The sequence below is a fragment of the Salminus brasiliensis genome, chromosome 15, assembly GCF_030463535.1.
Source record: "Salminus brasiliensis chromosome 15, fSalBra1.hap2, whole genome shotgun sequence".
Taxonomy (NCBI): Eukaryota; Metazoa; Chordata; class Actinopteri; order Characiformes; family Bryconidae; genus Salminus; species Salminus brasiliensis.
The window spans coordinates 19,703,742-19,956,625 of NC_132892.1; the positions used below are offsets into that span (position 1 = coordinate 19,703,742).

Below are 252,884 nucleotides of genomic sequence, written 5' to 3' on the forward strand. Positions count from 1 at the left end.
TCCTTACATTTAAAAAATGTCATTTCAGCTTGTCATCGTTCCAAAGAAAAACAAACAAAAAACCCCTATTCAAATAAATCACGCCACCTGGAAAGTGTGAACTTGAAAGCTTTTGGCCTTTGTTTTCCTTTCATTACTTTTACTTTTCTACTTTACACTTACACTTTACACTTTACACTTTTACTGGAGTAAAAAGCTTAAGTTGATACTTCGACTTCTTTAGATGTCTTTTTTAACCCTAGTATCTCCACTTCTACCTGAGTAATGAATGTCAATACTTTTGACACCTTTGTGTCTGAGGGGGCGTGTGTTGGTCTCGTCCTCACTAGTGTCAGGGGAGTTGTATGTGATGGGGCGCGGGGGGAGATGCATACAGGTAGGGTAATTTGCGATCTAAATATGGGGTGAAAATGGGTAAAAATTAGAAACATGGGCAACTTTTTACTTCTGCGTTAAACTGTGAGTAGCTCCCTTCTGAAGAACACAGCAGCCAGCACTGTTGTCAAGTGCAGGGTGGAGATAAATTCATCTCTGCCAGAAAAACTAAAGCATCCTTCTGGACTTGCAACACACCCGCTCCCCTATGAAAAAACAGAAAAAAATCCACACTTGTTACCAAACTAACTATTTTTTTCTTTTTTCTTGGCTTAAGGAGCGGCAGAGAAACACTCAGTTTACGTTGACCCTCTAAACCCTCACCCACACCACCGCACCTCAGTGCGCACATTCTAGCAATCCTCCGAGATGTCAGAACTTGTCTTTGATGAACTGTTAGCAGTGAAGTGGATTGCACAAAACCCACGAGAAGTGAGTCAACATTTGATGTTTTGGCCTAGAAAACCTGAGTCACGTCCACCCTCATGTCCTATAGCTGTTGATAGGGAATGAAGGACAAAACATTAACGCATGTTGTGAAACAGTGGAGATATCACTGGCCTTCTGAAATGAATGAGCTACTATGGCTTAGACCACTAGTGTGTACAATTTACTAAAGTGCTGTTTTCTAGTAGCAGCAATGGCAATGTCCCAATCTCCCAGTTACACTATATGGACAAAACTATTGGGACATCTGCTGTTTCTTCTGAAATCAAGGGTACTAGGGAAGGATTTCTACTGTATTTGAAGCATTATTATGAGGATTTGATTGCATTCAGCAGCAAGAGCGTTAATCTGTGGCTTTATACCCCTCTAGCCCACACTGGACATTAGGTATGGTGTCAAAATGCTCATGTTTATCTGCTCCAGAGAGTCCTATTATATTGGCAGTACATCTCTTCAAGGACTAAGCAAGCTGTGTGTGTGTGTGCATGTGCACATCTACAGCAGCAAGGTGTGCATCTTTAAGTAGCTGAATGTATTCATTGGAAGGGGTGTCCACAAACATTTGGACATATGGACAAAGGCGAAGACACACACACCGACACACTAGTAACGCAATGGTAGGTAGTGGTGTTATCTGTTGGCAATAAGCAGGACTAGTAAGCACACATGCTTTGAGTGGTGGGCAGCCTGAGGAGCAGAGAGGGTTAAGGGCCTTGCATAAGGACCCAAAATGGGCGGTTTGCTAAACCTGGGTATCGAAGCCACAACCCTTAAAAAGTGGACCCTTAAAACACAAGAAAGGCCTACTAAGACATGTCCTGAAAAGTAGAGACAACTCGGCAAGACGTAATTAAACAAAGTTCTAAGCAGCTTTCAGTCTGAGAGTTGAGAGTGATGTCTGGTTCAGGAGAAGCAGTCTTTGTATTGCAAATGTCTTATCTAAGATTGTGAGAACCCTGCCTGAAATGAAGCTTTAAGGACCTTCAGATCTGCTGTACACACACACACTCCCAGAAGGATAAGTCCTACCAGATGAAGTTTGCCTCAATTCCATGAGCAGCCTTTTTGCTCTCTGAGTTTCTTAGCCCTTTCTTATAAACTTAATGACAGCTGAAGTCAAGGCACTGAGGACAAGTTAAAACATGAACATGGCAAACGGAATGGAAAACTGAGCGTTTTACTGCCTTATTGATCAGAGTGGGTGGAACACGACTGCCTCAGACTGCCTCGCCAGTTCATTTACTGCCAGGAGTTGAATTGAATTGAAGCCCCATCAGCAAATCAGCAGATTTGGCAGTAATGGCCTTCGTGAAAGAGCACTATACATGTGGATTGTAGCATAAACTCAATCCATAGAGAACATATGTTACAGTACACTTCCACAAATGCTATTAAGTTACAATTCCTAGAGTTATCGACCATGCAAACATCCCCTAAAGCTTAACATCTTATTTAGAAGGTGCATGAGCTAGCTCCCTTCCAGTGAAGTGCGAATTAGCTGGTGAAGCAGCTCTAATTACAGCATAGTGCATGCTGCGGTCTAGCCAACTGTACGAACTGTAACCCCGTCAGCCTCCCCGACAACGTCCACGGCCTGGGGCTCTGAGTGAGTCTAACCAGCGATGTTTATCATAGACTCAAAGCGTTGCCATAAGCATGGTGGTTCTTGTTGACTGACATCCAAGGCTGCGCTGCTTATGCAGAGCATAGGGGAACGCCCGGCACTACATGACTGTCTACTGACTCACATTTTCCAGTGCAGACCTTGGCTTTGAGTCACCTTGCTCCAGACCAAACTCTGCTCCAGTGGTCTATCTCCTGGCACTTTGGACGCGTAGGCCGAAACGTATTTCAGTATTTCAGATGCATCAAATTGGATTACTTTGCTGTGGTGAATAGAACAGCTCACTGGACCTGGGACAAGAGAGAGAGAGAGAGAGAGAGAGAGCGAGAGAGAGAGACAATATCCATGACAAAAATATGCAGACACTCAGATTTCTAACACACACGTCTGACATTTTCAGCTCTGAGAAATCTGAGTGTCTGCATATTTTTGTCATAGATATTGTCTCTCTCTTTTGTGATGTTATGAAATGAAGGGAAATGATTTTAAATCTAGGCCAAATGTCAAAGAAAATTGATAAATTATTTTATATATTATTAGGACAAAAGTATAGGGACATCTACATATTACCCCTTTTAGGACATCCTGTCTAAATCCATAGGCATTCATATGAAGTTGTCCCTCTCCTTTGCAGCTCTAACAGCAGGTTTGGAGCTCTGCAGTTATTGTGTCAGCAGTTGGAGACTTTAACACTATGCTCTGAGCTGAGCATGGCTGAGTTGCTGTAGTTCCTAAACATTTCCACTCACAGTTGATGGTGGAACATCTAGGAGGACATGCTGGAAGTCAGTGAGCTCTTTAAACCACCTATTCCTTCACTAATGTGTGTAAAGGCAGACTGCAAGGCTAGGTGCTTGGTCCATATACTGTCTATAAGCATTTCATAACAATTCGCATTACCCTACATAAACATTTATATAGACTTTTTCCAAAAACATAATCATAAAGACTGATTTTGTTAGCCTTGGTAATTGTGTGTCTATACGTCACTGTTATTGCACCAAATCTTGCTAGCATCTTCATTTACGCCAGTCTCTATATGTATCTCTATATGTAGGTAGTAATATGTAGGCTATATGTATCTCTATATGTAGGTAGTAATATGTAGGCTATATATGTAGGCTATATGTATCTCTATATTTAGGTAGTAATAGTAGGCTATATGTATCTCTATATTTAGGTAGTAATATGTAGGCTATATGTAGGCTATATGTATCTCTATATGTAGGTAGTAATATGTAGGCTATATGTAGGCTATATGTATCTCTATATGTAGGTAGTAATATGTAGGCTATATGTAGGCTATATGTATCTCTATATGTAGGTAGTAATATGTAGGCTATATGTATCTCTATATGTAGGTAGTAATATGTAGGCTATATGTAGGCTATATGTATCTCTATATGTAGGTAGTAATGCAAACATTTCACAGATTATATAATGAACATAATAATAAACAGAGCAATACTATATGTAAAATATAAGTTAATGTGGATATATTCTGTATATCTTATGTTGTATATATGTGTGGTTTTACTACTGTGTAATGTAATGTGACCGTAAACCTGATTTGATTTGATAGACGGCACTGAGACGATCAAAACACAATCAGTAGATAAGTGTGTTGTAATGGTGCAGATAAGAGAAGATATAATTGTAGTTGTGAAGTTTGTGGGTTCGGCTGCAGGTGCGCCACCTCAGTGAATTTAAAATGAAGCAATTAAGATGTGATTGAAGCATAGACCTTCAGCTTTAATCAGTAAGGGCGTATAAACAGCTAAATTGGCAACCGCATAACTGGTATTTTATATTTTATGTTGTTCTGCAGTAAAGACATTATGCTCACACATTGCTGCAAGTCATAGCTGATAAACAAACCCGGCCGTTCTAGTGCTGGTTGCTGAAAATCTGACTGTATAAAATGATGGACCAGAAAAAATAAAATATGCATGACTGTGTCATAGCAACGTGATTTTGTATTTTGATTAGATCAGTTTATATTAGAGGGAATAAGATATTTACTTTACATAAGGCCTCAACATTGTCTTTAGTGTCTTAGCATTGCAGTTGGAATTCTTAGATGTCTTATAAGCTGGATGGGCATTATTGTCATATAGTGATTATGATTGTAGTCATGGCATTACTGTAGGGGTTCAGAAACCGGATGCAGAATCAGATACTAAATTTACTAAGCGGACAGAGTTATTGTATTGATTTGTCATAACGTTCTCTGTCATTTCATCTTAGAAGGTGTTATGACCCAACCTAAAGTTGGCCTGTGTCACCTGTCAAGGTTATGTTAACTTGACATTCACAACAGCCATCCTAAAACTTTAGTCAGGTGCTCTAAACGGCTTACAAAGGCCTTATGAATGATGCCCTACTACAAAGTGTTACCAGTTGTTTCAGGAAATAATGCTTGAAACAAGATAAATAATCTGCCAATAGATTAAGACACTTTCAATATTCTTACAACAATCTCAAAATAGATTTAAGGGGCGTTGCTTACCTTGTTTACCAAAATATATAAATAAATGATCAAATGTGAAATTATACTAGGCACATATTAAGCCAGCCTAAATTTACATTGCAGTGTCCTTTAATTTCACAGACATTTGAATTCTGCTTTTACTGTAAAGCGCAGTAAAGCCACTGTACAGTAAAGTTAGGTCAGTTCCTATGTCCTGTCATTCACTGCTAGGAAATGAACCATTCTTTCCGAGGTAATGAATGCACAGATACAAGTGGAGAAAGCAGAGCCCAGCAATGGTAAACAGCTTGTCAGCTGCAATCTGTCATTGAGTCCACATTTGCTGCCTGCTCCTAAGGCTAAATATTGCTGTGGCTTTATGGAATGAGGAGAATATTTCAAGTCTTTTTTTCTTATGCCTCTCAATTTAGTTTGAAGGTAAATTTATGCTTAAGGGGCAAACAGATCCATATGACTTGCCTAAACATTGCTTGAACTAGGTACGCTATAAAGATCTCACTATTGGCCCTGAGGAAAGCTTTTTGAGTTATTCATAGCACAATTATTTATGACTCTGTGGTGGACAGGTCTTAGTCAGACAAGATTCTTGTCTTCTATAACATTACAAATTGCATTTTCACTTGATAGGTTTGGCTGTGTGCAGATCTTTGAGTTGTTTAAACAACCAAACATGTAAGATATTACTTTGGAAAGAGACGATTACCAAGATCCTGGATTTTTAAGCTTGTTTATGCAAAGCTCATCAGATCCATGTGATCTTTAAGCAAATTTAGTATGTTCAGAAACTAATAAAACATTGGGAAAGAGAAGTCATCTCAGTACCTACTGTACAGACAGCGAACTGTTCTGTGAATAGAAAACAAGGCCTACTCGGTCTACTAAATATTTTAATGATCTTACCATAGTGGTGAAGAAACCACAAGGGGAGCTGTGCAGGAATAAAAAAGACCTGACTTTCTTTACGTCCCAGGGCAGGTCAATATTACATACAGTGCATGCACCGACTGTAGCATTCCAAGCATAAGTAATTTTAAATGATCTCGGAGCTAAGAGCTGTAAAACAGGTCGGAATGCAGGTTGATCTTACAAGCTAGAAACGGTTCCCTTGGCTCAAATCTTAACGTTAACCACATCACATGAACTGCAAAATCTGAAGGGACAGCCGGCATCCGCCAAGACCCTTGTGAGGGAGCATGGTCTCTGAACACAGAGGGCAGTAGGAGAGTTGGAAGAGCAAAGATTTAAAACATTAATGGGGAGAGCAGATAGCAATGCCTTTCACATTCTTTAAAAAGAAACTCATTTCAAATGCCAGAGGACTTTGGGAAACTTCCTGGCTTTTCATTGAAAAGAATCGGAATGGATAAGGTTCTAAAGACGTTTGTATTTGGGATCTAAGATTTAAGGTAATGTTGACATGTTCGAAATTAAGTGGTTGTAGCCGTGCACACTTTAGTTTCTTTGAAAAACAATGGAAGACCAGCCACTATCCTTATAAACCTTTAGTTTCTTTAATTATTGGAAGACCAGCCGCTATCTTCATAAACCTTTAGTTTCTTTAAAAAACAATGGAAGACCAGCCACTATCCTTATAAACCTTTAGTTTCTTTAATTATTGGAAGACCAGCCGCTATCTTCATAAACCTTTAGTTTCTTTAAAAAACAATGGAAGACCAGCCACTATCTTCATAAACCTTTAGTTTCTTTAAAAACAATGGAAGACCAGCCACTATCTTCATAAACCTTTAGTTTCTTTAAAAAAAAAAAAAATGGAAGACCAGCCACTATCCTTATAAACCTTTAGTTTCTTTAATTATTGGAAGACCAGCCGCTATCTTCATAAACCTTTAGTTTCTTTAAAAAACAATGGAAGACCAGCCACTATCTTCATAAACCTTTAGTTTCTTTAAAAAACAATGGAAGACCAGCCACTATCTTCATAAACCTTTAGTTTCTTAAAAATAAAAACAATGGAAGACTACCTACTTTTCTAATAAACATTTATTTTCTTGAGAAAGGGGGGGGGGGTACAAACTACTATACTTATAAGTATTTAGTTTTATTTCTTATCTGTTCAATATAGCAACAGCATAGCATATCCTTCCAGCTGTTTAAGTTTCTAGCTTTTGACTAGACAGATCAGGCATAATGTGACATCAAGCAATGACTATCTGCCCTTGAAATGCCATGTGCTAGCTCACAGTCACCCACATTGGCCTGGGACTAGATTGGAAGCCCCCATTTTAGCTCACCACGTTCATCTTAAACTCTACTCCCAGCTCTTGCTGAAGGGAAATAAGATTGCAACGTAAGATACCAAAGTTTTGAATGTTCTGGGAAACATTTTTCTTTCCTCCGAGTCAGCATGGATGTAGGGCAAGGGATAACTTCAGTTAGTAGATGCACCATCATTTGCTTTTCTGTCACAAAGTTGTTTTTTTTTCTGTATTGAAATGAGCAGTGTACTTCAAACATGCAGTATCCTGGAATTCCTTACAGTTCTTAACATTTCTAAAAATGTAGTTAACACTTCATGAATCATAATTCCACTGTGTCCTTGCAGTCTGAGCTTTAAGGCAAAGTGCTTGCTTCATTCTTGATGAACTTCAATGAGAATTTCAGGTCTTCATTTAGTGTTCAGTTGGAGGGAGCATGACCTCATTTACCTCTGGACTGTTTACCCCTGTTACTGTTCCACTGAGAAACACATTTGCAAACAAAAAAAAGGGGGCAAAATAACTTTTCGGGGGTTTTTGTTTTGTTTTTCATTGGAAAACAAGGATGACCCCTTCAGCAAGCACGTCACACACAGGTCAGTCAGTCGTGTACCCAGTTAGGGAAATTCTTGGCATGAACTGATAACTATTACAGAACATTCACTTGTAATCAAGTTTACAGTGCTAAATAGAGCATGTTCAGTGTGCAGTGTTTATGCTAAGCTAACGTTAGCACCCAATTCTGTTTATACTAACTGGGTCACTGGGTTTTCAGGGTAACATAGAAATACAGTTTATTGTCATCATATTTTATATTTATTTTTATTTCTGCCATTCAACAAAAATGTCATTGTTAGGCAGTGTAGGACATGCAAGTCAGTCAATTTTATGTTAGGTTCATTAGTTTTGTATGTAGCTTGACGTTAATGTCTCGAACCATGTAATTCCAATACGTTTCCATTTCCTCTAAGCATTCAGACAATGACATCCTTTCTGTTGTATGTTATCTTTTCAATGAGGGAAACAAGGTCAAAAGAGTTTTTATTGCAGCAGTTTTTAATCTAAAAAATGGTCTACCGTGCGGTTACAATGCCTGTTAACGAGTTAAACATTGCCTCATTGCTGCATCTGTGTAACTACGTGGCTGTTTGTTAGATACTTCTGAGCTCTATAGTTTACAATTGTACAAACTCTTTCATTAATAAAAGTTAAAACCCAATGTGGACGAGACATGCTGAGTATAAGACAAACTCATATTTCACAGCTGAAGACACAGGACTTCGAGAAACACCCATTGTAAAGCACAGCCATCTGGATGCTTGGGAAGCTTCCCGCATTCTACAAAGTCCTTCTAAAGTTTCTGCATTCTTTCTGAAGCATTAAGCAATGCACCATTTGTCACTTTTGCTGCCCTTTTGGACAGCCTTCATCTTGAATTTGGATGAACTGTAGCCGACATAACCCTGAACTTCACTGCCATGAAGTGCATTATGTCCCCAAGATAAAGCAAATCACGGCACTTCATTCTTGTAACCTTACAAAGCACTCTGTCCATCCTTATTCTCCCCTTTTCCACTTTCGCTTGTACATACTGCATATTTCATAGCCAAGTTATGAAAGGTTATTTTCGGTATTACTGGTGAAAGTGAATGTCTCGTATTCTCATATGGGATTGTGCAGTGCAGATTTAATGGACGACGAAGCAGAGACGCAGACACTGCAAGAAAATGATAAATTAACTATGTGTTGAGTCCCTCTTCAAAAAAGAAAGAAAGAAGTAAAAGATAAATTGATTCTTTTAAGGCGTTGCTACATTTATGCTAATTACGTCCTGTGTTATTCACATTTCTCCCTTGCTTCTCTGTTATGGAATATTTAATGAGATGATGTGACTCATCGGTTTCTGGTTTGATGGACAAGTGAAGGTCTAGCTTAATAATTGATAGTCATGCATATTTGATGTTTCTTAATACTATCTTCTAGCTAACAGTGTCACTGTCCGGCTATGCTAATCAAATATTCAGCCTGAAATGATTCCTAATTTAAACCAGAAATCAGCTCTCCTTGGCCTCCTTGGCACAGTTTACATTAGTGCAAAGCAAACAGGAAGCTTAGGTTTCTAGGTTGTGTTTGGTGTTTCTACGATGCAGATATGGATCCATGCTCTTGTTCAGGCCATTGTTCATAAGTAAGTGTAGCAAGGCTGGGGTTTCAGTTAAAGCACACCTGGACCAGCATGTGCTTTAGTACTCAGCTAAAGGCAGCAGAAGGATTCCTAAATTTGGATCGAGTCAGCACTGTTGTAGGCCATCATTTCTGATGTTCACTGATATGCAACTGCACAGATTCTACAAAGAAAAATAGTATAAGAGTATAAGAGCTCTTCTGGAAGCCTGTCGGAAGTTCTCAAAAGGTTCTCCTTACTTTCCTCTTTACTTTTCCCACAACAGAAGCTATGAAAGAAAAGGCCGAGAACATTCTGTTTTTCGCTCTGCTCTACGTGTCACTTGATTTTAATGACCCGGCGACCATTCTTATGACTCACACCCGCCTCTCCACCCACTCGCCAAATCCTCTGATACTTTATCCAGCCACAACTGTGTTAACAACCCAACCCATAAAAGTGGTTGTCAAGATGCCAAAACTAAGAATCGAATACATAGTCAGGGTTGGGATTGTTCTCGAAAGTGGCTTCCAGCAGTATTCCCATACCGCGCTGCAAAAATCCAGAAATGAAAACATTTCAGATATGCTCCCACCAAAGTGTGTGTTGTAGGCTGTACTGACTCCCCAAGTAGAAAGTGAAAACCATTAGCCAATATGATTTTTTTAGCTAGTTTTATGGAATGGTGAGAATGGAAATGGATGCTCGGTACTGCAGAAAACACCTAATTGGAATTATTGGGATTGCCTGTTGTGGAATATAGTGAAGGTGGTCCAGGACCATAAGAACTTGACTTTTATATTGGAAGGACCCCATAAAGAAACAGGGGCTACTGAAGCAGTGGACGGAAAAGTTGACTGTTCATATCCAAGAGCTCAAGTACCTCTCACAGCTAAGTACAACTCGGTGAAAATATGTCACAGTAGGTGCCAAAGGATCTGCTTTCCACGTTTAGCCCTTCAGTCTCTCTCTCTCTCTCTCTCTCTCTCTACCTCTACACATCCAAACACACTTTCACTATTTCCTCTTGCACCACCACAGTGGTCGAGGAGACTTCCCCACATCCCCTGCCTCAACACGTTCCTCTCACAACGGTGGTTAAGCAGTCCAGAAGCGAATGAGCTCAAAATGTAAGCATATGTGAGAAGTTGCTCAGACATGCGTTATAAGTCCAAATGTTTGCGGACACCCCTTTGAATGTATTAATTCAGCCACACCCATGGTTGCTCCCATTGCTGATGCAGATGTGCAAATGCAGACACACACAGCTTGTCTAGTCCTTGTAGAAAAGTACTGCCAATAGAATAGGACTCTCTGGAGCTGATAAACATAAACCTGTTGGCACCATGCTGCCTAATGCCAGGCATGGGCTAGAGGGGTACAAAGGCCCCAGCATTGAGCTGTGGAGCAGCGGAAGAACTGTATTCTCTGGAATGATGGATGGAGCTCCATCATTTACTTTTGGGATGAGTTCGGGAGTTGGTAATCATCTGACCAACATCCTGGCCTCACTAACGCTCTTGTCGCTAAATGCAATCAAATCCTGACATCAATGCTCCAAAGTGTAGTTGAAAGCCTTCCCTGGACAGTGGAAACAGGTGCTCCAACAAAAGCAGGGTGAACTGGAATGATGAATGATCAGGTGTCCCAATACAGTGTTTGTCCATATAGTGTATGACATGGTCTTCAAAAGGGCTGTTCCAGTGTACATGTCAGGAAAGCCAGTAGCATTAGTGCCTTCTCTAGTGCCAACTGCATGAAATGCAACCATACGTAGACAGGAGTGATACAATGGTCATTTAGTGGAAATCTGCCTTTTAAACTATGCTGCTTTATTTCAAGTCTGCAATAGGATGGAGCATTACCCTTTAAAAAGAGGAGCTTCTCCTATTTAGAGGAGTTTTCCTATTTACCATGGCATCATAGATCATCTTGTGACTAGTGCAGCTGGTCACACCTATATTAGCATCCAAATCTAGGTCTACAAAAGCCCTTTGTGAAATTCCTTACTGAAAAAAAAATGAGAATTGAGCTCTTTAGGTAAAAAAAGGTTAAGAGTTATACCAATATTAAATGACATAGACACTATGTACCCATGAAATCCCAGAGTTTGGAAGGTTTCTGTTGAGCAGACAGTTTTAGAAACTGCTCTAACATTTTTTTATGTTATTTGCACCTGGGATTTAGCACGCCACTCAAGCAGATTCACCATTTATGCATCAGAAACAATTCAAAGATTAGATAAAGCCCTTTTTTAGGTTTTTCTTTTCTTTTTTTACGGCTTCAGACAATAGAGAGGAATGTCTCACCACTAGCACTAGAAGAAATCTCCTAAGCAGATCCTCATTAAACATCATTGCCTGTCGTGCTAGCTGTTGCATAGCTGAAATATGACATCGGCTGTGGGTGAACCCACGGAAATTCTCCAGAGTCAAACCTATAAAGTGTGAGTATGTGCGTAAAAGTAACTGGATATTTTTGCCTATTAAGCGTACGGGGAAACACTCTCGAAGTCAGTTTCCATCAATCTGCGCTGACAGAATTTCTCACTCCTGTAAACATGGATGAAACCCAGAAAAATGATGTTGTGTACCTTGCAGATTCATTTTCCACTCCCCATAAAAAGGCTTAAAAGTCATTAGCTGGAATCTGCCAGAACTGTAAGCTGTTGGATAAATAGCTTGAAAAGTAATCAGTGGCACTCAGCAAATATTTACCATAGCCATAGCTGAGAAATTATTCAGCTGGCAAGTGCTGTAACACGTTTCTGCCATGGTAATCTCAACAGTATCTTCCTCTTCTGCGCTGCCCTACATTACCGTTTGAGAAGACCTGTACGGGCCAATCGGATGGCAGCAGCCGCCGATATTAGATATTTATGTCCTCCAAGGCTAAGTTCACATTACCAGGTGTAAGTGGCTGAAATCTGATGTTTTGCCTTAAGGTTATACAGATCTTTACAGATCAGTCCTTTTTTCAGGACTGTATGAACATGTCAAATCAGATAAAATGCACTTTTATGTGAAATCTGAATCAAATGTAAAGGTCAGATCAGACTTCTTTTTTTTTTGTCTATCTGTACACCATCATCCGCCAGCACCAACAGGCAACATGTCTAAATGGATCAATCTACCCATCCGTTTCAGGGACCCCATTCGTTTTAGGAATGTGAACTGTCAAGGTCTGATCTAAGGTAAATCTGATCTAAGCCAAAAATTTTAATATTTTATAGGCTTATAATGTATTTATCCTACTGATGCTCTACGGTCACTTAGCTACCCATGCTGACTGCTTTGGGACCTGGCTACAACCTTAACCAAAAAAAAAAAGTGGTAGCTGTTCCAAAAAAAAGGTAGACGCGATATCTGAATCCAGTAGCATCGCGGCTCAGGGTCCATCAGGTTTCTTCAGTTTAAGATATTTCATCTTTTGCAAACAAGGCTACACACACACACAGCTTAGAAACCCTGAGTCAGAGTGCAGGGTCAGCCATGCTATACAGCACCCCTGGAGTCTAAGGGTTAAGGGCCTTGCTAAAGGGCCTACAGTAGTAGCTTAAGCAGACCCAGGTATTGAAGCCTCAACCATGTGATCAATAACCCAGCATTGAGCCGCCACTGCCCTGCCCCTACACACTCTCATACACTATAACTACTTTGAAGATCATTTGCAGTTTGGGTCATAGGATTGCAGACAGATCTTATTGGACCTCCATATTCCAGCCTGCAAAGCTGATCAGCCCCCAGACAGCTGCTATCGCTTTAAACCCCAGACACCATCTAAAACGAAAGCGTCATGTGAAAAGAGTGATGTGGATGGACCAAATGCTGTTACCAGGTATTTGCTGCCATACATGCTTTTTGTTTGATGTTCGATTCTGCGACTTGATCTGATTTAGCTATTGTGAGAATCTTGTTGCAGTTAAGACGGACCAGTTTGCTGCTATTATTTAGCATAGTCTTGCAAGAGAGAGACAGAGAGAGAGAGAGATCTGGGTTACAGATGGGATTCCATTGGTGTTACAGAACTCCCCAGGATCAGCTTTGACATGTGTTAGATGATGGAGCTGTTGTATTTCATAATTTGTGCTTTGAGATCTTGTCATGTAGTTTTGCCTTTTTTTTAAGGTAATAAATCATTGAAAGCTATCTGATATTTGCACGAGAAGCCTGTGGAAAATATTCTCCATGAACATCTTCCCAAAACATGATCTCCCAAGGTCATGCATTTAAGACTAGACCAGGAGTAAATTACGTTATTAAAGGGGATTTTTTTGGTCAAGGACTACACTGTGTTCAGGAAGCAGGCCAAAGTATAAGTGCCATGTGGAATAGATACATCTGTCAGTTGTTACAAGAGTGTTACAAGAAGTCAGTGGAATGGAATTGCAGTTCCTTGTTTTTTGCCAGTGGCAAAACATTGGGACTTTCTCACAAGGGTTTTTTGGAATTTGCTGAATTCTGGCTAATAGTTAAGGCCCTTTTACACAGAATCCTGGACAAATTTTCCTGGACAAAAAAAAACACGCATTGATGTCTTTAACACCAAGAACTGATTTTTTTTCTATGTAAATCAGTGTTAAAATCAGGCTGACCAATCAGAGCTCCATTGTCATGGTTGTAGACCAAACAAATGTGCATCCAGACGGTGGCAAACAGCTCGTTCTCATCCATTCATAGCAGAACACGGAAGCTTATATGACCAGCAGCAGCACGTCAACTATAAAACTGCAAGGGTTAAAGAAAATATATGGCGGAGCAGAGCTGAAAGATGGGGAGTAACTTGTGAGAGGGTCAGTGACCTTATGTAGCCATTTTTTTTTTTTTTAGTTTGTGTAGATGCATCCTTGTCTGTTCATGTCCACAAAGAACTGCAAACTATAGAAAAAGGAGAGTTTGAGCCCTGATAGCATCAAATTTTTTGTCTGAAAAATCCTACTTGTGAATAGGCCTTTATTCTTTTAATCAGAGGTTGCTTCAGGGTTTCGGTTGGATTTCTGTAGCTGCACCTCACAATCGTCAAGATATCTGCTGTATATGATAAAATAAAAATGCAAGGCTGAACCCCACCACCAGGGTTTCAGTCCTAGCTGTCCCATGTATCAGATGTGACCATGAAAGTTGGTGGGATCACAATTTGGTCGAGCCAGAGAAGGTACTTCGAGACAATATCAATATCAATATACCGGCCAATCAGATGTCAGCAGCTTCCGTGACAGCATGGAGATATTAGTGTCCTCCTCCAAGTGTGCTGAGGTGCTTGTTGATGCTCCACAGACTGCTTGCTTCTCATGCTGACTGCTTTGGGACTTGGCTACAACCGAAACCACAATGAAATGGTAACTATTCCAAAAACCTCTCGCTAAAGGGGAGTTATATCTGATTGAAATCTCGTCACGGATCGGGGTCCGTTTCACCATGAAGTGCCCCTGACGTGTCCTGGGCAACTGTGCGTCTGCTGACAGAGTTTAATTTCCTGTTTTGTTTTGCATGGAAAACACGGGCTAGGGGATGCCTCCAGCAATGAGGCAGCATGCAGATGTCAGACTCAGCATAGCATGTTTTTGTTGGCGCATAGCATGAGTTGATCTGCCCTTTTCAAACCAGAACCATACCAGGACCGTACACCCACGCTTCTACACCGACCTTGGACCTTTCCCCACGTCTTCATCTTGATTGACTATAACTATAACTGAATTCTGACCAGGTTAATGGGGAAACATCTGCCAATGCTTTGGTGTTTAGCTTGGGCACACTTTACTGGGAAGTGGGGTTAGCTTGCAGAGGAAGCCACAAAGTATGCTGCAATTGCTTTCAGAACCCAAGGGGCACCATCTTTCCTGGAGGTCGCCTTCACTTTGGAACCTTTTTTTTTTTTTTTTTTTTTTGATGAAAGGAGCGATCACAAAAAATTCAGCATCAGGAGTCAAGAATGTGAAAGAGACAAAGCCGAGCTTTATTCTCTCAGGAGGAGCTTGGTCCAGTTTTGCAGATGTTTTGCAGATAGCGCTCTCATCCCTCCCAGCACTGTACAGTTTGTTATGGATTAGAGAACACTTTTTGGGGGGTTCTGGAGAGGAACCAAAGTAAGGCAGCATGGTCTTTAATGGAGGTGCACTGGACCAAGCCAAAACAATGAGGCCATCCGTGCTCTGTTGACCAGAGACCAGAACTGATCCTGGGATTGCAGAAAGGCTAGCTCCACAAGGCCAAGAAGTCTCTCAAACATTAAATCGGGGCATATTTAGACTTTTTTTACTTACTGAAAAGTCACAGTCGAGTCAGTTTAAGGTCTGCAAGTCATATAACTTTTTGTTTTATAGCATTGAAGGTGTAGACGAAACGGCTCCACCCTCCTTTAGACTATATATATATATATATATATATATATATATATATATATATATATATATATAATTTGTAATAATATTAGTATTTAGGCTTTTTAAGCATTTTTTTATTTGCCTTTGGAGAGAACTTTCAGAAATATGAATAATCAACATTCCTTTATTTTTCTTCGGTTCAAGCCAGGATTTCTCCCATAGTCGTTTACATAAGCTCAGCATATTAAGGGGTCTGGGCTTTTACTGGTGTGTGTTTGAGGGGTTTTTGTTTGTTTGTTTTTGTTTTATTTTTGCTGTGCCCTTTTATTTATTCCCTCCTCAGGCCCGCCGAGTCAAAAGCAGTACAGTGGTCAGCAGTAGCAAGGCTCAAGGGTCAAATAAATAGATAAATAATAAAAGAAAGATCTGACCGACTGTACTGCTCCAGCTCTTCGCTGCAGCCCACAATAACTCTCCCCCTACATCACCTCATCCACCACCATCACGCAGCCGTGCTAGCGTGGCAACACATCTGCCACTCTGTGTTTACAAAATATGCCAGCGCCCTTATTTGTTCCTGAATCATGACCATCTTGGGGGGGGATGAGAACTCGCCGGAGGCCGGAGCTGTCTGCATCAGCTCATGTGGAAGCAGTTAGCGGGTTTCCGTGACGAATCAGTAACAGAACGAGGCGGCTGAAAGGAGGGCACCCCGGATGCTTCCTAGCATTCGCCACATTCTGTCTTTATTTTTTGCTAGGAGTTGAGAAATGGCAGTGCTGGAGTACTGAAGAGGACACTGACTATCGTGTCCTCGGCATGGATTTTGCTGCTGGTCTGAGATCAGTTTTATACTATGATTGATGTTTTAATTTCTATTACATTTAAGTTACTTTCCATACAGTAATGCCTTTTAAAACATAGGTCGTTTTAGGGGTCGTCTGATTTTCTGGACTGATACTGATTATCAGAGGACAAGGAGGCCGATATACTGGGACAGTATTCAGAGGGCATGAATTTGTAGTTTATAGTGGGGAAAATGTGAAGGGATTTTCACATAAGACTAATATTAATAAAACTTAAAATACTAAAAGTAAACATAAAATGACAAGCTAAATAATTCTGGATGAATTGACCAATAGAAATGCTCTAAATGACTGGAGTAAAGTCTTATTTTACAGTTAAGAATATTTTTGCCTTCTGTAGAGTCACTATTCTGCATGTTTTTAATTGGACAGTAAGGATTTATATTTTAAAACAATGATGATATTTAACAATTTACTTTTTAGATCTTTAATGTTGCACATGGAAAGAATGTCATTGAGCTCAAAACTAAATGTAAGATCATATGAAAGGCTTAAATTGAAGAAATGAAGTGTGAAAAGTACCTTTATTGAAGCTGAAATGAGCTTTTTTTTTATTTAAGCTGAATTCAGCTGATCCACCTTAAATGGTGGCAGCACTGTCAGGCAGGTTTAATGTGATGTGCAGAAAACACACTTGTTTGTCCTCAGTGGACCTTGTGCAGCTTCATGTCTATGGCCCTGTCATATTACTCGCACCTGCAGTTTAATAGCCCCTGTTTTCACACCAAAAAAGAAAGTTTGACATTTTTGAGGGGGTTTCTGAAATCTACACAGTGTCAGAAATATACATACATCCACTTACAGTATTCATTTTTAAGTTTCACAGTGTCTTCTAGCTTGCTAGGGCAAGGCCTCCTAACACGCTGTTAGTGATCGTGATTGACTACAGCTGGTGGCTTCTCTGTGCCACATGAAAAGAGCTGTGAATAACAGCACTCATTAGACTGACCAAAACACAGTATGGGGGGAAAGTCCGAGGAGGTCAGTGCAGAGATCTGAGAAGGATGATCGTAGGTTTATACAAGTGAGGAATGTCTCTTGGACATATTTCTAAACAACTGCAGATTCCAAGATCATCAGTTGAAAGAACTGTATGTTAGTGCATGTTACTGGGAGGTGTAGCCACTGTGGGTCTGGAAGAAGACTCCAACCCGGGCACCCTCAGCTGAGAGGAAATTGGTTAAGATCAGGTCAGGAACAACCAAAGAACCACCAAGTCACAGGCCTGCTATGAAGTGGAAGCTGCGCAAGGGGGTGTTCCCACAGGACAATGAGCCCAAACACATCATAGATGGCTGTGGATGGATGAAGCAAGCTAAAGTAAAGCTTTTACGATGGTCCTGACCCCAACCCTATTGAATTATTAGAGCTTAAAAGTCGTGTTTGTGCCAGAAAACCAACAAATTAAAGACTGATCAAATATCCTAACAGGTCATAAAAGCTTCTGGTCAAGATATAACTTTGCTAAGAGACGTTTAATCAAATACTAGATGTGCTGTATGGATATTTTTGGCCCTGGGTGTGATATGTTGACCCCAGTGTTGATTTCCAAACTCCCCTATAAATTTCAACATTCACCAAATTCTTGTTTTCAGTTTTTAGGTTGATTATTAGTGATGCATGTCGTCTCATTCTGCCCCAGAAACACAACAGATCCAGAGACTATATGCTACGGTTATGAAGCGCATGTTTATAAAAGGCCTCACTGAGTCCAAAAATCGAAAATGTGCCTCCACCCTTTTAAATGGTAGCATTTAATAGTTCAGGCTTTTATAGTTCTGGCAGAAAGCTGATTGTGGATATGTAGAGATGGGCTAATTCCTACCCACAGGCGAAAAAACATCCTCCTCTGCACATAATCCGGTATCTGCTTGTACTCATGCACTCTCAGGCTCACGCTCTCTCTGCTGCAAACATGCGAGAATCTTCCGTTCGAATCAGAACAAGCTGACGAATCCAGAATAAATACAAGCAGTGCTGGCTTGCAGGGCCTAGGTATTAAAGCTCAGCCAACTTCAGAGCTGCCTGGGGAGCTTATTGAGGACAAAACTACCACATCCTAGTCTAAAACTCATTGATTTTGTAGGCATGGTCTTCTTGCCTGTGTTGTTTGAGCTGACCTGAAGCACCATCGAGAAGAACATGCATATCTGACATGTCTGATGGTGACTCCCTCCCGCACAGCGTAAGAGTCACATCGCTCTTAATTACTCTGGAGCTCTTAAACAGTCGCTAAAACATATAAACTGCCGAAAGCCGCTCCGATGACGTCCTCCTAGGATGTCCTTAAAAGTGCAGCCGGTCTCTTTAAAGCAGCACAATGAGAAAGCCATCTGTTTCGTGTAGGCAGCAGGGATTGTTGTCCACGCAACAATGCAGCTTTGTATTAAAAGAGAGAGGAGTATAGCAGTGGTTCTGGAGAGAAAGCAGGACCACTAGGATGACGTGCTGGTCTCTGCTGGGAGGTAGCCATCGGCATTTAGCTCGGTTCAGCCGCAGTCCAGGTCCGCACCCTGGACGTGTGGAGCCAGTTCGTAGTCCAATTTTCATTTTATTGGGCTGTTTGCTGTTACAGTCACTGTTTGATCTTATCAGCAGAGGATGGTTTCCGTCACCTCATGTGTGTTGGATCATCTGCCATCACGCTGTAGAAAAGGCCCAATATCCTGCTGATCTTAGAGATCATATGTTTACCAGCAGCATTAAATAGGGGACGCTGGACCCTTCGCGGTCAGCCTCTTCAGTCGTTGTCGAGTTGATTGGCATCCGTAATCTCTGCTGTGTGGAAGTGTTTACGGATCTGTGGATGGATGGCAGTGTATGAGGGCTTGATGTAATCAGTGGTTCGGTCAGTTACAGTGTCTTGGAGCTGCTGAATGCAATTAAAGTGGGAACTCATGTTCGGTTCCTGATGAGTTCCTGCCACAGAAATCAGTGTCAGCTTTAATCCGCGTTCACGTTGCTCTCCCCTGCTCTCTGGAGTAGCATGAAGGCTTTCCAGCTTTCAGACGTTTCTGCCACTGAGGAAACTTCAAGCCGAGCTCCGGTGCCAGAGCAGAAAAGGGAGGAATGGTCTGCGGTCGTCCAGGGCATCCAGTTGTGACGGGAATTTCAGGCAAACTCAACCACTGCGTTCCAGCAACCGACTATAATCACATGGTTAAGCTTCCGTGGGATACTGTTGAAGGGGAAATTCCAAGCAGGAGGAAGAAAAACAGCTTTTTTAGAGGTATGAGCAGGTCAAGTGCCTGTGTTCACTTAATGGACTGTTTCTGTGTTCTTCAGGGCGCGTTTTCATGGACAGCTTGTTCGCTTTGCAGGCAACCAGACATTGTTTGGGGGGGGGGGGATTGGTGTAATTGACACCTTTTTAAATTAGCACCTAATCTAAGAAAGCATCTGATCCAGAGCCTGACAGTAAAATCCACGGAAGATGTTAGTAAAACTCAGCATTTTCAGTTTCATGACCCATAACTGGAGCTTCTCGCAAAAACACTTCCTAAACTTATGTTTTAGATCAGTTTTGCTTCTGCTGCTAAAGCTTTGGTAAAAGTGAGATCAAATAGAAACTGATTCAGAGGCAGTGTCTGGCAGGATCTGACAGATCTTGGCAGTATCTGGCGCCACCTTGTGGGTGTAATATGAGGTGCATGTGAGGTGTTTATTGTTCAGTGTCATTCTTTGGCTGGTCATTATGGTGTTCAGTCTAATTTCAGTCAAAGACAAATCATTAAGTTGCCAATCTTACAGTGTCACATGAGGCCAAACTGAAGGGGGGCAGAGAGACAACCCAACACTCGCTACAAACGCTGTTACTTAAACACACTTCTGTGTTGAGTCAAATGAGCTCCTCAACCTAAATGCATAGAATTTTACATTCAGTATAATTAGAGAGAGGCGGTCTCACATGTGGGAAATGCACTTGCTTGATTTGACATATTGGAAAATTAGCACATAAAGTGTGGCACAAAAGATTTCCTGCTATTTGATGAGTGTGCAGAAAAACCACCAATAACATTTAACTGTTAGGAATTTATCATCAGAGATTAACTTCTCTAAGTTGTCTGAGGAGGCTTAGTAACACTGTTACTAAACTAATCCTGCAGTGAGGAGGCTGTACTTCCGCTCATACAACTCACTGTGAGGTGTTTCTATGCTTGGAAATTATGCAATATTAAACAAATGGTGATTAAATTAATACATTAAAGAACTTCTGACTCTTACAAACATCATCATTTGAATGCATTTGCCATTGTAATAATAAAAAATGTCATTAAGGAAATATGATAAATCTGATCTGATAAAGGTGATTGTATCTGGATGTATATGGATTCTTTAATGGTCTTAATTAGTCCTTTTCTGCTCCATCTTCTGCAGCTGCTGGTGTTGTGACTTCTTTATATGCTCCTCTAGGTGGTGTAGATAACTGCTATACGTATCTTGCAGACGTATCTCTGGTGGTGCAAGGCTGGGATATTCTTCTGGTGGTTCAGCTTGTATTTGTTTTCTGTCTTTTCTACACATATAAAATTATAATTTCTTGAGACATTGACAGTTTTGCTGCCTGTCATGATCATTCGCTCGCTACTGGCATTTTCCCTCAGAACCAATACAAAACTTTTCTAAATGAAGTTACTGTTTCTGCAGTGAGGTAGTTTTACTCCCAAGTTCATCAAGTCATAAAACACTGGGACTGAGCCTTAAAGGCTCCCTAGAATGTAAAGCTGTATTCCTCTTGGCACAGTTGTGTTGTGTCCTTCTTCAAATCCTGAATAACCAAACCAGATAAAGGGCAGAAAAAACAGGCCAATTCCAAAACACTAAAACCTTTTCATAACAGCCTAGACTCGCTATATTCACGCCCTCTAAATCAACATACACCCACCCTTCTCTCCATCACCCTGACTACCTCAGCTTACTACCAAACTGGAGTTAATCACACATCAGAAGGGCTTATTTATTTACTGGTAAGATTCTAGAAAGACCAACCCAGGGGCAGTGTGTGAGGACAAGGCTAAAAGCTAACCCAGCTACAAGCCCTTCAGCTTAAATACAGCAAGAGGGCAGCAACAGGAGGGCAGCGTTTAATGAAATAAATGTAAATGTAAATATGAGGCTTCTTCTGAGACTGTCTCTAGTGCTGTAAACCAGCAAGTAATAGCAGTGGCAAGGTAACAGAATAGAACAGGTAAATGAACATCTGAGCATTTAAAGCCCCAAAGCACAATGCTACGATACTTTTAAATGCCCCTAGTCAGTTATTATGGTTTTAAGGATTTTGAGAACCTGGTCTGTGGGATGTTTGGATTCTGCTCAGACACTTAGCACAAAGTTAGGGGAAGAGTGGACTAAAAAGGGGTTGGCACCAATCTGACACGACTGGCCAATTAGATCAGTAAAATCTAGTACTGCACTGTATTATTGTTAAGCATACTTATCAATACAAGTATCGTATCAATGTGATTTGGTGTAGAAATAGAAAATGTGACTTTGGTTGGGGCATAAAATGCTCTGATGTTCATTTAACTAAACATTTTTTTCTAAAAACCAAAAAGCAAATTTAAAAGCCCCCCCAAAAAAAAAACCAGCTCCCACTTGCTTTTTAAATTTTTTTAATGACACTTGCTTAAAACGAACAAAACACAATGTTTAAAAAAATAATAATAAAAATACCAAAGCAAACTTCACGGCAAATGTCGGACCATACAAAAAAAGCATTAACTGTTCCTTAGTACAATACTGACTAATATTGAAGTAATAACATCTTTTATACCTTATATTTGGGCTTACAAAATCATTAACATAATTACACAACAAATAACTTCTGTAAGTAATATTGCTGAGAGAACATTTGGCACAGGACACAGGAGCCAGGACCAAGGAGAAACCACAGGAAAAGCTTAGAGAATTCTTAAATGTTCTCCCATAATGGCAACACTGTTAGTACATCTCAAAAACGAGTCGATGTTCTAGCCAGCCTGAACGATTCCAATTCTTAGCCACTGAGCAATGTTTAGCAAGACAGATATTTAATGAGCAACTGTAAACCACTGTTTTCCACCAAATGAATCAAAAACTCAAATAAGTACACCATAGTGAGGGTCTTAATTTGATCATATAACCAGATGTTAATACCTTCATCAGAATAAAAGACGATCACCTGGAGGGGTCGTGGTGTTTACCTGGCTGAGAATCAGTTTAGCACAGTGGTCTTCAAGCCTTATCCTGAAGAGCTACCTTCCCACAGGTTTCAGCTATAACCCAAATCGAACACCTAATTCAGCCCAATCAAGAACTTCTGAAGGCAGTACTTGAATAGCTAAATTAGGGTTATATTCAAGGTCTGAGGGACAATAATTCTCTAGACGCTAGAGCGTTGGAGACCACTGTTTTTACAATGAATGTTAGTAGCGTTTAAAGATGACAGAGGTCCTAAACAGTTCAGTATGCAAAAAGCTTCAATGCAAATAAAAATTACTCCACTGAGAGCCAACGACACTGCAGCTGTTGAGTATACAGTAATAGGTGCTTTGCCTAATTAGCCAATGCTGGACCTCCAAGAATTCCAAGAATATTATGGGGGAAAAAAACAATCTTGAACAAAAATTGGTCAGGTTAGATTTAGACTAGACTAGACTACTTGTGTAAAAAGTAGAAAATATCCCCAAGATCGCAATCTGGTTTCATCTAAACAAATCTGTAGGGATGTCCTGATCTACCTTTTTTGATTGTCCCAATGAAAAACTGATTCCCCTGCTCTGCTGGGTTTTCCAAAAGCATTTTAGCAAGCATCACACTGAACAGTCTCTAGACCGTCTTAACTGAGAGAAACACCCTTCTGTTATCTTTGTATTTTCATTTGTAATATGTGAATGATGTGATACTCTGGTCCTTTTTTTTTGTTAATGGCTTTCAATTTCTCTGTAATCCGGAGTATAATTCAGTTTGATTGACTGACCTGGTGATTTGGCTACCGGTTAAAATGCAGGAAAATTTGGTGATGTGGAAGTTTAGGTGCCATAGAATGGAAATTTGTGTTTATATAGTTGAACGATGAGAGTTTGGTACATGGAAGTGACCCAGCGTGAACCTCACAAACTGTTCCCTCCTCATTTAAAAAACTCAAAACAGGGCGGGACTATTCCTACCCCCTCAGCTGTCCTTTAATTTTCTTGACCATTTACCGTTCCCAGCCCACCACCTTTCAACACCTAAAGCTGCGTCAGAAATGCAGCCGAGAACATGGTGTTGAGTAGCAACAGACTAGACTAGTTTTTGGAACATGAGCTGCTATGCATATCAGGCATCACCACCGTACATTTTCCCCTTACAGTTTTTGCAGAAGGGAAGCACGAAAGTGGCACAAAGCGAAAGCCGGGGAAGCAGCGGGTACCTGTGCCAGGCTAATAGCTAACAGTACCTAAACCAACTGGCTTTAGCTAACCACCCATTGCAGGACAGGATATCGGCACTATCCAGTAAGGCCCGGTAGTACTTGTTGTGACGGTGCTAAAAATAAAGGCTATGCAGCTTCTGTGGGAGACCCTGCAGTGATGTAAACCAGTTAATCAGAGTAGAGTTTTTGATGAGCCCACCATAAAAAGAAAACCAGTGTGTCTTATTCTGAGGCTAAATAACAAGCTGGTAAACAGGCTTGTAAAATGTGTACATTTGGACATTTTTTCCCCAACTGAAGTGACATGCTAAATAAATGCATTCCATGGCACCTTTAAACACGGCAGGATGATATCGCCTCTGTGGTACGTCTCTCACAGTCAGCAGGCCAAAAAAATAAAATCTTATATACCAATTTTATATGTTTAGATAAAAGGCAGCTCCAGACATTGAAACTTTTCATTTTCCACACTGCTCATGTTTAGGCCTCTACTGCTGCAGGTTGTGGATAGTGGCTTCTATGGCATCACTATGAAAAGATGCAGCGTTAGAAAATAAATAAATAAATAAAAATGAAGGTTAAAATAAGTGTTTTAAAATGGTTCTTTGAGCGATAAAAAGGAGGAAAACCATTTGGTTCCATAAAGAACCATGACTGTAATAGAGATGTACAAGTGTGAAGAACCTCTACAACCTTTTCAACTTTCTATGGTATCACTCAAATAATCATTTGTAGCATCTTTCTTTTTAAGAGTTGATCCTGATCAATCCTGATCCGGTGAATCGCATCAGGACATTCCTACAAATCTGAGGAGATGACCTTGGGACAGTGCATTTGAAAAGCTGCTATAAAAAACAGCTACAGTGCTGTTCAGCGTGTCTCACCGGTTCAGCTGATTTGTTACGAGCTCTTAATGCATACTGAAACAGACCTCCTATGCTATTCACTGTGGAGAGTCTGAGAAACGTTTGATGATTACGATGAACATAATGCACTGGAGCGTGTGGTTGTGACTGTACATTTCATCAGTTGCTTATGTAACCTTTTGAAACTCTGTTCTTAACCTGAAAGCGAAGCAGTGAGTGTGTACGAAAGCATGTCCAAAAAAAAAAAAAAAGCTCCCAGTAGTTAAATTAGTAAGCCACAGGATGCCACTAGAACCAACGTATTAAAATCCATCAATGCTGGTTAAACACTGTAATCCCATGTCCTGCATCCTTAAATCCTCTAAATGCTCTTAGGCAAGGCTATAAGATCAAAGGCACAATTCATTCCAAAGAGGCGGAGAGTCGTCTGAAGTCAACTTAGCTAAGAACCGAATCAGCCCGGGTGCATGTACCTTTTTCTTTTTTTAAGTGCTAAAGGCATAAAAGTATGGTCTAAGTGTTCGCAGTCTCTTTGCAGCCCTACTGTAAATATTACAGACACTCAAAGGCATGTCCTTAATGAAACAGCGTCCCACTGTCCTTGTATCATTGTTGAAGCGATGGAGGTAAGAGGAGAATTCATATACATTAAGCTTTAGAGTCATTTTGTATACATGTGATTTAGCAGCTTTTCGGCAGTATTTTATGGTGTGTGTGTGTATATACAAAGGAGATTGAAGGTTTCCATAATTATCATTCTTTAATGTAGACTCTTAAAACTAAAGGTGCTTCAAAAGGTGACATTTTGAGCAATGTCATTAGAGATCACTACTGGATTCCTACAGAACCATGTTAGTAATAGAGATGTGCAAATGTGAAGAACCTTTTAAGGGTCTAGAAACATTCACTTCACCAATGTAAAGGTTCTTCACACTTGCACACCATTGGAACAATGAAGTAAACCCTCTGAAGCACCTTTATGTTTAAGAGTGTAAAGCTAAGTTTTACCTCATGCCGTATTATTTCAGTGCATGAATGTATAACAAAATAGGAAAGAAAATGCGGACTTACACAGCAGTTAAACAATTGGAGGAATAGACTGTATCTCTTGGTCTCGGACAGTTTAACATAAGGTTTGAGAGGGTGCTTGTTAGAGGTACCGGTTTTTGTTCTTTTCTCTGCACTCCTCAATCCAACAAATGTGTGGCATGTAACACAATGCCAATGGCCCAGTTCCAGTCCGATGTTCCAACTTGGTCAACCTCAGAAAAAGGAAATCTTGCATATTGTGAGGCGTCTTTAAGTGGATTGTTTTTTTGTTTTTTTTGCCATATCACCCACCCCAAGTATGCAGTCGTGTACAAATAAACAGTTTGTTGATTTTCTAAGTAAAAATAACTGGCCAAAATCCTCTACCTAGGAAACTTCATTAGAAAATGAAGTAAAGCCCAAGTTTTATTTATTTGCTAAAAAAAACATTAGTTTTGTTAAATTCATCACATTTTGTATTAAAAATGTGCAAAAGTGTGTTCTCTGTAGAGGATTTGTATTTATTTCCACTTAGAATACCTACAGAATATGATTTTCAAGGGTGACATTAATTTTGCATACACTTGTATGTATAATTCTGAGGCTTTTTGTTACTTCAGAATGGGTTGTCCAAGTTAGCAAACAGAAAATGATAAAGCGTTTAATTTTTCCATTTTTCTGGAATGGGTCTAACTGGACGGTGTGACTCGGTTGGTTTGTAGTTTGTTTTTTTTTTGTTTGTTTTTTTTGTTTGCTGTCTGGAATATTCCTATGTGGGACCGGCTCTGCATTTGTTTTATTTTCACAGTCTGACAAAGTCATGCAACTGCCAGGACCGCTAATGCAGTCCTTGGCCACAAACTGCGCCATCCACAGGCATTAAAACTCACTGCTCTGGTCAAACCCAGGTGCCTCTGGGATCCACAGGTGTGCTTCTCAGACCAACGTCTCGGGCAGTGTGTCCGCATTGTCCGAAGACAGGAGCTGCCAGATTTGCCACCTGTCTCTTTGCCAGTCCTGCCACTCTGGGCTCAGGGGAGTCAGAGCACCCCCCGATGAGGACGAGGAGTTCTGAGCGACAGCTTTTCCGGTCTGTTGGGGGCACTGCTGAGCCGAGGCCACAGGAGCGAGAGACGTGGGGGAAATGGACGAAACTGTTAAAGTGGCTGACCTCAAGATTCCGTAGGGAGGCGGAGGGGGGCGTGCATCATTCCTAATGGCCGGTTTAGGGAAAACAGTGGGACTAGGCGTGCTGTGGCTGCTCCCAACAGGAAGGTCCTCTGAGCTGCTGGACGCCGACTGGCCGTCAGGGTTGAGATTCAGGCGGAGATGTCGCTGACCGGACTGAGGGCTGCTGCCCACACGAGTCGCCACAGCATGCTGCCGACAGTCTGTCGCACCCAGTGAGGGCTGTGTCCGCACAAGTTGCTTGTGTTCGCTTTGGTGACTGTCGATGCCCTCCTGTGAACTGCGGGAGCTTCCCTCGGACATGTTGCCATAGGAACCTGTAACAACAAACAAACTTCCACTCTTAACACGTATTAATGATGAGGTTGAATGATTTTAGGATGGAACAGGAGAACAGGATAGCATGCAGAGCTATCTATGAGTAACAGTTTTTGTGGTTTTGGCTTTGTACTTGAGCTCATTTGGATTTGAATGACTAAGGCTTTTGGACCAGCATGGTGGCGCCGCAGGTAGTGTGTTTGTGTGTGTGTGTATTTGGGATTTGTTCAGTTTACAAGGACAATGGAATCCTAAAGCTTTAAGAGCTGAGCTGTGACGTAGACTTTTAGTAAGGACTCAAACCAGTATAGGAACATATTGGTGAACGAAGTCCCCTGACTAGAAACAAGTGGAAAAGAAATGATAAGAATAGATAGACGGAGGCTTTGTTCAGGCAGCTCGAATCAGATTTTTTAGGCAAGTGATTAAATTCTGGTGGATTCTGGTGGCGACAACCACACATGCCCAGACCATGTTCCACGGATGGTGGTCTGCTTTAGCAGTTTTGGTTGCATTTTCTTCAGTTTCCTCATTCCATCACTGCAAGGTAGGTTAATCTCGGTTTCATCTGTCCATGACACTTACTGACATGACTCTATAAGCTTTTTATTTTTAAACTTTAATCTGGCCTTTCTGTTCTAGTGAATTACCACTGATATGAGTCATGGTGAACACTCGAGGATTAAGCTGATATGGTCTTCTCTTTATGGAAGGGTTAAGCACAAGTATGCACGCATCCTAGATTGGGATCTGTTCAGTTGTCTACTATTACTAATCTGTCATCTGCAGACTGTGTGCTATTTCTAACCTCAGCAGTGTATGTTTGCTTCATAACAGTTTGTTTTGACACACCAAATGTTTCGGTCTCGTGGTGGCCTGCTGAGGTACATGTTTGGTCCTCCTAAAACGACGATAGGAGTGCAGCGACTAATCAATTTAGTCGACTAAAATCGACAACCAAATTAGGTAAAACCTCATTTAACTAGCAGTAACTAGGATCAGTTCAGGACAGACATGAACCAGAAGTGAAGTGAAAATTTTACAGAAACAGAGTGGAATACAGTTTTACTGCTGCAGTTACTTTTTACAGTAGTAATACCCTCAAACTGGGCGCAGAGCTGCAGTGGAAACCTGAGACTGAGACCAGACTGAGCAGTGAACTTCATGTGAACTGAGCATGTAGATAAAACTGGTACGGAGTGATAATTTAATTCACTTAGGTGTGTGAGTGGAGCGCAGAGTTCTATTAGTGTGAGGCCTGGGAGTCTAATGTGGACATGGGCCGAGAGTAAAAAGGAGAAATTTTCAAGTTAGTCAACCTCAGAGATGTGAGAGAAATGAGAAGACCGGTCACGGGTTCAAACATGAAAGGGAGTTCTCGTAACTATGAAGAGACCAACTGTTTACAGATAAAGTCCCGGCCTTTAACAAAGAGCCAATCAGCTTGCTGGTTTCGCAATTCATAATCAGACTATTCTATGTATTTATTTTAAAATAATAATAATAATAATTGATTATTGTACTACTATCAAAATAGTAGTTTGTTGCAGCCTTAGATAACAGCAGCAGTTTCCAGATGCAAGATCAGATTCAGACTTTGGTTAGTAATCTAGTGCCTGAACTAATGATATGACTTGTATATAACCTGCTCTACATCTTACAGTTTGTCACACTTACATAAAACACCTACTACTTATTAAATAAGGTCTAATTTACAAGAAGCTTTTGCTACAGTTGTGGGATCTACCTGTATAGGTTTGTTCTTTCAAACCCGGCTTCAGTGTTGAGTGCCACGCTCCCCAGATGTTGGCATGTTCCTCAGAAATATCTGAAAGAAATAAATCCATACTTGGATTCACTCCTGACCAGATCGACTTCTTACAGTTCAAGTGATTCAAATGTGGTCTATGTGGTCTTACCCTTTGTTGGGGACCAGGGGTTTGAAACAGTATCCCTGGTTCGGCCTGTGACTTGGCCCACCAGGGTGTACTGTTCTGGAACGCGGAAGAGCCGCTCAGTGCCGAGGGCTCCTCCGGGAACAGTGCCACTGCTGCCGCCATCTCCACCCCTCCTCTCAGACATCACAGGGGAGTTATTGTCATAGGGAGAGACCTCACCACTTGACACCTTGTTTGAGTCACTGGATGATCTCCGTTCACTTAGAGAAAAGCTGGTCTCTGAATTTAACAAATCTGGACTCCTGAAGAAAAAAGGAATCATATAGAAGATTTTTTTATTTAATAGGGTTTCATTAATTAGACATTTCGGACGCTAAAAGGTTTAATATAAATTAGTGTTATTGTATCCTAGATGAGGTATATTGTTTCTGTTGTAACATTAACTGATGGCCACCAGAGGGCAATACATAGCCATGCATTTGGAATTACCCCTCTGTATGGTTACAGTGGATGCAACATCGTCTGTGTCTGTCTGCAACTTTGTTTTTAAGGTGCGCCACTCACTGTGATGCTTTTCGACGTAGCAGGTAGTCCACCACATCAGGATCAGTCTCTAGCAAGCTCATTAGCACCTCATTTTGCAGGTCAGGAGACACCTGCAAATAACACCATCAGTTTAACTAAATATCCAAAGATCATGACTATGTAATGTCTCTGCAAACCAATTTATAACATAAGCTGCAACAAGAAAAATGCACACAACAATGTTAACATCTGAAAAGACTCGCTCTTGCTTCAACTGCTTCTACTGAATGCATTATACATGTTCTATCCTCTATAGTAAGTGCAGTTCTCTAGACTTCACCTAATAGGGCCCACAACGGTGCTACTCAACTCAAGGTAGTGTGGATTTAACCCCTAAAGCTTTCTGGCACCAACTAAAACCTCCCTCTCTCCACAGGCAGTTCCTGCTGGGCCTCTCCTGCTAAGCCACTCCGTTCAGGCTCAAATCAGATCTGCTCTGCCTCACACACACACACACACACACACACACACACACACACACACACACACACACACACACAGCACTGTAGCCCTTCTGCAAGATGTTTCTATTGTCTGACAGAGCCTTTGACTAAAACAGCCTCATCAACCTGGATTTCGAAAGACAGATGGACAAAAGGCTGGGAAGAGTATCATATGAAAGAGGGCATCTAACACTTAATTCTAGACTATCTGGGTCTGATATAGCCAAGTAGAGGAACAGTTAGAGGAACAGGAGAAAGTTTCACTTTAAGTTTGTATGAAAATAACTATAGACCTAAATTCCCTTTTTAGAGCTTGATATGGAGATGTCTACCAAAGAATCCCGGAAACTGTTAAGCACCAGCCAAAACTACCACCAATCTTGTTCTCCACTTTCTGCCTTACCATAAAGAGATCCTCGAATGTGGCGATCATTCGCTGAACCACAGCGATGACGGCGGTGGATTCCTCGGCGCGAGCGGAGCTTTGGACACTGAACTCTTTATCAGAGCTCTTCTGTTTGTGTAGCAAGTTTGGCCCGAAGATTGTGGCCAGGTTTATTGATGTCATTTTGTTGCCAGTCACCTGTAGACAAATTCATATGAAAACAGCTATATTAAGAGTTTTGTGTATTCAAAAAAATAAAACAATTTGGTAGTAGAATAGTGTATAAAATGAGTCTAGAATCTCAAATTTGCCATGTTACATTATATTAAACCTGTTGCTCCTCTGAATCTTGTGATGTATGCTTTGGCTAAGAGTCTTTTACATATCAAAGCCAATAAGGATGATGGGGCATGGGACACTACATGCCATCCCATCCCCCTGCTGCAGGATGGACATCCATTTAACTCAACAGGCCTCTTTGAAGACCTATTCACATAGGTTTCACATACCCTCGCTCAGTCATAGCATTAAAAAAACAATGGCCTTATAATATCAGGTCCACCAAAACAGCTCTAACCTATCAGGGCATTGTTAGCAGCAGATCTTTTATGTGCCTCGTCTATGCTGCTCACATGCACTAATGAGCCTTAGGCACCCATGACACTGGCTCACTGGTTGTCCTTCCTTGGACTGCTGTTAGTAGGTACTGACCACTGCATACCGGTAACACCCCACAAGACCTGTCATTTTGGAGATGCTCTAACCAAGTAATCAAGCCCTCACAACGTGGCCCTTTTCAAAGTCACTCAGATCCTTATGAGTTACCATTTTTCCTGCTTTCAACACCTCACCTTGAGAAACAGACTGATCACTTGCTGCCTAATACACAGATTTCACTCCATTGCCATTGTAACGTTAATCAACGTTGTGGTTGATCATTGTGTATATGCACACAGCAAGTTTCACAATTCTGATGTGCACACGTCTAGTAAATGCTGGTAAACTCTACATTCCCAACCAAAAATATCTTCTTTTGCTTTACTCCCAGGAACCTCCCTAACTTGTGCTGCTGCCTTAGCTTAGCTTCCTTTCACCAAATATCCCATCACCCCCCCACCCACCCCCTTGCCCTGTAGCAGCGGGAACGCGAGTGTGATGAAAGTGCTGATCTCTCTTTCCCTCCCGAGCGTGAAATGAGGCCAGCTTCCTGTGGCCGATGGCAGATAGGGCCAGAAAGACGTGTGGGAAAGTATACTGGGCCAAGCCCAGCACAGTGCAGTGCAGTGCAGTGGTCTTGGGAACAAGAGTGCCATGAGGACAAACCCGACCTACGATGCCCTCAGTCACGATTAGGCCCAAATTTCTTTACAGGTTAAGGTCAAGATTTAAATAAATTACACTGATCAGCCATAACGATTAAAACCACGGACAGGTGAGGTGAATGACCTTGTTGCAACAGAACCTGTCAAAAGTGAGGATCTACATATTAGGCAGCAAGTGAACAGTCAGTTCTTGAAGGTGATGTGTCAGAAGCAGGAAATATGAGCAAGGGTAAGAATTTGAGAAACTCAGTGACGAGGACCAAATTGTGACGGCTAGATGACAGAGTCAGAACATCTTCAAAACATCAGGCACGTCTTGTAGGGTGTTCTTGGTATGCAGTGGTCAGTACTTACCAAAAGTAGTCCAAGAAAGGATGACTGGTAAACCTGCAACAGGGCAGATCCCACAGAAGAGCTACTGTAGCGCACACACTGTTAAAAAATGATGGCCTCCAAATTCCACAGATCTCAGTGTGATCAAGCAGCAGCAGCATGTGATGGACAAGTCCAATCCATGAAGGATCTGCTGCTAATATCTTGGTGACAGAGACCACCGGACACCTACAGAGGTCTTGTGAAGTCCATGCCTCGATGGGTCAAAGCTGTTTTGATGGTACAAGGGGGACCAACTTAATATCAGGCAGATGGTGCTGATGTTACGGCTGATCACTGTATGTTTGTTAGATTACATGAATGCCTCGATTCATCCAAACATCAAACAATAGAAACTCATCTGGAACTGCGCTTGGTCCAGCCATAAGCTAAACCCATGTCACCTGGACAAAAGCTGAGACCTGGACTGCAGGGCCCAAGGGTCTGTTATCAGCCACTGCATCAATTATACTGAGACATACACAGCAGACCAACAACTATGAAAGCAGAGAGTGGTTTTAAAAGGTTCTAAATCAATGAAATATGTCAATTAGTTTTGCCAACATATTTATAGACACCAAGATACAATTCACATTTTTAATATGTTCAATCAAAAAGGTTTACTAGGAAAATTCCCAAATGTGAACGCATCTGAATTACTTACAAAGTCAAGCAGATATGACTAGGCAGTTTGTCATTTAGTCTATATTCAAACCATACCACTGATTATACAACTGTATGTATATATATATATATATATATATATATATATATATATATATATATATATATATATATATATATATATATATGTGCGCCTATAATGCCTGATCACTCTGTGAGTTTACTTTAACACATTGGTGACAGTGGCAAGAACTTGTATTGCAAAGGCTAGATGAGCTGTGGATAGCAGATGGTGCTTAATGATTCTACACTAATGTCTGAAAATGATTCATGAAGGTTAATGATCAGTATTTGAACGGAGAAGACTGTAATATCGACCCACTGGCCTCACAGGAATGTCTACAGTTCCTTAGACAGAGCACTTTGTGGGCAGTCTATCAGCTGTTAATGAACAGTCGCCCCTGTTAAATTAGTCTACTGTCTACATTAATGTGCAGTGAGATCATACTGCAAAAAAAGCCCTTAATCAGTCAGTTCAATACATTCTTTTTCCATATGTAGGACAATGTAAGCTACACTAATCTGTGTTAGTCTATGAAGTGCGAAACAAGCCATATCTTGATGTTAATGCTGGATCATCAGATCTCGCTAAGCTGCTTACTAGCGCTTAGCAACTGACCTCAAAATGGTAAAGTATTGGGACCGGTCAAGCATAACTGAGATCCGTACACATGTTGGATGACCAACAGTTTATTTTTTCCAACTTTACTACAAATACTGTGGTTTTCAAGTAAAGTCACCAATGCTAACTGATCACAACGCTTGCTGCTAAAATTAAAACCCTTCAGAAGATCACGCACTTGAAAACATTCATTATGAAAGGTATCAGATCATACCTCCTGTCCATCTTTGTCATATCCATCGTGGGCATGCTGAGCCACGGTGTGCAGGAACTCTAGCAGCCGGTGGAGGGTGTCGCTGTTACAGGGTGGCAACAGGTACACTAGTAGCTGGGTTGCAATCTGCTGGTCTTCAGGTTCCATCACTGTCGACAATCACAAAAGACACTTTTCAGCAACGTAAAACTGACCACAAAGTTCCTTTACTCATTTTACTCTAACCTACCTTAAGCCTCTCGCAGCCTGACACTTAAACCTTCTATCAGAGCAAAACTGACAGAATTTTATGAGACCTAACTGACATGCTTCATAATCTTTATTAGAAGTTCAGTCATTGAATAAACGTTGAAATCATGCATGGCTAAATGACCACCACTAAATTTGAGCTTTGTTATATTAAAAGATGAGCTGAGATTTTGTCCAAATATACATTATATCGCTTTGCTTTGTGCACTTGTGCGCAGTCATGTTGGAACAGGAAGGGGCCGTCCCCAAACTGTTCCCACAAAGTTGCGAGCATGAAATTGGCCAGAATCTCCTGGTATGCTCCTTTCTACCCTGCAAAAGTTGGCGACCTCTGTGCACAATGCGCCTCAGCATTCGCTGACCTAGTTAGAATACCACTGACAGTTTACTGTGGAATATTTAATAGCAAAGCAGTTTAACGAATAGACTTGTTGCACAGGTGGCATCCTATCACGGTACCACGCTGGAACTCACTGAGCTCCTGAGAGCGACTCATTCTTTCATGCTTCAAGTGTTTGTAGAAGCAGTCTACATGCCTAGGTGCTTGGTTTTATACACCTGCGGCCATGGAATTGATTGGAACACCTGAATTCAATGATTTGGATGGGTGAGTGAATACTTTTGGCAATATAGTGTATCAGCTGAGAAGACAACGGACAGTTGCTGTAATTAATACTGTTTTGGCATTACTGCAGCTTAACCCTATAATGCCCAGTGGCTGAATGTTTTCTGGGTATCGTTTCAGAGCCTTTACGGTCTGAGACAAGTATGAGGCTTTCCTAGCATTTAAGTTATGTTTGACATCTGATCTCAACATTTCCTTACCCTTCTTGTACATTGTTATATTATGTACAGATGACCCGATATGACGAGCTATTTACCATGGTGGTCTGCAGCTGTCATGGAAGTATGAACAAATGTGATGTTTCACTTTTCTAATGTTGGGGTCACTCTAGGAAAAGACATTCAGCTGAACACAAGGATTAAAACACTTCCAATAATCCAAACCCAGTTCTACTCTGCAGCTATCTCTATTTCTGAGCGCTTAGGCTTTTGATGTGTGTGTGTGTGTGTGTGTGTGTTTGTGTGTGTAGTCTGAACACTGGTACGGTTTCCTCACACATGGTGTTGATGAAGGCAGTGTAGAGCTCCTTGGTGAGGAGCGGGTCGGGCATGTCCCTCAGGAATTCCTTCAGCAATGCAGCCACGTCATGGACGCTGTGCTCCTCATCCAGCTGCACGTCCACACCCCTGTCAAACTCCTCGCGCAGCTGCGGCAAAGACACACGCATATTAATCCAATTACGCTCAGATGGAAACATGTAAACACTGAACTTGACTTCAAGCATGTAGCCTGCACATGTGCAAGCCCACAAATAAATATACATCAGTGCCACCGCAGAAGAGGGAAAATGCATTTTCAGATCCTTAAACACACCAGACACACACACACACACACACACACACACACACACACACAGTAATGACTTTCCCTTCATGTACTTTTTCCCCTCCCTCATCTGTGGTTGATTCCACTCTCTCACTATAGCAGTCTTTGAATGCCAGTGTTTCTTGACCACACCCCCTTTGCACTTACAGTTAACAGGATTAATAAGTAAAATCAAGCTTTTAAAAATAAATAAATACAAATTTTACGTTTAAGGAAGCAAAGTGGTTACAACTAGACTGTGACCGAACGTCTGAAATGCTTGGAATTCCACTTTAAGAGTTGAGAAGCTCACTAGAGGCTTGAATTCATGCTTTGATAATCTAAGAATGTGTGTGGTTTTGCTACGTCCACTGGAGTCCTCGACAGGGGACACCTTGAAACAGCTTAAGAAGCAGAACCGTCTCTATTGTTTACTGCTCAGTAAACTGACCAGAACCTTCTTCTTGAACATATCATAGTGACTTAATACAGCAAAAAGGGTCAAAATGTAATAAAACCCATCCAGCCTTCTATTACCACAGCACTTCTTTTGGCATACGCTATATGGACAAAAGTATTGGGACACGTGCTCATTCACAGTTTCTTCCAAAATCAAGGGTATTAATATAAATGAATAAATACATTTTATCCTACTTTAGTTGAAGTAACTGTCTCTACTGTTCAGGGAAGGCTTTCTACTAGATATCGAAGAATTGCTGTGAGGATCTGATTGTATCTCCTAAATGGAAACTTGACAGGAGAATGAAAATGGAATCTTTCAATGGAAGTCAATGTAGAAAGACTTCATTCCAGGTTATTTTGAAGCACTTCTATTGGTCAATTCATGATGACATTTTGAGACAATTTAAAGAACAAACGATGTTAAAAAGTGATGTGTATATTAGCATATCTATTTGTGTATATATATATATATATATATATATATGTATGTATGTATGTATGTATGTATATGTACAGTACTGTGCCCACCAATAAAATTACAATAAGACATGGTTTTCCATCATTGTGTTCATTAAAACATCCCCAAAGTTCTCCTCATGGGAGTCTAGTATTAATTGTAGTTTCTTATCCTGGTAACACCTGGTTTGGTAAATCCTTAAGTGCTTAAAGATGTTAAATCAGGCGAGCTGGTGATGGATTTGAGCACATACACATCCACTGGTGTCTGGAAGCATCCAGAAGAAAATCTGGAACCAAACTCCTGTTCCTTTTTACTGTATTTACGTTTACCTGCATTTGTTCTAAACTGACCAAGCTTTTACAGTAAAACTCTCCTATTGCGGAGAGAAATGGTTATATCTACTGTTACCTTTTGTTTTGTTTAAAGAGCATTTTTTATTTTTCCTGTTTTTAATATCTTTATTACGAGCAGGACCGGATGAGGACTGTGTGCCGTGATGCTTGTGTGTATCACATTTTGCTTTCATAGTAACTTTGTTTCTTGTTCTTACAGCAGCTCTACGCAAAAAAACAGCATACTGTGCAATATTTCAGAGGCGTCTCTCCGACCACTCCGACCAACATCATCCAACAGGTTCTCCTCACAGTGCTCCTCCTTTGCAATCTGATTCTGATGCACGCTGGGCAGGACTGGGTGATACTTGTTTACTTAGCGTGGAATAAACCTGCTGTTTGCACCAAGCTGGTGTTTTTCCACAGTACTGAACGTGCGTCAAGCAGAGGACGACTGTAGCTTTCTGAAGCAAAGGGACACATTTGCTTAGGCCAGTGTGAACTGCTGAAACGCAGCCCTTCATTGGGAAACCAACTTGTTGACATAAACGGTGCCATTCACTGACGAGACAAGCTGGCAGCGTTGTGAATGAAAGATAAAATCGGCCATTGTTGTGTTGCGGAATTGCAGAATGAGAGAGGGAAGAGGAAAGCCGTCACAGGGTTGTTTTCTCAGAATAAAATAGATGCCGTGGTTCTCTCACCTCTCATTCATGCACTCCCTCTCGCATGAAAACCTGTTTTCAGGCAAAGCAGTCGTGTGATTTCTGCACTTTTCAATGTGTTTACATACAGTGGGAAAATTTTATGTTACGTTGTACTGATTTTATTTTTGAAATGTGTATTTCCACAAAGATAATTTTGTATACATATTTATGACTTAAATTATATATAAAATATGTATTTTATGCATTTATTATGGGTAAAAATCACTGTCAACAATCAAAACTAGGGCTTTGGTTGCAGCCTGTCAGTCTGAAGTTGGAGGGACTTAACTACGCAGATTTATAAGCACTTAAAATAAGCATTTTATTTTGCATGATATGGCAGTTGTGAACACGGCCTTTTGAGAACTTCATCTGAGAAAATAATTAGAGCTCTTTAGAATGGCCGTCTAAATAACAACTTTCTGAAAATAACAATGTTGACTGAACATTGAACATAGAACTGAACATTGCATTAAAGAATTTGGGCCTTTTAATTACTTTAGTGCAAATACCAACGTGAAAACAAAGGCTAATACTAAGACTAAGACTGCAAAAGCTAATTAAATTCAAGGATTTACTTATTTTTTCTATCCTGCACTGTTGAAGTTTAGTGAAGGTGTTCAATAAAATACATGACCTGTGTGTTTGTTTTAGTGAACTGGTTTTGTGATTTAGGTTTGAAAAGATTGTTCCTTTAGAATTATGACCACGTTATAAGTAATCAATGACATCCCAGTGTTTCTAGAGGGCTCACTTACTTTAACACTTTTACTCTTGCAACTGTATATATATATATATATATATATATATATATAAACAGTAGGAGCCCCCAAGCCAATTAAGGCAAAGCACTGTAGTGAAGATCTAAAAAACCAAGACTTGTAAACGCCCAGACACACCTTGAAGTGGAAGATTAATTGCTCCAATGGCAAGAGCACTTGAGAAGACAAAATGTCGTTTGAAGTCGATTACTTCAAATGATGTTGAGCTAATCCTGATTATCATTAAGAACGTTCCAAGCAAATTCGCATAGAAATCCCTACGACCCCTTTCTCAAAGCCTTCCTTTACCACTTCAATGAGCTGCACCTGAATAAAAATGCAGAAGAAACACTGTGTGATGGTTCACAGATCACACCTCATGATGCATCGTGTGGTGTATAGTAGGAAGTGTATTCACACTCGTACCTGCCTCACTCTTTTCTTCGAGCTGCCCACTCTGAAGATTCCTACCGTTTGCAGACCTAAGCAAAAGGAAGCACAGTTCAAGCATCTGAACCTGATTTAGATCCCCCACATTACTCACAGGTTGAGATCTTTATTTGCCCGTTTTTATTGCCTTTCACTTCATGCGTAACGGCAGGGTTTCTACCAAACATACCGTACTTCTCAAGGTGCTGGCAGCAGCTGTCCACCACGCGAGGCACCTGCCTGTAGATGGGGTTCAGACTCAGCCTCTTGTCCCGGTGCTTCTCCTTCTTGCTGGGTGTCTCGGCTGGCAGGGACAGCTGCAGGGCCTCCAGCAGACGGGACTGGTTATCGTCCAAGTCGGTGATGGAGTCCACCGACATGCCACCCTGCCCAAGAGAGTGAAGTCAGTGTTTACAGTGCTTGCAGTGAGTCTTGCGTGCACTCTCAGTGAGCTGACATCCTCTATGACCATTACATTCAGAGGGATGTAACCAGAAAGAGACCAGAAAGAAACCTGATGAAGTCTGAATAAAGCTTTCGATCTTAAATCTAATTTACACAATTTTCTTCCTTAAATACAGTGCAGATGTTCAACCAAGACATGTATGGTGTGTGACATTTGTGGTGTGCACTGGAGCTATGACACTAACATAGCAATGAGCATCATTCTGACTGCATGTGTGAGGTGTTCAGACTTGGCATGTTTGGTTCCTGGTTGGAGAAACCTGATGTGATTGTTCTGTTACTGTAGTTTGTTTAAAGGAAACTTAAAAGACTGCATTTTCAAACCCTGGTGCACACCAAACAAGCTAAACAGGTTGGTATTGGTCTGCTTTCAAACAACTTCTGGTATGATTTGTTTCAAGTATGACCAAACTAGACTAAACACAAGCTCATTATAGGCACTTTTTATACTGAGTATACTCCCTCGTAATATGACTGATGGAGATTTAACTTATGCAATGAGAATGAGAAAAACAGGATCACAGCTACAGTCACCTTCTTTTGCCCTTTTAAACAATAATATATATTAAAATATAATATACATGTCATTGGATAAGGATCTCTGTCAAATTGTAGGATTTTTATGTTCTATGTACTGTGTGTCTTGAATAAAAATAATCTGTTAAAAATAAAAAGTATATATCACCACAGTTAGGTTAGTATGTACAATATATATTGTATATTATGTATTAATTTGTCATGTTTTAGATGTTTTATAAAAGCCGTGATCAATCTGAGGGCATGTGCTGCCAGTGATTTAACTCAAAACCAGCAGAATTCTTTATCACAAGACAGCTAAAACAAGACATAAAACCCATAAGCCCAGTTAGAGCAGAGTTCAGCTTAGTTCACAATGGTTTTTTTTGTAGATAGTCAGATATTATTGCGAAATGTACACCATCAAATCTGCTCCCCAAAAAGTCTTAATTCTGAGTTAAATATGTCAGTATGAATGTTAAATGAACCAGAACTAAAAGGTAATGATGCACAATTTTCTGCTTTGGTCAAAACCAAAGGGCCTGAACTATAGAAGTATAAACACACCCTAAATCACACCTGCCTCCAAGTAATCTCATGCAACATTCACATAATCTCTAACAGACTTGTTTGTGTTTTCTGACGCTGACGGACGTGGTTTGCTATAAAGTGGATTTACAGCTATATAAGATACAAGGTGCAGTATCTACTTTAATACCCCCAGAATCTGCCAGTTTACATCAGTACTTCTGCCAGTCAGACATGTTTTGAATTTTCTATTTTAACTAAACTTACTGGCCTAAAAAGTAATCGGGTGAGAGTGTGAGGCTAACTGATTTATGTGAAATGATTTTGTAGTCTCTTGTAGCGATTTTGTAGCCTGCTTTGAATGTTATATTTATTCAACAGATGTTTCACTGTCAAATACAGTAAAATATATTTCTGACTTTGTTAGAGTGATGCCTAGATTAATATACGATGAATTAACAGATTAATAAATATGACAATCAACTGCTGATCAATCAATTGCTAATAAGAAATGGTATAGGTAATGGTACCGGGGGGAGTGGATGTGTAATGGTATAGGTCATTACAAAATGGGTTAATTGCTAATAATGTTAATTGTTGAAATGTTCTATACTGAAATGTATACATTTTGGAGATTGTGAATATAGGAATTACTGTCTTTTGTGGTTGGCATTTATGGATTTAGATAAGACTATTCAAACACCATCCCCTTACCCTTCTGCGTGCACGGGGTGCTGCTTCTGGCGTGTTGGGTGAGGTGGACTCATTAGCTGTCTCTGAAGTGGAGCTGAGAGAAGAGTTGCTGCTGGAGAGCTCCTTGGTGGCCCTCTTGGTGGCAAACTGCAGGATGGAGGAGACAAGATCACTGGAGTCCTTGTGCTCCTCCCGGGACACGGGGTCCAGCCGCTGACCCTCCTGACGCTGCCTGTGCGTCCGGTCGTTGGCGATCACCTGCGACAGGGAGATGGCGAAGGCCTGCGGTGCGTTCTCTGAGAGAGAGCAAGAGAAAGTTCTAGTCAGGACACCGACCTGGCATATGTGCAATGGCTTAGTCGTAATAGTAGAAGCTGTGGTTATTACCAGTGATAACAAAAGCATGTTGATAACTTAAATCTGAAAGAGGACATACAGCCACTCCAGTTGGCTAATCAATGAGTCTTGGGCTTTATGATAATGTGATGACTGAAAGAGCATTGCTCTGTAACAAAAGTAATATTTAAACTTAAAGACTTTTAATTAAGGATAAACCAGTCTTCTTCCTGGTCTGGGAGATGTTGGGTCTGGAGTCTACCCAGAATCATTAGGAGCAAAGCAGGAATAGCTCCCAGACAAGGCGACCCTGGCGTCCTTTTATTGATATCTATTAATATTCATGCACGTATTTGCTAATGCCCATGCATGAGGATTTCTAAAAGGCAGAGGTTGGGGCTACATTTACCTTTAGTATTAGTAAAATAAAATGTAGCTATTAATCAAAACTATTAATACAATGAATTTTATTAAACATTTCTTATACTGCAGCAAATCCAATTAAGCAGGACTAATCAGACTAATTCTGTTTGTAATTGTTTATCATGGCAACAATGACATCTTCATACTGACCACCATGACTGGTGACCAACCCAAGCATCCCACAGTTTAATTCTGGGGATTTTCTGTTGCATGATTCCTTTTTACTTTATGCTAACAGATATTCTATCCACTAAGGACAAGACTGAGGGTAGTTCGGTAACAGCCTCTACAGAAGGCGGTATTTTGCTGGTCACAAGGTATTGAATTAAATGTGCTGTGCATATAGGGGATGTGGAGGTTTCGTGCGGTGCTAGTATGGACAGCTGGCCATTAAAAATGGCATAGCGTCAGTCGGGTTAGATCAAAGGCCATATGCAGTCCTCTGTCGGCAACCCTGACCAACCAGTGTCTGAGACAAAACAGACATGCTGTGAGAATGAGAGAAAGTGTATATGTGACTATGCAGTGGGGGTGCAACTCTCTAATACAAACCATTTCAAAAGGAGCTGTGGGTTTTTATTGTTCCCTTGTACAGCCATGTGCAATTAAAGGAACCTCTTGAGCGAGTCAAGAGATTGCTACAGTATGTCCTACAACAGTAAAAGTAAACATATGTATATGAAAGAAATGTCAGTAGATTTGCAGTGCTGACGCACGTAACATCAAACCGTGTGGCTCAACTCTGTATGTATGAGTTGTTTCCTTGGCAACAATAGTGTTATTTCTCTCCTTAACGCTCTTTAACTTGGACTGGATGAAGATTCACCGCCAGAGTAAGTGGCTTAAAGTGACACTAAACGGCTGTCAGTGATTTGTTTTCAATAACGTAATTAAACCTGTACTTCTGACTCCTCTTCTGGAATGAAGCTGCTGTAGGCCAGCCAAAAAAAAAAAAGACAGTAGTGCAGGTTTCAATACAGCAGGAAAATGTGTCTAATAACGTCAGACATCATAGATCCAAGTCTACTTAAGATAATATACAAAATATCAAAAATCAAATCTTGATTTCAGAAATGAACGCAGTATCAGAACTGAAAATAGCTGCATCATTATACCCCTACTATGCTTATAGGATGCATGTATTCTGTTAATGCAGGCGTTTATTTTACTGTATGTCTAATCTATGTACACTGGAATGCAGTCAGATATTCTGTTACTGTAAATAGTTAACTGAGTAGAAGATGAACTGACCTCTAAAAGGCATGTCATTGATAAACACTCTTCGAAACACTTTGCTTTGTACAATTTCAGAATGAAAAGAAATGAGTGACATCTGAGATTTGAGCTTGCAGATAACCTTTTCTCTAAGTCTTAGCTTAAAGATCCTAATCAGCTTATTAGGGCTAGTTTCAATCAAATACCAGGAAATTCTGGAAGCAAACATTACGCCATCTGTAAAAACGTAGGCGTGATCCTAAACACACCACAAAATCCACAATGGCATGGTTTTGGCATGGCCCTCACAGTCCCCTGATCTAAACATCCTTAAACATCTGTGTGAATAGCCCTTGCAGGAGCAGAGCAACAAGACTGTCCAAGAATCTCACATAACTAGAAGCCTTTTGCAAGAAAGTATTGGTGAAAATCCCTCAAACAAGAACTGAAAGACTCACAGCTGGCTACGATAAATGTTTACAAGCTGTAATACTGGCCAAAGAGGTGCGTTACTAAGCACAGACCATGCAGGATGCCCAAACCTGCTATTGTAAAACAGCAAAAGATGGAAATCAACTTGAACTTTAACTGGCTTAGCTATTTACAGTAACAGAAATGTTGAGCACATTTTGCATGGCACTATATATGGCCTTTTCCTCCCAATTAGTAAACGTACTGCAACTTCACTCTTTGACCACAACTTGGCATGTACAACATATTGGCACATGCACATCTTCAGAAAAACGTGGAAACACATCACATTTTAAACTGATGCTTTCCCTTTCCCCCCACTGAGACTGTTGTCCTTTTCACGGTAGCCTAAAAAAGAGGTTAGGCTACAGCTGAAATCTCTTTACGTGTTCTCTCCTTGTAAACTCAAAGGCAGCCAGACAACGCGACGGGCGAGCCGTGGGACACAGTGGCCTTCCTGCCGTTTTAGTTCTTTTCCCTCAAAACTGAGACGCCGTGCCAAATATGCCGTCTGAGGCCAGCCAGCTCTCGGCCACGTCCCCTTACAAGGAGAGCTTTATACTTTTCTAAATATATCTCGGTAGTAAATGCATCTCCACCCCTACCCCTTTTTTTTTTCCTCCAGCAGGCCAGATATTACACCTGGGGTTTGACACGGTGGATGCAGCTCTGCGTCTTGTGAAGCTTGCTGGACTGGAAAAATGATCTGAATCACTAGAGGGGAAAACTAACTGATGCACTTCGGTGGAAGACTGTCGTCAGAGTTTTCCCAGTCTCCTAATGGCCTATCAGTATGGAAAAGAAACTAGTGGCAAACACTAACACTTTACTAACCTGGAGGAGATATTTTGACTGGACCTGCATAAAAAAAAAAGAAAAAGAGCCTTACCCTTGTCTTTGTTCTTCTCTTTGGCTAAGGAGTCCAGCTTCCTCCGCAGTGACTTCTTCCTCTTCTGGCCATCTGTGAACACACAGAGGATGGCATCTACAGTTTAACACGTTACAATGGTTAACTTCTACAAAACAATCAAACGTAACTCCTATTCTGATTAACAGATTACACAGATTAAGACCTTGGTTTAATGTGAGCAGGAACTCTGTTGGGTTGCAAGATGGGTGGTGTTGCCATATCCATTCTCTCATGTAAACTGGCCAGATACTTTGAGTGATATTTTGAGTGATCTCTGTTACTTTACTCAGATGCTGTATGTAGAGAAAGTACTGTACATTTCATAACATCATGTAAGACCACACACACATCAAATACGTCCCATAACTGTTCATCTAAATCCTAAAAAAAAAAGTTTTATCTTGAGACTGTTGGAAATGGAAAGTGGCTTATCTGATGTGCTTTATCTAAAGAGTGAATGGAACAGTGGCATCCGTCAACAACTGACCACTCTTCCATTTCAAAACAAATGTCCAAGTTCTCCCCCAGCTCAGGAATGCAGCCACAGAAGGTTTCCTTACACCTACCCATCCCAGTCTCCATAAAATGACACTGGATGGAGTGTAAAGGAGCCTTGAGCAGTGTTCTTGGCCCATGTCTTGGTCATCATGGCTAATCCATTCTATTTCACCCCCTCACCACTACCCGCACCACCCACCACGAGCATCAATCATTAGAAAAGCCTCTCAGTTCTTGAGTAAATCCAAGGAACTCCTGGAAAAGCATCAGTGGAGCTAGCAATGCTGACATGCAAGACACGCTCACAATGGTTATTTGGAACTGCTGGTGAATTATTAAGGAATTTTTAAAATCCCTTTTAGTACACTGATCAGCCATAACATTACAGTCCGTTCTTAAAAAGGATGCGTTGGAAGCAGGAAAATCGTCAAGCACTGAGACACTCTGCCAAGAACCAATCTGTGATGGCTAGACGACTGGGTCAGAGCATCACCAAAACATCAGGCAGGTCTTGTGAGGTTCTTTCTGGTATGCAGTGCACTGTTCAGTACTCAGACAACTAGTGAACCGGTGACATGGTCATGGCCACCTAAGGCTCACTGATGCGATTCATGAAGGGCCACCTCCCAACTTGCAAGACTTAAAGGATCTGCTGATAACATACTGGTGCCAGATACCACAGGACACATTCAGGGATCTTGTGGAGTCCATGCCTTAAATGGTCAGATCTGTTGTGGTGGCACAAAGGGGACCTACTCAACATTAGGCAGGTGGTGTTAATATCATGGATGTTTGGTACATATATTATGTCAAGAAGTGCTTCAAATCAAGAGCTGCATTTAACATAAGAGAAAAATACTTTATGTAATTTAAACCAATATTACAGCACCTGGATAGTACAGTATACTGAATTTGTAACCTATACCAATACTATACCCTTTAACAGTGCCATATCAAGGACTGTTTCTTCTTCATTTATTTATTTATTTTTGTGAAATTATTTGTAAAGTAATCTTATCCAGGTCTAAGAAGTGGATTCATGCTTGCACTGAGGATGTGTTTGTATGAGCAGATGGAGAGATCAGTACAGAAATCAGTACCTTTGGCTTAGTGTTTGTAAAAGTGCTTCTTTCTGGGTTAAGAGTGGTAAAAAATGAACACCACTTTTATTTACAAGTACCGAAACTACATGTACAAAAACCAGTACTTAAAAATACCAAATACGAAAAAATAATAATATTTAATAAGTAAAATAATAAATTCACCAATATCTTCCTAGGGACTTTATTTTATTTTTCTTCTAAATCATTGTTCGCAGCTCTGCTCATACAATAATGGATACCATTGTCCTCGTAAACCAAACAAACCAAACAAATCCCAAACAAGAAAACACTGGTAAATGTAAGAATCTGGAAAATTGCGGTAGTGGGTTTTAAGAATAACTTTCTTCCGAAGAGCTTTTGATAAATAAGGCCCAAAACAAAACATCCAACACCAATCCAACACTAGCATGAAAAGGCTTGCACTATATAATCTAATCTGAGATCAGTGAAGGCAAGCTTTGGTCTTCAACCAAGAGCACATTTGAAGACTCCTCACAGAGATACCTGTGTTTCAGTGACCATGTGTATACAGTATGTGAGAGACAGACAGATAGACATGGCTGGCTGGTGGAATGGGGGGGGGGGGGGTGGGGGGGGTGTAGAGAGAAAGAGGAAATGGTTGGGATTCTTCTCAGATGGGGTTTGCGTGGCTGAGTGGAAAACCCAGGAAGCCTCCGATCTTCTCCTCTCAGCCTAGCGCCACGTGAAATCGCTCAAAGTCAGTGTTTTCTTTTCTCCCCTCTGTCTTGCTGGATGGCTTTTAGGGCTTTGCCTGCGGCCAGCGTTCGCTCCACTTGAGATAAATAACAAAACCGAGCCACGCCGAACACCCACAAAAAAAAAAAAAGAAAACTCCCGGCGCTCGCAGCTCTGAGAAATGACCCTAGCACATGGGCATCCTGAGTTCTGGAATTAATAGGAAATACAGACCAGTACTTTAAATCATTCTGAGGGGGAGAGATATAACCCGTGCTGAGGAATGCGGGCCGTAGGGCTAATATACGAGCCGTTTTGAGCGTGTGACAGGAGGACGGCTGCTTTTGACGCCGTAACTGAAGCTTTCAGACAGGAAGCCTGTCACCTACACCATGTCTCCTGTCTGAATGTGCTCCAGTCTCAAGAGTCGATCCCCGCCTGTGCTAAATCCAGGCGGCTCCGCTGGTCCTGCGGGGCCACGGCTTCAAACAACACCAGCTATCATCGAGCTACTATGAGGAGACGTGTTCAAGGAGGTCTTGACGAGAAACCAAAACAGCGGTTTGTTTACGCCCAGGCAGAGAAGCCACTTCAAGCTGATTTGACTGCAGTTTCAGTTACTGGATGCAGTCGTATGCAAAAGTGGGAACACCTGCAGAAATGACATGTCTAAACTTCAAAGCACAATTCCTATTTAAAAAATCGATTCCTATACTTGATGAATTTAACGTATTGGAAAAAGCCAAACCGCACATACTATTGCCATTACAACAAAACTCAGATGTCCTACAAAAGTTACTTAATAGGAACTTTCAATGCAAATCAAAGTAGAAATGTTTGATTTCATCATGAAATGTCGACAATGTAAACGATAACTAGTGCTTTCAAATTCTGTGAAATACAATGACAGCAATGATGGTAAATGTACGATATTTTTTGCCCATGACTGTTTTATTTGTTAAATTAACCCTTGTGTTGCATGAATTTTGAGTCCAAATTGACCTGCAATAAAATGTAAAGCCTTTTCCTAGAGTGAAACATCATGTTCTGTGACCAGAATCACATCTGTCCTATTGGAAAAGGGGAGTATACAGTTAGTAAGACAAAAACACACCGGTTTAGCAAACTCTCTGTAGAGAATCAGTTCATTTTTTCTGCTTCAAAAATCAACAAAAACAGGGTTAACCAGGGAGCCCACACATCTGCAAAATCTAATTTACACATTTCTCTTCCTTCCCCAAAATGTAGCCCATCAGCCAAGACATGTTTAATATCTGAAGTCCAATTCTATGGTCATTTTTCTGACACAGGGACAAATGTATCATTGAGAAAACTCAATAATAAGAACACCTGAAGCAAACTTCGGGCTCCAGATCCGCTATATGTCCAAATGTTTGTGGACACCCCTTCCAATGAATGCATTCAGCCGCTTTAAGTTGCACCCGTTGATGAAACACAGATGTGCAAGCATAGACGCACTGTCCAGTGCTGAAGTATTGCCAATAGAATAGGACTCTAGAGCAGCTCAAAATGAACCTACTGGCGCCATGCCCAATGCCAGGTGTGGGCTGAAGGGGTATGAAGCCCTCCAGCATTGAGCTGTGGAGCAGTGGAACTGTGTTCTCTGAATGATACTGCTCCAGTCAATACATTTGGGATGAGATGGGGTGGTAATCATCCAAAATCCTGACTTCACTAACGCTCTTGTTGCCAAATGCAATTAAATCCTCAAAGCAATGCTCCTCCAAATTCTAACAGCAAGCCTTTCCTGGACAGTAGAGACAGTTACTCCAACAAAAGCAGGATCAACTCTTTTTTTTAATACTCTTGATTGTCTGATCTACTACATTTGGGGTATGAGGGTAAATCCAGTATTCTCAGTTAAGTGTGGATGTTTAGAAACAGTGCAGAGACAGTCACTGGACTGATGAATCTCACAATTAGTAAATCCCCCCGTAAGCTGAAGAAACAGAGCTCTGCGCACGTTTATTTTTTCGTCCTGCTACACAGAAGTGTTTCGTGAGTGCTCCCAGTAAAAGGTTGAACCGTGACAGGATGCAGGCCTCTGGCTGTTGGTCAGGCAGTGCAGACGGGCTCTGTTAACGTGAAGCAGATCAGAGAGACTCCAGACCTCACAGCTCTCTGAAGTTATGAGCTCTCTTTCGCGCGCTTATGTGAGGCCATTTGCTGGGGTTAAGTCACTGCCTCAGCTTGAAAAACATAAATGTGAAGTATTCCTTTCCTGTGAAATGAAAGGGGGTGAAAATCATCGTACAGAATGCTTCCTTTTCCCATTTCAGGACGGTCCCTGACGGATTTGCATGATGAAACCTCAAAGCTGTGTTTGGATCTGGCCTGCTGTAAAACATAATGTGTGCCCATATTCAGAAAAGGGGGATAAAAGCTGTTCAAATTCAGTTTAAATTTATTGTGCAGCACTTCCTTTGGTTTAGATCCTGGACATAAATCCAGGTAGATACACTGATTATACAAAATCATTTTTTCAATTTGACCGACCATATGACTGACATGCAACACAACCATCACAAACCGTAATTTAAGATGATATGAACTTTTCATGACGGCTGCAACTAAAATATGGTAGTGCCTAGCAAATATGCTAGACTTGCTATTCAATAGGTGTGTAGGTTAGCATGCCATGTTTGTTAACAGCTTACAGCTTTTCCTGACGAGACCCTCCTGTATCCCCTTTTACGCAGCATACTGTTCTTTTACAAAGCAACATGCTAGATTTCCCATTCCAGGAACTGCTGGTCCCTTTTGTCTGTGCTTTTGCAGCTTCTCAATGTGCACTGGATATGCATTTCCAGGGACAGGAATCGCGGTTGTGAACTTTTGTTTATGCATTGGATTCATCACTCTTTACTGCACGTAGCGAACTGTGACACTGTACCGCTGTGGTTCAGGGAAAATACATATTAAACACCTATTACTACATACAACTCGTTTCCATTACATGCAAAACTCACTCTGTTTTCAAAAACTTCTGTTTTGTAGAGATGATAATTTAGCTAGCAGGGTAAGCATCGGCTTCTATCAGCATATAATCTGAAAGACTGTCAGTCTACAGTATTACCATGTACAATGACCCTTTTTTAATTTATAGTTTAAAAAAAATCATAACCAATTTAAATAGCTTAGTGCCAGGTTTAGGTATATGGGTAAATATGAATTTTAATGGGCAAGAAAGATTTAACTTAATCTGCTTCTTTTTGTTTTACAGACTCTAATATTTATGCCAATTTTACCCCAGTCACAATAGTGGTTGAAGTTGCATAATGGATGATGCCAGTTTTCCTGTGTGGCATACTAGGGTTTGAATTCCCAGCTGGGTTAGTACACCTTGCAATACAAATATAGTCCTATATATACACAAGTATAGAGTCCTTGGTAAAGAGTCCATACACTTCATTTACTTACCAGTGTAACCTGATTTTAAAAAGTTGCTCCGGTTAAGAATGGCAGCCAAAATGCTGTGAATGTAGTCAGCACTACATGTTATTTAATAAACCTATTACACTGAACCTTATAACTAAAGAGATATCCTAATTATATATCTATTTCACGTATATCTACAGAAATGGACAAAAATAGCTAAACTAGCTAAAAGCATTAAAAACATCTCACAGGGTCAAGTTTATCTTGGCTAATCAACTACATCTAACCCTCGCTTTAGGACAGCACCACTAAGCTTACATCCTATGACCTTACCTTTAGGAATGGTGATCTGGCAGCCCAGGTCATAGTCCTGATGTAACCTGTTGTAGGCCACTTCCTGCAGCCTCACTCTCTCCAGTTCTGAAAGGCTCTGGATGGCTACCGGCTTGAGCCTCACGCTCCTCCCAGACAGGCTATTCCAGGTGAAGTCACCCTACAACGCAAGAGAGGACAATAAACGTCATACAGCAAGCTCACAATCATCTAAATGGGGTGTTAACTTGTTCTGTAACTTCGGTTTAATGCAAACACAGATATGGACTGGCCATACCAAACATATACTTAGATATAGATGATGCTCAATCTTGTCCTTAAGGTTTCTGGTGTTTCGCAATCATACACAAACCGAAATGTACGGCCCAATCGATCATGCTAAATACACCAATGTGAGTTTAAGGCAGAAAACATCTGGTGAGACAGTACGTACTGCATCATCAAGCAGAGCATATAAGAACAAGCTTCAGCTAGGCGACAGGCTTCACGCAAACAGCCTTAATGAAGTTTTCCAAAGCAAAGCTCAGCAAGTCACACACAGATCTGTCGTAAATATATTTGAGTGGTGGTGTTGGTGGTGGCGGGCAGCGCCTCGCTGCGGACTGGCCAGGAGCCCAAGGCATTTTTAGAAAGCGTGTTTGATTTACTTTAATCCTCTAATCTGGTCATGAGTGTTTTTACTTCCACTGCTTCGGTTCTTACAGCTCCCTTATCGAACTTATTTTCCCCCCTCTTCGTGGGAGGACGGTGAAACGGTTGACACTGCATTCTTGATAATAAATCCCAGTGCCAACCAACCCCTGATTTCCAAGGGTCAAACCATATCTGCCTTTTTTTTTTTTTTTTTAACAAAAGCGCTATTAGCCAACAGATAAATAAGTTGAGGCATTTTAAACTTGTGCTGAATCCAAGTGGCTTCGGTGGTCCTGCAGGGCCACAGCTGCAAATAACAGCAGCTGTCTTCAAACTACTGCGGTGGGAAGTGTTCAAGGAGGTCCTAACGAGAAACCAAAACAACAGTTTATGTCTGAGCAGAGGAGCCACTTCAAGCTGACTACATTTGACTACAGTTTCAGTTAATGGTGTCAGTTATTGGATACAGTCGTATGCAAAACTTCAGCAAAAGTGGACAGCCCTGTTCAATGTTCCTGTCATTTTACAGCACAGTTTCTATTTTGTGCTGAACTGATCATATTTGGAAATATGTTAGGACATATTCAGCTTTACAGGAGAAGGGAAAAATCTTCTTAACTTCCATTTAGGGTTAAGGAGTTTAACGTTAATAGCATGTACCTGGTTAAAATGTTGACGGTATCTCTACATGAGGACGGCGTTTCAAAATGATGGCTTGTGTGATGTATTAAATGTCTGTTCTGGTCTATCAAGTAAAACATAATGTGTGCCCATATTCAGATTAGATCCTGGACATAAATCCATAAATCCAGGTAGATACACTGATTATACAAAATCTGGTTTCTCTTGAGTCGATTTGACAGACCATATGACTGACATGCAACACAACCATCACAAATCATGACGGGCTGCAACTAAAATATGGTAGTGCAGTACATGGCCAAATAAGCTCAATCCCCCCCAATGAGCATTTAGGAAAGCCAGAGGTTCGCTATGAGAATTCGTTTAAAGGCCAGAGCAAGCAAACCTGGGTGAACAAGTCTGATAAATGTGCCTAAAAACCGTGGAAAACACTCCTGACACCATTCACTCACTCTCAGTCATTCTCATCAACAACACTTGTGTCGGTAGTAGCTCGCCGTTTAGTCAATAGCAGCTGCACTGGGTAGTCAGTGATACTCAGTGGAGCTGTAGCTGAGCTAGTTAAGCAAAACACTCAGCTTCCTGTCCTTTTATTCACATCTAAATGCTTGGAAGTAAGATTTCAGTCAGCCAGACTTGAATTTGTGAACTGAACTGTGTATTTGATCATATTTCGCTTTTAAAATAATAGAGGATGAGATTGAATGGAAGACATATAAAGGCAGAATTTTCGCCACTTGGCGCCCAAGTAATACAGCGTTAACATGTTCTACGTAGAGGATCAACAAAAAAATCTGATTTGACCAGGGTGCTAAGACCTTCGCATACAACTTGAACATCTGTATTTCATTTTTCTGTACGTAAATAAATAAATAAATAAATATAAAAGTTTCTGAAACTGAGGTTTCTGAAGTGCACACCCCTAAGGCTTTCCTCTCACCATCTGTGCCAGCTAGGTTCTTTCCTAGCTTCCTAGCTTCCTAGCTTCCTAGCTTCCCGTTTGGTTCCTCCCAGCTGAACTTGACGTGTATAAACCTTGCACGTACAATACAAGTGCGAGAAGTTCTCTTAAAAGATGACCCGCTTTGTGTTTTGCCTTCACATGGAGTTATTCTTGCAATGGGATGTCTTTGGCATTTACTACTCAATGTTTGGAGTTGACGGCCCATAAAATCACAACAGACCCAGCGTGCAAAGAGCCTCTGGGGTTGCGATGACGCAAGGCCAGTATCCGGAGCCAGCAGTTAGTATCGCTGAAGAGAACAGCACAGCGAGGGCAGGAGAAATAGAAGACGAGTGTTTGTGTGCTTGCGTGTGTGAGACAGAGAGAACTCGGAGCTCTGCGCTCAGCATGTGTGTAACTGCACGCTCTGTCTTCCCTCATAAAAAGAAAACATGAGGTCAAAGTTGAAGGGCCAGGGCTGACCATGTGGTGCTGTACCTCTGGATGCCTTAAAGGAATGAGTGAATGGGCTGCAACGATTACTCTTAGAAAGGCAGCGGGCCTCATTCATCAATATCTTCCTGAAAATGGTCTTAAGTTCGCTCTTGAGGAAAGTCCTAGCTTCGTCATTCAAGCCTACGTCATTCATAATGTGCAGAACTTTTTGCAGCTCTAATAATGATGAATCTCTTTGTTTTTGCAAACTGAGCAAACCCCAAATAAGAAACCCTGGTTAAAAGTCAGACGTTTTCTAAAAACTGCATACATGGACATTTCTTCTTAAAGCAGCTGGGCAAAGGAGGCCCACTGTTTTTTCAGAGACCTCGGAAATTAGGCCACAAGTATGTAATCAATTATTTCTATTCAATCAATTAAATTAGGCCACAAGTATGTAATCAATTATTTCTATTCAATCAATTAAATTAGGCCACAAGTATGTAATCAATTATTTCTATTCAATCAATTAAATTAGGCCACAAGTATGTAATCAATTATTTCTATTCAATCAATTAAATTAGGCCACAAGTATGTAATCAATTATTTCTATTCAATCAATTAAATTAGGTCACAAGTATGTAATCAATTATTTCTATTCAATCAATCAATTATTTCTATTCAATCAATTAAATTAGGCCACAAGTATGTAATCAATTATTTCTATTCAATCAATTAAATTAGGTCACAAGTATGTAATCAATTATTTAATCAAGTATTTCTTGCTCCTGAGTGAAGCAGGACAGTCGTGAAGTAGAATTCACACTCAGAGCCACCCCTGAAGAAGGACATGCTGTGCACATGCATTTCTGGACAAGCTGAGAGACACAGAAGTCACTGACAGTGAAAGAAGCATGTGGACTGAGGCAGTAGAGTAATATTAACAGATTTTACAGGAATATGACTCAAGTCACGCAGCGTTCCACAGCTTCCCCAGAGTTACATAGTGCAGTTAGCACCATACCAAGCCCAGAGTGTGAAATATACAGGCACTATTCTCTCTATTACAGATCAGTGAAGCATCACAATGATTTCGATGTGGTTATTTTAAGGTAAAGTGCTATATATGTGCTTTACACCAGTTGAAATACCTTTATCATCTAAGAGTATGAGGGCCAGACATCAGAGCATTTTACTTTATTAAAGTATATTAAGCTGCACAGATTCCTTAAGAATGTGAAAAAGACCCTGCTCAATCGATTCAGTCCAGCTGAGTGTTGTCTGAACATGAAGAGATAACATAGAAGAGATAAGACTAAAAATAAATCTGACAAGTTTGTACAAAGTTGTTAATGTGGTCCCGGTCACTTGCTTAAATTTAAGGTTCCCCAAAAAGAGCACAGGATTTTAAGTTGTTTAATATTTTAGTATTTCTAATAGTGTTCAATTATTTAACAGTTCTCCTAAATCTTTGGTCTGCAGTGTATGTCTCAAGTCCATCCACAAGGGGAGCTTGCCTTGAGCTGAGGTGGATGAAGCACAGCTTCAGAAGGCCAAGGAGAAAAACAGCTGGAAGAACGGAAAAGCCTGCCAGGGCACGTCCGTGAAAGCACATCTCCAAGCCGCGCACTCTGCGCTTTCCCCATTTGTGCAGCCCTTGGACTTAACTGTGACTAAAGGCTTCTTGGCACCCATGGCCACTGGCGGAATGTGGGCGAAAACAAACGCTGGATTTAATTACGGCAGAGATGCTTCGCTTCAGCTCGCTGCCCCTTTTGACCTTGATCTGTTTGTGCACCACAGTTTTTCACTCGAGACGTCACAAACTCAAACCTATTGTCTTTTCAGGACCTGCTGGTGAGACCAGTCTTAACAGCAACATGTTCTCTCTTCAGTCCTGTCTTCCGCAGGCTAAGCTCATCCTCACGCTATCTAATTTAGCCAACTGCTTCTTCACTGGACCCCTGCATATTCTGCTTCTGGAGGCCATAATATGTCTAATCTGACTCTGTTGAGTCTTGGTTCCACTCCATGTTTCTTCCTTATTCTATTAGGAGGTTGATTCTCACTGATGGTGCTCTCAGCTTGTTCAGCAGAGGTTTAGACCCAGATTTCAAATGCTCTCCTCCTGCAGTGATACACAAGTAGTAATCCTATTAAAAGTTATTAATGCTAACATCATCCATGGCTGAGAGCCCAAAAGGGCATAATTGGCCTTGCTCTCTCTGGGTGGATACGATGGCCATCTCCTCCCCAATTACAGCGCTAGCCAGCAAGGCCGTCTGATACCCAACCTAACAGTATTGGCCATTAGCAATTTCCTCCAAGGGCAAGGGTTCAGCCATCCAATGACTATGCTGTAGAGGTAGGTGGAAAAGATGCAGTTGGATGGCTTCACCATCATCCTCCGAGCACAGGTAGCATCATGTGATGAGGGAGTCCTAAATCATGGGGGACCATTTTCAGTTACAAACTTGAAAAGGGTGCAGTCAGCCAATCAAGGACTTCAAAAGGCTGTGGTTAGTTGGATCAGGTGGGATGGACTGGATTGGTGGATTGGAGACCACTGCTTAACAAGAACAATATTAAATGCATGCACAGCACTTTCATTTCTACATATTTTATATGACTGGCCTTGTATGCTATCAGTTTATTAATAAGCTGTGTAGTAGAGCTGGGCAATATGACAATATTTTATCATATTGTGATAAAAGCATATTGTGTACCTCTAACAAAATGTATGAGCGTATTGTGAATATAATCAGTGCTTATAGAGCACTGATTATGTGCATGTTTCATTACAAAGAGAATAGCATTTTTTTTTATTCATTTTAAACTGTTGGTGCATTTTGTCTACATGATGTAATATTGCGTTAAATATCGTTAAAAAAAGTTAAATATTGTGATAGATTTTTTTTTCCATATCGTCCAGCTCTACTGTGCAGGCTCTTTTTAATAAATTTTATTCAGAAGCAGCTGTTTCTAGGTTTTCGGACAGCATCAGCCGTGGGACATGACAAGCCTTTCAAAAGACGTTACGGTTACCATTTGAGAAACTACCCCAACACCCATCTGAACAATCTCTCCTCATACTACGGCCACATGTTAAAAGTGTGGTCTGACAGATGAGTTACTTAAAAACACAAATGTAAACCATCAGGCCATGAAGATGGGTCTGAGCAACTGAGCAATAATGCTTGTAATGTGAAACTCCTAGAAAGTCAAGAAAATGCTTGAGGCCAGCTCGGCTGCAGCTCGTGAGACTCGAGACAGTTTGATAGTACCACCTTTTTTCTTTGCGTACGGGAGAGTTAAGAGCATGCTTTGGTCCCCTTAAGCTTCTTTCCATCCTTTCTGCTCCCCCCTACGTTTGCCCCCTCACTTATGTCAGAGCGGGTTGAAGCTCCATACATTCCATCCAAGGGCCTGAGAGGCCTCGGCCATGCGCCCTCAATGACTTCCATGTGGGAGAAAATGCTCACTGAATAGGCAGAGAGGAGCAGAGGCGCAACAGAACATCATACATTAAAATAGTGTAAAACGCCATATACTTCCAGCAGCTTGAGATTTAACTTCACTTTACTGACACTAGGCTCACATGGAGACTTGGGAGGCTGGTTAAGGGAGGGTGGTTACGGGAATTGCATGTATTTTCATATATTCACTCGATGGTCTACATTCAGAAATGCTCAGACAATTAACAAACTCTCTGGTAAAACTAGAGGTGTGCGATACAGCATTAATATAATGTCACAATACTGCAAGAAATGTCAAAATACAGGATATTTCACACCGGATGAGACGCACCTCACGATGGGAAAGTGGTTTCTGTTTTACCGTGAAGAGACATGGCTTTAGTTTCTGTGTACTGCTTAAATAAACTTTACATTGACTACATTTGAACATAATCTAAGTAACCTCAGTGTTACCTGGCATGTGTTAATGTTGTTAGTTGGCTGTTTTGTTTAAAATATTCAGCAGTAAATAGCTTACTGTTGTGGAATTAAATAAATATATACTTCATTTCGGCCTGAAAGTAGATGTCTGTTGAAATGTTTATTGGCCTATGTTGTACATGTAGCAAGAATACTGCATGACATAATTACATATATAATTCTATAATACTGAAAATACTGCATTTTGTAATGCATTGTCTAGAAACGGCTTGAAAACATCCAAAATAGCAAGCATAACCCAAAGCAACACACATCCAGCTTGTGAAAGGCTACACTGATCAGTATAGGAGTGTGCTGCTTGCGATGTCCGGTGTTAAACAGGCTTCATGCTCTCTTTGTAATAAAATTAGGTAATCAGTGTTGCTTCATTACTGATGATATCTATGATGTGCTCAGAAAAGCAGGAAGTGAATTCATATGTGAATTCATATCATAACTCCTCGATAAAACCTGGTTGATTATCAACAGCGTAAGGATTAGGACCACGGTTAGGGTTAGGTCTTGGTCAATGTTTGGGTAAGAGTGAGTGTTACATGTAGGGTAAAGGTGGGGTTTGAATTTACTGAATATTTAGACATGGTAAACATCTACAAAAGAATCTATAGTGGCCCATCAAGTCAATGGACCATCAAAATGAGGTGTCCCAGCACCACCTGTCTCTTTGACCTTACCTCCCATTAGGATAAAACATGAGTTTTGTCATTAAAGCAAATAATAATAAAACTCAGACCCGATCAAATCTGTATGGAGCAATGTTCAATAAACACAGAAACAAATGGACATAGTCTAATATTACAACTATTGACCGAAATGGTGCTTCCGATTGTCATTCTTCTCAAGGTTCACATACTAGACACGTGACTTTAATCAAGTTATTCAATTTCCATTCAAATAAAGTATCTGCTGTCAGGTTCTCGTGTCTCTTCAGCTCGTTATGTGAACGTAATTTAGTTTGATCTCCAACTGTGGTGACTCACACAAGGCCTTGACAGCATCATCTTTCTCAGTTGACTAGAAACATCTCAGTGATACTCCCCTCAGTGTACTTTCACTCTTTTAAAAAATAAAAGGTGCCAAACAGGGTTCTTAGTCTTTGGACTGAAGGACCAGCTTTAGGGAACCATATTTTTTTCTATTGATGCGAATGTGAAGAACCACCACATAATGTAAACGTGCTTTTAATGGAATACACACTAAAGGTGTATTCTGTTGAGATTCCTTATACCTTTAATTTTCTTCACATGGTCAAATCTCTTAAAAGAATCTCTTATAATTTTATAAGAGTTTTGATATAGGCGGCTTGTCTGTACTTGCATAAAAAAGTCTAATCCAGTCTAATTCAGCCCAATTCACATGTCCAGTATTGCCACTCTAGTGAACTCCATGTTCTGAAGACTTCTGTATCAAAGGTCAGTAGAGCTCCAATGGGAGAGTGTTCTGACGGAGGCCGAACGGACACACAGCGGTCACATTTCGCCTGAATAACTTTAGTCTGGTCAAACACTGAGCAGAGGTCACAGCTCTGATGCTTCTCCGAAAACGAAAGGGGGAAAAAAAATGGGGAGGACACCTCAGAAAACCTCAGAATATGCATTCTTGGAACCATCATCCATCATCCCCATCATCATCATCCTCATCTTCCTCCTTTATCTGCACTATACGCTGAGCACACACCAGCGCTATCTGCCAATTTAGCGCATGGTAAGCAGATGTTGAGGCTCTGCGAGTGCAGTTCTCCAGGATGTGCTTCAGCTTCTGCAGAGAGAGAGAGAGCACGAGGGCAAATCATGCAATGTGAGGCAAAAAGAAATGTATGTTTCCATGGCTACAGGTACACAATGGAGCGTGTATAGCCGGATCTGTACTTGGGTCTCCATGGCAACCACTCAGCGCCACAAACACACACCATTGACCATCGCTGACCGTGGCATAAGGACCATCAGCAGAAAAGGACAGGTCATACAATTAGGGGATCTAAATTTGTACCCTACGCATAGACGTCGAGTGGCCTTCGTGCTTTAGTCTGTGTCACATGCGACGATTGCGTTTGTTTACATTGCCTGGTTACGTGGACCTCGAGCAGCTCGCATTTGAAAAAAAGGGGAAATGGGATTCTCCACCACCGCTTGTTGAGTCATTTCTGTTTTTTGTTTTTTTTATAGCACACATAAGTCATGGGTATCGCTGCCAGTTAAAAAGCATTTCGTAATTTTATCTGATGTGCTGAATTTGCAGATTACTGTGCAAAAGTCAAAGATCACCCTTCATTTACAGTACACTTTACACTGTACACTGAATTTCTGTATTCTTGCCTCCATACACCACCTCCGACATCCCAGTTTAAATGGATCGCAGCATTGATAGCTGATTGAGTATGGGTGATTGTACAGAGCAGTTTTTATCAAAGCCCAATGTAAGGTCAAGTGCATAAATGGTTGGTGTGGCGCAACAGATAACACCACTAGTTGCCATGTGGGAGACTGGGGTTCGATTCCCGGTCTGGGTGACTATGCAGAGCTACACCAATAAGAGTCCTTGGGCAAGACTCCTAACACTACATTGGCCCGCCTCTGTAATACCAGTAACCCTGTAAGTCACTCTGGATAAAAGAGTCAGCTAAATGCTGTAAATGTAAATAAATAAATATAATTAAATCAAATTCATTATGAATTAAATTAATGTTGGTTGTACTGTTGGTACTGCAGATGCTTTCTCAGTGTGGCACATGCTTTCATTGAACGAGGCCTTGGTGGCACGATCCTAGCACTGTACTGTATATGTGCAGCAGAGTACAGCTCCACACCACAGCCAGCACTGCTGTAATACATGCAAACCACTTTTAAGAAGTGAGTCTGTTTTGAAGCCTGCACATTCTTCAGATTCACTTTTATCTAACTTTAGGCCCACGCAGCACATGTTTAACACCCTGCCTAAAATATGAGAGGGACAACAGCTTGTGGTATGACGCAAAGGACTTTTTTTTTTCCCCCCTCGTAATTGAATTACAGCCCTGGTAAATGCGGCGCAGGGACACACACATACACACACTCAGTGCTAACAGACGGCATTCACAGCATCTAAATCAGAGGAACATCACATCAATCCGAGCCAAAACAAGTCTTCTCCAGTTAGGCCGACGCGATTCATTTGTGAAGTAGAGAGGAGAGAGAAATGTGTATAACCAGTCTGCAGGACCAGGTTTAGTGTTTAGTTAGGGGTGTAACGGTGCATGTATTCGTCCCAAACTGCACATCTGTACAGTTCTGTATGTTCCGTTACACCCCCACCCAACACACGCAGTGCATGTACATGCACATTTACATTTACGGCATTTAGCAGACACTCTTATCCAGAGCGATTTACAAAAGTGCTTTGCTATTTACCCAAGAAAAACCCTTTAGACATTACTAAGCACAAGTCAATAAGGTGACCATAGTACTCTGCTATTCGTCCAAGTAGAATGTAGTCCTACAGAAACATGGTAGCCTGTGTGCGAAGATTAATGAACGCAATGCAGAACAAAATTCCACAAGCACAAGTTCAACCCGGAAACCTGTTAGATGTAAGCAACATGAGCTTCGCTTAAGCCGATTGGCCACAGAGACATCATAAATGAGGAGACCGGCCACCGGTTTAAATACTGGAGCGTTCATACCGCTTAAAATGGCGTCTGTTTAAAGTCAAAGTCCCTCCCTTCAGCAAAAAGAGCCAATCTGCAAGTGGAGGACCACTGTACAAGCACAGAAGCCAGAACAAGCCAAAATTCACGGTTTTCTGCAATATTAAGCCGACTGTTACAAATTATATGAAAAAATATGCGTTTGAAACTCTTATTTGACCAGTTTTGTGTGGCTGGAAATATTGCAAAGATGGCCACCAAGTGATCAGTCCATTCTTGCTTGCTGTCAAGTGCCTTAGAGCCTCAAGTCACACAAGGACCCATCATCGTCTTGCTAGAGCAATACATTAAAAATGTCACGTCTGTGGCGTCAAAGACAATAAACACACCTGACTGACAAAGACTAATGGATGATATGCTAACTTGTCATTTTCAGCATTTGGTCAGAAGCCAATTTCAGCAAGAGGAGTTAGTCTTAACCATAAGCAAATTCTAAAATGTGGAAATTTGTTAGAAAAAGCAAAAGCCTTAAGTGAGGTGGAGTGTCTGAACTTCTGACATGGACTTCAGGTTAGTCAAAATCCACACAATCTGCCCGAGAACATTCTTTGTGGCCTCTTAAGACAGACATTTGACTACTTTACACACTATGACATTCTGTTGCAAAGCCCATCAGGGTTTCACCATAAATTAACGGAAATCTGACGCTGGAAAATGGCATTTTAACAGCTTGTGCAAGCACAACCTGAGCGCAGAAGCCAACTCTGATATGAGAAATCGTGTTCTGCATGGAGAGAAATGCACGTGTCACAGAAACATCTGCTCTGTGCACAAACATGTCTGCTCCCAGAATTCTCAGAGGAGGCTGTCAGACACACACACACACACACACATCTGTGCCTGTTAGGTAAGACTGGGGAAGCGGCCTCCTGCATATGTATATGATTTCAGTACAAATATCACTTCAGGTGGTAACATCTCCGATAGCTTCAGCGTTCGGCCTAAACGTTGCAGAGTCGACATGCGGTAGCAAATACAGATGCCAGCAGAACTCGCTGGCACGACGGCTGCCGATCCATCACCTCGTCGACACCTTACTTGATGGGAGGACGGACCAGGACCTGATGAAGTCACCAGCATCCAGGACGATGATGCAAGATGCTGTGGCAAGAAACAGACTGCTTGAAGAAGAAATATGAACATGGTTTGAGCTGAACTGGGGGACGCAAGTGACTCATTAAACTAAATAAAGTGATGAAAATTACAATACGACAGCTAGTGCTGCTGAAGGCAGTTATGTAATCTCACCCAACGGGAAACTATGTAGTGGCCATTACCCAAAACCCCAAAGTAGCCATTTGTTGCAAATACGGAAACTGGTTGTAAAGCATCGCTCAATGTAGGCATCAAAGTCTGGAAGCAATCATTGCACCTGCAGTCCATCACCACAAAGATCTCAACAGCTCCAAGGCTACACGGAGCAGCTACGACGGCGTTGCATAATGTGCTGCGTTACATAATTTCTCTGATGGGAAATTCCACCGATTTTTCAAAAAGTCTGCATAATTCAATCGTTAAGATAAAAACAAAGTCATTTGGAGAGTGTTGACGTGCAATGTGCCGTTCTAGACAAACTTACAGAGTCAGCAATGTTCACAGTGGTGGTGACAGCAACCAGACACCCGAACCATTTAATACCTCTTAATGCTAACGTTACAGAGAGCTGAGAAATGGGAATACACCGTCCGATGCCCAGGACATCATCAACTGTTATAAAGTGCAATAGAGTTTGTTTTCTTGGTACAAAATAGTTCCCAAATAAATGTATGTTTTCATATTTACCACTATTTTACCATCGTCCACAACCAGCACTGCTCCCAGCGGACCACATACACACACACACTTAAACTACACACACACACACACACACACACACACACGTTCAGGGAACAGATCACTCAATGTAAAAATACAATGTGCAATTACCTGTAAATAATCTGTAAATAATATTGTTATTTCTTTTTTACTTCTATTATTTATATTGTGTATATATTGGTGTGTCTTGCTATCCCTTTTCTGCTGTGACCCTGAGAATTTCCCCATTGTGGGACTAATAAAGGATCATCTTATCTTATCTTGTATCATCAACATTAGATTAAACTGAGAAGACTGAGAAGTGCCACTGGTCTCGACAGGTTGGACAGCAAGTGAAATGGAGATATTAGCATTGTACACATCTGACCCCTGGGTCCCATCATCATCACTGTAAAGAAAGTTTGAGCTGGTAAGCTTCCCTTCAATGAGGCATTTCACATCAACTCTCACTCGATGTCTGTAATTACATCTCAGTGATTGAATTATGCAGAAATGTGAAATGCCTCGTCCAAGCTCCATGGTAGTATATTTTTGGGCATGCTCATGACACCCCTCCAGAATAAGAACTGTAGTACAACTTAGTGCACCAACAAGGACAATGTCTTTAACATATGCTCAAACCTAAAACCTAATGAAAATCAATGCAAGATGCAAGATGTTATTGAAGCCGAAGCCAGGCTGCTTTGATAGTGGCCTTCAGCTCAACTGTATGGCTGGGTCGGGTGTTCCTCATCTTCCTCTTGACGGCAACAACCCATAGATTCTCTATAGGGTTCAGGTTTGGAAGGTTGCCTGGCCAATCAAGCACAGGAATATCACGGTCAGCAAAACATTTGGTAGTAACTGGAACTGTGGGCAGGTGCTAAGTCCGGTTGGAAAAGGAAATCAGCATTGCCATAAGGCTTGTCAACAGATGTGTTGACTCTGGACTTGATAAAACACAGTGAACCAACACCAGCAGATGAGATGGCACCCCAAACCATCACAGACTGCGGAAACTTTACACTGGACTTCCCCATGCTTCCTCCAGACTGTAGGACCTTTAATTTGATTTCATCTGAAAAGAGGACTCTGGAGCACTGAGAAACAGTCCAGTTCTTTTTCTTCTTAGCCCAGATAAGACTCTCTAGACAAGTCTCTGGTTCAGGAGTGACTTGATATTGGAAATGCGTTCGTTGTCGCCCCTTTCCTGGAGATGTCTGTGTGTGGCGGCCATTGATGCACGGACACCAGCCTCAAGTTCTTGAACTGACTTTTTTTTGACAATCTTCTCAAGGCTGCAGTCATCCCTGCTGCTCGTGCACCTTTACCTACCATGTTTTCCCCTTCCTGACAAGTTTCCAATATAATATGATAAATCACAGCCTTTTCAGAAATGACCTTCTGTGACTTACCCACCTTGTGAAGGGTGTCAATGATCGTCCTTCTGGACGACTGTCAAGTCCGCCATCTTCCCCATGGTTTTGGTGGTGTACTGAACTAGCCTGAAGAGATGCATGATATTTATCCTGTTTGAATAGTAATTTACTCAAACTATAAATAAAATACTACTAATTTGGATACTATTGGATTTCTGATTTTCACAAGCTGTGAGCCATATTGATCTAAAAGGCCACTTTATGTATAATGAACCTTTACATGATATTCTAATATTTTGTGATACTCAACCACATTCACCAAAAACAATATACTGTATGCTCTCAAATGGTCCTTTAATCCTATCAAACTAAAGTGTTTGTCACTGCTTGCTGTCCTTCAGGAATAGACCGGAGACCTGTCTCACACCCAAAGGCAGTATATTTCTACCTCCCTTCCACCCAAACCTTGCCTCGTCTTTCTCCACCGCCCATTAACATTTCTCTCTTTCTCACTCCTCTGCAGCCACTCTCTCTACTCCCATGGAATGCGCATAATCTTGCTTCACATGCCACCAGTAAATCCCTCGCTCAGGAAATCAACACCACAGTGAGCTAATGAAGTTTGTTCATAATTACAACACCCAGCATGGAGCACTTTCAACAGTTGGCTAATGGGAAAAGAAATGACAGCCGGATCTCCTGCTCAGTCGCTCCCCCAGGCTCAGACGAGCAGCACCGGAATAAATAAATGTGTGCTAGAATTTCTCAGAAACACTGGCCGAGATGTCCTGCAGTCTGAACGGGAATATTATTTCCAATAAAATGAAGAATAATAAAGGAAACAACTGCTGAAAAAACTGCTGAAAGCTTAAGAGCAACATTTTCATTATTCAAAGGCCATAAATTGAATTCTAAGACTTTGACATGAAGTTGACAAGTCACTAAAAGCAATGCTCTGAAATGAAGCTGACAGTCTATGGTGATTTATAGCTAGCCTCAGCCAATTACCCACCAATACGAACACAAACAGACACTGCATGCTGCGGCCGCAAGCAAAGCTACCCTAAAATTACGGCATGTTCTGACAATGCCACGCCGTTCGTCATGAGCCGTCATTGTTGTGCAGAATGGAAGAGGAAAGACTGTAATCTTGTGTAATTGCTTTGCTATGAGTCTCCCGTCACATTTATTTGACAGATAGTCCTGTCCACTGCGGGAGGGGGAACGCATTCTCCCCTCGAACCAGCTATGCACTGTAGCCTCAAGCCACAGGCGGCTCACCAAAACCAAACAACAGTGCAGAAGGAGTCTGTTAGCTTAAAAGCTGAAGTGTTATTTGATCTGGAACCAACGGCTCCGGCCTAAATCCTAATGTTTACCGTTCATACCGTAATCAAATACGGATACTAATTAAATATTTGCATTTTTATTCTAAAATGCAGTTTTACAAATGTCTCTGTCCTATTTGCAAATGAAGTAGGTGGCCTAAGAACATTTGGAGGACAATGCTAGCCAATTCCCATGATCCATCATGCAGACGCCAAAATCTGAAACAGGTAACCAACCGGCTGCAACCAGCTGCTGTCATTATTACTGCAATGGGATGAACATAGGGTAGGTTGCAGTAAGCCACTCCACTGTAAACTGAGGTTAAAGCAGTTGCTAAACTGCATAACTAAAGCCAAATGGTATTACTGTGCAAAGGGGTCTCTTACCCCTGCCCCTATTGGAAAGGCTTGAATTTTGTGTACTGGTTGTGTACTGGCAAGAACATGGTGATAAAATACAGGGGTTACCATTCAGTGTATTGTGATATATTGCAAAAATATATTGCAAAATGTTTTTATCCACTATTTTGGAAAAGCTTATAGTATTAAAAACATCATCATCTGCATACAATCTCATGTAGAGAGAAGTTCAACATATCCGTACAGTAAACACACAAACACACACTAGCGTTCCAACACAACGGCCATGAGCACATGTGCCCGGAGAACTGGGCAGCCATCGCTGCAGCTCGGGCTGAGAGAGTGACGGGCCGGACAGTGGCAACCTGCCGAGCCCAGGTCTCGAATCCACAACCCTGTAATCAATAGCCTGTTGAGCCACCACTGGCGCCCCAGAACAGTGGGGTCTAAAGACTGAGTACAACACTTATCTAGCGATCACACAACGAACCATGGTCTGCCACCAATCTTTACAAATAAACTATTAATTAAAAACCAATGCTGTGTTTGAGAATCAATACAGTACTGCAAAACAGAATGTCTCGATACACAGGCCTTTAATTTCACACACACAGTTTGTTTCTTCATAGAAAGAGATTGCCAGTGGAATGGGATGCTTTGGAGACTCCAGAGTCACACATGAGCCTAATGCCAAGTGCTGGCTAGAGGGGTATGAATTCTCACAGTGTAGGACTGTGGTGCACGACTGGGGGATATTAATATTCTCTGGCGTGACGGAGCTCTATAAGATGAAGTGCCATTTGTGATCCAGAACTCATCAATAATGCTTATAGGACATTCCTAGAACAGCTGAGACTGTTTGACCCTTTTTCTGCAGTAACCCTTGAGGAAGTATCTACAAAGCTCTGGACAGGTCCTACATGGACCTTGCCATCTTGTAAACAACTGCACTTCTAAGTATTGAATTCTATGCATCTGCTCTGTGCCTTGGTGTTTGGCCATTTCCTCCTGGTTGCTTTATTGCATTTTGGTCATTATAGTGTTTATATTGGCACATAAAGCACTCTGGTTTTCCGACTGGTTATTGGGTTGTAGTCACAATCCAATGGTTAGTTCTTCAGTTCTTGCATGTGGCTCAATAAAACAAAGCAACAGAATCATAAAGTCATTATATTACCTGTCTGATTCCTTCCCTATCAAAACAACATCTACAGGTCAGGTTTGCCATGTCATATTTGTCAGTTTTATAGCTTTATTTTATTGATAACATGCAGAAGCAAATGCTTCCTAATGTGCAATAATCCATAAAAATGTCTTGCATTTCCTTTCAATGTTCATCCATATTGGTCATTCAGGACTGTAATATACTTTAAAGCAGAACATTTGATTAATGTGCTAAAATATCTGCATTTTCACACATTATTGCATTGTAATGCTCTCTAAGAATTTCCCCACTGTGGGACTAATAAAGGATTATCTTATCTTATATCTTTCTTCTATACAGCATTACAATACTATGTAGTACTAAAATATCCTTCTATATAGTACTATTATTTTGACAATAGAACCCTTCTATAGGTTCTATAAATCTGTTACCAGTCTATAAAAATATATAGTTTTTTTTTTTATATATACATGGACAACAATTTATCCAGGCATAGAACAATTTATCCTTCAAATTCTTCTTTTAATTTGTATTACCTTCACTAACGAACCTTTAAAGTTTTAAATGTTTACGCCATTTCTAAGCATTATTATTTAGGCACCTCTGGGCTTTGGACTGTTTGCGCACTCTCTGTGCCAAAACTTCAGACTTGCACCTCTTACGGTATTCCTGGAACGAATTGAGTCTGAAGGTATAATTTCCACTAAGGACTCTGAAGTGATATAGGAATTGTGGGCCCACCGTTAGCCTGTCTTCACTCCAGGAATATCACAAAAGGTGGAAGTCTGAAGTTTTGGCACAAATAAAGCACAAACAGTCCAAAGCCCAGAGGTGCCTATAGAAAAAAATGCTTAACGCTGACATTGACTAGCTATTAAGAACATGACCAGTTAGTGTCAGATCAGCAGCGAAGGAAAACTTGTGACTTGATACTAAATTAAATTACTGCAAAAAAACTAGCATAAAAGCAATCATCTGTGAACGGCTGACACACACAACTTTCTTCCTTGCCCTCACACACACACAAACATACGCACACACATATACACTCGATCCCACACACATGCATGCACGCATTAGTCGATCAAGTTTCAAGGAAAACTTGCTTCTCCCACCTTTGCCTTCCAAAGTGGTGAGAGATTAAAGATTGATCGTGCACGGCTCCAGCGTTTTCAGAGCGTTCACAGCTGCACAAAAGGACCATTTCTTTTCATCACTGCCTTTAATCATGAGCAGCACACTCCCTAGCAGGAAAAACAGTCCAACAACAACTCTTTTCCTTTGTTGAGTGGACTTTCCTTTGGTTATTAAACACTACAATCCAGTCATGGAAAACATAGCTGCTATGGATCCACAGAATAATTACAATGAAAAGTTCCTAATTAAAAGCTGATTAGAATAGCATCAGGACTTCATAGCCTAGCATTCTTTAACCAACATCTGGACCTCGCATGATGGTGAAACTGCCCTTGTGGACACCTGTTCTGTTAGAAAATTGACAGCTCAGGGCATGCATGATGAAACCACAGGGACATGAGCGCCGTTTTGTTTTGATCAGGTATTTTCAGTAATGATCTCAGAGGCCGTTCTGAAAGACTCTCATTTAAACCTCTTTTTCTTTCTGTTGGCAAACAATCTAGTAACTACTCAACTATGCAGTAATTTCTCTCAAACACCCACTGGGATTTGCCATGCCTGTGGTATGAGGTGGGCAATTATGTAAGAAAACTCTCAACCTTGCAATGGAACGGCTGAAAATACATGAGAATTAGGAAGGAAGAATTAGAAGGTATGTTCAGACTTGGAAACGCTGATTTGTGATTGCTCTGCCAGTGCCACAAAAACCCTGGCATGGACCAAAGCAGCAGACCAGGTGGGTCTTGGTCTGTTTGCAAGTTACTGTGGTGCAGATTCACTGTAGTAAGAATGCAGCATGAGCCAAAGACCTCTAAATGAACCAAACACAGGAAGAACCACCATGTTCTCTCGTTGTTATGCCAAAGATGACTTTCTGATGACCTCAAAATTGGTAATCGAAGAACGAACAATGAATCATTTGGGGTTTGAAACGAAGCTAAAGCACACTCATGATAGACATTATAATATACACTTTAAAATGTGGTTCTTTAAGGGTTTTTTAGGAAAGGCAATGGTTCTACTTAGAACCAAGAAACTCAATAAAAAACATTGGGATGTTTACATGACCAGGTTAAATAGTTCTTTAAATACAAGGAAAATCTTTGGTTCTAAATATCATCAACAGGCTTCGGCTATTACTGCAAACCTGTTTTGCTTAGAACACACACACACACACACACACACACACACACACACACACACACACGAACAGAGACAGAGAGAGAGATAACATCACACCTTGATTATATTTAACCTGGCGATGTATCATGGTTAAATCACAGTAACATGTGACCTCTTGTGGCTAAGGGCTCCAGAATTTCATAGCAAAGATAAAATAATAAAACCCACAAGCTCAGTTAGTCCAGAGTACAGTAGAGTTTTGGGGGTAAATCACTGGTATTACTGTCAATTCTATATATTATTTCAATCTGCCCAATTGGGTTATCATAATCACACTCCTATGACATTGTTTTGGTTTGCTTAACAAACCATTGGGGTGCGTCGCACTAAGCGCAATACTGTACAGGCAGCAGTGCTGTTACTTACCCCTTAAATACAGTACTGGCATTAATAACAGTATAACAATACAATAAAACATGTTAGCATGTTAGGACTACTTCACATTTGAGACAAGCAGAAGCATAAATATGTAATGCCAGTATTCTGAGGGGTGACTGGTTTGAAAATGTTACAGTGAACAATGAACAGTACATTTTGCATAGTCTGCATAGTTGTTTGCTTGAACAACAACAACAACAACAACAAAAAAGGCGTTTTGTCCCTTAAGCTACGTTCACACAGCAAATATAAGCGGCTCACATCCGATCTTTTCATAATATGTGACTTAGTGTTATCAGTGTAGCAGTGTGAACAGCAAAAAACACACTTCTGTTCTGATTTGGGCCACTTTCATATACCGTACAGATATCCCATTCAAATTTAATATACTGCAAATTTGACTTTTACGTCAATCTAACTCGACATCTGCAGAAGCTAAATGGCAGTGGCAGGATAGCGAGGTAACAGGCCTGAAATATTTAGAGTGACGCCTCTCTTCATACCAAATTAGAAGGCAGATATCACAACCACAATGTTTGAAGACATTTCCAAAGAAATGGCTGAACATGGCCACGGGAGGAGGAAGTAACTACTAAAAAGCTTAAAAGCCAAGTTTAAAAGAAGCCACAGACAAATCAAAGAAGCGCCTGTGGCCGAATAACAAGCCCTTTTTACAGCGAGCTCAAATGATGCTCTGTGATGAGCCTGTGCTGGGGAAAATGAATCCTTCACGTGAAGCATTGCTCCATTTCATATGCGTGTCAGTTTAGGAGCATGAACTGTTCAGACGAATTTTTGGTAACATTATGAAGATGAGAACAGCCTTAAAAAACACTGGATTCGGTGAGAAAATCAGATTTGGCCCACTTTACCTGCTGTGTGAATATAGCCTGAAGTTGAACTCCTGTCTACATACAGAATAGGCACCTAGGCACTGATCAGTATTTGCAGCTACTTTAAGTGATCCTATCATTGTTTGAATGGAAAAAAACGTGGCACCCTTAGTCATTAAAGAACACATGACAAAAACGACACCATAAATAGACCAGCAGTAACACTGCAGAAACACTGCTACCAGCAGCTTGAGCAAGAAGCCAAGCTCCTTTAAGCTCACCACTGAAAAAGGAAATGAAAGTAACTGTGTTAACTATGAACGCTGCTGAGGAAATGAAGTGCATGTGGGCCAACGTGCATCAAGACTAGGAGATTACCATCTTTCATTTTATGGTAAGAGGCCCTACGAGTCAAATATACTTCATACACAATAGACGCTTTCCATACCACTGCATTCCAACAGGTGCCTCTCCTCACAGATAGGAGATAAGTTAAGATTGCTTGGCCTTCATTGCCTGTTTTCATGGAATGTAATCTTCGGTCAGCCATCATGCAAATCATACCATGGTAGTACATTAAAATACCAAGATTAGTCATTTACTCTACTTGACCCCATGTAAGAGAATTAGGACGTGGCCTTGAACCCCACACAGCATAAATCCAGGAGTTTTGGCTCAACCCTTCCACATGGTACAATTCATACCACACTTCCAACCTGCACATTCTAGCCACCCACATGCTTTCACAAATCTGCGTGAGAGCGTCACTGAGCTCACTTATCCAAAGAGACCGCTTGAGGCAATACAATAAGGTGGAGAGTGTTGCTGAGTTAAAGATAAGGAAATCTGCCTGGTTTAGTGTTGCAGATCAGACAGGAGCGCTACACTGCTTTCTAGAAGACAATAAAAACTCCGGCTGAATCGGAATGTGTAACCCCTTTATAACACTGAGAAATTTTCGGAAGGGCCAAAAGGTGACGGTTTTGATGGTTGGGCGATTCCCATGTGTTGTTTTCGTGCCTGCTTCGGTTCATAGTGACTTCTGTGAGGTATTATAAAGAAAGTCCAATTTGGAACAAAAAGCCATTTATCAAAAAGCCCATTCTTTCAAGTTTCCTGAGACTACAAAAGGGGTTCATATCAAGGGCCTTGAGCCTAATCTTTAAATCTGTAAAACCAAATTCATATGTCCCCAATACAAGATTTACAAGTATCTGCCAATACCAGCTCTGACTTAAATACTGGCTAGATGGCTATTCACTTTTCTCCCAAATAAGATCTAATTAGCTTGAACGAACAGCATTCACTGGTTGAGTAACAGCACATGTGAAAAGTTTCAGAGCTATGGAAAAATAAAAATCGCCATAACGCGGAAACACAGGTACGTAGGGAAGCATAATCTTGTTAAGCTCGACCAAACAGCTTTTAACTGGATGTTAAAATTCACATTTCAGAGCAGTGAATTGTTAATAAGGTGCCAGTTTAAAAACAAGAAGTGCTTGCGCAGCAGTTTCTCATTCAGGTACAAGTCTCTGTGTAAAAAGCTACTAAACTTCAGTGTGTGTTAGTCTTTGAACAAGCTGCTTAAACTCAACTATTGGTTTCAGATCCAAAAAAATAAAATAAAATAAAAAAACACATGGAAACAGAAAGTGCTGTAAATGTAAAAGTTCTATTAAATGTCTGTTTAATTGGTAATAACTATTTATGACTGGTTATTTAAATGTTTGGTTTCATAAACTTTGCAAACTTTCTGAAGCTTCATGGTATCTGTGCTCTCTATTGTTGAAACAGATACTGTGTGTAAGTGCCAGTATTGGCACTGTTACCAATATGGCATCAGTGCAACACTATATGCAGTTGCAAAGCATGCAGTAAAGGCAACAAACCTTTATTTTTCAACTGCTTGGGTCTAGCCCATTATTTGAAAGCAGAAGCCACCTAGAACTCAGAACAGCTCACTCTGAAAGACCCATGAAGGTGCCCTGTGGGATGTTGGAATCAGATCATTGAACTCCTGTCGGATACAAGGTGGATTCTCCACACACCTGGCGGGTAAACGGCGCACAAGTTTCCGTCCATACAGAGTCATGCAAAAGCAAACAGGACTCATCAAACCATGTGACCTTCTTCCATTGCTCCAAGATCCAATCCAGATGCCTGTGTACCCATTGTAAGCAATGTTTTGATGGTGGGCAGGGGTTGGCATGGGTACACTGACTGGTCAGCCGCTACACAGCAGGTTGTGATGAACTGTGTAGTAAGGTATTGCTCTCAAATAAATTCTAAGACGTGTGATACTTTAGCCTTTCTGCCGGTTCCGCCCGGGTGGGATAGTCTTGCTCTCACACTCAATGAGCTTTGGGAACCAAATAGCCTGTTCTTTCACCATCGTCAGTAGTTACTCACCACAGTTGATGCGCGCCAGGTGTGGCCATTTTCAACATCCTTCAATCAAGTGGTCTTGTTTTAATAAAGTCCCTCAGGTCTTCCCTCCTGACCATTTCTTCAGCATCCAAAATCGGACGGTTCAGACACAGCAAAACACAAAGAAAGGGTTCTTCTGACAACCTGGGAGACATTGTTTGAGCCCACCAACAGAGCTTTGCTAATCCTAGTAGCACACCAGTTAGGACATTGAGAGGGACACACAAGAGGTTGACAAACAGGACTGCTGTTTTAGTGGTTAATAGAATTATACATGTGCCTAACCTTTTCCCCTGACCTGCCCTGGATTACCAGCGCTCTCAAGGGAGCTTGGTTGAGGAGGTGAAGCTGAAAGCTTTCTCAGAATGCAGGGTAATGGACCGTGCTGGAGCAGACAGGTGAGAGGGGTTTCATGGTCTACTGGAGCCTCTCAGCCCACAGACAACCACAGGAGAAATGGAATTGGGCAGAAGATAGAAATGAACGCAGGGAGTGAAGCAGGCCTATACCGCTCTGCACTATATCTTATCTCGGGCCTTACTGACTTACCCTTTGACCTCTCCTGTTTATATTTGGACATAGACACTCTATAAACAAGTGACAGCAGGCTGGACAGACCATAAGAGAGAAGAATCCAAGTGTCTTGTGCAAGTCTTCTCTAGAGGTTCTGTAGAGGGCCATTGAGTAATACATGTTCTACATAGTTCTGCATGAAACAAAAGGATTATGTGAATCCTAACTGAAGTTAGAACTGAAAAATGTGGAGGATAAAAAGACAGAAAATAGACAAACACCCTAAGAAAGAGTGGCTTAAACACTGTCACGGTGCACAAGAACTACAGATATTACAGTAGGTTTTATGTTCCACTGTGAAATAGTTTAACTCTGCAGACTCTGAACTGCTCTGTTACCTTCTGAATACCTTCAGCTGTGAATAATGTCCGTTAGCGGTGCCTAGAGGGCGCTAGGGGGCGCCAGAGGGCGATCTGCTGGAACAATACAAAGGATTAAAATAGCCAATTCCAGATCCATTCAAATATGCTTGGATCGGCCCTAATCCCAATCCACTGGACGTAACTGGGACGTGCCTACGCGCTAGCCTTCACCCTACCAGTTTGATCCCATCATGTCTGAAAGGATGGGGCCTAGCTGGCCAGTGAAATTCGACCACAATTACATTAAGGAGAAAATATTTACAGTGGATTACATGTTTAGATTTGATATTACAAACAACATACAAATGTGTGGACAAAAGTAATTAGACACCTGCTCATTCATAGTTTCTTCTGAAATCAAGTCAACAGTCAACAGTCGAGTAACAGACATCTTTTTACTAGACTCTGGCCCATTGCCATGAGGGTTTGATTGTATTCGGCGACAAGAGCGTTAGTGAGCCCCAACTTCCCAACTCACACAAAACGTATTGGATGGAGCACCAACCATCATTCCAGAGGACACAGTACCACTGCTCCACAATGCTGAGGGTGGCTTTATGCCAATCTAGCCCATACCTGGCATTAGGCATTAATCAATAGGCTCATGTTTATCTGCTCCAGAGAGTCCTATTCTATTGGCATTACCTCTCTACAGGCACTAGACAAGCTGTTTGTGTATACATTTGCACATCTCTGCCAGCAATGGATGCCACTTAAAGTAGCTAAATGCATCCAGTAGAAGGGGTGTCCACAAACATTTGGACATATTGCACATTTTGTATCAGCATCTGCAAAACACTGAACAATTCTCATCAGCCCACAATTCTCACTTAACACCCCCTCCCCCTCTCCATGGTGCATTTGGTGGGCTAACGTCATACTAAGGGTGCAAATGCACGTCTAACACATGTAGCCACCATTCATTCGACTAGTCTCTGACACGCATGCACAAACACACTCACACACAGAGCCCACAAGTGGACCACTTCATCACTCCATAATATACACACATGTATGCAGGTCACTCAATAACAATCCCCCCTATGCACGCCTCATCCCAGAAAAAAGCAGTGAAGGTCCTGGCACTAACCCAGGCACTAAGTGGTAAGGTCTGTAGGCTGCTGCTTTATGTCATATAATGGTGACCTACTTGCATGTGTTAGCTGTAGCTACGGGGCTATGTTTTCACACTTTCTCACTTTTCTCTTTTTATACATTTTGCTTCATCATTCATCAATCGTCTTGTCGTCTGTTCACAACCTTGGAAAGGAAGAACAATAAATAATAACTCAGGAAGGAAGAAAGATGGAGAACTGTGTTTGATCTTCATGGTTAGCTCCAGGATGTGGTTCCAGCAGTAGACTTTACTGTTTATCATTAACTAAACAAGTTACACAACAGCACATGCTGAACCATTTGCGAAGAACCCACTCCGCGTTCAACTCGCATCCATTTGACAAGGCGTCCGTTCCATCCGACGTGCTTCTCGATGCACATTTACATTAACAAAGCTCTTTTGCAGCAAAGATTCCCAAATATGGCTAAATTGTGAAATAACCAGTCCAAGCCAACTGGAGCTGGATAGGTCTTTTTTTTTTTTAAATATGCCGCAAAAATGCATATAATTGCAGGAATACGTACTCTAGAGATGACAGTAAAACATCCTGCACATGCTTCTGTAAACTCACAGGCATGGAGGCCTGGTATTTGACCCCAACTAATTTAGCATTTGACCTCGTGACCTTTGGGGCAGGATTAAAAAACAAAAACACAAAAAAAAGCTCCTAAAACATTTAGAAACATCTGAAAAACATCTGAAAGGTTTAGCGTTGTAAATAGACGAGCAGTTTAATCTTTACAATGTATTTAAAAAAAACGAAATCTGTCTGGCTTGTTAAAATATTTACAGAAAGGGGTCTATAAAAACGCACAGCTTGTACTTTTTACAGATGTGCAAAGACTTGTGGAAATTAAACAGCTCCAACAGTGGACATAATTTAAAGCGCAGTTTAGGCAATTTAATAGTGCATGGCTCTTTTACACACACCACATGCGTACAGTCCTGTGCTTAAGGCGTAGCTGAATGTCAACTATTTCACTTGGTAGTGTGTGTGTTGGGGATAACATTACAATAAAGGCAAATAAACATCATCACAGTCTAATACAAGTGTTGCTAGTATGTGATTTGCTTTGAACTACACAGGCTGGATCCTAGAGTTATGTCCCCAGCCAACACATCCAGCGCTGGATGATAATTACAAGTAATATTAAGCTTCCTTAAGAAGAGGTTTGGAAGTGGTTAAACAAAACACACTGAAACACACAGACTCACTACTTTCTATATAAATGTTTTCTGAATTTATTCTAATATTAGTGTATTTCTGAGCAAATAAACATCCACAGCTCTGAGGAATAACTTATTATAGTCTTCTCAGGCACCTAAGGCCCTGTTTACACTTGGTAGCTTCATGTGTTGCAAGTATCAGGATTAAACCTGGATGAGGTCAAGCTACCTAAAACTGCAAGTGTAATCGCATTTAAAACAGATTAGAGTGACAGGGTAAAATTTGTTAAATATTATATCACAATATTTGAAGATAATGTCATGATATGCACAATATTTACCAGGATATTTGGACTACAGTGATTTTAATATGAGTGCTGCATTTCGTCTATTTAAACAGCTCTAATTACACAGGTCTATTAGCTCTAATTAGACACAGGTCTGTTGATCGCTCAAACCACTTCAGGAGGTGGTCTGAGACGCATTTGAGCCACATCATAGAAGTGTAGATGAATCCATCTCTCCAAGGTGCATTCAACAACCAAAAGTCCCCCCCAGTACAACCTAAACACTAGCAGTAATCGCAATGAGTGAATCTGCATATTCCAGCTGACTAACCGGAGACACATCCAGAGTGTAAATGCATGTGGTTAAAATCTTTTCAGGATACAATCCAAATACTACTCACATGAAGTGACGAGGTGAAACATGGTTAAGGACTTTTGCTCAGTGTTGAACACAGCAGGGCTCATTAACATGACTTTACTAAAACATTAAGTAACTGCTCCCAGCTTCCCAATATAGATATACAAGCTCTATAGCTATAGTTCATCTTAAATGGATCTATATGGACTAAAGTATTGGGACACCTGTTCATTCATTGTTTCTTCCAAAATCAAGAATCTATATATACAAAAAAAAGGAGTAACTCTCTACTGTTCAGCGAAGAAGGCTGTGCATTAGGTTTTAGAGCATGGCTGTGAGGATTTGATAGAGAGTATTTAGTGAGCTCAGGATGTTGGATGATTACCCGCGTAACTCTTCCTCAACCTGACTCATCCCAAAAGTATTGGATGGAGCACCAACCATCATTCCAGAGAGAACAGTTCCACTGCTCCTCAACTCAATCCTGGAAGGCTTTATATCCTTCCAGCCCAAGCCTGGCATTAGGTATGGTGCCAATAGGTTCATGTTTATCTGCTCCAGAGAGTCCTACTCTATTACAATACTTTTTCTACAGGAACTAGACAAACTGTCTATGAGCATTTGCACATCTGTGTCAGCAACGGGTGCAATACATTCATTAGAAGAGGTGTCCACAAACATTTGGACATGTAGTGTGTCTCTGTAAAAACGGACTCCGACCAAAAGGAGCCCTAAAAGATTTGGAGGCAGAACTGCTTCCAAAAGGCATTAGTGCTTCTTCCTTTGCCTTTGCAATTACAATTAAGCGTTACTCTCATCATGCAGATGGAAATGACCAAACTGGGCCAGCACTGGGGATTTGGGATTGCAGCTAGTGTTTCTCTGCTATTTCAAATTGCTCTGGAAAACCGATGTTCACAACTTCATGCAACATGCGACATCAGATCAGTATTACCAAGTTGTTCTGGTTCGCTCCTAATCTAAAACAGGTAGCCCTCAGCCCCTAACGGGTTGGGGTGGGGTGCAGGGGGCTAGTTTCTGCCTTGAACCAGCCTGTTTGTAGAGGAAGGAGCGGCAGTGCAAAGCAAACACCCTTAGGCACTAGGTAAGTCTTGCAAAGGTACAGCAACATACGTGCCGCGATGCACGGAAGGCATTTGCGAAAAGATCCATGACAGGTATGGAAAGATCTCCTTCTTGAACAGCAAGAGGAATTTCCAACTTGTCTCTGCTGGCAGGCCTGTCTTACCCAAACCTTCTCACTTGGGTCACTTTGCTTTGTCCCTTGAGGACAAGGAAGATTGGTGGAGAGCACGTCCAGGCAAGGAAGCCTCCCCTGTATAGATGTGACGTCAAGAGAGGGACTGCAGTGATATCTCTCAAAATGAAGCGGGATTAAGACAAATAGGTTTAATTACACATACAATATACAAACAGTCTGGCTTTCAATCATTTACACAGACAGTTCAACAGAACCTCGACCTGACTCTCCCAACATACAGCCTTTATCAAAGGAATATAGGAGTGAAATGGATCGTGCAAGTTGACTAAATACTGTGTTCCAGTCATGGTTTCTGTAGGTACGTGCCATATCTTTAAGGGTTTTCCACCTGCATACATCTCAGACGTTGTCTGTCTTCTAAGGATGAACTTCTAAGAACAGCAGAGCTTCACACCTTGGCATTACATTTCCCTTCTAAGGCTTCACGAGTGCAAAGGCTAACTGAGTGTAAAATGCTAGCAGATAAAGTGGCGGCTAATCCGTCGAGGTATTGGGGCTGAGGGTGCTGGTATGCCTTGAGCGTCACTGGAAGGCAAAACCCAGCCACATGGTTGACTACAAGATGGATTAAAAGTTTATGCTCTGGCAACTTAAGAGTGAGCACTCACTCGCTTTCCCTCTCTATCCCTCTTTCTCACTCTCGCTGCATCCCTCCAACAAGTAACCTGGAATTCCGGCTATTTGCACAGCGTTGTGCCAGAAAAATGACAAAATAAAGTATTCTGTTTATACAAGCGCTAATAGCGAAAGCTTATGTGAATATAATCCTCTGATCAGAGAACACACCCGACGTCATGGCCCAAAGCTTAGCGGTGACACCTGAAGGCATAGCCAGGATGCCACAGAGTTCACCGCTTCCTTTGCAGGAATTCTCAGCCCTATCCTAGAGAGTCCTGAGTTCATCCTGAGGCTGAGCCGCCCCAGTTTGGTGCATCTTTAGATACTGCTTTCGCTCTCATATAGTGTCTCAATTATCACTTGAACAGAAAAATCAACAAAACAGACAGGTTCAGGACTTCAAAATGTATAGATGGTTTTAATATACACTGTATGGACAAAAGTATTGGGACACCTGATCATTTATTGATTCTTCTGAAATCAAGGGTATTTAAATGATAAAAAAGGAGTAACTGTCTACTGTCCAAAGGCTTTATAATAGATTTTGGAGGACAAGAGTGTTTGTGAGCTCAGGATGTTGGAGGATCACCACCTCATCCCCAACTCATCCCAAAAGTATTGGATGGAGCACCACCATCATTCCAGAGAAAAAAAAAAAAACACAGCTCAATGCTGGGGGGCTTTAAACCCCTCTAGCCAATCTCACCTGGCATTAGACATGGTGCCAATAAGTTAATGTTTACCTGCTCCGTAGAGTCCTATTCTATTGGCAATACTTCTCTACAGGGACTAGACAAGCTGTGTGTAGATTTGCACAACTGTGTCAGCACACATGGGTGAAACTTCATGTAGCTAAAAGCATTCATTCATTCATTGTTCCGAAGGGGTGTCCACAAACATTTGGACACATATCGGTGTATGTCACAGCGATTCTTTAGAAAGATAAAAAGTTACCCCACTCTTCACAGACAGTTTTGGCTGTGGTTGTGGACGCCAAAGAAAACTGTATTGTTTCCAGACTCAGATTGCCAGTTCTTTTTCGCGTCCTCTCCACAGAGGCATTGCACATAAACTGACACGGAGCTCACCGACCCACCAGAGAGCCAGTAAAGGACTCTGAGTAACACGCACAGATGGAAATGACTTACAGAGTTGACCAGGGGAGGAGGTTTGGAGTCCTGCAGGAGTTACGCAACACCAGAAGACCATCTCTTCTTTGACTCCAAAGCAAGCAGAACAACAAGCAGAACCCAACAGCATGCATAGGGATTTTTCTTAAGCTCTTTATATCTGGCCCACCTTTTCTCTACCTTCTCAACCTAATCTCAATATACATTCAGAGAATTACAGTAACAGTAAGCAAGAGCAGCTCAATGGATTTGAACTTTTTAGGTTACTTTGTGAAATCTGTGTCAAATCTGTACAACTGTCCTCCAGAGACCATCCTGGTTTATCTGCTCTGCCATCTGTATGGAGACCGAACTGTCTAAAAAAAAAGATGTGACGTTGACTTTCACAGCTGAAATGAACTCACTCGAAAACATCAAAACCAAGCTGACAGACAGGCTGTTTTCCAACACCTTGCTGATCTCCAATTAGTGATATTCCTAAATCTGCATTGTTCAGAAACACTATACGGATGTCAGATTATCAAAACAACTGTAATTGTGTTGTCAAGGATTTTGTTGACTTAAGCTTTCCAAGGACATGCCATTGTACTCTGCATATTTTCAGTGGTGCCGCCGACAGAAGTGTTGCATAACAACCTATATCAAGCTACAGTGATCACAAGTTTGTTTTAGAAAAGGAAAAAGAGAAGGTCGTGGCGAGGAATTCAAGATGCCCTGCAAGAATAAACAACCAAAACACAAAAGAAAGCTAAACAAGAAAACAAGCAACTATGTGCAGTTCCTCTCATGTAGGTCCCTGCTGCCTTTGATCTGTTATTTATTGTTATCAACTTTTGTGGTCTCGTACTGGACTGTCGTGCTGCCATGCAAGTGCTACAGTGGTGCTACAGTCAGATCGGCTAGGAGAGCCGTTTCACAATCCACCACAAATCAACACACCAAACATCCACTGAACTTCCCAATCAGCAGCAAACCTGTTCCTTCTTTATCTTTAGGAATCACTTTGGAATGGACTTGCGCCATTCTTGCATTACGAAAACAATGCAGACTCACTCACCCCACCCATAAACACATACTAACACATGCACTCAAAGGCACACAGGATTTCTTTGTAATGCACATTCCAGTTCATTTCAAAATAAAGGCTCCAGCTGCTTCTCTTGGAAATGAAAGGAAAGGCATAATGACCTTCATCAATGATATCTTAAGCATATGCAAACACATCCAGAGTAGGCCAGATACGCTCAACAAAGTCAATAAACTCTGTCAAAGCAACAACTGAACCAACCAAGACGATGGTTTACATGATAGTCTGGGAAAGGCTGTAAACGCAGGCCCTGGGTGTCTATGTATTCTTATGGTTTTGTATGGTAAAGACCTACAACTTCAACTGTTCTTCAACTGTTCCAGCCAATGCCACTTCAGAACCCCTCGAACCCCTCAGAAATTGTTGCCGTCCCGCAAATACCTTGCATCTCCAATTCTGACATCTCAATCTTGCAGTTTTTCTTTACAATGTGTCAAACTTATGATGAATGGGCCGACAGGAACGCTCCAATTGGACTTGGAATTAAATCTTTTTACATCAACCACTGAAAGCTAAGAAAGCCCTGTGAAGTTCCATCTGTTTTTTTTTTCCATGACTGTGACAAAATGTAATATTTCTGCAAATAATCATGTGCTCCATTTGTGTGTCTGTAATATTTGGTCCTTCAGAAAAACAAAGCAAGGCAAAATTCCTACCCAACCATTCATACTGGCAGCCGAGGGAAACGAACGCCTATTCCACACTGTTAAAATATAAGATCCTTGATGAAGGTTTGGAGGTTCTTCAGTTTGAAACTGTGGAGGAATGGACCTGGGTTCAATAAACCCTTTTCTTCTGAAAACCTTTTCCTCAAGGTTCCTCAAAGCACCTTAAGAGGTTCCCCCACAGTGCCTCAAGGATCTTGTATTTTAAACAGTGTAGAGTTCTCAGCAGTCACATAAATTGGGGCTTATGGAAGTACAAAAATCTCAGATTTTACAGCAGAGTATCTGATTAACGTGGCATCCATTGACTTCCATCTTACAAGTCCCGCAGTAGTAGATGGTCCTGTAGGACTGATCAAAGTTTAGCTGTTTCTCAGCAAGTAAGACAAATAAGCGTTTGTAGATGTCGACAGACTATACACCAGAACCACAACGTCTACCAACTCCACCCAAGAACAGAACTTCAAACAAAGCAATTTAGGCCTCATTCACTCTAAAACAGTGGACATATTAGTCATTGTTGACCACACAAAGGCCATACTTGAACCCCCTCCTCCCTTCCAAGTATACTTCCTCCCATTTGAACAATATCCATTTTCCATTTTGTCCCATTTCAGCAAATTCCAAAGAAAAAGGCTGTATACTATGAAGAAACCAGGGCAGATGGTGTCACTCATGCAAAGCATCAGTTTTCTTTCCTTGTGGTCATGGAAGTCCTTCACATTAGCTCCAAGAGGTCAATACGTAACATTTCAGATACCCATACATTTATATATAACCTCTTACCCCCACCCCTCTAACAGTGCTCGATCCAGGTTGCCTTCAGACCTGCGAGAAATGCTGGTCAAGACTCATGCTGACTACCACCACTAAGCTTCACAGAAGCCTGCACAAGACTGACTGACCGACGTGGCCGAGTCGATCCTAAACAGCCTTTACCAGGCCAGTGCAAAGACGAAGAATTAAAAATGCGAACAGGGCCAACAGCAACATGCAAGTTACAGCTCCCCCTGTTGACCAGAATATAGGCTTAAACTGGAAGGCTTCTCCACAGTCCCCCAGGGCATTCATGAGTGTTCATGAGTTACGGCGCTCGCATTTCTCTGCACATCACATGCTTCCTCCTAACACCAGGTGCGCCTAAACAGCCACGCTCCTCTCCGCCCTGCACACTAGGCAGAGTAGATGTGATTACACACATGATTTACTCCCTCACCACAGAAGCCAAGCCTGAACTGAAGACTTGTTGCGCTGGCACATGGCTGATTCAGGCTGCTCTAAACGTGGGAGAGTTTCACAGTGTCTCAGACGGCAGACTGAGCTAGGGTTAGATCTAGAGCATCAGAGGCTGCCATCGACCCGTGCAGACACGAACTGCAGGGTTCAGAAAGAACAGAGGGAAAGCTTCATCCATCTCCAGCCAAGCGACTGATTTTATTGATAGGAAACAAATGCGGAGGACAGACGTTCAGAGGGGGATAACGACGCCTGGAAGCATCTAGATCATCAGTGTCACCTGCTTGTACAGCAGCATCAATTCGATTCAGGTTTTGTTGGCTCGGCTACATGCCTTCATAATCACAGTCGTCGATCAACAAGAAAGGAGGATGGTACGGCATGTGATTAGGTGTGTTGAGCTCTTCATGAAGGTCAAATGTTGTCATGAAGGCACGATGAGCACCTTAATGTTGTGAGGAAGGGTGCAGGGATATGGCAATTTTGGGCTAATGCCACCATCCAATCATTTTCACATGTATGAAATGTGTATGGCGCATATTTCTGTAGAGTTAGAAATGCAGGGAAATGAACAGAATACAGATATTTCAGCACAGCATTAATCCTGCCTAAATTGTGTGGCTGTAGCCCTTATAAAAACATTGGATCGGTATCAGGCGATACTCAGCATTAAGGTACTCCGATCAGGGTAGCTCTGAACGATACTGTAAAAAAACAACAACACTGCGATCCCTTCTTGTTCTGCTATAAATGGAGCAATATAAAAAATAAACCAGTCAATGATTCAGCTTGCCGTGATATTAATAATGCAGTGCGGGTGTCCAAGATTGACATAAAATGATTGATATTGGTCAGATAAGTTTGGAAAAGGGAATTTTCCTTTAATATTAATCCAGTTGTAGCATGACGTGTATGATTTCTATTGCCTTACACGACACTGCACAGCCCTAGATCGAGGTATCCATACACCAGGCTGAAATGGGAATTCCCCAGATTGTCCAACATTTCTGATTCAATTCGTTAAGATGTAAACAAAGCCGTCCAGACTGGGGTGATGGGAAACCTACTGACTCGGACACCTTTTTTTGACAGTCAGGTATCTTCTTAATGCGAAGTAGAGCCTGAAAGAGTATTCACTGCCTTGCACACAGCTCACAGGTTGGATTGGTGATTACAGGTTGGTTCACTGGTGGCTTTGTGCAGTAAATAAAATGGCTATATCTGCAATAGAAACACAGTTTTCTTTTCATTTCCAGGTTTTTAATCACCTTTATGGTCAACAAAAATAAAATCGGTATTTGAAGAGAGCTGCTTAAAAAGATGACAGACCTCAGATGTTTAATTCTGACTGATATTTCAATCCGATTTCTTTACTGAATATCAGAAAATGCGACCGTTTACATGATGCGGACGTAGTGCCACTGAAATACTGGATACTGGCACTGGCCCATAATCCCCCAATCAGTGCATCCCTACCAGTAAGTGCAAACCACTGCGAAGGACCTTGTTTACCTCTCATCCACTGAATGCATGTTATTTTTTCTACATGGATGGAGATGCTCCTGAAGTCCAAACCTGATGGATGTGTGTAAGAAAAACACAGACACACAGAAGAGGAGGCTTCAAGACTGAAAAAGCCACAAGTCAGCCCCCACACATGCCAAAACGACAAGGGCACACAGCTCATCTGGGGGCTGATCATCTGGCAGTGAGGAGTGAACTCTACTCCTCACCTAATCAGAGACATAAGGTCATAAGGAACCAGAGGGGGTGAAAAGAGGGGGTCCTGGGGTCCGGGGGTCCTCAGGTAGCTACAACTTTCACTTGAACGAGCTGCACATAAGCTGGGATACTCAGTCACCTCACAGTTCCTCATTCACCAGCAAGACAGCAAGAGGTCTGCAACTGCAGGAGGGCGAACACGACATTTCCTCACAGGAAACGCACGTGCCCTCGATGGAGCACCACAGCTCTTGCATGATAACGGCTCATGTCTAGCTAGCCACCTTTTCTTCCATGCATCACTCAAAGTCTGAGCAACACGCGACCACCAGAGCCCCTCTTTCTTTCTTTTTTTTATTTATCTGAGGTGGAAATGAAGGTTACTCACAAGATACGAAATGTGCCTGTCGAAGAACACAGAGTCCCCCATTTCCTTCAGGGAAAATCCACATAGAGCAGTCAGAGGAGGCAATGAACCAGCTCAGTTAGTCAAACTCCAGTGCTGAAGAGGCGAGGAGTGAGGAGTCCGTGCGTCGACTTAGCATCAATGCGAACAGAGGAGAAAGTCGCTCAAAACAACAACAAGGAGGAGAACTGCGCCTCAGACGCGCTGGAGGACGAAGTCGCTCGACGAGAAGTATCGTAGCTGCGTTTCTGGCTCCATGTTCAGTCACTACATGCCCACTCTGGCTCCGTGGCTCTCTGCTTTCCGCGATGCTCAGCTGAAGTCACTTCACGCAGCGAGCAGCGAAGGAAGAGCCAGAGGCGGAGCTCGAGGGCGAGGGCGGAGGGGCGCGCGCTACACTACACTGCTCTGCACTGCACGACACTACACTACACTACACTACACTGCTCTGCACTACACTACACTACACTACACTGCACTGCTCTGCACGACACTACACTACTCTGCACTGCACTACACTGCACTACACTATACTAGACTACACTGCACTACACTATACTAGACTACACTGCACTGCACTACACTGCACTACACTATACTAGACTACACTGCACTACACTATACTAGACTACACTGCTCTGCACTGCACTACACTGCACTACACTATACTAGACTACACTGCACTACACTATACTAGACTACACTGCACTACACTATACTAGACTACACTGCACGACACTACACTGCACGACACTACACTATACTAGGCTACACTGCACGACACTACACTATACTAGGCTACACTGCACGACACTACACTATACTAGACTACACTGCACTACACTACACTGCACGACACTACACTATACTAGACTACACTGCACTACACTACACTGCACTACACTATACTAGACTGCACTACACGACACTATACTAGACTACACTGCACGACACTACACTATACTAGACTACACTGCACTACACTACACTGCACGACACTACACTATACTAGACTACACTGCACTACACTGCACTGCACGACACTACACTATACTAGACTACACTGCACTACACTGCACGACACTACACTATACTAGACTACACTACACTATACTAGACTACACTGCACGACACTACACTATACTAGACTACACTGCACTACACTACACTGCACTGCACTACACTAGACTGCACTGCACTACACTACACTGCACTATACTAGACTACACTGCACGACACTACACTATACTAGACTACACTGCACGACACTACACTATACTAGACTACACTGCACGACACTACACTATACTAGACTGCACTACACTACACTGCACTACACTATACTAGACTATACTGCACTATACTGCTCTGCACTACTCTGCACTGCACTACACTGCACTACACTACATTACACTGCTCTGCACTGCACTACACTACACTACATTACACTGCTCTGCACTGCACTACACTGCACTACACCACACTGCACTACACTACACTACACTACACTGCACTGGGGCTGGTGTGTGTGCCAGTGCCCGCTGACCAAGATCAGTGATGTGAGGAGCAAACCAGAGACGGTCAGATAGAAGCAGATGATAAGCTGGACGCGGTTTCGGTGTGTCGTGGTTAAAAGCTGGACAGGAATGTAAAAATACCCGTTTCTGATTTTCTTCTCATGACTTTCCACATCAAAAGTACGAAGTAAGAAGTATGAGCACAACACACCAAATGCATAATGCTGGTCCATGGGTCCATCGTACCATGATGTGTTTGAAAGCTGGTACTGGACACTTGCATCACCAGTAAAAGCCAGCATGTACTGGTCACTGGCATTACCAGCACAAACAGCGAGTTATGGGCTCTAGCATCACCAGCTATGTATGGGCAGTATGTGCTTGACCATGACCTCACTAGTCCTGGTCACTAGCAATACCTAACTAACAACGCCACCTACTCACTACACAGTCTGCAGTTCCTTCTCCAGCTCCTCACCCAGACCTACTAATTCAAGCTTCCCACTCAGCTTTAGGTCACTAGCAATGACTAGCAAGTCTCGGTCACTGGCATCACCAACAAAAACTAGCAAAAAACAAGCAAAAAACTAGCTTGTCCTGGTCACCAGCATCACCAGTAAAGCCTAGCATGCAATGGCCACGGGCAACATCAGCAAAAACTAGCTTGCCCTAATCACTAGCAACAACTAGCATGTCCTGATGACCATCACTAGCCAAAAGAACTGTATCTCGGTCACCATCCTTCACCATCCAAACCTAGCATGTCCTGGTCACTGGTATCCCCAGCAAAAACTAGGAAACAAATAGCCTGCCTATCCTGGTCACCAGCACCACTAGTAAAGCCTAATTTGTCTTAGTCACTGGCATCCCCAGCCGAAAACAAGCAGAAAAAAACTAGCATGTCCTGGTCACTGGCTTCCCTGGCAAAAACTAGCAAAAATGTAGCTTGTCCTAGCAACAACTAGAAAAAAAACAAGTAAAAAAACCCTAGCGTGTCCTCATCACTAGCAGCAACTAGCATGACCTGATGACCAGCAAAGCCTTGTATGTCTTGGTCACTGGTATCACCAAAAACAAATAGCATAAACCTAACAAAAACTAGCATTTTCTGGTCACCAGCATCACTGGTAAAGCCTAGCATGTCCTGGTCACTGGCATCACCAGCAAAAACTAGCAAGTTATGATCACTGGCATCACCAGCAAAAACTAGCAAGTTATGATCACTGGCATCACCAGCAAAAACTAGCAGGTTATGATCACTGGCATCACCAGTAAAAACCTAGCATGCTATGGTCACTGGCATCACCAGCAAAAACTAGCAGGTTATGATCACTGGCATCACCAGAAAAAACTAGCAAGTTATGATCACTGGCATCACCAGTAAAAACCTAGCATGCTATGGTCACTGGCATCACCAGCAAAAACTAGCAGGTTATGATCACTGGCATCACCAGAAAAAACTAGCAAGTTATGATCACTGGCATCACCAGTAAAAACCTAGCATGCTATGGTCACTGGCATCACCAGCAAAAACTAGCAGGTTATGATCACTGGCATCACCAGCAGAAACTAGCAAGTTATGATCACTGGCATCACCAGCAGAAACTAGCAAGTTATGGTCGCTGGCATCACCAGCAAAAAACCTAGCATGCTATGGTCACTGGCATCACCAGTAAAAACTAGCAAGTTATGATCACTGGCATCACCAGAAAAACTAGCAAGTTATGGTCACTGGCATCACCAGCAAAAACTAGCAAGTTATGGTCGCTGGCATCACCAGCAAAAACTAGCAGGTTATGATCACTGGCATCACCAGCAAAAAAACTACGATATGAAAAGACTTGAACTGGGGACTATCCAACACTTTTACACTTACCACATAATATTCAGTACAGGGACATATGTGCATTTGAACAATATTTGGACATTAGTAATAGCACAGGTATCTAGAACATCAGATCTTCTCTCACACTGTGGAAAAAAGGTCTTGAGCACACTTCAGTTTGTGCAACTCAGTTGCAGAGTTTAGCAATCTGGACAAAGTTAGCGAGTGAGCGAGAAAGAGAGAACAATGTGGCTTCTACTAAAGGCCTCCCTGGAGTTGCTTATAATAGAGCTTCCAGATTCATATTTACGCGGGTTAATAAAAAACATTTGCTCAGCTTTAGTAGAGCGCACAGATCAGGTTTACATCGAGAAACACTCCACTCTCCTCCTTTCAACTTCAGGCCAGGGCAAAGCCTCAACCCCACCACCCCCACCCCCACTCAGCAAGCGTTTTACCTTCCAGGGTCTCCTCTTTAGTGTTAAGCTCTCAACCCTCCCTCATAAACACACACCTCCAACTGGCTTCATCTGTGCATGTACATGATGCACATGTCTAATGAGCACAGTGCAACTTTGTGCTCACTAAGTGAGTCACAACCCAGGCAACTCAACATAACAGGGCCCATATCCTAAGTTTTCCTTGAGGTCCACTTTTTATATCTGTGCAGTTTTAGACCAGTTCATGACCAACCTCTTTTAACATCTTACATTTTACCTAGCTGGCCTTTTCGTCTTTTCCTCTAGCCTCTGTTCTGGCTGCCCTGTATTGTGCCTTAATCAAAGAGCAGTCGGGGCTGAGACACTCCTTATAACTTAAAGGTAAATGGGCGGGGCTAATCTCCTATTGGCTGAAGAGCTATAGATGCCTATGGGAAATTATTTTCCTCATCTAAATCACTTTTAATGTTTAAATTCAAATGAATTCAATAATTTATTCATTAGAAATTATTAATTAAATGAAAATTTGCAGAGAGTTTGCCTCAGTGGGACGGTTTGTTGTATAGTCCAGCAGAAACAGTGGTGCCCTATTAACATTAACATTTGAACAGTTAAAGGGAATAAAATTTCACGTGTAAATCCAGGTGTTTCCTCTCTAGTCCTGCCTTAGTACTGCTTTTTAACATTGCAATTGTTGCTTAAGCGGAGCAATATGTCGGTATTTTATCGTATTGAACCGATACATTTTGTTATGATGGACAGCATGCTTACTGTAAGTGCTTAATAAACACTGATCAGCTGCAGGCCTCATAACTAACAGTGTAATTAGACTGGTTTAATCAGAGCAGTAGATGCTGAATAATTAAAAATCACTGTTTCCAGTATAGGAGAGTCTCTGAATAGTAGTTTAGTAGTTTCGAACTTGTAGCTACTGATGTTTTTAGTCTGTGATTACATATATTGTGATAAAATGTCTTTAAATATTGTGATATAATATTTTTACCATATCGCCCAGTCTTAATAGTTGCCTTTAATTACATCAGCCTATCGCTCAGGCCTACTCTCCACATTACATTAATTCTATTTCTGAGGATGTAAAAATGGAGAGCAGACTGTAGATTGTTTTGCTTCAACTCTTAAAGCCAGCCCAGATTCCAGGCCGGGACGTTTTCGAGTGTGCTCCGTGGAACAAATGTTTTGGCCATTGTTTATGAGACAGCTGCAGAGGGTGTCCATGCGAATCGCACAGATACTTCTCGCAGAACGCTCCTGGCAGTTCCCACTGCAATGCCTGTCCAAACCTTCACAACAAAGGTGACAGGAGACATTTCACACCACTCTTTCTGAGGTCAGTAAAACAAGGCTCAGCACTTTACAGCCCATCCCGAGGGTAAATGTGGGGTTGATATCACAGAATTACACACACCAACCACGGAGGGTTACCTTTCCCCCCCCCAGTATGTACATTACGCATCAAAAGTATGGGGACAAAAGTCTTTTCAAAACATGTTAGGGTTGGGTTAGAGCTAGGGAAAGTTAAGTTAGGTCAGTATAGTGCTAGGACTACGGTTAGGTTAGGGCTAGTGTTAGGTTAGGGCTAGTGTTAGGTTAGTATAATCCAGGGTTATGTTTAGTGCTAGGACTAGGGTTAATTTAGGGTTAGGTTAGTTTAGTGCTAGGACTAGGGCTAATTTAGGGTTAGGTTAGTTTAGTGCTAGGATTAGGGCTAGGGTTAATTTAGGGTTGGGTTAGGTTAGTTTAGTGCTAGGATTAGGGCTAGGGCTAATTTAGGGTTAGGTTAGTTTAGTGCTAGGGCTAGGGCTAATTTAGGGTTAGGTTAGTTTAGTGCTACGGCTAGGGCTAATTTAGGGTTAGGTTAGTTTAGTGCTAGGGCTAGGGTTAATTTAGGGTTAGGTTAGTTTAGTGCTAGGGCTAGGGTTAATTTAGGGTTAGATTGGGTTACTTTAGTGCAAGTGCTAAGGCTAGTTTAGGTTGGTTTAGTGTTGGAGCTAGGGCTAAGGTTAGGGTAAGCATTAGGTTAGTTTAGTGCTAGGCATAAGGCTAGGGTTAGCATTAAGTTAGTTTAGTGCTAGGCCTAAGGCTAGGGTTAGCGTTAAGTTAGTTTAGTGCTAGGCCTAAGGCTAGGGTTAGCGTTAAGTTAGTTTAGTGCTAGGGCTAAGGCTAGGGTTAGCGTTAAGTTAGTTTAGTGCTAGGCCTAAGGCTAGGGTTATTATAAGGTTAGTTTACTGCTAGAGCTAAGGCTAGGGTTAGCGTTAGGTTAGTTTAGTGCTAAGGCCAAGGCTAGGGTTAGCGTTAGGTTCGTTTAGTGCTAGGGTTAGCATTGGGTTAGTTTAGTGCTAAGGCTAGGGTTAGCATGAGGTTAGTACAGTACTAGGGCTAAGGCTAGGGTTAGCGTGAGGTTAGTTTAGTGCTAGGGCTAAGGCTAGGGTTAGCGTTAGTTTAGTTTAGTGCTAGAACTAAGGCTAGAGTTAGCATTAGGTTAATTTAGTGCTAGGGTTAAGGATCAAATCTATGCTGTAAACACGGCTACCCTACACCACAGCCTGAATCACACCTTCCCAGAAATGTAACACACACTACCCATCTGTAGCACTGCATTTATTCTTTTGCTGCCATTTTTTAATTCAGCCGGACAAACCCTCTCCTCCTCCTTTAAATCCAGCTTCAACATAATACACAGAGTTTCAGCTGCCGTTAATTTGTAGAACGCCAAGGAAGCCAACACAGTGGCACAGAAACCCTAGCGCCAACTAGTGTTTTAGTGGTGTAACTGCAGAGCGATGCAGACACACCAATGCACAAGTGTAAGCACTTACAACAGGCGTAGGCCACTCAGCCAAATCGGCCTTTAGGGTTAGGGATTCACACCCAAGTCTATGGAATCCACATATGGAAATGAAGCTAAGCGATAGGGGTAGAGTTTGGTTAGGGCTAAGGATATGATTAGGTTAAGGTTGGGGTCCACATATAGAAAGAAAGCTGCCTACTTCTATCTGCCTACTTAGCTCTGTCCATATAAGCTATAAGCAGGGTTTCAGCTTTGCGCTGCTGTATTAAAGAGGCATGGTACAGGGGCAGCCTGATCAGAGGTCATTTACATACATCAGTCACTGTTACAACAGCCTTTTTCAGTCTAAGGAATAAACCCTAGTGGAAAAAAACTACAGGAACAACAGTACCATCAAACGCTGGACAGGCTGTGTAAGACCAACCCTCACCCTAAAACCCTAATTATCACCACTGTGAGACAAACTATTCTAGCTCGTGCGTAAGAGCAGCAGGGCAATAGACCTCCCCCCTTTTGTGCTAATTCAAGATCAGTCCTGCTGCCTCACTTATGAGATTAGGGTGAAGATTTGATCAGAGGGAGCTGGTCCTAGGTCAGCGTGAAAGGAGGAGGAGGCCATTGTCTCCTAAAATGGAGCTTGGGCAGACGAACGGAGTGGCCGTATCTGACACGAACCCTCTGCTCCAGTCTTCCAGGAGGAGGCGGCGACGTTCTTGTGTGTATATACGGGCCCGAGAAAGGAACTTTCCAGAGCACCAGATGTGCCGCATCACAGCGGAGCCACTTATCTCCAGCGCCCTACTGCATACGCACACAGCCGCTTACCAGCAGTGATGAAGGGCTGTGAAAAGTATATAGGCCATAGGTTAAGACAGACAGGCACGGACGGACGTCAGGCTTCACAGAAGGCAGGATAATGAGCAAATGTTTGTTTAACTGAAAACCGTTCTTATGCTGCATGGAATTCTGTAGGGAAGCACGAGATCTCTCAGTCTAAGCATTTTGTCCCAACCACAGTCAACCAACTCTGGCTGCACCCATTCACATATCAACTGGGCTGCATCTTGCGCCTTTCAGTGACGCAAATGTGTCACTCACAATGGGGTCAGTTGCTTGTATCTCTAAATCGGGAGCAAATAACTTTTAATTGCAGTCATTTTTGAGAATTGCTATTGGTCCATTCGTCATGAAATTTGGAGGCAATATCAAGAATAACTGTCAGATTGAAAAATTGTGAAAAACCCTGGGGGCCTGGGGGTCGCACGTTCGAAACCCAAACCATGCTGCCTTGCCATCAGCGGCCGGACTCGAAGATTGGCTGTGCTTTCTCCAGGAGGGTAGATGGCGCTCTCTCTCTCTTTCCCCTCAAGGTTGTAATTGTGATGTTGGCCAGCGCAGTCATCCGTTGGCTGGTGTGACAGAGCTGGAAACCCGGCACTTTCCTTAGAGTGTATCGGCTGCCCAGCGCTGCCCAGCAGTTCGAAAAAAGGTGGTGGCTGGCTTTACATGTATTGGAGTAGGCCTGTTAAGACCCTACCTTCATAGCGTTGGCAGCATTGCTAGTGCTAGGGGAGCTACAAAAGGGTGGTAGCTACATATGGCTATCTCCATATATTCTGAATAGCTATGCTATCTGAATGGTAGCATAGCTGTAATGTGTAAAAATATTGTTAAATGCTGTACATTGGCAAGGTGGGCTAAAGAAGATTTAGGGGGTTGGGGGTGGGTAAAACCCTCTTGATACTGGCCAAGCAATGCCCCTCCCTCCTGCCCTCCTGCTGTAGTCCTTCAAGATGTTCTTTCACCTCTAAAACACATTTTTTCCCAGTATTCAAATCGGGATGTCTCAGCGTAGAGATTACCATGTCACTTTTTTTTCTTTTTAAGGCCGAGGGTCCATTTAAAGCAGCATTATGCGATAACTAACATTTCTTAATCCTGGCCTCCCTCTACACTCAGAATGTGTAGTTCATGCTCTGAGCCACCCCTCATACACATGCGTTCTTGGACAAGCTGAGGAATACAGAACAGTACAAGAACAAGAAGCATGTAGGCTCAGTTCAATTCTCAAGACCGTCGTCCTGCCTGCTTTAACAGAGTTACATCATGCAGTTAGCAGCGTTCTGAGCCCAGAGTGGGAATGACAGCGACGCTATTCTCGTTTTTACAGGTCAGTGGAGCATCGACATGATTTTGAAGCTGTTATTTTAAAGTAAAAATACGACATAATGTTGCTTTAATTCAAGTTGGCCCTGCCCACTTAGTATTACATAACACCACCACTTATTTATTCATGAAGCGTTTAAGGTCTGAAGGCCTTGACTTGGTCTGCAGGCAACCTGAAGTATGTGCCTTTTTTTAAAGTAACAATAGCACACTGTGTGACAAACGATTGGAAAACAAGAGCCTTAAACTACCTGTTTTACAGCAGCCATCACAGGCTGCCAGATAGCTAGAAAACCCTCTTCAGCCTCTTCAGGGTGGAACATGTGATGTGTATTCTAAACATATGTTAGAGCTCTTTCCCACAGAGGTCTTTCAGCTGTTTTTACCATGAGTTTAACTGCTGATGACTGCTTAATTATACTGTCGGCTGCTTATAGAAGTTGAATTCTAATTCAGATGACTTTATCCTGCCCCCCCCCCTCCACCACCACCTTAAACCCCTCAATCCCCCCGTCGCCTAGCTCCAGGCAGACCGCTTTCCTTTTTTCTATGAGCTAAACATTTCCAAAGACACCACAGACAGCTCAAACCTAGAATAAAAGAAAACAGTCAGAAACAATCGTCTCAAACAAGACCATTAAATCAAGCCTGGCCCAAATTGACTATTTGCCTCTTTAGCAGTCAACAAGACCCCCTTTTACCCTTTTTGCCCTACTGGAAATAGGTGTAGTTGCATCAGGACAAGTGGAGCAAGAGGTGCGATCTTAAATGCTTAATCTGCAGGTTCTTATTCAGTAACCCACCTTTACTTGTTTGCTAACCACTGTGTAAGAGATGTAGTTCCTTGGTTGAAGGGGTCCTAGTGCAGAAGGAGTGCAAAAAGCTGCCGAGGGGTGACCTCAGTGCTGGGGAATGTGCTCTCAGCCCTTTCTCGGCGGGTAAAAGGGAAGGGGAAGAGCACGCGTTTATTGCGCAGGCCTAAGCCTGACAGCCCTGAGGCCCAAGGCAACCAGGCCGTTCCACTCAGAGTGCGCTGAGCTGTCAGCGGAAGAGGAGCCTGCAATGAACAGGAGGGACGTAAGTGTTTGGGGCTGAGTGTTTGTAAACAGAATGACTGTTAAGTGTTGGGACAGCTGCGATTGCAACATTAGATCGGCCCGGGACGAGAGAAGTCACTGAGATAAAAAGAACGAGCAGCATTCATTCAAGACAGACTGATTAATCCCATAACATGGACAGCTTGTTCAAAAAAGAACATTTGGGACATTTGAGACTATTTTCAGACTGTATTTTTTAGTCTCTTTCTTTACAATGTAACAGCAGCTGAAAACACGAAAGGAAAAGGTTTCCAGTTCCAGCTGTTTTTCAGACCAACACTGTGCAGAGCTTGGTCAGGGTTAAAAAAACAGCTGGTCTGGAATCAGATAGACAGTTAGACTGATAGATTTGTGAGTATATACATACATATATATACACACCTTATCAGTCTCTCTAACAGACCAGTACACACACACACATGATACCAGGTATTTTGGGCCCAATGAAAAGGTATTGCACTGGTGGGTCATTCTCAGCGCTGTACTGACACTGACATGTTAGTGTGTGTAGTGCTGGTTGGAATGGATTACACACAGCACGGCTATATGGAAGCCAGAGCTGATATAATGGACAGAGTTCATTCCAAATCAGAGGTGGTCATTCAATTCTGATATGACTGTGTGTGTGTGTGTGTGTGACAATTATGAGGCTAGACTCAAGATTCATCTGCCTAAATAAAGCCCATTGTTCCAGATGTTCTGGCCTTGGTCTAGATGTTCTCTGGAAACCTTTTAGTCTTACTCTGATGAGTTTCCTCCTTGCACACCTCCCCTGACCTGTACGGTGTCTTTCTGAAGATACATGCTATAGTTGGACACCAACTGTGGTAAGATCTGTAGGTCCTGTGGTGACATTTAAGGATTGTTTGAGACTTCCTTAAGCATCCGTTGGTCGGCAACCTTAGCTGAACTTGCTAGGACAGCCTGACCTGGCTATGTTGGCAGTTGTTGCACTTGTAAATAATTTAACGGACAGTGGAATGGCTGATTTCTAAGTGTCCTGAGATCTTTTCAAATCCCCTTCCAGACTCATTCGCATCTACAACCTTCTTTCTGAAGGCCTCAGAGAGCTCCTTGGATCTCACCATAGTGATAACCCTCACTTTTGCAATCTTTTGCAGTTGGTAAAAATGGCAGTTATGGTTTAAGCAAAGCAAAGGTTTAGAAACAAATGCCTACTCCTTATACTTTGTTGTAGGAAGGAAAGTATGGCCACTTTACCCAAGTATGTCAGATGTGAAAAACCTGATAAGACAGTCATGTGACGCTGCGCTATCCATGGGAAACATCTTCAGGGGGAAAAAGTTACACTGTGTGAGAATTCAGATGCTCTGATCTGGAGCAATTTCCATACCAGATGACTGGGTTTCATAATCCATTCATGTGTATGGGAAGACGTTTTACATAATGCAGTATGAATGACTCGTGCTGCTTCGCAAACAAGGAAACCTTTCGGTCAACCACATATCCCATGCAAAACACAGTGGCTGTGATTTAGATGCAAACAAAATGCAGTGTTGGTCTTCAGGGGAACCTCACAGTCACAGAACCCAGTAGAACGAGGGCTTATTCTGCAGTCCTTTTGCACCGCCAACAATAATAATAATAATAAAAAAAAGGCCTAGGTGAGTGGCAGGTCATGACGCCCCACTCAGAACAGCTGAAATGTGGACTTGTGGAAGGACGTGTCACGGCGCCCTGAGACAAAACGACATGCAGCGGTGGTGAGGAAGGCATTGTGAATGCGGTGGACGGCGTGAAGGAGTTTGTGTCGTGACTGGGCTAAACCCGAGACCGTCTGTGCGGACTCTCACCCACCCACGCTCCTTCTTTCTCCAGCCACGGCCTGTTGCCATGGCGCTGATGTGCCGTCATTCTTGCTGATGAAGATTGCTGAACTTCTGGTGAGCACTGATCCACAAGCAGCTTTTCAACGGTACACTGCCATTCAAGTTTGGAATCACTCGTCTACATGTGTGTAGGTAGTGTATACTGACACTTCAGGTCTACAGCACAGTTTAATCTTGGCAGCATAAGCAACTGGAAGAGCATTTTTAATCATAGGTTAACAGAGAAACCCTTCATACAACATTTAAAACCCATATATAATTACAGCAGAGTGGCAAATTAATGCAAATAAACCCTGCACATGGGCCCACACTTCAGTTCATCACCCTTACAGCTACATTACTGTCATAATTAGCTTAAGTTTTATAGGCCCTAAAATAGAACCGTGTGGGACTCCACGACAGATGCTCAATATCCTTACCAAATAAATCATAGTTCTGAATTGGGACTATTGCCAGAATTAGCCGAACGCAGTGTCTGGGAAGCCATTTGTGTCAGTTCTCACCCTTCCAGTGTCGGGAGCATTACATGCGATAGGGGGAGAGTACTGATGAGTGGGTTGGGTACCTGGCTGTCTGAAATTGGGGTAAGAAATTGTGTAAATCAGACCCAGTTATCAAAAACGATCTGCTCACAACCACATGAAGAAGGATATTTGAGTAGATCTGCAGTGCATGAACACCTTATTACAAAAACAAACACACATTTAAGTGTCCAGGGCTGTAAAAAACACAATCACTGCTCTAGTGAGATCTACGTGAAATCATTTTTGCAGGCCTAAATGCTTGACCCCTACAATGAGGGAGTCGAGTGGCTTCGATATGCTGTGGAGGTTATTTTGCTGGCATGGTTTGAGGCAACTTTTAACCTTTTACAAGAAAAAGGCAGTGCAGATCAATAAAAATTTATTCTGAAGGCAGATTTATATTATATGAAGTTTCACATGTCCATAAACTCCACTGTGGAGAGCTGTGCATCAAGCTAACTGTAAATGCTTGGTATTAATGTTAATCCATTAACGCCGGGGGGCAAGATGAGTTTAAAAATAGTACTTAACCCAAAGCAGAATTAGCTCGAACTCTGAAGAAAGCAGTCTGAGGATCAGTTTAGGAACTGGAAACTGTGAAGTGTGTTGTGTGTCCTACCCTGTAGTGCACACATTCCCATTACATGCAAATACTGTATGTTGGCAGACACCTAGGTCACCTAAATATCACAACCTGTTTGCAGACTCAACCTTGACTGATCATATTTAGCACATAATGGATCATTTCTATCCTGATGGGATAGAAATCCTCTTCCAGGATGGCAGTATTCTCATGCACAGGACACGAGGGGTCACTGAATGGCTTGATGAGGGTAGAAATTATGTAAATCATATCGTTGCTGTCCAATGAAAACCATGCAGCTCCAAAAGGGTGAGGCAAAAGCTTTCTTAACTCTGATTGGTCAATATAAAATAAAAATAATAGCTTATTCCAAGTAATTTAGAGCATTTCTATTGGTCCATTCATCCAGAATTATTTACATTCATCCATTATTATTTATTTTATTGTGTACAAAAGCAGCTACAGGGTTCAAACCATGGAGTAAACTAGAAATGATTTTCATTGGACAGTAGTATGCGAATATGCTATGGCCTTCACAGTCATCAGAATATTAACCCAGTTGACCACCTGTGATAAAGCGTGACCCTCGACTGCTGTAGCGTAACAGTAACAGTTGAGCATTTTATGGATTGTGTAGGGAGAAAAGGCTGAGGACCTGACTAATGAAGCACCCATGAGAGGTTTCCTTTTCCTGGGTCACGTTTTTTATTTACTATAGGGAACGAACTTCAGGGAGTGAAGACCAATGACCACAATGACCTCATTTAGCTTCTCTCTATGTCGAGCGGTATAGCTCACTACTTGCTACCTCAGAGTAGAAGAAGATGTTATCTCAAACAATTGCTGGACTGACTATATACAGGTAGCAACTCCCTCTAGGACATACCACCGTCAGCCCAGGTAAAATAATGATATACCGACAGTCTACCTACTGTAAACATACAACAGGACATACTGAGTCAAACACTCAGCACAGATGAAGGTCATGAGGTCATCAACAGTTATCTTGTACCCTTATTAAAGAATCTAACCTCCCTTTCTCTTCTGAAGAGGATGGATTCATCCAGGTAAGTAAAGCCTTACCGGTTTTTGTCTCAGAAGAGGAGTATGATCAGTCATCTGTTAAAAGTAGGTAAATGTATGCAACCCTATCTATTGGTAATGAGTAAGGGCTACCTCACATTATTACACCACCTACTGTGGATTTTGGACCAGTGTGCTCTGCACCAACACCCTTAAAAACACCAACCTAAGCAATATGTTCTGCAAGAATGGCACTCCATCCTTCCAGCACAGTTTCAGGGGCTTGAGAAATCAATTCCAGGCTCCGGCTGTATGGAGACCCTATACCACAGTAACAAACAAGGTACCACCCGAGAGATAGGTTATTACCTTTTCTCTGAGAGTGGTCTACAGCTTCCTCACTCCTATCATGGAACATCTATCCTGATGGGAGTGGCCACGTCCATGATGACAGTACCCCAACCCTCAGGGCTCAAGTGGACACCTGATGGTTTGAGGAGTATTAACATGATCTAAATGAAAGGCTCTGGCCCTCACACTCACCAGATCTCAACCAGCTGATCACTTATTGTGGATTCTGGGCTATTGTGTGCTTCAGCAACACGATCAAATCATCATTAGAAGGAATGCTGTATGTTCTGGAAGAATGGTGCTCTATCCCTCTTGTTTCAATGACCTATGGATGCATTGTTGACTGTAGACAAAAGGAAAATGCAAAATCCTTGTATCCCAACTTCACAGGAACAGGAAACAACACTGTTTAATGTTCAATGGAAGTGAATGTAACATATATATATATTTTTTTTTATTATAAGCCATTTTGGAGCATTTCCATTGGTCCATTCATCAAGATCAAGAACCCCCCACAATGTAAACAACAACTGCCAGATTTACATTATGTCATAAGGTGAGAAGGGGCCAAAATTGAGATACAAGGTTTTTGTGAGACAGTCCTCAAGTCCTCAATCTTTTTTTACTTGGCTTTACATGGCAGAAAGCTCCAGATCTCTTAATAAATCTACAGCACCTGAACAGTAGAAAGGAAACGAAATGGAAGAAGAGAACACTAAAGCCCTCTTGTATCAGTCTGTGCATGGCTAATTGTACCACTGTACTGTAGCTCAGTGTAGCTACGGGAGAGGAACCAGAGCCAGACAGGATGGCTGGTTATAGCCGGAGGGGGGCTGAGGGGGATTAAAAGGTCGTTGCTCCGCAGGAGGAGGTGAGTCTTAAACACAAAATGGGACGTTTTACAACAAGCCAGTCACATAGTCTGTCTGTCCAGAGACACTGCTTTACTCAAGGCTGGGTCAGAGCACACTGTATATACTGCTGAGTGCAAGACTAAGTGATTTGCCAGCAGTACAAAACCCTTAAGGGTGCAGCAATTCAAAGTTGAATTCGATATAATAGTGTCTCGACTGATGTGTTTTTCTAGTACAGCAAAAATAGGGAGTGGCTGGCTCTGAGTGGCACAGTGGTTTAATGCGCTACCACTATGGCCTGGGGGTTGTAAGTTTAAATCCTGAGCTGTACCGGTTTGTCTTCAGCATCCGGAGTCTGAGGGGGCACAACTAGCCGTGTCTGGTGTCTGGTGCGGCGGAGCTGGGGACCTGGGATTTTTTTTTACTTGGCTGGCTTTGCATGTAGTGGAGGAGGAGCTTAGTGTCTACAGTAAAAAAAAATCTGTAAAAAATTTGATTGGTTTTGATTTGATTGTTGAAATAATTAATAGCTCTGAATGTCTACCCCTGAAAGATTGAATCCGCTCGATCCAAAATATACATGCTCATCAGTCAAACATGGTGGAGGCATGAGCTCACTAATCTTTACTCATGATGAAACACATTACAGTAGCAACAGAATGAATCCAGAAGTCTACAGAAACATACAGTTTGCCAGTTTACAGAAAAAAAAATCATGCTATGCTAACAGTCATCAGGAGGAATTTCAGCATGCAGCAAAATGACACCCCAAAACATAGTGAGGGATTTTATACTGTCCGAGTCAAGCGCAGGAACTTAACTAATCTGAGCATACAAACAGCAACTGAAAGAAGCTGGCACTGCAAGCAAAGGATATGCAATCAAATATTATGTAACATCTGATATTACTTTTTTTTTTTTTTTGAGAATATCTTTGAACACGAGCATATGAGCATCTACCCAATTGTGTGAAAAACACTCCTTGGCTCGGATTACACAAGTCAGGCGTTGTGGTATGGACTGTTAAAGGTGATGAAAAGTGTTCGACAGTGCGTTGATTGCCCTGTACCACTCGCCAGAGTTGTTGTTCCACTCTGGCATCGATGTCGTGTGGGGCACCACTGTTACGCCATTGAGAGTCACTCATTATATATATATAGGGTTTTTTAAAATTATAATAAATGTAGAAATATTGATTAATAAAGCCAAAAAAATTATACTTGTAGTGTATTTTGAAGTGTTGACCTTTTTCAAACCTCTTAATGAAGCCCAGTGTTATTTACAGTCCCACTGCTTTTCTTAAACTGGGTAAATAGGGTGTGTCGGGGTTGGGTTTGAAAAAAGTCATGCTATGGCTAAGAGCACTGAAGAAAAATCTTGATTACTTGTTAACCAAACCTTTATACTATAAAGATATCAAATATTCATCTGAAAAAAACCTAAACTGAATCTTGTAATGCAGTGGTTTTGGCTAAAGCAGTGAAGCAGCGGTGGTGAGTACATTGCCAAAAACATCCTGTAAGCTGACAGTTGTAAGTGACACCCATAGGCAGTGATGAGGCTCAAGCATCAAAGGAGAGGGACGAGAGATACACACACACACACACACACACACAGACAGAGGTGCCTCTTTTTCTTTGTGTAGTCCAGGTCACTTTACCCTAGAGATGTTACCCTAGTGTGTGTTTTTGTCATCACTATATAGACGTATAAAGAATGGGTACCAGATTTTACTTCAGTGCTCTCAGCCATAGCACAGCCTTCTTCAAACTCACCTCAGACATACTCTACTTTATCCAGGTTAATAAAAGCGGATAGGAAGATAAACTGCGATTAATACTGGGCTTCATTAAGTAGTTTCTTCATTAAGAATGAATTTGTGGTGTTATTAATTACTATTGCATTTGTTTCCTGAGCAAATGAATGCTTACTGCCCAGATTAAACAGCTTTTCAATACACAGATATACAAGCTGCCAACAGTCTTTTCTTCCTGGCTGATGTAGCAGTTTGCGAGGATTGAAGGTCAGGACTTATAACCCATATATTGGCTCGGTTTCAGAGTTGACCAATAGAGATTCAAGGTGCATGCCTTTTCCTAAGACCCACAAGTGCCAAACAGAAGCAAAAGTACGAGGCAGAAGCAAACGAGAAACTCCTCAATCAGCAAAATCCTCAAAACGAGAACAAATGAAAGCCCAGACTGACATAATACAACCCAAAATCAGTATCAAATAACCGCAAAGAGAAATGAAGTATTCAAGCATCTCTTAAATCTATATATTTTACTTATATATACTTTTTCATTTTGATTCTCAACAGCATAATGTGAAGGTGTGTGGTGTTTCATTCAGGGCTTATTGTGTAGTGTGGGGACAATCCTCAATCAAGGACAGAAAGATCTGTGGAAAATGTCATTGTGTGTGGGGTCTCCCGCTTTTTAAAATCCTGTAGTGTGGACCAGGCGAGTGGTATCCACGAGAGAGCGGCCAGGCAAAAGGAGGAACATAAAATATTGTCTGTCATTTACCAAAAGCACCTTCATGACACTCAGGCCTTTAGGTATAATGTTCTCTGGACTGATTACTTTAAAAGGTTTCGGAAGACGGGGGTCCTGTTACTTCTGACGGAAAGCTAGCACAGCATTCCAATACATTAAACTGTACCAACTGTCAAAGATGGTGGTGGTAGTGTTTTGGGGTGACAATGCTTTACTGCCTACCCTTAATTTCTGCCCGTCTATGTTCCGAAAGTAAAGGGAAATTGGGTTATGAAGCCAGACGACAATCTGAAGCAGAAGAGTGTCTTGGTCTAGACCAGTCAAATTCATGATATGCTCATGCAGGCCCCCTTAATGTGGCTAATTTCAAACAACATGAGACTGAGAGTGGACTGAAATCTCCAGTTACAGGAACACCCATTTACATATGCAGACATACCTTAACCCCTCTATGCAGTTTTAGGCAAGTGTGATCCTTTAAACATGTAGTTCCCACAATGCTAACAGATTGTATTGTGTGCCTTATAGCTTTATAGGGAAAGACCCTTAGATTCTGTCCGTCCATGATCTGAAACTGAAAGAAAAATGGGCAATGTAGCCAGACGACAATTTGTAGCAAGAGCAAATACACCTGCATGCCCAGTCAAATGCATAAGATGCTCAGGCAGGACTTTTAATGGGCAGTTCGCATTTAAAAGCCCCCGAATGTGACTAAATTCAAACAACTGTGCCATGAGCCTTAGAGTGGACTGAAATCTCCAGTTACAGAAACTTCATGGTTGCAGTTGTTGCTGCTAAACGTGGCATATCCATCCCCACACGCAGATACACCATAACACCTCTATGCAGTTTTGGGCAAAAATGATCATTTGAGCATATAGTTTCCACAATGCAAACAAGTGGTAGCTCCTATTTTGTGCCCTGTAAAACTCAAGAAACATCAAACGCGTCCTGCATGATGGACGTCAGTAAGATTAAACTGTGTCAATTAGCTGAAAGTTAGGAGAAGATCCAGACAAAGTTATATCCCGGGACTCTGCACGTCTAAGGACAGTCACCACAATGGCGCAGATGGACGGCAGATGGATGGAGAGTGCAGCAATGACGCCAGAGCGTGAGCCGTGCGATACATTAAGGGACGGATGCGAGCGAACGGCTCTGCGTGACAGGGCGAACGTGACAAATGAGCCGAATCAATGCAATGAGGTCAAACAGACGACAGCACTGACGCTCGTTTTCAACAGGTAACAGCTCCGTGAGTGGACAGCGTGTGGGGGTATAGTGAGAGCGAGATGGAGAAAGAGGGAGAGAGAAAAACAGAGAGAGAAATCCCGCCTGGCTCTGCTCTCCCTGGGAGTTGATTGAGGAATGTGGCTGGAATCTCAGCTAAACTCCTCCAGGTCTAACTCCCTCTCATCCTCCCCCTCACTCTAACATCTCTACCCTTATCCAGCCATGTTTTACTGGCCAAGGCACCTGTACACAGACCAACAGTCAAAAACACTTCCATCGGCTCTGAAAATCACCAGTGCTCTCCAAACGAAGCATTTCTCGGGGGGCGAGCAACTGCTTTCCAACTGATTGTAGACTGGGAAATTGATCGAGCTGGGATCACACTATTATCCAACTCACAATATCACTCATTTTGCCCATCTGGCCATCAAATCAACACTGAACATCCACAAAAACATCCAAATTTAGCCACTGATTCAGGTATAATGTTCTATTAACTGATTACTTTAAAAGGTTTCGGAAAACGGGGGTCCTGTTACTTCTGACGGAAAGCTAGCACACCAATACATTGAACTGTACCAACCGTCAAAGATGGTGGTGGTAGTGTTTTGGTGTGACAATGCTTTACTGCCTACCCTCAATTTCTGCCCGTCTATATTCTGAAAGTAAAGGGAAATTGGGTTATGCAGCCAGACGACAATTTGTAGCAAGAATAAATACACACAAAAAAAAACGTCCAAATTTAGACACTGATTTAGCCTTCGTGAATAGACAGTGTGTTGGGGTATAGTGAGAGCGCGATGGAGAAAGAGCTTTGCACTGGAGCTATAGGGCACATAATAGAAGCTACCGCCTGTAAGCATTGTGGGAACTACATGTTTAAAGGATCACACTTGCCTAAAACGGCATAGAGGGGTTAAGGTATGTCTGCATATGTAGATGGCTGTTCCTGTAACTGGAGATTTCAGTCCACTCTCAGTCTCATGTTGTTTGAAATTAGCCACACTGAGGGGGTTGCTATTACAACCAAGTTTATAATGTTGTCCACACCATGTGTGTCTATTCAGGTATGTAATCTGATCTATCGTTCAATGAGCAGTCATTTTATTAGGACAATCAAATAAAGTTGTATATTTTATATACTTACATATAACATTTAAGGCCAATTTCATTATTACCAATTCCCACCCAGTAGCTAGGATTCATGATGCTACCAGTGCTGTCATGTTCTCCCCAATTTGGATCACCATTTACTCAACCCATACATATTCTCCCCCTATCACATGCACTGCTTCTGAGGAATGGGGAAGGTAAAGACCTTGTGCAGGCAGAGGAAAGCCCTCAGGGATGACATTGGTATCTGCAAGCAGATGCCAGTGCCATTCAGCATTGTACTGGAATGATGTGCCGATGGCTAGCAGCATGACCGGGATTCGAACTAGCAATCCTCTGGTCATAGTGACGGCATCTTATTCCACTGGACCACTCGACTGCCACCAACGCTGCGTCATTAGACAGCTAATGACGCTTGGAGGAGAAGCACCTTACTGGATGGCACCCAATTGAGCTCTTCGGGACTCCTGGCCACAGATGGCTATGGCTTCAACAGGGGGTCAAACCAGCAACCTTCCAGTGAAGAGGTTTACTCTAAGTACTTTGATTTCTCAACTCTGGTCCCAATAATCAGCATTCTGTAGGCAGTTTCCAATTGAAATACTGAATATCCACAAAGCAGGAGAAAACTATAAGAAGATAGCAAAGCATTTTAGGTAGCCGTTTCCTCACTTTGTGATGTAATTAAGAAATGACAAGAATGGTGGAGGACAAGCTGAGGTCTGAACGACCAAGAAACCTTCCAAAAGAACTGCTCGTAGAATTGCTAGAAAGGCAAATCAGCTGTTCTACTGTGCAGCGACACCAGCACAAATATGACCTTCATGGAAGAGCTGTCAGAAGAAAACCTTTCCTACATGCTCACCACTAAAGTTAGCACCACAAGTCTTATGCCTTCTGGAAACAGGTCCTGTGGACTGGTGGAATTAAATTAGAGCAAAAGGTATAAAGAAGAAAGGGGGCAGAATTTCATGAAAAGCACACCTCTCCAACTGTTTAGCAGGGGTGTGGATCAATCAGGCATTGCACTTGTGATGTAGCCAGTGGCACAGGGAACGTTTAAATGGAAAGAGACTGATCCAATCCAGTGACTCGGAATCGGCCAATCTAGGCCTTTTTAATACATTTAAGATTTGAAGATTTAAATTAACTTCAGATTATTAGATCCTTAGATCTTCCATCTGGCATCCTCTAGGTGCCATTAATAGACATGATCCTTAGCTGCTGCAGATGAACATCTAATTGTTTTTCAAAAACTACCCTAGACATTGTTTCACTGAGCAAAACAAACCAGAGCTTTGTTTGAATTAATAAGAGCGCTGACGTTACCAGTTAGCAGCCAAAACATAATGCTAAAGTTAGCTTCTAATGCTAACTGGAAGTTCAGGAAAGAGAAAACCTTTAGCTTCGTGTTAGCGCAGAGACGCGCTGTGAACAACTTTGTAAGTTAATGTGTCAGAAGAGGAGGATTTAAACTTTTCACTCTTCCATTAAATGTTTGTCTATTTTCTGCTGTTTTTTCTGCGCTGCCAAAACCACCCAGTTTGGTTGTAGGTGAGCAACGACAAAGATAGATATCCCATTACATCCATTTGGGAAATCCCATTAATTCCTCCCATCCGTCTGTAATCTTGAATTACGCCTGATTAGAAACGAAACCATTGTGAAAGTGCTATGTTCTACCAGCGGGAGAACCACACTGCTTTCTTTAGTTCTAAACCAGCTCTGAACGGCGCATTCAGAGCAGAGGAGGAGGTTAATGCTAATGCACGCACACTAAGTGATCTGAGTGAGTTGTAAAGGAGCTGGGAGCAGAATGGTCGGGTAGGTCAGTCAGATTGGACTGTATTATATTAAACAATTTTGTATTACAGTCGTTTAAAACGTTGATCAGTATAAAGTTAATTTAGATCAGACGAACTAATTATCTATTAGTTCTAGAAACACAAGGAATGGATTGGGTCAGTATTGGCTGATAGTCAGCATTAAGAGACTCGGATTGGATCAGGAGGGTAAAAAAAGTTGATCGGAACATCCCCTAGTAGAGGGATTGAATACCAGCAAACATCATACTGACCTCTACAGAAAGATGATGCTCCTGCAAGCAGTCAGACTTTTAAACAACAGAGACTGAACTAAACCCTCCCCACCCCACCCCCCCCCCACAGCCCATAGCATTTGAATCTGTCTGCATCCTATTTATCTTATATATATATTTTCCACACTTTACTACCTCAGTGCCTGCTTTGCTTCATGTTCCATGTGCATTATAAGCTGTCTGCATATAATGTCACAGCATGTTAAATTTCTATGCACCTTAGTATCAATACCTACCTGTTAAATATCTATGCACCTTACACTCAATACCTCTACTCAGAATTGAGTCGTATTTATTGTGTTGTCTTGCACGTTGCACTTTGTACTTGTACTTATGCCTTCTGAAAAAAAAGTCCTGTTGACTGATGCAGTTAAATTAAAGCAAAAGATATGTTTAAAGAAAGGGGCAGAATTGCATGGGTGTGGATCAATCAGGCATTGTACTTGTGATGTAGCCAGTGGCATAGGGAACATTTACATGGTAGAGGAAAGAAATTCGACCCTATCTATAACAAAGATAGACAAACAAAGATATAACAAAGATATCTATAAATTCGACCCTTCCTCTCTAGAGAGGCCGCCCAGGTGCTTGTTCAGTCTCTCATCACTTCCAGACTTGACTACTGCAACTCTCTTCTGGCTGGGCTTCCTCTGCGCACCATCAGACCCCTGCAACTCATCCAGAATGCAGCGGCACGGGTCGTCTTCAATGTCCCTAAATTCAGCCATGTCACTCCACTGCTGCGTTCTCTTCACTGGCTTCCAGCATCAGATTCAAAACCCTGACGCTGGCCTACAAAGCCAAGAACGGACCAGCCCCTCTGTACTTGATGGCAATGGTCAAAAGCCGATCCGCACCAAGAGCCCTTCGAGCTTCAAGTAGGGCTCGGCTCGACCCACCATCCCTCAAAATCCACGGAAGACAAGCGTCCAGGCTTTTTTCGGTCCTGACACCGAAGTGGTGGAACGAGCTTCTCCTGGGTGTCCGAACGGCCGAGTCGCTCGCTGTCTTCAAACGCAGACTGAAGACCCACCTCTTCAGAGAGTACTTGGACGAATAGCAGAGTGGTCACCTTACTGAGTCGTATTTATTGCATCGTCTTGCACGTTGCACTTTGTACTTGTACAGAGCTGAAATATCAATAAAAGCCTCTTGACTTGACTTGACTAAGCACACCACAAAAACGAATCTGACGAAACAGGTATGGATGGGTATGGGTATCAGGGAGTCCAATCTGAAATTGCAACAAATATGATGCTGTATCAAATGCTGAGTGATTCAGTAGTTTGAGGATTAAAGACCACTTTTCGATGCTCATCTCAAGTGAAGTGCTTCATTTAAAAAAACAACTTAAGCTTGATTTAAGCTTTAGCGTTTACAGGCTAATTATGGCACCCCTATCAGCGTTGGTCAATACTTTCAATATTTTAATATCTCTACACAAAGATTTATCATATATATATATAAATCATACATAAATCATCATGTCAAATGTAAACACTGGATTAGTTTGCATTGCCTTGCACTGTTCTTTTAAGAAAATGTGCATCCAAGTAATAAAAAATGGTTAAAACAGCCATTGCTAATCAGTACCCCCGCTTTCAGCAAGCATTCGACAGGCATGCGCTCGGCCTGGTGAAGTAACAGTGTCCAGACAGCCTTTACTGTGCCGTCGTAGACTGACCTCTGTGAGGGTCCAGCCTCGGAGGAGAGCGCGCCTGTCGCTGTGTTTATGCCCACTCAGACACATTCAGCGAGCATGTTTACAGTGCCCGCTGGTCGCCATGGCAACAGCCCTCTAAGAGTGGTGTACGTGTGTGTGTGTGTGTGTAAGTGTGCGTGCGTGAGCATTTGGTCTGACAGAGTCAGCATTCTGACATTTACACTATATGCGCCTGTGCAGCGCGCTTAAATGCCACGCTAGCCTCGATTCCAGACTCAGCCTTTTACCAGACATTTATGTCTGCTGGAAGAAGAACCTCTCTGTGGATCTTCACAGCTAACAGAGGACGTTCAGCAATGGTTTTAAAAGGTTCCAGGACGGTTAGACCTGTAACGTTACAGAAATAAAGTTACAGAAATAATGCTCAGGAACATTCTGAAAACACTTTAAGAGAGCGTTAAGAGAACGCTTCTACTTCCCAGTTAGGCAAACACTACGTAGCACCAAGTAACATGGAACCTAAAACCTCCCAAAGCATTCCCAAGACCAAAAATTGAAAAACACTGATAGAACTGCTATGTAATTACCTAAATTTCACACTGATACACTAAATGGACAAAAGTATTGGGACACACCTAATCATTGAATTCAGATGTATAAAATTAGCTCTACTCATGTGGTATACACACATTACACACATTCATGAAAGAATGGGTGGTTCTAAAGAGCTCACTGAATTCCAGTGTGGTACTGTAATAGGATACCACAGTTGCACCAAGGCAGTTGGTGAAATGTTTTCCCTCCTCGATATTCCACCATCGCTAAGAGCTGAGGTGCGTACTGCAGAAAAGTCACCAACACTTTGCTGACTCAATAACTACAGAGTTCCAAGCCACCTCTGGCATTAACATCAGCCCCAAAACTGTGTGCTGGGAGATTCATGGCACTGGTTTCCATGGTGGAGCGGCTGCACGCAAGCCTTACATCACCAAGCACAATGCCAAGTGTTGGATGGAGTGATGTAAAGCACACTCCTACTGGACTTCAAAGCAGTGGAAACGTCGTCTGTGGAGTGACAAATCACGCTTCTAAATCTGGCAGTCTGATGGATGGGTCTGGGTTTGGTGAATGGCAGAAGAACGTTCCCCACCTGAGTGCATTGGGCCAACTGTAAAGTTTGGTGGAGGAGGGATAATGCTATGGGGTTGTATTGGGGAAGGCCATTTTCTGTTCCAGCATGACTGTGCCCTAGCACACAAAGCATGGCCCATAAAGGCATGGTTGGGTGAGCTTGGTGTGGAAGAACTTGACAGGCCCACACAGAGCCCTGACCTTAATCCCACCTGGCCACTTTATTAGAAACCTTATGTAGCTTCACCTAGGATTGACATCATCATTTGATTCCTAATTTGAGTTAGTAGTCTTCTAGCCCAGTGGCTCCCAACCCTGGACCTGAAGGACCCCCGGCCCAGCACATGTTGGTGTTCACTCTGCTCCCAACACACAGCTAATCAGCTAATTAAAAAACCCTTCCTGAGTTAAAGGCAGTGTATTAGAGCAGGAAACCACTAAACTCTGCAGGGCAAGGGGTTCCTCCAGGACCAGGGTTGGGTGCCACTACTAAAGTCCTTTTATCAATGGTCAGTTTTTGCCCACAGTGCCACTCTTGGCTGGATGTTTTTGACTGAGTATGACCTGTGTAAAACCCCAGCAATAGTGTCGTGCTGGATACAGTTACGGGCCTGATGGTCTACCCGTACTCAGCTCAGAGGGCCTTGCCCACCCGAATAGATTGTTAAAGCAGCATTATGAGAGAATTGGCATTTCTTGCTCCTGGGAAGTGGAATTTACACTTTGAGCCATCCCTCAAGAAGGATACACTTTCATGCATTTCTGGACAAGCTGAGAGATAGAGAAGCGTCACAGAGTGATATTACAGGGTTTGATGCAAACATGACCCAATGTTACACAGTCCTAGTGAGAGTTGTCCTGCTCGCTTCACCAAAATTACTTAGAGCAGTTTACACAGACTAAATGATATTTGTTTCACCTGAAAAGTAAAAGCTAATCCTTTGTCGGCAGTAGCAGGCCCTGGTAATCCTGACTGGAGCATTCACCCTGAACTAAGTCCAACACATACTGCCACAGTGAACACATGCTTTCAGCTGTTCGGAAGCCTCTGCCTTAAGAACAAGGTTTTCAACAGTCTAGAAACAATTAAGACTGTGTTGCCTGTTACAACAATCACTAGTACTGACCTAGAGGAACTTAACCCCTTACGGCCGCAAGGCTTATCACACACTACTGTGTATTATTTAGTAACTCCAGAGGCTTCTGTACAAACTAGTAGGGGTATTAAGGGGGGTTAAGGGGGAATTCCATAATTACACTTTTTTTTGTATAGTTCAGTTGTTAAGATGTAAACAAAGTCAGAGTGGTTTAATGTGTTTCAGTGCAGAGGACGATGTGTACAGTACAAATACTGTCATTTTATTTATTGTCCAAAACCACAACATGAGTTTTACGCCAGTGAACCTACAGCATGGCTTACAGCTATTTGGTATGTCAGCAATGGTAAAACCACTGGTAAATCTGAAAACTAGCGCAATTGGTACATTTCTCGAATGTCATGTCAGACCACTCTAAAGGACTCCCTGTTTACATCTTAATCATTTAATTATGCAGAAATTTCGGAATTTACATTTAATGCTGCGCTGACATCATGCAGCAGCCTGGTGGTTATGGAAACAGTGTGCACAGTAGTCCCGTGGTCAGAAACTGGCCGATAATGAATGGGGTAAATGGGGCTAACAAATTCTGCTTGACAACAGATGGGCTACAGTCTGTAATTGTACGTCGGTATGGTGGGTGTATGAGGTATTTAGACCTTAGGGGGGTGGCAGCATGGCAAAAGTGTGGTATAGCGACACTGCAAGACTTGCTACACAGTGTGCTTCAAAATATGTGGCTAGTCTGAGGTTCGAAAACAAATTGGAAGTTATGCTACGCATCAGCAGAACAGTAGTGCCACATTTAATCTGCTTTTAGTGTTTGCAAAAATAAACTACTTAAGGAGGTAAATGAGAATCTGACATGTCATTAACTATTCGTTTACAGGCTCATTCTCATGCTTATTTATATAATTATCTAATGAGCTAACCATGTGGCAGCAGTGCAGTGCAATGCATTACGTCAGGTGGGTATGGTCCAGCAACGTCGGGTAATGTTCACATCAGCCATCAGAATGGGGGAAAAAATCTCTAAAATCTCTAGTCTCTAAAGTTACTCAGAATGGTGCAGTAAAGAAAAACATCGAGTGAGTGGTGGTTCTACACACGAAAAAGCCTTGTTGAATACAGAGGTCAGCGCAGTGGAGAATGACCAGCAACCGTAGCTCAGATAACCAATCTGTACAGTTGTGGTGATCAGAAAAGCCCCCCAACAACTCACAACCTTAAGGCAAATGGGCAACAACAACAGAAGACTGGAGTAGGGCTGGACCAGGGCTGCTCAATCCTGGTCCTGGAGATCTACCACCCTGAAGAGTTCAGATCCAACACAGCTGACTCTAATGTTCAATTGCTCCTAAAGGCCTTCATTATCTGGATCAGGTGTGGTGGAGCTAAACTCTGCAGGGTGGTAGATCTCCAGGACCAGGATTAATGAGCCCTGCAATATATATATATATTTTTCTGTGATATATATTGCGATATTGAAAAATTATGCAGATTTCACCATAATGTAACCAAATTTTCACAAAATCTGACCAGTTTTTACCATATTTTCACCAGATTTTACCCGATGTAAATAATCTAACATGTCTTGCTTTAATAATGCACTCTGTGTGTCCAAGATTGGAGTAAAATAAATGATATTGATCAAATACAGTGGGGAAAAAAAGTATTTAGTCAGTCACCAATTGTGCAAGTTCTCCCACTTAAAAAGATGAGAGAGGCCTGTAATTGACATCATAGGTAGACCTCAACTATGAGATACAAAATGAGAAAAAAAATTCAGAACATCACATTGCAAGCAAGATTTCTGTCTGTCACAGACCTGTAACTTCTTCTTTAAGAGGCTTCTCTGTCCTCCACTCATTACCTGTATTAATGGCAGAAACTGGCCGATAATTAATGGGGTAAATGGGGCTAACAAATTCTGCTTGACAACAGATGGGCTACAGTCTGTAATTGTACGTCGGTATTAATACCTGTATTAATGGCACCTGTTTGAACTCGTTAACAGTATAAAAGACACCGGCCCACAACCTCAAACAGTCACACTCCAAACTCCACTATGGTGAAGACCAAAGAGCTGTCGAAGGACACCAGAAACAAAATTGTAGACCTGCACCAGGCTGGGAAGACTGAATCTGCAATAGGCAGCAGCTTGGTGTGAAGAAATCTACTGTGGGAGCAATAATCAGAAAATGGGAGACCTACAAGACCACTGCTAATCTCCCTCCATCAGGGGCTCCACGCAAGATCTCAGCCCGTGGGGTCAAAATGATCACAAGAACATTGAGCAAAAATCCCAGAACCACACGGGGGGACCTAGTGAATGACCTGCAGAAAGCTGGGACCAACGTTACAAAGGCTACCGTCAGTAACACACTACGCCGTCAGGGACTCAGATCTTGCAGTGCCAGACGTGTTCCCCTGATTAAGCCAGTACATATCCGGGCGCGTCTGAAGTTTGCTAGAGAGCATTTGGATGTTCCGGAAGAGTATTGGGAGAATGTCTTATGGTCAGATGAAACCAAAGTAGAACTGTTTGGTACAAACACAACTCGTTGTGTTTGGAGGAGAGTGAATGCTGAGTTGCATCCAAAGAACACCATACCAACTGTGAAGCATGGGGGTGGCAACATCATGCTTTGGGGCTGTTTCTCTGCAAAGGGACTAGGACAACAGGTCCGTGTACATGAAAGAATGAATGGGGCCATGTATTGTGAGATTTTGAGTGCAAACCTCCTTCCATCAGCAAGGTCATTGAAGATGAAACATGGCTGGGTCTTTCAGCATGACAATGATCCCAAGCACACTGCCAGGACAACAAAGGAGTGGCTTCATAAGAAGCATTTCAAGGTCCTGGAGTGGCCTAGCCAGTCTCCAGATCTCAACCCCATAGAAAACCTTTAGAGGGAGTTGAAAGTCTGTGTTGCCCGTCCACAGCCCCAAAACATCACTGCTCTAGAGGAGATCTGCATGGAGGGATGGGCCAACATACCAGCAACGGTGTGTGCCAACCTTGTGAAGACTTACAGAAAACGTTTGACCTCTGTCATTGCCAACAAAGGATATATAACAAAGTATTGAGAAGAACTTTTGTTATTGACCAAATACTTATTTTCCACCATTATTAGCAAATAAATTCAGACAGTGTGATTTTCTGAATGTTATTTCTCATTTTGTCTCTCATAGTTGAGGTCTACCTATGATGTCAATTACAGGTCTCTCTCATCTTTTTAAGTGGTAGAACTTGCACAATTGGTGACTGACTAAATACTTTTTTCCCCACTGTATATGAAGATATAATGTGCATCTGATAACCCCAAACCTAATCCTAGGTAAATCAGAACAGTGCAAGATCAAGCAACAAAAAAATGTCTGTTTGAGTTCATTTGCCTTATGGGACACTGCATGTCCTGCGATGTGACTACTGAGCATGCACACAATGCCATGATGATGATGCTGAAACTATATACTGTGCAGCCCTCGACTGGAGCAGGTTCCACTTCTATCAGCCAAGAACAGAAAGCAGAGGCTGCAGTGGGTCTGATGAATCTTGATCTCTGTTGAGTGGACACAGACGGTAGGGTCAGAATATATCACTAGCAGCAGGAATCCAAGAACCCTACCTGCCTTGTGTCAACAGGCCAGGCTGGTGTAGGTGGTGTAATGGTGTGGGGTAATGTTTTTGTGGCATGCCTTGCGGCAGTCTAATGGCTACTTCCAGCAGGATAATGGACCATGTCACAAAGCGAGGTCCTCAGTGGCCTTCCCAGTCACCAGATTAATATAGCGTAGTTAACACAATTATCATTGGCTGTCTATATATGTAGCGCAATAACTGCTGTTATAAATAAGCATACAAACAGTAATAAAGCCCAAAAGCCCTTTCTAACAAGTACAAAACTCGAAACGGCTGGAGTTTTACAGCGTTAGCAGCACTAGTGGCTAAATGTCACTAAATAAAACCAAAAGAAGAAGCAATGTTCTGCCTGATAGGGCTCCGTTTTACACAGCGTCCCACAGAGCCGAGCCATTCTTCCATTTTAGCCTCTATCAAAGCTCTATTACAGCCTGGCTTACCCTGCCATTCCTCTAATCCTCCCCAGGTGTCACACACACACACATGCGCACACACACACACACAACAGGATCGCTTTCCCACGCTCCAGCATACCTCAGCTGGACCCTCCTCTACTGAACGACCCAATCAACATGCTTCCTCACACCTTTGCTGTAGGGTAATTATGTACAGGCCCTTTTCCCCTCATCTTCCTGGTGCTACCGCCAGGCTTGAACTGCGCCAAGCAATTACCTCTTACTTAAGGTACATTATCGTAACAAGCGCTAAACCGCTGCGGTTAGGAATGCTGTGTGTGTGCTCAAAGCAGAGCAGAAGGAATGAAAGAAAGTGGCTCACAAGTTACAGGGTGAAAAAGTGTTCGCTGACCGCGGCTGAGAACAACAGGTTCATGAGATTTATACAGGCCTGTAAAAAGTAACAGCTCATTTAATAAATATCACACATCTAAAGGGACCACTCTGTGTGTCCACACATCTTCAAGCGGTGGAACAGTTCACAGAAGTCAAGGTTCGGGTCACACCACGGTTTGGACCGCACGGTTTGTGGGCGAGTACGGTACAACGGGAATCAATGAACACGAAAACATAAGACTGATCCAGGCTTCTTTACATTTACTTTGAACAGACAGTTGGATGAGTCCCCATGTTCACGATGCATGTAATCACAGGGAAACACGATATCACGATCACAAAATTTATCCTGATACGATAAAATATCGTCATATTGCCCAGCTCTACTTTGGATTCACAAAGGCTGAGAGTGGACACACACACAGCATTAAAATAAGCTGAATATAAAAGATATGAAAGATAAAATAAGCTGTTAAAAGCCAGAAATACTAGCTTATTTTCAGCCTTTGTGAATCCAAAGTAGAGCTGGGCAATATCACAATATTTTATCGTCTCATGATCAATTTTGTTATTGTGATAACAATATGCAATATGCAATATGCAGAGGATATCGCTAGTGCTGCAGGTTTCATTACTTACAGTGTAATTAGATTAGACAGGTTTAATAAGATGAAGAGCAGCAGATGTTGAATAAAAAATTTACTGTATTCAGTATGATAGAGTATCTGAATAGTCGTTTAAGTAGTTTAGTAGTAGTAAAGATCTGTCGCTGCTGATGTATTTAGTCTGTGATTATATGTATGGTGATAATCTTGTGTATCGCAAAAAAGTTACCATATGGCTCAGCCCTAATTCAAAGGTAAGAACAGTGGCGCTTGGGTCACTCTCTCTCCACACAGGCAGGCAGAGAGAGACATTGAGGAGACAGGGATGGGGGGGGGACATAAGACTCACACAAGACTAAGCAAATCCAATGGCCTTCTGCTTAAGGTTTCCAGGCAGCACCACGTTATGAAATTACTGTGTGTATTCCAATAACACGTACCTAATAGCGTGTATTCTCTGTGCGACTGGAAGCACCAAACCATGATCCCCCTACTGTACAGTGCAAATGCACATACTGTTAAACCCCTAATATCTGCATATTTATGATGTTAAAATACATACGTATAAACATCCATGTAGTTTCTTTTTAACTTTTTACTTTTTAACAGTGCACAAATCAATGTATTTAATTAATGGAGGTCTGTCCATGTGAGAACTCATAGTAATAAGTATGAATTTTAATACATACATACATTGGAGTTCAAAAGTGAGATCATGTGGAAAGTCAGTTTTTTTTTATTTACACCTGGAAACAAACAGAATTTAAAAAAAAGAAAAGAAGATAAGAAAAAAATAATATATAATATATACACACTTTTAGAACATCTGTTTGTTTGCAGGTGTATATGTGTTTTGGGCAGGCGTTCATAGCGACCCCCAGGGATGAAGTGAAAAGCAGGAAAGAAGGGAGGAGACAGGGTGCTGGCGGCCGGTGGAATGTCGTTAAACACGAAGATGTAGTGAGAAAGAAGGGTTTATACTGGGAGGAGTCGGGCCGTGATCCATCTCCCAAAATGTAATTTATGGTACATTTAAAATGAAGAAGAAATATTGGAGATTCTGCAGAATTTGAGGGTACATATTGTTATTTTACAAATATGTGACTGATTGATTGAGGCTAGGTCTGATTATTCTGTCTAAATTGTTTGTATTGAGGCTCAGGTTTAGATAACACTTATTATAAAATCAATAAAATTCAAAAAATGTCACATGTGAAAGATTGTACTTTCTATGAAATTGCTGTGCTGATGATCATTAGAAAAGAAATGAAAAATAAAAGAACAAAACTGAATATACAGTTGTGGTCAATGATTTACATGCACTCCTCAAGGGCATGAATGTCATGGCAATATTGGTTTTGGTTTTATTAAGTGGTTTCTTACAATTAGTCTTCAACACATCTTTAATAGAATCAAACAAGAATTTACTCTTAATTCTTTTTTTTTTTTGGGGGGGGGGGGTGTCAACAATCTAAGCACCCCCACCCCAAACTACAACATCCTGATTACAGTGTGTCATCTTTTTGGTCACCCTAGCATTTAGATTAGATTTGTTTATGATGATGATCACACATTCGACCAGGATGTTTGCTTCCAAACTTTTGACTGGCCTGGTAATTTAAGCATCAGATCACCCAGCCATACATACATTTAATGGCAGCAAAGATCAGCCATGGCAGCCTACCAGAGCACAGAAAACCCAGCAAGCATCGCTCCCACTAGAAAGCCCCAGAGAACAAGACTGATTCGGTGTAGAAAAGGAATCCATCCATGTTCTTCTTGCACAATAATTTATTGTTAGGAGTTTACTTCTTTATAGGCTTTGGAATGAATAAAAAAATCTCAGTGTTGTTGAATATCACATTTCCCCCGTTGGGATTCCCCTCGGTTGACCTTGATGTCGCAAATAACCAAAAACCCTCCACCAGCTCATCCAGGGAACACATAACTCTTTCCATATTCATTTGATTTGGAACGGTTCTGAAGTCTGTATGAAGACTGACGTTAATAAATCAGTCCAAGAAGAGGATCCAGAGTGGACGGCGGCGGCCCGAAGTGCGGACAGATTGACTCCGTTTTGGAGAAATGGGCTGAACCAAGCTCTTGGCCGTTTGGCCTGTCTGACATCATAGTTTTGGTCTCCTCAAAACACTCGACGTATTTCTCTTGGTCAGGCAGAGTTCATGTGATAAAGGCTGATATGCTCTGAAAAAACGTAAGCAGTGCAGTTGCCAGTAGAGAACTGCTAAATACGAGTGCACTTCTGTAAATGTAATTAAATAAAAAAAAGCCTAAATTTACAGTGTTTTGCATACTTCTACTCCCAGTAATTTACCATTTTAATAACCCAATATAAACGTCACCCATTGGGATATTCCTTTTAATGTGAGCAGCAGCATCCAGACAGCTGTTTAAAAGCTGTTTCTCTCAGCAGTAGGTCTGTCACTGTGTGTTTGATGGTGAAAACCACCAGATCACATTCGAATAATACAAATACCCATAAATACAGTGGTCAATAGTCTGAATGTGGTGTATTATATGCTGGTTCGAAGGACAAAAGTTTGGTTGCTGACTCTGCTGTGCACTCTGGTCATTTGGCGCATTTGTCCAGTTCCTTCAGCAGCTCATCCGCACAAATACTGTATGACCTTCACAGAGGAGTCATCAGAAGAAAACCCTGTCCTGTGTTCTCGCCACAACGCTCAGCATCAGACAATTTTTAAAGAAACATCTAGTCAAGGTAAAATAGAATATATTGGCCACAATGTGCAAAGATATGTTTGGAGAAAACATGAAAAGCACACCTCTCCAACTGTTTAGCATGGGGGTGGGGTCAATCATGGCCTTGGCTTGTGTCGCAGCCAGTGGCACAGGGAATGTTCAATTCTTTGCTCCAATGCTTTAGGTTCGCGCGGCAGCCAGTGGCTTGAGGAGCCTTTTACTGGCTTAAGCTGAAAGTGAAAGGAGGATGACTTGCTAAGGAGTCTGCACATCATTGTCACTGCTAGGTTGAGAGTGGTCCGCCACCCACAAATATCCAGATAAAGCCCTATTTGGACGGGATTAGCTTTACATGGGGAGGTGAGGTAAAGTAATTATTACCAGAGTTTCTCAGTGATTTTAGCAAGTCTCACATAAGTAAAGATTCTGCCGCCTTTTACCTTCTGTAAAACGAGCAGTAAAAATTAAAAAGCATCTAGTCAAGGTAAAATAGAATATATTGGCCACAATGTGCAAAGATATGTTTGGAGAAAACATGAAAAGCACACCTCTCCAACTGTTTAGCATGGGAGTGGGGTCAATCATGGCCTTGGCTTGTGTCGCAGCCAGTGGCACAGGGAATGTTCAATTCCAGCAAATTCTAAAAGCAAACCTCACACCGACTGTAAAAACAACAATGGAAAAGCTGAAGATGAAAACAGGACGGCTCCTCCGCCAGGAAAAAAGACGAGCCTAAACAAGCCTACAAATCCACACTGGACTTCCTCAAGAGCCGCAAGCTACAGGTTTTTGCCAGGTTTTTTTTACCACCCCCTGACCTAAACATCATCAAACAACTGTGGATAGACCTCAAAAGTGCATGGCAGCAAGACGGCCCAAGAATCTCACCAAGTTAGAAGCCTTTTGCCACGACGAATGGATGGAAATCCCCTAAACAAGAACTCTTAGCTGGCTACAAAAAGTGTTTACAAGCTGTGATACTTGCCAAAGTGGGTGTTAAGTACCATGACCATGGAGGGTCTCCAAACCTTTACTTCGGGCCTTTTTTTCCCCTTTTGTTATTTTAAAATGACTAGAAGGGGGAAAAGTAATCTTGAAGAAATGTGTTGTCCATAACCTTTGGACAAGCTTTTGGAAACTGGGTCATCTTTTGCTTACCTAGCTATTCACAGTAACCGGTATATTGTCCAGGGGTGCCCAAACCGCCACTGTATGTACAAATGAAAGCTGGCATAACATTAACAAACGGAATATTTCTCCATCCCACATGTACACTTTACGTTCTGTCATTTTTGTAAATGCAATTATGCAAAATTTAAAGCATTTGGACACTGCGAAAGTCTGATTCACATAAAAGACAATGCAGGAAAAGTTGCGACTGGACTAGACCGAGTGTTGAAAGTGAGCACATACTTCTCTCTGCTCTCCACAAGAGACGGAAAGAGTGTTTGCCTCGGTAACCAGAATTAAAAGAAGACAGCCTCTTTTTGTGTATATTTAATTATCCTGTAACTCACTGACTGTGACTGGGGGAGGAGAGGGCTGCTAGGGAGCAAGGGAGGCTGCTGAAAGTGCTGAGGAGCAACAGAAGTGGAGAAACAGTGCTAAAAAGAAAAACAGCAAAAGAAAAAGACGACCAGTGTTTTCAGGGATAATCTCATCATCTGCTTCATCATGAAGGCTTCTCCATGTGTTCATTCAGCAGACATTCCTAGACATCCAGAGTGACTAGGAAAATGTGCAGAAAGGAGTTGCATCCAGGCTTAATCTAGGTAAACAATCTTAAGGACAAATAAAGTACGGGCTTATTTCATTTCATAAATAAGTCAACGACAAACACAGATGTTAAGTTCAGATGACTGCTGGAGAAACAATGACGAATAGCAGTTGAGTGCACAGAGGTGGGAAAGGCAGGCGGATCCAGTAGCTGTAGTAAGAGAAACCACGTGAGCTATTCCCAGTGACTAATCCCAGTGATTTAGTAGTATACAAGCTGAACAGAAGTGGACCAAGAACTGACCCTTGGGGAACTCCAGCACCATTAAAAACCCTTGCAGCTTTCTAACTCTTATGCACAATTTGTCAGCGGTCCAACATCCCTCTGCTTGTTACTGACCATCATACTGCTGTTATTTGAACAGCGGTGCTTCATAACAGGGTGATTATTATGTAACACAACATTAACACACTGGCATGGTAATGTGTGTGGTACTGGTAAAACTGTTACTGGGGACTACACGCAAATCACTGTCACCACTAGGGTGGGAGTGGTCCAACATGCAAAAAAAAAATCCAGCCAAGAGTGGCTCTATGACCTTTTTCTGAAGGGTTATAGGATGGATATAGGAACACCTCTAAAACCAGGGCTGCTCAATCCTGGTCCTGGAGATCTACCACCCTGAAGAGTTCAGATCAAACAGCTGGCTACAATGTTCAGTTGCTCCTAAAGGCCTTCATTATCTGGATCAGGTGTGTTACATTCAGGGTGGAGCTAAACTCTGCAGGGTGGTAGATCCCCAGGACCAGGACTGAACTGCCCTGTCTTAAACTGTTAAACATGGGGGAATGTTGATCATGCTTTAGGTTTGCGCTGCAGCCAGTGGCTTGGGAGCCTTTTACTGGCTGAAGCTGAAAGTGAAATGAGGATGACAAATATCCAGATAAAGCCCTATTTGGATGGGATTAGCTTTACATTGGGAGGTGAGGTAATGTAATTATTACCAGAGTTTCTAAGTGATTTTAGCATCGACTGAATGCACCATGACAGTCATTTTTTTACGGACTGCTCACTCCCACATAAGTAAAGATTCTGCCGCCTCTTACCTTCTGTAAAACGAGCAGTAAAAATTAGGAAGCATCTAGTCAAGGTAAAATAGAATATATTGGCAAAAATGTGCAAAGATATGTTTGGAGAAAACATGAAAAGCACACCTCTCCAATTGTTTAGCAGGGGGTGGGGTCAATCATGGCCTTTCTCAGTGATTTTAGCATCGTCCAAACGCAGCATGGATAATACGGACTGCTCGCTCTCACATAAGTAAAGATTCTGCCACCTCTTACCTTCTGTAAAACGAGCTGTAAAAATGATTTTATTAATATATTAATATATATATTACATATTAATCCCATGCAAATCGACATGACAGGCTCACCTTGGTTAGGTCAATGTCTAGAAGATCCGCCAAAGGATGCAATGCTCCTGTCTAGTGTAGCCTATAGCCTACATATGTGCTATAGACATCTAGCTGCTAATTTTCAAGCTCAAAATTTTATCATCACCATAAGTGGGATTTAAGACTGGCAACTATCCTCTAATACTTTAGTCAGTGGTCACAGGACGACAGTACGTAAATCGAGTGGCCACTCCCATCCCATTTTGTTTAAATCGGTCATAAATTTTACAGATATTCTGTGGTACAATGACATTACTCCACTTCCTCATCTAATCTAATCCCGTAAAAAAGGTCTTCAAAATGGCCCCTCAACTTTTACAGAAGGGCGATATGATGGTTAACAAAAACTGTGCATGGCAACAGATGGTACAGTCCCTGGAGCCACAGTGGGTTCAAAAATAAGGCATTTTATTTTCATTTCAAATTGAAATAAACACAAACAAATGTTGTCAGAAATCAACCAAAACAGAGCTTTCATAACCAGGGATTCAAAATTCAGATGTTTTTTCCCTTTTAGAGTCGGCTAAAGAACATGCCATAACAGCTATTATAAGTAATGGGATATTATACAGTTAGTTAATAGCTACATTGTGTGTTTCTAAGACCTATTACATTATGTAGTTACAGTGTGAAATTACATATCAGTATTTCATAACTTGTTACAGCTCCATTATTATATGTATTAGATTTTTTTGTTACAGTTTGTTAAATTTACATAATTAAATATTGGAATTCAAATAAATCTATTCTAATGCTTGAAATTAGATTAGATTAAACTGAATATTGAAAATATATTGAAATATATATATTTTGTTGTTTTAATTTTTGTTTAGAGTTACAGCACAGTATTCTGTACATTTTGTGTGCTATCATGTTTTTATTGCTGATGCTGCACAGGCGTTTACTCTTGTTGGATGCGCTACATTTTTTCCCCTTGGTGTGTGTGTGGGGTGTGATGCCATTCGAAGCTCAGTTTAGATTCACATTATGATCAGACCAAAGTAGATTAAGTTACAGAAATGTCGGCAACTCTATTGTTCTATTATTACCATAGTTTACCATTTACAAATCTTTAATAAATGCAAACAGAAATGCATCTGTATATAATCCTCCTTGTCCTAATTTCACTGACTTTGATTGATTTTGCACATTTTTCACTAGAAATATAGCATAACAAAAACTTCTAGCGTGAGCGTTTCCCCACCTGCCTTATCAAGACGCAATCTAAACGTATAGAAGATGTATTCTGAATACGTTACCCGTTTATGTGTTGTAACGGAATATGTCACGGAATACGTTTAGGACAATGTATTCAGTATTTGCCCATCAGTCAAAGTACACCAACCCTCACACACTTCAGTAATGTGATCTCTCCTTCTCTCTCATTGTTAGTCTATCTTGCTGGCTCTTTATATGGGTCACAACTACCCAAGTACACACAATCACTCAAGTCAGAGAATGCGTGTGTTATTGCAGTGGCATTTTGGGAAGAGCACCAGCAGTAATGAAAGCAACGCGTTCTGAGAAATGACGCTTCACCATTGTAGGAGGTCCTTCAAAAGTTACACACACACACACAGCTGCACCATCAGGCTGTTCCCAACACGGGCTAAGGCCAAACATGTGCTACATTGAGAATTTCAAGAAGCCGAAAGCCATTTCACAGTTTTTAAGATGTCTGCAATTCCATATTAATGGTGTAAATGGCTTTTACAGATCTGAGCTCATTCCTTTCATTAGCTGACAATCAGTGAAGGATGAAAAGGCTCACTTTACACAATCAGGCCCTGGGGAGTGAAATGCGTAGCCTTTCTGTTGCGAAGCCATTGTGCACACCACAAGTTATTCTTTCTAATAAACTCCACGTTGTGGCTTTCAGAACTCTGATTACTGTGTGATGTTTGGCCGGAGCGTATGCTTTGGGGGTGGGAAGGGGTGATTACTGTAATGTGCCTGCGGGACACGCTTGAGAACTCCAGGAACCCGTCACCATCGCAAAAGAAACAGACCAACTCTGTGATAAAGTGTGAGTGTGAAGTGACACGTTTTGCATGAGAAAAAAAAAAAACAACTAATGTTGCCCTCTGTTGGCCAGGAGTGGTCATTACTTCTACAAGTGTCTTCTACTACCAGTAGAACAGTAAACACACACATATACACACTAGTGATCAAACACACACAGTGACAGTGAGCAGCCATTGCTGAGGCACCCGGGGAGGAGACAGGGTGAAGAGCCTTGCTCAAGGGCCCACCAGTGGCAGCTTGCTGAGCCCGGGTGTCAAACCCACAACCCTGCCTTCAATAGCCCAGTCCAGTGGACTAAGGTGCTGCGCTAAGGTTTGAATCCCTTTGCCATCAGCAGCTGGAGTCAGAGAGAGCACAATTGGCCTTGCTCTCTCAGAGGGGGGCTGATGGCACTTCACTAGACAGGCGTCTGTTATAGCTGTTGTGTCTGAGCTGATGAGCTATGCTTTTCTTCAGAGCTACCTTGCAATGCTGAATCAGCGCAGTTTGAAAAAAGGGGCGGTGGCTAGTTGCACATGTATTGGAGAAGATGTGCTAGTCTTCACCATCCTAATGCTTTCCAAATTCGGTAGATAATGGTGTAAAATTAGTATTAGTAAATATTTTATATGAGTCTTGGGTGTGTTTACACTTGCATGTTTATATGGCTTGGCCATATACTGGTATAATCCTGATAGTAAGGACGGATGAAGTGCTATGAAGCTGAAAAGACCAACCTATGTGTCTTCAACCTTTTGACAGTGTACGTAAGGCTCTTGTGTTGTGGTTTCTGGCTCATATCCTACATCATCCTTGTTTTATTTTGACTCCCGAGGTCCAGTTATGTGACGTTGGTGTTTGGTTTATGCAACCAAAAGAGTACTAATTAATTTCCATGACCATTGTCTAACCTCTTCTTATCCCTTCCAGGCTGTTTTTGTTACTGTGCCTTTAAGACTGTACATGAATTCTGTTCTGATTGGCTGCCCTGTCTCGTCCAGACTGAAACACTCTATGCTTTCATTGGCTATATGTAAATGCTTAGTTTTTTGGTGATGTCACCAAAGCAATGAACCTAAAACTGACCGTTTTTGCAGTTTAGGTTCCATATATGGAGAGTTTGAAGAGAGGAGAGTGAACTGTATGGCTTGATACTTCAGAATCTAAGAAGACTTGCTTTTGCATGATATGATCCCTTTAATCCAAGTCGTAGCTCTGGGGAAGAGGGATGGGTAAGGCTGGGCTGATTTACACATACCTTGTTTAAACATGTTTACTGGTTAACATGCATAGCCAGCATGTCCAGTGCATTCACGTCTCTCCATATGTTGCCTTGGAGTTTACGAGACAAACCAGTAGATGTCAGCAGACGACAGCCATGCTGAGGAGAGCGTCTGAATTCCTCTCCCTGCAAATATTCCGACCCTGGAGTCAGAATTTTAACCTGCCAGTACTGCTGCCTAAATACCAAACACTAGTGAAAGTGTTTTTTTTTGTCTAATTTAATGCAACTTCTTCATTACAAATTATATTAGTATATAAGAACTTGAAAAGTTGTATACATTCCTATACTGTTTCACCCTGTGATACACACTTAAAATGAGTAAACTGTCTGTCTTAAAAGCCAGGTTCATTTACCATCACATAGTACATTCATTCTTTACTTTTTTACATTAAGGTCCAATCAGACCAACATTTCAAGTTAAAACTGTAATTCATTTCAATTAATCAAAGCCTCTGATGAGCAGATCCGATCCACCCGAGAGTCATCTGACACGAGCTTCAATAGAAGAGATACGACTAAATACCCACTTGACCCTTTTGTACGAAGACATTAACATGGCCAGTGTTATAAGATTGCTTAAATGCTTTAACCAGAAACAGCAGAGTCATAAATATTCCCTTAAATAAATATTAACTTCTTATTTGTAACATTTTTTCAATCCTGGATTAAAGAGGAAAACAATCGGATTCCCAATGTGGTCCAAAACATTCGTCCACTGTACCTCTACACTCTGAAAATACAGTCAGTACAAAGGGTCAATTACGTGGAATGGGCTGCTCTGGCAGCTTCATTTCTATATATGAATTGTGTGGAGCAGGGAGTGAATTATTGTGACTTATGGGTCGAGGCAGGCTGAATGTGCAGAGAGGCGTTATTAGGGCTAAAGCCATACTCATCATCAGGACAGGCAGAGGTCAGGAAACAGGCAGGCAGGTACAACTCTGGCAAATCCATAATCCAGCTCTGAGTCAAAGACAGCGGCACCACAAACACCACAAACACTCAGAGACTGGTAGGATCACAGTGACTTCACAAAGAGCACCCAAAACTGAGGCCCTTACGAGGAGTCCTAATCAGTCCAATCATGAACAGCACCGGTGTGCTAGAGAGGAGCCTCAGGTAAGGAGCAGAGCTTAGCCCTTATGGCTCAGCACAACTGGATAAGGTAACAAAAACACCTAAATGTGTAATGCCAGTTTTCTTTCATATTTAAAATGTAGTTATTTAAGTTTTAGAAATTAATCAGCTTAGCATGACATGTTGCTACCTTGCTAATGTCTTAAAATTAACAGCAGATTTCCTTGAACGTTCTCATTCCAAGAGACACCTGCACCCACTTTTTTACTCAGCACAGTGTCGTTCACTTCACAATAAATGAATCATTATAAAATAATAAAATAATGACCCTCATTTGTTCTGTCCGTTCTTTAATCTAATAACTAATCTTTCAGTATTTATTTTAAACTTGCTATGACCTGTGGTGTCTGTTGGAATAAATTAAAGCAACACCCTGTCAAATTGTTAGCCCTAACAGGGAGAACAGCATCAAAGTCACTGCTACTGTTGGCTCGGCGTGTAACTTCAGAGAGATGAGCAGGAAAACGCTAGCAAGAACTGTATACTCCTGTGTCGTGGAAAGTTCTGTATTATTACTCTACCGCCTCAGTCCACATGCTTCCAGTTCTGTATCTCTCAGCTTGTCCAGAAAAATGTGGTGGCTAAAAAAGCGTGACCACACTACATTTTCCGAACTGTTGGGGGAGCTCCGGGAACAGAAAATGGCTATTTTCCAAAGACTTGCTTTAAAGATCTCTGTTGATTGGTAGATCGAGCATCACATGAAACACTCTCTCTACTGCTTAAAACCATCCTAATACTGAAAAGCTTTCGAGAAAGTGTTGGTGTCAGTCGGCTGCTCTGTACCTGCTCACCCTTACTGTCAGCATTCCTTTTATGCTTGTGTTACTGGGAAATAACCAGTCACTGCAGACCAAGGGCATTATTCTGCCAGGATTTCTGCTGGATGTCCAGTCATTCTCGCACATACGATACACACCTGGTTAAATGTGCGTCAAGCATCATCTTAAAAACATTTCATCCAAATTTGTGTTTTCACAAAAGAGGACACTGGGGACACACGAGTATCCACTACAGTTGTCCCAGATGTCGTGGCTGGGGGGTTTCAAGTAGGCCTAAGTCTGTAGGTTGAACTGAGAGCAGATGATTTGGTCATATAGGATATTAAGACTATTTTTTAGAGTTTTGCTAAGTAAGTAAAGTGGATGCATAAATGTTTATTAGCATACTGTAGCTGCATGGTTTGAGAGGTACTTATAACCCCCCAGCCACGACATTCTAACTACAGTGGTCCTCAGCGTCCTCTGTTTTGAAAACCCCCCTTTTGGGTCAGACGTTTTTAATAGGGATGCACCGATCCAATACTAGGATCGGATATGGGTCCCGATGATAACAAAATTAGCTGGGTCGTGGATCGGCCTAATTATCCAACAATGGTATTGGATCGGGTATCGGCCAATACGCAGTTTATGTATTGGTATCAATTTCGGAACAGAAAATGTCAGATCGATGCATTCCTAATTTTTAAGACGATGATCGACACACATTTAACCAGGTGTGCTCGGACTTTTGACTGGTGCAGGATACCGACTGCGTGCACTGGTCCATGTGACCCTGAACACATGTACTGTTACACCCCTACACAGGACATAGGGCACAGAACACGTAGCAGGTTGGAAGTACTGTCATGTACTACAAGGCGCAATAGCAGCGATTTCTGAAGGCTGCATTCCAGCTTAAGCCAGGAGATCCATGGAGGTCTCGGGCCACACAGTTAATGCTGTATTTAAACTTGCTTAAGCAGGACCCAGAGAAGCAAAATATGGTTGCAGCAATCCTGTTGAAACAGTGCAACATGCACGCCTTCAGCTTTTCTATTTATAGTGCAGGACATGTTTTGTGTAGAGAGGTTTCCTCCTCTCTCGCTCTCGCGCTCTCGTTCTCTCTTGGGGTGAGAGGTCCGTTCGTCCAGAGCCCAGTACTGCTTTCAGTCTTATTTATTTAGCCATTTCTGGGATGGTTTTAGGTTGGCCTTGGGTCAGGGGACGCATAAAAAAAAGAAAACAACTGAAAACAAACATGCTGCATGTCTTATTTTTAGACCTCACCATTTAAGACCTCACCATCACTGTCCCTGTTTGTAGCAGGAATTCTGGCTCACCGTGCTTTCCGTCAAGGCCCCCACAAAACGTGCTGTAGGGTTCAGCCTCTATACCAACCTGGCAAGCCAGTCTGTGGTCTGAAACTGGTCCCACTGATTTTTCTGTAAATGTTACAGCAAACGTTTGTGGGGTTTGTGGCTACAGCTTAGAAAATGCTGGTTTTACTCAAGGTTTGTAAGATGAACCGCAAAAGCCATGTAATCTATTTCTACATCCAACACAAATACACCCAACAGGATACACATTACAGTGTGTAATGCCTCTCGCGAGGGTGCTATGCTTGCTTAATGTGCCACAAATCATCCCTGTAACAATCATCTGCCATTTCACGAGGAGGGAAAACATCAGTTTGTGATTTATTTGATATTCTAACTGGCAGCCAACCACCAGCACCTCAGAGAATTTCTCTCCCCAAGGATCTACACCACATTTAACTCTGAGAATTCTAATCTTTAAATCTTTAAACTCGAGCAACTAGTTGTGGATTACAACTCCAAAATGTTGATTATGCTCCTTTAGAGTTTCACGAGACCTAAACTTGACAATTCTACTCATATATGCAAGTATGTAGAGTACTGTCAGTGTGTTGGTAAGGATATAACTGTCGTCTTGCTGTTGGCTAACTGCTAACTGCTCTGATGTTAGCCTGCTCCAGAAACACCAAGCTTGCATGAGAAAAAGGCAACGATGGCTAGCCTTTCTATCCCTGAATCCTTGCCATTGGCACATTGTCCTCTGAGGAGAAAAAATACCTTGCGTAGAGGACAATGAGTCCTCATCAGCTTCCCTGTGTCTTGTTGTTAGTGGTTAGCTGTAGTTTTAGCTCATCTGAGGAGGAGGCTTTCATTGCTCAGTCAAAATAAAAAATAAAAAACATTGATTGATCTCTTTTATTTTCTTGTCTTCTGATAAGGTGAAACCAGTCATCTGGAAATGTCCTCATGTCGGATTATGTGATTGTGTGGTGCGTTACCGCCATTTTTAAGCGCCATTTAAGACGGCTTTACGTTGTAAACTTTTACGCAACTAGTTGCAGATTACAACCCCCAAATAATCACAATTTAGCCCTTCAGTTCCTCTCATTCAGATATGGGATTATCAGTGAATGCTTCTTTACAGTTTAACAAGATCTAAACTTGACAATTCTGCTCATATTTGCAAGTATGTAGAGTACTGTCAGTGTGTTGGTAAGGATATGACTGTTGTCTTGCTGTTGGCTAACTGCTAACTGCTCTTATGTTAGCCTGCTCCAGAAACACAGAGCTAGCATGAGAAAAAAGGCTTCCTATCCCTGAATCCTTGCCACTGGCACATTATCCTCTGAGGAGAAAAAAATACCTTGCATAGAGGACAATGAGTTCATATCAACTTCCAGTCCTGTTAGCGTTTAGCTGTAGTTTTAGCTCATCTGAGGAGGAAGCCTCCATTGCTCAGTCAAAATCCATCATCTCTTTTATGTTCTTGTCTACTGATCAGGTGAAACCAGTCGTCTGGAAATGTCCTCATGTCGGATGATGGGATCATGTGGTGTTTCTATTATTTTGATTGACTTGATTTTACACAATGTCTTACATAAAGTTACCTCATTCAAATTTAGCTTCATGTGAGGTTTAATCAACTACAGTTGCATGGAAGTGTCGTAAACCAGCATTACAGGGTGAAACTTAGCTCGTAGTACAACCACTGGCACAAACAGCTGTTGAGCTTCCATGCTAACTTGCATGCAGGCCAGCTAAACAGTGATTTAGGCTTGTCAACTACTAAATAATCTGGTTACCAGAACATGTTGGAGCAACATTCCTCCAAGAGACTGACTTCACTTTCATTTTCATGCTCATCAGTATCAGTTGAAAGCAGATGATGGAAATCATATCACTTGACTTGATCACATGGCACGGCTTCAAGGTAATTGCAAGAGGCTTTACAAAATGAAATGAAGTGAAAAGCATTGAAGTGAAATGCATTGGGAGTTATTACTGTTAGTTTGACATAGTATATTATCTTTAAATTAATTAAATATATATATACACATGTATTTGTATCATAAATCAAATATTCCAATTACATACTAACAATGCAGGCCATAGGTTTTTTAAGGGGGTTATATCGATAGGTCCATTTATTTAAAACATGATTTTTTTTTACAGTTGTCTCTATGAGCTATGAACAAGGAATAATTCATATGCTATACGGGGGGTGGGGGTGGAGATGACCTAGGAGGGTTAACACAAACCAGCTGTTGCAACAGCGAGAGTGAGAGAGCTGATAAGTGAAAGGTGTGCAACCCGGAAGGCTCACGGATAGAGCGAGCGTGTGATGGTGGAAAAGAAAGGAATGCTACAGAGCGGTGGAGCACCGCCAAAAGAGACGTGGGGGTCGGGGTCACGCCGCTTGGCGGAGATGGAGCACCGAGCCAAGGCAAAACTCTCCTGGCCGAGCTGTTGTTTTGAGTATGGAAGCCTCTGGAATTTTGAGGGCTGTCTTGCGTTAGTTCTTTTGTAATTGCTAATGGGTGACTGAAGTTAGGTGGCAATTCAGTGAGGGTGACCAATCAGATTTACTCAATTTTCAGTCAACCACAACATGCTTGGTATTCAAAGTCTGCTAGCCCTGCACTGAAGCTACTGGAGGCTAATATAAGCTAACCAGAAACGGAAGCTCATGATCACCAGTCACACACCGATTTGTGAGAAATGAATTTCAAGTTAAGAGAAACCTCCCCATCGGCTCTGAACTTCATTTCCTCAATGATGACTCAAGATGCTACATCAAGATGCAGCAAAAGAAAGTCTTCGTCCAATGTTGGGTACCCCTTCATAACTTATCCATACATCACTGGCTCCATACCCTGTTGGACATCCTTTACCTGGAATTATCGTCTGCAAGAATTAGCAATACAGCCCCTAGAACTCTTTATACATGGATTAATGGATCCAAAGTGAAGTCCCGTTTGCTTCTTTAACCCTTTCGCAAGTAAGTTCTGCCCACCTGTAATGGTCCACCCCAAAGTGAGTTGCTTTTCTGTAAATTCTTCACTAAGGTGTAATGGAAAATTCCTTCGTTTTAGGGATGCGCTGTATGTTGTGGGAAGATTAATTAGTATGCGGATTTGATGAATCAGTAGAATTAAAGCTGAGTGCTGCATCACTTTTAAAGCTAAAGCAAAGCAAAGGCGGGATTGTACTGGTGAAAGGGTGAAATATGTGCTATGTTCAGGCTGTCAGTTTTTAGGTGTATATATATATATATATATATATATATATATATATATATATATATATTCTAGAACATGCTTTTTCTTCAGCAATGGAGTCTTGCATATAGCCAATGGCAGTTGAGTGCATTACCTATTGTTCTTTGAAACAATTGTACTTGATGACTACATTTATACATATGTAATATATTTGTCACTTTCAATGATAAATGTTCGGATCCCCTGGGTGTCAAAAGTAAGTTCCCACAACATTTGAAAGTACCGCAACATTGACATAAAATTCTCACCAGATGTTGGTAACATCATTTATGGACATCTGTGGTTTAATTTCTTAATTTCTTTGCATGTGTGGATTGGATGGGTTGTTACCGACATCTGGTGAGATTTTCACCAGATAGCACCTTTCAATAGCACCTTTAGAAATATATTTACTTAAAACATTGGTGACATTGGTGACAGTAAATTGAAATGACCCTTATTACATAACATCTGCTGCACTGAGCGATTTTGCAGCGCCAAATCCACCTTGCCACATCTTGTTCATTTGTTACAGAGAGCTCTGTAGCATCAAGCAGTTCATGCTTTGTAGTGCAGGGAGCAAAAGTTCAGCAGATTTCAAATTTATGCAAATGCGTTAGTCCGCTTCATTGCATTTAGCCAGTCCGACGAGGGTAGATTCGTTTTATCAGGAATGTCAAACATTAAACTTTCTCCAAAGGTAAAGAATTGAAATGATGGCTGCTTTTCCCTGAATCAACAGCAGTTTTACATAAGGAATGAATGAATATTCTGGCTTTATACAGTTGACAGTGGACGTTTGGAGGTAAGACGTTGATTAGTAAGTTGATTGGATGCAGCTCACTGTTCGTGCAGGAAGGCAATATTTAAGACCAATTTAATGCTTGTGTTTTCTTAGCCATGCATGGGTGCAAACTTTAATTTAGGTAATATTCTTAGTAGGTCAATACTGTTTTTATTAGTTTTTTTATGGAAATTACCATATCATAACATTGTGTGGCATTAAACGGAGTTTCCAGCACTGGCGTCATGGACATGTGACTAAATTTAGCAGCTCTCATGCACTTGGCTGTTTTAGTATGTATTGTTTTGCAGATTTGGCATCAAAATGATGTGAAATGAAAGTCACATTAAAGCCTTTAAACTGGAATTAAAACTGCAGCGCCGAAAAAATGAACTTTTGGGTGAATGGGGGGCTGGGGGGCAGTGTTGTGCTTTCAGAGCCTTCAGGTTGCATGCCAAACCACAAACTACCACCCTAATTAGTATGTACAACATAGTGCACCACCATTCGATGTGCATTCATTAGTGTAGTATGCATACTACACTATAGAAATTATACACAACGCCCCCCAGTCCATCCAATGGAAAGGCCCCTGAAAGCTTCCCCCCTTTCCTCAAAGGTAGCTAACTTGCTAGCTTGTTCGGATGAACATTAAAAGAAACAAAGGAACCCTAAACATATTGTTTACCAAACACACATGATTAATATGCTTTGCTTAAAGACATTCTGCTCATTTGTTGTCCCGAATCCCAAAAATAAAAGTGTGTTGAGTCCGGATCCAAAAGAAACAAACAAAAAACAAAAAAAACACGGAAACAAGGAAAAGTCAGTAAGGGCACTGTAAACATCTGGATCGTGTTCCATCAAAGACTGAAGGCCTCCAACAACTGCACGTATTAGACCTTGAAACACGGGCTTTCCTGATGACCGCACTTCCAACTTTCGCGTCTTTCAAAAGGCTGTACAAATTTCACAGCTGATCTTTCTGTTTTCATTCCCCTCTCAAGCGTGCTGACAACCTGACTGTGAAGGTGGCTTGGAGGAAGGAGTGAAAGGAATAGAGAGGAGAGAGAAAGCGAGAGTGTGTCACAGTCATGGTTCCTTTTACTTCAGGGCCCCAGGCACCGAAGGCCTGGAATTCCAAATAATTCTACCAGGGCCCCTTATCGTAGGCACTGGAAAAAGAGAGAGCGAGGGAAAGAGGTACCCAGTCCACGGCTCCAGCCCCAAGAAGACACCTCAACACTGCAGACCCCAGCTTTACTGTAGACCGGGGGGCTTTGTACTGTATAAATTCAGAACCGTGACAATATCACAAATATTTAGGGAGTGAAGTGAGGCCTTTCCAAGGAGAGTCTTTTTTTTCCTCGCTGTTGATATCTCATTGGGGGAACAGCATGTGAACGGAAACGCTCTGTCGAAACTATGTGTTCTGGCAAAACAAACACAAATCACCAAATAATGAAGAACGGGGTTTCTTTGAGGCTGGGAAAAATAGACATGTAGTATGATTAGAGATGATGAAACACAACCATAACAGAAATGATGTTGGTGGGGCGGGGAGGGGGGGGGGGTTCTTCAAGCTAGCAGTAGGAATCGAGTATAATTCTTTAGTATCAACAGTGTCAGGAGAATTTACAGAATTTACATGTAATGTCAGTGTGGTGTTTTTCAGGTATTCACATCATGTGAATCCAGCAGTTGTTCTTTACATTATGTCCAAATTTCATGGTGATTGGACAAATAGAAATGCTCCAAAATGACTAAACACTGCAACAACATTGACTTCCATTAAAAGTTTATATGTTTTTTTTCCAGCTCCTGTAAAGTTGCCATTTTGTTGATACAAGGTTTGCGAATAAAGACCATGCCCTGGAGCTGGCACAGGGAGGTGGATTCAGAAGTGTGTTGGGCAAAAGTTCAGGGCAGCTTCGAGGTGGCGCATGAAGCTATGCAGAATTTCACGGGATGAAGAGAAGTTGGTCTTGTTAAAAATTAATTCCAACTGTTTTTGGTATATAAAACCACATCAATGTCTTAAGTGGAACAAATATTATCATACAAGATCAAATGTAGGACATAAGCCCTTTAATATGTTCACAGCACATTTCAGTTCATTTGCACTAGCACTGGTATGTTTTAATACATTGCTGCCACGAACTTTGAGTATTTAGGTACTAGTTTGGAAACACTAAGTACTATCCCAAGCCTGTAACAGTTAGTTTTGGCCAGCCTTAATGTTTGAAATCTGCAGTTCTCAGGCTGACGATTTAACGACGATTTTACGTATTCAACGACAAATATAAAATTGCGCTTGTCCACTTCGTTTTTTACTCTATGAGCAAACTGAACTCTGTATTGGATCATATTTCCGTTTTAAATTAAGGCCGGTTCCCCCGTTAATACAGCATACCGTGGTAATACTTGAAAAAATACATTAAAAAAGCGAATACCGCCCAACACTAATATACAGAGACATTTTAGAACTTAGCTGAGGTGTTGCATACGTTGTCCTACGTGGCCATAAATCTTCATTATTTAAAGAGGAAATACACAAAAGTTCGTGAACAAAGAAATATGCCCCCAAAGCGTTAGGACGACAGTATTAGCAGTGAGGCTAAATTAAAATTAACATTTTTATTTGTATTCTGAAGGTCTTTGAAATGGCGCACCGCTGAAACATATTGCAGCTGTGTTTAAACATCAGATAAGTCGAAGGGCTTCGGTTTGAAATGGGGTTAAGTCCTGTCCCTGTCTGAACTCCAGCCCATTACCAGCCTGTGGGCTTTAAGATGCAGGTCAGGAAATGAAAATGGGAACCAAAGGAAGCTGTGATTCGCCCTGGCTTCCCCCGGCATGTCGGTGGTGCAGATATTGAAGAGAGGAAACTGTGTCAGACGATCATAAACTCTTAAAGCCTTCGGCGGATTGAATTACATGTGTTTACGGTAGAAAAGAACATGATGTTTACTCAGAAATCCTCATCATTAGAAACCTGGAACTGTCTTACACAGGAAACGCTTACTTGTGATATCATTATTTTATGGCGAAGGAACACTAAGAATCTACTTTTCTCCTTTAATGATTATGAATTATTTCTCTGTGCTGCTTTTGTGGCAAGACAAACGTTCTAGAGGTGTAACAACTGATAAAATACAGGTGTAGGTCTCATACATTTCATACATTGTTCAATGCAGCAAAATGAATTTTATGAATTGGTGTGGCCACAGTGACCCCCACCACCCAGTGACGTCATTTACATGATCATCCAAGCTGAGATGCGAGGGGAAGGCCTAACGAAACAGAAGCAAACAGAGAAGGCCTAACGGTCTTGAGCAGTCATAAACACTAATGAACACTGAAATGTACGGCTATGTGGGACAGTGGTGGCTCAGCAGTTAGAGCGGCGGGCTATCGATAACAGGGTTGTGGGTTCGATTCCCGGCCTCGACAAGCTGCCACTGTTGGGCCCTTAAGCAAGGCCCTTTACCCTCTCTGCTCCCCAGGAGCTGGAGTTGGCTGCCCACCACTCTGGGTGTGTATGTGTACTCACTGCCCCTAGTTCACTAGTGTGTGTGTGTGTGTGTGTGTGTCTTTACTACCACAGATGGGTTAAATGTGGAGGACACATTTCACTGTACAGTGACAAATACGTGCACATTTACCTTTTTTATTTGTCTCCCTTCTACATGACATGTCTAAATGATGCCTAAAAGGACGTAACATTGGACCGTCATTTTTTTAACCCTTTAGTATGAGGCCCACAGAAAGCTCCATGTAATGTCCCGTACATACTGCAACACCTACACCTACATTACTACAGGTACATTTTAAGAAGGGGACAACTCCCAACACGTTAGGTAAGATACAGTTCAGTACTTCCCATATCTAAAACTGCAGTCTTGCAATGGGTCAGCCCACCAGCACACCATCTGAACTCATCACCAACAACCTAGCGCCTAGTAACAGTGTGTTTTGCGGGCATCTTAGTGTGTGGGCTCCAGCTATTGTACACAGTTGATTTTCCATCTACACTCGCATGAGCTCAGCAAGGAGGTTCCCATCTGAGAAGCCGCTTTGCCACTCAAGGTGTATATTTTATTCCAACTTCCAGGAAAGCGGGGCAGGACATCAAACCCGCCTCGCATCAACATTTACGCTCGTCACGTACAAGGGAATCGAATAACAACACATTTCAGTGTTTTTCAGTGTTTATGACTGTGTACGACTTTCTGTCCATCTCAGGTTGCTTCTGTTTAGCTAGCGGTAAGCATATCCAATATGCAGATCCAGTTCTTCATTATTTTCATTGAACTCCTTATGCTGCGTGACATTTATCCACCCACCCTAAGGATTACTCATCGGTAACTACACTGCAAAACAATGCGAACTGGCTCAGTTGTTCCTAAATTATATCAGTAGGGGGGAAAAAGCCAGAAAGCACTGGTGGTTCTGAGGAGTTCAAGAGGTTACTGGAAGCATCACTGTTAATTTTCATATTGTTAAATTTCTCTGTAGTTTACAGTACAGAGACGCTGGGCAGGACAAGCAGTGGCTCCTAATGAGGGCTAAAAAAAAATCCACGCCACCCCGACAGCATCCACCTTACATCTGGAAGCACCAATGACACCAGACAGTTCTAAAAGATCAGAGCAGAGACATCATTTTTCAGACCAGCTTTGGATTCGGCCTTTCAGAATTTCGAAAGTATCCTTAGAAGGAAGCTGCATGTCATGCCAACTGAGTGCCGACTGATAAGAGAATCATGTGACATACGCTTGATACGCCATCATTTATTTGGAAAACCCCTTTCAATCAGTCTTTTCACATTTTTCACACACAACTTTTCCATCTCGTCACCTTATCATTTCACAATATTTGGGTGATTTTTAAATTTTGGTCTTTTTCCTTTTCTATTTTTTTTTTCTTTCCACATTTTTAAAATTTGGAATGTGAAGGAGCGGTATTGCAGGTCCTTCCTTCCTGCTGCCGTCAGACTCCACAACCAGCACTGCTCCCAGCGGACCACATACACACACGCTTAAACAAGAGATCCCTCAATGTAAAAATACAATGTGCAATACCCCCCCACACCCCCACATGTGCAATTAAGAGTCATTTGCAATTACCTGTAAATAATCTGTAAATAATATTGTTATTACTTTTTTACTTCTATTATTTATATTGTGTGTATATAGTGGGTGGTAATGCTGTCTTGCTATCCCTTTCTGCTGTGACACTGATTAGTCTCCCACTGTAGGACTAATAAAGGATTATCTTATCTTATCTTATCTTATCTTATCTTAAACTTTTAAGGTGAATGGAAAACCTGCTATTGTTAAGTTTAGTTTAAAACTGAACGGTCTAATGTCTAACGGTCTAATGGTTACGGTTCACCACTGGAAATAGCATAGTACTATTATTAAAAACTTTTCTAATAATAATTATTCATGAGTTTGTTCAAGCTTCCCTGTTTACTGAACCTGAATCTGCTCAATTGCTGCTTTTAGTTATATTAAGTAACCATCACTGTCAGTCTAGTACTAATATAGTTCTAATATAAATATTATATGTCAGTTAGTTTCAACCACAAATGTAACCGTTTTGAATTGTTTAAACCTGTGTTAGAGATATATCATAAAAGTAATAATAATAATAATAATAATAATAATAATAATTAACACTTATTAAGTACATTCCACACATGAAAAGACAGCTCTACAATTCGCAATACATTGTTGCGTTATTGATATAATGGGTTATCATTTCTGTAGCATTCTGCTGACTACTGGTTTACTACATAACAACATGGAAATATTCCTGGAAATATTTTCTTGGCAGACAAAATGATCAACATTAAAAACTGTGTTCAGGCTACAGCTGGGCAATTTGACAATATTTTATCATATTGTGATAAATGTTGTTATTGTGGTACACAACATGCTTTTCTAAGCATATCAAGAATATTGTCAGTGCTTAATAAACACTGATTCGCCCTGCAAGATTCATTACTAACAGTGTAATTAGACAAGTATTATATTAGTAAATAGTAAATATTATGTATCATGAGAATTGTCTTTTAATATTGTGATATAGTATAGGCCCTAGTTCAGGCCTTCCTTGCTTTACTTTTCCTTTACTGTGCAGGCCTGCTGTTTATAAGAAAAGCAACACCTGATGTCATCATGAATGACAACTACAACCAAATCTGCACACTCCTACTGATGCTCAGAGAATGAAAAAGACCAGAATCAATGGCTTTTCCCTGTTCATCACAACACTACTACAATTACCGTGACTCTGGGTCATGTTTCCGCATCATGTGGTTCCTGCAGTGAACACACCTCAGCCCAAATTTCCTGGTACACTGGTGAACCCTGCCCTTCCGCTAAACACTGCCATTGTGCCCTTCAGCAACCATAGCATCTCCGTCACCTCCTCTTCACCTGCGTTCCTCTTCCCTTTCCCCTCATGGTTCCCTTGTAAATGAGGGATGGCATCTGCTAAATTGTAGCCAACAAAGACTGCAAAGTAGAGCTGGTGCAATATGACCATATTTATCATTACCATCGCATATAACGATGAATTCCTGCTAACCTACTCTGTTTAATACAACGTAATATTTTAGGTTTAATTTCCCTAATTTAGGGTAAGATCTATTTGTGCATCACTACAGGTCGGAATTCATATTTCATGTTCTAGTGTTATGTGTTCATAGGATAATTCAGTGTGCCAGATTCAGATTTAAAAAAAATGATAATGGTGCCGTCACCTATTCATGAAGTTTTAGTGGCATTTCCCAGGAAGAATATACATTTGGATAATGGATAAATAAATCCATTTCAGTCTTAGAAGTAGAAGATTTACCTTTGGGTTCATGCATGTGAGACTTTTTTGCATGAAGGTGTGGTTTATGGACCACTAACAGAGGATGCCAATAAGCCAAAAGAGTGCTGTATGCAGTGTGTTTGCCAGAAATGATCAAATCACTGGTAAAAACCACCAGTAATCCCTGTTTTCAGCAGAATTTTTTAATTTATTCTTTTTTCTCCCAATTTGAAGAGATTCATAACACTATCCACATTTTACATGTATAGGTAGATCCTACAATGCTGGTTAAAACAATTCAGTCAAATGCAAATGTAATAACATTACTAATTCAAAGATGATTTATGGCCATGAAATGTGTTCCACTAAATAACAGAGATGTATGGACAACCTCAAATACGGTCATTCCCTCAGGATGTTTTGTCTTAGCCTAAGGAGTCATACCGAGGACTTTCATAACGCAAGACCCAGAGCTCCTGGAGTTGAATTACTTCAGACACTGTAATCTACTCTTTCTTACATTCCAAAGATGTCTGCATTTAGTGCCAACACCCCTAACACACCTTCAAGTGGGAGTTGAAGGACTAGCTTTGATAAGATAAAGGAAAAATTTCCTAGAGAATGGATTTCCTAGAGAAGCGCCTGAAGTGAGGTTTCTATCACATGCTACGTATACAAACTCAGCTGCTTATTCAGGCATATTAACATCACCCTGCTTGATGAGATCTATGCTACTTGTGGCCTAAGCCTCAGAGTTCTCAGCTATTCTTGCCCTATTTCAGCTCTCATACCAAGCTTCTGTTCTTACTTTGTATGGTCTGGAGTTCGCTCAGCAGGACCAACCCAACCAGCTGGTGTGTATTACTGCCATATTGTGTTTGGAATCTGCCATAGAAAGTGTTTGATGGTTTCCGATGGCTGCAGGTTCCTGTGTTTTATGAAACGTATGGGCACATGCTAACACTTCCCTTGACTTTAACATTAACAACAAAGCTAATGCCACATTTTCCCGTCAGCTGAGACGGATGATCGCTAAAGCCTGCCGAATTAGTTTTTCTTGGCCAGATTAACCAGAGGAGTTTGTAATGTGCCCAAATACACGTCAGACATTCGGATTATTTGTGAGGATATGATCAAACATTAGCTTATGACTAAGAACATACATACTTAGACGTATACAATAGCGTAGCAGGGCGACCATAATAACAAATGTACAGACTGTACCTAAAGACTGTTTCCCACATTCTTGAGGCCAGCTCAACCTTCTTTGAACAGGTGCGTACCAATAAAACCATCTCTGTAAAGATTCGCCTCAAAGATCTCAACTGGACTTTGCCTTAGATGAGGCCAAGCAGGCCTGTCTGGTGTAACATATGGAGTACTGTCTAAGTTAGAGATGTAAACATGTGCTGAAAGAACAGGACAAACCTACAAAATATTGCTTTTTATGGCATTTAGCTGACACTCTTATCCAGAGAGACTTACAAGGTTACTGGTATTACAGAGATGAACCAATGTAGTTTTATTAGTCTTGCCCAAGAGCTCTTATTGCTGTAGCACAGCATAGTCACCCAGACCGGGAATCGAACCCCAGTCTCCCACATGGTGTGGTACCTCACTGGCAGGTAGTAGCGTTACCTGTTGCACCACACCAACCACTATGTAAGCCGTTCTATATTATAAGCCATGTTTATGATCACATTTCAGTAAGTTCCAAGCTCTGCAATGCATGCTAATCCAGACAGCAGTCCTTGGATATGGCTTCAGAAGGTATTAGAATGATCCCAAAAAGCATTACATATAAAAAAGCTGGCTCAGCAGACTAAGATGCTGACATTATGGCCCAAGGATCATGAGTATGAGTCCCAGGCAATGCTGCTTTGCCATCAGCAGCCAGAGCTGGAGAGAGCACAATTGGTCAGGCTCTCTTCGGGTGGGTAGATGGTGCTCTCTCCCCTCATCACTCCCGGGAGAGGTGTCTGTTGGCTGATGTATCAGATGTATCCTCTGAACATGTTGGCTGCCGAGTGATGCTTCATCGGCAGCAGTTCGAAAAAAGGCCGGTGGCTGACTTTACATGTACTGAAGGAGGCATGTGCTTGTCCTCATCCTCCCAAAGTCATGAGCTTTACATGTGATTGGGTGAGAGTACTAATGAGTGGGTTGGGTAAAAAATGTGGGAGGGAAAATTGGTGGCATGTTTACGTAATCAGTATCTGTAGACATAAACATGATAAATATTGGATATTGGCATCGGCCCACTTTTTCCATATTGGTGCATCCTTAGTTTAGACTGTTCTTTGCAAAGGTAAATGGTTCTTCTGTTGAATCTGGTTCTGTATTCAACTATTACTTTCGTCTGAGAATTAGTGTAACTTTTAGTGTAACGCTTGCAGAGCTTGGAGACGGAGGTGGGCGTAACTGCAGGTACGAAACAAGCTAAGCTAACAAAAGCAACAGATCACATAATAACCAGTTAAAGCAAACAAACCATGAACTTCCATGAACACACACACACATGCACAAGACCAGACCAGGAACACTGAAACAAAGGGAGTACTTATACAAACAGGCCAACAAGCAACACCTGAGACTAACAAGAGGCCAGGGCTACAAAGAAGGCACAGGTGGGAACACTAACGACGAGGCGCTCTACTTCACACTCTTCTCATTTTTAACTCGCCCCATGTAACCCAGCAGCCCCTCAGGCTTCTCCAACTCCTCACTTGTCCTGATGGAACAGATCAAATAGAGTGGCTCAGTACGAACATGCTGCATACGCACTGCGATCCATATCTCACAATAAATGGAGTCTTCGAGGAACATCTCTACTCTTGTACATGCTACTGGTTCTATAACTCATAACAGCTTCTTCTGATAAAGTAACACAGCATGTGCTTTTGGCTTCAACAGATCAAAGATATCGGCGCTGTCCAATGAACCACATGTATCTCCAAAATGGTGACTTTAAAGGAGAAGGCAAAGACGTTTTTAGCTTTGAATGGAAGTCAATGTTAAATAAAAGTTTACTCCAAGTAATTGAGAGCATTTCTATTGGTCTGTTTACATCCAGAATTGTATACACAGGGTAAAGAGCAGGTACATTGTTCCAACCATGGAGAAACTAAAAAATAAACTTATCGTTACCATGATAAATTGCACCACATATAATGATGAATCTAAGATCTAATCCAACAACATATTTTAGCAACATACTTAATACTACTAACATTTACCTTTGGGTTCATGCTCCACGAAATAACAGGGATGTATGGACAAGCTCAAATACTGTCAATTCCTTGGGATGTTTTAAGTGTACAGAGCTGCTACAGGGGTTCAAACCATGGAGAAAACCAAAAACGGACAAAAATGGAGCTTCGTGGTTTTTTTCATCAGACAGCAGTGATATGCTCTCAACTGGACAGTAGCTACAGTGTCAGTGCGACAGTGGAATAGAACTTTCACCAGTAATTACCAACTTCTATGACCAAAAAACAGCCCCAGCAGTTTATACAGAAGTCCCTGTAGTTACTGAATGATACACCTTTGTGTGTAATAAGGCTTGGAGTGTTAAGGGGTTAACATCTTTTTCAAACTTGTATGGAAGCCTGACAGTAATGAGCATTAAGACATAATTATGAGATACCTTCTAGTTAATATATGCTTTTAAGTCATATTTGAGATACTGACTAATAATGAAATGCTATAAATAAGTCATACCTTAGTGATTGGACCATGTCATTGTAAAATATTCCTGGCAATTATGAGAGATGTCCTGAGATCAGGCAGGTCTTGAACTTTCTCAGATTACCCTGTGGTGTGTGTATGTAATCCCATTTTTACCCTTCTGGAATTGTTAACATTAGGCATTATTAAACCTTTTGCGAGGTCGGCTCAGACCGAGGTCTTTTATCAAATGTCCTGTTGCGATTTGTGACAGTTACACAGGTTTTAGGTCTACATCATCTGTTGAACGGTGTGGGGAATCAGCAGGCTACATGTGCAGACAATCAGACGCTGTATGGTACTGTCCTGTCATGTGGTTAGCTGAAGTTTCACCTTAAAAGCTGAAGTGAGCTGAAGTTGATGTCAAGGAAAATGTCAAGAAGAAACTGCTGGAAAAGAAACCAACTTCAGCCTTGTGGACGCCGTTGCGTTTTTGTACAGTATCATAAATCCCTGCATTTGATGGCAGAGATGTTATATGCCGATTACGCAATGAGAACGTTAATTTACCAGAAGCACAGCTGGCAGAGCTGCTGGAACCGTACTAGTGAAACATACTGAGGTGTCTTAAGAACTGCAGTGTTGACATCATGTGTGAAGATACTGATAAGACTGAGATAACTGATGAGTTGAGCTGAAGGATAAAAGAAGTATTAAACAAACAAATAAATGGATTTTTGGCCATTTTTGTCTTGAGATAAAGTCCTGTTGGGTCAGAAGAACAGGGTGAGACAAGACCACTGGTTGGGGCTCTGGCTTGTCAGTGTGTGGTGACTGAAGAATGACTGAGGACCAAAACAATCTGTGGAATCTATCATTATGTGTGGGGTTTTAACATGGGTTGGGATTTCACTAATCCTGTAGTAGGGGCCAGGCACTACTGTACAAGGTGGCTTAATTTTGCTTTTCCCAATTCGTAAAAGCAGGCTTCCATAGTCCTGAGGCACATCCTCAGTGGACGCAAATGCGGCCATTCTCAGGAACGCTTCACCAGAAGGCGTACCCAGGACATTTAGCATTCATTCTTGAAGAAATGATCCCCCTCAAACCTCTGGCCCATTGTACATCATGGCCTTCGTACCAGCAACACAGTCCATCCTTTGGGAGGGAACCGAGTCTACAGGACACAGCTCGAAATTGGAATATACAAGCAAGTCTGGAACTACTAGTCCCAGGTCAGATCTGACTTAGTGGTCATCTTTCCAGAAGGCCCTGTACATTGTGGAGCTGACTGTGCCATAGGAAACCACAGTTGGGGAGGCACATGACAGACAGAAGCTGAAAAATATAGACCTTGCAGATGAAGTAGCACGTCAGGGCTGGAACATGAAACTGTTCCTTGTGGAGATCAGCTGCAGAGGCTTTGGAGCCTCATCAATCACCAGGCTGTTGAAAGGAATGGGAGTCCAGGGACAGGCCCTCCAACAAGCAATCAGGACGTTCTCTGATACTTTTGAGTGAGGCAGAAACTGGCTCTGGGTTGAAAAAACGTTGACACCAATTGGGCAGCATTTGAGATTGACCATCAAGCAATAGGATGGGTTGAGAGAGAGCCCTGGTGTCCTTTGAGGTGTCTTAGGACCAGAAAAAGAGGGTGGCTACCCCAATAACGTTGCTTCCCTCTACTCAAAGAAAACATCTCTACTCATCAAATATCAGGTTGGTTAAGTTATAACAAGTCCTATAAGCTCTACTGAGGCATGTAAAATGAGGAAACATGAGGAGATCCACCACAAGGCAAACTGCCCAGTTTCTATGAAACTAGAAATTACACACAAGGCTCAGGTTGGAATATGTGAAGATTACACTTTATCAAACGATATTACACATTAGGGACGGGCAATATGATGGTGTTTATTTCTGAGCATATCATGGATATTGGCAGTACCTCAAGACAGTGTCTCAACCAATTCAACTCACATACAGTGGCTGCTAAGTAGGGCTGGGTGATATGACCTCAAATCAATATCCCAATTAACTGAACATGTGGGGTCCTATTTCTGCACCCCGCAGCTTGATTTAGGGCGTGTCAGTGTGTCTTTGCTATCGTAAGGCATGTACTAAGTCTCTTAATTAATCATAGGTGCGTTTTGGGCGCATTCCCCTTGCCATTCCCTTTAAGAGCCAAGTAAGGTCTGACTTTGGCGTATTGCTATTTTAAGGGAGCATCGTGCACGGTCTGGGAAGGCTGGATCTCCTCGCCTCTAGAATAATGTTATTTTGTTTTGTTTCTCTTTATTGTGTGCGTAACAAGCGGGGGGGGTGTGCGCGCTGGGCACACGCCTGTGTTGACAATTAACTGCCAAGATAGCAATAAGCATCTAACTGTTGATGTCTGCCTAGGTTGTTGTCAGTCAGTCAGTGGCGCACTTGTGTTTTCTGCTGCCAATATAGCAATACGCCCAGAAATTGACCTGAACACACCTCATTTCAAGACCACCACGCCCATCGTCGTAAATAGGTTTGCAAGCATTGTTGCTGTTTAAACGATGCAGGCGGAAGATTTACCCTTTTTCTCCCCAATTTGGACCCCCACCCCCAATCGCAGACGATGCACCCCGACACCATTGAAGGCGAACTAACACATGCCCCCTCCAGCGTGTGCGCAGTCAGGCTGCACATTTTTCAAACATCACCAACATTGCCATGCAACCAACACGCCAGACTGCAGACACCAGTGATGGCCAGCACCGCAACAAAGAGATGTGGGAGGAGAGCGCCATCTAAACACACCCACCCACCAAAGCAAGCAAGCCCTGGATGAAGCAGTCCACTAAATGTGCCTGAAAACAGTGGAAAACACTCCTTAGACCGTTTGCCCGACTGTGTGCTCTCTACGATATGAGGCTTTACCCTCTAAGCGGGTTAATTTGAGCCTCAGTTAGGTGGGCATTACTGCATACACATCGCTGTCCATGGACCATTGGTTCTTCAGTAATCTGGACGGATTGCTGTGTTTCATTCCCGGTTTGACTATTTTCCCTAATAAACGCAGCTGTGCTGCAGAACCTTTGCCACTAAAGGGTCTGACTAAAGGGGGCGTGTTCCAGCGGGAATGTGACTTCAATTAATACCCCCTTACACACAGCCCTACTCCAGTGTAGAATTAACACCTGTGCTGCCCAGTTAACACCTACTGTGTCAAGTTAACATCTACCACGTTCCAGCTGGACACAAATGAACCCTGTGGAAGTCAATTCAACACAGTGCACCACATTCAGCGTGGTTCCACTGGCAGCTATTTCAACTGAATGCTCTAAGAGCCAGAATACAGAATCTGTGCACCGTTTTTGCTCACTTTAACAAGAAAATTGATGAATAAACGTATTCCTAAAACGTCCAAAAACAAAGGTTTAATAGTTTAGGCCAACGCTGACCCCACTTCTTTGGAGAAGAGACACTTACAGCATTAAATTCTCAGTGTGCTAATAAAGAGTTCCTTATCAGCAGCATATTTTGTTCTTCTAGTCAAACGTTAATGAGAAAATTGTGGATTTAAAAATGATAGTTTTGCTAGGAGCCTCTAGGAATCAGTCCAAAATCATCAGTGCTCCAGATTCTCTTTGTGCCAAAGCTTCAGCTTGCAGCAGCTTACCAGAGGCTTATCGGAAAGCAACCACTGGACCCCAGTTTTCTCATGGACTGGAGTATTGCAGGGGACAACTTTAGTATGAAGGTAGGTTGCAACACGTCTCAGATGAACTGGTTGCAAATACTAATCTTATCAGAAATGAGCATAATTTAATGAACGATATGATCTTATTAGAGTTTGTTACCATCCTGAACATTGGCCATTGGCCAGAATCTGTTTTACTGCGTCCCAACCACAACACCCAAAAGCTTGACATGACTCCTTTAAAGTCCGGATTGCATCTACACCCTCCACCATTGATTTTAATTTCCAGTCAGATTCATTTTCAGACGTTTCTGATCAATACAATACAAAACAATCTTCCAAAAGTGAAGTTATAAAACCCTTTAAATGACACAGAGAAAATGGGACCCCTAACAACCGTACAAGACCTGGTAGACCACCAAACCTACCCCTATAAGCTTCCTTCTTTCATCTGAGAGATAGGAAAATCAAGTTCCACTCTTGCTTCAGATCTGAAAACATCCACAAGGGCTTCTGTCCATCCTTCCACTGTGAGAAGAAGAAGCTCAACACTGAGGGTCTGGAATAATGTGGAGCGGATCAAGAGGCTCTTGCTGAGAAAAAGCCAACAGACAGAAAATACCTCACCACTCCAGACCTCAACGCTATTGAATGTGTTTGGGGCTGCTTTGATGGGGACTTCTGAGACTAAACTTTAGAGGTGTGGAAAAGACCTGAAAGTGAATCTCCTGAAAAGAATAGGAAATATAAGACAGTTAAAGGGTGGGCATAATAAATACTGAAATATCTGACATTCTACTTACGTTAAATTCATTGTTTTGGGCTTTTTTGCTGATGCGGAAAAATGAATAATCTTTCATTTGAACTTAACGGCAACTTTGACTGAAAATGAAGTAAAGAAAGGTCTCTGACTATTGCAGTATACTGTATGCATTGGTAATCAATGTACAGTTTATTCACATAACAGCTACATTGCCCCCTCCATAATGTTTGATATGTCCCTGGGTTTAAGACATAGCAATGATAGGGACACTTAAATCTGGCATGTGGCAATCCATAGACATCACCATAGACATGTTGAGTATCTTCTCTGGTGAAGCTTTGCAAGACAAGACACCCATATTCACCACTTGTGTTGGACACAGGTAGACCTTTGACCCATCCGTGCAGTGAACACACACACTAGTGAACTAGTGATCAAACACACACAGTGTGACACTGAGCACACATGCCCGGAGCAGTGGGCAGCCATCGCTGTGGCGCTTGCTCAAGGCCCACCAACGGTGGCAGCTTGCTGAGCCCAGGTATCAAACCCACAACCTTGTCATCAACAGCCCAGTGCTCTAGCCGCTGAGCCACCACCAAGCCATCTTCAGCTCTTGCTTGTTCTCTTACGCTTTCTCTACAGCAAATGGAACAATGGAAGAAAGGGTTCCTTGACGGTTCCTCAAAGCTTTTCTTGAAGGTTCCTCCACAGTTTCACACCAAAGAACCTTCAAACGTTACTCAAGGACCTTATGCTTTTAACAGTGAGTGCATAGTTACATCATCAATGAAGATAAGTGCACCAGAACCTGTGAAGCCAAATGTCCCAAAACATTATGGTGCCATGAAATGAGAGAGACTGTGTAAAAAAAAAAGGTGCTGTAGTTCCAACATGGTGACACCATGATGAGATATGTATGCAAATACTCGTTGAATTGGAGTCTGGAATGTGTACTTTAACCAGGTCTGATTGGTCTGCTGTGGAAATGCACTCTGTGGAGCAGAAGGACACATCAAGTGTCAAGTTCGTCTTTGTCCCGAAACATGAAGGACACCGTATCTGGTCAGAAGCTGACCCCTGATGAGGAGCATAAGGAGGATGTACATGGGCTACACTCTCTGTCTGCTTTTCATTAAGTGGCCAGTGAATGTATATCACAGTCTACTGACATCTAACTGATGTAATGTAATATAATATGTAGTAATATAAGAACTGTAGAGCTGCCGGTGTCATTCCGGCTCGTTCAGTTGTAGATTACTGCTGAAATATAAGGAATGTACACCAAATCTGACTGACCCTTCCCTCCCCTCCTTCCTCAGTAATATCATTAGTGATTGGCGAAGTCAAACAAGCCGGTAATGACCTTGGAGTGATCTCCTCTGATGTGTGCAAAACCTGAATGAAGCCATATGGCAAACATTTAGTGGAAAGAGTTTGGAGGTTAACAATGAGCACCGCCCCAGCTCTTAATGTCTCGCAGTGTAAACTGACCTCCAGTGCGTATGTGGGAGTCAGCTTTTTAATATAAACTAGTGCACTCAAGTTTCTCTCCCTCTCTCTCTATCTCTTTCTCTGTCTGTTAAGCTCTTAACCCCAGGAGAAGTCTCTTAATGTCCGAGACACGACAAACAGCAACTCGCTGCGCTGTTAGGTAATGTTAAAGATCAGAAACATGAATAAACAGTGTTTAGCTGTCAGCTCCTATGCTGATTATGCATATTTTCAATTCTCCTGCAGGTCTCAATTACAGTACGAACCTTCCTATGCATATTTCCTTACCACATACCTGTAATTACACATCTTATGCAAAGATTTGGACACCCAGGTCCAATTATATGTGTTTTATATGTGCGACAATCAGTAAACAAAATATTTACAGAAAGCACATTTTATGCATAATTATTGGAGTTATGACATAACCATTTTGGGAGGTGGCCTACGCCCTGAAATCCTCCCACTCCGTCATATATAAACCCTTAATCTCACTCCAACAACCTTGTTTTTTTGTTTTTTTTTACCTTTTCTCACCTCTTATTATTATTATTATTATTAACATTATAATCAATTATTTGTAAACAATTAAACACTTTGTTAATTAATTAAACATTACAAGGCAACCAAAATTATTATAACAATTAAACATAAAATAAAAATAATTGTAGAAATCTAAACAAAAAAAAACAATGAATTAAAATAAAATTTGCAGAACATTTTATAATTATTTTTTTACAGTTGCCTGTTCTCTGTAAAGAATTTATTTTTACCAAAACAATGTGTAATTTGACCACATTTTAAAGGTTTTAAAGGTTTAAAGTACTTTAAAATCCATGCACATGCTGTTATTGTTCACTTTTTTATATTGTTTTTTTTTTTTTTTGGTTTTGGTAATGATCACCAAAACTACACCAAAAACGCAAAACTAGACACAAATGTTGTCTCTTAGTTAAATTCAGCAAATAAACAGAAACTGAGCTTGACAATGTGCAGAAATGCACCATCTTTAAGTTTGTTTTGTGTAGAAGATTTACTCTCTTGTACAAAACATGTTGCTTGAACAGGGGTGCCAGCACTTTTGCATTAGGGTGGACATGCATCTAAGCAATCAATAGGGACTGTCCTACACTCTAATCTATGAAGCACTAAAAAATAAAAGGTCTTTGACTTATTACAGTAGAGGGGCCCTTTCCATGAGTTATGGTGGTTCTATTGACAGGTTTCAGCGCAACGTCACCACAGAGATGTTCACGCAACCAGAGGGGCAGAAGGCAACGGAAAGCAGCACTGATCACAACAGGAGAGCAAAAATGTCAAGGGGTTGTTCTTCTGTTTCTGTTGAGAAAATGGGAGGAAAATGGTAAATATTCAGAGGATCACAATGTACGGAAAAAAATCGTACGAAATCGGAAAAATACAGAATCACTGTTTTTACTGAAGAACCTTATGAAGAACCCTTTTCCACGTTTCTTTTGGCAGAAATGTGATTCACTGGTGAAAATCCAGAACTAAGTGTTGTCTGCGCTGGACAGGAGAAAGCAGAGCTAATGGAGGCAGACATGCTTGAGGAAAGAGGGCACGGGGGTGAAGTTTTTACGCATGTGAGGCACAGGCCGATTATGCACCGTCCGTAAATCCTCTATCTGCTTAGCCCATTAATGAGTCAGCGGGAGAGAACACAAACGGGCGCTGGAGAACATTGCACAACGATTGATCTTTATACACAAAGCCCACATCTGCGTACTTGATCACTTAGTGGCTTTTCAGTGGGGGCAGATTTAGCATTTTTGAATGTAAATGCGTCATCGTGAGCACACACTCCATCGTCAGGCTAATGCTTGAGTGAGACTTGAACGTATAAGCTTTGGGCGAATGTATTCATGTCATGGTTAAATGCCGAATGGGCAGATTCGTAACCCTTAGAGATGGAGAGTTATTGCTTTTGTTGTGCAACAAAGGTGCCATGGTATGGTTGACCCTGAATTTCTAATCTGGGATATGCGAACAGAGCGATTCAGCTGTACTGTACAGGTTTTAGCTTACCTCTGAACGTCTTTATGAAGGTCCAGATGGCTTTTACAAAAGTATCAATGTTTATGCGTATCAGTGTCACAGCTGCAACGAATAAACCTGCCATGCTGAAATAGGTAAAGTGCTAAGCCTTTGTTTCTCAAGCCAGTAAACACACACACAAACACACACATACAGTCAAGAAAGGCGATTATATCAGAGCTGTATTTCACACATGCTTGATAAAAGATGAGATCAGGCCAACAAGACAACACTGAAAACGCACCACCAGTACCAGTCCAGCGAGGCACAGGCGGAGATGTGAGAACGGCAGCTGGAAGCCTTATGTACAGTGAACTGGGGTAAACGCTGGACAAGCTTTATGTTCATGATGAAGCATGTGCTGATATAAATGCGATGGGAGTCTGAGGGAAAATTGGTGACTAGTTCAAGTGTGCCATGGATTAAATGTCAAATGGGCAGATTCTTAACCCTTAGAGAAATAAAGGTACTTCACAAGCTGTATCGTTATAATTACAGAACCTTTTAGCACTGTTTTGAGCCTAAAATAGCAGCTTCAAAGCAATGTCAATGCCCCCTGACTGTAATAGGGAGGATAGCATCACTGTCGTTGCTACTCTGGGCTCAGAACACTGCTAACTGCAGTATGGGACTTTGGAGAAGTGGGCAGGATAACACTTGGGAGACCTGTGCAATGCTGCAAAATCCTCCTAAAATTTTATTAAAGCTTTACTCTACTACAACAGTGTACATGCTTCTTTCACTTTAGTAGTTCTGTGTTTCTCAGCTCTTCCAGAAAAACGTGTCCTCATCCAAAAACATGTGGCTTAAAACACGAATAACACTTCTTGACTGTAGTGGGAGCCCAGGATGTGGCAATTTTCCATATTGTTACTTTAAGGATAACAACACTAAACACTAACACTACATAATAATCTATACTACATAATTAATACATACTCTTGTAGTGTTCTAAATGTTTTTTTTTTATATTTATTTAACTGGGATGAATAGAAATCACATCTTTTACAAGGTTTCCCTTAGATTTTCCATCTCAGGCCAAATAGTAGTTCCTTAGGACAACACTGTGTATAAAAGGACTGTACAGTTGTGAAGGTACCAATAACACACTAAAACACTAAAACTGCTGTACTAACATCAAATAAGCAAGGGATTACTTGTGAAACCAGAGCTACTCTACATATGCAAAACATCTCTGCAACATGTATGATGGCATTTAGCAGTGTCCATGACAACACTGTGTATTTTGAGTACACCCTTCTGAAAATCGCCACACACCCATTTATAAGTGCTCCATTTTAACATAATTTATGTACTGAAACTTCAGATGGGAATAAATGGTTAATTAAGGACCCTAGAAAGTTGTTGCCCTTTTAATTCTTTTTTGTTTCTGCAGGTTTTCGATGGACTCGTTTACACCTATATATATATATATATACAATGTCCCATATAATATATATGGGACACACAGTGGTTAGATATTTAGGCATATATATATATATATATATATATATATATATATATATATATATATATGGGACCAGGTGTACACAGGATACAAGTAATGGAAGCGTATCATCCTCTAATTAGCATCGTACAAACTGCCAAAACACACTGATCTCCAGCCTTTTAAGCAAGTAATGTCCCACATCCACTGTGGATTCTGCAACTGTACAAAACTCTACAAAAACACAAAATACATCATCCAGGCTTCAAAATGGCCTCTACTGTTTTAAGCTACGCAATGTGCGCACTGACAGAAGGACAGTGGTGTAAACCAAGCAACGAGTGAATGATGATGATTTCGATTGGTAGAACTGTGAGCGTTGTGATTTTCTGATTTCAGGCATTTGAGAAACGAGAGTTGACTCCAAAGCTTCAGACTCAATTCGACACAGAGCGGGAGATGACACACTTTGCCAGTTGACAATAGTTTCACAACACACACATAAATAGTCAGGCTGTATTTTACTTTGGACAAAGCTTCAGAAAATGTGTCCCATAATAGCACTAAGAAGAGTTCCACTGTAGGACTCTTTTTCTTTACTGTATAGAACAACTATAGAGAGTCCCTGACATTAAATGTGTCACGTTACCTGAGGTCATTCATACTGTCAGTCATAACAGTGTATTTTGTAATTGATCAATGTTGTCCTTTTTATTTGGCCAGATCTCCTTCCCTATTACTTCATTTCTGGAACCCAGAATCAGGAAAATGTGAAATCATCTCCTGGAATTGACTCCATTGTTGCTCATCAGCTCCTAAGTTCAGGCTTCCACATGCTACTTACATTAGCCTCACAACCCCAGTACAACTCTAAAAAAGCAAACATCTAAACCCTGTTTAGGCCGATCGACTATAAAACTGTGTGAATTAGAGGGTTTTTTATATTCTCTTCATTAAACTGCTTAAAGTTTCATGTAGATTTGCCAACGTTCAGTGGATGCTGTTATCGTCCATAAGATGCTGTTATGGGAACATCTATCTATAATCTGTTTACACTTGCTGTGCTCCAAAAACACAAGTGGAGTGAGGTGGGCGTGGGGTGTTACACTCTAGAGATGACCAATAGGTCACCTCACATTCAGGCCCAAACAGTCGCACTGTCCCCAGTGACGCATAAGTCACTGCCACTGGCTTGTCTGAAGGAGTATGAACATAGCACAAATGCTGGGACTCAAAAACAAGCCTGTGAAACATTCTAGGCCTTTTGCGAGGTGTTTTTCATTGTGACGATGAAGCTCGTGTGCTGTTTCAATGCTCATGCTTATGTTGATCACATCATTCAAATTTAGTAAATCTTTTACTCTTTTGTATTTTTCAAAAGGCACATTCCATGTATGGATGTAACAATGTACTGTATCATATTGTATTGTAATACCTCACATTATATAATTTTATATATGCATTTATTATATATGATTATTATTTAGATTATTATATTATGACATATTCACATTGTTAGATCAAGTTGCAGAAAAGCAACTTATGAGTATTGTAAATGTATTTTTTCTAATATTATATTATTTCTAATATTTTTCTAATATTGTAAATATAACAACATTTTCCAATATTGTAATTTTTCTAATGTGCTATTTTTATTATTTGTATTTTTTCTAATATTGTACTATTTCTAATATTGTATTTTTCTTGTACTTTTTGCAAATATTGTAAATGTGACTATTTTCTCTAATATTGTAAATGTATTTTTTCTAGTATTATATTAATTCTAATATTTTTCTAATATTGTAAATGTAACTATGTTTTCTAATATTGTAAATGTAACTATGTTTTCTAATATTGTACTATTTCTAATATTGTATTTTTCTAATATTGAAAATGTAAGTATTTTCTCTAATATTGTACTATTTCTAATATTGGCTTATTTCTAATATATATATATTTTTAAATATTGTAAATGTAACTGTAATTTCTTTCATATTTGTCATTTAATATTGTAAACATAACTATATTTTTGTACTATTGTAATTTTTATAATATTATAATTGCATAATGTTGAATGCTTCAATACTCTAAGCATGGAAACACCACCATCACATCTCATATTCATGCATAAAAACTCATGAACAGGAAATAAGGAAAATGAGACTGAGAGGTTTATTTTAGCAACTTGAACTTGATTCTGGTGCTCTCTACATTATACAGGGAAACTGCTGTGAAATGATTGACTTAGTTTTAGTTATTGATTTAGTTCAAATGTGCAAATAAAAGTCCTGTCCCAAAATGCTTTACTATGTTGACTTATTTGTTAAAAATCTGTTGCTTACCGTACCGAGATCAGTGTGTACAAAATTTTCATTTCCTTTAAGACACCACATGAGATGGGCTCCAACAGCAACAGACCATGTTGGATTCCACTTCAATCAGCCAAGAACAGAAAGCTGAGGCTGCAGTGGGCACAGGCTCGCCAAAACTGGACAGTTAAAGACGGTAAAAAAACATAGCCTGGTCTAATTAATCTTGATTTCTGCTGAAGAACATAGATGGGTAGAGTCAGAATTTGGCGCCAACAGCTTGAATCCATGGACCCAAGCAATCTAGGCTGGTGGAGGGGGTGTAATGGTGTGAGGAATGCTTTCTTGGCACACTTTGGGTCTGTTAATACCAACCAATCATCAGTGCCACAGCCTATTTGAGTACCGTTGCTGGTCACATGCATCCCTTCATGGCCAAAATCTTCTAACGGCTACCTCCAGCCGATAATGCACCGTGCCTAAATGCAAAATTCGTCTTAAACTGGTTTCATCTACATGACAACGAGTTCAGTGTTCTTCCATGGTTTTCCCAGTCACCAGATCTGGATCCAGTAGAACATCTTTGGGATGTGGTATGTGCATGTATGATATTGTGTGATATATTTTTAATGATTAGCAAATCTAATAAAATCAATGTATTTGTATAGTGCTTTTTACAACTGTTGTTGTCACAACACACTTAATATAAACTGTCAGTGGCAAGTAATTCAGTTTACATCCAAACTCAGTACAGTACTGAGTATAAAATTCAAATCTAATATACATTCATACTAATATACAATTATTTTGTCCAACATTAACTTTTATTGGAACTCTTAGCCCCTTCAAATATGGCATTAGACACCATAATATCACCAAAAGTATGACTGTTATTAAAAAGTAATTGCATTAAATTTGACATAATTTAATGATGGCCATTAAAATATCCCCCCACAAAAATCAATATGTGGACTCAACACAAAATATTATTATATTTTGGTATAGATACTCTCTATGAAAACCTAACCACGCTTGCATGTATTATGACCAACAATAATCAATGACCTTGCTTCTATTATAGGTTCCCTATGATGCCTATGATAACACATATCAAATGTCCCAAAGTCCAAAAACACAGGGCTGAAATGATCCTTTTTACTGAACCGAAGCTCCCTAGAATGCCCAGAAGAAAAAGCTGTCCAATACTTTCAACCAAACACGACACATGTAGTTTTACTGGCGCTTGAAAACCAGAAAGGAAAAGCCTGATGTGTCCCAACCACAGCCTATGTGTGTGTGTGTGAGTGTAAGTGGACAGCAGCCAAATATTTAGTCATTAAAGCTCTGGCTAAAAATAAGCCTGAAGTATGTTTTTGTAAGGATTTCATTATCTGCACCACTGCTGCGGCAACTTTATTCATTCACGCTCCATATGTCTGGCCATGCAGTGGACACTTTGAAACCGCATACCAAGGAACAATGCTGTTCAAATGTACACTAAGACACACATTTTTGGCATATTTGGTATTATGTTCTGACCATGCAGGCCAGGTTTCCACACACCTATTCACCGTAATCCTGGACTAAACAGGATTTCATAACAGAATCCCCATGAACAGAGTTCTTTAGTGTAAGAATAGGTGTAGTCTGCTGGGACAAATTAAAAGGCCAGTTATTCAGACACAGATTAAGGACAGTCCCAGACTAATTGAGACTGTTACCGGGGATCGTCTGTCATAAAACCCTCTTTAGTCTTGGATCAGAGATAATCAGAAAAATCTCTGAAAGATTGGCCTTGTATATCAGTCTCGGTGGCCGATGTGTAATGACTCACAGGCCAGAATTAAAGGGGAATTACTGTTGCGTAGATCTCTCAGTAAGATCATTCAGACCGCTTTGGTGGGGATTGCTACAATCGCAGAGATTTCATTACAGCAGTGGGGATAGGAACCAGGGACACACTGGCACCACCAGCACAAATACAGCCTTTTTATTCACTATTAACAATAACCAGTGCACCTACAGTCTTAACACTGAAGCTGCTACACAGGCCTTTTTGAGTGATTGTATGTTAGGTTTCCATAAAGAACCATATGTCTATGTGAGAGATGTGTGTGAAGACCCCTTTGAAGGTGTAAAGAAAGTGATGTAGGTTCTTTACAGATTTAAAGGCTCTTAAGCGGTTCTTTATGGAAGCAAAAATCGCCCAAAGATCCCTTTGCACTGCTTTATTTTTAAGCATGTGCATATATCTTCTGAGATTTATATGTAAAACGTATTGGGACACCTGCTCATTCATTGTTTCTTCCGAAATGAAGGTTATTAACATAGGTGTTGATCTTGCTTTTGTTGGAGTAACTGTTTCTACTGTCCAGGGAAGAAGGCTTTCTACTAGATTTTGGAGCATTGCTCTGAGGGTTTGATTGAAGTCAGGGACAAGAGCATAAGTAAGGTCAAGATGTTGGTTGATCACCACTACACTTCATCCCCAACTCCCCAGCTCATCCCAAAAGTATTGGATGGAGCTCCATCCATCATTTCAGAGAACACAGTTCCACTGCTCCACAGTTCAATACTGGGGGGCTTTATACCCCTCTAGCCAACGCCTGGCATTTTGGCATTAGACATGGTGGCAATAGGTTAAAAGACTGTAGCATGTGGGTAATGACTACACCCTGATGGTGAAGAGTAAAGAGGGGCAAGGACACACCTAGTATGCAAATGGATGGTGCCAGGAGTCAATGGGAAAGGTGTGAGTTGTACTAATCATGGTTGCATTGCCCAAACATGAGACATGTAAATTCATCACCAAGACCAGAAGTGCACTCTCAGGCCCCAAACCGTCAGCAGCCAATGACATTAGCTGTGGGCGTGGCCAAACCAGAACGTACCATGTATGCGGACGCTTGAACGCTAACCAATTTCATTGTGTCTACAAGGAACAAATTAAGTATTGCGAACAGCTCCTTTAATTTAGGTAAAAACTGATGTGTGTCAAACCACCAGTCCAACAGCCACTCAAACCACTTTTTTAAGTGGATCACCACCACTCTGAACTATTATGAGTCCCTGCATTGCTCTAGAACAAAGCATTTCACACCAATTTACTGTAAATGGTTTACATCTTAACCTCTTCATTATGCAGGGACCTAAAAATCTATAGCGGAATTCCCCTTTAAGCAACCTGGACAACCCAGACCAGTTAAATGGCCAAACATCACGCTTCCTCCCCTTACTATGTCTTGCATTTGTGCCAATGAAGAGTTCTCAGCCCTTGTAGAGACCATGAGTTACAGTGCGAGTGTTCAGCCAAAACCAGCAGAGGTACATGAGGTAACCCAACACCTATCTCAAGTAAAAAGGCTTGTTCCTACAATAGAACAATCACTCCAAACACATGCAGCAACTTTGAGGAGGAGTATTAAAGTATTAGGAGGAAAAACGTCCTCCTCGAGTTCTCCGTAGAAGTGCACTGGGATTTCTTGCCGATGCGGGAATCATAGGAACTGAAGTTACCGAAGTTGGACACTACTCTGCTTTTTGGGATTAGTCTGTTCTCCAATGAAATGCTAAAGCTCAAAACTGTAGGGCATGGGAAACTGAGCAAAGCAGTCTATGCGCTGTCAGGAGCAGAACAGAAAGAAGTCACAGCCAAAAAAGGAATTTGTACCTCAATATTAATGACACTTCTTTCCCCGTAGCTACAGAAGTACGTAGACACCTGCGTATCCAGGGTTTTCTTTAGAAATTAAGGATATTAATAGGGGGTTTCTCTGCTCTTTGCTGCTGTATCCAACCACTTTCTGTGAGTATTCGATTGCTTTCAGCCATAACTGCATTACTGAGCTCAGCTACTGATGCTGGATGATTACGTCTGGATCACGAAAGTCACTCCACTTACTCCACCCAAAGCTATCCAATGGAGCTCCATCTCTCTCTAGCCAACCCTTAGCCCCGGTCAAGGGGACACTCATGTGCGGTAGCTCCGGAGCTCCCCGTCCCGTATCAGTGCTTTCCTAATGCACTAAACTGAAGCACTTCACTTAAGATCACATAAGAGCATCTAAAAGTGGGTTATCATGCTGATATTGATGCTGATAAATCATCTGTAGTTCCAATCCAACTCTGGAAGAACCAAATGGACCCCTCTGAGCAGCTCTGAGCAACCCCTTAACCCAACCTCAACCATCTCCATCAGAACCTTTTTTGCCAATATTTTTCAATGGCCTGACCTCAGATTTCCACACAGCATGCAAACCGTTGCACCTTCTACTGCAAGAAAGGAATCTGCTTAGAGAAGCAGTAGGGAAGGCCCAAAGCCATCTTCATCTCACTTCAGCACATATGCAGATCAGCTACAGCCAAAACAGCTCTGATCCGTCGAGGCAGGGACTCCACAAGACATAGCCAGCATGAACTAGTTAAGAAATTTGTGCTACAGTAGCTCTTCTGTGGGATCGGGCAAGTACTGAGCCTTGGATGCCCATGACCTTATTGCCGGGTCATCGGTTGTTCCTGCATTTTTGGTAGACACAGGCCACTCCATACTGGGAACACCACACAGGACCTGCCTGATGTTTTGAGATTGATGGGGCTCTGACCCAGTCATCTAACCACCATCAGTGTATTACTGTACACTGTTAAAAGAATATGGTCAGGTCCTTGAGGAGCTTTTGGAGGTTATTTAGTTGGAAACTGACCAGGTGCTTTGAGGAACCTTCAAGGAACCTCTCGTTTCTGTTTCTTCAGCACCTTAAGAAGTTAAGAACCTTCAAAAGTTCCTCAAGTGTCTTAAACCTTTAACAGCGTATAACTACCTCTAAAAGACAATTCTCTCAAACCTCAAACCTGACTAAAATATAATTTAGCAAATTTCAGCACTCATCCTCAGCATAGCACAATGAACTGAACAAACATGAGAAGCTGCACTTCTGTCCTCAACCCCTACCATCCCATATAGGGTGGATACTGGTAATCTGGAGCCATTAGGCTTGAACCTCCATGGCTTCATAGTTTCAGTTGCATGCATGCTGCCTACAGTACAGTAATGTACACACAGCTCTTTGCTTTACTACTTCCCTTGGTAGTAAAGTTTGTCTTGTCATTTCTAGGGGGAGTGGCACATTCCATCTCTACTCCAGGATCATAAAAATCAATGAGTGAAATGACATAGCGATACAAGACTAATCACATAAAGGTTATAAAGGAATAAAAAAGTTAGAGTTTGCAAACTGCATGAATGTGGAAGTGGGACGCAAAAAGCCTGAAGGGCAGCTTTTATTGAAAGCAAGTTTTCCTCGATTCCACTTTAACTAAGAACATATTGGCTGAGTGGGACAGGATGTGAGCAGCGAACTGGGACAACAACCTTTTGGGACATTTTAAAAGGGCATGACTGTGTTGCTGTTTCCATTATTTAGGTGCATCTCAAAGATAATGATTACAATTAGCCATAAAAGAACTACTGGCCAGTAGATAGGTTTCTGACCCAGGTTGGAGATCCGGAGGCAGGAGTTTGAGTTTACTGAAACTAAAAGAGAGAGGGACTGTTTTCATTTCAGAATTTCCTCCACAGATACCTGGATTTGTACCATAAACATAATATTAATGCAAAATAAATGAATAAATGTACAATATTGAAGCAGGTTACGGTCATTTGTAATGGTTTGGGCACCTCTGTTCAAATTAATGACAGGAATTACACCTAAATGAGCAATTTTTTTTTTTTTTTTTTTTTTTTCATTGTAGATCAATATTTCTGGAAAGATGACATTTTAAAAATATAAAATAACACATGTTACTTGACCTGGTTCCCATTCAGAGTACCTGGAGTACATTCACAAGCAAGCACTTCAGCTGCACTGCTTCACTGCCCACTCTTTAAAAGGGGGTTTGCCAAGGGTTCTCTAGTAAGGGCCATATATAGAGAGCCATGATAACTGGTTAAAGAGTTCTTTGGAGTGGTGGAAACCCTTTTGCATACGACTGCATAGCCTTTTTAATCGAGTTAGTACATGGAGAGCTGCCTTATTCTTGGAAGGTTTTTTTTTTTTTTACCTGGGTTTTGTATTTCTTGATTTTGGACCAGTGTTCAGTAGCATTTAAGCTACTAAAAAAGGAAGAAAAAGGGTGCTTTCCAAGTTAGTTAACTTGCAGCATTAAAATGTGGAGTTACTTGAACCCTTGGCAGCACCTGGACTGCTTTGCTCTGACTCACTGCTCTTGCTTTGAAGACTGAGCGTGTTATTTTTGACCTAAAGGAAGAACAGAGCTTCACAGGTCTTGTACAGTGCTTTCTACACTTGAAATAAAGTTGAAATATGCTTGGTATAATATTGAGTAAATGGATGATTACTTTTGGTATAAAATAAAAGTACAGTTACTTTTAGTATAATATTGAGTAAATGGATGATTACTTTTGGTATAAAATAAAAGTACAGTTACTTTTAGTATAATATTGAGTAAATGGATGATTACTTTTGGTATAATATTAGAAAAGGTACAATTATTTTTGGTATAATATTCAGAAAAAGTACAATTACTTTTTACTGGTATAATATTCATTTACTGGTATAATATGCATTTAGCAGATGCTCTTATCCAGAGCGACTTACAAAAGTGCTTTGCTATTTACCCAAGAAAAACCTTAGCTAGTTAGAATAGACTAACTATTCAGTAAATGTAGAATTACTTTTGGTATAATATTGAGTAAAGGTCCACCTATTTTTGGTATAATATTAGAAAAAGTACAATTAATATAATAATATAATATAATAATATAATATATTATTATATTATAATATATATAATATTAGGTAAAAGTATAATTATTTATATTTTGGTATAATATTGAGTAAAAGTAGAATTACTTTTGGTATAATATTGAGTAAAAGTAGAATTACTTTTGGTATAATATTGAGTAAAAGTCCAATTATTTTTAGTATAATATTGACTAAAGGTCCAATTATTTTTGGTATAATATTGACTAAAAGTAGAATTATTTATATTTTGGTATAATATTGAGTAAAAGTCCAATTACTTTTGGTATAATATTGAGTAAAAGTCCAATCATTTTTAGTATAATATTGACTAAAAGTATAATTACTTTTGGTATAATATTAAGTAAAAGTATAATTATTTATATTTTGGTATAATATTGAGTAAAAGTCCAATTACTTTTGGTATAATATTGAGTAAAAGTCCAATTATTTTTAGTATAATATTGACTAAAAGTATAATTATTTTTAGTATAATATTGAGTAAAAGTATCATTACTTTTGGTATAATATTGAGTAAAAGTCCAATTACTTTTGGTATAATATTGACTAAAAGTAGAAATATTTATATTTTGGTATAATATTAAGTAAAAGTAGAATTATTTATATTTTGGTATAATATTAAGTAAAAGTAGAATTATTTATATTTTGGTATAATATTAAGTAAAAGTAGAATTATTTATATTTTGGTATAATATTGAGTAAAAGTAGAATTATTTATATTTTGGTATAATATTGAGTAAAAGTAGAATTATTTATATTTTGGTATAATATTGACTTGCAGCATTAAAATGTGGAGTTACTTGAACCCTTGGCAGCACCTGGACTGCTTGGCTCTGACTCACTGCTCTTGCTTTGAAGGCTGAACATGTTATTTTTGACCTAAAGGAAGAACAGAGCTTCACAAGCTTCAGCTCAAGGTTGGAGGTACTACAAGTCCAACTTCCAAGTTCAGCTCACTTTCTTAAGTTAAAGCACCTCTTTTTTGTGCAGTGTGTGACATTGTATGACACCCACCCCCCCCCCCCCCCCCCACTCCCCCAGACCACCTTCAGGCCAACCAGCTCCATCATAGAGAATAACGCTTTACCTCAGACTTCCACACAACGTAGGCGAGGCAGGTGGCCTGCTGCACCTTCTTCTGGAGCCACTTCCTCGGCGAGAAGAAGTTGCCCGTGGGGCTGACGCTGGGGCTCCTGGCCACCAGTGGCCCTTCCCACCCTGCGCTTCTCCTCACGCCCCTCCAGTCTTCCTCAAACTGGAAGTGGGACCACGTGGAGGTCTCCACGGGTGTCGACGGGCTCGAGGGTGAAGGCGGGGGATGGATGGAGCGGCCACAGGCTTTGAAACCCTCCGGATCCGGCGCCGGAGCCTCGTCCGTGCCGTAGTGTCTGATGATGGCCGGGTCCAGGCTCCTGGTGGCCCGCAGCCGTCGCTTGGAGAGGCCCTTGGAGGCGGGAGAGGAGCACGAGGAGAAGACGGTGTTCAGAAGTCCATGCGTGGACGACATGACTCCAAACCACTGCGAGGTTTCCGTCAGGACAGAGAGGGAACCGGGCTGCTAACTCCTCAGGGTTTTCTCGGTTGCCTACATCGCTCTGAGGCTTGTCCCTCTCCGCCGATCGGCTCTGACTGAGGAGAGGAGAGGAGGAGGAGGAGGAGGTGGAGGAGGAGGAGGAGGAGGAGGAGGAGGAGGAGGTGGAGAGGCTGGAGGAGATAAAAGGGGATAGTTGGGAAACTCAGTCGCCCTGTCCTGCCTCCCCTCCCCTCCCCTCCCTCCTCCATAAGCTCTGCCTCTACTTCACATACAACAGCAACCCTTACCGTGGAAGCCTCCGCGCGCCTGACTGAGGTGAACTTGTGTGTGTGTGTGTGTGTGTGTGTGTGTGTGGACATGTATTTATGTCTCTATAGGAACTTAATGTACTCAGTATGATGACCAGCTTTTCGAGGTTCCTATAGGTTCCTCTTGTAGTACTCAGTGCCCTATCTGCCAAAACATTAAAACCACTGACAAGTGAAATTACAGCCACCTGTCGAAGAGGTGTGACTGACATATTAGGCAGCAAGTGACGGTAATTGGATTGAAGGTGTTGGAAGCTGGAAAAATGGGTAAGCGTTGAGGATCTGAGCCCCCTTGACAATGGACGATTTGTGGACCAGATGACTGAGGCTGAAGATCTGTGTTCCTGGTATGCAGTGGTCAGTACCTACCAAAAGTGGTCCAACGAAGGACAACCGATAAACCAGTGAACCAGCGACAGGGTCATGATACCCAAGGTTCATTGAAGCCATCCATGGAGGCCTCACCTCACAACTTACAGAACGTCTGCTGCTAACCGTCAGAGGTCAGAGGTAGAGTCCGTGCATGGACTGGTCAGAGCTGTTTTAGCTCATATAGATGGTTCTTTACAGGACCTTCATTCTAATAGTACATATATCAGTATTATATCCACAGTCACTGTAATGAGTTCAGATATCTATGTATCCCACCCCTCTGGTGTGTTTCAGTTCTTCGGGAACCACATGGCAACACCAGCACCTAGACTGCTTTGCTCTTACTCACTGTTCTTTTTTTAAAGCTTGATCATGTTGTTTTTTTACCTAAAGTAAGAATAGAGCTTCACAAACTTCAGGTCTTGTACAGTGCTTTCTACACTTGAAATAAAGTAGAAATATGCTTGGTATAATATTGAGTAAAAGTATGATTACGTTTGGTATAAAATGAAAGTACAGGTACTTTTGATATAATATTGAGTAAAAGTCTGATTATTTTTTGGTATAATATTAAGTAAAAGTCCAGTTACTTTTGGTATAATATTCAGTAAAAGTAGAAATACAGTTGGTATAATATTGATTAAAAGTCCAGTTACTTTTGGTATAATATTAAGTAAAACTACAATTACTTTTGGTATAATATTCAGTAAAAGTACAATTACTTTTGGTATAATATTAAGTAAAACTACAATTATTTTTGGTATAATATTGAGTAAAAGTAGAAATACAGTTGGTATAATATTCAGTAAAAGTAGAAATACAGTTGGTATAATATTCAGTAAAACTACAATTACTTTTGGTATAATATTGAGTAAAAGTCCAGTTACTTTTGGTATAATATTCAGTAAAAGTAGAAATACAGTTGGTATAATATTAAGTAAAACTACAATTACTTTTGGTATAATATTAAGTAAAACTACAATTATTTTTGGTATAATATTAAGTAAAACTACAATTACTTTTGGTATAATATTGAGTAAAAGTAGAAATACCTTTGGTATAATACTGAGTGAAAACATGTACTCTATCTATATTTAGAGTAAATTTATGGATTTATTGTGCTTTAGTATCAGAAGTAAAAAACTACAGTATATTATATAGTGCTTGATCAATCAAGCACTTGAAGTGGACTGCTTTACTGAACAGTCTTTACAGTCAAGACCGTATGTAGAAGCTGGTAAAAGAGTTCTATGCATTAATGGAAATCTCTTTGTAGATGGTTCCTTATAGAACAGTTGATATAACATCAAAAGTGGGTTCACTGTTTTTACTGGTCAAGGAACCTTTTTAGACCTATTGTACTTCAATCACTCCTGGCTGGTTTAACTAATATATATATATATATATATATATATATATATATATATATATATATATATATATTATAATACATGATATTATTTTTCCCTTCATTTTGATATTTGATTATTGTATAATAAATTTTTATGTGAAGCTAGCGTTCTATGTTTGTTTTTTATACTGTAGTGTGGAAGTCAGTTGACATACCCAACAAAGATAGGAGTACAAGCTTGTGTGTGTATGTTTGTGTGTGTGTGCATGCATTAATTCCTATTATCATAATCCAAGCTATATTAAGCCATGGCAACTCTTCCTCAGATAGGTAGGAGACTACAAGACTCATTCATAATGTAATGTACGCAGTTGGGTTTCCTAAAAGGCTCAGGCTGCAATCTGTGTCTGGCACTATGCTCTTAAAAATACATTTATGGTTCCATGAAGAACCATTTCTGTAACAGAGAGGAACCTTTTAGGATCTTTACCTGTTTAAAAGTTCTTCGCACTCAGATCTCTTTTATAAATCTAGTTCTTGGAACCAAGAATGGTTCTTCTGTGGCATTGGAAAAGAACCTTCTTTTCAGGAGTGTGCAGTGTGAAGACCTAGCCAGCAAGTGTTTTCTCAGGACAGATTTTTCAGGTTGCAATGGAAGTTCATCAGTGTTACTTCTCCCTGTCTGACCTCGTAAGTGTGTGTGTGTGTGTGTGTGTGTGTGTGTGTGGGTGGGGGGGGGTGTGGTATAAAATGACATAGGGAAAAAAGCGGATGCACCGTGGGAGACGAGGGGGAGGGGTGTTCTGATAAAGCAGCTTATAGAGAAGCGCTGCATGATACTGATAAGAGCTCAGTCAGATTCTCGCAGTCTAAAAACAGATAGAGGGAAGAGACGGGGAGAGATAAAGGGGCGGACAGAGTGGGCAGGACACATGCCAGCGGACCACAGACTTTTTTCAGAAGTAATGTAAAGGATACAGGCAAAGCAGTTAAGAGGAGTATAAATCAGAACAAAGACTGAGGAACAAAGATTCTAATAAATGTAAAAAAATTGAAAATAAATCAATATAAATAAATAAATTTAAAAACATGTATATATAACGTATAAATATAAATATTTGGTAGTTTGGTAGTGGATATAGATATTTGGTAGTGGATATAGATATTTGGTCGTTTGGTAGTGGATATAGATATTTGGTAGTGGATATAGATATTTGGTAGTTTGGTAGTAGATATAGATTTTTGGTAGTGGATATAGATATTTGGTAGTGGATATATATATTTGGTAGTGGATATAGATATTTTGGTAGTAGATATATATATTTGGTAGTGGATATAGATATTTGGTAGTTTGGTAGTAGATATAGATATTTGGTAGTAGATATAGATATTTGGTAGTTTGGTAGTGGATATAGATATTTGGTAGTGGATATATATATTTGGTAGTGGATATAGATATTTGGTAGTGGATATAGATATTTGGTAGTAGATATATATATTTGGTAGTGGATATAGATATTTGGTAGTTTGGTAGTAGATATAGATATTTGGTAGTAGATATAGATATTTGGTAGTTTGGTAGTGGATATAGATATTTGGTAGTGGATATAGATATTTGGTTGTTTGGTAGTGGATATAGATATTTGGTAGTGGATATAGATATTTGGTAGTAGATATAGATATTTGGTAGTTTGGTAGTGGATATAGATATTTGGTAGTGGATATAGATATTTGGTTGTTTGGTAGTGGATATAGATTTTTGGTAGTGGATATAGATATTTGGTAGTTTGGTAGTAGATATAGATATTTGGTAGTGGATATAGATATTTGGTAGTTTGGTAGTAGATATAGATATTTGGTAGTGGATATAGATATTTTGTAGTTTGGTAGTAGATATAGATTTTTGGTAAGGGATATAGATATTTGGTAGTGGATATAGATATTTGGTAGTTTGGTAGTAGATATAGATTTTTGTTAGTGATATACATATTAGGTAGTTTGGTAGTAGATATAGATATTTGGTAGTGGATATAGATATTTGGTAGTTTGGTAGTGGGTATAGATATTTGGTAGTGGATATAGATATTTGGTTGTTTGGTAGTGGATATAGATATTTGGTAGTGGATATAGATATTTGGTAGTGGATATAGATATTTGGTAGTTTGGTAGTAGATATAGATATTTGGTAGTGGATATAGATATTTGGTAGTTTGGTAGTAGATATAGATATTTGGTAGTGGATATAGATATTTGGTTGTTTGGTAGTGGATATAGATATTTGGTAGTGGATATAGATATTTGGTTGTTTGGTAGTGGATATAGATATTTGGTAGTGGATATAGATATTTGGTTGTTTGGTAGTGGATATAGATATTTGGTAGTAGATATAGATATTTGGTAGTTTTGTAGTGGATATAGATATTTGGTAGTGGATATAGATGTTTGGTAGTTTGGTAGTGGATATAGATATTTGGTAGTGGATATAGATATTTGGTTGTTTGGTAGTGGATATAGATGTTTGGTAGTTTGGTAGTGGATATAGATATTTGGTAGTGGATATAGATATTTGGTTGTTTGGTAGTGGATATAAATATTTGGTAGTGGATATAGATATTTGGTAGTTTGATAGTGGATATAGATTTTTGGTAGTGGATATAGATATTTGGTAGTTTGGTAGTAGATATAGATATTTGGTAGTGGATATAGATATTTGGTAGTTTGGTAGTAGATATATATATTTGGTAGTGGATATAGATATTTGGTAGTGGATATAGATATTTGGTTGTTTGGTAGTGGATATAGATATTTGGTAGTAGATATAGATACTTGGTAGTTTGGTAGTGGATATAGATATTTGGTAGTTTGGTAGTGGATATAGATATTTGGTAGTTTGGTAGTGGATATAGATATTTGGTAGTGGATATAGATATTTTGTTGTTTGCTAGTGGATATAGATTTTTGGTAGTGGATATAGATATTTGGTAGTTTGGTAGTAGATATATATATTTGGTAGTGGATATAGATATTTGGTAGTTTGGTAGTAGATATAGATTTTTGGTAGTGGATATAGATATTTGGTAGTTTGGTAGTAGATATAGATATTTGGTAGTGCATATAGATATTTGGTAGTTTGGTAGTGGATATAGATATTTGGTAGTTTGGTAGTGGATATAGATATTTGGTAGTGGATATAGATATTTGGTTGTTTGGTAGTAGATATATATATTTGGTAGTGGATATAGATATTTGGTAGTGGATATAGATATTTGGTTGTTTGGTAGTGGATATAGATATTTGGTAGTAGATATAGATACTTGGTAGTTTGGTAGTGGATATAGATATTTGGTAGTTTGGTAGTGGATATAGATATTTGGTAGTGGATATAGATATTTGGTTGTTTGCTAGTGGATATAGATTTTTGGTAGTGGATATAGATATTTGGTAGTTTGGTAGTAGATATAGATTTTTGGGTGTGGATATAGATATTTGGTAGTTTGGTAGTAGATATAGATATTTGGTAGTGCATATAGATATTTGGTAGTTTGGTAGTGGATATAGATATTTGGTAGTTTGGTAGTGGATATAGATATTTGGTAGTGGATATAGATATTTGGTTGTTTGCTAGTGGATATAGATTTTTGGTAGTGGATATAGATATTTGGTAGTTTGGTAGTAGATATATATATTTGGTAGTGGATATAGATATTTGGTAGTTTGGTAGTAGATATAGATTTTTGGTAGTGGATATAGATATTTGGTAGTTTGGTAGTAGATATAGATTTTTGGGTGTGGATATAGATATTTGGTAGTTTGGTAGTAGATATAGATTTTTGGGTGTGGATATAGATATTTGGTAGTTTGGTAGTAGATATAGATATTTGGTAGTGCATATAGATATTTGGTAGTTTGGTAGTGGATATAGATATTTGGTAGTTTGGTAGTGGATATAGATATTTGGTAGTGGATATAGATATTTGGTTGTTTGCTAGTGGATATAGATTTTTGGTAGTGGATATAGATATTTGGTAGTTTGGTAGTAGATATATATATTTGGTAGTGGATATAGATATTTGGTAGTTTGGTAGTAGATATAGATTTTTGGTAGTGGATATAGATATTTGGTAGTTTGGTAGTAGATATAGATATTTGGTAGTGCATATAGATATTTGGTAGTTTGGTAGTGGATATAGATATTTGGTAGTTTGGTAGTGGATATAGATATTTGGTAGTGGATATAGATATTTGGTTGTTTGGTAGTGGATATAGATATTTGGTAGTAGATATAGATACTTGGTAGTTTGGTAGTGGATATAGATATTTGGTAGTTTGGTAGTGGATATAGATATTTGGTAGTGGATATAGATATTTGGTTGTTTGGTAGTGGATATAGATATTTGGTAGTAGATATAGATACTTGGTAGTTTGGTAGTGGATATAGATATTTGGTAGTTTGGTAGTGGATATAGATATTTGGTAGTGGATATAGATATTTGGTTGTTTGGTAGTAGATATAGATTTTTGGGTGTGGATATAGATATTTGGTAGTTTGGTAGTAGATATAGATATTTGGTAGTGCATATAGATATTTGGTAGTTTGGTAGTGGATATAGATATTTGGTAGTTTGGTAGTGGATATAGATATTTGGTAGTGGATATAGATATTTGGTTGTTTGCTAGTGGATATAGATTTTTGGTAGTGGATATAGATATTTGGTAGTTTGGTAGTATATATATATATTTGGTAGTGGATATAGATATTTGGTAGTTTGGTAGTAGATATAGATTTTTGGTAGTGGATATAGATATTTGGTAGTTTGGTAGTAGATATAGATATTTGGTAGTTCATATAGATATTTGGTAGTTTGGTAGTGGATATAGATATTTGGTAGTTTGTTAGTGGATATAGATATTTGGTAGTGGATATAGATATTTGGTTGTTTGGTAGTGGATATAGATATTTGGTAGTAGATATAGATACTTGGTAGTTTGGTAGTGGATATAGATATTTGGTAGTTTGGTAGTGGATATAGATATTTGGTAGTGGATATAGATATTTGGTTGTTTGCTAGTGGATATAGATTTTTGGTAGTGGATATAGATATTTGGTAGTTTGGTAGTAGATATAGATATTTGGTAGTGGATATAGATATTTGGTAGTTTGGTAGTAGATATAGATTTTTGGTAGTGGATATAGATATTTGGTAGTTTGGTAGAAGATATAGATATTTGGTAGTGCATATAGATATTTGGTAGTTTGGTAGTAGATATAGATATTTGGTAGTGGATATAGATATTTGGTAGTTTGGTAGTAGATATAGATATTTGGTAGTGGATATAGATATTTGGTAGTTTGGTAGTAGATATAGATATTTGGTAGTGGATATAGATATTTGGTTGTTTGGTAGTGGATATAGATATTTGGTAGTGGATATAGATATTTGGTTGTTTGGTAGTGGATATAGATATTTGGTAGTGGATATAGATATTTGGTTGTTTGGTAGTGGATATAGATATTTGGTAGTAGATATAGATATTTGGTAGTTTTGTAGTGGATATAGATATTTGGTAGTGGATATAGATGTTTGGTAGTTTGGTAGTGGATATAGATATTTGGTAGTGGATATAGATATTTGGTTGTTTGGTAGTGGATATAGATGTTTGGTAGTTTGGTAGTGGATATAGATATTTGGTAGTGGATATAGATATTTGGTTGTTTGGTAGTGGATATAAATATTTGGTAGTGGATATAGATATTTGGTAGTTTGATAGTGGATATAGATTTTTGGTAGTGGATATAGATATTTGGTAGTTTGGTAGTAGATATAGATATTTGGTAGTGGATATAGATATTTGGTAGTTTGGTAGTAGATATATATATTTGGTAGTGGATATAGATATTTGGTAGTGGATATAGATATTTGGTTGTTTGGTAGTGGATATAGATATTTGGTAGTAGATATAGATACTTGGTAGTTTGGTAGTGGATATAGATATTTGGTAGTTTGGTAGTGGATATAGATATTTGGTAGTTTGGTAGTGGATATAGATATTTGGTAGTGGATATAGATATTTTGTTGTTTGCTAGTGGATATAGATTTTTGGTAGTGGATATAGATATTTGGTAGTTTGGTAGTAGATATATATATTTGGTAGTGGATATAGATATTTGGTAGTTTGGTAGTAGATATAGATTTTTGGTAGTGGATATAGATATTTGGTAGTTTGGTAGTAGATATAGATATTTGGTAGTGCATATAGATATTTGGTAGTTTGGTAGTGGATATAGATATTTGGTAGTTTGGTAGTGGATATAGATATTTGGTAGTGGATATAGATATTTGGTTGTTTGGTAGTAGATATATATATTTGGTAGTGGATATAGATATTTGGTAGTGGATATAGATATTTGGTTGTTTGGTAGTGGATATAGATATTTGGTAGTAGATATAGATACTTGGTAGTTTGGTAGTGGATATAGATATTTGGTAGTTTGGTAGTGGATATAGATATTTGGTAGTGGATATAGATATTTGGTTGTTTGCTAGTGGATATAGATTTTTGGTAGTGGATATAGATATTTGGTAGTTTGGTAGTAGATATAGATTTTTGGGTGTGGATATAGATATTTGGTAGTTTGGTAGTAGATATAGATATTTGGTAGTGCATATAGATATTTGGTAGTTTGGTAGTGGATATAGATATTTGGTAGTTTGGTAGTGGATATAGATATTTGGTAGTGGATATAGATATTTGGTTGTTTGCTAGTGGATATAGATTTTTGGTAGTGGATATAGATATTTGGTAGTTTGGTAGTAGATATATATATTTGGTAGTGGATATAGATATTTGGTAGTTTGGTAGTAGATATAGATTTTTGGTAGTGGATATAGATATTTGGTAGTTTGGTAGTAGATATAGATTTTTGGGTGTGGATATAGATATTTGGTAGTTTGGTAGTAGATATAGATTTTTGGGTGTGGATATAGATATTTGGTAGTTTGGTAGTAGATATAGATATTTGGTAGTGCATATAGATATTTGGTAGTTTGGTAGTGGATATAGATATTTGGTAGTTTGGTAGTGGATATAGATATTTGGTAGTGGATATAGATATTTGGTTGTTTGCTAGTGGATATAGATTTTTGGTAGTGGATATAGATATTTGGTAGTTTGGTAGTAGATATATATATTTGGTAGTGGATATAGATATTTGGTAGTTTGGTAGTAGATATAGATTTTTGGTAGTGGATATAGATATTTGGTAGTTTGGTAGTAGATATAGATATTTGGTAGTGCATATAGATATTTGGTAGTTTGGTAGTGGATATAGATATTTGGTAGTTTGGTAGTGGATATAGATATTTGGTAGTGGATATAGATATTTGGTTGTTTGGTAGTGGATATAGATATTTGGTAGTAGATATAGATACTTGGTAGTTTGGTAGTGGATATAGATATTTGGTAGTTTGGTAGTGGATATAGATATTTGGTAGTGGATATAGATATTTGGTTGTTTGGTAGTGGATATAGATATTTGGTAGTAGATATAGATACTTGGTAGTTTGGTAGTGGATATAGATATTTGGTAGTTTGGTAGTGGATATAGATATTTGGTAGTGGATATAGATATTTGGTTGTTTGGTAGTAGATATAGATTTTTGGGTGTGGATATAGATATTTGGTAGTTTGGTAGTAGATATAGATATTTGGTAGTGCATATAGATATTTGGTAGTTTGGTAGTGGATATAGATATTTGGTAGTTTGGTAGTGGATATAGATATTTGGTAGTGGATATAGATATTTGGTTGTTTGCTAGTGGATATAGATTTTTGGTAGTGGATATAGATATTTGGTAGTTTGGTAGTATATATATATATTTGGTAGTGGATATAGATATTTGGTAGTTTGGTAGTAGATATAGATTTTTGGTAGTGGATATAGATATTTGGTAGTTTGGTAGTAGATATAGATATTTGGTAGTTCATATAGATATTTGGTAGTTTGGTAGTGGATATAGATATTTGGTAGTTTGTTAGTGGATATAGATATTTGGTAGTGGATATAGATATTTGGTTGTTTGGTAGTGGATATAGATATTTGGTAGTAGATATAGATACTTGGTAGTTTGGTAGTGGATATAGATATTTGGTAGTTTGGTAGTGGATATAGATATTTGGTAGTGGATATAGATATTTGGTTGTTTGCTAGTGGATATAGATTTTTGGTAGTGGATATAGATATTTGGTAGTTTGGTAGTAGATATAGATATTTGGTAGTGGATATAGATATTTGGTAGTTTGGTAGTAGATATAGATTTTTGGTAGTGGATATAGATATTTGGTAGTTTGGTAGAAGATATAGATATTTGGTAGTGCATATAGATATTTGGTAGTTTGGTAGTAGATATAGATATTTGGTAGTGGATATAGATATTTGGTAGTTTGGTAGTAGATATAGATATTTGGTAGTTTGGTAGTATATATATATATTTGGTAGTGAATATAGATATTTGGTAGTTTGGTGGTATATATATATATATATATATATATATATATATATATGGTAGTGGATATAGATTTTAGTGTAAGTAAGTCATTTGAGTTGACCACCTTAGTTCAAGCTGTTAAGAAAACAAATGGTCACTTTGCTTATGCTTACATCTTACATCTGTCAATACCATGCCACTGCCATGGCCCATAGGAGCAGGGTAACAGCTCGCTTACAGCACAATGGCTTTAGTATTTTGTATTAATACAGAATTCAGGCCATATGCATCGTTGTGGTGTGCCTGCATATGAAAATCTGAAATATGGCATTACATTTCAGATCTATGGCATCTGTGACATATCCAATACGCCCAAAGGGGTTTGTGGACTTCTAATGAATGCATTTAGCTACTTCAGTGCTATACTTCGATGCTTGTCTAGTCCCTGTAGAGAAATATTGGCAACAGAATAAAGCACTCTCTGGAGCAGATAAACACGAACCTGATGGTACCATGTCTAATGCCAGGTGTGGGCTCGAGGGGTAAATAAAGCCCCCCAGCACTAAGCTGTGGAGCAGTGGAACTGCGTTCTCTGGAACAATGATGGTGCTCCATCCAATACTTTTGGGAAGAGTTGGGAAGTTGGGGATGAGGTGGCCAAAATCTAAAATCTAGTAAAACACAGCGGATTGTTTTTTTATATATACCCTTGATTTTGGAAGAAACAGTGAATGAGAAGGTGTCCCAATACTTCTGTCCATTTCATTTATATTTAACAGTATATGAAAGAAACTTGTCGATGTCACACAAAAGCCTTTTATCTTCAAAATGTCAGCATTACAGAAGGAGGAAGAAACCTTCCTCAACTTTCGATGGAAGTCAATGAGTTTCAGTTTGGAGCATTTCTATTGGTCCGTTCATCATGATGTCCTGACAATATAAAGAACAACTGTTAGATTCACTTGATGTCAGAAGGAGATGGAGATACAAGGTCCTTTGTGGGGAGGCAGCAATATACTTTATATCCTACATATATTACATATTTATAATATGTGTGTGTGTGTGTGTGTATATATATATATATATATATATATATATATATATATATATATATATAAAATGTTTTATATTTGACATTTTTTCTTTATATGCCCAAACCTTGTTGATATATGTGAATATATGGTCAGGTTGAGCGTATCGTCACTGTGCAATGAAATCTCCAAAATGGCAGCTTCACAGGAGGAGGAAGAAACCTCTGTAACTTTCAATCGATGTCAGTGTAAAAATATGTAAATCCAAGTCATTTTATAGCCTTTCTGTGTACAGAGTAGTGTACATGGTTCAAACGATGGAGGAAAAAAACGAGTGTTTTTGAATGGACGGCAGTACTATCAAGCATTTTACAGCTGTTTTCAAACATGGCTCGACCAACATGATTGTAACAAACGATTGTAGTTTAAGACACCCAAAAGATAAAAGGAGAACAGTGATTTCTTGGGGTTTATTCTCGGGGACAGATGACCTAATCCCAGCAAGAACCCCTTGAACCCACCATCACTGCTTGTATGATGATAGCAGGACAAAAAGAAGTGGAAGAAAAACAAGCATGAAAGATAGGTAGAAGGAAAAGAGGCCCCTTTCCTCCCTCTCTCTCTCTCTCTCTCTCTCTCTCTCTCTCTCTCTCTCTCTGTCTCTGTACACACACACACACACACACACATGCAGTGGGTGGGACAGACAGAAGACGGCCAGTGGTGAAATCAGTCGAACAGAACAGAAACTGACCCAGGGGTCGGCACAGAGGATGACATCATTGCACATACGGGCCCACACAACACACACATGTGCTTCCACGCAAATGCTAAGAGGCACACACTGTTTCGATTGGACGCTCCGGTCCGAGGCCCCTGAAACGGGACACTTCAATGAGTTTGAGCGAAAGCAAAGTCCGTTTTCACGCACGTACAAAGTGTACGGAGTGTCTCCCTCGCCAGCAGGCAACATGAGTAACTACTTTACGACAACAGTTCTAAATCAAGAAACCTGGCTCACTCAGGCTGTTTACTCCAGAAGGAGCGGCCTTTTTGCTACAGAGGCGCTTTTCTCATGAACCACTAATCAAAATATTAGCAATAGCTGCACTTTCAGAAATGATCATGTGATCATGAGTTTTATTATCACTATGTCATCGCTATTTCAACACATTTTGTGTCTGAACGCAACCTCACAGCACTCCTTTATGCTAAATCTGACCAAACTGCTTAGGCAAAACATTACAGGTAGGGATTTTTCGGCCGGAATTTCGCTGAGTATCTCATCCCATACGGTTTCAGCATAGCAACGGATTTCTGTGGTAATTTTTCCCATAGGAATGAATGGGGTACAAATGTTTTGGCACCCTTCAAATGTAACGATGATACAAATACACTTGTAACACCCTGCCATCAACATTAACAACCATTTGGTAACACCATAGCAACCACATAGCGAAAATCTAGTAACCACTAAGCAACATCAAGACAAGAGTCAAGTCAAATCAACATCATGGCAAATACCTGAAATGCCATAGCAATCACCTGTAGCACCTATCTAACATCCACCAAGAAACCACTGGGGATACCATAGCAACCAGCTAGCAAACACCTAGCAACACTATAGCAAGTACCTGGGATACCATAGTGTCCACTCAGGAAGACCTCAACAGTCAACATAAATAACGGAAGATAACACCTAGCAAACACTCAGCTTCATAGCAACCTCCTTGGATACCATCGCAATCATTTAGCTTCACAGTAACAACCACCTGGGAGATCATAGCAACCAATTAGCAAACACTCATAGCAAACATCTAGGATACAATTGTAAACACCTATCAACCACTCAGCAGCCCCCGAAGGATACCATAGCAGTTGTAACCACCTAGTAATAACTTAGCTATTGCATAGCAACAACCTGTGATACCATAGCAACCATTTAGCAACACAATAGCAACCACCTACTAATCACTAAGCAACACTTAGCAACAATGTAAAAAACACCTGGGAGACCACAGCAACCACTTAGCAGCACTAAATGGTTGATGCATACCATAAGATAACACAAGATAACACCTAGCAACCACTCAGCAACCACTCACTCCCAGCAACCACCTACTAATCACTTAGCTATAAGATAGCAACCACCTGGGATACCATAGCAACCATTTAGCAATCCCCAACTAATCACTAAGCAACAATTAGCAAACCATAAAAAACACTTGGGAGGCCATGGCAAACTTTCAGAAACACCATAGCAACCACCTGGGATACCATTGCAAACACCTAGCAACCCCTTAGCGACTTCATAGCAACCACTTGAAATATTTCTTGTTAATTAATTTTTTAATAAAGCTGAAAGTCTCAATCTTTATGGCTTCAGTTAAAATCTGATGATACTGACTGTGTATTACTCTCTTCAGCTTTGTAACGTAGTGTCCTTTAGAGCCACAGAAATAACTCACAGTGAGAGTCAGTCTAAAGTACAGCCTCCGCATGGAGGGGTTAGAGGAAACAGTGCCTCAGCTCTCCAAAATAAACAGTAGAAGTCTATTTCTCTCATAAACCTTCATATATAAATTCCAACTGCAAAAACGTCCTTTAACCAATCACATTGCTTTTTGTGAGCATCTTGACCGATCACAGGTCCACATGAGCTTTTCTATGGGAGTTCTGATGAATCAGGATATTTGTGTAACACATCGATAGGTCAGTTATTTGGACAAAGAGTATGCAGGCCAGCCCTAAATACTCAAAGGATCATACAGCGATACTAGCCCTTTGTCCACATCGTTGAGCCCCATGGGAAACCCACAGATACACAGGGTACTTAGCATCACGCTGAACTTATGAACTGACTGAGATAAAGTGAAACAGTGCAGGGCAGAGGGTACTCTTAAACGCTAGCTTCACCAAATGCGCTCTCTCTATTCCTCTCTGTGTCCACGGCTGGGACAAACTGAAGTCTTGCCAAGGGCTTCTAAATTTAGAAAGGAACGTGCCGCTTTAAAGCTGACTAAACATATTTAAACTGCAACACACAGAACCACCCTTTTTGGAATTTGAGGTGTAAACAGATTGCAGTGAATGAAGCGTTCTGGCATCCAGTCCGACGTGTGCTGATCCGGCTAATCAGGACTCAATTAGAACTCAAGGGCTCGTATGTGTCCCTGAGAAGCTCACACACTAAAATCAAAAGGCTGAATGTGTGAATGCTGAGACAGAGCTATGGGAAATAGCTTGATTATCGGAGTAACTGTCTGACTAAACTGAGCTTTTCACGCTGTGAAACCATGTGGGAACATCATCCAATTCTGCAAGATTAAGCTGAGATAGATCTGCAGGTAGAAAAAGGTTCACAGTTGAGACTGAGAGGCTGAGGAAAAGCCGTCGCTGCTTGCGTGTTGAGGTCACCGAGGCTTTGCTCACCCTGACCGATTTGTCTCCTGAATCTGATCTTTTCAAACTGAGTGTTTTCTAAGATTTCTATGTAATAGATTTCTTGCTACACTATGGAAAAAAAGTATTGGGACACCTGCTCATTCAGTGTTTCCTCTGAAATCCAGGGTATTAAAAACGAGTTGATCCTGCTTTTGTTGGATTATTGCTGTGAGGATTTGATTGCATTCAGAAACAAGAGTTCTCCTCCCTAACTCACCAAACCCCCCCCCCCCCCCCCCAAAGGTATTGGATGGAGCGGAGCACCAACCATCATTCCAGAGAACACAGTTCCACTGTCTACCCCTCCAGCACACGCATGGCATTAGGCAGCATGGTGCCAGTCGGTTCATGATTATCTGCTCCAGAGAGTCCTATTCTATTGGCAATATTTCTCTACAAGAATTTGCACATCTGTGTCAGCAAAGGGTGCAAGGGGGAGCAGTTAAATGCAATCATTAGAAGGGGGTGTCTACAAACATTCGGACATATATCTCTGAGTCACTGCCAGACTCAGATGTCACTGAGTCTCTTGGCAGGTGGTCTTTTACATAGGTGACAATTTGGGACAGGTGTCTCTCCTGTCCTAAATGCAGGTAACGACTTCACTGAGATTAGGGTGTGTCAGTGGTCTGTGGGAGCCAACATTAGTCATGGTTTTTAGGGGATCAAATACTTAGTTCCCTCAATGAAATGCAAATTATTTTTTATGTAAATATTATTTAATTTTCTAGATTTTCTTTTTGATATTCCATCTCTCACGGTTAAAATGAAGCTACCATAAAAGTCATAGACTGTTTAATTATTTGTCAGAGTACAAACTTTCAAAATCTGTGGGGGATCAAACACTTATTTCCTCCACTGTAGTGTAGCATGAACTAGCATTGACCAGTTTGGGAGTTTGGCCTGGTCCGTGAACTACGACTAGCTAACAGAAGGGTCAAGCTGTACATCACAGCACTACTGCACTATTCATCAACTACAACATGAACAGAGCATGACAGTAATGCAGGCTGACCTGGTCAGCTAAGCTAAGAGGCTAATAGGCTCCTCCAGTAACATTCACTGATAACGCTTTTAGCCTCAAATCTTTAATGAAGCAGTAAAACTACATCATGCGTAGTAAAACATGTGAAAAGCTTTAACACTAGGTTATTTATGGTAAAATGTGTAAATGTGCACTTAGGAAATCGTGAGAGTCCAGAAATCTGAATGTGAATCCGATTTGATACCACATAGATTCTGAATGTATGTGGCTTGAATCCAATTTAGTCCAAAGTCTTTTTGGTGCATTCAGGCTGCAAATGCAGCAAAGCTAATTTCAGATATTCTCACAAATCTGTCAGCAGATTTACAGAGATCAGGGTCTCAGATCGAGAGGAAGAAACCTTGAGAGGAACCAAGGCTCCTCTAACAAAAGGGGAACCCATCCTTCTCTGGTCGACACCGGATAGCCCAACAAACGACAGACCTGCAAGGATAAAAGTAGGGGGGAAAAAACAAAAAAAAACATCACTTGGAAAGTCCTGTAACTGTACTGTAACAAACTGATGTGCATTAATGAGGCCAAATCTGTCCACTCAGAGGACACATTCTGTCAAAAAAGGTGGAGAACGTCATCCTAATAATGAAATATGGTGGTAAAACACTGATGTTGTGAAACTTATTGGCTGCTTATAACAATTTCACTAAGATTTGAGGCTATTCTACAATATATGAGGACGTTAATACTAAAACCTGAGAAAAAAAATGAGAGTGTAAACACACCCAAGACTCGAACCACTTCAGAAGGTGGACCGAGACGCACTTGAGCCACATGTTACAGCAGTGTAAACGCATCCGTCTCTCCAAGACACCTTCCACAAGCAGAAGTCCTTCCAGCAGAACTGAAACACCAGTAATAATTGCTGTGCAATGAGCAAAGTTGCATATTCTAGCATATTTGCATATTATTAGCCACATGAAGTAACCCAGATGTAACCCATTTTTTCTACCAATTTGTATTCATTTATTATCAATATTTTTGCTGTTTGACTTTATATGTTTTTAATTGATCATAATTGTTTTATATCTTACTTGTATATTATTTCAATTCCTATTTTAAATTTTCAACCTTATGTACCAGCTTTGCTACGTTGTTTAAATAAAGGTTGATTCCCTGTGGCCCGGGGGTTGTGAAGTTGAATCCCAAGCCAGGCCGCTTTGCCATCGGCGCCTGGAGTCTGAGAGAGCACAATTGGCCGTGCTCTCTCCCCTCAGCACTCTTAAGCGTAATGTTGGCTGGCAGAGGCATCTGTTAGCTGGTGTGGCAGAGCTGGGGACCCGGTGCTTTCCTCTGAGTGTGTCAGTTGGCCAGCAATGCTGCATCGGTGGCAGTTTGGGAAGAGGCAGTCTGGCTGACTTTGCATGTATTGGGGGAGATCCTTACTCTCCTAGTATCGGGAGCGAAGCTAGCGGTAGAGGAGTTATGTTATTTGCGCATGAGTTTACTGGCAGCAATGTATTGGGGAAAAAAGGGAAAATTGAACTAATGAACTAAATAATACAAAGGTTGATTGATTGATTATTTGGCACACCACATAATAACCAACAGTGATTGACTGACAAGATATTTAGGCTGTAGAAAGCGGCCTATCAGTCAATACAGCTAAAACTGCCACTATATAGAAGTTATTCATTTTTCTAGAGATTACATAGACAATAATCCACATGATTGAATGGGTTTAGGATGACTTGGATGCAGAAGAACAGCAAATGCTCCAACTTCTAAGACTGAATGGAGGTGTGGAAACATCTCTACTATCTTAAAAGGAGTGGAAGCTGTTATGAATGGTGGCTGTTTTGACTAGAAATGGAATAAATGAAAGACGCAAAGTACAGTATGAGGACATTCCATCTATGTCTTGTTTCTAAATGGAGGAATCATCCACTTTATAAATACAGCAAGGCTCTGCAAGCAGAAATAGCCCTCCTAATCTGCTCCCCAGTGTAAATGAAAAGTCCTTGTGTCATTAATTATCAGCAGACCTGCACCACATTCTGAAAATAGGACATCGCAATGGATATTTATCTTTGTCAATGGTGCCAAGACGTCTAGAGTTGAGAAATCTACTGCAGTGGTGCACAGTCCTGGACCTAGGGTTCAACTTCCCTGCACATTTCTGATGCAACTAATAAACAAATTAAGATTATGTTCCTGATGTAAAGTTGGAGTATTAGAGCAGGGAGAACCTACAACATGCAGGGCAAAGTTACTCCAGGACCAGGATTGAGAAACAGTGTGGTCTACTACAAGGTTAGATCATGAAGAATGAGGGAAGGGTGACCTCTTGTGGGCAAACCTAGGCCTATGTAGTGCACTGAGGCTGTTTTCTATGGTTGAACATGGAGAGTGACCCTAAGACTGTTGTAAATACTGCAGATGCTATTGAAATCTATGGAGTACACACTGCATACAATGTGCGGTACTTTGCACAGGTTTTAGGCAGCCATGAAAACTAACAGTCTTAGCAGTCTGCCGGTAATAGCTTTACATTACAAATAATACTCATAAACATAAATGCTGCAGTTCACAGTTCATTTCGAGTATGAAGATCTAAAACCTACCCTATCAAAAAACTCTATCAATAAAATACTTTTTCAGTATGATGGTGCTGATATTCACTCTTAATATTTATTTGGATTTAGAAATTGTTCAGTATTTAGGATAGAAAGCCCTTTAAAGCACATTGAATTGTGTTGAATTTCATTGTTTTTCATTATTTTATCAGTTTTGTAACCCCACCTATTGTTATTTGAGACTTTCAAGTCAAATTAAAGAAAGCTTAGGAGTTGAAGTAAATACCTATTAATAAAGAAATGGCCGCATTATTAAATAAATGATTTTGGTCCAGTTCTGCAGACCGGATCCGTTCCGGGTTTGGCTCACTGTGTGAAGGGACGTCACCATTTGCACTAGTTTCACTTTCTTGTGATTATCTTGTGTTTCTTCTGTTTGTTCTGGACAAACTTAATAAAAGTAAAAAAAAAAAAAAAAAAAAAAAAAAAAATATATATATATATATATATATATATATATATATATATATATATATATATAATTTATATAAAATATTTTTAAAAACTTAATAAAAGTGAAAAATAAAAAAAGTATATATGTGTGTGTGTATATATATATATATACACACACACATACATATATATATATATGTATATTTTCTTTTCATTTTTCACTTTTATTAAGTTTTTTAAGGTTCAGCTTATTTATGTCAAAGTTAGCTGGCCTACAATAAATATTTTGGGCATTAATTGCAGGCTCAAGGACTAGGTTGTACTCCATTACTTTTAATGTCGTAATATGTAATGTAATAATAATAATAATAATAATAATAATAATAGTGTTTTTATTACTGCTTTATTGTAACGTATTTTTATATATTTAATATTTTAACTAATATGTTCTTATTATGTGATCCGGTGTTGTTTACATCCCAACACCATCTTCCCGCTCATCGCTGTGACGCCACGCCTGTCTACGGCGGCCTCTAGGGACACGCCGAGCGTGTTTTTCGCGTTTTCGCTGGAAAGGCCTTGCGCACTTCCATCCTTGTTTTGAGCGGGATAGGAGCCCGGCGGAGAACGGGTTAAGGAGCGGGGGGTCCACGATTCCTCCTCTCCACATCGCCATGATGAACAAATGAACTCTCGGGGAATGAAATTTAAATTCCGCAAAGGAGAAAAGGTCCTCTGCTTCGAACCCGACCCATCAAAGGCCAAAGTGCTGTACGATGCAAAGGTAACTTAGCCCAGGAGCCCATCAGTGCGCCGTGTTTCAGGCAGCCGCGGGTGCGTTTGTAGCTCACTGCGTTACATACGGAGTGCCCTGCAGCAGCAGCAGCAGCCCAGACATTTACAGCTGGGCACAGTTTTAATGTTTGACTGCGTGTCCTGACTGTGTGCACTTCGCCTCGGCGCAGCGGGAACACGCTGGCGTGCCTGGGGCGTGTTTACTCCGACATGTCACTTCAGAGACTCGCGTTTTCAGAGTTACTGAAAGTTGTGATGTTGCTCTGAGCCTTGAGCAGATCAGACGAGCCGCTGTAGTTGTTTTTGGTCTTGGTTTTAGTGTTGTGATCAGACAGACAGACAGCTAGCATTTCCCTACTTCGCCTTATCTGACACTGGGCCTGTCAGCTGGTCAGTTGTGTATGAAGGCTGGCTAACTAACTGCGCACAGCAGGAGGTGCACTAAAAGTCTGAATAACCAGCTAGCTACTTAATATTCAGGCTTAACCCTTCAAATAATTGCCATCATTTCAAATGATATAACCCTGGAGTGTTTATTAGACCGTCTTAGCAATTGCTTTAAAAAATAAATAAGTGAATAAATGTAATTTGTATCATATTTCATAGCTTCAGATTATATTGCTAACAGTAGTTTTTCTTAAAACAAACTAAAACATGTTTAAAAACTCAGTTCTTCTAAAATGTCAATATCAAACTTGGAAATCTAGATGTATTTTTCTGGCGCATGCAGGGCACGGGTAATGAGCATGAAAATAAACTGATCTGATCATTTATTATATATTACTGTTGTTATTTAGATAGTATGAAATAATAATATTTAAGATTAGAGACCTCTAAAAACTCAAATATGTGTCTTAAAATAATACACAGGGGTTTAATGATCCACTCATAGCCCATATAAACTCCTGAAGCAGATCCTTAACAGCTAGCTAATGCACTGACCTTACTAAACTTTTTTTTTTTAACAGGGGGTTAATCAGCTGTCACTGTGACTGTGGCTTAACCAGGAGTAAACAAATAAACAGCACGTGTTTACAGCTGCAGGCAGGGTCCCATCACACTTCTCTCACTCCGTCCGGAGGCTCGAGTCGTGAATCGCGTATGACAAGACTTTTTAGCGATTTTAGCAACGAACATGTCTTTGGCTTGGTTGCAGTAATTTGCCACCCCACTGGAGCCCATTTCCCCTCCACACACGTTGGGGGAGCTGACTGCAGAGAGCCGTTTGAGGATCCCAGCTAGTTTGGTTGAAGGAATCTTCTCTTCCTGTCTGCGCTCCTTGATTTTGATTTAGTCGGATCTGTCAGCCATACGGATCGTCTTGCTCCAGGATGTTGTGTGTGGGTGTGAGTTTAACGATCAGGCCAAATCAAGACACGCAAATCGGAAAGGGAGTTTCATTGTGTTTGAAATATTGAGCAGCTTCAGTTTTTGTGGTTGGACGCAAAACTGCTGGTTGATCTCTTAATAATTAGGTATGCTTATGGTGGGACACTTTTTTTTTTGTGGTAGCTAGCTATATTTCCCCGAGACTTTTTAGCTATCTAGTTAGCTAGCTAGCGCAGGTTAGCTAGCACAGGCTAGCTGGCGTTGCACAGTTAACGCGCATTTTCTAAGCACGGTAAGATGTTTTTTTTTATTGTGTAAAATAATTAATAATTAATATTTATAAAAACACTTAAAAATAAAGAAAGTCTAAAAATCAGTGCTAGCTGCCCCTCCTCCTCCTCTGTGTGTGTGTGTTTTTTTGTCAGGGGGCGTTTTGGATGAATCAGTGCAATCCTCGCTGGATACCAGTGGCACTCCAGCTTCTTCATACCCCGTGTGTGTGTTAATGCGGTCTTTTCCCTTTTTATCTATAGGTGGTCGACATTGTAGTAGGAAAAGATGAGAAGGGCAGGCGGGTCCCAAAGTATCTGATTCACTTCAATGGTTGGAACCGAAGGTAAGAAGCAGCCCGCGCCGCTCCTCAGCAGCTGGGTTAGCTCTTAGCTAGCGAGCTAACAGGCTGTCAGCTTAGCTAGCTGTCCTGGTAAGACACGAATTAAAGCTGCACCGTGTCTTTAAGCTCTTCTTTCTTAATGTATTCTGAGGCATTTTAGGCCAGGAAAGCCATTTTTAACTGCTTGCTGAATTGTTGAACCGAGTGTGACCCAGCTAGCCATGCATTGTGTGCCGGTACGGGGCTAAGCTGTGTCTTCAGACGGGCGCTCTCTCCTGTTTTGCTCTATTCCCAGTTGGGATCGCTGGGCTGCAGAGGATCATGTTCTCAGAGATTCGGAGGAAAATCGGAAATTACAACGTAAACTGGCACGCAAGGCTTTGGCTCGCATGTGAGGTTTCTCTCTTTAACCATTTTTTTGTTTGTTCTTATTAAATCTGCTCAGTTGTGTCCTGTAATGACACTGTATTGGAGATGAGGCACACAGTATTTCCATAGTCTAGTGCACTATCTATCTAGTGCACTATATAGTGAGTCTGTAGCACATTGGAAGCCAACCCACGGGCTAAAGATAGATTAACGAGATTCAACCACCATATAAATGTGGGCCAGGTTCCCAAAAGCGCTGTGTGGAAAGCTGAATAAACACTGTTTATTAATGCAGTGTTTCCCAGCCTTTGGAGCATGGAGCACCCAGTGTCGTCCTGCACTTTCCTTATAAGCTAGTGAAGTGGTTGGACTGGCTGTGTTTGGATCAGGGTGCATGTAAATATGCCGGTCAGTGGGGAATCCATACATGTATGCATGTGTTTCAACAGTTGTATCACACTTTGTCTCACACACTACTTTCCCTGGTAGGAGGAGGAAGGGATGGAGGAAGCGACGCTGTCGTTTGCCTGGTGTTAACTCTGTGCTGAAAGGCTTACCTGAAGAGGAAAAGGAGGAGAGCGATGATGCTTGTAAGTGGTTAAAAAGGCATTTTTTTTTTAACTGCTAAGATGCAGTTTGCTGTTCATGACACGGTAGTTTGTCAGATTTGTGTGTGTTCATGTCATGAGTGTTTCTGTTCGTTTGCTTTGCTGTGATCCAGCTTTGATCTCGTCATCTGATGACAGCGACGAGGACGATTCCGATCCAGAGTCTTTAAAAAGCGAGAGCGAGTCATCTGAGGATTTGGAAGAAATGGTTAGTGTTTCCATATGTGGTGAGCGTTTTATAGTGTGTGTGTGTGTGTGTGTGTGTATATATGTGTGTGTATGTATGTATGTATGTGTGTGTATATATATAATATATATATCTACAGAAGCCCTAAAGGCCCATGGATTTGCATCTATATTTACTATATTTACTCCATTTTTCATGATTTAATAGTTTCGTAGTTAATAGATATCAAGTAAAAATCCGAATAATTTTCTCAAGAGCTCAGATACCAAGAACTCAAAAAAAAGTTTTTCTGTTTGTTTATACATTTTATCAAAGCTATAAAATACTGTTGCATTTAGAAAATGGGGTTAGCAGGTGTTTTGATCAAATATTCAATAATAATTAAATGTGTGCTCTAAGCTCTTAAGATGATCAGCGTCTCTACCCACTGCATTCTGGAGAAAATGTACACTTGCCTGGGGGATATATCACTTGATCTTGACAAAACAAATAACTAACTAAAATAAAAAAAATAAAATATGCAAATCCAGGGCCCTTTAATTTTGTTATTATGATAAAATATTCTTCTCACTGGAGATTCTTTTACTGGTTAATAGTAATTATGTTGAGAAAGTTGTCATTATTTCTTAAAACAAGCTAAATTAGCTGTATTTCTTTAAATAAGTAAACTTGTTTGCTAATGAAAAGACATCTCATAGGAAAAATAGGCATAAATATAACTGAATATTTTTCATAAAATTATTTTCTACCAGCTCATTAAAAATAAATTTTCTTTAGTTTAAAATTAATGAAAAAAAATGTAAACATTTTAAATACATGTCTTAGGGTTTTTTTACAGTGTAGCTTTCAGTCCGCTTTGCAAGACAGTTTGGGAGTCTATTTTAATTAAAAGTATCAAAAGTACCTCTTACAATACCAAATGCATCGCATGCATTGTTTTTTCAACACAGAGGGAAGAGCAAGAGACACACGCCAAGAGGGAGAGTGAGGATAAGGCCATTGCCATAAATATAGACATCCCTGATGTCCTCAAGAAGAAGCTGGAAGAGGACTGCTATTACGTCAACAAGAGAAAGAAGGTAATTTTTCTGTGCGTTACAACACTGTTCTTTCAAGAGGTAACAGACGAAAATGAACTGTTTAATGATTGATGTCTGCATGGTGGAAATGATCAGACAATTAAGGAAAGAAAATAGTCTCTCCTTTTGATTTCTTACTGATTTAATATTAAGTCTCATTCTGAGTTATTCAGAAGAAAATGCTAGATACTGAATGGCAATGTCCGATTCAGGCAGATTTTAGTGTATCTGATATTTTAAGCGCAATCCAGTTCCCAGTTTTAACCACAGTGTTCAGAGCGCCATCTGGTGTCCTCAAGGCATTGTTAACAGACATTTTTGTCCAGCCGGCTGCAGTGCGGACGTTCTCAGAAGTTAAGTAAGAGTCTGCAGTGGGAGCTATTTTATAGTGGAGCATGAAAAAAGATCATACTATCTGAATCTGTCACTGAAACAATTCTCTTTGGTTTTTAAACCAGCACTGAAGAGCACATTTAGAACCATTGGAGGCTAACGCTAATACACGCGCTGTAGAAACGCAAATTGCAGCACATTTACCCACACACCCACTTCACATCAGTAGACCAACAACAGATATCTAGATAGTCCAGAATGTGTACCACTACACACACACACACACACAGGAAGTGATTAGACTGCAGTGTTGTAGAGGAGCACAGAGCTGATTGATCAGGGAGGAGAGTCAGACTGGATTATAATTTTAAGAAATGTCTCTTCTGAACCAAAACTTAAAAAAAAAAAAGCTCATCGGATCTAAACCGTGTGACTATAATTTACATTGGATTGGATTGGATCGGATCGGTATCGGTTGATAGTCAGCATTAAGAGCTTCGAATCAAATTGGGGGGGGCAAAATAACCTGATTGGTACATCCCTAGGTCTGTGGGTATATGTTCACGTTCTATAAGTGCAGTACACCTTGCAGTGTATTAGAACACATGACTGGTTTGACTGATGTATCCACCTTGTCTCCAGTTGGTGAAGCTCCCGTGCCAGATGAACATAGTGAACATTCTGGAGTCCTACGTGAAGCACTTCACTATAAATGCTGCTTTTTCTGCCAACGAGCGCTATCGACATCCTCAAAGCTCAACACAGTCCAACATGAACCCGCACTATGTACCACCAGAGAAGAAGTAAGTTTCCCTGGGATGATGCCAGTTTTGCTTTTAATAGGGTTTGAGGTGTGAAGTGGTCGTGCAGCTTGACCTATAAATTGACCTGGAAATGTAGTGTTAAGTAAATAGTATGAGGGTTCGTACCAGGGTTGATTTTAGAGAGCGGAAGGAAACCGAGTAAGTGGCTAAATGTTCCTCCCATGATCCACACGTGGTTCTTTGTGTTCTCTGCCTGCAGTGAGGAGCTCTGTAAGGAGATGGTGGATGGCTTGAGGATCACCTTTGACTTCACTTTACCCTTAATCCTCCTGTATCCCAACGAGCAGGGTCAGTTCAAGAAAGTCAGCTCGTCCAAATTTTTCCAGCCGATCAACGATGGTGCAGGATGCTCTACCAGGTAGGGTGACCAGATTTCACCGGCATGTTTACATTTGGGCAATTTAAGTACAGTGCATAGGTTTGTGCTCTACAGTTGCAATCAGTCATTTAACCCTCAGCAGGTTTATGAGCAAAATGTTGTTAAAATATCTTAACGCAACTAATATAACACATTTTCTCCAAATTCAACACAGTGGCACTTTTAACGATGACTACAGTCTCAGAAGTATTCAACCCCTTGGACAGAACCACAATTATCTGGTGGCAAATCAGGGGCTTCATTAGTTGCACCCGGTGAGGGGAAAACACCTCAAATATCTGGACTGGCAAAGAGTCAAGAGAGTTGTCCAGAAAGTTTCGAGTAGAGATCATTGCCTTGCACAAACAAGGAAAATGATGCACAAAGAAAGCAAAGGCAGCACTGAATGTTCCTAGAGATCCAGCTGGAAGCAGAGTTCACAAGTTCAGAGTTAAAGCAACACTGGCTACACTACCTAGTCTTGACAGAAAGAGGAAGTGGTTACCCACTGCCACCGGTTTGCTGAGGAGGCAGCTGGTCCAAAAAACCTCAAGTGATTGCAAAAGCTGCAGCAGGGTTTATTAGCAGCAGGCATTGAGGTTTCAGTTTGCACAGTAAGGGAATACTAAACACAGGAAGCCTTCATGCCAATACACTTCTACTGACCAAAAAGTGCAAGAAAAGGTCGCCTCAAATGTCACATATAAAAAAACCAACAAAAAACAGTTAAATTAGCCCTGTAAGGGGGATTCTGTTCTGTGGAGCAAGTAAACACAATATTTTCAGGCCTATGGATCAGTGGTATGTCTGGAGGAGGAAGAATTAAGCATACGTTTAAAAACGCCTTGCCTACAGTAAAGCATGGAGGTGACTCTGTGATGCTCTGGGGCTGCTTTGCGTCCTCTGGCCCTGGAAACCTGCTGCTTCGGGAAGGCATCCCTCAAAGGTTCCAATCCCTCAAAGACTTGGTTTCAGAAAAAGTGGTGATGGTTTTGAAGTGGTTGACACACAGTCGTCGGACAACAACTGCATGATTGTACATTTGTTTTGATGCATTATCATGCTGGAAGTACCATTAGAAGATGGGTAAATTGCAGCCATGAAGGTATCCACACAGTTAAAAATAAATACTGAAATTGACTGTGTCAGTCAATTGAAGATACATTGATATTAACAGGCCTGAAGTGGGCCAAGAAGACGTTCCTCTTACTATCACACCACCACTCGCAGGCTTCGTTGTTCCCTTTTAAGCATGTTGGGTCCATGGATTCATTGAGTTGGCAGCAAAATCTGACCCTACTATTCGTGTACCTCGGCAGAAGTCAAGATTCCTCAGACCAGGCTACATTTTCACCAGTTTTGGTGAGTCTGTACCTACTGCAGCCTCAGCTTTCTGTTCTTGGCTGACAGCAGTGGAATCTGAAGTGCTGTGTTGTGCATTTTGAGATGCTTTTCTGCTCATCACAATTGTACACAAGTGGTTTATGCAGTTACTGTAACCTTTGTCGGCTGGTTGTTCTCTGTTGACCTTGTGTTTCCATCTGCAGAACTACCACTCACTGGATGTTTTACATCATTGAGTAAATTCTGGAGATCCCTGTAAATCTCTGCAGATCAGCAATTCTGGAAGTACTCAAAGCAGACGGTCTAGCGCCAGCAATCATGCCACACTCAGAATAACAGAGTTCTAATGGTTGATGTGAGCATTACCTGAAGCTGCTGGCCCCTGTCTGCATGATTTTTCACATTTCACATGATTGGCTGCTTAAATAATTGTAGTGAAATTGTATGAATTCGATTTTTTGCCAGCAATCAATTTAACCGCCTTCTGGTTTTTAAAAGCTGAACACGATGCCACTTTGCTCTTATTATTCTTTCCTAGGATTCTTCGAGAACGTTCCCCTAGCCCAGGCCTGAATCCCTCCACCCCTCAGTCCACAGACAGCCAGCCTCCTCTCAGCGAGACGTCCACCACCCCAGTCACTGCAGCGACCACGCCAAAGCGCCGGCGCTGCACCAATCCTGACTCTGATTCCACCCAGTCTCTAAGACGTTCCACACGCAACACCTCAGGAGGGGACCGGGCCGCTGAAGGTGGGGGGGGAGGAGGAGGAGGAGGAGGAGCAGGGAGTAGCGGTGGAGGAGGAGGAGGGGGCAGCAGCAGCAGTGCTTCACCCCAGCCCAAACGCAGGCTCTCTGAAGCACCAACACCACTGCCCAAATTCTTCCTTAACCTGGAGAAAAGTGAGTGCTGCTTTATCAGGTTATTAATTGGGTGGTAATTATTGATTTCTTTAATATGTTTATCTGTTAACTAATATTAAATTAACCCCCCCCACACACACACACACAGCTTGTCTAGTCCCTGTTTAGAAGTACTGCCAATAAAATGGGACTATTCACACTATTTCTAAAGCCAGGCGTGGCCTAGAGGGGTATAAAGCCCCCCCAGCATTGAGCTATGGAGCAGTGGAACTGTGTTCCTCTTGAATGATGGATGGTGCTCCATCCAATACTTTGAATGAGTTAGGAGTTTGGGTTGAGGTGGTGATCCTGACCTCACTTTCGCTTTAGTAGCAAGCCTTCCCTGGACAGTAGAGACTGTTACTCCAACAGAAGCAGGATTGGTGGGGGAAGGGGGGTCCTATTAGTACTCGGGAACACTAGATAATTTAGGAATCAATTATGAATATTACTACATTACTAGTAATATTACGAATGATCTGTTGTCCTCCTGAAATCAGTGATCCGGGGTTTGCTTCAGGCGTGGAAGTTATCCGCTCCCAACGTTGTGTACGGGGTTGCATGATTGTGGTGTTTTTGCGTGGCTGCTTCGATTTGTCGCTCACATGGTTAAAAACCTTCTTATATTACAACGGCTCTTTGTTTGCAGGTGTTCTGCACTGCATCAACAACTGTACACACTTTACACCCCCACTACATCAATAACTGTAGATTCACATTGGCCTCCCTGGTGACCTAAGCCTGTACCTAGCCCCACTGGCACCATGAATGCCTTCCATTATGTTCGATTCCTTCATTATATGATAGAATTGAAGTGTAGCAGTAGACTTGCCTTCATTCAGCACCCGTTTAGTGTATGGTCTTGGCTTGGTTGTAGCATGAATGCAGCATTATTTGTATATTAAAAGCTTTGCTGACATCAGAAGGGAAGTATACACAGGACTAAACATGTCTGCAGTGAGATATTTTTGTTCATCACAGGGCTCAGTAGTGGCCCACCTTTTCATTTTTTGTCATATAGAAAAGACTGCCTAGACTCAGTTCCTCATTTGCGCAAAACGCCATGCTGCTGACGCGGTGACTCACAACCTACAAGGAATAGTAACAGCATCTTGTGTCCACTAGGTGGCACTTTTCATTCACTCTTGCTGTAGCTTGAAAGCACATAATGATGCCTTTATACAGCAGTTTCTTGCCTGCTATGTATTTACTGTCTTGTTTGTTTGTTTTTAAAATATAAACACAGGAACTCCTGTCCACAGTGGCTCCTCGTCCCCATTGCCCCTCACGCCAAGTAAGGATGGTAGTGGTGTCTTTTCAGGGCTAGAGACCCGCCGCAACAACGAACTGAACGAAGTGAGTGAGCGTTCTAAGGATTTAAGACACACTTAGTCTTGGTTCATGGATCAAAGAGGGGGAAGTTTCGGTTTTACTGGTTTGGGACTCGGGGGTAGAAAGCAGAAATGTGTATATAATACCAGGCTCAAGGCAGCTTTTGCCGATAATTTGCTTTGAAAAATATCAGTATGGGACAAATATTCAAATTTGACCAATATTTCAACCAGAAACATCTATTTTATTTATTTTGCGTCATTTGTAAACCTCCACAAATCTTATCTTTCTCTCTAATGCTGATCCAGGTAGATCTAGTCCTAATTTCTATATTCTAAAAGTTGATGTATCTAGAGGTTTTTTTTTTTTTTTTTTTTACATGGCAAAAATCACCTGTAACCACCTTAAAAATCATATTGATGGTCTATTCACTTTTATATGGAAAATCATGTCCCACTCCAGACCTGGCATGCTGCTTAAGCAGTATGTAACTTTGGTGTTCCTTTTGCGAAAAATGCGTAATGCTGCACAATCCTGATTCATATTTGTGTAAAACCCAGTAGTTTAGTTTACTACCTCAGTCTACATGTTTCTTTACCTCCGATGCAGGTTCTATTTCTCTCAGCTTGTCCAGAGAAATGCACATTTACAGCTGTCCACAAGGGGCTGCTCAAAGCATAATGTGTGTTCTTTTTGTTTTTTTTTGTTTTTTTGTTTGTTTGTTTGTTTTCCCCTGGTAGTGGGTGTAAAAGTGATTTTCACTCCACAACTATAGGAGAAGCACAGGAGCAAAAAACATAAATTCTCCCAAAAAGCTCATTTAAAAAGAAGAAAAAGGGGAATTTTTACCCAGTGTTGGTTAAAAAAGACATTACATATATGCTGTTTGAGTTCATGTGCATTATTGCGCTTTCTTTGAGATCTTAAACATTTATATTTCATTATTAGTTATTTATTATTAGTACTATTATTATTATTATTTTCCATCTTTGCCCAGCATCCATCAATCTATCGCTGCATAGTCTAATGTCCATTTAAGTAACTCCATTCCAAAACCTGTTTAGATTGCTCATTTATTTATTTGCAAAATTCAAATTTGTCCTGAAACAGATTTCTCATTTGTTGATGTTGTTGATTATCTTTACCTTGCTTTCCATTTCTAAAATTCATGTTTATTCACAATCAGCCGGTGCAATGGCGGGTCTCGTATGTGTAAAGTTTAGACTATGCTCTTCTACATCAGCATGAAAGCGCTTCGTGTTGTCTTTTGCAGTCTAATTTAGCATTGTGAAAGCGCACTCTGACACTGTTGTCACACAGCTGTAGCAAACACCTGCTCCCTCTTTTCTGCTCTGTTTAAGACAACATCTGCAACGTGCTTCTTCCGCAGCGGCAGCTGCTTACTTCAGACTCCTGAAGTACAGTGCACACACTCTATTTATAACCCACTCATCTGCGCCTCTGCCGTGAGACATGCCGAGTAGATCTGTTAATCTCTTCATGCTCAGTGACACTGAATCCCGTCACATGCTGTAGGTCCTGAGTTGGAGACTAACGCCTGACAACTACCCTCTGAGTGATCAGCCTCCGCCGCCCTCATATCTGTATGGCTCTCAGCACCTGCTACGGCTCTTCGGTGAGTATCCGAAGATCAACCTTGCACCACTGGGGGAAGCACAGCTTTAATAAATTTAATAACCTTCTAATAAAGTTTCTATTTTTGGGAGACGGAATGAGTGTATTCTGAAATGATCCCATGGGTCAAATATATTTACACCCCCACATAGATTATTAACTGACTTATGGTGAAGGTCCCAAAATGTCTAATTTGCTATGGCCTCCTTCCTGTTAATGATCCTAGTTGGCTACAGTTGGTAGCTTCACTCTGGCCATGTGAAAAGGGGTTGGTTTGACTGCACCCGTTGGCTCGACCAGCACACGGTACGATAGAAAAGTCCAATGAAGTCAGGAATCAGGAAAGAATGTCCCTTGGAATCTGCAGTGGCTGAAAATGGCTCCAAGATGAGAGGAAACCTTAACGAAGAAAAAGCCCTCTGGAGTTGTGTGTTCAGATGAGGCAAAGATTGAGTTGTTTGGTCACAATGACCAGAGAAAAGTTTGGGAAAATAAAGGTGAAAGGTATTCAGCTCCAAGAACAAAGCATGGTGGTGGTAGAGTCATAGCATTACCTCAAACCATCAGCTAGATGGAGGCAATTCAGTGTTCCAACAGGACAATGACTCTAAACATACCACAGGGAGTTGTGGAATCTACTTCCCAAAGTATGAAAAAATATAAGTACAAAAATATGTGGACTGCTTAAAAGTCAGGTCTGTACCAGGAAAGGAACAATTTTAATTGAACTCTGCTAGTAAGAGCAAAGCAGAATTCGGCCAGAAGCTTGTTGATGACTTGCCAATAACATCTATCTAAATTCCTATCCCCCCCCCCATTGTCACAGTAAAAAAACAAGCACCTAGTCATGCAGTCAGTTTGCCTTTCCTCCCTCCTAGATATTCCACCATCAACTGTGGATGATGTTATTGAAAAGTGGGAGCATTTAGAAACCACAGCAACTCTGCTGTGAAGTGTCAGACCACGTAAAGTTAGAGTGGGGTCACAGAGAGCTAAGGAGCATACTCAGCAACTGTCCGAGCTCCTCTAACCTGGTGTTAGAGCTCCAAATGAACGCCTATGAGTTTAGAATAGATCGTTCGAAAAGCTCCTGCAGGGCTAATGTGTAGATGTCCAAATACTTTTGTCCTTTTATACTATGTTGTAATCCTTTCTGCCCCAGAAGAAGTGAGCTTAAAGAAAAACTAAAAAGCCCAGTATTACCATTAAACAACATTCATGCCCATGTTGAGGGCATGTACACTGCAACCGTGCATCACCATGTTGAGGTGTCGATGTGTGTTATGGTAGGAACACATTACTTTTCTATACTAAAAACCAACGTTTACATGAGCCAGTTCAGAGTAAAGCATGGTGTCTTCAAAGTTGTGCTGGGCAGTCTGCCTCTGTGCAGGACCTTTTGTGAGGGAGCAATGTCGGGAAGATAAGGATCCATGCTTTTTTCAGTGGAAGATGAATAAATGCTAGATATACATCTTTGTTCTAAAGTGAGAGATGGTCCTGCTCACTTTAAAGCCCCATTTTAAGCCAATGTGCTTGGTCTGTGTGTGTGGAAATCTTCACGCCGGTCTGTCTGCACAGTGTTGTGGTGTTGCCAGGAGATTGACTGTATATTTGAATGCTTGTATCTTTTTGCAGTGAAGCTTCCAGAGATCCTTGGGAAGATGCACATGCCGGAGAAGAATCTGAGGGCCCTGGTGAAGCACTTGGAGCTTTTTCTCAGGTACCTTCCCTTCCAGTCACACCTTCTGTGATGCTTCAAAACCTTTGCAAAGCTGATATTTATGTATTCTAGTCTCACCCAAAACTGGAACCACTACTGAAAATTAGTGGATGTGTTGAATGACATGGATGACCTAGGCATTTGCACCAGCTTTCAGGTTCCACACAGTAAAAGAATCACACACTGTCCTTTTTAAATCTGAACAGTGTTTAATAAATACCTGCAAGTCAAGAAGTTAATTGCAAATAGTCTATAAACTATAATAAATAAATAAATAAATCTCCTCGCCATCAGAAAATGTAGGCTGTAATTTATGCTAGCAGGATACTCTCAGTGTGGTTTTAAATGTGCTATGAATTTCAGTATGCTAGCCTATGCATCAAACACCATCTTCTGACGGATTGTTTGGTTTGGGGTTGAACACCTTCGGCCTTTATTATCCTCCCAACTGGTTAATTGGAGCCTTCTCCTGCCCCGCTGCAGTGGCTAGCTTAACCACCTTGATCTTGCCCTGGTTGCTGTAGCCTGTCAACATTTGTCAGTACTCTGTGATGATCAGAGTAACCCTTTGCTCAAATCAATAACTCTTTAAAAGTCCCTTTAAGGGCTCAGTGGTTGAGTTTTATAGGTCATATTTATTGCTAAACCAGTCCACAGAGGCAGTCGTGGCGATGTGTATTTATACAAAAAAAAAAAAGGAGAGACCATACCCCACACTAACACTATTAAAAGCATGTGCTTGAAACGGTCACTTATGGCTTGGTGTCACTAACATGCAACACAATGGCATTGATTTGGCTGTTGAGTTCATTGATATATAGGGGTGTAATAATGTATCAGAAAAACAGGGGAATATTTTAGTATTCTTACTTATTTTATTAGTGAATGCTTCTCATATCAGTAAACAACATATTTCACACGTCAGTACATCAAGGCAGTGGCATGCAGTATACTTTTGTATAGGGGGGGTGTTTCAGGGCTGACTCCTCATCCTATTTGTGGATAATCTTTAGAGCCAATGTTAGCCTTAAATGATTAATTAAATTAACCCTAAACCTGCTATTGCTGAATTTATGATTTTTTTGTTGTTTTTGATGTTTTTCTTTATGTTTAAGTATTTAAGCCACTTTTTATTTGTTAGAGAAATGAGTAAATCCAAGAAAACCAGAACTGATGGTAAAATGGACCCCTGAACAAAATGGCGAGCTGGACATGAGGAAAGCTTGCAAGCGTAGACTGGACCAGAATAGAATTGTTGATGTGACAGTTCAGAGTTCCCCAGAGCACTGTCCGTTCAGACTGACTCCATCGATCAGCTGAGCTGTTTACTTGTGCCGACAAACACCCACCCTCCGCGTCCCCCTGACTACTGGGAATGCTGAATGGGGCAAAATAGGCGCATGTACACTACTCCAATCTTTTTTATTTATTTATTTTTTTTCCCCCCCCATTATCAAAGAGCAGTTGTGATGTTATGACAGAAAAATCCTTGCACAGTTGCTTCTCCGTGAGCAGACCTGGCTATCTGATCACTGCCTCATCTGGTGTGCAGATTGGGAAGTAGTAGCAAATGACAGCAAATACAATAGCTGCTTTGTATTGTTAGGATGAAAAGATCAGATGGTGGATTGAGGTGTTATTTGTTGCCTGCACAGATTTGTGTGTGTGTGTGTGTGTGTGTGTGTGTGTGTGTGTGTGTGTGTGTGTGTGTGTGTGTGTGTGTGTGTGTGTGAGTGATGGAGAGGGAGAATTCACATTAAAAGTGAGCGAGATCAGTGGGCGTTACACAAGCCTCTGAACTAATCTTTAAATCCTGCCCAGCGATCTTCAGCTGGCCCCAAATCCCAGGGATTTATTATTCTCCTCTCTAATCAAACTGCTGCAGTACTGCCTCCCACCAGCTCTGAGCGCTGTTAGGCAGTCTGAGTCTTTGGAATTGAATGAAAGGAGTTTTCTAGTTCAGGAGAATCCACCCCAACCTTAAAGTATCCACATTTAAATATTTTCTACAACACCTGTATGAAGGAGAAGTTACAAGTTAACAAAATGAGAGGCTCTCTCTGTGGTGGTGCTTCTGTCTGGTTCTGGTTGGTCCTGAAACAAAAATAAATAAGCATTTAATAACCGTTTCATTTTACACTGAACTACATTTTGGATGCTTTGATTAAATGTATTAATTCAGATGCACGTGAGTGTAGTAATGAGTGGCATACTAGTTGTCTTTTACTGTAATTATACTGTAATGATACTAAAAAGGTCTCAGGAGTTTGAGCACCATACATGGCAAGACTGTTTTGGCAAGGACCTGGTGATAAGATCACAATACAGGGCTTACGATTCAGTTTATTGTGATAATGTAAGCAAGATAATATGTGTAATTTGTTAATTCATACATATTTTATTTTAGGAAAACTGCAGCCGTATAAAATGAACCACTGTCGCAGCTTGTAAATGCAGGTCATTTGCATGTGGACTATAAATGAAAAATTGATACAGTGCTTTTGAGAATCGATACAGTATTATGAAACACATTACAATACTTCAAAATAAAATGAGTAATATATATATATATATATATATATATATATATATATATATATATATATATATATATATTTATTTTATTATTATTATTTTTTTTCTGACACCCCTTATGCATTGTCAGTACATAGTAACACCCCTTTTGGAAAGTATGGCAGCTTTTTGTTTTGAGTCTTTCAGTTGTTGTTGGGGGGGGCTTTTCATGTATTCCTCCTTGTGAAATGCTGCTACTTCTTGAGATTTTAGACCCATCTTTGCTGCATTACATTTTTTTTTTATTATTTTTGGGGGGGGGGTCTGTCTGTCTGGGGGACTGTGAGGCCCATGGCAAAAGCGTTTTTTTTTTTTTTTTTTTTTGTTTTTTTTTTTTTTTGTTTAAAAAGCTTGTGTTTCTTAGAGTAGTCCATTGTGGATGAGCTGTGTTTAGTATCATTATTATTTTCTGATTATTTTCTGTCTGATTTTTGTTGGCTGCAACACATGCCAAAAGCATAATCGGTTCACCACCATGCTTAACAACAGTTGGAAAGATGTTCTTTTCATGATATTCTTCACCCATTCGTTTTTTTTTTTTTTTTTTACCACCAATTAAAAACATACCTTTTGTTCTGCTTCTACCTTCATTGATTGACAGGCAGATGTAAACTAAGAGTAGCAGTTGCTATTATTATTATTATTATTATTATTATTATTATTATTAGGTTTTTTTAATTCAGTGTTTATTTCTAGCAGTGTTATCAGCTGCAAACGTGTGATCACAGTAGGAGGTTATGAAAAACAGCACAGCGCTGCGCATGGCAAGATATGTGTTCCATTGAGCTGAGCGATGTAGTTCAGCACAGCACAGTCCAGTCAGTCGGAGGTCAGTACTCTTCCTGCTGTAGCGAGAATGAGAGAATGTAGCGTAAGAGTTAGAAGGATCTCACATGGTTCTGTTTAAGCTCGACTGAGCGCAGGGGATATGAGGTATTGTCTAAAATGTCTTATTTATTGATTGCCTAATTAAATCAAACCATATTTAGGCTGCACAGATTTTTAAAACTGATCGATTATGCCCCCCCCCCCCCCCCCCCCCCCGTCATTAAAATCAGTATTATAGACAGATGATTAACATCAGCCAAGCTCAACCCCAGTCTGTTCGATATAAACATTTGTCTGACTTTATTTATGCCTTTTAACAGAAAACGAAAGCAAATGAAGGCATTCATTTTTGAAGTGGGCCATTACTGTCAGAAACAGTGCATGATGGGATAGAAGCAAATAGATCTCAGCACGAATGATTGAGGTTAATCCCATCTGGTGTGTGTGTGTGTATCTGTGATTGTGTGTGGCTGATGGTGTTTTTCGGTGTATTTGAGAGGAAGAAATTGAGACTATATGGGAGTCTTCCTTTGTAACAGTGCTGACATTTTATGCCCCATTTCTTTGCGAAGCCAAAAAAGGAAGATGACCCTCCTAAATATGTAATAATAATGATGATGATGATGCTGCCTTTTAATAACGTCTCCTAAATCATAATCTCATTTTTTGCTTGAATGTTGTTTATGGTAAATTACAGTCTATGGCTACGGTCAGCATGATAATGTTGTTGGTTTATAAAAAAAAAGTCTTAATTTTTTCCTCACTGATGAGGATAATTTGTTTGCTTTGAGATTAGGAGCCCGTGCAGTGGGGGAAGCTAAGATGAGATGGCAAGATTTAGCGGATTTGGCCGAGCAGAAGATACTAAGGACATTCCGGATTATTCTCCTGATTAGACGGGGAGCTTTTCGCCTGCAAACTTTGCTGAATTGGGTTATTTAAGGCAAGTTGCCAACCCACCTTAGGGGGGCCGTGTCTGCAGCTTTTCTCTTTGTGAGCGGCCCTAGGATCTGTGACGGCTTTTGATTTTTGTATTCAATCTGGTTAAGCTCTGACTGATCTGTAGTCTTTTGGTTGAAAGGAAGGACACTTCACATGCAAATGAATGAGATCCATGGTTTATCACTTAATAGGCAGTGTGTTACAGCGATTCTACCACTGTTAAGGAATGATGTTAAACACAGAGCAAGTAAGTGTCGCTCTTTTATAGATTCAAGGTTCAAGTACAGACCATGTTCAAAAATGTTTATAGTAGGAATGGAAACAAAATACTTCAGATGTTTCTTTAGATTTTATACATATGATGTTTTGTTTAAAAAAAAAAAAAAAAAAAAAAAAAAAAATATATATATATATATATATATATATATATATATATAAATAAATTAAATTTTATGTAATATAATTTATATTATTAAACCTACCTGACTAGCTGATTAATTAAATGTCTGGGGAAAACTAAGCTAAGGCAGTTCTGCGATGTGAAACACCTAAACTATGTGTGTGTTTGACTTAAGCTAGGAGCCACAGAGGACAGCTTACCTGTGGTCTGCTTCGCTCACTCTGCCCCAACGGTTATTAGTTCCGGTTGCCAACTTGGGCCAGCGCCAATGTGGAGGCTGCTGCTGCCGCCTTAGGCAGTTCAGTTAGGTTCAGTTTTGTGTCGTTGGTGGAGATAATAAAAATTCAATAAACACCAGGCTCAGGCTCTTAGTAGTCAAAGGTAAGTGAAGTAATGGCTGTCCCTTACCATGTGACCTACCTCTAATGATCTTAATTACAGTCGTGCAAAAACATCTGGACAACTTCATTTGAACAATACATTTGTTTTTATACAATTTTTTTATATTAAATCATTTGTAAAATGTCATTAATATAAATTCAGTTTTTGTTTTTAAAGTTTTATTCATTAAAAAATCAGGTGCAGCACATTAGCTGCAGGTGATTAGAACATGGTTTGAGAGAATGCACTCACTAGGATGAGCTCCAAAGAGCTCTCTGAGGTCTTCACCAACAGGTTGTAGATGTAGAGACAAGGGAAGGGGTTTTTAAAAAAGCTCTGTTAGCAGATAGAAATTGGCCTGTCCACCTTCATATATATGCCCCTCATATATAGATACATAGACAAAGATCTTTAGGCTAGAGCGGAGATCTTTCGGCTTAAAGGTGGTCTTAAACATTATTCACAGGCCAGCACTTCTGTCTCTTCCTTCCTTTTTGCACAGTGGCCAGATCTTGATCAGATTCATGCCACTGCTGACCCACAAAGAAATGCAGTCGGCGAAGTTGAGTGTCCCCAAACTTTTGACACGCAGAATAGATGAGGCTGACACTGTCCGTTCTTATCCTCTCTACTCGCCGTCTGTCTGACTACGATCTGGCTCGATGTCAAAACTGAGGCTTCTCTTCCCTAAAGCTCCTCCGCCCTCGTGTTACTAAGCAACACTGAAGCAAAACTCGGTGACAGCACTTTAGGATGCCGTCTTAAAAGGAGGAAGGGGGGGGGGGGTGGAGAGGCACGCAAAATCCCAAAGGCTGGCTCGCGACACAGACTGTACCCATGTTACAGCATTTTCTCAGAGAATTACACTGGCTGCACTCTTACTCTGCATTATTTTTTGAGGGCATTCTCTTTGATCTTGTGTCGGATGGTGGGGTGCGCAATACTGTTGATGCCACAGGCCTACAGAGAAGCTATTTGTTCAGCTCTGGTCAAGTATTATGGCTGTATATACAGGCAAATGTTTAAAAAAACAATTAAGTTGTGGAACAAAATCTAAAAAAAATATTGGAACTTTTTATTAAGGTGGTATTCTCGAACCCTAAATAGATCATGTATTAGACATAGAGCTGGGCAATATGACGTTTTTATCGTATTGTGCTAAATTTTGTTATTGTGATGCACAATATGCTTTTATAAGCATATTGAGGATATTGTTGGTGCTTAATAAACACTGATCATCTGCAGGTTCCTTTACAAACAGTGTAATTAGACTGGTTTATAAGATGAAGAGCTGCAGATGTTGAATAATATAAATCACTGTATTCTGTATGGGAAAGTATCTGAATAGTAGTATTTAGTAGAATCTGTCGCTAAATATTAATTTAGTCTGTGAAATATAATAATTTAGTTTTTTTTATATCGCCCTGCCCTAAATAGACGTGATACATTCTGGATTAGACATTTTACTTTATTTTTAGAGCATTTACTGTATTGTTAGTTGTTATAATGCTTAATAAAAACTTGCTGAGACCTTGTTGTGCAAGTGGGTCATAATGTATCACCTAGAAGTATAGAATTGGCTGCATTTGAGCAATTCAGTTTGTGTATCATATTAGAAGGTTGGGGTCGTTTCGTGACTCTTTGGTGGGCAAAATACTGAAAACTAGGTTGCTTTCAAAAATGAATCAATCTATCAAAATCAATTAATCTGTATTTGTTTGTTAGAGTTTTCCATAGTGTTTTATATATTATTACAATTCTGTGATCAGAAACTGATTTGTGGAATGTTTATTTTTTTGAGCTTTTTAGCCTCCAATTAGGGGTGTATTTAACTGAACTTTACATTAGACATGGTGGTTAAACCAATTAGAAGTGTCATGGACCGAACAAAAGTGTTCCTTAAATTAATATTGGATAAACAGTATATACGGGCTATTACTGTTGCACCTACAAAGTATATAATTAATAATTAAAAATCTGCCCTAAAAGCATAATTTTGCTGAATGTTAGGATGTGTTGGAATGTCATACTGTCCAATGATAATACTCTACGCTCAGAATCTCTGTTCGCAGACAAAAACGCTTGGTTTTCATTTCCTTAATTAAATGCCTTTGCCGGTTGCATGGTTTTGTGTTTCTTTGAGCTTTTTCAGTTGGTTCAGAAAGGCTGCCACTTCGGGAAGTTTGCTAAACATGCACTGTTCACTTCCTGAACCCTTATGGCAAGACATGAGGAGTAGGCACTTCTGTGCTCTATTTAGCTCTGATAAAATGATTAATTAGCCCATGTTCCGGATGAACAGAGCCGCTTGTGGCTGTGTAGAGTTATTAATCATTTATTAATTTATTTCTCCATACATGGTGTTAAAAGACGATGGTTTTCATGGAAAAGCTGAACAAATGTAATTTGATTGGAAAAATGTATCATCCCAATTCTTGCTTAACCTTTAAAACGCTAAAGGCTTATAGCAGGTAATGAATATATTGTAGTTGTTAATGATTAATTAGGAATAACTGAGCAATCTGCACCAGTTCACCCATTGTAAATTGGGTTTATTCGCAAAATGTACAAACTTTCAGCTGTTTGCAATAAAACAATCAAACAAGACCAATTTAAATAACTCAAGAATAACTAGTGGTTTCTCTAAATGACCAATGAAGTTATTCAACCTTTCATCACTAGCGTCTTGCACAAACGGGATGCACAGCCAGACACCAGATTCTGGCATCATTCTTGAGGAATCTTGGTCCAGTCCTCATGGGCAGTGGCCTCCAGTTCCCTAATATTCTTGGGTTTGCGTGCTGCAGTGGCTACTGTAGGATCCCTTTCAGGACTTGTTCTAAATCCAAGCCTTGGTGGACTTTGAGGTACGCCGGGGATCACCGTCCTGTTTGAAGGCCCAGTGACACCCAAGCTTTAGCTTCCTCACAGAAGGACTTTTTCTCCTAGAATTTCCTGGCACTTGATTGAATCCATGTTGACCTTCACGTGCTGCAGGTTTCCAGTGCCAGAGGAACCAAATCAGTATTTGAAGGTGGCGGTTGCAACACGCAAACCCAAGAACGTTTGCAAACTGGAGCCCTCTGCCCATGAGGAACAGTGGTCTCATTAAGTACTGAAGATGCTTGTGATGGAGGGGTGGAATAATTCTGGGACTGCAGTTGTAGAAAATACTTTTTAACTTAGTCTTGTTTGATTGGTTAATTGCCGACAGCTGGACGTTTATCAATTTTAAACCTGGCAATTGAAGGTAGGAGGGATTTGAATGCAACTGTAATTAACCGCAGTTACTGGATAATATTTATGATCTGCGAAGGCATGCTACTTTGTGTTCTGCATCCATGCTTGTGCGACCAACTGGCTGAAGTAGCTTCAAAGAGTTTGAAAGAATATTTTTCAAATTCAAATGTGCTTATTGTATTGAATTAATCAAATATTTAAATTTATGTTTTTGGTCTAATTACTTTGTACAAAGTAGGAGTAATTTGAACAAAACTGTAATTAATCACAGTTACTGAATAATAGATTTTAATCCAGAATTAAGCCTAGCATTCATTAGCTTATTTGAGATCAACCCAAGAACCCAGTTCTGTGGAGAAGTATTACAGTACAGACCCAAGTTTTGAAAAATGGTGACATGACATATTTTCAGGGAAAAACTGATTTAATTTGCCTTGCAGCATATATGTCTATGGGTAGAAGCATAGACTAAATAAGTACATGTAGTATATGGAACTAGGAAAACTAGGAAAGCCTGGAAACTGTCCTGGATTTGGACAAAAAATTCAGGGAATCCAGTCATAACAGAGGTCATTTACATATAGCAGTCACTGCTCATACAATGATGTCACATGGAGTAGCTGACCATGGTAAAGGGCATTTTCCTTCAGACACCAGTCACTTCTTGGCTGAGTTTGATTAGTCACCGATCTGTTCTTTTAACATTGACTTCTGATGTTCTGATTTCTGACGTTCTCTTGGGCAGGTTTCTGTCAGAGTTTCACGAGGACTTCTTCCCTGAGACCGCGTACGTGTCCGCCACCGAAGCCCATTACAGCATGAAGCAGCCGCGGCCAGTCTGCTGAAGGACCTCTCGTGTGCTGGACCCTGTTCCGCCTCGCATCTTCAGCTGTGTCGCCTGCTCCGCTACAGACTGCCGAACGCTCTGTCCTTCTTTTTTGACTTTTCAAAAGCTTCTCGAGCCGCCCGGAGTCTGACCAGCTCGCATTGTCCTCTTTCTACTGACGGCAGGACGACGGCATCCGTCTGCTTTTGTTTGTTTGTTTGTTTGTTTGTATGTTTTTTTTCGTGTTTTTTTTTTTTTTTTTTTTTTTTTTTTTTGCTTGAAGCTTTGTGGACATAGTGGCTTAAGAATGGATACCCTCTTCTTGTTTTTCCCCTCTTTTGGGAGCCAGAGGGAGGCCACTATCTCACCAGCAATTCCTTTAGCTCTGCCTTTTAATGCTCAGCAACTGTACTTTTCTCCTCCAGCACTACAGCATTCACGCTCCTTCCTCCCCCTTCGCTTTTTTGCTTAGGCCCGCAAGCAAGAAAGACTTCATTCGGAGGTCCTGCAAATGGGGACTAAGAAGATCTGGGTCCAACTTGTACTCTTTGCTTACTCCTGCAAGCTGGGACTGTTCTGATTTTTTTTTTTCTTTTTTTTTTTTTTTTTTTCCTGCATTGTTGATTATTGTCAATAAGGCATGCGTTGATGTGTTCGATGCTCTCTATGCCATAACTGTTACACTTGGAAGGAATCTGGTGTTCTCTATTGTACATTGTAATCATAGTAAAAGGACTGAAGTTAGGAGCAGGCCCTCCGTCCCTGTAATTTATTAGGATGCAATATATGCAAAATCGGATGACCATGATGAGCATACTTTCTTTCAGGTAGGGCTGCATGATGGGGACCGTTTATACTAGTATTACGATTGTGTTGCTATGTGTTGTGTTGTGACTGCGGTATATTAATCTACCACAATACGGAATGAGTAACAGGACATGTTTTAAAAGGCCAGCAGCAACTTCACTCACAGTTTGTTTGTTAACTGGGATGCGGAATCTGCCTGTTTGGTGTGGACTGTCTTTGCAATATCACCAAAAACCAACGCATGTCCATAATTCCAGCTACTCAGCCCACAGCAGTTTAGCCCCGGCCATTCACACAAGTTATAAGAAGGGTTTCAGCCCTCACTGAACAGGGCAGCCAGTCAGAACAGAGGTGGTTTGCCATGTGTCTGTCTTAAAGGTAAAGTGAACAGCCTGTTTAATTCTAAGGGGTAAAATGAGAGTGGAAAACGGACATGCTAGAACTAATAAGGACTGTTTGGTACATATACCCCCACAGAGCTCATAATACACAAGAAAAATGCATGATATGGGCCTTTAAAGATGGCCTTCATTAGTTTCACCAAAATAATTTACTCAATTCATCAGTACCCCACCCAGAAACCATCCACAGATCATGTGAATGGGTAAGATGGCTCATTTGCATGCTACAGCCTTCGACGATAATCAAGAATAATCATCAAAACCGTTAGACGCTTCTGCATTTTGCAGCCCTACTCTGAACCACCCCCCCTCCCCTCCACAAGGCTCTCGGAATAAGAATGCTGATCTAGGAAAAGCATGTGCCTAGTTTGTCATCATGTCCACAAACAAACCAACAAACAGAGAGTCCTAGATCAAGCATTCCTATTGCGGATAGGGCCTTTATAAAGCTCACTACAGGTCTTTTCAGTTATGTATTTTTGTAAAGCCAGGCCGTTTGCCAGTGAAGCCCCCCATTTCTTAATGAGATTTTCCAACCTTTTCACAGATTTGTTCCAGTATGTACATATTCGGTTTCTCCCAGTCAATCTCCCAGTTTCTTTCCTGTGTGTGTAATGGAGTAGAATAAACTCACATTGTCTTGCGTTTTTCATGATCAAGTTCTGCAAGTTGTACTTTCAACCACTTGTTCTTTTCTCTTGCCTCTGTATAGTCTTTATAGTGTGTGTGTGTTTGTGTGTGTGTGTGTGTGTGTATACACGGGATGTCTCTACACTCCCTGTCCATTAGATCATCTCCACTTACCGTATAGGAGCACTCTGTAGTCGTATAATTACAGACTGTAGTCCTTCTGTTCTCTGCATACTTTGTTAGCCTCCCTTCACCCTGGACTACAGACTGTAATTACAGAACTGCAAAGTGCTCCTCTATGGTAAGAGGAGCTGGTATAATGGACAGTTAGTGTAAAAACATGGAGGTGATGTTATGGCGTGTGTGCCATGTGAAAAGGGACACCCCATGAACATCTTTTCTTTTCACACCGATGGTCTCACATTTTCCTCATTTCTATGTTGGAGAGCTCTCCACACCCTACTGCAGATAAGCAGCCCTAAACCATGACACTTCCACCTCCAAGCTTCACAGTTGATCTGAGTTCTTGTGCTGAAATGCTGTGTCTGGTTTACGCTAAACATGTCCTCTGTTCCAGATGTCCAGGTCTTGGTCTCTGTGTTCTCTGGAAAACCTTTTGTGCATATCTCCACTCTTCAGCTGTGGCAGGAGCTACCTGTAGGTCCCGTGATGGCATTTTAGGATTGTTGGAGACGTCTTTATGTATCTTGTATGTATCTCTGTTGGAATGAATTTCATAGGATGGCCTGATCTGGCCCTGCTGACAGTGTAGCGGCTGATTTCGAAATGCTCCTCTGCATCTACAACCTCAGAGAGCTCTTTGGATCTCACCATAGTGATCACACTCACTTTACCAATAAGGAGCAAAGCAAACTAAATGTCTGAGGGTTAAATAAGACGGGCTCCCTCCGAAATCGTCTCTATTGCTGGTCTAATCATCTGCAGCTGATGTGCTTAGTTTAGTCATTTGAAATAGTTCTAAATGTGCATGTGTCCTAACTTCTTCTATTAATTTCATTTTTACAAATGATTTTAAAGACATTTCTTTCTTTCTTCAGTTTGTGTTAATATAACCTCAATCTTCCTTCTCCGTCACACTGTTTATCCTCCTTATCCATGTTGATTTCGGTTGCAGAACAGTGGCATCAGCCAGATGCAATCCCATTGAAATCATGTTGTCCAATAGCTGATCAAAGATATGCAGTGGTGCTGCTATATGGACATATCTGACCTGCACTTTATATTTTTTTTGTAAAGAAATGACTGGATGTCTAACTCTTAAACAATGATGCTGTAGTAGAACCACTTTGGCCTTCCTGAAGAACCATGTCTGGAGAAAGTTGTGAGGCTAAAGAAGGTTGTTAAGCTTTATATATGACAGACTGAGTGACTGAGTGACTGATGGAAATGTAGATTAATGCCATATAAAGTGGTTCTCCTGCCTCATAAAAAGAACTTTGTGCAGTTATGGATGTTTTGTTAAAGGAATATTCTGTAGATTTTTCTAAATTCCAACATGTTGATACAAGTTGATGTGAAACACCTACTAGGTGTTCCTACTAGGTCACAGGGGTGGAGATGAGAACCTGACATCTGAAGAGTTTTATGCCTTAAAAATCACCCACGCCAAAACCTAGACTTAAGACTTGAAATGATAGTGGAGAGATGCCTGCAGGGTAAGGCAAAGATGTCCCCCCCCAGAACTTATTACAGATACTATCAACAACATTACATATAAACACAGAAGGACAAAAGTATTGAGACGCACCTTTTAATCAATTGCATTCAGGTGTATAAAATCAAGGCCCTAGCCAAGCAGTCCATCTGCCTTCACACACACATTAGTGAAAGAACGAGTGGTTCTAAAGAGCTCACTGACGTCCTGTGTGGTTCTGTAATAGGAGTCTCCAGTGTCTTGCTCTGATGGCTTTTGCGAACATAAGGGTTTCCTCCTTACACACCTTTCACAAAAAAATCTGTTTTCTTTCTGATGATGATTTGCTGTATTTTGACTTCAGCTTTGACTACAGCTAGCTGTAGATCGCGTGATGACCTGTTAGCATTGTTGGAGACGTCTCTTATGTATTTTGATGGTCTGTTGCTGCACTGAACTTGCTGGGCCTCAGAAAGTCGCCAGTGCAACAAGTCCGTTGGTGAAATCTCTTCCCTCCTAGATGTTCCACCATCAGCTGTGAGTGGTGTTATTGACCAGTGGAAGTGTTTAGCTACCCCGGCAACTCAGCCCCCAAGTGTCCGACCACGTGAAGTTACAGAGCGGGGTCAGGGCCGAGTGCTGAGCTCAGCCTATAGTGTAGAAAGGTCTCCAACGTTCTGCTGACTCAGGAACTGCAGAGCTCCAAACCTGCTGCTGTTAGAGCTGCGAGGGGGACCAGCTCCATATTAATGGCTATGGGTTCACAATGGGACATCATGAAAGAAAGGTTGAGAGGGTTACACTAAAAAATTATTCCAGATTACCTGGTAAAAAAGGTAATTGTAATGTGACCTGAAGTATTACTATATTAAAGTAATGTAATTTGATCACATTTTGGTCACTTTTGGATCACTTGTATGTTCTAATAAAGACAAAGGAAACACTTTACGCATAAATTTAGACCAGCAAGAATTCCATGTTCATCGAAACTGGTCTGGTTTGGTTTGATGCTGTTGTATGCTAGTTTTTCTAGCAGGGCAGTGTAATGGCTGTGTTTTTTTTTTTTTTTAAGATTATGTAAGAAACTAAAAATCATCAAATTCTGAGTATTTAAGAAGGTTTTCTAATGTCAGTGAGGATACATAAGACTTACCTCACAGCTTATTGTGATCAGTACTATTAGTATTAAAATACTGCACAGAAACACACACCTGTACACTCGTCCAGCCACAGAACGCCCTCGTCTGCTGATCTTACAGCAGTGCTGGCTCGACTACATGGGTTCAGTGGAGATTTTCTTACCTTCAGATTCTTCTTTAAGGATAAAGTCTTTTAAAGCTGAGGGAATATCCACTGCTGGAAGAGCACATTTACCCTGGAGAGTGAGATTCTTTACCTTTTCACTTTTAAATATGAAGCTCTTTTAACATTTTCTTTAGTGAAGGCATTTTTACAGCCATGCTACTGGATTCTCCACTGGGGGTGCTGTTACAATCAACTGGCTCAAAAGGTCACAACGAGCATCAACAGCAGTAGCCACTCACAAACACACGGCTGTCAAGCTGTATATTTAAACTATATATTTAAAACGTACCTGTGATCTAATTACATACTTTCTAACGGTATCTGTGATGGATTACAGCTACTGTTTATTTGTGTCTTGCTTATGTAAAGCTGTTAGCTAGCTACAGGTATTCCGTTACTACCCGATCCTGTAGGTGCAATGTGTGTCCCGATACTTTTGTCCTTCTGAAGGTCAGCCACACCGCTTGTTGGCCGAGCCAAATGTCCAGGAAATGACTTCTGGAAGTCTGGTCTTGTACTTTATTAAAATATTAAGCATAACAGTTCTGCCCCGGGCCTTTGGAGGCTGTTCCTTAGTGGTGAGGCACATGGTGTTGTATTTCTGTGAATGTCACACTTTCCTGTGGCTCCACATCTTGAGCCCATGGAAGCCTTTCCCTGTTTCGTACGCACCAGCTGCTTAATGTGCGAGGTTTGCAGATGGAGATGGGTGGTATTGAGGTTATCGAGGAGATGATATACCCTAATGCAGCGTTTCTTACTCTGGGTTCTGGAGAAGCCAGATCATTACAAATTGGGGGGAAAAAAAGGTGGTGGTGGTGGGGGGGGGGCATCTATGTTTGTCCCAGACTGGTCTAATCTTCAAGCCATAAAGTAAAATATACTGTGTGTAATGATATCTTCTAGGTGTTGTCTTATCTCTCAGGCTATTTACACAGGCCTAACATTCACACTCCACCGCTCACTTTACTGTTTTAGACGGTTTTCTTCTACCGTCTTCTCTTTCATTTTAATGCTATTTTTAATTTGGTCTCTCTTCTGATGTTTTTCAATTTTTCTTTTGTATGTTCTTTAAATATTTTAAACATGTCTTTGGCTTGATTTAATTCCCAGATCCTTGGGCTGTTTTTTATACTTGTTTTACTTATATTAAGCACTGTGAATTACCGTAGTGTATTCTACAGTTCACCCATTCGACTACATACAATAATTCATGCGGTAACTGGGTTTATTTATTATTGGGTTATATTCTTTATTTATTTACACTTTTATTTATATATATATATATATATATATATATATATATATATATATATATATATATATATATATATATAAATATACACATACAGACAAATTGCTTAAAAAGGTTGTGTTCCAGGTTTCCATTTCTAGTTTCAATCACTTATCTACCATAATCTACTTATTATTATTATTATTTTGAATATTTATCATCTGAACATTTAGTGGAGAAATTCAGTTTCTCTACCAGCATTTTTAAACACATTCCATGTAGAAAGACTGAACATAGTCTTTTCTTGACATCTTTCTCTTGAACTGTTTGTTGTAAGAAGCAAGTAGGGAGATCTGAGGGATCTCTGTTAGAAAACACTAAATCTATGCATAAATGCATTAATAAAAATAATTTAAATGGAAAGCATTGACTTTATAAAGCATTAAAACGGTTGTTGGATAGAATTTTGAATGGAAACTTTACCTATGTGATATCTGGATTTGGCACAGCTCTAGTCTTGGCTCAAGCTAATTGTGATGTAGACATTGTAAATAACCAATAGGTGAGCTCTTTCCAGCACCAACAAGGCAGCAGCCAAGACGTCATTTTTTGGGGGTATATGGGGGGGGGGGGGGTATGGAGGAGTGTAGAGTGTTTTGTTTTTGTTTTTTTCCCCCCTCAGACAAACTACTGCACATACAGACGGGCAGCTGTGGCCAAAAGCTGCTTCTGTTTCTGCTCCATTGTTCAACAGTTCCTCCTCTTGTAAATTTCCACCAGGAGCCTGAAATCTGCAAAACTAGTGACCCTGGAACAAATCATCTGTGAGGACTGACAAGTTGTCTTTAGGGAGAGTGTCAGACTTCTCAGAGTCTCCGAGCGTATGATTAACATTAGTCCTTGGCCAAATGGACCCATACCATGCTATAACTAAGTTCAGGTCCAAGGAGATGTCTAACGCTACACATGTGCCTCACCCATGATGTGTGCTAAACTCTCAGTAATGCTACCATTTCCCATCACACAGTCCCGTCAACAGCCACCCTGTCTTCATTTCCAAACCACCTCTCAGCCCATTCTGCTGCTGCAATGCTCTCGCTGTCGTAATGAGGCTAATGGACAGAGTGCTAGGTGCTAATTCAATCGCAATGCTATAGCAGAGCATAACGAGGCTCTTACAAAGGAAACTGGAGCTGGCCTGTGTCGCCCGTGGTATCGGATGGCGGAGAAATCTCAGACCAGCCACACGTCTAGGGCTCCGATAAACCGATTTGTCCCGCCCACCTTCTTCATATCTGTTTCCTGGTGATTCGATTTGAAATTAGCAAGTATCATCATCTGGAAATGCATCTGGAACTCATCCCTCGGTCCTCCACTGTCATTCTCGTTCCTGCGCTCGCTTTCCTTTTTACGTTGTGTCCTCTTCCACACCCGAGCTGCCTTGGATATCTGAGCAGTAACCATGGACCCGAGGGCCGCTGCTGACACATCCCTGACTGCAGCAGATGTAGGATGGCTGGAGGAACCTGTGGAGCCACAAAAGTGAGTGTTTACCAGTTGCCTCGTACTTTCTCAAAAGCAGCATTTCCCAGCTTCGGTCTTGTAGACCACCTGCATCACAGTTCAGAGTTTCATCAGGTGTGTTCAAGCAGCACAGCATAAACTTAAGGGGTTGTAGGAGGACTGCAGAAGGTCAGGTGTTTGGCATGGTCAGAAATTTCTTTCCTTCACATTCTTCAACAGTATCTATGACAGTATCTTCGATAGTACCTCCAGAACCACTACTGGAGGGTAGCACATGCCTTGAAGAACTCTGTTGTAAGCAATCTCTACTGATATCCACAAAAGCCAGCATGAAGACAACCTATTATGTCCAGTCCATTTCAGTCCTGATGGAAGCTTATTGGGGTGAAATTAAACTGCGTTTTTAGAAATTGGGCTTTTTTAAAATTATTTTGTTGATTGATGACCTGCATTGCTGTTTCTTTGGTCTTTCTTAGGTTTAGTCAGGTGTGTAAGAGCAGGACAGCGCTTGTGGGATTCTAGGATGCAATGGTATGAGGGAAAACACCACAAACGTCACAAAATGTTACATGTTAGCCATCATCAGTGGTCACCCTATCACAGTGATACCTGCAATAATCTCCAATGGAGGTTCTGTCCGCAACATTGCTGCCACGGACTTGACCTCTGCGTACTGGTGTTGGTTATAATGTATTATTCAAGATCCTTTATTAACACCCAATGAAGTGAAGCGTTAACTAGGTGTTGGCTTATCTCTCAGGCTATTTACACAGGCCTAACACTCACACGTACAGCATTGCTGTATATCTGTTTTGGCCTGTAGTGTGTGAAGTGTGCTACGCTGTAAAACGTTCAGAAACTTCTGTTGGGTTGCCTTGGGTTTGGGAAATAGGTGACTCCAAGGAACACTTCAGCTGTCCGCCAGTGCCTGCTTGGTGACTTTTCTTGGCTTTCCCAGAGAATCCTCGCCGTGTGGGTGTGCAAGTGCACTAACTAATGCTCACACAGCTTTGTAGTCCTAATCCTAGCTTTGTACAGTGCTTTCCAGGAGCAGCCGCCTCACAGCAGGACCCCTCGAAAGCACTGTGCGCTGCTACGAGTCGAGTGGTTTTCATTATGGACAGAAGTCAGAAGTATCTGTCCTTCACATTCTCCAACGGTGTCCAAAAAAACTGAACTGGAGGGGGAAGCATGCCTTTCCGTGCTCTCTTCTCTGAAACAGCAGTTGTCAGCCTTGGTCCGGAAGTACTTTTTGAAGAACTTTCATATTTTGTACCTGGGGGGTTGTAACTAGGGTTGTACTTGAGATTGTAACCTGGGGTTGTACCTGGGGTTGTACCTGGGGTTGTACCTGGGGTTGTACCTGGCTTGGACAGCAAGCTTGACTGAAGCATGAGAACATCATGTTGTGTTGTTTTTTTTTAATCTGGATTGAAAGCCTTTGAGCTGTTTGGAAGCTTTAACTGGTGGAAGTACGCTTCTGATTGTTATTGGTAATTTTTCTACCCGTGTCTCAGCATGTCTCGCTGACGTCTCTTCTTGGATGGCAGCTCACCACCTCAAACTCGACCCCAGCAAGAGAGAGCTGCCGTACATCCTGGGAACTGCTGGACTTCACAATGATCTTGCCATTTTCTTTGAGAACTCACTGGTCACTCCATCTACAGAAGCTGGAAGCCTTGGTGTAGTCATGGATGATCAGTTATCGTTCTCAAGTCATGTTGCAAACGTAACTCGGTCCTGCAGATTTCTCCTGTACAACATCCGGAGAATTCAACCCTTCCTCTCTAGAGAGGCCACCCAGGTGCTTGTTCAGTCTCTTGTCACTTCCAGACTTGACTACTGCAACTCTCTTCTGGCTGGTCTTCCTGTGCGCACCATCAGACCCCTGCAAACGTTCTTAAATTCAGCCATGTCACTCCACTGCTGCGTTCTCTTCACTGGCGTCCTGTAGCTGCCCGCATCAGATTCAAAACCCTGACACTGGCTACTGGCTACAAAGCCAAGAAAGGACCAGCCCCTCCGTACTTGATGGCAATGGTCAAAAGCCGATCAGTACCAAGATCCCTTCGAGCTTCAAGTACGGCTCGGCTCGACCTGCCACCCCTTAAAATCCGCGGAAGACAAGCGTCCAGGCTATTTTCTGTCTTGGCACCGAAGTGGTGGAACGAACTTCCCCTGGGTGTCTGAACGGCCGAGTCGCTCGCTGTCTTCAAACACAGACTGAAGACCCACCTCTTCTGAGAGTACTTAGGCAAAGAGTAGAGTACTATGTTGACTTGTGTTTAGCAGTATCTAAGCAGATGACCTTCAACAGGGGAAGACCAGGTTGAGTTCTGCTTCAGTCAGCCAAGAACAGAAAGCTGAGGCTGCAGTGGTCACAGGCTCACCAATACCAAAGTTGAAAAACTTAGCCTGGTCTGATGAATTGATTTCTTAATTTCTGTGATTTCACATGGTGTGAATTGCCTCTAGGAGTCAGTGGTGCCCAGCAATGGACCGGTGCCCTGTCTAGGGAGTATTCCTGCCTGGTGCTTGATGATTCCAGAGAAAATGCTTTGCATACTCATTTAGGGAATATATAGCAATGAACAAATGGACAGAGACAAGCCTTCATTTATTTACATTTCAGTTAAAGTGGCCATTGAGTATCAAGTCATTCAGTGTTCAGTATCAAGATACGAGTAGAACACATATTTCTCACAGAGAATCAGACAATTAACTATAATTTTATATGTTTCAGTGTTTATTGTGCCCACCTATAACCTTCATTTCCATGAATTACCTTAATTACCTTCGCTTCCATTCTTTAACTGGGTTTCTGCAGGGAGTTTTCTCCACACCTCTAAAGTCCAGTCTTAGACATTGCAGCATTTTCTGCTTCTTACTATCCAAATCATCTCAACACATTCAGTGATGTTGAGGTCTGGACTGTTGTGGTGGTCAGTTTATAGTTCTGAGAACAGCGCAGCGTCAGCTTCAGCAGTTTGATTTGATCTTAGTAAGAGCTTTTTGATCAGCTTTACATCCTTTCACAACCACAGCGCTGACTTTTCTCCTCCCTTTAAACTCACACCTTGTATCTCAGAGCTGTTTTGTCAGGAAAGGAAAAAAATGGAGGTCTCTGACATTTGAACAGCGCTGTATGTTGCATGCATCCTTACAGTAGCTCTCTGCTCTGCTTTTGCATTCTGGGGGGAAAAAAAAAACAAAAAGCCCAGTGTTCTTACTCAGCCCTGGCTCTGTAAATGGAAACCAAACAAAGTGGCTCAGGCCAAGAAACACAACACTATTGCAGTCAGTCAGCAAAGAAGGGGGCGTTCACACTCGTGCACAGGATAGGGTTAGGGAAGGGGCTGGTCAGACTGTGGATCTGGCACATGCTACGTGCTGAACGCCATGCACTGTCAAGCGAGGGCATAGGGCTGATTTTCACATTGGTGGGGACATTAAATTGGTCCACAGGGGGACCCCTGGAAGCTGAGGCCTTTTCCTCTGTCAGCTAAACGCCACGAATGTAAATCACATGCAGCCTCTTGCACGTTAGCAGAAAAAAGGCAAAGCCAGTCCTGTTAGCGATGTGGGTTATGGAGGAGCAGATTTGTTAACTGCTTGTGTAGTAAATACATTAGCTGGACACTGACGGACCTTTTTGTTTCTTCATGTTTGATCAAAATTATTGCTAGAACAATTCAGTAGTTGCCCTCTTCAAGGAGAGATGTTCAAGAAACAGCCAAAAAGTCAAAAAGGAAACTATTCAAGGAACAAAATAAAGGTCTTTAATAAGGCGTGGGTGAAGACATGTGTAAACACATTTGGATGGTGAAGACACCTCCAAAAGTTCAAATACCTGAGAAGGGATGAGGGTGTTGCTCTTATTGCTGTTGTTATACAGAAATAGCTCAGTGTTGTCCAGTTTGTGAATGTCTGCGACAGATTATCACAACTGTAGCCACAGTTTGCTAAACCTACAACATGCATGAATTTGCGAGGCGGAGCTTCTGAAGGAGCACTGAAAGGATCTGTCTGAAAGCCTGGTGCTGTAAGGTATCCTGTTGTTATCCGGAATGTAGATGCCCAAATGCATGACACTGTTAAAAGTATAAGATCCTTGAGGAAGGCTTGGAGGTTATTTAGTTTGAAACTGTGGGTGAACCTCTTAAGGTCCTTTGAGGAGCCTTCAAGGAACCTTTTTCTTCCAAAACCTTTTCTTGAAGGTTCCTCAAGCACCTTAAGAGTTTCCTCCACAGAAACCAAAGAACCTCCAAAAGTTCCTTAAGGATGTTACACTTTTAACAGTGTTGTTTAAAGTTCAAATAAACAGAATAGATAGAGAACAGTCATGTTGACTTCCCTCATATGTACATTTCCAATTATTCCAGAAGGTGACTGCCTCCTAAAGCGAAGCTCAGGCGCATGCAATCGTGGAGCACCTCAACCAATACAGACCGAGACAGAAGACTCAGGGCTCTCTCATTTAGCACAACGCAGCCATTAGTTCTTAATGTAAGAGGGAGAGAATTGAGGAAGAAACGGAGAGAAAATCAATACGTTTGCCCTGGACTTAAGGGCTGGAAACCTCAGAAGAGCTCCTTACTAGGCTCTGCTAGTCCAAATGTTTATTCATTTGATTTGGCTCTCTATGCCGTTGTCTCTCTCTCTCACTCACTCTCATAGTCTGAGAGCACCATTTATCGTGGTCAGTGCATTCATCTAAGCCAAACTCTAGTTCAATTAAGCCTATCTGTAATTCACAGCTGTGCGAATGGGCCGTAACGTGCTGGGAACTCGCTGCTAATGCATCTCTCGGTCTCTCGCTATTGTTCGGTATTGTCAAGATGGTTGATATAGGCCAAAGCTCTGGACAATATCTTTTCATTTTACAGTGTTAAAAGAGCCATGCTATTTTTCACAGTGTCTTTCTTTCTGCTGATGTGTTCCTCGACGGACTGGAAATCTACACTGCCACACTACTACCCTGTACCTACACTCCATTGTCCTTTTATCAGAAACCCCTACCACTGGTGCATTCATGTAAACCATTACTGACTGTACATTGTAAAAAGTATAAGATCATTGATGAACCTTTTGAGGTCCTTCAGTTTGAAACTTTGGAGGAACTGTGTGAGGAACCTTCAAGGAATGGTTTTTAGGAGAAAAAGGTTTCTTGAAGGTTTCTCCACAGTTTTAAACTGAAGAACCTCCAAAAGTTCCTCAAGGATCTTGTACTTTTAGCAGTGTAGTTCATCTGTGTCTGCACAGTTCATGCAGTCTACCTTGTCTGTCAATGGAAAAAGACCACCATAGGACCCTTACTTCTATAAACTGAACTAAACTAGTGTTCACAGCTTCAACACTAACATGGCAATGGGGAACCATCAGTGAATTTTAGGCCCTCAGATAAATTATTGATGGGAATTAAAAGAAGTCCAGGAGCTGGACTGAAGGCCCAACAGCTTGTTTGGCTGTATCTACCTTGATACCTCTGGGGAGATAAACCCTGGTTGGACAAATTGGGTGTTAGCAAGGTAGGAACGGCCAAACTAGCTCTCTTATTGCTTAGGACTTCCGGAGCTGGACTGAAGACCTTACCCATGAAATGAACTACCATTATGATTGCGAACTGACAGTGAAATCAACTAATCAGGTTTTAATTTCCAATTGTTGGAACCAAATTCTAGTCACTCTCGGCCATCGATTCTGGCATAGTTTGGTTATTCGTCTGCTCTCACACACCTATTGTACTGGCAATTACTAGATAAGTGATCAATTAGGTGTGTTTGAGCAAACAAATAGCGCAACTGGACACCCAGTGCTGGACACCAGCCATCCAGGATTGGAACTGATGCCTCCTGCATTTGACATTCTTGGAGTTTTAGGTATATCACTGACTGTGAATGTAAATGGTAGTCTAATCATGATGCTGCTTAGCTCTGCTTTTTTTGGAATGGTCCACTAACCTAAATAAAATGTGATGAGCAGTGGTTCCACGGTGGTGCCTTTCCATGGACGGCTGGTTGTGCAGCAACAAATAGGCTGCAGTCAATAGTTCACCTGTATGCTAGGTGTTTCTGATAAAATGGCCAGTGACTGTAGACATATACAATATACCTAAAAACTGGCAACTAGGTGCATATTATGGACAAGTTTTACTTTGTTTGAGTAGCACTTGAAAGACTGTACATCGTTTTCCTCAACTTGAAGTCTTGATTCAGCAATTGATTCAGGTATCTTCTCTGGGGAGTGTCTAATTGCTTTCCTCTTCACTTCACATGCTCAGATGCACTTTACTCAAGGCAAATCTCTTACCTCTCCATATTCTCGTCTTTCTCTCCGTCCCACTGTTCTCTTATTTGGTTGGTGTGTCCTTTCCCCAACAGTGCAGGACTGTTCACACTGCAAATTGACTGGACGCTCAAGCTAACGATAATAAGGATTACAAGAAGATCAGCACTTGGGAGCGACAAATACTTGGAAATCGAAAGGCGGGAGGGCAGGACCCTCAGAGAACAGTTAATCTCTTTGAGGCGGAGGTTCTCGACTCAGAAACAGTTAATGTTCTTGCAGCGTCTTTAACGTCTAAAGAGGTTAGAGCACTGGAGAGTAAAAGGAAATCTGATTGCGCCGTCTGGATTACGTCAGCCCTGCTCAGGGGCAGGTGAAGAGGAGATAACACCCCTATCACAATATGTAGATACCCTGGTGTGCTTGCACATGAGTCTGAGAAGGAGATGGATGAGTATTACTGTACATGACGTGCAGTAAACATTGGTATATTTGTAACTATTTCATACATGATAGAAAAATTGGCCATATTTGTAATATCGCTCCTGCTACGCAGGTCAGCGCCTGAGTGCAATTTAATACCAAAAGGGGCGTCATTAGACCCAATTTACTGTGACACTACATTTCTCCCAGAAGACTCTGGAGACATTAGGCTGTAAATCGTAAATTTAATCTGGACAATTAATGAGATGGGAACAGTGTTAGCAGGTTGAACTGTTGATGGTCAGCCCAGGTCAGCCCAGGTCTCCCGCAGATCCTGACGAGCTTAGAGGCAGGGGCGGATCCTACCCCCCCAAACTGGTGGCGATGGGGAAGAAGGAGCAAGAGACGTGACATCACTTCTGAAAGCAGCAACAAAAGCCTGGTGGAGGATGGTGATTGGCTGACGGTGACACTGCATTAGAGTCTCCTGGTAGAACTTTCACTAGAGCTTTCATTCTTACTAAAAGTGTGTAGCTAACGCTTTCAGGCAGTTTATTTAGTTTATTGCATGGGATAGGAAGGTAATGATAGCTCATAGCTCATATGTGTTGCTTATATCTACAGTATAGCCTACCAAACTACATATTAGACCACTGAAGGAAAGGCATTCATTAAACTAGCACAGGCATCAGTTTACATTAGCATAGGCTTTATTTATGCTAGCTGGTAACAGGGCTGAGCGTCGTGACATGGCCACTATAACAGTTAGCTACTTATTTTAATGCTTGTAGTTTTATGCTGCAATGGAAATATTTTGTGAGTGTGTGACAGTAATATTTAGAATGTAATAATAATAACTAGTTATATTATTACTAACATTATTAATAACACATTTTTAATAACTGTATTAATAACAAAACCTCTTCTCGCAAATGGGAACTTCACAGGAAATAGTTAAATTTTCATAGAGTTCCATGTTCATCCAAACTGGTCTATGCTGCACTGTGCTGGTCTGGTTTACTGGTGTATGCTAGTTTTTCTAGTAGAGGAATGTAACGGTCTGCTGGCTTTTTTTTAGAATATGTAAGAAACTAAAAATCATGAAATTCTAAGTATTTAAGAAGGTTTGCTAATGTTAATGAGGATATATAAAACTTATCTCACAGCTTATTGTGATCAGTACTATTAGTATTAAAATACTGCACAGAAACACAACTGCACACTCGTCCAGCCACAGAACGCCCGCGTCCAGCGGTCTGCTGATCTTACAGCAGTGCTGGCTCGACTACACGGGTTCAGTGGAGATTTTCTTACCTTCAGATTCTTCTAAAGTCTTTTAAAGCTGAGGGAATATCCACTGCTGGAAGAGCACATTTACCCTGGAGAGTGAGATTCTTTACCTTTTCACTTTTAAATAAGAAGCTCTTTTAACATTTCCAGTAGTGAAGGCGCTTTTACAGCCATGTACGCTCAAAATTGTCCACTGGGGGCGCTGTTACAATTAACTAGCTCTGTGTGTGTGTGTCGTTAAAAAAAGTATAGAGTAATCTAATTACTCACTTTTTCCACTGGTCCGTGGCCATGTTGGTCCATGGCCATGTGCATAGTTAGTGGCATGGCCAGCAGTGTGTGTGCTTAGCTATTTTCAGTGAGTCAATGCTTTGGAATCATTGCACGCTTTGATTGATTTATTGACTCCAGTGAGGCTTGCTGCCCAGCCTTTTTCCCCAAGCAAGATGCTTCCATGGTCTTCTATGCAGAATTCTGGAAAGGGCTTTCCTCTAGATTTTGGAATCCTTAACTTAAGGATTTGATTGCGTTCTAATGTTAGATGATTAGCTCTGGATCAGAGATCCCACTGGGATCCAGCTGGGAGACTTTATAGAATTCTAGCTAACACAAGGCATTGGGCATAGTGTGGCCCATAGGCAGATCCACCAGAGCGTTCCATTCTATTGGTCAGTCCTGCGTGTGTCTGTATGTATGAGTACCTGTGTCAGCAGCTGGTGCATCCTAATGCAGTTGAAGGTGTCCCTAAACTTTTGGACATAAAGTATGTATGACCTGAACAGGCATCTTAACTAGAGCATTTCCTTGTAATGATGTATCCACCATGATCCTCTTTGACCCAAGTGCATTGCGTCCTGGCCTTTCTAACCTTTGCTCATTACTGACCTGTGCCTGCCTTCCCTGGCCTTTACATACGCTGAAGATTCACACACGCCTCGCACATGTGGTCATGCGTCCCACACACAATCCTTGATCTTCCATAAAGCTCTTGAGACTTTTTAATCATGTCACATGGTGTACTGACTTATGCTCCAAGCTGTGCATGTATCGGACGACGGCAGTCTACATATAAGACCCTTCTTTCTTTCTTTGCTTTGCTTTATACCTGAGACTGATGAGTGCCTTGCTAGCGTAGCACCCTACTGTGCTGTCTTTTGAAGATATCCAGCATGTAAAAGTAAACGTTAGATCACAAAATTATACGGGGAAAAAAAATGAGCTTCATGTGAACGCTGATGCCACAACACATGCATATTTCTGGCTGAATCTCCAACACCTTCTTTCTCCCTACAGGCAGATACTGTTCTATTACAGATATATAACGCTCTGTTTAGATTTGGAATCCGTAATTACGTGATTTGCATAGATACGTAGAGTAGACAGATATTTCGGTTAGCTTTTTAACCTATTCCACCTCAGTTTTACTCTTTTCCAGTTTCCACCCTAGAGTAGCTAGAACTATTAGTGCCTAGAATGATGGCACCAGTGCTGAAATGGCGAGGACTAGCATGTGCTTCCTTCAAGTCACATGATGAAGCCAGCCAACCCCATCTTTTCAGACTGCTGCTAACACAACATCACTGGACTCTGGATGCTTAACATGCTTGGAGAAGACATGCCAGGTGTGCTCTCTGAGACTCCTGGCCACAGATGCCCGTGGCATCACCAAGGATCTAACCGATGATATCTTGATGATAAGGCCAGTGCTTAGACAGCTGCGCCATTGAGAAGCGTCCCTGTAAACATAGTGTGTAAAGAAGTGTGTAATGATGTAGGCAGGCTGTTTATACGATGCTAGCTGGTGTCTATGCCTGATGATACGCTGGGCTACTACTCTAAACTGTCATGCTGTTTCACTGCATTAAGAATTGTACATGAATAATTGCATCATATTTATCAGGTTTATGTATCAACATGAAAAATAACCGATATCAGCTTCAGCACATGACTCAACAGTCAACAGTCCCTCAAAATTAGTATTAGGTATTACACAGTACTTGTGCCCATTATTATACCCATAATACCTCTTAACATCAGCTCTGTAGCTGCAGTGCAAATCTAACATCCAGCAGCCAGGTCAAGTGACTGTCCAGGATATCTCATTATATAAATATGTTGTTAGTGGTCTGGGCTTTTATAGTGTAGTGCTAAAGTGCTATTATATCACATTAATCTGGGCCAGGATTTTAAAAGTCATTCTTTTTTGGTTGAAACAAAATGCACTATCAAACAAATGTGTTTCCACTTGACCCAGAGGCCTTTAGAAAGCAGAAAGTGATATCTCTCGCCACTTCTCGCATAAGAGGAGCAATAATAATCAGATAAAATGATGATCACTGAGCGGTGACCGTGCGCGCACAGCGAGAGTGCAGGCAAACGAGGAGCTTTTCAGGAGAATACGACCACTCACATGTCCAGAGGATGACACTGATGTTAAAGCAGCAACATTAGTTAGTGTTGTACCTTAAAATAACCGCTGTAATATGGAGAGTACTTGCTACTCTGGGCTTGGTGCACTGCTGACTGCACTATGTAACTTCAGTGAAGCAGGCAGGACGGCACTTGTGAGAACTGTGCAGAGAGAACTGTGTAACCCGAGTGATGTTCATGTAAAATCCTGTAGAATCACTCTAACCCTCTCAGTCCACATGCTTCTATCTTCTACCCCTGAGACGATCTGAGTCTCTTAATGCTGACTATCGATTGATACCAATCTGCTCCGATCCGATCTATGTGTTTCTATAAACAATACAGCTACACACAGCTTAGGTAAGATGTAGGGATGCCCTGATCAAGGATCTTTACCCCGATCCAAACCGAGTCTCCTAATGCTGAGTCTCGGCTGATACCAGTCTGATCTTATTAATACAGTCCCACAGTTTAGGTAACATGTAGGGATGTCCCGATCAAGGATTTTTACCCCCGATCCGAGTCTCTTAATGCTGACTGTCGGACAATACCTATCCAATCTTTGTGTTTCTATAAATAGTAAAACCCCACAGTTTAGGTAAGATGTAGGGATATTTGGACCAAGGATTTTTACCCCTGATCTGATCTGAGTCTCTTAATGGTGACTATCAGCCAATATCGATCCAATCATTATGTTTCTATTACTAATACAGCCCCACAACTTGGGTAAGATGTGTTTATCCAGAACAGTAAACATCAGTAAAATCAGTATTTTTAGTATTTGTTTCTGTAATCAGACTGGAGCAACTTTTTAAACCACTGTTTTAAAATATTTAAGTGTTTAATATCTTACAGTCCAGTCTGACTGACCTAACTGACCAACTGACTGCATTTGTTAGCTGGTAGATTTAGCATTCTCTTCCAAGTGGCACTGCATTAGCCAGCGATGCCGGTTCTATGACTTACAGACGGATTTTGCCAGCTAGGAAATGAAGTCTTCAGTATCAGTATGGAAAACAATGGGAGAACAGGTTGTTTAGATGAGTGACAGAAATTTCTGACATCCATTGGAGCTCATTTGGATAATCAGGCATTGAATCGGGCTTCACTTCCTCTCTCGCGCTGCATGTCAATAGTCAGCTGAAGTAGCTACGACCAAATCAGGCTTTAAAATGCAGTCCCATGATAATCGCGACCTGTGACGTTACTTCACAAACTTGATGAACATATAGTTCCTCTCATCTGCTCCATCTTTTCCTCTCTGAATGGTAACACTTAAATAAAGTCAGGCCCTGAGTGCATCCATACATAGCTAGAGTTTATCCAGGCCAAAGCTATTTAGCATAGTTTAGCCAGGCTTTCCAAATCCCAAGGGTCGTTACACACACTGCAGCTCCCTGTCCTCATCCCATAGCCAGCAGGTTCAAGTGCTTGTTCTCGCTCTCTTAACACGACGCTGTGGCAGCTTTGTTGTGTGTGCGGCTGCAGCTGTTGAAGCATTGATCCCGTCCCTCCCTCACCACTCGCTCCAGCTCTGTTTTTCCGCTTGCACTCGCTCCTATTCACTCTCTCGTCTCTCGCGTTCTCTTGTATTTAATCACTGCCTTTTGATAAGTCTCTCTCTGTCTGTCTCTCTCTGTCTCTCCCTCTCTCTCTCTCTCTCTTTCTCTGGTATGTGATAATATTGTGTCAGTACTAGGGCATGCCTCCCTAAGGGCCCTGGCTCTAACTTGCACGGCGTGACTGTTTGTGTGTGTGTGTGTGTTTGTATATGTGTGTGTGTGTATGTGTGTGTGTGTTTATCCTTCCTGGCCCAGATGCCCCTGCTAAATCCATCACTGGTGGTGGCGTGCTAAGCTGGAGCATTTGGCCCTGCACTAGGGAGGAACAGGACTCAACCAAAAAAAAAAAAAAGGCAAAAAAGGAGGAAAAGAGAGGGAGGACGTTTTTTTTCTTCTGTCTGAGAGGAGGAGAGGGCACTTTACTGGAGGTAGAGCGGTGGAGAGGGGCCATCGCTGTCTCACCTCTGCTCCTCTAGGTGGGCTCGACCCCCCCATCCTCCAACGCACAGGCATGGAGCTGAATGAGGACGAGCTGGGGGTTTTCACCATCATTCAGTGAGTACAGTCGGCATCAGCCGTTCAGACTGGGCTAAAGCCACAAAACTCTTTTTGATAGCCCCTACCTAAAGTACTGAGTTTATTCCAGTATTAGGCCAATGTCTTATTGTGTAGCCTGTAGTGCATCTGTTGCTGCAGTATGATGGGTTTGACCGTGTCAGGGTTCTGGTCAGTTTTCTGACTGAGCTGTGTTTTATAAACTGTCGGGTGTCACTTTACTTGCATGGTCTATTGTAGATGCCTCATACATGCTCACCTGACATTTAACTGGATATCTCCAAAATTAAATACTGAAAACTGAATGGTTGTCTGTTGACTGTTACCCTGTACCTAACCCCACCCCTGCATCATCCCCAACACTCTAAAACTCTAAACCTAACCCTAAAAGGTTTAGGTAAGAAACATTTACATTTAACTTAGTAACTTATGAGTTCAGATGCATTTAATAGACGTTTAGTTGAATGGTAGTTGAATATCTGGTGAGCATCTACGAGGCATCTACAATGGTAATACTCTTTTTTGTGTTTTCTTTTACATTTTGAAATTATTTTAATTTGGAGATTTAAAATCTTTGTACATCGACGTCCATCGACTTCCATTGAAAGTTAAGGTTTTTTCCTTCTCCTGTAAAGTTGCCATTCTAGAGAAGGTTTTTGCATGACAGTGATAATGTATATTGAACACTTGTTTCCACTAAATGCAGATTACAAACTATGACCCACACTAACTGAACTTGCACTGGATTTTCATTTTAAAACAGGTTTTGTTGGAGTCGAATGTTTAGAACTTTCTAGTCGTATGCTATTTTTTTTGGCACCCCAACAGGCTTTGTTGATTTTCACACACCTCTGCATTATATTATTTAATACACTATTACAGTTTATTTGCTGCATTTAACATATTGGAAAACATGGACACAAATCTTATGCTAAATATTACAATTATATTTCCCCCTAAATGATCAATTTGGCAAAATAAATAGAAATTGTACATTATAATTAACTTATTTTCACATAGAAAACAGGGGTGTCCATACATTTTTATACATTTATAAGATTTGTGTATTGATGCTTTCAATCCATGCCATTTAGACTGCGACCCAGTCTGCTAGAAGACCAAATTTTGTGATATATTAAATATATCATATTGTTCAGTGAGTTCTCTTTGCTGGGACCAAACTATATTTTTAGTTTAGTTATTAATAAAGTTTTTCAAAACATTGAAATTACAGTCTACAAATCAGCAATATCAACAAATGAAATATTGTCAAATGTATTTAGACTTTTCTGTATAAATATATTCTGTGTGTGAGTATTCTGTATATATTATGTGTAAATCTTTTTTGCATATTGTAGAGCACAACATCTATTATTTTGGCAAACTTTACGATCGTGTAACATATTTTTTATGCTTTATGCACACCAGTCATTTCATGGCTATACATTGTTATTTTGCATTATTATAAAAACAGCTGAGCTGTGTATGCATTTATGAGCTTTATCACATGAGTTGACCTCATCTTTTCTTTCCCTGCATAGAAATCCTAACCTCCAATCCAGCCCATACTGGAAGACCCTAATCATCAGTTGACATGATAGTAATTCATGCTTAGGCTTTTGCACCATATGTGACATTACTATACATGCTGGTTCCTTTCCCATTAGATTTTGTTTCCATATTACCAAAGTGGTAATATGCTGCTGATCACAGTTATAAATATTATACAGTTATAATACATTATAATACATTTCCACTAAAAAAATACATGACATCCGCACAAATCAGTCTTATTCAGTTTAGTTATGTTTGGTAATAAAGTTGATATATATTTTTGTGTATATAATATTATTAATGTACTGCATTTTGACTGTCATCAAAAAAGTTACCATACAGGTAAATTTTTGCTCAACAAGTTAAAACTATGCAAATGTACCCTCAAAGTGACCATACAGCCCAATTGTGTACCTTAAAGCTAAACTACATTGCTTTTTTCAGGGCGCAGTGGTATATTTTATCCTTTTATCACAGACAACAGAGTGCATGGGACAATGCAACCCCTTAACCCCTTAAACAGCCTATAGCCTGCTGGTGGGCCGAAAGTGTTATTACAAACTTCTTTGACCAAAGAAAAGCCCCACGGTTTGTACAGACGTCCCTGTAATGACTGAATAATACACCTTAGTGTGTAATAAGCCTTGCTATGTGTTAAGGGGTTAAAATAAGCAACTACAATGGAATATACCCCTGAGGGTACCACCCTAGTAAATGCCTCAGTCCTTTTTTTAAGAATATGTTAATATGGAAGTGTTAGAAACGGGCCTCCTAATGCCATCGCCAGGGCCTTAATGCCTGACAGTGTCGTGACGGGTTGACCTAATATTACTCTATCTAAGTTCATCCTCTTCTCCAGTGTTACCTCACTTCACTCAAAATTGAGATTAGCTCACTAGATAATACTTCTTTACAAAGAGAAATCCACAGCTCCTTCTGATTGCTGTTAGGTGTTACATCACATGTGGGGAGGTGTGTGTTACCGTTTGGAATACATCTCAGATTATGGTAAATGTGTGGCCGTAGGATCTATAGTAGATATGGTCTTTGAGCATAATTGATAACGCCTGCCTGAAAAACTCAATACACCAAAAAAATGGTTCTTTGAGGAATGTCATAGATGAACCACTTTTAGGTTCCTTAGAGAACCATGTTTGAAATGTATGTCCAGTGATTTTAGCCTTTGCATGGTTCTTCGCACACATTCTCTATTTTAAAGATCCAAAAGTGGATATTTGAGAGTGAAGAGAAACATTCATAAGGCTACATGACACCTACAGTAGTCTTTCATGGGAACTGACATAAACCTTCTGTATGAATGCACACATACAAAGGCTTATTCCCATAAGTGTCTGTTGTCATCAGAATTGACAAAAGTAGCCTTTTGTAGACACTTGCTGAAAAAAGCTCAAGTCATAAAGAGTTTACGTCAGTGTCATATAACCTTATCGAAGGCTGTCCCTAAGTAAAGTGTTACTGGGGCTTTGGCCAACCCCTCTGGCCAACGTCTGCCTTTGGGCATGGTGGCAATAGAGTCATGTTTATCTGCTCCAAGAAGTCCTATTCTATTGGCAGTACTTCTCCACAGGGACTAGATAAGCTGTGCATTTACACATCTGTGCCAGCAATGGGTGCAACTTGAAGTTTCCACAAAGTGTCCACAAACATTTGGACATATAGCATGAATATATAAAATACAGTGCTTAAAGAATTTTCATGCCCTCGGATATTTCCCCCCTTTTATTGCTTTTATATTATAAAATAATTTCCCTTTTTTGTGTGTGTGTAAGTAAAAGAAGTGCGTAAGTGAAAACACATTTCTACAAATGAATTTCAATAAAATAAAAATATATAATGTAAAATAAAATAAGTGATATGTGCTTATATATCCAAGTGACCAGCCTAATTCAGTAGAGGTCCAGGCAGTTGGTGCTAGTAGTCTCAAATTTAGTGAAATGGAGATCTCCTGAGTGCAGTGAATGCGTCTCAAGTGATTGTAGTGTATAGACACCTGTCTGGAGGGTGCAGTCACTGGTTAACTTCCCCTGACATTTAGTGAAATCCATCATTAAGAAATGGAAGTAATACGGCACATGTGTGAGTCTGCCGAGAGCAGTCCATCCTCACAAACCGACTGACCGTGCAAGAAGGAGACTAGTGAAACAGGCCACCAAGATACCCATTACTACTCCAAAGGAGTTAAAAGGTTCAGGGGCTAAGATAATTAAGCCTCTGCATATGACAACCGTTGCCCAGGTTCTTCACCAGTCAACGCTATATGGAAGAGCGGCAAAGAGGGAGACTGTGGGAGATTCCAAGGTCACCTGGAAGAAAGTTCTTTGGTCAAAATGGAGATTTTTGGCCATGAGTCTACACTCTATGCTTGGTTGGACACCAACCACTGCACATCACCACAAACACACCATCCCCACCATGAAGCATGGTGGTGGCAGCATCAATGTTACACCTTCAGGGTAGTCCCAGGTGTCTTGGTGGTCTCCCTGACTAGTGTCCTCCTTGCCCCCTCACTTTGTGAGGACGGCCTGCTCTAGGAAGATTTACACATGGGCCATATTCCTTCAATTTCTCGATTTCTCATTGGTGAGACTACTAGTACTAGCACCGGTTGACTAGACCCTCTGTTGAATTAGGCCAGTCACTTTAAAGATAGTAGATATTTATGAAGTCACTTATTTTACATTATATATTTTTATTTCATTTATATAACTTATATAATTTATATATAGAATTCTGGTTTTTTTATACCTAAGGTGTAAAATCTTGTCAGACAAATTATACTGACCATGATTCCATTTATAAAAGCAATAAAAAAATTATTTCTACTTTATATACTTGAAATACTACTTATTTAAATACCATTTATAGACTCCACTGAGAGCCACTACTTTTTGCTTATTTTCTTTTTTTGTATTTTCATACAAATGTAATTATTCTAGAATTTATGTTTTACTGAGGACAGTTCTGTACTTATGTAATTGTCTTCTTTTTTTACTTTTGTGTGTATTCACAAACTTCACACTGAAAACTAAGATATTACAAAGCTTTATGAATAACAGCATTTAACATTTCTGGACCATTTTCATTCTAAATATTATCCCATGTGTTATTACACAGTGTTCACACAGTGTAAAAAACACTTGCTGATTAGAATTTATTTCCAAAGAGCCAATGAGATTAGACATCTCACAAAACACAAATTGCTATTTTGGTGACCTACTTTAGATCACTATATATCACCATTATCATATATATCATATATGTCACCATTGAGTGGAATTTACCCAGGACATTCAGAGCTTCAGCTTTGTGCTGCTAGCTCATTCTGTTGCTTTTACTAGCACATAAGTGAGTTGAACTGATGCTAATAGCCTGTGTCACTGTTCGGCACATTAAGTGGACACTATTGATGAATGGGGTCTGCCTGCTGGAAGGCACAGGGATGTGGGTCAAAAAGAGGTTTAAAAAGCAGGGTACCTCAGATTCTCCATCAACCAAACTACACAAGCCTAAACCATGCCAACAACCAGACCAGAGGGCCTAATTCTCAGAATAACCATTTTTAAGAAGAAAAATCTACTTGCATAGTTTTTACGGAAAAAAAATATGCAAGTAACTTTTTTTAGTTTTAAAAATTAAAAGAATTGGGTCCTTTTAGCATTCTTTAGTAAAGATAATGGTTCTACTCATACTCTAACTCAAAGAACCATGTGGATGCTTAACCTATTGAACCCTAGGTTTGTAATTTTGTTACTAATCATGCTGCGGAATCCATTGTGAATTATTTGATAACTGTTCGGTTTAGCAGATTTTGTGGAGTCCCACAGGGTTCTATTTTAGGGTCTGTGAAACTGATTACAAAAGTATTGCAGTTATGAGGGTGTAAATGGTTGTTTACCTGATTAAAAAAATGTCAAATGTCAAATTAAATATCACAATTCTCCTCTTACCCTAGATGTAGTTGCCCAGCCAGATATGTTTGGTGTCCAAATTGTGTTTTTTCAGTTCAGTAGCTCTGGAGCTACAATGCTAACACTGCTTCTCCATCAACCAAACTACGCAAGCATAAACCATGCCAACGACCAGACCAGAGGGCCATGCTTTCTAATTTGGGATTTGTTCCATTTACGAGAGATAGTGGGATCCATCAATTTAACACATCATGAGTCTGACATAGACGAGTGCATCAGGACATCTCCAAAACATTAGGCAGGTCTTGTGGGGGTTAAAGGATCTGCTACTAATGCCTTAGTACCATGCTTTCAGAGGTCTTGTGGAGTCCATGAGGAGTCCATTCCTCAAATGGTCGGATCTGTTGTGGCAGCACTAAGGGGAGCAACTATATTAAGCAAATAATGTGTTCACATCAGTGCACAAACTCATAGCTCCTGCCTGTTGGCAGCTATGCAAACTTTTACATCAACAATAAGTTGAATAAAATAATATTATTCTAGAGGCAAGGTGCTCCACTGCTTCAGCAAGCCTTCCCAGGCCGTGCACAATGTGCTATTGAAATCGCAGTCCAGCACCTGGCTCCTAAAGGGAATGGCAAGTGGCACGCTGATTGCTTTATTAATTTGTATTATTAATTAAGCTACTTAGTACATTCCTTTTGAATGTTTTGATGAATGCTTGAAAGCTTACCTGTCATTATGATGGCAAAGACACACTGACACGCCCTAAATCAAGCTGTGTGCGGTTAAAGGCTCGCCTAAAGATCGCTAAAATAAGGCCCCTAGTGTTTGTTAGCAGTGTTAGCATTGTAGCTCCAAAGCACAATTTACACCAATTTGGACACCAAACATATCACACCAAACACATAAGTAAGAAGAGAATTGTGATTTTTTTATTTTTTTGACAAAATATTATTTTAATCAGGTAAAGAACCATTTAAACCCAGAGGCCTACGCTTCATTTTCACCCTCATAACTGCAGTGCTTTTGTAATTACCATCAGTTTCATAGACCCTACAATAGAACCCTGTGGGACGCCACAAAATGGGCTAAACCAAACACCAAATAATCAAATTCACAATGATTAGTAAATGGTTCTTTGAGTTGTAGAACCATTCTCTTTACTGAAGAATGCCTAAAGACATTAAAGTCAGAATGACTGCAATGCAGGTCTGGAGGTCTTACTCATGATGGGACATCACAGGAAGCTGTGGTGTGCAGAGTGGTGTGTTAGTTGGTGTTGGTGGTTTATCGTCTTCTCATCCTGCAACTTGTAACTCCTAGATTGATGGATGTCAAGTCATTACATGTGTTAGGAAATACTGAGGAACCTCAAAGCTGCTGGGATTGCACTGAGGATTAGATGCACATTCTGCATTTTGGCAGTATGGTCTAAGCATAGCACTGAAGGTGAACAAGAAGAACGGCTCCTAGTTCTTGACATGGGTGTGTTGGTCCAGGTTAAGGCAGTTTTTAAACTGCTCAACATCCTAAGGCTTATTTCTTACTACAGTGCAGACCAGCTTGGGTATGCCTACATTATTGAGCTGTATAATTAAAGGTTGTACCTGCTGGCATGTCCTGGCTAGTTAAAGGTCTTCACACTCACACATCGCTTTCGCAAAAACTATTTCTTAAAAGTAGTCGGGTGGTCCAGCGGACTAAGGCGCTGTCACTGTGTTCAGAGGGTCGCTGGTTTGAACCCTTGTCATGCTGCAAGTCATCGGCAGCCAAGGCCCTGAGCAAGGCACAATTACTGGGTAGATGGCGCTCTCCGTTCTCCATTGGATCTCTTTGTTGCAGTGCTGGCGGTCTCTGGTGGTCGCTGGTGTCTGCAGGCTGGTGCGTTGGAGCCGAGTATCAGCGCTTCTCTCCAGGCCGGTTGGTTGCTCGACAATGTTGCTTCAGCGGCAGATCGAAAAATGAGTGGCTTGACTGTGCACGCCTTAAGCAAAAAATGCAAAAGGCTAGATTGTTTTTAAACAGACAGTCGTGCAAGTTACAGTTGCCCCTTTCAGACATGGACATTCAGTACAGTAACCCAGGCGTTATCGTGCTGGACATTATCCGGAGGAGCTGTATGTGTGAATGCAAAGGTCCAGATTATTTGTATCAGACTTTATCCTGCTAACTGTCTAGTGCAAAGTCCTGGTGATGTCGGTGTGAGTCCATGTGTGAATAGATACTTGCTACACGGGCCTTGTCCCTTGCCTTAACCACGCAGCACATTTCCTGTAGTGAGAACGTGCCTGCTGTGCGGAAGTGCAATTCTGGGTAATGTCCGAAATATCCGTAATACCTGATTCTCTGGACATTGTTTAGAGTTTTATGTTGAATTGGCTCTAGTGTCGTATAGTCCCCCCTAGGGTAGTTGGTACAGCCTGTAGAGTGTTCAGCAGTAAAATGTAAACAGTGACCACACACTCTCGATTAGGTCATATTTTTGTGTATATTATTTTATTTATATTATAAATGTACAAAATAAATAGAATAATTTAAAAAAAGGTCAAGTGTTTCAGTTTATTCCACTGAGGCTTCCATTTAAACTTTTAAACACACAAAGCTTAAGCTCAACTCTCCCAAAGTAAAGACACACTTGCTGATTTGAAAGAAGCAGGTGGGTCTTCTAGCTTTCGGGTGTCATTTGCACTCGCCGTAGTCAGACACCTATCAGCTTGTGCCAGGCTTAGCATTATAGGTTGCTAACTTGCTAACAGCTTCCAGGTATCTGGGTGGAATTCTCACTTGTAAAATTTGGTTTTACATTATGTTCATTAATCTTCACACATTGGCTACAGCGTGTTCTCTCCTTACCATACACCACTGGTGTTCCTGATTATATGTTTACTCAGCATCAGGTAATGACTTTATATAACAAAAGCTGTGATTACTGCTCTGTTAACATACTGTTTCATTGCATTTTCAGTACTAAATAAATTCCTTTTTCATAGGACTGAGGTTAAAATCAGTAGAGCTGATCCAGTGGATCAGGATTTGGGCCGATCCAGGCACATTTTAATGATTGGGTATTGGTTATTTAAATCCCAATCCAGTTCCAAGCCTTTATTTTAACCACAGTGTTCAGAGCTCCATCTGGTGTCCTCAAGGCACCCGGGCATTATTGCCCAGCCGGCAGCAGTGAGAAACATAAAACCAGACCAGAATATCTGAACCTTTATAAAATGATCACCGAAAAGCTCTGTTTTATGAGCTGGAGAACCCAGCACTGAAGAGCCCATTTAGAACCCAATGGAGGCTAACGCTAATGTTAATATACCCACGCTGTAGAACCCAAATCACAGCATATTAACCACTCTATTAACCAGCTTTCATATCAGTTGATCAACAACAACAGATATCAGCCCAGAGTGTGTACCACACACACACACACACACAGGAAGTGGCCTAACCGCAGTGTTGTAAAGGAGCTGGGAATCTGACTGGATTATTAGATATTAAACACACTATAAAACAGTGATTTTCAGAAAAGTAAGACTAAACTAAATCAGTCAGTCCGGTATGTCTCTTTGTAGAAGCTGCTACTAACATAAACTGTTTTATTGGACGGATTAATCAGCAGCTAAACATTATGTGGCTTAATTAATTATACAAATAAAGATCGGGTCGCTGACACTTAGCATTAACCCTTTAACACAGAAAGGCTTATCACACTAGGGTGTATTACCCAGTAATTACAGGGACGTCTGTACAAAACTAGTGGGGTTATTCTCTGGTAATAGAAGTTTGTAATAACACTTTCAGCCCACCATCCAGCCACAGGCTGTTTAAGGGGTTAAGGGACTTGGATTAGACCCCAGAGCAAAATAACCTGATTGGCACAACCCTAAAAGTGTGTTCAGTCAACAAAAAAATGTTATATAGGCCAACTTATATTTAAGGTCTATTTTATAGCTTTATTTATTATTTGGCTAATATCTTTTTCCCAGCCTTGGGAAATCAGTCCATAGAATTTGCTACATGCTGCCTTCTCTCTCTGAGCTGTGTGACTGCCAGCCCTATAAAATCTGCAGACTAATAATCATGTTTCCTTCATTTTTGACCGTGTCCCCGCTGAACCTCTCGCTCAGCCTCATTTGTGTAAAGAGATTCCATCTCTAATATCTCCTTAATGTGCTGCCATTGTTTTAACGACTTGATGGAGCGATTTTAATATCTCGCCATCACGGAAGCTGTGCTGGAACTTTTTTTTGTCCCCCTTTATTTTTCTTCTTGACCTTGTCCCTACAGAAACTCATCATCTGCCCTGTAAGTCCCCGCAAAGTCAGTATTGGTGCGTGGTGTTAGATAACTTGACTGGCATACTGTTTATCCCTAGATTTAATATATACAAACAAGTGAGGATGAAACAGAGAGGACATCTTGGATTTGGACCGTACAACAACGGTCTAAGCAGATTATAGTGACAATGGGCCGAGCGTTTACTTCCGAGACTGAATTATGCTCGTTTGTTCGAGGAGATCCTCTGTGGAATCGCTATGATGTAGGCATTTTGTATGGGGCGGTGGAGTGGGCGGGGGCTTTGGCTCCATATGTTGGTATTTACTAGCTGTGATAGGAAGCATCCGGGGAATAGTTGTCGGCCGGATGAATGGAGTCAGTGGTGGTCCTTTGCTGGTGCATGAAATTGTGTTTTGAAAGCTGTCCTCTGAAGCGAATTCTCTGCCAACTTCAATGACAGGACATGGATAAATCCTAACTTTAATGTATGTTAATGTAGGAACTTGATTCAGAATCATTTTGGGCTATTAAGAAATGCCCACACATTGTTGAGTTGTTGGGTTTTGATCTGCTCTGCAAAATGGTTCATGATTCAAATGTGTCACTTTGTTCATTTGCAACCACTTGACACTTGAAGTTCAAAGCACCATGTGTTAATTCACGCCTGTAAGGTGTGCGTTTGACACCATGGCCCACTCTCTGCTCATCAAATGGTTGGAGTGGTGCAGCTCTCCAGTTGATACTATATTACAGCAATTCTCAAATCCCTTCATTGGCTTCCCAATTCAGAATTTAGTTCAGTAGAGTTTTAATGCTGGACACAATTCTGCTGTTTTTGCACTTTTTAAAGAAAATATCGCCTGTAGTCTTTTCTTCGCCCTAGAGGTTGCATTCCTCTGAATGTAGCAATGAGTCGTTTTACAAGACAGTACCAGACGACCAATGTGGACATTTTTGCTAGGAGATCAGGCATTTACATATCAGACTTGTTTCAGCTTTACATGCCTCCTGTAGCTGCTTCCCGCATCAGATTCAAAACCCTGACCCTGGCCTACAAAGCCCAGAGTGGACCAGCCCCTCTGTACTTGATGGCAGTGGTCAAAAGCCGATCTGCACCAAGAGCCCTTTGAGCTTCAAGTACAGCTCGGCTCGACCCGCCATCCTTTAGGATCCACAGAAGACAAGCGTCCAGGCTTTTTTCTGTCCCCTGGGTGTCCAAACGCTGTCCTTAAACGCCAACCGAAGACCCACCTCTTCCAAGAGTACTTTGGTGAAGTGTAGCGTAGAGTGTTATAGTCTCCATACTGACTTTTGTATTTAATAGTGTCTAAGCTTGTATGTTTTGTCTATACAAACTAGCTAAGGGTATTTTCTGAGTAAACAGTGAAGCACTTTTGTAAGTTGCTCTGGAGAACAGCATCTGCTAAATGCCTTATGTAAATGTAAGAGCTCTGAGATCTTCAGATCATCATCTGCTTGGGGTCCCCAATTCAAAGAAAAGGGTGATTAAGTTCTCTCAGTGGTGGCATCAAGGCAATGGATCTGTCTTTCAGTCACGGTCAGATGCGCCTCTACCTTATGATCCTTTAAAGCAACTGTGTTTTTTGCTCCTGGGCTCCTCCTACGGTTGAAGGGTGTAATTCACTCCTACACCACTGTCGTAAATATAACCTGCACTTTGAGGTGCCATGGACAGCTATAGAATAGGGATGTCACGGTACCAGAAATTTGGTAGTCGGTACCAATGGCACCAAAATTGGTAAATTCTCATTACAATAAAATCAGGATATTTCAAACTCCTAAACCTCCACCGCTTTTTCCCAGCAACAATACTCACCTTTAGTGATTAAAATGATGCCTAGGCTACTCAAATATGTCTTAACTAAAGATGTACATATGACAGAATGAGGATATTTGCATGCATTTGACCATTTTGTGATCAATAATTGTCAGAAGGACTGAATTGACCCTCCTTACTCTTCCTTCTTGCACACATCCTCAGCCAATGTTTGCTGCTGTAACATACTGCAACACTCTATTCCTCTATGTCAGTTACTGAGGTTGTGGTTGGTGGTGTGTAGTGGGTAACAACATTGCCTCCTCGTTAGTAGGCTAGGCTTCTCCAACTGGACCAGCACACCACACCACAATAATAAGAGTCTATGGGCAAGACTCCTATCACTACATTTACCTACTTGTGTAGCATAATTCAAATGTATCAGTCAAATGCCAGAAATATAAGTGCTGTGTTTATGTTATGAGCTGACTGCAGAATAGCTTATATCAATCAATCAGTCGATCAATCAACCTTTATTTTCACTCACAAATGCATTGAGGATGACCATAATTTTCAGTGTAGCCAAGCATTAGTAAACAGGGATTGAGAAAACTAGATAAAAATAATATTGAATCAACTTAAACTAAAATAACTGAAACTAAGGTAAATGAACAAAATAGGACAATGAGAAAGAAAACAATGAGGATAATAGAAGATTGAGAATAAATGATAGGATAAAATTAACAAGTTAAGATTTTAATTAAGGCAGAAAAAAGTCAAAATCAGTGTAAAACAAATAGATATTAATACACCAAATGACAAAGAAAAACAGAACTAGGAGGTAAAAACAGAAAAGTTAATTAACTCAATCAAACTAATTAAGTCAATTAACTTTCAAAATAAATCAGTTGGAGTAAGATTTTAATACTATTTATAAATTAATTATAATTTAATAAAAATGAAATTTAATAAAATAATATATATAATGTATATAATAATATAATTTAATAAAATGAAATTTTACAAAAAAACTAAAAAAATGTAAGATCAAAAAAGGAAACAAAAAAAGCTAATCTAAATAAAGTGTCTGTATACTACTACAAATAATAATTTAATAATAATTAAAACAAAAACTAAAAATTACAGTAATAATGTAAATAATAAATTTACATTCAACAATAAAGTAAATAAAATAATCAGTGAATGATCAAAAATAACCAAATATATTATTTAAGAATAAAATAACTAGAAATAAAAAAAACAAACAAACACAAAAATCAAGTAAAACAGTTACAGTTGACAAGTGTGTAGTGTTGGGTAGCATTGTGCTGGTCTGTGTTGAGCTGTCTAGCTTCATTTTTAGAATTATTACATGTCCTGAGGAGAAAAAAGACCAGAGTGGATACTTCACTGAATTGTAATTATGATAGCATGCAGATTGTGATCTTAGATCTGCACATACTGGCTTTCTGCCAAGCCCCTGCATAAATTACAGCAAAGGTTTAGGGGCCTCTTTCTGTTTTTGTTTGTGCTATTAAACTGTGGAGTTCAGGGTATGAAGCAGGCAAGCTCAGTACACACCTCTATAAAACACACTTTCAAATAATATTTGATGACAATTCTACATTGTTTTATTATGTAAGTGTCTGCCATTATTTTATAGAGCTTATAATTTGCTTTGAAATGTATTTGATCTTTTATAGCTGTTGCTGAATTTGATTGACATTCTATCTGTGGAAAACCAGCTCTATTGAGTGTAGTATTATTATATGTTTATTATTAGCTATTACCATGCATTTTGTTCAAGATGTTAGATTTATATATATCGCAAAACTAATGCAGCTGATTCACAACCTGCAGATGTGATGATATTCATTGATAGTATTTGGCCAGTGAAAGCGTGTCCTAGATCACTGTGGGGCACTAAAAGGACAATTACCTGAAACTGCTGAGTCAGCAATAACTGAGGCACACAAATGGAATGTCATTAGCTTTATAGCGCACGTTACTGCCATTAAAACTTCTGGAGCCTTTAGAAGAATCGTGAAGAATGGGCTGTACCCAGGCAAAGAGCAATAACAATCAGTACCTGCTATAGAAAACAGCCTTTGTTTATTCACACCATTTAAAATGTCAGATGCCTTTACTTTGTACATAGAATCATTACATGCCACCAATAGAAATGACACAACAGCATTGTTATAAGTTAACCCTTTAAAACCTGAACCATCAAATAATGAGCAGAAAAATCCAATTATTTAAAATAGGAGTGTTTATTTGTCTTTCTATTACTTTTTTGTATTTAATACATCTGTTGTTGTAGTTATTGTTTTTGTAAATTTTTTTTTTTCCACAGCAAGTTTTTTTAACTACTAGATATATGCATATGTATTTTTCTGATGCTGATGGTTTTTGATGATTTCTTATCCTGTAAATTATGTCCCTTATTTTATGTAATTAATTATATTATTATTATTATTATTGTTATTATTATTATTATTATTATTATTAACATTATCTAATTATTATTTGAGATTATACATGATAATCTTTGAATGCGACACAATAGTCATCTTTAAATCCACTGATTCCTTAAATTGCTCCACTGATTAGTCTTTCCACAACATACAGCGCATCCTGAAATACAGAAATTGTATTTGCACAGAATGTAAGCAGTGCTTGTGCTAAAAAGAAGAAACTCACTCTGGGCGGATCATTACAGGCAGCCAGAACTTAGCCAGCGTTAATTATCACACTGATGTTACGTTAGTACATGTATCAGATATGATGAAATTGTGCTTAAGGGATGAAGGATGCTTTTCCTTCTCCTGTCACCTGTTTTGGAGATGCAAAGTTTCCAATGTTTTTGCACTTTTTCACATCATTCCTTGCCCCAACCCACATCATCACATTGATATTTATCACATCAGTCCGTATCCTGCCTGACATGTGACCTGACATTGGAATTGATGTTGTGGTTTTGCGTGTAATGGAAATTCTCAGTCTCAGTGTGAGGAGTGGATGCAGCTTGTATTTATGTTTGTTGGTTTAACCCAAAAAAATACATGCGCCGAATGCAGTGACTGTAATCTGTATTCATGCACTGAAGGTCACGGAAGATTAATAGTTGAATATCCGTGGGTCATGGTAGACGGATGGCACGCAAATGAAAGTTTTGTGTGTGTGTGTGTGTGTGTACATTACAGTGCGTTTGTATTACCTGCTTGAATTACCACATTAGCATTTTTTAATTGTTAATAAGACTGCTTTATGTACAAAAACCCCAATAAGAAACCCTCTCCCAGACCTTCAGCATCCATCCACATGTAAAGATGAAGATGTTGTACACACACAAAATACATTTTTCAATATAGTTAATATACCTGATTGTGTGTGTGTAAACTGGTGCAATTTGATTTGTTTGGTTTTAATTAGGGTTCTTACGTAGTGAGTAGAGCCCTATTATGCAGAAGAGACTGTATGTCGCAAAGACACCAAACTTGGTAGATAGAAGTATTTTGTATGTTGATTTGCCTATGGGGGGCACTGTATCGTAGCAAAACACATTTTGGCTGATTCCTTGCATTAATATTAGACTATTAACTTCCTACTACCCAAAACCTTTTTGCAAACTAATCCTAGGATTTTTGACCGATCCTCACGTTTGGTATCAAAAGACTCTGTAAAGTCTGAACATTAATAATTATATATAAAAAAATGTCCTTAGAACCTTTTCTTTTTTTCCCCAGGCCTCGTGTTTTCAAACCTAAATAGACAGAGGTCAGGAAATGTAGGATATATTAACACAGACATGTACACACATAAATGTAATGAGAGTATGATTTTGATTGTAAAGTTTGAGGCAGAGCAGACATTGGCAGGCTCTACAGCGCACAAGAAAGTAAAACTACTTAAGAAGGACATTATTAAGCAGCACATTATTAAGCAGAAAAGGGATCTTTCTGCTGCTGAGAAGCGTCAATAGTGTTTTGGGTATGAAAGGGTATGAAAACATACCTAGAAAACATTCGATATTTCAGATATTTAGATATTAGATATTTCAGCTGCCCTGATATGATATATTTTTGATGTTCATTTTTTAACCCAGATGTACTGCATAGTTTTTCACTGTTGTACCTATTGATTTATATCTCAAGTGAATTTTGAGCGAGTAAGTTTTCAGTGGTGTTCTAAGCACAGGAAAAATGTGAGCAAATGATTGATTGTGGTAATCAACTACACAATGTATTCAGCTACCTCAAGCTGCACCCTTTGCTGACACCGATGTGCAAATTTTCACACACACACACACACAGCTTGTCTAGTCCTTGTAGAGAAGCACTGCCCATAGAATAGAACTCTCTGGAGCAGATAATGCTGAACCCACTGGCACCATGTTGCCTAATGGCAGGTGTTTAGCGCCCCCAGCATTGAGCTGTATAGCAGTGGAATGTACCTGGCACAGATGACTCCATGATCAAAAGGTGGTTTACCTAAGGTGAGGCTCAGCCATTGCACTTGGGTTGTGCTGACCCTTGCGAATTCCCCACATGCGGGAATCTCAACTGCATAATTTCTGGTAGTGGGGGGCTGCTGGGGCTCCTGTTATTTTTTATGAGCAGTGGTGGCTTAGCGTTTAGAGTGCCGGGCTATTAATCACAGGTTGTGGGTTCGATACCCGGGCTCGGCGATCTGCCACTGGTGGGCAAGGTGCCACTTGAGCAAGGCCCTTCACCCTCTTCATGCTGGAGTTGACTGCCCTTGGCTCTGGGTATGTGTGTGCTCACAGTCCCTAGTTCACTAGTGTGTGTGTTCACTACCACAGATGGGTAAAATGTGGAGGACACATTTCGCTGTACAGTAGACAGTACTACTGGACAGTCAATGCCTTTTTACACAGTCTTTTTATTATTCTTGATTTTAGAAGAAACAAAGAATGAGCAGGTGTCGCAATACTTTTGTCCATATAGTGTATGTGTGACAGCATATACAGCTAATAGAGATTAGGTTGAAAAATATTAGAGCATTCATTTAAAGCAGTATAATGTGAGGATTGGTATTTCTTGCTCCTACCTCCAGATATTCATAATATAAAATAATAATAATTATACATAATATATAAATATCTACATAATATATAAAATAATAATACATCATTTTTTTCCAGTGGAGCTCACGCATTCGTCCCACCTGTGCCATCTGCGTCTGGATAATGCCACGTGTGTCCGCTGCTCCTGGTGTAGCTGACTGATTCTCTCAGAGAGGCCTGTGCTGAGGAGGGCTAACGGGATGTGGCACTTCAATACGGAGGGGCAGCGGCAGGTGTCGAGGGGGAGAAACGGTGATGAATGGCCGCGCTGCATTGCTCTTCAGTATCTGAAGCTGCCACGCAGACTCCGGTTATTGATGAGTGTGCTTAGTATTCAGGTGGCAAGTGGACAACAGGGAGAGCGGGAGAGACTCTGGAGCCTGAGAGCAGAGACATGCAGCTTAAGATTACTGAAAGTAGTTTATGATACACACACACACACACCAATGATGGATTTTTCTACAGCTTGCGTGTACATGGTCACTGCCTCAGAGGCAGTTGGTCATAAATGGTGCTGTGGGAGTAGCTCTGCTGACATCTTGTTAACATTTATTAGGCTAATATACAGATGTATGCAAAAGATTGGGCACCCTTTGGACCTTTGGAAATGAGAGTTGAGTAGGAAACAGCCTCTGAAGCTAATCAGCAAATCCTGCTCTCTTAAAAATAAGGCTTCTACGGATGGTTCTTTGAGCGAGGTACCATTTTGGGTCCATGTTTGTACCCATCTCTATTACAAACTAGCAGGCCGGCCTAGAGTAGGCAATTTCGCTTACCGACTGACTGAGAGAGTGAGTAAGTGAGTGACTGACTGACGGACCTTGTTGACTTCTTTAACTAGAAAAGACATTTTCTGCTTCTGACGGTCTGAAGACTACATTTAGCCTAAAAGCTAACAAGTATCTGCGCTGCCAGGAGAAGATGTAACATTAGGAAGGCTGAGGTTGAGGTCTGTTTGCTTGAAATATTATTGTAAAGGCATTTGCATGGCATTAACACATGTGTCAAAGTCCATAGTGATAGCCTGTCGACTCAGCATCGCTACCGTCGCATTAGACTTGCTACTGTAAAAGCCCCTGCCCTCGCACAGCATCACTGCCGCAATGTTAGCATGACTATCGCGTCGCTGGCCTCGCCCAACATGGCGTTAGCATCACTGTCACACCAGCTGGCGGCCTCTCCCAGCATCGCTACCATAGCATTTTCATCACTTACGCAATGTTAGCATCACTACCGTGCTGGCTGCTACATTAGCCTCATAGCACCAACCTAAAAAATGACTTCATGTCGTAACAAGAAATCAAACGAAGCGTATTCAACTCGAATAAATACTTTGAGTAATTATAATATGCCAAACACGTCGTGTCTGATTGACTACATTTGGTTGAAGAAGGAAAATCGTGCAAATGAGATCGTTCGTCAAGCTACCGCTTCAAATCTGGCCACACAAATACAGAATTCTGCACATGACTCCGTACATCATGCAAGTAGCTCCCGAGCACTTCCAGCCCCTTCCCTAGTCACTCTGTGATTCTCTGTGGAGTGAAGGCTGTGTCGTCTGGGGGATTAGGCCTTCTGCTAGAGGAAATTGCAGCTTGGATTTGTTGCAGATGAGGAATGCAAATGCATGATTTTATTGTTATAGCATGGCGAGGCTTACGAGACTGTAAAGTATATTATTTGTCTGGCTGAAATCACGGGCAGGCCGACGAGGCTGAGCGAAGAAAATGAAGTATGAAAAAACAATGTGGTTTGTAAGATCATAACCTCAGTGACTCAGCAGATCCGAGAAACAAGCCCCAGTTTTTCCTAGAACATTATTTGCGATTCTGGTTTGACCTACAGCTTGGGTGGTGGGTGATTTTCATGATAAATAATATGCATGGCAATATTTAGTTATTTGTTTAAGTTAATGAATGAATGGGAAGTTCAACTAAACGCATCAGTAATAGATAACGCTTTACTTGGATGGTCCACTGTAGGTGCCTTGTAGATGTTTACCTAACATTCAACTGAATGCCTGTTAAGTGCAACTGAACTCTAAGCTGTCTATTGAATGTAACCCTGAACCTTATCTTAACTTTAACCTTAAACCTAACTTAAACCTAACCCTACAAGGTTACGGTTTGGGTTAGAGTTAGGTGTAGGGTTACATTCAGTAGACAATCATTTACATTCAACTTAAGCTTTAGTTCAGTTGCGTTTAAGGGACATTTACAGTGGATCATCCCAATAAAGTATCAACCAATAAAATAGCAGTGCCACATTAAAAGACTAAGAGGTTTGTAGGGTTTTTGTTCCTGTATGAAGGTTATTGCATGAATATAAATATTGAAATATTGACTCAGTATATATGATCTCAATATATGATCAAATATAAGTCATTTCTGAAGAATTTCAGTCTTATTGGTGTTCATACACTCTATTGTGTTTGCTCAACGTAAGCTATAGAGAAGGAGTGTTTCACACTAGCCATGTAAAAGATGATCAAAGCCAAGACTCATTAGAGGTTTACCGTTCATATTTTACACATTACTCTTTAGTAAATGTAGAGACTTAGGACGACCTCCTAGCCAATAGGATCAAAGCATCATGGCAGGCCATCAATCACAAGCAAAGTCCCTTTCTTCTAGTGGATGTATAGGAGGTATACAATCTTTTGTATCACCCTGTGATTTAGTGTGTAATCTGCTTCATAAGAGGTCCAAACATGACATAGGCATGTGTTGTAATACCCAAATGTTTTAATAGTCATGTTAAGTCTTTCAAAAAGATGTTGTCAGATGCATCTCTCACCCATCTGTGCACAAATACCTTTGATGCACCCACCTGAACTTGAGTCTTCCTGGGAGTGAAGTAAATATAAATATGAATGTTTGAATATTTTTTTTATTTCTAGCCAGACCCAGTAGGGGGTGCTAGTCATTTCAGGAGTACTGCCATTGCCTGCCTGCCAATGGACTCCATGAATACAGGTGAAGGTCTGGGAGTCTAATGCTAAATGTACTCCAGTGCCAAACAGATTAGGTTCTCCCGTTTTCCAGCTTGTAAAAGCAGTAAACCTGCTGGACTGTAGAACCAAGTGAGGGGAATGTGGAAAACACCAGGTTGACCATTATCAACAATAACAAGGTGAGTAGCATCAGATTTGTCAAAATGTGAATGTGTGAAAAACTCAGGATCAATTGATTTTTGTCAATTCAATGCCAACAGCATTAGCCACTCAAAAGAACATCTGCTCATTCATTGTTTCTTCCTAAATCAAGGGTATAAAAAATACTTTATTCTGCATTTGTTGGAGTAACTGTCTCTACTCTAGCTTGAAATATTGCTCTTTCTCCTCAACTCCCCAGCTCATCCCAAAAGTATTGGATGGAGCACCATCCATCATTCCAGAGAATCAAATTCCACTGCTCCACAACTCAATGATGGGGGGCTTTATACCCCTCTACCTCATACCTGGCATTCCCTCAATCCAAAACCTAATCCTAACCCTCATTCTGACCCTAGTCCTAACCCTAACTTAATCTAAAACCTAATCCTAACCCTCATTTGGGCCCTAACCTCAACCCAAAGCTTAATCCCAACCACTATCCTAGCTCTAATCCTTACCCTAACCTTAACCCAAACTTAATCCTCATCCTGGTTCTAATCCTATACCTAACCTCAACACAAATCCTACTCCTAACCACCATCCTGACCCTATTTCTAACCCTAGACTTAACCTAAAACCAAACCCTAACCTCAACCCAAAACCTAATCCTAACCACCATTGGCCCTAATCCTCAACCTAATCTCTACCCAAATCCTAATCCTAACCAACACATTGACCTTAGTTCTAACTCTAACCTCATGCCAAAACCTAATCCTAACCCTAACCCTCATTCTGGCCCTAATACTAACCCTAACCTCAACCCAAAACCTATAACCCTCATCCATGCCCTAATACTAACCCTAACCTCAACCCAAAACCTATAACCCTCATCCATGCCCTAATACTAACCTAACCTCAACCCAAAACCTAATCCTAACCACCACATTGGCCCTAATCCTCACCCTAATCTCTACCCAAATCCTAATCCTAACCAACACATTGACCTTAGTTCTAACTCTAACCTCATCCCAAAACCTAATCCTAACCCTCACCCAGGCTCTAATCCTAACCCTAACCTCATCTCAAAACCTAATCCTAACCCTCATCCTGGCTCTAAACCTAACCTTAACCCAAACCCTAATCCTAACCCTAACCTCAATCCAAAACCTAATCCTCATCCAGACCATAATCCTAACCCTAATCTCTACCTAAAACCTAATCCTAACCCTAACCTTAAACCTAAAACCTATCCTCAACCTCATCCAGACCCTAAGCCTAACCTCAACTCACAACCTAATTTTAACCACCAACTTAACCCTGCCTAAAAATGCCCCAGTTAAATATAACTGTGCTTCACTAAAATTATGAGTGTAATCTTAAAGTCGAGACCTCAACTGACGTTTGTAGCATTCATTCTAATTGATTGCACTGAATCGAAGGTATGTGGACACTGTAAGAGCACTGCACACAGCTGCACTTCTGTTGTTGCAGCTCCAGACTGGGTGTGCTGGGTACTCTGGGATGCTTTTCTGCTCACCCCAGCTGTACTGGGTATTAGTCTGAGTTACTGTAGCCCAGAGGTCTTCAAATCTGGATCTTGAATCCAGTTTCCAGTCCTGGACTTTGTAATTGTTGGTAGGTGTGACAATATGCCGCCATCAATTACATTCTGAGTGAACTCTAGACAGGAACTTTTGGAGGTTCTTCTTTTTGAATCAAAGCACCTTAAGAGGTTCCTCCACAGTTTCCAGCTACAGAACCTTCTAATTCTTCTACAGAACCTTCTAGTTCTAATACCAGCCCGTCTGGCACCACCAATCACGCCACGCTCAAAGCCACAGAGTTCACATATTCCCATAACCATTCTGATGGTAGACGAGAAGCTGAACGTTACCGGAAGCTCCTGGACTGTTCCTGCATGACTTCATGCATTGCACCGCTGCATGCTTGATTGATTAGATAACTGCATAAATATATAGGTGTTCCTAATAAAGTGCTCAGTTTGTGTGGGTCTGTGTCGGCAGCAGAACAAGCAAGGCCTGGCAGAGCGCACAGGGAACACAGCGGCTGTTTGGACAGAGGCAGTGATTATATTAGCCTTTCCTGCTGCCCTTAATTATGCTCCAGTGGTGAGATGATTGATCATTCCCGCCAGATCTCTTTGTCATGTTACTTGTGGCATGGCTTTCACACAGCAGTAATAGGTAAATTGAGATGGCAGGCAGACATTAGCCGGGACCAGCGGGCACAAAGCTACCGTATGCTTTGAGCAGACATCACTCATTTACATTGAGCAGGGTCCAGCCAGCGCCCTTGACCATCATGAAAGAGGCAATGCTGTCTCTTTTATGATGCTTGTCTTGATCATCAAGATAAGAGCACTAGCAGAACAGACCTCCGATCAGTGCAAATGGGGTGGATGTTACAGGGGGTAAAAATATGGTATTACAGACATTTTCATGTGGTATTTTGAGACAGTCGCAGATTTTCCAAACTGTTAACAGAAACTGTAGTGATTTTTATTCAGAATTTACAGAATATGGATAGGTGAATCCATAGAAGAACCACCTTATAAATAATTTTTGTGACCCTATTTTTACTCTTTATCTTCTTCCCCATTTAGGATAGCCAATTACCCAACCTACTTGTTAGTACTCTCCTCTATTACATGTAATGTTTCTGATGCTGGGAGAGTAAGGAGACTGTAAGACTGACACATGCCTCTTCAGCCACCGCCTCTTATGAATATGATGATATATCTTCATTAGAGCATGAACAGTTGAGCCCTGTATGTTGCAGTTTTATAGATTTTTATTTTATTCATGAGCAAGCCTATTTCTATAACATTGAATTTGCTCTGTGCTTCAATGTGCATGGCAAGGAGAATAGCGACGTAAATGCTAATGTGCTCCTTTTCGACACACACACATACGGTGTGTGACCTTAACTGTATTGCGCTGTCCTTTTCTAAAGAAACCACTGGGATGCTTGTCCCCCTCCTCCACGCAGTGTATAATCAAGACATAAACAGACTACAGGAGGGGGAATAAACACAACCTTTGTGAAATAATAATCACGTAATAGCTCAAACGTGCAAATCAAACTGGTGTGGGCTCATTATTTATGATTGTGGTTCTGCTTTGCTCTTTAAACCAGACCTTATTTGTCAGGATGGTAAATGCTGATTTTATATTCCGTGCATGTTCGTGGTAGGCAGTGGTGAACCAAGCACACAGATCCAGCGGTTGCGTGGAACAGTAGATATATTATATTTCTGCTTGCTTTTAAAGGTGCTTGAATATCCAAAATAAAAGCATAACCAGCATAATTGTGCTATAATACGACTATAATACTATGATACTATTATATAATAATATATAATATATATATATATAATATACAATAATATATATTATATATAATATATAATAATATAATATAATAATAGTGTAGCTGCAGTTTAAAGCAGCAGTATGCGAGAATTGGCATTTCTTGCACCTGGTCTCCCCCTACAGTCTGGAAGAGGAATTCCTACGTCCTCTAAGGGATACGGTTTACACATACATTTCTGGACAAGCTAAAAAAAAAAAAGAACCGTCACTAATAGAAGATGGAAGCATGTGGACCGAGGCGGTAGAGTAATATTACAGAGTTTATACAAATATGACCTAGTGTTTCCTGTGAGCATTGTCCTGCCCATGTCACCAGAGTTACTACTTAGAGCAGTTTCTGGTGTGCTGAGCCTAGAGTAGCAATGATAGAGATGCTGCTCTCCCTGTTAAAGTCGAGGAGCATTAAAATATGCTACATAGTGTTGCTTTAAAAATGGGGCTTGTTTCGCAAAGGCTTCATAGTATTAAGATCAACCACTCTTGTAGTACATCTGTCTAATGTGATGATTGGTTTACTATTTAACAATGAGCTGTGTGCCCAGAGGCTTTTTAACTCAGCCCTCTTCTTCACTGCCCTCATCCAAGCTCAGAGAATTACACCGGGATTCTTAAAAGATTCCAAAAACACTTTCAGATCCTGGATCATACCCTATTCCATCAGCATTGGCTGCAGTTCAAAAAGAGTGGGTCAGGTTATTGACTATCCAAAATGGGGAGGTAAACTGGGTAAAATTTTTAAGAAATGAAGGACTCCCGAATAGGGTCTCCAGGTGGTTAGTGGTGGGAAAACTGTAGGAATATGTGAGTTTAAGTCAGATACGATATTGTTGCTGTGCTGTAGGTCACTGGCGGAAGGGGCCCTCACTGGTGACGGAAGCATCACATGCGTTTGGTGGTGGGGGTGGGTTTGGGGATTACATACGGTTGCAAAATGAAAATGGGGGAAATTGTAAATTGTAAAAATGTATTAAGTTTATTAGTAAGGAATACTTTTTATTTTACAGTTGAAATGTACTTGTTAGAAATTACCATCTGAAAGCTCTTATAAACAGATAATTAATACACACTGTGCGAATCCTGAAATGGTCTTTTAGTTCTTATATGTGTGAATACCTCTTGAGACCAGGCTGCTACTTCTATAATGTTCATCATAACATATGAATCCTTCTGAAAACATCTCCCTTGACTTCTAAAAGCACTCCAACAGTGTAAAACTATGACTTCAACTAAGATCACTCCAGCGCTCCAGTCTTCAGTAAGGTCCACTGGAGACACACTTTAAACCCAGAAGCAGCAGAAGCAGCAGGTGCATACTTGGAGACCCTGTGTCCCTGAAACACTGTTATGAAAAATGAATGCGGCTTGAAAAGAGAGTGTCCTCCCAGATCAAAGCTCGGTGCCTTCCTCTCCTGAAAGGTTTTTTTTTTTCTTCTTTTTTTTCAGCAGCATGGCTTGCGTTTTTTCCTGCTCCCTGCTTTTAACTTCACTTTGATTCATGGGAGCACTGAAATTTGTCATCAGTTGCAATAAGATTAATGAACTTCCCCTCAATTCATCCTTTTAGAGGCTTGTGGTGAATGGGCAACTACTGTACTCTCGACTCTTGGGACCAATTGCGTAACGTCTCCTTCCAAAAGGTGCCTGGTGGGTTTCTTGGGGGGGGGGGGGATTGTTTTGGTGCTTTTTCATTTTTTCATTTTTTGGGCTGTTTGGACCGTAGAGCTGTTTGGACATCTTTAAATGATTTAGTATAAAATCTTAAATTTTGCTACAGTTTATTTTCAGTGTGTTGGTATGATTCTGACTTACTTTTACTGTCACAAAATATATTTTCCTTTTGGACAAAAGTATTGGGATACCTGCCTATTTATTGTTTCTTCCGAAATCCAAAGTTTATCCTGCTTTTGTTGGAGTAACTGTCTCTACTGTCCAGGAAAGACTCTCTGCTTGATTTTAGAGGAGCATTGCTTTGGAAATTTGATTGCATTCAGCGACAAGAGTGGTAGTAAGAGTTCAGGATGTTGAATAATAACTCATCCCAAAAGTACTGGTGCTATATAGAGCACCATCATTCCAGAGAGCACAGTTCCAGGATTAGACAATAGTTTTACAATACTTTTTTTTTAGAAGTTTTGTCTGCAAAACTGGAAAACCGGAAGCGTCGACCCCCATTAGTCCAGTATAAATAAATGGCATTAAGGGGTTAAGGGCCTTTTCCTTTTACAATGGCAACAATTACTACAGCTACACAGAGGTATTTGGCCAAAATCACATGCTAAAATAATATTTAATAATGGAGTACCACTACTTCAACTCATTGATGTTCTGCAGGGTTCTGTTAACTTAAACAGAACAAATTGTTTTCCATGGTGTTTAAATAAATACAACTCTGTTAAAGCAGGACTGTGTAGCATTTTGACAGAACTTCTGTTTTCAAAGCTTCCAGTTTTCCAGTTTTGCAGACACTACTTCCAAAAAAAGGAAACCATTGTCTAATCCTGGAACTGTGTTCTCTGGAATGATGGTGCCCCATCCAGCACCAGTACGTTTACAATCATTCCCACTTCAGGCTTGGCATGTTGGCTACTACACTATGTAACTCTGGTGAAGCAAGAGGACTGTGCAACTCTGCCATTTTTGTGTAAAATCCTGTAACATGACTCTACCACCTCAGTGCACATGATTCTTTCACTTTCAGAGACAGTTCTGTATCTCTCAGCTTGTCCAAAAATGCATGTGTCAGGCTTACCCTTTAGTGGTGGCTCAATTTATTGTAATGTATGACGTAAATATAGAATGTACAAATGTAAACTTAGATTACATTCCATGTCATTTTGTACTTTTCTATTGACCTGTTATGGATTTTTCGCACAATGTAACTCTTGCCAGGTACAAATCATGTGGGAAAAGTAAAACATGGGAAAACACTTTTTTTGTGCTACAGCAACAACATCCAGCAAAACACTGTTGCTTAAAACCCACTTTATGAAATATTTAAATAGAAATGAGTAATATAAAACAGATAAAGGCACACTGTCATTTTTGCTGGACTAGACTAGATTTTTTTTATTGAAAAATGTATTAGAAATATTTTAATAAAACAATTACAAATACTAGAACATTTTAAAATAAAAATGTACTAGAAAGTTTGAAAATACAAAATATACTAGACATTTTAAAAATAAAAACTTAAAAGTTTGAATTGAAATTCTAGAAATTCTGACCAAAAAAAAAATACTTGAAACACTTTGAAAATATAAATAAATTGTAAAATTATTTCTTTCAAATGCCGTAATAAATCTTCTGTTTGGGTTTGCCATTACTAGAGATGCCATTATGGGTAATTAAAGTTAGGAAATAGTGTTCCTGTAATGAATGTAAACTCTTTGTTAAAACATGTAATTGTTACTTCTTTACTAGATGCTTTTTTACATGATTTCAGTATCTATTTGGCTTCATATTTGCACAGAGCGTGATTTTGATACAGTACCAACACTTCAACGTCTCTTGTAGTTTCTCTGAGCTCTTTCCACCCCTGCTGTACAGATTTGAAAATAGTTAGTAAACAAGCATCAATATTGTTTTTAATATGATTTACAGTTTTCATTTCTGTAGTAGGAGTACATATTCTCAGTACTTGCATTTTGATGCAATCCCAACCCCGTCTCTTGCTGGCTGGTCCTAACCAGTGGAGGTGACCTTTATTTGAATGCAGTTTAACCTTGGTTTCCCTAAGGACCTAATAGTAGCTCTGGATAGACTGGACTAAGTAGCTCTTTTGCCTCCTAACCATCTGCTGATCACATTCTAAGCAAAACCCTATCCAGGCTTTCCAGCGGCTTGTAGACACTCTTGTACAAAGACAGTGATTAATGCTCTCAAAATCCCGCAGGAGTAAAGGTGGAGAACTGTGCTTAGGGTAAAATGGTTCCTTTTGAACTTGCTTCTGGATGCTTTTCAAAGGCTTATGATTGTAGGCTTAATATTAAACATTAATGTTAAGTTAACACATATTCATATTTAAAAATATGTTCAAACCTCCGTGGTGTTGGATATAGTTCTTGTTTGATTCCTAAACAGTATAATTCCTGTTGAAATCGTCCTCCAAGGTATCTAGCATTAATTTATTAACCCCTTAAACGGCCAGTGTTTTATTGCAGACTTCTATTACCAAGAAATAGACCCACCAGTTTACACAGAACTCTCTGTAGCTACTGAATACAATGTCTTAGTGTGTAATAATAATTCTCAGAGCGTTAAGAGGTTAAGTGACATCTGCGAGATTTATCGGACAAGATCATTTTACTTAAAAATACTTATGTTGAAGCCTCATCGTTGTTATACGGTACAAATAATGTCTAATCTATAACACTTTTCCAGTGGCCTTACTAAAAAAAAAAGAATAAAAATCAGGGCAGACTGTGGGATCAAATAAAGACTTGAGGTCAGTTTCAGAATCAGATAAGATCAGAATCAGAAATACTTTTTTTCCAGGATTAATTGCAGTTGTTACAGTTGCAACCATTTGTGTAAGAATAAACACACAAAATAAAATAAAATGTAAAATAAAAAGAGAAAGAATATATATGTACATGTTTATAAATTATCAGAATATAATAAAGTAGCAAAGTGGCAGCAACTGTGATCATAAATATAGAACATGCTATATAAAGCAGTTCAAGTATTACACCTCTGAAATTACACAGATTGCACAAATGAAGAGAATGAACAGTTTGTGGTATAGCAAGGTGAATGTAGAGTTAAGAGTCTAGCCCAAGGACCATTATTAGAATAGAGTGGTGTGCTTGCTCAGACAGGGAATCGAACCCCATCAGAGACGTTCTGAATGAGGAGACCGGCCACTGGTTGAAGTATAAATGGGAAGTATAAATCTTGTAGTGCTCAACATGGCGGGTGTTACCAGAAAAAGTCCAACTCTTCAACCAAAAGAGCCAATCGGCTTGCTGGTTATGTGGCGAATGGAGAAATGTCAACGGGCTGGTGCGCGAGTGCAGTAGCCAAGTTGAAAAATCAGTGTTCTTTTTGTATTGTTGAGCCGAACGCTACAAACTATCCATAAGGATTTTGTCTGATTTTATCAGTGATTTAAAATATGCTTTTGAAATGGTAGTTTGACCTTCAGTTTCCAGTAGTTTCCAGTAATCCGATTCTCAATCTGCATTCTTGTCTGTGCTTGTGTTCCTGTGGATTTGTGAAAAGTCATCAGCTGCAGCCCAAGTACTGCTTGATTCAGAAGTTCACATCTAGCCAAGTATAGGCCGAACACTCAGGAGTTTGTAGTCAAAATTGCCAAGTAAGTACAACCGAGTACACCAGTCCAAACTTGCTGTACTTTGTATTGGAAATTCCCCCCTAAGCTTGTGTGACTGTAAATAACTGCCCGGCGGCGTCACAAAGATTGCCTCCGAGTGAACAGACTTCCCTGTAAGGAGTTGTAATTGACCCTACTCTACCTTGTGGAGGGCTCCAATTTAACTCACTATGTTGTAGGTTACTATATGTAGGTTACTTATGTTGCAGGTTTCCTGTAGGTTACAGGAAACACTGTGGGATAAGTTCACAGAGCTTGGTATATTGATAAAAACTCCCTGATAAAACCCAAAGCACTTGCTGTGTAAATCA

General features: G+C 40.8%; 2 protein-coding genes and 1 non-coding gene across 4 annotated transcripts; 2 read left to right on the forward strand and 1 right to left on the reverse strand.

The window, feature by feature from the left end:
* Window positions 1-22,100: 22,100 nt before the first annotated feature.
* Window positions 22,101-162,463, reverse strand: LOC140535467 (rho GTPase-activating protein 6-like). 2 transcript variants are annotated; one of them, XM_072656855.1, is made up of 13 exons: window positions 161,980-162,463; window positions 50,243-50,402; window positions 44,193-44,264; window positions 40,880-41,154; window positions 38,847-39,042; window positions 38,654-38,709; window positions 35,197-35,347; window positions 33,828-33,976; window positions 30,632-30,811; window positions 29,765-29,856; window positions 29,222-29,502; window positions 29,050-29,130; window positions 22,101-27,301 (listed from the first exon to the last, which is right to left on the reverse strand). In XM_072656855.1, the coding sequence occupies exons 1-13, from the start codon at window positions 162,397-162,399 to the stop codon at window positions 26,733-26,735; spliced, it is 2,682 nt and encodes an 893-aa protein (XP_072512956.1). In that variant the 5' UTR covers window positions 162,400-162,463; the 3' UTR covers window positions 22,101-26,732. The 2 variants fall into 2 exon arrangements, with proteins under 2 accessions (XP_072512956.1, XP_072512957.1); XM_072656856.1 differs by lacking the exon at window positions 161,980-162,463 and adding an exon at window positions 84,506-84,844.
* Window positions 162,464-182,002: 19,539 nt separating this feature from the next.
* LOC140535965 (MSL complex subunit 3-like) lies at window positions 182,003-205,909 on the forward strand. Its single transcript, XM_072657557.1, has 13 exons — window positions 182,003-182,210; window positions 184,084-184,166; window positions 184,459-184,554; window positions 185,022-185,122; window positions 185,254-185,348; window positions 186,278-186,406; window positions 187,382-187,542; window positions 187,763-187,921; window positions 189,804-190,165; window positions 191,412-191,521; window positions 193,034-193,133; window positions 194,771-194,855; window positions 203,966-205,909. The coding sequence occupies exons 1-13, from the start codon at window positions 182,112-182,114 to the stop codon at window positions 204,063-204,065; spliced, it is 1,680 nt and encodes a 559-aa protein (XP_072513658.1). The 5' UTR covers window positions 182,003-182,111; the 3' UTR covers window positions 204,066-205,909.
* Window positions 205,910-240,114: 34,205 nt separating this feature from the next.
* On the forward strand, window positions 240,115-240,271 carry LOC140536308 (U1 spliceosomal RNA). The gene has a single exon (XR_011977602.1). It is a non-coding gene; the product is annotated as a U1 spliceosomal RNA (small nuclear RNA).
* Window positions 240,272-252,884: the final 12,613 nt, after the last annotated feature.

What these genes read in the sequence shown, in the direction of transcription:
- LOC140535467 (XM_072656855.1), bottom strand. Translation starts at nt 162,399, where the DNA reads ATGTCGTCCACGCATGGACTTCTGAACACCGTCTTCTCCTCGTGCTCC. An exon ending in ACGTTGTGTGGAAGTCTGAG is followed by an intron (nt 50,403 to 161,979) that starts GTAAAGCGTTAT and finishes CTTGCGTTGTAG; the next exon opens with GGTGACTTCACCTGGAATAG. An exon ending in CTACGTCGAAAAGCATCACA is followed by an intron (nt 29,503 to 29,764) that starts GTGAGTGGCGCA and finishes TTTTTTCTTCAG; the next exon opens with GAGTCCAGATTTGTTAAATT.
- LOC140535965 (XM_072657557.1), top strand. Translation starts at nt 182,112, where the DNA reads ATGAACTCTCGGGGAATGAAATTTAAATTCCGCAAAGGAGAAAAGGTC. An exon ending in TTCAATGGTTGGAACCGAAG is followed by an intron (nt 184,167 to 184,458) that starts GTAAGAAGCAGC and finishes CTCTATTCCCAG; the next exon opens with TTGGGATCGCTGGGCTGCAG. An exon ending in CTGAGGATTTGGAAGAAATG is followed by an intron (nt 185,349 to 186,277) that starts GTTAGTGTTTCC and finishes TTTTCAACACAG; the next exon opens with AGGGAAGAGCAAGAGACACA.